This window comes from Pogona vitticeps, chromosome 1, assembly GCF_051106095.1.
Source record: "Pogona vitticeps strain Pit_001003342236 chromosome 1, PviZW2.1, whole genome shotgun sequence".
NCBI lineage: Eukaryota > Metazoa > Chordata > Lepidosauria > Squamata > Agamidae > Pogona > Pogona vitticeps.
In genome coordinates, this window is record NC_135783.1 from 260618383 (window position 1) to 260906740 (window position 288358).

Consider the following 288358-nt stretch of genomic DNA (forward strand, 5'->3'; position numbering starts at 1 on the left):
TGCAAGCTCAACCATGTAGGAAGTTGAATCCACCATGCTGGCCACACAGTCAGAAGCAGAGAGTTTGCATGTCTAAACTGGTCAATAGTGAAAGAGGAAGAGAGAGAGCGCAAACAAACAACGAGAACCAAACAGACAGGAAGAAAGAGTGGAGGCTTGCATCAAACCCAGGAGAAAGGACTTTACTGATTAGTTAGTAGCAGAAGATAGTCACCTTAGTCCAGGGGTGGGCAATTAATTTCTAATGGGGGCCACATGAAAATCTGAACTGTGTTTGGGGGCCGAACCAAAAGAAAAAAACCCCGGCACTGAGCTAACTCACCTGTCCTCCATTCCCCCGTGGCCTTCCTCTCCAACTGTCTTCTATCCCGTGCAGGTGACATGATTCGTCATCACGTTGCCTGCGCAAGGATCGCTTCCGGCCTCTTGAGCCGCAGGCTGCGGACCCTGTGGCTCAAGAGTAACAGTCAAAACTTGCGTGATCCCAGCGAGTTTTGCTTACTGCCGTGCTGAGTCACCAGAGCTGGAGCTCCAGCTCACTCAGCGGCGACGGGCAGGCCGGACAGGAGCGGCTCACGGGCTGTATGTGGCCCATGGGCCGCACTTTGCCCATGTCAGTCTCTGCAAAAAGTTCTCTCCTGCCACTGAAACTCAGCACTCATACAAGCATAGGCATCCTTCAGTCTCGAGAGACTATGGTAAACCCAGAACTAGGCTGCATGCAGAATTATTGATTTCCCCAACATGATATACAAGTAGTTTCAGACATAATACCATGTAGCCAGGTATTCAGGAAGTGCAAGTGACCCATTTTATTGCTTTGTATCATTTCTAGTGGAATGTTCTATCTTTCTCCATCTGACGTGCAACTGTGAGTGACTTGTAGTCCCCTTTTGTCCTTCATTATATGTTGGAAACTCTTAACAGGGTCACAATAAGTCATGTTCAACTTGATGGCACATCACACTCACACAAAGCCATTTTAGGTGTTCTGTTCATCTTTTGTCCTTCATTGTACCCTGAAAAAGTGAAAACATGGAGCATTTCTCTTCCTCTTTCTTATTTTGTATGCTCAGACAAATGTAGCAATACTTACTCAGTAAAATACTGACAGTATATCCCCAGTTGCCAAAGCCAGCTTAAATGATAAATTGGGTGGAACGCTATTCAACATTTGCTGGCATTTTGTTAGAAACTTTTGTTGCTAATGTTGAACATATATAGGGGTATGCTTAGGACACTGGTCTTGACTAATATTAGAAACAGTAGATATGTAGGTTTCAAATCAGGAAACAGGACAAAATCACCTCTTGAGTCCACCATGTCAGTATGAACACAGAGGCATTAGAGAGGACAGTTAAGTGGTTTAAAGTGCTGCCTTGTTGCACTACCACCTAGAAAAATAACCTCATTCTGTGTTCCATGTTACTATTTCATTTCTGCCAACTCAAGAGCAACAGCACTATCTCTCAAATATCTAACAGCAACAACAGGATACAATTATTTTTGTTTTCTCTTAAGCTATATAACTAACTGCATGCAAAGATACACTATTGCTTATAGAGAGAAGATAATAAATAAATAATTAGAAAGGCAGCTGAAATCAAAGCTTAAAGTAAATGAAACTGAATAATATATAATTAACATTTGTAACATTAACAAGATGACAGTAGTCTGCAATATTAAAACCTTTGGATAGTTCTGTGAGCTAGGTACCTGGCTGCAAGGTAGAGGTTGAGAGTTTGATTTCCCCATTGTGCCTCTCGGGAGAAGAATCAGCCTGTGTAGCCTTGGGGAAACTGCACAGGGCCAGAACACCCCCAGAAGAGGGAATGGTAAACCATTTCCAAATAATCTACCCCTAGGAATCCCTGGAAAGGGTTACCATAAGTCAGAATTGACATAAGGGCACACAATTATTATTATTATTATTAAAGTTAGTGGCCATTTGTTATTGTTGCCATGTGCCATCAGATTGTTTCCAGTTTATAGCAGCATATGCATTAATGACCTCAAAAAGGCTGTATCATGAACAGCCCTACTCAGGTCGTGCAAACAGCTTCACTCTTTTGGTTGTTGTGGGTTTTTTCGGGCTCTCAGGCCATGTTCTGAAGGTCGTTCTTCCTGACGTTTCGCCAGTCTCTGTGGCCGGCATCTTCAGAGGACAGCACATCTTCAGAGGATAGAGTGCTGTCCTCTGAAGATGCCGGCCACAGAGACTGGCGAAACGTTAGGAAGAACAACCTTCGGAACACCGCCAAAGAGCCCGAAAAACCCACAACAACCATTAGATCCTGGCCGTGAAAGCCTTCATGAATACAGCTTCACTCATTTTTCTTTTTAATATTATCAGTTCGTAGTCTTCCGGTTCTGGTCTTGGTTTTGCAAACAGAATAAACTTAACTGGAAATTGAGTCATGACAACTGGACTTTTTTCTTGTTAGGCTGAAATGTGGAATGTTTCAACCTAATAAGAAAAGTCCAGTTGCCATCATTCAACTTCCAAATAACCACACCTGGATGACTGAGAATCTTCACAGAACAAACTTAACTTCTTTCACTTCCCATATGTAGTCTATGTGATTTCCTTATTGGCATTTCTGTGGACATCTTTGTATATAACATTGGTTTGATTTTTCTGAATCATCCATTTGCAATAAATGAATTGTTGGCATCACAGAATTTTACAAGATTCTCATGCTTCATTTCTAACAGCTAGACCAAATCCCCCAAAAAGTTTGGTTTTGCTTCATTTTCTATTTTTGCATTCTTGTCATTGATGACATCAGCACATTATGTTCTGTTGTTCTCGTTCATCACTCTCATTTACTGATGCTAAAACTCCCTTTGCCTTGTGATTTTACTATATAGGTAATGATCAGTTTAAATAACCACAGGAATAAAAGTGTTTTTAAAAATAATCTTGAATTATTTCCTCTCTCCCTCTTTTGCTGCCATCAGCCTTCCACTTCCCCTATATGTGTCTATTGTTCTTTTCACTCAGGCCATTATAACACCCTTCACATAGCTAGCACTCTGGTATTGAATGCAGCCTCACTCAGCTTGAATAGAATGAATAAGGTTTTATTAAAATAACAGTGTCAAAAGAATGTTGTTTATTTAAATTCATTCAGCGCAGTTCTTCACTTTCTCTCTCACCTCTCTCCCTCAATCACTCGCTCAGACTGCTCCCTCCCAGCCAATCAGATGCATTCTTACCAACATTCTGTGTTCCTCACTCACCCCTTCCCATTACATACTTATCAAACCAATGCATTTCAAGCAATAAATTTATCATCACAATATATATATAATACATTTAAATATAACAGGCATCACAGGTTTTCACCTTGACAGCTCCATAAAAAGCTTTCAATTCCTTCTTCAGCAGCATCTGTAGTTGGAACATAAACTTGAATGATGGTTAGTTTGATAAGACATTCCATGATTTTAGACTTTACCGTACAGCTTTTAAATACTAGTTTTACATCTCATGTCACTATAAGAGCTAAACAATTTCTTCTCAGTTTGTCATTTTCAGAGGAAATGTTTTGTAATTTTTACAGTCAAAATGTCCTGTTTTTGTCCTCTTTCATTTATTCATCCCAAATACTACAAAAGATCCTTTGCCAATAGAGATGGCCATGAACTAAAAACTGAACCAGGAAATTTGTTAAAAATCACTGATTTGTTAGTTCAGTTTGGTATGAGTTTGTAAAAACCAATGAACCTGACCCTTGAATGAATTCCCTGGTTTGTTGCCTCCTGCTGCCCCCACAGCCTACCTCACCACATTCCCACTGCCCCTGCTGCCTCCCTACTTGGTCCTATTGCCTCCTCCTCTTCATCCTCCACCTCCACTGCAATCTTGAAACACAACAGACTCAGCTTCCCTTCTGGGAGCTGGGTTTCCTGTCTCTGTACATGCCTCTGCCTATCAGCTGATCGGCAGGCACATGCACAAAGACAGCAGGTTTGGCTTCTGGAAGGGAAGCTCAGCTATGGTCTCTCAAGATTGCAGTGGTGGTGGTGGAGGAGGAGGAGAAAGAGGAGATGGTGCCAGGATCTGGTAAGGAGGCAGCAGGAGCAGTGGGAACAGGGTGGGGGTAAGCTGTGGGGTTGCAAATAGGTGACCCAGTGCCATGTGGTGCTGGATAAGGGCCATGTGGCACCAAACCCCCCTTTGCAGGAGGTGGCAGTAGGACCAGGTAGAAAAAGGATTGGGGCAGTGGGACGGGGGTAGGGACAGGCTGGGAGGCTGCAAATGGGCAACCCAGCACCACACAGTGCCCGATGGGAGCCACAAAGTGCCAGATCACCCATTTGCAGTGGCAGAGGAGGAGGAGATGGCGGCAGCAGGACCAGGTAGGGAGGTGACGAGGGCAGAGGGAAGGGGATGGGGGGCAGGCTGTCCAGTTGGGAAAGTTTAGTTCCCTCCCCCTGCAGGCACAAAACATTAAAAAAACCAACCAGTTCATGGTGCAGATGGTTCATGGATAGCCACGAATCACAAACCACCAGCAGCTGCTCTTCAATAATGTATCTGCCCCATCCACTGAAACAATCTGTTCTCTTCTGCTGATGCAACTGTTGAGTCCTGAACGTTTCAGTCTGGTGTCTTGGCTTTAACCATTTTGCCTCAGGTGAACATATTAGATTTTTCTGCTCTGGTAGGTCAGCATAGGCTAGGCTTCCAAAGACTCTAATTGCCTCCATATTTGGCACTCTGCCATGCCACAAGTGAAATGGATTATCTGAGGTGCTATTCGTTGGCAATCTGCTCTGGAGATATGTCACAGTCATGATTGCTCTTCCCCATAGTTTCTAGGTAGTTCTAGAAAGCATGCATATTCTTCTTCTTCTTCTTCTTCTTCTTCTTCTTCTTCTTCTTCTTCTTCTTCTTCTTCTTCTTCTTCTCCTTCTTCTTCTTCTTCTTCTTCTTCTTCTTCTTCTTCTTCTTCTTCTTCTTCTTCTTCTTCTTCTTCCCAGAACTGGTTTTTTCATGTGTTCCATTCCACACAAGAGTATGTATTACCCTTCTGCTCTGCAAAGTGATATGTTTCTTCTGGAAGATGTGTGTGTGTGTGGTAAGATATGTACTAACCACCACTGACACTCTGAAGTTACCTTCTTTCAAGCATATCAGTCATCATGGCCATGAGCTTCTTGAGCATCTTGCTCTTCTCTTTCAGTAGATACGTAACACAGTATTTTGTGAAATCACTCATAAAAATGAAATTATATATTATATACCCTGTGTATTAGATCTTGCTTCTTCTCTCAATTCTTACTGTGAATGAACATCTAACACCCTTCTGTCTGATATAACCTATGCACCTGTTTACACTGTTTGCATCAGACAGGTTTTCCTTGAAATCTATAGGAATGTTCTGCTTCTGTAACTCAAGGAGCACCATGATGTCTGAAATGTCTGTGCTAGAAGTAAATGCTGGTCACATAGTCTGAAATACTGCTGCACAATTATACAAGTATAGATAACTTTGGAAGTGAATTGCCATAAATTAAGAAATCACTGTAGACATCATCTGTTGAATATTTAGTTATGTGACTTAGTATGCAATAGATAAGATCTATGGAGATTTCTCTACTGATGGCAATTTGCTTCTAGAAGTTTGTATAACTGCAAAACAGAATTTGAGCCATAGGCTTGGAAATAATGTATTGCCTTTGCTTACTGTGCGCTTTCCATTCTCAAAGTATACTGTATTCCAAAACTTTCCTTGTCCAATGCTGAAAGTCTCATCATATTGTAGTTCAGATCTGATACATACAGAATGTTACTTACTCTAAGGACACTGATCTCATGAGGCAAATCACATTTTCAAAGCCATCTCCAGTTCCTTGTATATGCATGGAATGACCATTAATTATTTAGATCCAGACTTGTAATGGGGTCTACCTCCTGGTGCTGTTAGGTTCCTTGACATACCCAAACCCCATCTACCTAATTAAGGCATGAGTTTAGTGTCAATGCCAATATAAACAAAATACAATGGTGCCTCACAAGATGATGTTAATTTGTTCTGCGAAAATCGCTGTCTTGCGAAAACATCGTTTTGCGAAATGCGGTTCCCCATTGAAATGCATTGAAATCTATTTAATGGATTCCAATGGGGGAAAAATTGTCGTCTTGTGAAAATCGCCCATAGGAAAACCGTTTTGCGAATCGCGGACCCAGCTGTCAAAATTGTTGTCTTGCGAAAAACCATCCTGAAAAAAAGTCTTGCGAAGCACGGCCTGAAACATCGTCTAGCGAAAATCACCCATAGGGAAAACTGTTTTGCGAAGCGCTATAGCAATCGCAAAAACCCATCGTTTTGCGAATTAACCATTTTGAGAGGTAATTGTCTAGTGAGGCATCACTGTAATTTAGTATCCCTGTGAGGGTGAAAATAGGACCCTAATGCATGTTCGTCAGAATCAATCATGAAAAGCAATTCTGTCTGGAAGGATGACTAGTATGGAACTTTTTTTTCTTTTAGAAAGTTTTGTGTAGCTTACATATCAATGTGAACCTGTCTGATGACTTGCATTTCTATAAATCATTAGACAGGTTCACAGTCCGATGTTCACATTCCTTTCGTATTTCTGAAGGCTTACGTCAGGAGAGCCCTTACAAAAGCTATAAGGACTAGAAATGTATGTGTAATGCATAGATAATTCTTTGTGTCTTACAAAGATATGTCTTTGAGAGTTTCAGGAGTAAACATAATTTTAAACTTATATCAGGGGGAGAACAAGAGAGGGGAGTGGTGGGCACTGGAAGCAGAAATCACATGCTCCATTTGCTGTACGGATGAATCCAGAATTGCTGTATAAGGAGGCAATGTTGTAAATAAAGGATCTTCTTATATTTCTTGGATCTTCTCTAGGACAGCTTCATGTTTCGGACCATCTATAACATTATGGTTTCAGGATATGACGATGAAACAGTATAAGGGCAGATTATGACCTGAAGACAACTGGAATAGACTAAAACACACCCACCCACCACTTTTTAAAGTAATGTGCAAGGACAGCCATTCTTTGTAGTTTATTGTATATTGATGACATTCAAAATTAGGAATTACCTACCAAAGTTGAAAACAGTTGCAAAGCAGTCATTGCAACAGTTCATTTCCTAATAACAAATTATATATAGGAATATATATAGGAAATATTGTGGTACAGAAGAAAACAATGAAATTTAGGCAGTCGAGACAAGTGACAACTTATGTTGCTCTTCTCTCTTCAAAAGTTTTTACTAAAATTTTACAAACAACATTTCAGTAACCATAACATAATTCCCAAAAAACGAGATAACTAAAAGTACCATGAAACACTGTATAGCACCTCATTTTAGAATAATTGAAATGCTCATAATATAGACAATTATCTTGTATCATGTTTAAATTTTTTCCTATACTATTAATTAAAAATATAATTTCAGTTGTATGACCTATTTAGAAAGATGGTATAAACTGGAAACTGCCACCCATCTTAGAAATGCTGTACTTGTTATCTGTCCACCAGAATAGTATTATCTTTACTTTTTTTTGCAGTTATTACTAACCTTTCCTTTCCAACAAATAATAATTGTTTCTTTTCAGATCATCTCTTTAAAGTAGCCCACAGCTGAAAGCAAGATGACAGTACTCTCAACAAGTTTGAATGGATCTGCATTTCAGCAAAGAAAGGAACAAAGTTATATTCTCTTTCTCCACCCCCCACTTTCCAATCTAGTTATCCTGATTTTACTTCTTCTCCCATGCCCTGCTGGTTTCTCTGTACATGACATGTTCCACAGAAACAGGAGCAAGAGAGAAATAATTTTTCAGAGGAGAGAAAGCAAGTCACTATATCCTGAAAGCACCTTGTACAGAAATAGGTCAAACTATATTGGGTGAATAGATATAGATTTTCTGACATCTATGTTAGGAATTTGTTTATGACAGGATTAGCAGAAAAGCAAACCAGTGGAACACATTCTATTCAAATTAATGAACTATTTCTTTACTTTCCATTGTAGTGTAAAAGAGTAAAGCATTGTATTAAGTAGGATCTATTACTTCCCATCCAATGGGTTTGTATTATGACATAAGTTACATGTCAGTACTTTTGAGACAAATATATCTCAAAATTTTCATCCATGTGGTAAATGGCAGAAGATATATTCTGGAAATGAAAAGAATGAATTCTCTAGTAAAGACAGATAAGACAGGAATGTAATTAATTCTTAGGCTTCATTTTCACCTGTCAAATGCCATTTACTACTGATGTAGTTAAAACCATAACATATAAAAATCAAGTACTGTATAGTATTTGTGTCAGATCTTATCCACATAATGGTAGTGTTCACATCACCTTACACTGGTGCTTCTGGAGTGAAAGGGTTAGCCATTAGATTCTGTCATTGCCCAGGGGATACCTGAATATGTTTACATTTTGGGGGGAAGCTCCTTCTATGTCCCCCACATGATCGATTTCAGAGTTACAAAAGCTGACAGTATCTACTACTACTGGTGATATCCACTACTACATCCACTAGGTAGATTTTCCTCACAACAGCCATGTAGGTTGAAGAGGAGGAAAGCAGGAGTGAAAAGGTATTGTAAAAATAATCTATTGAGTCTTTATCATTGATGGCAATCATTCAGTATAATAATAGGGAACTCAAGGTACCTTGATGTTATCTGTATCTATATAATGGATTACTACATTTTACCCAACTAAAATCTGACAGTAGAATTTATTTATATTCATGAAATTAGTAAAAACAGAATTGTATGAAACTGTCTTCAAAAACTTGTCCCCTGGACGCTATTCATATTACTTTCTTTTCTTGTTTTTTCTTTTTGTATGAATTTTGATCTAGATCAATGAACCACCATATTGATGGCATTGTTATGTGAGGTCCTGAGTTTTAATTTGTAAACTGTCCAAGGTAGTGTTTCCACTAAAGGGGTAGTATATAAAATGAATGAATGAATGAATGAATGAATGAACGAAAAAATGAATGAATTTAATCACTAGGTGACATACATTGCCACACTTCCCTAGAGATGAAACTAGGGTCAAGCCTGGAATACTGATTTCTGCACAGGGTCTCTAGCCATCTCCACATGGTGCTTCCCTCTGTACAGTTCTTAAACTGTTCAAAGAGACTGGAGATGAAGGATAGGTATTGCTACCTGATAAAGCAGCAGGCAAGTGAATGATGATGGTTGGACAGAAAGCAAGCAACAAAGATGAAGAGTAGAGGAAGAGAAGAGAAAAGAAAAATAGAGGAAGTAAGGAGGATGAAGAATAATAAAGTAATGAATTTCTAACCCTTGCAAGGTACTTCTGCTAGTATATCAATATTACTGATGTTTTGGCTCTAAGTGGGCATCCCAAATTAATTTTATGTTAATTTATTTAATATTTCTACTATCTCATGATTACATACTCAGTAAATAATACGGATTAGAAATTCTGCTTCAACCATATGTGTCTGTTTGAAGGGCAAAAGGCACTATTTCATCATCCTTTAACAAATAAAAGTTCATAGAGCTGTAGTATCACTTTATCACATTATGGGCCCGTTAAAGGCACTAAAACATTCCATGAGGTCTAAGACACCAAGTTTTCAAGATCTTTTTCATGCAGAGTAAGGAACTAAACAATTGTGATTAGTTTGGTACAGCTGAAGGCTTGCATTTAGCAATGGGGGGTATCCTTAATGGGGATATTATGTCACTGTAAACAGGAGGAGGTGCTTACTTACCTCGTATATCTGAAAATAAGCCCTAACCTGAAAATAAACCCTAGTATGATTTTTCAGGATGCTCATAATATAAGCCCGACTCCAAAAATAAGCCCTCCACCATTGTGCAGCAACCAGAAGAAGATGACATGACTATATTTAAATAAATGTAGGTTGTTGTGTTGTTGTTTAGTCGTTTAGTCGTGTCCGACTCTTCGTGACCCCATGGACCAGAGCACGCCAGGACCTCCTATCTTCCACTGCCTCCCGGAGTTGTGTCAAATTCATGTTGGTTGCTTCGCAGACACTGTCCAGCCATCTCATCCTCGGTCGTCCCCTTCTCCTCTTGCCGTCGCACTTTCCTAACATCAAGGTTTTTTCCAAGGAGTCTTCTCTTCTCATGAGATGGCCAAAGTACTGGAGCCTCAGCTTCAGGATCTGTCCTTCCAGTGAGCACTCAGGGTTGATTTCCTTTAGAATTGATAGGTTTGTTCTCCTTGCAGTCCAGGGGATTCTCAAGAGCCTCCTCCAGCACCACAATTCAAAGGCATCAATTCTTCTGCAGTCTGCTTTCTTTATGGTCCAGCTCTCACTTCCATACATCACTACTGGAAAAACCATAGCTTTGACTATTCGGACTTTTGTTGGCAAGGTGATGTCTCTGCTTTTTAAGATGCTGTCAAGATTTGTCATCACTTTCCTCCCAAGAAGCAGGCGTCTTTTAATTTCGTGGCTGCTGTCTCCATCTGCAGTGATCATAGAGCCCAAGAAAGTCAAATCTGTCACTGCCTCCATATCTTCCCCTTCTATTTCCCAGGAGGTGATGGGACCAGTGGCCATGATCTTAGTTTTTTTGATGTTGTTTCAGACCATTTTTTGCACTCTCCTCTTTCACCCTCATTACAAGGTTCTTTAATTCCTCCTCACTTTCTGCTATCAGAGTGGTATCATCTGCATATCGGAGGTTGTTGATATTTCTTCCGGCAATCTTAATTCCGGCTTGGGATTCCTCCAGTCCAGCCTTCCGCATATAAGTTAAATAAGCAGGGATACAATATACGGCCTTGTCGTACTCCTTTCCCAGTTTTGAACCAATCAGTTGTTCCATATCCAGTTCTAACTGTTGTTGTACATGAATAAAATAAAATATTGCCTGAAAATAAGCCCCAATGCATTTTTGTAGTAAAAATTAATATAAGGCGATGTCTTATTTTCGGGGAAACATGGTGGTACTGTAAACTAATGACCGATTTCTTGCAAAAGGCGAATCCACTCCAGTTTTTTGTTCAAACTTTAATGGAGCTACCCAAGGTGCTGAATGCAGCTAGTTCTGAAAATGATCAGAAAAATACTAACTGGCAGACATTGCTATAGACGTAGAAATAGCCTTGGTCGCTTTCACCATTTTTAATAGCTATATGAGTTCCCTGTTCTCAAACACTTTGAGTTGTCTGATCATCTTGTGAAAATGTGGATTTATTGGAACACTTCAGAAATGCTGTCTAGAATCTTTATAATACAATTAATAATTTGACCTGTGGACTGGACTAAACACCTGGGAAAGCCCTCAGCGCCTCCTGACTACCCAGTGGTTAGGACTGGGAGGCATTCAGCACACGCTGAAGTATATACCATATTCATGGCTTTGGCGGCTTATTCGCTGCAGGGGCACAGAAAAGTCCTCCACAAGGACCTGTTGCTTGAACGGCTATGGGGAAAAAAGAGACGTCTGAGGCGATTTTCAAATGACGGGCACCGCCGCCTCTGCCAAGGCTGCCTGTTTGGCTTAATTCTCTTCTCTCCCCCCTGCCCCCCCCCTCGAGACAGAGCCCGCGAGAGGCTTCCCCCTCCCCGGCGCTCTTTCGCGCTCGCGGCCGCTGCGCCTCACGCGATCCGCTGCCCGGTGGCGCTGCTGAGTAGGGCCGGGCACTGGGCGCCCGCCTTGCCTGCCTGCCCTCGCGCTCTCTCGCACTCCCCCCCCCCACGTCGTGTCCCCCCCCCCTCCGCCCGCCCGCTCCGGCAGGCAAGGCGAAGGCAAAGGCAAGGCAGGCTGGCTGGCGGTGCGCGCGGCGAACATGGCGGCGGCGGCGGAGGCGGCCGAGACGGTGGGGCGGGACACTCTACCTGAGCACTGGTCCTATGGCGTCTGTAGGGACGGCCGGGTCTTCTTCATCGAGTAAGGGGCCAGGCGGATAAAGAGAGACCCACCAGTAGGGAGTGAGGGAGGGAGGGAGAGAAAGAGGGAGGGAGGGAGGGTTCTTCTCCCCCCCCCAAACCCCGCTTCGTTTCGCTTCTTCTCCCTTTCTTTCCCTCTTCTTCCCGGACTTCCCTTCACAACAGGCTCTACTAACAGGTGCATGTTTGCCGCTTCTCCCTCCTTAGCGACCTGACCTGCTCCACTACTTGGCTGCATCCTCGCACCGGGGAGCCCGTCAACTCAGGCCACATGATCCGCTCAGGTGGGTGCGCCGAAACCCCCCCTCCCGTCCCTAACCCCCCACCCCTCCCCACCCCAGACGCCCCGCTTGAGGGTGTGTGTGTGTGGTGTGAATAGAGGGGGGGTATCTGGTGGTGGTGTGTTTATGAGTGTGTGGAGGGAAGTTGGAAGATCTGCCGCTCCCCGCGCGTCGGTCTCTCTCTCTCCTCTCCCCGTCGCCCCGCGCTCAGTGTTTGCCTTTCTCTCGGCGTCTCAAGGGAGCGAGGCGCTTGGGGGGGGGGAGGAGGAGGAGGATAACGACCTTTGTGTGACTGGGATTTACGCTCGCCTGTCTCCAGGGCAGAAAGATCTCACCTCCCTCCTTCTTTCTCTCTCTCTCTCTCTCTCTCTCTCTCTCTCTCTGCCACTTTCCGTCTCCCTCCCTCCCTCATGGTTTTGTCTTTCTCCCTTCCTTTCTTTTTAGATCTTCCCCGAGGATGGGAGGAGGGGTTCTCGGAAGAGGGAGCCAGTTACTTCATTGAGTGAGTATTTTCCCCACTCTCGAGGCACTACTCGCGTTTCCCCGGGGGTGGGGTGGGGGTAGGAGAAGGCGGTTAACCCGTCTGGTGAGGGGATCCTATGAGATCTTGTGCATGGTTTATTTCTCACCCCCACCTGCCCCTCCCTCCCTTTAACTCCCCACCCCGGCTAAATAAATGGATTCGCAAGTAGTGCTGGGTCTTCGTGAAAGTGAAGTCAAGGAAATACTGCTCGGGTTTATTTTGTACAGAGGCATGGATCCTGACACGCTGGGTTGAGATTTTTTCTGTTTCTTTTTAAATGGTTGTAGGAGCGCACGTAAAAGTGACCCTCCTGGGCGGTGCTTTCGTGACTTCCTCTGTGCTCTGTGAAACAAGCAACAGGTTTCACCTTTTGCGGCTGTTTATATTGCCTCCAGATTTCGTGCCTGCAGCGGGAGGTTGACTGAATGTCAGACAAACTTGGCTGCGTGTCTTACTAACACACTGCCTGGAACCTGTTGCCTGCTCCTGAAGGGAATGCACTGCACCGATCAGGTTGTTATGAGACATGTCCTGCATCGCCACTTTTTTTTTTGGAGAGAGTATAGTGAGGTGTTTAGAGCAAATTAAACTGCCACAAAGCTGTTGAAGTTTACCACCACCTGTATAAATAATTGGTGTCTTCGTACTTTGTAGCATTTCTGTTGCCAGAAGGGATGCTATTGTTTTCATACGTAGTTGTAACTTTTTTTTTTACAAGACATAATTATTTCTTATTTCTGTCGTTTGAGCACCCTCACTTTTTTTTCTGGTGCATTTAAAATAAAGCAGAAATGTTGCCCTGGATGTTGAGTGCAAAGTAACTAATTGCTGTTCTGCTATGCTGCACTACAAAATTGGATCCTGGGATTCTTTTGGTGCATCACTCAATTTCTTCCACTGTTTTTGCCCCTCAACCTTGAAGGTGAATAGAAAGGTGGACTTTGTATGGATATTGTGCCAAAAAAGTTTAGAGGAAGTAACACATTGTTAGCCAATATGAGCTGAAAGAAACAATTCTTACCCTCGGCCTTTAAGTTTGATTGGTTGAAATGTTACCACAAGCAAAACGCATTCACTTTGAGAGGTATATGTGGTATACAGTTAACAATTGCTTTGCACTGTACACCTCTTCAGTATGGAATATTACTTTTTAAAAAATCATAATCCTGTGAGCAGTAAAAGATAGTCTGGGGACATTTTCAGTATAAACTGATGCTCAAGACAATGAGAATTATTTTAATAAACAAAGTAAGTAAAATATTGGTAGGTAAGGCCAGGAATGTCAGGAGTATAAAAGTTGGTTGCAATTTGTGAAATAACTTTTTGTTTTCAAAAGAGCTATTATTTTCTAGGTTTCTATACCTTTTATTAGAATCTGTTAAAATCAATGCCATATTCTGTTGGTGTTGGAAATGAAAGCATGTTCTCCTGGATGTTTTGTGATGGCATGTTTCTTTTTCATTAGACTTTGAAGAGTGCTATGGAATACAATGCAGTGTAGGTTGTTTAGGAATCTCTCCTCCATTCCCCCTGCCTTAATTTATTTTTATTTACCTCATTTTATTGTCACATGTCACAATTCAGTGCTACCTGAAAAAGTTATTGAAATATCATTTTCTTGCCACTTTATTTATTGATCCTTCCATATTTAAACTGTAATAGTAGTAAACCAAGATGTTTATTTATCATTGTTCTGCTGTAAAATATTATTTCTTCTTAAACAATTAAGATTTGTCAGATCTGATATCTTCAAGAGTCTTTTTTTCTTCCTTTAATACACCTACTACATGTTGTACTGGGTATTATATAGATAATATAAGAAACAACAGAACTTTTAATTAAGTGTTAAATGAGTTTATAATAAAGGTTCTCATTCATCGTAAAGATTTGCCAAATATTTTTTATTTTTACTCTATTAGATATGATAGAAATAATGCACAGAAAATGAAGTTTATCTGTTCTTCTGGAACTAATGGCTTTTAAATAGTGGAAATCAATGGTTCCCAACTTTGGGTCCTCAGATATTCTTGGATTAAAACTCCCAGAACCTTTCACCACTACCTGTGCTGACTAGGATTTCTGGGAGCTGTAGAAGCAACCACATTAAAACAAAGCTTAATATCCAAATTCCATATAGGAGTGTAGGCTAATTTAAAAAAAGGCACAAAACTGCATGCAAGTGTTCTCATCCCATCTCCAGACTTGTTAATATAGATTACTGTATGCTTTGTCTCCACTTGATAAAGAGTAATGAGTTTCAAACAAGATACAGTAGAGACATACCAAAATTAGCACTAGGCTGTATTTTTTCCAGTAGTGGAGTTATAAAGTGTCCTCAGCCAGAAGAGTGACTTCTTTGTTCAACACAAGCAAATGTTTGAATATCTGTGGTGTTTCCTGTCTGTCACAGATCAGTCAGGAAGGGCTTCTAAAGATAAGATCTAGGTTGTTTCTCCTCCTCCTCCTCCTTCTTTCCATTCCTTTTTCTTCCCTTCTTTATGTAGCATCATGCCTGATGAAGGGGCTGTGGCTCCACTTGCATACAATTTTCTGCCTTAAAAAGAAGGTGGTATCATCCTGATATGAAACTTGGATTTTGCCATTTAACTCTTGGGGACGTGGTGACACTGCGGGCTAAACCACAGAAGCCTGTGTTGTAGGGTCAGAAGACCAGACGTCGTAAGATCGAATCCACGCGACGGGGTGAGCTCCCGTCGCTTTGTCCCAGCTCCTCGCCAACTTTGCAGTTCGAAAGCATGCAAATGCGAGTAGATAAATAGGTACCACCTTGGTGGGAAGGTAAAACGGCGTTCCCTAGTCACGCTGGCCACGTGACAACGGAAACTGTCTTTGGACAAATACTGGCTCTACAGCTTGAAAATGGGATGAGCACCACCCCCTAGAGTCGCACACGACTGGACTAAAAACGTCAAGGGGAACCTTTACCTTTACCTTTGCCTAACCACTCTTACTGACTTTGGGATAAATCTTGTTCAACTTAGTGTGATTTCTTCTGTACAGTGGTGTCTCGACTTACGACCATAGTCTGTTCCAGAAGATGGGCATAACTCGAAATGGTCGTAAGTCGAAGCACCATTTTCTATAGGGAATGCATTGGAATGTGATTATTCTATTGCAGCATAAAAAAATCACACACACACAAAAAGCCACAGCCAGCCCCATCCGAATGCGATGGGACTGAAAAACAAATACCCCCACACACACACACAGCCAGCCCCACCGGAACGAGATGGGGCTGAAAGACAAATTAAAAAAACACCCACACACATTGTGTTCCAATGGGGCTGAAAAACAAATTAAAAAAAAACACACCCACACACGATGGGGCTGAAAAAAACAAAACAAAAAAAGAGCAAATGGGGCTGAAAAACACACACACACACTAAAACACCAAAAAAAAGCATCTTGTCACATGGTGCAACAGTAATAGCTTAGTGCTCAACCCACAGAAAACGGTGGAGATGGTAGTGGACTTTCGAAAACACCCCCCTTGTATACTCCCACTTTCCGTCTTAGGCAGCTCGGTCTCTGTAGTAGAGTCGTTCAGGTTCCTGGGCACTGTACTCTCTCGGGACCTGAAATGGTCAATTAACATCGATGGCATCATTAAAAAAGCTCACCAGCGTCTGTATTTCCTACGACAACTTCGGAAATTCAATCTGCCTCGGGAGCTGCTTGTCCAATTTTACAGAGGCATTATTGAATCTGTCCTCTGCTCTTCCATAACTGTTTGGTTCGGTTCGGCAACCAAACTGGACAAGAACAGGCTCCAGAGGACTGTCAGAACTGCTGGAAAAATAATCAGAGCTGATTTGCCATCATTGGAAGAGTTGTACATTGCACGGGTTAAAAAGAGAGCAGAAAAGATCGCGGCAGATCCACGGCATCCTGGTCACAACTTGTTTAATCTTCTCCCCTCTGGTCGGCGATACAAGACGCTGTATACTAAAACATCGAGGCACAAAAATAGCTTTTTTCCCTGTGCCATCAAACTGTTGAATTTGTAACCATCTGACGCAACTGGGAGTTGAGGCAATCAGTTTTTGTAGAATTTGTTCTTAATTGTCTTGTGAATTTTTCTGTTTATGGTGTGTGTGTGTGTGTGTGTGTGTGTGTGTGTGTGTGTGTGTGTGTGTGTGTGTGTGTGTGTGTGTGTGTGTGTGTGTGTGTGTGTGTGTGTGTGTGTGTGTGTATTGTTTTTAAATGTGGCCGGTAGCCATATTAAATTCCGGGTATGGTTTACATACCTGGCCAGTAAATAAATAATAATAATAATAATGAAAATCACAGCACAGAAACATAACCCCCCCAAACCCAAACCCACCCTGCAAAACAAAGTAAATGTACTTACTCAGGAGCAGAAAACAGCACCAGGCAGTCCAAAGACTCCTCCGATGCACACATTTTAACCGTTGGGGTGAAAGAGCTACAAAGAAGCTCTTCACTAACAAACAGTTAGTACTCTAATTTTAATTCCCCGCCTTTTCCCCCTGCCTCTTTTGTTTGCAACTTGAAGCTCTGGCCGCAAGTCCAAGCAAAATTTTGCGGTTGGAGCTGGTTGCAACTCGAAATGGTTGTATGTCAGGATGATCGTAAGTCGAGGCACCAATGTATAGGTATGCATGAAAGTGCATTCATTTTCTTATCCTGTACGTTAAAACATTGTTGACTCTGAAAGTCTTTGTTGTTGTTGTTTAGTCATTTAGTCATGTCCGACTCTTCGTGACCCCATGGACCAGAGCACGCCAGGCCCTCCTGTCTTCCACTACCTCCGGGAGTTGGGTCAAATTCATCTTGGTAGCTTTGATGACACTGTCCAACCATCTCATCCTCTGTCATCCCCTTTTCCTCTTGCTATCACACTTTCCCAACATTAAGGTTTTTTCCAGGGAGTCCTCTCTTCTCATGAGATGGCCAAAGTATTGGAGCCTCAGCTTCAGGATCTGTCCTTCCAGTGATCACTCGGGGTTGATTTCCTTGCAGTCCAGGGGACTCTCAAGAGTCTTCTCCAGCACCACAATTCAAAAGCATCAATTCTTTGGCGGTCAGCTTTCTTTATGGTCCAGCTCTCGCTTCCATTGGTGAAAAATTTCCTTAAAAGTAAACAAAAGAGGCTTTATTGTTCAGAAGATATGGCACTTGGACTTCAGTAGTGTTTTTTCTTATGTATTTACATGTTCTTTCCTCTTCTCTGCCAAGGTAGAACTTTGAAGAAATGCATTGTTTTCATTGTTTACTGAAGTCTGCTTGAAATTCAGTGTATGTTGTCATCCTGTATATCAGGGGTCCCCAACGCCCAGTCCGCGACCCGTTGCTGGCCCATGGCCTTGGCAGGACTGGGCCGCGGAGACAGATCTCCCACCCCCCTGCATGAACTCCCCCCATGCCCACCCTGACACACAACCTGCCCACCCGCACTCATGGGTGCCCCACCCACCTGTGCATGCTTGCGAGCATGCCCCACCCACCCACAAGAGCGCCCAACCCCCCCTGCATGCGTGAGCATGCTTTCCACCCCCCCTGTGAGTGTGGCCCACCCACACATGCATGTGCAAGCATTTGCCTTGCACCCCACGACCCCACCCCCCAACCGGTCCGCAGTTCAGAAAAGTTTGGGAACCACTGCTGCATATGGCAACTTGTATTCGATATAGTTGGGAAATGTGGTTTTTCAAGGAATTGCCAGTTTGCAGTTTGTAGCACACTTTGGCCTGTTAGTGTAGAGGTGGGCAATCTCAGGGCATATGGAGTAAATCTGTGTTCCCAGTGTGACAACCCCAGACCTACTGGGATATGCCACAGTTTCACTAAGCTGCCACCAACCATTCCCTGTAAGGAGTCACACAGACCAGGAATGGATTTTTAACAAACAAAGGAATAAGGTTTATTTAAATAACACACAGGGAAAATAAAATGATCAAGTGAATAGGATACAGTAACGTGGCTTAGTCTCAATCATACATACACCAGTTTGGTTCACACAGAACACCTTTAAATAAAGCACAGACCCTGAACCTATCAGTTCTGGCTAACCATACAGACACCTGAACCTATCAGGTTGGTACTGACTGACACACAGTAGTACCCTGTCTGACACACAGACTCCCACTCCAGCTTCTTCTCTCAGCTCTCCTCTTCTCCAGCTTCTCTAAACTTCACCACACAGGCTTCACATATATATACAGTACAGCCCCTCCTCCTGATGTCCCACCTTCCACTCCCCATAGGATGGAACTTTCCCTCCAAACCCATGACAGACAGGTAACATCAGTGCTGTATGTAACACCCAGCTGCCTCTGTGAGCCACATTTTGCCTGGGAATGTCTGTTTTCAACCACTGGAGGAAGGAAACAGGAAGTGCCAAGAGGAACACTTTCATTAAAATCCTTTTCCTTAGTGTAGTAAATTACACTATGGAAGACCATTTAAATCAGTGAAACAGAGGAATTGACTCACCAAATCTCCATTGATTCAGTGAGCCTAAGCACTAGTGTGAGAAGGCTAATTGAATCAATTAGTTTATCCCAGTATACACTAAGCAACATGATTTTGGTCTTCCAGTTTCATTTTATTATTGGAGGGGACTCTCTAATTGGTGGACCTCTTGAATTCCTCTAGTGTAAAAACTACTGCTCCTAGAGGCCTTCAAGAGCAGAAATGGATCAAGTTAAAAAAACAACAACCACACAACACAATGTTTTCTTGGGGGACTGGGGTGTTTTGTTTGTTTGTTTGTTTGTTTTTTGGCTGCAGAAAATGCCCTGGATGGCTGCGTGCTACCATTGGGAGCAAGTGGTAGCAATTGTAAATGAACATGATGTTATAGGTGTGAACAGCACATGGAACAACTTTCCCACTAGCCAAATGATGACTGAGTGTTATTTTGGAATATACATGTTTTCATTGTTAGTGTGTCAACTGTCATGGCCAGACATAGCAAAAGCTTTAGCAGGCATGACAAAAGCTTGAAATCTGTAAATGCTGAGAAGGAAGAGTTGATGTCAAGACAAATCCCACTTACTAACCAGTTTCCTTCTAATCACGTTAATATAGCTTGAAAAATATAAACATTATTAATTTAAAATATTGGCATGACTAGAAGTAATGTTTAGTAAATAGATAACTGTAAAAAAATCTTACATAGTGTAAAATGTTGAAGCAGCTTTCACTCACAAACTATTAAGATGCCCTATTTTGAGAAGATTTTAATTACGCAAGGGTGTAGCCTTTATGGCTTGAATGATCTCACAGATAAATATTGGATGAAAGAATGAGCTTTTACCATAAGAAATAATATACTGCTAAGTGATAAAATCTTTGTAACTGGGATTTAAAATTGAATATGTCTATGCATTTTATCCTGGCAGTTTTATATGTTACCTCCAAAGAAGTTGGGTGCATGAAAGTCCACTTCTCCAGGTCAGATGGCAAATTCTGACATTTTATTGAATCTTTGAGGCTGGAAAATTAATAACTACACATAATATGTTGGACTAATATTTTTTATTTAGTAAAATAGTCTAAGCAGCATATTTCAGAATGCCTTGGGATACCATTAGGAGAGGAATAGAATCTGCTTGAAGGAACTATAATGGTTGGGACTAGATGTGTTAAAAATGCATTTGCTATGTAATTCAGTAGCCAGTTTTGAAAATGTTTGTAGTCTTCTTGCATTGGCTGAAATCCTGCTGTGTTATTACACAGCCAGAAGGCAAACAGTATTGTTGTTGTTGTTGCTGTTTAGTCGTTAAGTTGTGTCCGACTCTTCGTGACTCCATGGACCAGAGCACGCCGGGCCCTCCTGTCTTCCACTGCCCCCTGGATTTTGGTAAAATTCATGCTGGTAGCTTCGACGACACCGTCCAACTATCTTGTCCTCTGTTGTCCCCGTCTTCTCTTGCCTTCATACTTTCCCAACATCAGGGTCTTGTTCACTAACCTCTGGGTGGCAGTTAAAGAGTTGCTGCTTTGTTTCTCAGAGGAACATGTGCCCACTGACCTGGTGCATCCTTGAGAATCTGAGGAGGATCTCTAATTTCTAGCTAAAGGCAAGTGAATGTTGCACTGTTTGCCTTCTGCCTGCATAATAAAGCTATAGGATTTCAGTCATTGAATACTAAGGAATGGCTGCATTAGCTGATGAACAAGGAGGTGAACTGTATTAGGAGGTGAACAAGGATGTCCACAGAAACAGTTTGGGGTGGGGCAAAACTGATAATGATAACTATCAATTGGTGACCTGGCTTTAGTTTTTCTTTATGTACATTTAAAGAAATACTATATCAAGCATAGGATTTGGCGGGGGAGGCACTCAAGGGGGCAAGCACCCTTCCTTGCCCCGCTATGTAGACACCTATGGAGGTGAAGAAAATCACTGTTGGTCTTGTTGAAACATACCTGGAAAATCTGAGCTGATTTACAGGTTCCTGTGATACGAGTTGGTAGCTGGAATGGGCAATATGGAAGCTTAGTAATTTTTGTCATACACATAGAGCTTATGTTTTGAATTCAAACTTTTAAATCTTTGTGAAACATTTATAGTACAGTATTTATCTGAATAAGAATTTAGAATGTTGATGCCTTTTGTGTGCAGTTTCCAAGTACTGAAGTTTTATGTATTAGATACTTAAAATATTGAAATCTTTACCAATTCTTGTTGTAATCATGACAATCTAATGTAAATTCAAATGCCTTTAGAATGTAATGTAAATTCAGGTACATCATGTAGCATAAAACTTCCAGTGTTTATACTTTGTATATGCAAGGGTCTCATATCGAAAAACATAGATATTTCTTTATTTTTCTAAGTACAGTTTTTACAATGTATCTTTATTTTCTAAGTGAGTTGTCATGTTGTTTTCCACTGATGATTGCCATTTTCAGTTTACTTTTATGTGACTTTAGCTTTTTGTTTTGTTTTAATGGATGCGTTTTTGCTGTTTCCCATTCATTTAGTTTTAATTCATCCTAACACCTGGCACAAACCTTTAGCTATTCTACTTTAGATTCCACTTCCCATAGGCCCAGCCAATCTTTATAGTGGTTAGCACTGAGGCAAGTTGTACTTCAGCATTATCTGGAATGTCATAGGTCCCTCACATTTGGTTTAAATCAGTGGTTCTTTTTTTAAAAAATTTTTATTTTCAAAACTATTGGGTAATGGGGAAGGAATACAAAAGGCAAAGGGCAGTGGGGGGGATGGAAAGAGGGTTTTGAGAATAAGAAAACATCAAATGCATAATCATTCAATCTTTCATATCAAGTATATAAACATCTAATCTATTCATGTTCCAATAAAGGTTCATCTTTCTTCTTCTTTTTCTTCTTCTTCTTTTGACTATTTTGTCTATGTATTAACCTCTTTAGCTTTCAATTTATACGTGTAATACAGCTTAAATCTATGTTATTCCCACAGCATCAGAACACCAAGGCCAATTGTGAAATATATCCCCTCTTTCACCCTCCTTTTTTCTTGAGAATACACTCAACAGACTCAAAATAATATAAATTCTGCTCTCCCCTCCCCTTTCCTCCCTGTGCTTGTTTTGTTTCTGCAACTCTTTTTTCTTCCATATTTTAAAAGGGGGAACAATATCATTCAAAGTTTGCTTTTCAACCTCAATTTTCCTATCTGCTATCGCTACATCGTTTACTGGGTGGCCCTCCATCCCTTGTATATTATCTGATATCTTCATCAATATAGCCGGTTCTGAGATCTCTTTTTGGTGTAATTTAACCTCCGCTACCTTCCCTCCCCTAGAACCTCCAATCACGTCTTCCATCTGGTCAATATAATAATTTACCTGCATGAATTTTTGCAACAGTGACATCTGAAAAGAGGTTTTCCAGTCTAGCCACCGATCTATAATTTTCTCAGGGGGAGGTTCCATTTTCTGTTTCCACTATTTTCACTTAAAATTCCCTCTCCCCTTTACCCCAATACACATCCAATATTTCTAATATTTCACCTTGCAACTATACAATATTAGCAATAAGATAGCAGGTACATTCAAGTAAATGATGGAATCTAAAACATGAATCTCTCAAGTGTCTTTGTAGTCCAGTGCTTTTTCACGTCGCTGATAACTTTCAAACCGGTTGCTTCTTCTTTTCCCTTCTTTTCTCTTCTCCAAGTTTGTTTTAACCTTCACCCGGCAAGACTCTATTATTAGAATGTCATTTGTCAAGATCCCAGTTCAGTTCAAACCACATAGCCCCCAGTTCACAGCTCACAGTCCGTTCTTCTCCCTTTTACTTCCAGAGGCTTCCTTCTCCTCCCCCGAAAAGGGAGGTCCAGCAATCAGGGTCCCGGCAAATATATTATCCACGGAAAGCAGAGTCCCACACAGTCTAAAAATATATATCCAAAGAGGAAAAGGGTCCAAAGTGAACAGCTTGCAACAGAATTTATTTTTTCAAAGCCTGTCAGTTGATTCTTCAAGAGTTATTTTTCCTCCTTTAATGGAGACACGAGCTATTTCTGCCTGGCTGTTCCTTTAGAGATGACTCGACCTTCAGCTTGACTAAAGCTGGTATGCTAGGAATGCCGCTCCTTATCTCATTTGGTCATAAATTTGCACACAATCACTTGTTCTTCATTTAATGAGGTTTTTCATAGAACAAGGGCTTCCACTTACTTTGATGTATACTTTTGCCGTGCTTCTGTTTTCTTATTCTCGGCGAACGGAGCTGTCTTTGGCTAGTTGCCAAAAATGGCGCCCGTCTTCGTCTGTGCTGATGTGAATTTCCAGAAGAAAGAAAAATCGAGTTGCTGCCCAATCTTCTAACTTCTGTGGCTCACCAACTGCTGCAGAAGGGTCTCTCCTGACTCTTCCTTGGCTCTCCCGTTTCTGGGGAGGGTCCCAGACCGAAATGGTTCTAGCTTTTCCCGGGAGCTATTCCCAAGAGCTGCTAGCTTCACCAAGACGAAGCTCCTCCTCCTAAATCAGTGGTTCTTAACATGGGCTATAATGCCCCCCAGGGGGCGATTTCATTTTTCAGGGGGGCGGTAAAACGAAAAGGGGCAGTGTGGGGGCGGTGGAACAGAAGGGGGTGGTAGGGGGGCGCTGGAGCAAATCAAACCTGTGAAGGCAGCTGCAGCCGCGGTGCTGGCAGTGGATCTGGTGCTGCTACCGCCAGACAATCCAGCTCTTTCTGCCTGCCACGTCTCGCCTTTCTCCCGTAGGGGAGCACCAAGTGCGAATTGGGTGTAAGGAAAGGGTCTCTCAGGTCCCCATCCTCGCCAGGTGAAGTGCTGCCTTGTCCCTGGGTGGGGAGGGAGAGACAAGCCCCGTTTGTCCATCCTGCCTTCCCGCCCACCTTCCCGCCTGTTGCAAGGGAAGCACGGAGAGAAACGGGTCGGTTTAGGGTGGCGTGGCAGGATTTCTAGGGACAGGGCTGGCTCGGGTCATCCTGGGTGGGTGGGAATTCGGCAGCTTTTCCGGCTTTTCTTGTCCTGTTGTAGCTGGCTGGCTGTCAGGGGGGAAGAAAGTTCACCTGGCCAACTTTAAATGGCTTTGAGGGACGTCAAACTTGAGATCTTCCCGTCTTCTGTGTACACTGGTGTGATGTGCCTCTATGTGTAAATCCTCTGGGAGAGAAAGCTCTCAAATTGAACTGAGAGCGCTGAGGGCAAAATCCACGGGGCTGTCATAGAGAGACAAGCAAACGCACTGCGGAAAGTCAGCCGGTCCTCTTTCTCCCTGAACCCTGAGGATCCGTTCAGTGAAGGCGAAAAGGGCAGCATGTCAGTGGCTTGAGTATATTAGTTTGCTTCAAGAAGGGGGTGGTGGGGGTGCTCCAAATATTTTAGACTACAACTCCCACAGTCCCCTGCCCTTGGCCTACCTTCCCGCCCATTGCAACGGAAGCGCAGAAAGAAACGGGTCGGTTTGGGGTGGCGTGCCATCTCTCATTGAGCTATTCAGCAGTTCAGTTGTTTATTGTTCTGTTGGGTACTTGGAAAGTTGTTTTTATGGTAATTTGTTATGGATGCTGTTGTAACCCTCCTCCCCCAAAGTAATTTGTGTGAGTAAATGTTGCAAAGAGTGTTAGTTACTCATTACTTTCTGACTACTGTAAAACCCTTAGGACTGTGAAGTGACTGGCATAAAACTTGAAAATTCTTCTCAAAATCTTCTGAAAAGATAATGTGAAAATGTTACATTGAACAAGTTTCATGTGTAGAAGGTTGCTTTGGTCAACAGACTTTTGCACTACAGTGGGGTTAATCCGTATTGGAAGGCAGTTCTCAGGTCGAAAAGTTCTTAAGTCGAATCTGCATTTCCCATAGGAATGCATTGAAAACCATTTAATCCGTATCTGCTCTTTTTGTCCATAGAAACTAATGGGAAGGTGCTATTCCGCCTTCTGCCACTAGAGGGGGATATTTTTTCTTTTTTCCTTTTAACCTAAGATGACTTAGCTTTTAAAAAAAAGGGGGAAAAGAGTTCGTAACTTGAATCTAAGTTCGTAAGTCGAGTCCATATATTCCTATGAGAGCGGTTCGTAAGTCGAAACGTTTGTATGTCGAGCCGTTCGTAAGTCGAGACCCCACTGTATTCTAACAATGCTCCTTGAATTAAATTTTTTTAAAAAACTGCTACAAGGCAATATACAACCCTAATTTGCTTCTCTATTTCCTTAATATAAAGTCTACTATCCACATAATTTCTCTGCTTTTTCAGAGACCCAAGTGGGTTGCTATCTTGAATTTAGGGTTCAGACAGCAGCAAAATCAATATTCCTTTCCTTTCAAACAAATACTCTATTATTCTAAGATTCTCCGATTCTTAAAATTCTGTTAGGACTTGTAGCTGAAGTGACAAAACTAATTGCTAGCATATTATTGCCAGCAATGGCAATAATATGCCAGCTGACATATTCTTGGTCAGTATGAAGACTAAGTCTTTTGGTGAAACTAGAATGGGCCATTAATACATAGTCCTGGCTATGTTTTCATCAGGATGTGGCCAGAAGCCATGGAGACATATTGTTTTTAATTGCCACCCTTTAGTATCAGAGGTAGTTTGTTGAAGATAAAGTGAAGCTTTTATCAAGCTGCATTTTCAAGCTTTGGAATACACAGGCTTGTGTCCAGTAAGGATCATCTTGCTGGTGGAAGGAGAAATTAGGCTGCTTCCCTACCTTAATTTTCTTTCTCCTGTGCTGCCCTCATTCTCCATTGCCACCACACCAAGCTCAGTTACCCAACTCACACTTAACAGCAGATCAGAAGTGGTCTGCAAGAGGGAGGGGCATCACTGAAAACTGTCACCTTCCCTCTTCTCAAAGGGGACAGTGCCTTCTATCGTGGAGTGACTTCCACTGGATAATAACCTCAGCACCCTTTTTTCATTTTCATGTCTCGTTTTGTGTTTTGCCCACGGGTAATTGATTGATTAGGCATCCTTCAGTCTCAAGAGACTGTGGTAACATGCTCTGTATGGAGGACTTGGAACAGCATATCGTGTGGCTGAGAAGGCCAATTTGAGAGTGACCATCCCTTCCATACGGAACACAAATACAGTCTGTCCCCTGTCCAGCTCCCTGATTTTGCTGCTTTCGGGACTGCCTCTTTGCCTCGGCCTGCTGAAAAAGTGCCTCTTCAAAATGGGAGAGGCTGTGATGCAATGCCTGCCTCCAGGCTGAACACTCAGATGTCAAGGTTTCCAATCTGTTGTCATCCATTCCTAAGGCCTTCAGTTCCTGCTTGCAGATATCCTTGTATTGCAGCTGGGGTGTCCCTCTGGGGCGATTTCACTGCACTAATGCTCCATACAGGAGATATTTTGGAATCCGATGTCAAAGGGATCTGATGTTGAGCCATCAAAAACTACGGTGCCTTTCATTCCCCCATGAAAGAACCTGATGATAAGGAGTCGAGGTGGACATCCAATCTTGGGAAGTATTTTAAAAAGGCCCTCCCTGCTAAGCAAATCAAAGGGCTTTGTGAGATCTATGAAGGTCACAAAGAGTGGCTGTTGTTGCTCCCTACATTTCTCCTGCAACTTTCTGAGGGAGAATACCATGTCAGTGGTGGATTTATTAGCTCAAAATCCACACTGTGATTCTGGAAAGATTCTGTCTGCAAGGACCTGGAGTCTCTTCAGCACAACACGGGCAAGCAACGCTGAGAAGAGAGATGCCAGGGTAGTTATTGCAGTCACCCATGTCTCCTTTGTTCTTACACAGTGTGACAATGTTTGCTTCGTTTCTGAATTCTTGTTGTGCTCTGTAAAACATTTTGTGTTTCTCTTTGTATTGTACTGAACTTTTTAACGTGCACTCCAGTTCGATATTATATTTTGATTTCTCAGTTTTATGGTTTCAATTTTTTGTGCTCTTCGTGTAAACTTTTTGTGTAGAGATATATATAAAGTGGTGCCTCTCTTGATGACGATAATCCGTTCCAGCAAAATCGATGTACAGCGAAATCATCAAGCGAAAGTAAAAAATCCATTAGAATGCATTAAAAACTGGTTAATTCATTCTAATGGCGAAAATACCTCATAGTCCAGCGAAAATCCTCCATAGGGCGGCCATTTTCCAGTGCCTGTAAAGCAAGCAATCAGCCCTAAACACAGTGGGGAGCCATTTTGCACAGTGGGGAGCCATTTTGTGACCCGCCAATCAGCTGTTTCAAAACCATCATTAAGCAAAAAATCGGTTCTCGAAGCAGGGAATCAATCGTCGTAAAGCAGATTTCCCCCATTTAAACATCGTTTTGCGATCACTATTGCAATCGCAAAAAACTCATTGTAAAGCGGATTCATTGTGGAACAGGGTAATCGTCAAGTGGGGCACCACTGTATATAATTTGTCGCTCTGGTTTTTGTTGCTTTCCTTCTGTAAAACTTTTCTTTGTGTCTTTTTAACCCTTTTTATAGTGTGCATGAATATGTATTTTCCTCGAATCTTAATTTAATTTCAGAGTTTTTGTCTTGAAATTTTTAGTTCCTGCATTGTGGTTTGTTTTTAAGCCCTTTTTATATTTCTTTTTGCATCTTAAAATTCACTTGTAACTAAATCATTAAATGTTACTGTTTTTTTCAGGCGTTTCATTTTCTTGCAATTGAATTTTATTTTCAGGGGTCATTGGATTTAAGTGTCTTGAATAAATAAATAAATAAATAAATAAATAAATAAATAAATAAATAAATAAGATGTCGCCATGGGGAGGGGGGCAATGATAACTTCCTCAATGGCTCAAGGGCACGTTTCTTTTAAAAAGGTTAAAAACCAGTGGTTTAAATAAAGTGTGATGTTTTTCTTTTGGTCTTTTTTTCCTTATATGTGAAAAAGATAGAAAGATTCAACAGCATATTATGCTATAATTTTACAGCAGTTTATTATGGGTTATCATACCTAAATACTTTTGGTATTTGGATTATTGAAGAAGGAGAAAATCTGAATCTTAAAATATCTCCTGTACCTTTGTCTCCCATTTCTTAGTAAGTATTTGATGTTGCATCCCTGGTTGAAAATCTCTTGTTGGGAGTTGTAAAAACTGAAAGATTTTATGCTGTCAAAGATTTAATGCAAAATTTTGTTATATCAAACATAAATACCTGCTCCTAGTGGCTATTATGGGTCTACTTTCCCACAACAAGTCTAATTGAAAAGTATAATTACATTAGGAAACTTTTATGCTTATCTGCTTTGTTTCATAGATGTCTGTGATTTTTCCTGTGAATTACTGAACTGTGTAGTTGTTCTGAGCAAAAGTATGTAATTTCCAGACATTCATAGTAGTCATTGACTTGGATTCATCATAAGCTGCCAGGGAACAGAATTGCTCCTTCTTTTAATCTGGTAGAAGAATTCTGCTGGTGTGTGTGTGTGTGTGTGGGGGGGGGAAGGAATGGTCTTTTGGTGTCCTCTGTGTCTTCCAGTATGTTCTGAAAAGTTCGACATCACCTTGATATGGAATTTGGATTTTAGACTAGTAGACAAATGTATCAACAATGGGTATAAATTCATTCAGGTTAAAATTGTACTGTATTGTCTCAGAAAATTTTGAGCTCTGAGGTATGAATTCAGAATATACAAGTTTTGCAAATGAAACCTGGTCTCTGTTATTTGCAGATATAACTGCTGATTATGGTTGAAAGTGTCAAAATATTTAGAAGACCCAAATATTCCTAAATGTAGGCAAAGTTTAGTGTTAGGTGGATTTAGCCATTTGCTCTGTGTTTTACTAGTATAAGCTCTACATTCTTCAGAATGCTATTGTTAGAATCTTGTAGTCTTTGAGTGAATTAATATATCTGTAAAAACCAAATTGGCATTTTTGTCAAGAAATTTTTAAACACAACAAAAATAAGAAAAACATGTTGATTAAATGGTTTAAATGTGGTTTAAATTTTACTTGTACTGTAGTGGCATATGCTTATAATACATCTTTTCAATTTTGAGGCCTTTCCTGATTACCCCTTTTTTAAAGAATAAATAATTGATCTTTTATTGTGTTTAGTGATGAGCAGTGTTTTGGAAAATGTGCATCAAAGTTCTGCTTCCACTTAATGTAGAAATAATAATAATTTCAAGGTACGCTTTGACTTGGATCAAAAAGTGCTTTGGCATAAGTGGGAGCCATGGTTCTTCACTCATTGGTGACCCAGATAGTTTTTCTTAATTATTTAATTATTTTGTTGAAACCCCTTTAATGAAACTGAATGATGCGAAAAAGATTTACTGTGGAAATAAAGTGTACTTGGTGACTTCTATTTATAAAATTGTATTATTACCACACTGGAAATATATGTTTCTTCACATTGTTATTTACATGTTTTTCTCAGAACACAATTATTCATTTGAAGAAAAGGATATTATTCTGAGGAATTTTTTATTTTGGTATATACACCCAGCAGTCAAGTTCAAATATATGATTTGGGTTTAATAGCCTAATGTTGTATTATGGATTCTTTTTTGTATATCCATATCTATAGTTAGATGAATGAATGTTTCTGTATTGTTCTCTCATTTTATTTATGCTATAGTATTGGAAAGCTGTTATGTTCTAGGTTTTGTAAATAATACAGTGGAATGTACTTGATTTGGTCATGGTATCTGCTTATAGCACAGTTGGTAACGTTTTGAGGGCTGTGTGGAAAATGTTTGCAGTAAAGTGATAATGGAGCATTATTGTAAGTGTTTGTTATCTTACGGGTATATATCTAGTCCATTCTAGGCATGGCTTTTGGCCCTCTTAAGCACCCCTGTGGTTCAAATTGAGAGTGCTCTATTTTCTCTCCTGAGGAAATAGAATCATTGTATAGTTCTTGAACTATTTTTAGTAAAGTTTATCCTGTCACTTGAAGGCTCTAGTTCAACCTGTACTTTAGTTGCAAGCTTTGCTTAATGCTGTGGAGAAGACTGATCTGAAAAATCTAGCTATTCTTCTCTTTCAGTTTGTAACCTGCATGTAGCCTCTGTTCAGGCCTCATGGCAAACTAGGTTTTAAGTTTCACATGTAAAAAGGGAAGGCAGACAAACTGTTTGAGGTTGCTTGTCTTTTTTTATTTTTTTATTCTTTTCATTGCATGCAACTTCCATCTCTATGGCAGAGCAAACTGTGCAAACAGAGCAACAGTCATAATTGCACAGTACTTTGATATTTCAGGCATCTCATTGAGTCATAGTAAAAATTCATCTTAAACCATTTTCAGTTTGTGGGCTGTCAGAAAACATGATTTGTCATTTTAAATACGTCAACTCACAATTGACAATCCTGAGCTACTGTTTGACATGATGGAGCCTTTAACCTCAAAGTGGATTTTTAAAAAGTGTCTAATTTTATCGTGCCTCCTTCCGAAATCCCATAGTAGTTTACAGTTTTGAAAAAAAACCATTATCAGAAAGTAAAATGATAACCCTAGTGGGAAATAAAGAAGTAAAATGTATTGTAAAAACTGAACATAGGAAAAATTGGAATTTTTAATATAATTATGTATTAATATATAATTTTCTTATATAATTATGTATTAATATATAGTTTACCTGGCTGCTGAAAGAACTACAAAGTATCCATATTGTCACTGTATATAGGAAAGTGTGTCTTTTTCCAATTTTCCATTAGATTAGTGCTGTCATTTCTTGACTATACATACTTGTTCCTCTGCAACTGTGAATTAATAACTGAAAGCAATTTGAAGCAACGTATATGAGGTGATCATAGACGTTTGAATTGATACTGAGAAAATTTTCTTCTTCAGAGCTGAAATTCACATACCTTCGTTTTCTGTAATTCTTAACTGGAGATGGGGACGACTCACCATTTTGGCGAGTCGTCCTGCTTCTTGAGTTGTCAAAAGCGGACAACTCACTAAGCATGAAGTGAAGTTGCCCCCATGAAGCTCCCATGAAGTTGCCCCCATGAAGTGATGAATAACGAAGTTATTCATTGATTTATGGGGGGGGGTTATTTAAAAAAATCACCCCCGCCACCCTGCTTCCTATTACAAAAAAAAAAAAAGAAAAGAAAGAAAAACACCATTTGGCTTGCCGGCTTTCTTTCTTTCTTTCTTTCTTTCTTTCTTTCTTTCTTTCTTTCTTTCTTTCTTTCTTTCTTTCTTTCTTTCTTCCTTCCTTCCTTCCTTCCTTCCTTCCTTCCTTCCTTCCTTCCTTCCTTCCTTCCTTCCTTCCTTCCTTCCTTCCTTCCTTCCTTCCTTCCTTCCTTCCTTCCTTCCTTCCTTCCTTCCTTCCTTCCTTCCTTCCTTCATTCATTCATTCATTCATTCATTCATTCATTCCCCACCCAACTGGTCAATTGACCACTCTGGGTGGCTAACAACACTTAAAAATAAAACAGTTTAACAACAGGCAGCCACCTCCCCACAGCCAGCCACCCCAACAGCTTACCCGCACACCTCCTTCCTCTCCCTAACTTAGCCCCCCCGAGACCCCCTTAACTTAATCACTGGTACCAAAGTCTGGATTCCCTTAGCTTGCCTTAAGGGAATCCAAGCTGCAAAGGTGGCAGCTTCACCGTCCCTTCCCTGAATGAAGCCGAAGCCGCCATCTTTGCAAAGGGCAGCCAGCCTCCCTTTTTACGTGTGTCTTGGAGACCATAAGGAGAGCTCGGCAGCAGCAATTAAGGTAAGGGGGTGTCGATGGGGGTGGGGGTTAAGGTAGGGAGAGGAAGGGGGTGTGGGGGTAGGCTGTTGGGGTGGCTGGCTGTGTGTGTGGGGTGGCTGCCCAACAGATGATCAGTGGCCAGTAGTCAGAATGTTTTTTTTTAAATAATAAAATGAAGGACGAATAAAAACGGGTAAATATTTGTCCCTTCATATTCGTGGGGGTCTCTGGAATCCATGAATATGAAGGAATGAATATTTAACAAGTTAGCTATTTTTGTCGAAAAAGCTGATCCGTTTTTATATTCGTTCCCATCTCTATTCCTAACGGAGCCATCATAAAATTATAAAGAGAACATTTGGAAATATGATAATGGGGAGGGGAGAGAGGGAGATAACATGGTAAAAGGAAAAAAAAACAGATTTTCTTTTCACATGCATTACCAGAACTGGTGAATAGAGGGCATCAGAGACCATGCTATGTATTCTTCACTCATGTATTCACAGCATGGTTTCTGGCTAACTCTAGTGGACAGTTCTGGTAACACATGTGAAAACAGTTGTTTCTGGATCTCTTTCTTTTAATATTTTTAATATTTTCAAACCATGGCTTAGTGAATCTGTGGATACTGATCCCGTGGATAATGGGGTCCTACTGTATTCTCCCTGACTGAAATATTTCCAGGTTTTCCCTTCTGCAGCCCTCAGTTCCAGTTCTGGGGGATCAATGAATCCTTTGGAGAACATTTTTGCAAAGTGTAGGGAATGGCAGAAGAAGGGGATGCATTAACAAAAATAGCCTTCTCTCTTCCTTCAGCTGGAGGACGCCTGTTCTTGGTAGAAGCAGCTTTTAGTCTCATGAGAGACTTAAGCTGGATCTAACTCAGGATACAGAATGAGACACCTTTCTTTATGGCCTAAGATAACTGTGACATACCTCCAATTTATACGTGTAACTTCACAAAAGGATGCTTCCAATGTGGAAATCCTAGTCACAGAACAAATAAAAATTGCTGCGTTTTAGGGGTAGAAAAGAATGAATATTGGCTGTTAAATGTAATAAACAAAAGCCCCCAGCCTTCTCTGTATGGTGAAAAATTATTTATTTTTTTATTTTATTGAACTTCTAGCCCGCCCATCTAGACCAAAGGTCTACTCTGGGTGGCAAATAAACAACAATACCCCTTTATGACTTCCAGCTGCAGTTGCAGTGACTGATCTTTTTTAATCTGACATATTTTAATTTTTTTGCACAATGCCATGTTGAAACTGCATCAAGACTTGAAATACCTGTTTCAGGTTTCTTGACCTTGGTGCTTAACACAAGTTTCGAATGCATTTTAATTCAAGTATAAGCAATTGTCTTTGTAAAGCTTTTCCCAAGCACAGTTTGCTTCTTCTACTTCTCCAAATACAGCATTGAGCTTTTTCTGAAAGTACCTTCTATGTAGAAAATTTTTACTTTTATTCAGACTGGAATTTAGAACCATTATAGTTTATAGCTTATAGTTACACATCCATTTCTTTAAAATGTCAAATACTTTCAAAATTGATAGTCAGTTAGGATTTTAAATATGGCAAAAATGAATAAAAATATTTTAAAATGGTTGTAAATTACTTGTTGATCTGTAAAAGAAAATATTTTTATCTGACCTATTTGTAACATGCAGATTATTAACTGAAGCATAAACACTGAAGCTCATGTAATACTGAATCACAAATTTATCTCATTTTAGTAGTTCTGTGGGTGCAGTAATAAAGTAAATTAAGCCAGTGTTTTGATTTATGCAATCTGTGTACTTTGGGCAAGCTGCACAGTCCCGGAGTGCACCCAGAAGAGAAAGGGAAGCTACTTCTTAAAACTTTTTACCTAGAAAAATCACCATAACTCAGACCTAGGCAAAGTGTGGCCTGAGGGCCACATACGGCCCGCGAGCTACTCTTGTCCGGCTCACCGGTCGTCGCTCCAGTCTGGTGTTTAAGCCCGAGACAGACTGGATTTCTCTCACTGAACAAGTTGAACATCAAAACCATTTATAGCTTTTTGTCTAAAGTTGATCATTTGCTTATCTTTAACATACCGCAAAAAAAAAAATCTTTAGTATTTGTGAAGATTAACAAGTTTAAAATAAAAACAATCATAACATCACTGTTTCATTTTATTTTTAAGTAAAGTTGGTCCGGCGCCCGAACACAGTTCAGATTTTTCATGTGGCCCCCTGTAGAAATTAATTGCTCACCCCTGCCATAACTCAAAATTTATTTGCTGCCATGAAAATCAAGTTTTTATTTCAAAACATGCTACATTTTCATACAACAATTTCAACCTTTTTGAATTCTGGTCAACACTTTTACCTGTAATAGATAAAATATAATGTAATATATATCTTGTACAACCTTTTAAGCTCTATGTTATTTATCTATTTATTACATTATATCTAATTTTATCTCTGAGGAATTAAAAGGGCAAAATAGTTCTTTTCCCGATTATTATCTTCACAAGCTACCTGTGAGGTTTGTGAGCTGAAAGATTGGCCCAAAATAACAAGGTAAATATTATAGCTACTTGACAACAGGTCTCCCCAGTCCTAGACCCACATCCTAAATACTATACCATGCTGGACATGACAATCTTTTATCATACTGGGGAGACAGGTTGAGCTTGTGGAAATTCATTCGTTGTGAAATGTTAATGGTACAGGAGGGTCACTGCTATGTATTTGATTACTTTTTCATACTCTTGTCTTTCACTTTAAAACAATTACTGCAAGCCACCTTTAGCTCAGGACAAGATGTCTGCCAACATTCACTGTATTAGGACATGCTTCATAATGCCTTGTAAATTTAGGATTATTTGACAACTGGTATATGTTTCTCATGTCATAGGAGTGGTGATATTTTATTTTTTTACCATGCACTTATTTTAAAATTGTTTAACTTTTCATACTTAGAATTAATGCAACCTCACTCGTATTAGGAAAAAGAAAATATCCAAGAATGATTAACTAATTCACAGTTGCACTAGAAATGCCAATGATAAAATACTAATATAAAGATCAATATAAAAAGCAAATACAGTGGTGCCTCGTATAACGAGTGCACCGTTGAACGATGAATCCGCATTGCGATGCAGATTTCCCCATCGCTAATGCAAGGACACGCTCGCATTACGAGGGGGGAACAGCTGTTCTGCGGCTCCAAAATGGGCGCCGGAACACAAAAAATGGGTGCCGGTACACCCAAGATGGCCGCCGGAACAAAAAAATGGCCGCTGGTACACCCAAGATGGCCGCCAGAACAAAAAATGGCCGCCGGAACACCCAAGATGGCTGCCAGAACACAAAAAATGGGCACCGGTACACCCAAAATGTCCGCCGGGATGCTCAAAATGGCTGCCGGTACACCCAAGATGGCTGCCGGAACAAGGGAAAACATCGGAGAACGGTGAGTTTTGGGCCCATTTGGAACGCATTAAACAAAGTTGGGGTTTTTGATCCGTTTTACAATGTTTTCCCATAGCGAAGGTTAATCCGGAACGGATTAACCTCGCTATGCGGGGCACCACTGTATTGTCACCATACTACTACTGCTACTGCCACTGCTACTGCTACTGCTACTGCTACTGCTACTACTACTACTACTACTACTACTAATACTAATAATACTAATAATACTAATACTACTACTACTACTACTACTACTACTACTACTACTACTACTACTACTACTACTAATAATAATAATAATAATAATAGGGGCATCAGGGAAACAACAGTATTATGTAATTGAATAAATTGACAGAAAGTAGCACAGTTCAAACAAACACACATGAACAAAACTCTCCATCTGAACATGTATGAAAAAGAACCATCACGTTGCTAAGGTAAAAACCCTTTCTATTTGTAGGTATTTTTGAGTATTCCTACATGGCAACCTCAGACATAAGGGCCAAACTATGATTTGACCTTTGGACCTGTGTTTGATGCTTGCAAGTTTGACTAGAGTTAACGTTTCCTTTCCATGTTCAGGCAATCCATAGCTTGAAGTCAATTTCCAACCATGTTTTCAGTACAAACTGATAATCTTGGTTTACCTGGTTTGGTCAAAGGAAGAACTGGGGAAGAGAGTGATAGATTATGGGGGTTGCAGTAATTCTCAAGTGTGTTATAATAGTGGCTTTTCCTCAATATACAGTTGAAAGTCTTCTTTCTTTCTTTTAAATAATATTGTTATCCTACAAATTTTGTCAGTTTGGTCTAATTCAAGATACAGTAGAAGGGTATATTTTTAACCTGGTAGTTTTCTAAGTAAATTATTTGTGCAGTAAATTATTAACATATACTGAGTTTCTTTAAAAAAAATCATTACATTATGTTTTATAGACACTCATGATATGAATACTGAAAGGAAGCAAAAGCAGTTGGTACAAAAATATTTCAAAAGGCTCTTGAACTGTTATAGTAAATGTTTAAACTGTCCCCAGATATTGTTGCTCTTTTGTGCTTTCTGTTGTTTAAACATTCTGTTAGGACTATAGCTATTGGGATTTGAAGGTCCTGTACAGTCAGGGACTGCAGTTTTTAAGGTTCTCAATACAAATTAAAACAGTTTGAAGCTGAGTGGCTAAAGAAAGGTTCTTTAATCACAGAGAGACATTGCAGAACTTGTACAAAATCAGTTTTTTATATTTTTTATTATGCGTTCCTTTGCATCTCTATAAATTAGTAATATAAGTGTCATACTGTATATTGTTTAATATAGTTTTTATACTATAAAACTTATTAAAATTATATTATTTATAAAACATTTAAAACTTAAAGGGCAATCAGACTGCTGCAAATAGTTGCTTTAACAGGAGTGATTTCCTTTGAAGTGACTCTTCTGTCTGGTGGGGAATCATTCCAGCCTGCCCCACCAAAAGTCAGAGCCCTACAACTGGACCTAAAAACCCCAGCTTGAGCACAAATGGGGTGCGTTTTCCCCATGCATTATATGATTGCCAGGAAATATCGTCGTTGTTGTTTAGTCGTTTAGTCGTGTCCGACTCTTCGTGACCCCATGGACCAGAGCACGCCAGGCCCTCCTATCTTCTACTGCCTCCCAGAGTTGTGTCAAATTCATGTTGGTTGCTTCGCAGACACTGTCCAGCCATCTCATCCTTGGTCGTCCCCTTCTCCTCTTGCCATCACACTTTCCCAACATCAGGGTCTTTTCCAGGGAGTCTTTTCTTCTCATTAGATGGCCAAAGTACTGGAGCCTCAGCTTCAGGATCTGTCCTTCCAGTGAGCACTCAGGGTTGATTTCCTTTAGAATTGATAGGTTTGTTCTCCTTGCAGTCCAGGGGATTCTCAAGAGCCTCCTCCAGCACCACAATTCAAACGCATCAATTCGTCGGCGGTCTGCTTTCTTTATGGTCCAGCTCTCACTTCCATACATCACGACAGGAAAAACCATAGCTTTGACTGTTCGGCCTTTTGTTGGCAAGGTGATGTCTCTATATTGCACTATATTCGACTAGTGGTCTAAATTGTGATCTGTTTACCTGTGTAATCATACTCTTACTTATATATTTTAGAACTAAGCTGGGGGTGTGATGGAACAATGTATCTAGGTATGTGGGGTTATCTCACTTGTATGATCAGGAACATTATCAAGCACATGACCAGGACATTGAGGTGTAGCTAGGTGCAGCAACTTATAGAGAACATGTAAACACTAGTAAGATTCTGGCCATGCTTTTACTTTTCATTGGGTGGCAGTTTTTCACATTTCTTTTCTATCTACCTCTTAGTATCCCAGCCAGTGTGACATAGCCAACAGTGTTCTTCTGTACTTCTCTGTGTTAAGTGAGGCGGTTAAACAGTCATTTACGTAACCATGGTTATTTACAAATATTTTCTGTTTCCTTGGACTTCCTCTTTTGAAGATTTCAAAGCAACATATGTTGCATTTCCATTGTACCTGTGCCTGGGCTGTCTGCATGTGTTGATATGTATGTCATCTATCTTGAATGAAAAAACTGTTATGATCCTCAGATTCATCGTTGTGCCAAAGTGGGAGAATTATTGTAATGAACTGTTCTAGGGGACACAGCACTGCTTTTTGTGTGTGTGGATAATGCACATTCATTATTTGAATCCTTTGAATGACGACTTTGCATGCTGCTGAGGAATTTTTTTAAGGTTGAATAAATATTTCAGATTCCTAGCTTCCAAGAAGAATGACTTAGGAGCTGGCTGGAGAGCTGGCTGGTATGGGCTGAACAAAAGAGGAGTCTCTGCTATGAAGCAGATGTCCATTTATCCAATAGTGTAGTTTGTAGAGAGGCCTGCTAGGATTGAAAATGTCACCAAAATTAAAAAAGGAAGCTGTTCAAAATAGGTGTATTTTCTGAGAAAAGTGTCTGAGCTCTTGAGAACTGCTAGACATTTTTTTCTTTTTCTTTTCTTTTCACATCCCTTTGATTCCCCCCCCCCCAGTTTTAGTATGCTGTGGAATGCAGATTCCAGCTTTAATAAAGTTGAGCATTAACTTCTGGTAAATGTTGGTGGCCAATCATTTGCAGGTTTTCTTAGTATATCCCCAAAATCTGGAACCAATTCAGTTGGGTTCAAGCCATATCATAGGACTGAGACAGTTTGGGTCACTTTGCTAGATTACCGTTTTACAGGAGGCCAATCAGAGGAGTGTGATCCTGTTGGTCTTCCTAGATCTCTCAGCAGCTTTTGATACTTTCAACTGCAGTATCCTGGACCAGTTGTCGGGGTTGGTGGCATAGCGCCATGCTCTTTGCAGTCTTTCCTAGAGGAACAATGCTAGAGGGTTCAACCTGGGGATGTTGTTTTGTCCCCGTGGGTACTACAATATGGTGTCCCACGAGAGTTTATCATCTCCCCATTGCAGTTCAACATCTTTGTGAAATTGCTGGGGAAAGTCATTTGGGAATTTGGAGTGTGTAGTCATCAGTATGTTGATGATACACAACTATATCTCTCCTTTTCATCTTGAGCTTCTGAAGCTGTGCAGAACCTGGAATGCTGCCTGACTCTGGTTATGGACTGGATGTGGGCTTACAGGTTGAAAGTGAATCCTGACAAGACAGTGATCCTGTTATTGGATGGGAACCTAGACTGACTGGAGGCCTTTTACTTAGTCTAGATGGAGTCACATTCTCCTTGATCAGGTTTATAATCTTAGTGTGGTTCTGGACCCAGCCCTCTCTGTGGAGAATCAAATCTCGCAAGGGCTGGGTCTGCCTTCTTTCAACTGAAGCAGATTGCACACCTCCATCCCTATCTTGCGACGTCTCTGATAGGGTTGCCAGACGTCCGGCAAAAGGAGGACATGTCCTCCTTTTTAAGCTAATGTCCTCCGTCTGGCAGGCAAAGCTAAAAACCTTTGAAATGTTCGGCTTTTATATCTTTGCCCCCCTCTCCCACACACTATGGCAGTGATGGCAAACCTATGGCACAGCTGGCACTCAGAGACCTCTTTCTGGGCACGCGCTACCCGCTACCACCACCCCCAGCAGCCGAACCTCAAACTGCATGATTGTAAGCCACCTATCCCAGCTACCTTCCTTAGTTGTGGCACATGTAAATCAGTTCTTTTAGAGATCGGAGATAAGGCGGCTTTATTGTTTACTGCTGGGGCAGTCAATCTGGCTTGTAAATTACTACTTCTACCGGAGGTGACTGCAAGCAGGAGGGAAAGCTCCAATTAAGGCCGGAAGGAAGGTGCAAGAGAGGGACGGGTGGATTCAGCAAGCTTATTTAAATGTAATATTCTAGAAAATTTAGGGAAGGGGGAGGGAGGGTGTGTGTATGTGTGTGTGAGAGAGACTGATTTTCATAAAACCATGAAAAAAGGACGTGACTGCAAGGAGGGAAAGCTCCAATTAAGGCGGCAAGCAAGGCACGACAGAGGGATGGGTGGATTCATCAGCTTGTTTAAATGTAATGAGAGGAAACAAGGGCATACTGAACTGATGCAAATGATTGCTGAAAATTTAGGGAGGGAGGGAGGAAGGTTGTGTGTGTGTGTGAGAGAAACTGACTTTCATAAAACCATGAAAAAAGGAACCTTCCAAAGTGTTTGTGTGTGTGTATGTGTGTGTGAAAGAGAAAGAGAGACACAGAGAGACTTGACTCATAAAACTAGAATTAAGGCATCAAAAGCTAGTCACAATTGGTGGGTTGAATTGATTCAAAAGTACCCAGTGAAAGATTTCAGTAAGATTGTATTATGGTATACACTTGATTTTTTTTTCTGGCCAGCTTTATAAATTACTTTCTGTTTCACAGAATGGGAGTGGGAGGTGGAAGTAATTTTAAGGCATTTTCCACGTAGTTCTATTCTTAATCCAAAATATGTCCCTACAATGTCTTTTTCTGGTAAGTAGGGAAATTAACAAAAGATGCCTAAACATGTTTGTCTTAAATTAGCCTTTGATGACCTTTGGACATGCATATCATACCTGAAAGAGAAGGGTATTATTGTGGATGATGTGCAATTGTTTGACCGATACTGAAATCTTAAATCATTTGTGCAAGACAAGAATGACTCTTGCATGAACAGTGGAGTTTATTTTTCCAAAGTGACCCAAATGCAAGTTGCTTTTCAGAGTTACTTAAAATTTGTGAATTATTCTTCTGCATTCCTGGACACAATGGCAATGTGGAAAGAGTGTTCGCCTTGATTAATGCTCAGTGGACAAAGGAAAGGAACAGACTCTTAGCTGACTCTGTAAAAGGCATCATTCTCACAAAGTACAATTTGAAGAATATTACATGTCAACAGTTTTATACATATGTGATTGCTAATGAAGGTCTTCTGCAAAAAGTTGGCTCCTCCGAGAAATATGTCATGTAATTAATAAAGATTATAAGGTAATAATTGTACAAGAAGCTGTTTAAATAATGTTTTTTGGTATTTTGAAAAAAGCCTCCATTGAATTTATTTTTATTTTTTAACATGGCTGTTTCTCGGTCAGACTAAGAGACCTTTATTGGCAGCAATTGTAATAAAATTGTATTGATTGCGAGTTTAATCCGGAATGATTCAAATGAAACATTCAATATGTCCTCCTCTGTCCTCTTTTTTGTCTTTCTATGTCATCCTTTTGGTACCCATGTATCTGGCAACCCTAGTCTCTGAAGACATTGTTTTTCCCCTCTGGTAGTCTTAAAGAGAGGCTATTGCAATGCTCACTGTGTGGGGCTGCCCTTGAAGGCAGTTTGGAAGCTACAGCAAGTGGAAAATTCAGCAGCCAGGCTGGTATCAGGAACATCAAAACACAATCCTATTTCACCAGTCCTGATGCATTTGCATTGGCTGCCAGTGTGCTTTCAGGCCATGTTCAAGGTGCTGTTGTTGACATTCAAAGCCCTAAATGGTTTGGGACTTTGCCAGAGTGCCTCTCCCTCAGCCTAACCTCCCATCCCACCCATACTTCCCAAGCAGTGATACTACTGGTGGCCTCTCCAAAGAAGGCCTGGAAACCCACCGGGCCTTCTCAGTGGGGGTTTCTGTGCTATGGAACTCTCTTCCTGTGCAAGCATGTCAGGCCCCCAACCCTCCTTGGCTTCAGGAAAAAAGTAAAGGCCTGGCTCTTTACTCAGGCTTTTCATATTTCCGTTTCTGTTTAATTTAATTTTTATGTTTAGTCTTTATAATTTTTGATGACTCATGTTTTTATGACTGATTGTTGGCTTGTCGCTATCATGTATCTTATTACAGATTTAATTTAAGTTAGAGTTTTGTCTGCTTTTTTGTTTAATGTCTTGGTTGTTTATTATTGAATCTTGGTTTGTGTTGTGGATACTTTTATTGTAAGCTGCCCATAGTAGTGGCCTGGCCACTCAATGGGTGGAGTAAAAATTTAGTGAATGAATGAATGAATGAATGAATGAATGAATTAATTAATTAATTAATTAATTAATTAATTAATTAATTAATTAATACAGTTGGAAAGTCGATTACCACATCTTTTGTCTGTACCCAGACCATAACTTATTGTGCAGCTGTTCAAATACTATTATAATCATTGAGAAGTTACTAACTAGCACTGCTAGCATCAAGTCTTATTTTTAAATTGGAGCACGTAATAATTCAGATGGCTATGAAAGAATTGGGTTCCCAGTGTGGTGTAGAGTGCAATGGTTCTTAATCTTGGGTTACTCAGGTGTTTTTGGACTGCAACTCCCAGAAGCCTTCACCACCAGCTGTGCTGGCTGGGGTTTCTGGGAGTTGCAGTTCAAAAACACCTGAGTAACCCAAGGTTAAGAACCACTGGTGTAGAGCAGTGGACTAGGACTCAGGAGGCCTGGTTTGAATTCCCACTCAGCTGTGGAAACTCACTGAGAGAGTGGAACTGATAAAAGCACTTCTTAAACATCTCACTTACTCTGAAAGCTCTTTTAAGTCAGTTAAGTCAGCACTGTAAGTCAGTTCTTCCAAAAGGTCTGACTTTAGAAGATGACATCAAATTAACAATATGCTTCCAGTTTTAGTTAGAAAATATACAGCATAAAGTTAGAAGTCTTACAGAACACCCCGTTTCCATGGTTTTCTAGGTATACCATTCACTACTTTTGGGGCTATTCTGGAGCCATGTATCTTGCCTAAAATCCTACAGGCTAACTGTTCTCCCACAAGGTGCACTATAAAATTGAACTCCTCATTCTGACTTCAGATGCTCATTCTCACTGAGCTGTAGCATATTAAGAAATAAAAAGTTCAGGGGAAGATTCTGAAGAATAAAATAAATGGAATTGGATGCCACTAATTAAAATGGTCCTCAGGTGAGAAATTGTTTCCTAAAACTGTCTGTGACTAGATAAACCCTGGGCTGGGATATAGCTGTCAGCTCAGTTTGTGTGAGTTGAACACCTGGTGCTGAATGGTTGCTGTGGAGGGGCAGGAGATGGAGGAAGCTGCTTTTCTTTGTATGTCCCTTTCCATGAAACATCAGAAAATGTAATGGAAAAACTGAAGCAGTTGAAAATTTAATCATCTCTGAATATTTGCTGTATAGCATACAAATAATAGTTCTATAAGTGCAGTGGTGCCCCACTAGGCGCTTACCCCGCATGACGTCAAAATCGCTTGATGATGACATTTTTGCGATCGCTATTGCAATCACAGAACAATGGTTCCAATGGGGGAAATCTGCTTTACATTGATTAGGAGCCTGCTTCGTGAACCGTTTGTTTGCAAAACGATGTTTTTTCCGGCTCCGCAAAATGGCTTCCCTCCCTTCTGGAAATGGCTGCTTTCTCTACGGAAGCTTCGCATTACAGTGATTTAGAACAGCTGATCGGCGGTTCTCTATGGGCAATCATTGCTGGACGATGAGGTATTTTCTCCAATGGAATGCATTGACCGGTTTTCAATGCATTCCAATGGGGATTTTTTTTGCTTGACGATTTCGCTTAACAGCGATTTTACTGGAATGCATTATCGTCGTCAGGCAGGGCACCACTGTAATTCAGTAAGCCAGAATAGAAGTATATCCATTCTTTCTTTACAGGAGGCATCATAATGGAGCTCTGTTCTAGTGATGTGTACAATAGTAGTCATTTGTCTCTGTTTTCTAATTGGGTTATCACAACACCATTCCTAAAGTGAGCAACACATTTTTAGCTGTGGGATAATAACTGATCCTTAGATGAGGGCTCGGGATTTGGGGTGGAAATGATGCTTGCTAAGTTCCTTGTTATTGTCAAATTCAGGTGTCTCAACAGGAGGGAAATCCTCACAGATGAATTTTAAAACTGTGACAGATTCCTTGCTGTCAGCTAAGAATGGGAGAAAGAGCTCTTTTTTTCCCATTGATGCCTCTGAAATTTGGATAAATGTCTCTACTGCTCATTCCCTTTGAGAAACAAACCACTCAGTACACATGTAGAGCTAGCACAGAATTATTGGCTGCTGTTTATCAAAGATGCAAGGAATCCATCTGTATTGAACTCCTTAAATGAAATAAATAATGCATGTGTTGCATAGTTTTGTGCAAAAGGAGGGTAATTTTGTGTAAAACTAGCTTTTTTTCATAAAACATTCTCACAAATGTTATGAGGTTGGTAAAATGTGTACCAAGCACATTAGGCAGCAGAGTGTTTGCATAATTATGTTGTAAACTCCCCAGAAAGTGCTTTAACACTATTGGGTGGTGTATAAGTTGATACACCACCAACATCAAATGTGAGCATATTCAATGAGAATAGCAGGATATTTCTCAGCATCACCACTGAGAAAATCAATAAAAATCAATAAAAATGTATCATATTTTTCTGTGTATAAGGCACTCCCATGTATAAGACACCCTCACTTTTCTAACCTAAAATTTCTTTCTTTGCAAGAAAGTGGACGGGAAAAGCGATTCCTGCTTCCCCCTCCACTCTCTTTGCAAAAAGGTGCTTCCCCCTCCATGTTTTGCAAAGAAAATGGAGGGGGAAAGTGATTCCTCCTTTCCCCCTATATTTTTCCCACGCGGAGGGGGAAAGCTTCTTTTTGCAACAAAAATGTAGGAAGAAAGGAGGGATCACTTTCCCCCTCCATTTTCTTTGCAAAACGTGGAGGGGGAAAGCTGCTTTTTGCAATAAAAATGTAGTGGGAAAGGAGGAATTGCTTTTCCCCTCCATTTTCTTTGCAAAACATGGAGGGAGGAAGCAGGGATCAAAGTGCTTTGATCCCTCCCCTCCTTCTGTGTATAAAACGACCCTCAGATTTTCCTTTAATTATTTTAGGGAAAAGTGTCATTTTATACATGAAAAAATATGGTAATTCCTCATCCGTCTGTTCAAGGGTGATACAAACTGCAAAGATGAAATAATTTATATACTGTACCTATTCAAGAAGAATGAACATTCTTCTCAATATATTATGTCCAGGGCTTGTTCCTTTTTGTTGAAATGTTCAGTTGTAAATTCTGTGTGTGGACTGATACCTGGAAACTAAACGCTATCTGCTTTCCTCTCCCTGCCTCCCCCTTTTGTGTCTGTTTGTATGATTAACCTTATAGGCAGTTCATCTGGTACCAAAAAGTTTTTTTTCATTAGTTGAGTAGATGCTTAATTTTAACAAATCCAGTCAAATTTGGCACAGTTCAATGTGATGAGTTATTAATTATTTCTTTCTTTATTTAAAATACAGTGGTGCCTCGCTTAACAACGATAATCCGTTCCAGGAAAATCGCCGTTAAGTGAAAACATCGTAAAGCGAAAAAAACCCATTGAAACGCATTGAAACCTGTTCAATGTGTTCCAGTGGGGTGAAAACTCACAGTCCATTGAAGATCCTCCATACGGTGGCCATTTTCGCTGCCTGTATAGCGAGGAATCTGTCCCTAAACATAGCGGGGAGCCATTTTAATTACGCGGGGCCATTTTGAAAACGCCGATCAGCTGTTCTAAAAACATTGTTTTGCGTAAGAATCGGTTCCCGAAGCAGGGAACCGATCATCGCAAAGCGAAATTCCCCTATTTAGACAATAACAAAATGATTGTTGTTAAGTGGATTTGTCATAATGTGGGGCAATCATAAAGCAAGGCACCACTGTATTTTATCCCACCCTTCTCCTTAAAAGGACCTTAGGAGTAATGAAGATACTAGCTTCTTTTTTCTATGTTCTCTTAGTGTCTAATGATGCCATGATCAGTCAGTTTCCATCATTTGCTGTCTAGTTTCCAGACAGCTCTGTTGCTTAGACACTTCCTTTAAAAAATCTATTCTATTGATTTTTGAAAAATGTACAGCCAGAATAATAAAGACGCTTTCAAAAAAGACTTAACACATGATATGGTAGTGGTAAAATGAATTGTTGGTAAATATGTTCTATAGTTGCAGGAAATGTTTCCTAGTACGTTTTGTTTTAATCAAACTTGCTTCTAATTAATATGTTGGCAATTGTTGGTCAATATCACTGTAAATAATATTCAGAACAAATTGGAAATCCTTGTTTTTCCAAGCAAAATTACAAGCATGTATGACTTTACAGTGCTGGAGACAACCTAGGAGTCAATCCTCTTGAACAGGGACTTCAGAGAAGAAATTGGGGTGCAGACTACAAACAGCAGGTCTGCAGCACAGTCCTATCAACAGTTATACTTTATAATCTTTATTAGTCTACTCCAGTTGATCCATATGTTGGGCAAGGAAGTTCTCATTTCCAACATGAAATGGCAAAGAAGGTTGACTGTGCAATCCTCTAGACCAGCAGTCCCCAACCTTTTTGGGACTGTGGACTGGCTGAGCCTCTGAGGAAGGTGGGCACCTCCCGTGCTTGCGCAGGCGCACGTGCTCTCACTCGGGCACATGTGCTATCTCTCTCGGGTGCATGCGTGAAGGGGTTGGCGGAGCACTCAGACCACTGGTGGCATGCGTGTGCAAAGCAGCTGTGGGGAAGGGAGTGCGTGCGAGGGGCAGGAGGTCTGTCTCCACGGCCCGGTCTGGCTCAGGCCATGGACCAGCACTGGGTCACGGACCAGGGGTTGACGACTTCTGCTCTAGACAATCTGGCAGCCAATTCTGTTGATCAGGGACTTCTGAGTAGAAACTGTGGTGGAAGCTTCTGACTTTAAAAAAGGACCTTTTAAAAAAAATATACTGATAGTTTTGCTGTGTGATACGGATAATGATCTATACATAGAAACTGATGGATACTGAATAAACAATATATTACAAAACTAGTTTTGTGCAAGTTGTGGGCTGGTTGATAGGAACAATTGCGTACATACTATTACGAAAAAGAATTATAAAAGTTTGGAACTGATATATTATGAGCAAGCATTAGTGCAGTATATTTTTATGAGATCATTGGCAACGGTCTACCTTACTATGAAGGGTAAGCAGGAATGTAATTGTATATTTTATTTTATTATTTATTTATTTAAAATATTTTTACCCCACCTTTCTCCTTAAAAAGGACCGAAGATAGCTTATATTATTGAAAGACAATATTTAAAGCTGGAAACAATGAATATAAAAAGGCAGTTTATATCATTAAAAGACAATACTAAAGCTAAGAACAATAATTATACAAATAATAAAAAGGACCAAAAAATACTATTCTGAGCACAAGTAGTACTAAAAACCCAGTCAAAGCAAACTCAGATAGCCAGTAACTGAGGGAAAACTTGCCTAATGAAATGTGGAAGTATAGCAAAGATGGGGCCAGCCTGGCCTCCTGTGGGAGGGAGTTCCAAAGTCTGGGGGCAGTAACAGAGAAGGACCTCTCCTGTGTCTCCATCAGATGCACCTGTGAACTTGGTGGGACTGAGAGGAAAAACCTCTCCTGATCTTAACACCAAAGACGGCTCATAATGGGATACACTGTCTTTAAGATAGCTTGGACCCAAGCTGTTTAAGGATTTACAGGTTAAAACCAGTACTTTGAATTGTGCCTGGAAACGAATCGGTCACCAGTGGAGCTTCTGTAACAGAGAGGTGATGTGGTCCTTGTAACCAGCCCCAGTAAGCAATCTGGCTGCTGTATTTTGGATCTGCTGAAGTGTCCTGATGCTTTCCATTAACAGCCTCACATAAAGCGTGTTACAGGATGTAACTGAGATGTGTGTCTCAGTGGCCAGATCAAATCTCTGTAGAAACAGACATAGCTGGCACACTAGTTTTAATTGTACAAAAGCACTCCTGGCCACCACTGAGACCTGGACATCCAGGTTCAGGGATGAATCCAGGAGCACCCCCAAGTTGCTCACCTTTTTTTCCAATGGGAGAGTAACCCTATACAGCATATGCTGTGTCACTTTTGATCTGCCTTTTGAGTGATCAGAAGCACCACTGTCTTGTGTGGATGAAGTTTCAGTTTATTCACCCTCATCTAGTCCATTACTCATATCAGACACTGATCTAGAGCTGAAACAGCTTCCTCGGATTTAGGTGGCAAGGAGAGGTAGAGTTGGGTGTCATTAGCATATTGGTGACCCCAAACTCAGGACAATCTCTCCCCGGCAGTTTCATGTAGATGTTAAATAATGTAGGAGGCAGAACAGAACCATGAAGGACCCCATAGTCCAGTAGCCAAGACATCGAACAGGAATCCCCCAGCGCCAACTTCTGAGTTCTTCCACCTTGCATGAGAATATGCCCAACTAAATTGATGAATTTCTGAGGAGCAAACATTTGTCTTGCTTTATCAGCAAATTTAAAAGGAAACTTTCACTTTTTAGTTAGTTAAAACAATAAAGAGAATGGTTTGTAGTAATCATCATTCAAGGCAATTATGTTCTATTTTACACACACGTAATATTTAAGCAACCAGCTTGGTTGCTCAAGATAACTGCTTATAATTTGTTGATTTATCTCCACATATTATTAAGTTTTCTTTACATTTAAGTTAACATGACGATAGGTATTTTGAAAATGTACACAAGTTACATGAATACTTTAAGTCCCCCTCTCAACTACAGCATAATCCCATTAGTCATACTGCTCACAACTGAGCACAGGAGTGTACCTCACCAATGATGTGGGACAGCTGAAATAAAATGGCCCAAATAAAGCAGGCCTTGAAAATGATATCTACAAACAGCAGATCTGCAGCACAGTCTTATCAACAGTTATGTAATCTTTATTAGTCCAGTCCAGTTGAACCATATTTGAACCATATTTGAGAGAATAAAGTCTCAGCATGATTAATAAGTTTAGTCCTTGGTAAGCAAAAAGTCGTTTCCTTCACAGATTGAAAGAGTGGCGCTCACTTCTTTTGTTTACTGGGGTAAAAGTTAATGTTGGAAATGTTAATATTTCCAGTGTTGTAAAATCCTTCATTTACTGAACTACCTAAATAAAGGTACACGGCCAAGAAGCCCGAAAAACCCACAACAACCATTAGATCCCGGCCGTGAAAGCCTTCGCGAATATACCTAAATAAAACTTGAAAAAAAAACCACATTGTTTATATAGACAGTATCAACAGTATCTACTCAATATAATGCACGGGTCTCAAACTCAGTTTACCTGGGGGTCGCTGGAAGCAGAGGCTGGGTGAGGCTGGGCTGCATCAGATTTTTCGCCAAGCAGAGCAAGAGCCCAAGGAAGCTGCCTGGGAGTTTCCTTAGCCTGGCTGGGGCTCCAAGGAGGAGGAGGGGGCGCGAGAGCCCTCGTCACCTGGCCACGATCCCCTCCAGCTCCTTCACCACCACCACCACCAGCAGCAGGATGAAGAAGCGGAGAAGGGAGGAAGTGCCGGCAACTGCCTAGCCAGGGGGAGAAGGGCACGACATTTTTTTTTTAAAAAAACCTCACAGAATTCGCCTTGCGAAAGGAGAAAAGCCCCCACCGGTACCCGTGAAGTTAAACAGAATGGGTTGGGTGCCCCACAGGTGCGCGCACGTGCACACAAACACACATGGAGGTTTGGCAACCTTCCTCTGAGGGCCCCCCTCAGAAAAAGGTGCACTCAGCAGCAGCTACCCCCACCACGACAGAAGAGCAAACTTTGCAAAGTGAGCCCAGGCAGCCTCCAGAGCCGAGGTGGCTGAAGCAGGACGAAGAGGAGGAGGAAGCACCGCCGGGTGCTGAGGTGGCCACTGGCTGGGCTGGTTCTGGGGGTGCCGAGAGAGAGCAAGAGCCAGAAGGCACTTCCCTGGAAGAGGTGGCGGCTGTGGCAGCTGCTGTTGGCGACTTGGAGGTGCTCTTCGAAGATGGGCCAGGAGCGAGCTCCGTTCTCAGGCATCGCTCGGCGGCGGCTTGGGTGCTTGGGGAAAAGGGCTGGAAGCGCACCTCACTTGCCGGCTCTCCCCCAAGACAGCACTTCTTGCACCTTCCACCCGAAACTGCAGCCTGCCAGCTGGCAGACAGGCGGGCTGGCTGGCAGGCTGCAGTTCCAGATGGAGGGTGCAAGAGGTGCTGTCATGGGAGAGAGCTGACGAGCGAGGCGAGGCTTTTTTTGACTCTTGATAGCAGAGGACGTGTGACACTTCGGGGGGGGGGCAGGCAAGGCGGGGGCCACAAACTATCATCCGGCGGGCTGCATGTTTGAGACCCCTGGTATAGTGTAATGCATTGAACTCACCGCACGAAGCAGACCAACCTCTCCCAAAATGCTCTAACTGAAACTATAATAAACCCACACCCAATGTATAAAGGAGAATTACTGCATATGGTATGGCTCATAAATCTTTTCCCTAAAGATTGTTGGTGTCCTGCTCAAAGTTTTCCTCCGGGAGATACATAACTACATTTTAGTGCAGCATATATAGATATGTTACACTAAAACTAGTCATACTCAAGAAGGGGGAGGGATTCAAAAACCCAAGTTTCATCCCTGAGTAGTATGGACTCTGTGTTGTCTGCTTGTCATGAGTAAAGATTTTACTTTCAGAAAGTTGGCAGCATTGGGAGATAAAATTGTAGCATAATGAGAAAGATTGCCAAAAGCTAAACATATAAAAATAAAATTGCAGTCTACCATTCATATCTGGGGTGGGGATAACCCATCATCAACCACAATTGTACAGAAGATAAGAACTATCATATAAATTAAAATACATGATCCACTATTTTTCAAAAATGGGAACCAAAATATATTTTAGAGATAAGAAATAAATAAAATAACCACTAAAAATATCAATTAAAACCAGTGATAGTAACCTTTAACATCAGTAGGGACTTCTAAATTTGTAGGAATAAGTCTTAATTCTCTTTCTTCTTTTAAGAGAAGTAACATGGCAACTTGTACAGTGTCATGAGGGATTTTTGTGTTTTTTTGGGAGATGGATGCTACACTAGTTAAAGCAAGACCTTTTTGGATTTTGGAGTGAATTGTTCTCCATGCTTAACTTCTTAATGATTATTCTATAGATATAGGGACCAATTTCCCTTTGGAGTTTTGAATTAGATCTCATAGGCAACCCTCTCATCTGCCTGGACTATCTGGATGGAGTCTGGGGCACTTTAATGTGCCCTATATTAGACCAGTTAAACAACAGGAGGGAGGGCTGAAAGTACAGAGGGAAAATAAAAATCACAGTTGAAGAATAATCATTGTGTGTACTACAAAGTTTTTAGCAAACAGGAAGATTGTGGAGCCCCAGTATATAAAGCACCTTCCAGGTAGGAAAGCATTCTTGGCAACTAAAATTTCTCTGGAATTTGTGCAGTTCCTCAATCACCTAAAACAGAGGTCCCCAAGCCCTGGTCCGTAGCCTGGTGCTGGTCCATGGCCTGAGCCAGACCAGGCTATGGAGACAGACTCCCCCCCCAACCCCACACTCGCCCTTGCACAGCCCATTTGTGCCTGCATCCGTATGAGTGCTCCCCCACCCCTTTGCACATGTGGATGTGCCCTCTGAGCGCTGCACCGCCCTTTGTGCATGCACACAAGTGTGCGCGTGCCTGCAAGAGCGCTCCCTCACTCCTTTGCACATGTGCATGAGTCAGCAAGCACCCACAAGAAAAAGCGAGTGCTCATTCGCACGTGCGCGTGAGCGCAGGGGTGCCCTGCCTTCCCCAACCGGTCTGTGGGGCTTAAAAGGTTGGGGACCACTGACCTAAAACACCATTATGACAGCATAGTTAACATCTTCAAGCTTTTATGAAATAACTGCCTCTCAGTGTCCTCTTAAAAGTTAATATGTATCTTTTGCTTCACAGTTTGCCTTATTTTTCTAAATATAGTGATAATAATACACAAACATAAACATCTGTCTTGGCAGTCTTTTCAGATTCGGAGACAATGAACACATCAATGAAGGAAAGTAAAAGACAGACAAAAAACTTTAATAAAGAGACAGCGGAATAGAAAACATGAGTATTAAAGCAGTAAAGATAATTGATTTACCTTATACCCCTTCTCCTTGGACTCCTGGATAGCTCAGTGGTTTAGGTATCTGACTGTGGAGCTAGAGGTTGGAAGTTCAATTCTCCCCTCTGTGTTCTTGACATAGACTAGACTCACTAATCCATCAGGTTCTCCTACCTCTGCAGTTCTAAGATTATTACTATTGTCAAGAGGCCCTGGAAAGCTACAATTGGGTGACCCCTTGGAATCAGTAGATGCATAACATCTTGAGATCTAGGCCCATGCTGAAGCTCATCAGACAGAGGCATCCAGGCTTTATATATCCATATTAATTGTGTTTATGTTCAACCAGCTTTCCCTATGTTTGTTTTGTTTATGTATGTAAAATATTTTACCCCACATTTCTCCTTAAAAGGACCCAAGGTAGCTTACATCATTAAAAGATGATGTTTACATCTCACTAATGAGCAAAATGATAAAAAAAAAAACACCAAATATCTTGGTATAAAGACATTTCAGAGCTGTCCAGGTTGGGTACTCTTATCACCAGGTGATTAATCTTGAGCTGCTGATAACATCTGATGTAAACAAGCTGTACTTAAGCGATCTTCTATCATATACTGTAGATAAGGAGGTATGGGAAGAGAATGAAGCTGTACCAAAAAGAGCAAAGTTGGTCTCTCAGAGGCCTAGGACAAATAGAGAACATTGATACAGTACTTGCCACTGAGCTTCCTTGCCATCAGAGAGGTCTTCCACAGTGATGCTATAAACATCCAAACCAAAAGTGGTAGAGGAGACATGAAGAAGCAGAGGTTGGAAAAATTAGTTTTCTTAAACAACTACCAGAATTCTACGGCTCAGATTACTACTGGCTATGCTTGCTGATGGAGTCTGAGAGTTGTAGTCTAAAATAATAACTTTTATCAACCCTGAAAAATATGTGCACATAGTGAAGATATTTAGTGTAGTGCCCACATTTTAAAAAAAGGGGGGGATATTGATTTTGCCAAGTGTGTTTACAATGGGTTTATGGATAATTGCATTACATTTGACAGCAGAAAATGTTTACATCGTTCATTTGGAGCATATAATAATTGCTTCTCAGGATCTAACAATGTTTTCTTTATGGAGAGTGATGTGGGTTGGAACAGACTACTGTGGGAGCTAAGCTCTGGAGCCTTGAATGCAAGCTGCTGTCTTGATCTTGCTTCTATATTGCTCTCCCTGTTACCTCCTATGACCTTATTGTGCGCATTCCTTCGTTACACCGCACAGATGTCATGAAATGTTTTAACTTATTGTAATTTACTCAGTTTGTGCATAAATTGGAATGGAGAGTTGTAAGAGACCAATTAAGACTCATTATGTGTGCCTCACAAATTCCATTCATGCAACTGAGTTGCATCAACAGAAAAAAACAACAACCCAGGGACGATACTGTGAGATGGAACTGTCCACAAGATGTCTAGGAATGTGCAAACGGAAAACTTTATTGGGGCCAGATTAAAGCATTTTACATTCATGCTAAGAAAGACAATATTGGAAAAGAACTACCTGGTGAGAAATTAGTGTACTTGTAGAACATTCGTATTTATGGCTTCAAACAGAATGATTATGTGCCAAAATCTTTGACTGGTTGTACTTCAGTTTGAGATAGAAAAGAACTGCAGAACAGGACTAGAAGATTGAAGAAAGAATACAGCATTTTTATGAAGAGGCATCACCTTTATTTTCAAAAGGAGGTGATAAAAGACAGCTGGATGGAAATAATTTTTGCATCACAACTCTAGATGAGGCATCCAGACACAAGGTATAGTAGAATCTACGACTTGTGACTTTTTTTTTAAACTGGTCGTGTACTTTCTTTTTATCTGAAGTTTATTATATATGTAATCAGGAATACATTAAACATATATCAGTTTTACAGTCCCTCCACCCATCCCCATTTGCAAATTCTCCCAGCCAGTCATGGTGGCAGGTTCTCTCAAGAAAAGTGGAGGGATTGTACAGGAAAGAGAATTTTCCTAATAGTGAGTTTGTACTGTTGGTGACTAAAGAAAATTAATGCAAAATAGTTTTTAGCATTCTGTTAAAATGTTACCGTGTTTTCCCGAAAATAAGACAGGGTCTTATATTAATTTTTGCTCCAAAAACATGCATTAGGGCTTATTTTCAGGGGATTTTTTAAAAAATGTACCGCACTCTACACTTACTCACATCCAGTCATATCATTTTCTTCTGGTTGCTGCACAGTGTTGGAGGGTGGGGTTCCACTTAACTGGGGCTTATTTGGGGGGTAGGTCTTATATGACAAGCATCCTGAAAAATCATACTATGGCTTATTTTCAAGTTAGGTCTTATTTTTGGGGAAACAGGGTAGGCTTGTTATTTTGGGAGCTCCTTTAATTCAATGGATGTCCTTTGTCCTTAATTCTTGTGGATCTCCTATGCTACAGCTTTTCCAATAGCTCTGGATGTGTAATTGTAGGAAACTGTATTTGAAGTAAGTTCAGTGATAACTGCTAACTTTTCTTTCTTGATCTTAACTGAAAACACAATGGGGGGAATACAGAATACTGTGCAATGGTTCTTTCGTAATTATTTCAAGACTTAACAGACAAAGGTGAAAAACTCCCTGTTTACTCCTGTAGCTTTTAACGAAGCTTACGTACATGATCACAGATTAGTATTGACATTTAAATTTGTTGTATTGTTTACATTTTTGCTGTAAACCATTTGTTGGTGTGCTAATGGTAGCATAAGTTTTGTTTTCAAGTGAAGTTGTCTTCACACCTTTGTAATGAATCAGGGATACAACATGTGGTCTAATTTTAACTAAAAAACCAACATGTTTGGGAAGGAATAATGAAGTGATTCATGTTTCTGTGCTGTTCAGTGTGTCACTGGATTTACAGGAACCAGGTCTGTGAGTGAAAGTTTCTGGGAGTAGTGTTATATTCCATAACATACACAAATTTGTATCTGTATTTATTTTGCTTTGTCTTGAAGAACTTAGGAAGTTTCCATTTAACTGAACCTCTTCATAGGGCAGGCTACTTTAATCAAAGCCAATTATAAATATGGTTGTTGTAGGTTTTTCAGGCTGTTTGGCCATGTTCTGAAGGTTTTTCTTCCTAACGTTTCACCAGTTTCTGTGGCTGGCATCTTTAGAGGACAGGAGTTAGAACTCTGTGTTCAGAACACAGACAGAGTTCTAACTCCTGTCCTCTGAAGATGCCAGCTACAGAGACTGGCGAAACGTTTGGAAGAAAAACTTTCAGAACATGGCCAAACAGCCTGAAAAACCTACAACAACCATGGGATCCTGGCCATGAAAACCTTCGAGAAATCAATTATAAACAGTTTTATCACTGAACAAGTCTCGCGTAATGGGTGGCCATTTTCGGTGCCTGTGCAGTGAGGAATCCATCCCAGAAAACAGCAGGGAGCCATTTTATTTACCCGATGGCCATTTTGAAACCGCCGATCAGCTAGCCGAAAATCATTTTTTTGCGAACAATTGGTTCCCGAAGCAGGGAACCGTTCATCGCAAAGCAAAACAAGCCCATTCAGATAATTGTTTTGCGATTGCAAAAGCAATCGCAAAAACGTCGTTGTAATGCGGTTTCATCATAATGCGGGGCAATCATAAAGCGGGGCACGACTGTAGATTGGTGAAACGTTAGGAAGAAAAACCTGCAGAACATGGCCAAACAACCTGAAAAACCTACAACAATAATGATTTGTGGTTTGTTGCTAAAACACGAGTAAATTTGTGGTTTGTCAAACATGAGAAACCACAAATCATGAACCATTTTGTCTGTTCGTCCCCATCGTTAGTCAAGAACAAATCTTGCCAGACTAATCTTTTCTCATTCTTTGATCGGGTAACTTTGCTGGTAGATGGCGGGAGTGCTGTAGACATAATATATCAAAGTGCCCCATGATATTCTGATTAGCAAACTAGGTGTGGACTGGATAGAACAAGTGTCAGTTGTATTCACAGTGGGTTACAGAATTGCAGTTTGAGATTGATGAAACTAATCTTATTGTATTTTTTAAAATTGGATATTCTTCCTAGTAGATGTGGGAATGCTGTAGATTTAATTTGTCTCTGTTTCAGTAAAGCTTTTGACAAAGTACCCCATGATATTCTGATTAACAAACTAAGTGTGGGCTGGGTAGAACAACTATCAATGGATACACAGTTGGTTAGAGAATTGTAATCAGTGAGTGCTTAACAATTGCTCCTTCTCAAACTGGGAGGAGGTAACAAGTAGGGGACCACAAGACTCAGTCCTGGGCCCAGTGCTCTTCAATATTTTTATTAATGATTTGATTGAGGGAGTGCAGGAAATACTTATCAGATTTCCAGATGATACAAAATTGGGTGGAGTAGCTAATATCTTGGAAGACAGAGACAAATCCCAAAACTATCTTGATATGCTTGAGCACTGAGCTGAAAACAACAGAATGAAATTTAACATGGATAAGTGCAAAATTCTACACCTAGGGGGGGAAAAACCCAAATGCACAGTTACAAGATGGGAGCTCCTTGCTCCATAATACTATGAGTAGAAGGGATCTTGGAGTTCTTGTAGATTAGAAGCTAATAGGAGCCAACAGTGTGATGTGGCTACAAAAAATTAAAATGCTATTATGATTGAGCTATGATGGAGTTGATTTATCAAATCCCCATAGATTCAGTGGGCCTGCTCTACTAGCAGCAACCTACTACTGATTTGCAACCAATAATTTTGCTTCTGTTCTGAGTGACCATGTTGATTTGCAATGTTGTTTGGGTTCCTAAACTCACTTGTTAATACTCGACAATGGGGACCAAGTCACAAATGAAAAAAATACTTGTATTTTTTATAACAAACCTAGATTGTGGTGCAATAAAGCCTTCCTGCCCTGGCCCATAAACTTCAGTATTCTTCTCTATTTACTTACCCTTCTCATTGCTCCAGTGCATTCTGGGTAACTGGAAAATGTCAGGTAGATCACTGGTCCAGCTTCCCAGTATGGTAGACCTAAGGCTTGTGTTTGCATTGGACCTACTACGGTGCTGGAGCCACTTCAGTTGTCCCACAATGCCATGATTGGTTGCATGTTCTAACTCCATATTTCAGCTGAAAAAGGAAACAAAACTAATAGACCCATCTGTTATTTGAGCAGCAGGGATGTGGTGGCGCTATGGGTTAAACTGCAGAAGCCTCTGTGCTGCAAGGTCAGAAGACCAGCAGTCGCAAGATCGAATCCACACAACTGAGTGAGCTCCCTTCGCTTGTCCCAGCTTCTGCCAACCTAGCAGTTTGAAAGCATGCAAATGCAAGTAGATTAATAGGTACCACCTTGGTGGGAAGGTAATGGCATTCCGTGTCTAGTCGCGCTGTCCACCTGACCACAGAAACTGTCTTCGGATGAATGCTGGCTCTATGGCTTGGAAACGGGGATGAGCACCGCCCCCTAGAGTCGGACACGACGGGACTAAATGTCAAGGGGAACCTTTACCTGTCAGTGCATAGTCATTGGAAGCTGTAACTGTGCTCATTGACAGGTAAGTCCAAATATGGATTTCATTTATATAAGAATTATTTTAAACAATATTGCCCCCTTTTTTATTAGCAACCCCTACAGTAGATTTTTCTATTGTAGTCATTGCTATCCAGCATAATTTGTGCAGTTTGCTGTATGATTTGAGGGCATTCTTTGCATAATAAATGCAAGCAGTTGTTTCCTGTTACAGATTAACTATGCTTCCTTCTCTAATGTGACCGGCATTGTTGCTTTAACCTTCACATTTGCACACTCTTTTTTACAGGAATGCCAGGTGTGTGTACATTAAGAGTCATTACAGTGACATATATGGCAGGTTCAGCTTGTCAGCCTTCGAGGTGGCTGTAAACCACCTAACAGTATTTGTATAATAATATTTATATTTTTATTTATATTTTCAACTGCAACTGAATTACATACAGTATATCCCAGGCAGGGGAGGAGAAAATCTATTAAAGTAATTCCATATGAACCAAATCACATGTTTAAGGAAAAAGGTCACATTAGATGCATAATGTATACTATTGTCTAAGAAGTATGACAGTACTTGAAAGAGAATTTTGAGAAGAGCAAGAACAGAAAGACATCAGAAATTCTGCATTTGACAAGGAATAAAAGGGAAATGTCTTTACACTTTTACTAAATATAAATTAAATACAAGGCTTTTATTGTAGACTCTTCAATATATATTCTGTTGGGATCTCTGTTGAGCTTTCTCTAAGCTGTGTTTTTCTAAAAGTTAGATAGTATTGCTGGCTTCCACTTACAGAATATTTTCTTCCTCTTTGAAATGCTGAAAGGCAATAAATGGTTTGAATCAAATTATCCATTCAGTTGTAGCTGACCCTTGGCGATTCCATGAGTCAGCTCTGTCAGTGATTTCCGATCTTGAACAGTTTCTTTCAGGTATATTTTGACCAGTGTCTGCTTTGATTACATCCAACCAACATGTTCTTTGGCATCCTCGTCATCTTTTACTACTGACCATTCTGAGGATTGCACAACATGGCCGAACTAAGTCTAAGTTTTGGTATTTTGCCTTCCAGTGACATGTCTGATTTTATGCACTTCAGCACTTCTTTATTCGTTCTCTTTGCAGTCCATGAAATGCGCAAGAACCGTCTCAAACAGCATAGCTCAAAAGAATCAATTCCCCTTCTGTCCAGCTTCTTCATTGTCCAACTTTCACAGCCATATGTAGTTATGGGGAACACGATGGTGCAAACTAATCTGCACTTGGTTGTCAAGCTGACATCCTTACTTTTCCATATTTGATTCATACTTATCATTGCTATGCAACCTAGCATGATTCAGCATTTTATTTCTTGGCTGCAATTGCCATTTTTATTGACCAGTGAACATGAAAAGATGAATTCTTCCACACATTCAAACTCCTCTCCCCCAGTTTCTATTTTGATGTACTATTTTGATTACTGTGAAATGCAACAAACAGTTAAATGTCACCAAACTTTAAAACTGTGAAGTTTAGAGTCAAATGTTCTTCATATGTCCACATCATTTATATTAAAAAAAGGAATATGATGAGCAAGATCTATTTTTTCCATCAAATGATTATTGTGAGTGAAAAGAGTGAAGTCTTAGTTCCAGCCAGGTCCTGATAGGTGAAATGATTCTGATTCGAAGAACAGCAGCACGTTTTCAAGTAAAAAGTAGACCCTGACTACTACCCCTCAGGCAGGCACATAGTAAACAGGGCTTCTTGGATACAGTGGGGTCTCTATTTAAGAACTTAATCCGTATTGGAAGGTGGTTCTCAAGTTGAAAAGTTCTTATGTTGAATTTGCATTTCCCATAGGAATGCATTGAAAACCATTTAATCCGTATCTGCTCTTTTCCGTCCATAGAAACTACAGTGGAACCTCTACTTAAGAACTTAATCCGTTTTGGAATGGTGTTCTTAAGTTGAAACGTTCTTAAGTTGAAGCAAAATTTCCCATAGGAATGGACTGAAAACCAATTAATCCGTTCTGGCTGTTTTTTTGTTATGTAGAGGTGCGTTCGTACATTGAAGCATTAGTTCCCATAGGAACTAATGCAAAGCTGGTTAATACGTACTTTACCACTAGGGGGAGAATTTTTTTTAACCTAAGATGACCTAAGGTTAAAAAAAGAGCAGGAAAGGTTTTTTTTCCTGTTCTTATCTTGGATTTCTGTTCTCAAGTAGAAGCAAAATTTAGCAAATGGAGCTGTTAAGTTGGATTGTTCTTAAGTAGGGACGTTCTTAAGTAGAGACCCCACTGTAGCTAGTTGATTCTTAAAATACAGGTTGTACCCCCTGTATAGCTTTTTAGTCCAGGTCATTTTGTCCACCTGCTCCTACCCTGTAACCCCAAAAGTAAGACCTACCCCCCAAATAAGCCCTAGTTAAGTGAAACCCTGCCCTCCACCATTGTGTAGCAACCGGAAGATGACATGACTATATTTGAATAAATGTAGATTGTTGTACATTAAAAAAATAACATCCCCTGAAAATAAGTCCTAATGCATTTTTTGGAGCAAAAATTAAAATAAGACACTGTCTTATTTTTGGGGAAACACAGTATCCACCTATTCTGCCAGCTTCCCCTGCTGCTTATCTATCTGCCTTTCTAACTCTTCTATGAACTCATATGCCAGCAGTTCCTGCATATGGTTATCTCATGTCTCAGTGCAGACAAAAGTAATATCAAAGTTGTGTTTCTCTATGGTTTTTCTCTTTAAAAAGTGCTATAGTATGAAAGTGGAAAATGACATTATTAGAATTTTATACACTATGAAGAAAAATGAAATCATGATTAATGTCATTGAAAAAAAGCCATGGGGATGTCTTGGAAATAGTTACACAGTGAGGTTACATCCATTTATCCGCTCTCTCTCTTTCAAATCTTCTTAAAGCATTAATTAAAACCAATGGATTTTAGCACACTTTTAAAACTATTTTGCCTTTTGTAAAATAAATAAAAGTAAAATCCTTACTATCACGTCCGATCAAGATGTCAGACTGTCGTGAGGTTTTGAGAATCCAAAAGGGAGTAGCATTAGACTTGGTTCTAGTATGGCATGAGTTTTTAATAGCTCTTTGAATCCTGAAGTGTCAGGAAGATTTCAGAGCAGAAATTTTAGATTAGAAGCTGCATTTGTGTGTGTACACTTCTAATGAGGACACTAGGGTTGCAGCTTTCAATCCCTCCCTTGTCTGAATATAGAACTCTAGTGAAATATGTTTTCAGTGCTTCATTAAAAGTAGAAGAGGGATATGCAAATCTTGAGGTTGTTAGGGACATTTTCCCCAGCCCTTGGCACACTGCATGTCTGATTACCACCCCCACAAATATACTACCCCTGAATGATAAATCACATATCCAGAAGGCTTTGGTGGGTGTAGTTTTTCATTTAAATGTTGTTCCCCCCAGCCTAGTTTAGACCAAGAAGTCAAATTTACATTAAAATAGCCCTTTCCTGGTCTGCCTCAGGGTGGTGGTTAGGATTACCTTTAAAAAGCAAATCACCCCTAAGACTTGGGGGCATGGTTTGCTATTTCAGGGACAATTTTTTTTTAAAAGGTTCATAGGGTCCAAGGAGTGTAGAGAGCCTGGACCTATATGTGTGCCATGGGCACATTTTGACAACAATTAAATTATTGAATATTTATTTTGTATATTTCTGCACCTATCCTGGATTGAATGAAACACTGGAACTGAATATAAAGGTGTTTTATTGCTTGTTCTAACAGATTCATCAGAACTGTTATAGAATTTATTTAATGTGTCCATCATAGCATTGTATGATGTCTTGCTCAAACTCTTGTACTACTTTGTGGTAGACATTACTTACTTTTTCCTAATTGTTCTTTGGATCCAATTCTGTATTTAGTATCTTCCTAAGAATGTTGCTTTTTTATAGTTAACTTTGCATCTCTTAATTTTTTTTAAGTGAAGGCTATTCAAGACATTCATTTAAAACTATTATTGTTCACTAACTGGCACAAGCCTATAAAATTACTTTATTATTTCTTATAGGCAGTTTGTACATTCATCAAAATGAAGATTTACTGCAAAATGTATCTAATGTATTCTTATTGTTCGAGTTCAACGCAGATGAACAGTAACGGATTGGTACTGTTAATGGAAGGCAGAGCTCTACATACCAACCCTATGTTGACCTGTTTCCCATTTATAAGCTGGCCTGCAATGTGTTTAGATTAGTACAATGGAACCTCTGTTAAATGTTGAAGCTTCAGTAAACTAGAATGCTTTAGTATGAGTTGGTGTGCTCTCAGTGCTTCAACTTGTGCACCATGTTCTGAGATTTCACTTCTCCCTCTCTTTTTTAAATGAACCTTACAAAATTAGAGGAGAGTTATACAAATACAAATCCCTCTTTTGTAAAAGTTATGTGGCCAATGATGTCCATATTTGAGGTGACATATTTCCCCTCAACTTACCAGAAGAGCCTTGTTGGATCAGAGTAAGGTTTATCATAACCTGAATGTCTATGTCAACATATACTTGTTTTGCTAGAGTTATTTTTGTTTTTTTGCAATGAAAAATATGTTTATTTCCATTTATGGGACTGGTTTTCAAATGAGAGGTCCCAGATGTTTTTTGGCTGAAACTTTGAGAGACCTTTATTTTTGTGGTATTGCTTAGAGCTTTTGGCAATCTGAATATCTGGCACCACTGATTTGGGATTTGATACTGCTATCTTAACCACATTGTATTGGACTTGTTCGCATTCTTTCTAATCTGTGCTATGTATATATTTTAATTGATTCCTTTATTAGAATACTTACTGTATAGTTTCAAGCTTCCTGAAATATTTATCTGCCTGACTTTCCCTTTCAACTTAAAAACAGAAACAAAATTAATTCCTTCTAATTAAAGCCAATTAAATGGGGATCATCATTTTGCAGACATTCCCCCACTGTGATGCATTTTGGCTTTTCAGTCTCCAAGGAACTAGATTCTGGGTACTATTTAGGATTGCATCTGATTTCATGATTTTCTGTTTTTGTGCCCCCCTCTCCCCATTTTCATTGGAGGTAGTAATGGACAGAGTAGAGGCTGGGCAAGATGACTGTTGAGGCCCTATTCATCTGGCCATCCCCTCCCCCATCTAAGATAAAGCCTTTTCTTGGGCATCGGGTTACTCCACAAGTTCCTCTCCACTATGCTCTCACACAATTTTCTCTCCTCTTTTCTTTCTCTTTCTCCCTTGCTTCCCCCACCCCTGGCGCAGGAGCCTCATTTGTTTTTCAGGTTTCTGGTGCATGCAGAGTACAGGCCAGGCCAGGCTGACATTGGAGCTCTTGTGTTAATTTACTTTCAAGTACAGTGGACCCTCAACTTACAGAATTAATCCGTATTGGAACGGTGGCTGCAGGTTGAAAAGTCCGTAGATCGAGGGTCCATTTCCCATAGGAATGCATTGAAAACCATTTAATCCATTCCAGCCAAAGAATAAAATCCTGGGCTTCCAAAGCTGCATCCGCTGCCCTCTGCTTTCTGTCCCCGCGGGGACAGGAGGCAGAGGGCACCAGGGACAGGAGGCAGAGGGCAGCAGGTGCAGCTTTGGAAGCCCAGGAAGCCGAAAGCCGCTCCGCCCCCACTGTGGGGACAGGAGGCAGAGGGCACCGGGGACGGGAGACAAAGGGCAGCGGAGGGGGTTTTGAAGCCCGGGAAGCCAAAAGCCGGCAGCAGGCGTGGAGCGGCTTCCGGCTTCCTGGGCTTCAAATTCCCCTCCGCTGCCCTCTGTCTCCCATCCCTGGTGCCCTCTGCCTCCTGTCCCTGTGGGACAGGAGACAGAGGGCAGCGGGTGCAGCTTTGGAAAAAAAGAATATTCTTTTAAAGATAACTTTTAAAATGTTTTTACAACCTGATACAGAAAAAGTCAGAAAGTTCTCCTCCTGACAGTCAACTAATTGAGTCCTGATTGACCAGGATCAAAAGTTCACATTAAGAAATCACTGAGATTTCTCTGTAGCTTGCTGGGTCAAATGACCCTGCACATGACTAAGTGCATAACTAGAGATGGGGGTATTCATATTCGAATATTCGAATATGAATATCCCCGCACAGGTGGAGTTTATGAGGGGCTAACCCCATGGCGCCGGACAGCCCACTCACCAATCCGACACAGACAGCGTAATTCTACAAATGGCTCTGCAGTGTGCAATCTGCTCACCACTCCTAGCAGGAGGCGGGAGGACAAGCCTTGCTGCAAGGTCGAAGTGTGGGAAGCGGATCGTGTGCCATGGAGCCGTTTGTAGAATCACGCCATTTGCAGTGGATTGGTGAGTTGATCCTCGTTAGTGGCACCTGTGTGGCACCCCATCTCTGTGCATAACACATGTCCAAGTGATTTCTTTTAGAGATCACCAGAGATTGGGCCCTGGATACTTGAAGGACCGCCTCCTTCCGCCTCCTTCCATATGAGCCTACCAGGCTGTTAAGATCTAGCCAGGGGGCCCTTTTGAAAGAGCCATCCCTCAAGGAGGTAAGAGGGATGGCTTGTAGACAAAGGGCCTTCTCGGCAGCTGCCCCCAGACTATGGAACGCCCTCCCAACTGAAATTCGCCTGGCGCCGACACTGATGATATTTCGACGCCAGGTCAAAACCTTCCTATTCCAGAAGGCTTTTAATTGAAATAACATTAACTGTGGGTCTTAATGATGGCAATTTTAATTGTATTTTTAATTGTATTTTAATTGTATTTTAACTGTATTTTAATTATTTTATTTTATTGCATTGAATTTTAATTGTTGTGAGCCGCCCAGGGACCTTTGGGTAGAGTGGGCGGCATATAAATTAAATAAATAAATAAAAATAAATAAAAATAAATTATTGATCATAGGCCAAAAGCTTGGATTTCAAGCATTTTTTAAAGACACAAATTATGCATAATTGTTACCATCCCAAAAGTGGGAAGACTTACAGAAGACATCTCCATGTGAAAAAGGCAATATCAGGGTTCTTTCTACTCTTTCTGTACATATTTGTGTATATCTTTGTCATTCTTTTCCAGCTACTCAATTATGTACCCCTTCCCACTTGTATGTTACTCAATATGTCATGCCACTGGATTATTACAGGGGTGTTTGGTTGTTGTTGTTTTTGCTCTTTGTGGAGTTCCTTTTCTGGAAAATTCTGCAACCCTCAGAATTATCCAAAGTCTACTGATACCTATATGGGTGCTCTTTTGGCACAGCCCCTAGGGGTACAAAATCACTTTATGTATTTGTAATTATGATTCAGCATGCATAGGGCTGCATTTCTAATAAGACTTTTCTTGCCAAGTGACAAATATTTTGGTTGTTCTGGGTTTTTCGGGCTCTTTGGCCATGTTCTGAAGGTTGTTCTTCCTGACGTTTCGCCAGTCTCTGTGGCCGGCATCTTCAGAGGACAGCAACCTGTGCATATTTTGTTTTTTGTCAATATAGTAACTATTCAAATGTTCTATTTGTAGGAGGACATGGTTTCAAAATGAGACATCACATTCTGTTCTATGTTAATATTCCTCGTAGTATTTAATTCAAAGTTTTGCAGTTAGTGTAGTCTCAATATGAATTTCTAAATTTAGTAAACACCAAGAGAATTGCATGATAAGAACATTTTGGTGAATAAATATAGCACTTTAAGAACTTTTTGTTGTTTGAAATGTTCATTTACTTGTTTGAATTAAGAGCTGCTATGTATTGGTTTAGTTAGCATGTTGAGAACTCCAAATCTGAGAACTTTTCGAGACTTGATCATTGATGGTGAGACTGCCTTGTCTGGAATATCTTGGATTTTATGTCTAGCGTTACAGTCGTGTGTCTAAAGTATATACTGGCCCAACTTATGTCTCTCTTCATTTGGTATTCATATGGTGTTCATTAGCACATGATCTCTGGATAGGGGAGCTGGTAGTGTGACATTGTAATATGCTGACAGTTACGTAAATGGATTAAAACTTTCAACTATCTCTTAACCTCTATAAGAGTAGAAGACAATTTCATTGGCCCATTATCAGAGGGTGACGAATTGAGAAAATTTTACATCTAATCTAGAGGCATCTGGTTAGCCACAGTGTGAAGAGAATGCAGGACTAGATATGCAGTTGTTCTGAACTAAAAACAAAACAAAACAAAACAAAAAAACAAAAAAAGCCACCACCCTGTTCTTTATGGTTTTATTTGTTGTGGTCTCTCATAGTGATTAATAAGTACACAAAACATTGTCATTTTTAATATCCATCCTGGTGACTACTCTTCCTAGCTACTGAAAACTGAAAATTCAGTGAGATAGTAATTGGTTCTCAATGCTTGGAAACAATAGCTTACTTCAGGCTTAATGGTTACAATTCCATTCCTATCATGTATAACCCAGAAATGAAGAAAAATGTGTGCCCGCTGAGGGCTGCTTCATATGTCACATTTTGTTTATTGACAGAGAATGCCGTATTTGGCAGCATATAAGACAACTGGGCATATAAGATGGCCCCAACATTTCCACTCAAAATATAGCGTTCGTTATATACTTGCCATATAAGACTACCCCCTCCCTCTGCCTTTTACCCCGCCGGAGGGGCCAAAGAGGGAGGAGAAGGAAAGCAAGTTTCTGGGGCGGGCTACCAGCTGGCCTGAGGCAGAGGCCAGCGCCTGCTCACTCAACCGGCCTCTGGAAGTCTCCTCGGGAGCCCAGTGTGGCGGCGGCTGGTTGGCGCTGGCTTGTCGCAGGCGCCGTTTGCTTGCCAGCTTCTCTCCGCCCAGGCAACGTGGTGGTAGATCACGGGGAAGAAGGAGGCGGTGCTGCTGCTGCTTTCCGTGAGGGCAACTGTGCAAGGAAGTGACTGAGCGGGTGGGGACTGAGCTCTGCCCGCTTCCCGCGCTGGGTTCGCCTCTCCATGCTGCTTCCTGCTGGGCCATGCGGTGCCTGGAAGCCGGAGCCACCCGCTGCCTCCTCAGGAGAAGAGGTGCCTCCTCCGCCTCCTCCTCTTCTTCCTCCTCCTCCTCCTCCTTGTTCACCTCTCTTCTTTCCTCCTTGCGCTACGTGCTGCCCGCTCTGGGTGCACCCGGCATAAAAGACAAACCCCCCCTGGAGGCATGTTTTTCAGGGCAAAAAAAGTCATCTTATATGCCAGCAAATAAGGTACTTGTGTACGTAGTGAAATATCATGTGGGCTCTGCTTTGAAAGTGAAAATCAAGCCAATGAATAATTTGCTGATAATTAAATTGTACTTTCAGTTTTGCAAGAGCAGATTAGATTAGATTTCAGCCAAGTATAGACTTTCACAGCCTAATTGTATAGCTGATCACAATGTTCTGATCACAACAATGGAATGTAAACGATTCTCTTACTGAGTGAATTCATTTTTTAAAAATTGATTTGTCACTGCTTCTGAAGTACAGTTGTGTTCAAAATTATTCAGCCCCCACTGAAATTGAATGTTTTGGCCATTTTGACATTGATTTTGATCATTCAGTCATCTTGCTTACATTTACATGAAAGAGGCACTTGTAGGTCAGAGAAATATAACCTTAAGTTTATAATGAAATAACCACAAATGTCTTTTCTGTGCTCACATCATTATTAGTTTTTATTCAACCCCCAAGTGACATTCAATCTTAGTACTTAGTACAACATCCTTTTACAGTTATAACAGCTTTTAAACGTGAAGCATAGCTTGACACAAGTGTCTTGCAGCGATCTACGGGTATCTTCGCCCATTCTTCATGGGCAAAAGCCTCCAGTTCAGTCAAATTCTTAGGCTTGCGCACTGCAACTGCTTTCTTTAAGTCCCACCAGAGGTTCTCAATCGGATTTAAGTCTGGTGACTGCGATGGCCACTCCAAAATTTTCCAGCCTTTCCTCTGCAGCCATGCTCTAGTGGACTTGGAGGTATGCTTGGGATCATTGTCCTGTTGAAAGGTCCAACGTCTCCCAAGCCTCAGGTGTGTGACGGACTGCATCACATTTTCATCCAATATCTCCTGGTACTGAAGAGAATTCATGGTACCTTGTACACGCTGAAGCTTCCCTGTACCTGCAGAAGCAAAACAGCCCCAAAGCATTATTGACCCTCCGCCATGCTTCACAGTAGGCAAGGTGTTCTTTTCGTCATATGCCTTGTTCTTCCTCCTCCAAACATAGCGTCGATCCATGGGCCCAAACAGTTCTAATTTTGTTTCATCAGTCCACAGAACACTATCCCACAACTTTTGTGGTTTGCCCACATGACTTTTGGCATACTGCAGTCGACTCTTCTTATTCTTGGGAGACAGCAAGGGGGTGCGCCTGGGGGTTCTGACATGGAGACCTTCATTACGCAGTGTGCGCCTTATTGTCTGAGCTGAAACTTCTATACCCACATCTGACAAATCTTTTTTCAGTTCCTCAGCAGTCACACGGGGACTTTTCACCACTCTACGCTTTAGGTAGCGCACAGCAGTCGAAGTCAGCATCTTCTTTCTTCCACGACCAGGTAGCATTTCAACAGTGCCCTTTGCCTTGAATTTGCGAATGATGCTTCCTATGGTGTCTCTTGGTATGTTTAACTTCTTTGCAATCTTCTTATAGCCATTGCCCTTCCTGTGAAGACAAATCACCTCTTCTCTTGTCTTCCTGGACCATTCTCTTGACTTCACCATGTTTGTAACCACACCAGTAAATGCCTAGAAGGAGCTGAGTATCACAGTCATTGTAAAGCTGCCTAATTGGTGCTTATTATGCTTGATTGGTGCTCGGTGACATCCACAGGTGTTTTCAATACCTGTTCGAAAACACCTGAATGAACCTCTCTTCTTCAGAGTGGTAGTCTTTAAGGGGTTGAATAATTGTGGCAATGAAAAAACCACAAAAGAAACATTTACTACTGTATTACATAAACAATTGATGTTATTTTAGTTGCATTTGGTTCTTTAAAATGTCCTTGTAGGATTTGATTCTGAATACAATTCCAAATGTACACTATAGTCCCTAAACCCCTTTACAGCATTGGGGGCTGAATAATTTTGAACACAACTGTAAAGTGTGTACTTTTTACAACAGTGTAAGTTCCAGTGTATAGATCAGAATGCAATTCACCATTTCTGTGCTTTTATTATAAATAAATTGTTGATGAAATATACACAACTTGTTAGCTTTAAAAGAATTAGTTATTTTGTTTAATTATTCTAGTTATGTCTGATACAAGCTTGAACTGGCCATCTCTGGTAACATTTCCCGAATATGTTAAATGCAATGCATCATTTTGAGAGAGCTGACTGAAATTGTTGGGTTCATCTATTCCAGAGCTTTAGTTACAACTAATGTTTTACAGTTTTGCTCTGTACTCTCCAAAACCAAAGCTTTGTGAATATTTTGGCAACATAATTTTCCCCTTCCTGATAGTTGTATGTTTCGTCAACAAACACTGAATTGCCACATTTCCATGTATAATATTAAAAGTAAATTAAAAGTAGGGAGGGCATGATGTGACCATGAAACAGCGACTTCATTCATTCATTGCTTTTTTTTTTAAAAATCAATTTTTATGTTTATTTATTCTAAGCTAGCTTCAGATCCTAATTTCTTTGAAATAACCATAGTTTGAAAGCATCATTTCCTTGCATGCAAAGGAAGAGAAGAAGGAATAAAGATGTGTTTGAGTCCTACAATTAGTATCATTATATATGGTATGTACAGCATCAGTATGTAGAATGTACAAAAGATACAGAACTATTTAATTGACAGGATCTGTGCGGTAAGGGCTTTATTGAACCTAACTATTGAGTCAGATTCAGGGAGCTTCTCTTCATTTGTAAGACTCACTCTTCAGGAACAGGTTATCAGAGGGATCCCCTTCACTCTTGACTTGTACTTGGAACCATTTTTTAAAGTTAAGTCCCCTGGTGCCCGCTACCTGCTCCTGCCTCCTCATGCTGCCATGCCATCCCCTTCCAGGAGCCAGGCCGCTTTTAGGAATGTTCAGACTTTTGAGCATGCCCAGAAGTATCAGGCTTGTCTTCTGCTTCTGGGCATGCTGCCACCTCTGAGCATGCCCAGAAATGGCATTTCTTGCTCCTGGAAGGGAAGCTGAATCTACTGCTTGCTCCTGAGGATGGTGGTGTGCAGTAGCATCAGGAACAGATAGGTGCAGGGGCAATGAGGGAATGGGGGGCAGTGGCAGAAGCAGGCAGATGGTGGGGTGGGGTTGCAATGGCTGGAGCAGGTAAGCAGTAGGGATGGCAGGGGTGTGATGGCGGCAGGAGCAGATAGGCAGTGGGGGTGCAGGAACCAGGCCCACTGCTTCTGAGCATGCACACAGGCTGGGTCCTGCACTGGGAAGGGACGGCAGACCTGTTGCTTCTGTGCTGTTGCATGCACATGTGCTCTCCTGGCCTCTGTCTGAGATTTGGGACTCAAACTCGAGGCCTGGGACTCAATTTGAGTTTTGGTACCAGAGACTCGGACTTGGGATTTGGGTCCAAAAGACTTACCAACATCTGGCCTGATGTTTCTGCTCTCAGTAGGTACTTATAGCACCATGGCTTAGTATGTTAATTTGTTTGTAGAGCAGGGGAAGGCATTCTCTGTTGAGGTGCTCACTGTAAGCACACAGCCTCCTAAGAGAATTCTGTGGCCAGAGAGGTTCCAGGGGCTTAGTGTACTCCTAAAACAGCTGAGTTGAGTCCATTCCTCAGCCAGGCAGTCCCACTAGCACCTTTTCCCAAGTGTGTTCCCAATTACCAATTAACTGAGAGAAAAACAAAGATAAAAATCATGAGTTTTGGAATCTGCCAAGACGAACAAAACTCAGGCAATTAATGGACCCAAAGTAGCGTAAATGTGGCCCAAGATTATGCAGGTTTGCTGTTCAGGAGACCAAACATAAGTTTTAAAGAATTATTGTTTTATTAGAAAAATCGCGTATTTGGAGATATTCAGTTTGTTGTAAAGCATAGCATTCAAGTACATTTCCATAAATCAAATCAGTTAGAACTATAGCAAATTCGAGCTACAAAAATAAAATAACAAACTCTAAACATAGCTTGAAAGGTAGGCAAGGCTTAGCCCCCCTTCTCTATATCCTTGCTATGAACTACAAAATACTAAAAAAAAAATAGCAATAGGAACTCCAAAGTCCATTCAAAAATCCAAATCAAAAATCATTCTAAAAATCCAAGTCTCTCTCTGTCAGCATTCTTCCATTTTTTTTCCCATGCTGGAAACACCCTTCTTCTTCACTCTCCACTGATGTAATCCAATCAGGACAAAGAACCTCTCTCTACTCTCCACCTCATTTTCTCATGGGACGTGCAGGTGTTGTTGACCATCTTCCTGATGTTATGTCTTGGACCTTATCGACTCTGGCCAAGCTTGCTACATGGAAAATTCCAACTAGCTCTAAGAGAAAACAGCTTCTCGAAGCATCTAGTTACATGACACACAGACCAAGATGGATTCCTTCCACACAATTTCATGACTACAAATCCCATTAAGAAATTACATTTTAGTCTCAGTAACCTAAACCATGACACCTACCATATGAAACAGTCTCTCCTTTGAGATCAGGTGTTTCTATCACCAGCTGAGGTCTTAGCTTGTTTGTCTGAAATGTTCCTATCATCAAATCAGTCAACTTGCTAGTGGTTTTAGCTATATTAATGTAGGTTGTTATTATTTTATTGTTTTATCTCCTGTTTTTTTCTAGGGGGAGATGTGAAGGAAGGAGACCCTGTTTTACATGTTTAGACTCTCCCTATGTTTTAGAATTCTTTATGATGAGGTTTTTGTATAATGTAGCAAGTGTTCATAGACCTTCTCTACTGCATGGACATTGGCCTACCTGAAATCCAGTGGAAGAATAGGTCAGTGAGGAGGTTCCCACTCTTCTTCACACATCTGTAATTATAATTATAGTTCTGTGATTATATGTTTGTGTTTTAAAATATAGCTTGTCAATTTAATTTTTTAAAGAGCACTGTAGTTCTGGCCTAGAAATTGATAGAAATGTGACCGTCATTTTAATCACAAATGTTTTTCAACAGGGGAATAATCTCTTAGTAAAAAGTGTTTTAGCATTCTGTCCTGTTCCTCTTCCTGCATATTCAATGCAGTACACATTTTACTAATTGGAAACTGATGCAGAAGTTGAGACTGATAGGGAAACGTGCTTTTAGCCACCTGGTGAGTGGCAGTTATTGAGAATTTATATACATTTATATAAATCTATAGCTAAATATTATGGTCTCTGACCCAGAACCTGTACGTAAAAAGATACGAATAATGGTAATTGTGCAGTAGTTTTCTTCTTCTGGCTTACTGTCCATTGTGCATCCAAATGCATAACTGGGTGTGCAATTATTTCCCTAAATCAAGGAAGCAGAAGAGCACAACAGCCAGCCAGCAGGCTCACTTGTGCAATTGTCTTCTTATGTTGGGTGAATCAACAGGTTCTTCATCGTGGTCTCTGTGAATGCACGCTAAGGATTTAGTCTTCTGCGTTGATCATTGAAACCTTCTAAATCTGAAAAATCAGGATATTGGTAGAAGCCCCACCATCCCATATTGCCTGTTTGTGCCTCTAACGGTCATCCCTCAGTTCCCTTTTGGAACTGCTTTGGATGCATCTAAGAGCTTTCTAGAGCAGCAACCCACAGGTGTTTTTTTTCCTCTGCTTACCTGTTATATTTACTTTCATGATTCCTGCATTGTAAGTTTGTGTTCTTTCCTGTAAAATAACGAGTGTGAACTTTGGCCTTTCTTTTTCCTGACTTACACCCCTGGAGAGGCCCTTTTAAAAAGTGTCATCATCAACCCACTCCCTTCTCCAAGATTTGATCCTTTGAAGTCCTCCCAAGAATAAAAAGAAGTGTGTGACCAACTCCGAGCAAGCATTACCCAAGCCTCCGCAGGAGTGGGCTCTCCTGAAACCTACACCTCCTTGGGACGGAGTCCAGCCACATACTGTTTAACCTCAGGCCATTGTGGAGACTCTTTCTCTTCCATCTGATGAGGATGTCCCTCGAAGTTTCTCCTCTCCTCAGCAAGAATGCTATAGAACCGGTCCCCCCGTCCAACTACCACCAAAGTTTTTCTTCTGCATAACCCCACTGGCCAGGGTCTGATTATCCGGTTCCATCTGTCTTTCTGCCAGTGCTGCCTGCTCACTACCTCAGCTAAACTAGAGCCAGCCTTTGAATTCGGAGGAGTCCCCCAATTATCCAGTGTGGCTTCAGTGTCATCGACCAACACCTCCTCGGTCTGGAGTCTGATGTGGCAGACCCTCCCTCTCTTCCATCTCCAGAGGACGGGGGCCTTTTACGTAGTCAATGAAGCAGAAATAGATGTTTTTCTGGAACTCTGGCTTTTCCATAATCCAGTGCATGTTAGCAATTTGGTCTCTAGTTCCTCTGCCCCTTCGGATTCCAGCTTGTACTTCTGGGAGTTCTCGGTCCACATACTGCTGAAGCCTACCTTGTAGGATTTTGAGCATAACCTTGCTAGCGTGTGAAATGAGTGCAATTGTACGGTGGTTGGAGCATTATTTGGCACTGCCCTTCTTTGGGACTGGAATGTAGACTGATGTTTTCCAATCCTCTGGCCATTGCTGAGTTTTCCAAACTTGCTGGCATATTGAGTGTACCACCTTAACAGCGTTAGTAGCCGTTGTCCTGCTTCGTTTTGAACTCCAAGGCCAAACTTACCTGTTGTTCCTTTTATTTCTTGACTGCCTACTTTAGCATTCCAGTGCCCTATAATAAGAACATCTTTCTTTGGTATCAGTTCTACAAGGTGTTGTAAGTCTTCATAAAATTGGTCAAGTTCAGCCTTTTCAGCATTGGTGGTTGGTGCATAAACTTGGATTATTGTGCTGTTGAAAGGTCTGCCTTGGATTAGTATTGAAATCATTCTATCGTTTTTGATATTGTATCCCAATACAATTTCCCCCATTCTTTTGTTGACTATGAGGGCCACTCCATTTCTTCTGCAGGATTCTTGCCCACAATAGTAGATATGTTAATCGTCTGAATTGAATTTGCCCATTCCCGTCCATTTTAGTTCATTGACGCCCAGGATGTCAATGTTTATTCTTGCCATCTGCTGTTTGACCACATCCAGTTTACCAAGGTTCATAGATCTTACATTCCAGGTTCCTATGCAGTATTTTTCTTTGCAGCATCGGACTTTCCTTTCACTTCCAGGCACGTCCACAGTGGAGCATCCTTTTGGCTTGGGCCCAACCACTTCATTAGCTCTGGAGCTACTTGTCCTCCGCTCTTCCTCAGTAGCATGTTGTACGCTTTCCGACCTGAGGAGCCCATCTTCCAGTGTCATATCTTTTAGCCTTCTGTTTCTGTTCATGGGGTTTTACTGGCAAAGATACTGGAGTGGCTTGCGAACTCCTGCTCCAGGTGGATTACGTTTAGTCAGAACTCTCCACTATGACCTGTCTGTCTTGGGTGTCCCTGCACAGCATAACCCAGAGCTTCTCTGAATTACTCAAGCCCCTTCGCCACAACAAGGTAGCAATCCATGAAGGGGATAGGTTACTTACCATAACTATGGTTCTGTGAGTAGATCTCCATGAATTCACCCACCCCACCCACCTCTCGTCACGCTGAGACGGTAGGAGAACTGAAGAATGACTGTTACAGGCATGAACAGGCAATGTGGGAGGGTGAGGCCTCTAACAATCTCCTGCTCTTTCAGTTGTAGAAGGTTCTGATGATCATGCAAGCGCAGAGGACTAAACCCTTAGTTTGCATTCACTGAAATCCACTCGAAGTACCATAGTTACAGTAAGTAACCTATCCATTCCGGTAGATATTTTCCCTATCTAAAGAAGTGGATTGCAAGCCATAAAAGCTCACACTGAAATAAGTACAGTACACAGTACTTTTGCTTTGTTTTGTGATATGTGTAGAATCAACAAAAAAGTATAGTTTATTCATCTGTTAGTAGTAATTTAAAATCACCTGTTATGGCTGGTATAATTATACTAACTGCATGTTTATATATTAAATAATTCACGGAGAATAAACATTTGAAATTCTATTAGATAATACTGAATGTGCACATGTTTGAAAGATCACTATCCTGTGTTTGTGAATCATTGTCAGATGACTGCTTTATAAATGGACCTTGGCCCTTTCCTGCACTAGCACAGAAACAATTTCAAACATTATACAAGGCAACTAAGGAAACATTTAGATAGCTGCAAAATTGTTCACATACATGTAAAGAAGTGACATACTGCTAATACAATATCACTTTGAACATTAACACATATAGAATCACTAAATGCAATTAGTGGAACTAGATATATTGACTTCAATATCTGTTATTGAAAACATCAACAAAAAGAAAAGGAAGGGTGGCATAAAGGGTAAGAAGGAATTGCATTTGATTGCACAGGGAAAGAGTCACTTTACTGGGAGTGATCTCCCTGAAAGCAACACTTCTGTCCATCTGGGAATCACCCCTCCCCCCCCCAAAAAAAGATTAGCTTTGCCATGGAATAAAAAGGTCCAGCTTGAGTAGGATCAGAAAAGTAATATACTGACAGAGGTGCTTTCAGATAAATATGTATTTTATACGTAAATTTTGTATACTGATTTTTTTACTATTACATTTTTGTTATATTTTTGTTGAAATTATATTCTTAGCACAAATACCATGTCTTGCAAATCCAGTAGGCATACTTTCTCTCTTATCGTAGTTAACTAAGGTGGTACCAAGCTCCTCCCAGAGACTTTTCATGAGTACACTATTCACTACCTTCTTTAACAAAATAAATGTTTGCTTTGTTGTTCATTTCCCTCAGCTTTATAAAGGTCAATCTCTCTCTTTCCTTTTGGGTGAACTGTGCAGTGGTTCTGCAGCCATATGTTCAGTTTCCAAAACAGGAGCAAATCACTTGCCTTGACTTCAGGATTTTATACTGCTCTTTCCTTTAAATGTACTGGAGTTGGTAAGTGTGTTCTGAAAAGTGTTTGAGATAAAAATTGTATAAATTCTACAAAACTTGGTTCTGTCTTCCTTAAAGTCAAAACTATTATATATTTGATCTAAGTCAAACTCTGGGTACTATTCTATTCTATTCAATACTCATATTTTTAAGCAGCTATTGAAAATTAATTAATGTGACATAGTATTGCATACAGTTTACAACTGGAAAATCACAGCCAGTATTACTAGTCTCTTTAAATCTGAAAGTAATAGGTGCTGTTGCTAGTTAAAATTCAAAATGTTTTTGCTGCCATCATGAGGAGATTGGTAAAATATCATTAAAACAACTTTCACAACTTCTTTGGAACTGAAACTTTAAAATTATCTGGGCTGTTATTGATCTTTTTGTATAATAAACATTTTTAAACTGCATGTTGCAGCAAAGGAAGCACTAAAATAGGACAGTATAATTAAAATAGTTTCTAGTAATTTTTAAGTTAAAATAGAGAATAACGATAAAAGTTTTGTGTAGACTTCATATACAGATACAGTGGTGCCTCGCATAACGAGCACACCGTTTAACGACGAATTCGCATAGCGATCAGTTTTTTGCGATCGCATACTGATGCTTTCTGTGGCTGAAAATTGCTTTGCGACGATCGATAAGCGTTTCGCTTACCGATTTTCGCATAGCGATTTTTAAAAACAGCTGATCGGCGGTTCCAAAATGGCCACCGGACGCCCAAAATGGCCGCGCGCAGCGTTTTCACGCCCTGCCCTCGCTTACCAAGGGCGCGAAAATGGCGGCCGGATGGGGAAACATCACAGAACGGTGAGTTTTGGGCCCCATTGGAACTGCGTTCCAATGGGTTTTTCCGTTCTGTATAGTGATGTTTCCCCATAGCAACGGTTAATCCGGAACGGATTAACCTCGATATGCGGGGCACCACTGTACTGTCTTTTTATCTATACCAACCTTTTAATATGAAAGTCCGAAACAATTTGTAGGAGTAGATTTCTCGTTTTCTAAGATTAGGACAATTTATAGCTCAAGGTAACCATTGATCTGCCCCACACTATTTGACAGGGTCAATAGAGTATCTTCTAGATTTTTGAGGGATCCCTCTTCTTTAAGTCTCTGTAGTACAGCCCAGCTTGTGAAGGAGGGTGTCTGAACTCTGTGTAGCATTTGGGGTGGGGGCTGTGAGAGATCTTCAAGGAGAAGAAAGGACAGATACGGACTGCCTTCCATTGCTGTGACAAGGAGGGTCAGCCTAAATGTTGAATAAAAGGAAACTTCTGTGTACAATAGCTGTTGCTCATCCATTAACTAAGAAGGTACCTTAAATCATTATTCTATTTAGAAGGTACGTCTTGGTGATATAATTTACTGGGAATATTACCAACCATTCTCAGTACATTATAACTTTGTATACCACCCAATCAAAGAGAGGAAGTGGACAAAACTTTTGAAAAACAAACTACAGGGTTTTTAAAGAGAGACAATGTAACATTGATGGGAGATTTCTATTATCCAGATACTGTATATGCTTGGAGGCAAATTCTGCCAAACATGGCCCTTCCAAGAAATTCCTGGCTTTTGTGGCTGATAATTTTCTCCTACAAAAAGTGGAGAGAAAAAACTAGAGGATTTGCTATCCTTGACTTGATTCTGACCAACACAGATGAGTTGGTGGGGGAAGTGTCAGTAATGGAAACTCTAGGTGAGAGTGACCATGTCCTTCTAGAATTCTTTATTTCAGTGGAAACGAAAGCAGAGTGTAGCCACACACATCTGCTGGATTTTTAAAAAGTCAATTTTAATAATCTCAGAACAAGGATAAGTAAGGTCCCATGGCAGGAGATCCTAACAAGAAAAGGAGTGCAAGAAGGGTGGGAGCTTCTAAAAAAAAGAAATTCTAAAGGCACAACTACAGTACAAACAATTCCAACAAGAAAAAAAGGTGGGAGATGGCAAAAAAGGCTAGTGTGGCTTCACAAAAAGCTCAGGGAAGATCTGAAAACCAAAAAAGACATGCACCGGAAATGGAAAGAAGGCCAGGCCACCAAGGATGAGTACAGACAAGTGTCAAGGAAATGCAGGGATGGCATTAGGAGGGCAAAAGCTGGGGATGAGCTGAGGTTAGCTAGAGACACCAAAAGCAATTAAAAAAACATTTTTCATGTATGTAAGTAAGAAAAGACAAACAAAAGACATAGTGGTACGGCTCCACAATAGAGATGGAAAAATGATAAAAGAGGACAAAGAAAAGGCAGAGGTGCTCAATTCCAATGTTAGTCCAGTCCTTTCCCATAAGACAGACTATGAACTTCAAAACAAATTGGAAATGCAAGTGGTGGGGACAGGATTGCAGCTGGAGATAGATAAACAAATAGTCAAGGAATACCTTACCACCTTGAATGAGTTCAAATCTCCGGGGCCTGATGAACTGCATCTGAGAGTACTGAAGGAACTGGCTGAAGAACTCTCAGAACCACTATCCATTATTTTCTTGAAATCATGGGAAATGAGTGAGGGGCCAGAGGATTGGAGGAGGGCCAATGTTATCCCTATCTTCAAAAAGGGCAAAAAAGAGAAACCTGGGAACTACAGGCCAGTGAGCTTGACATCAATTCGAGGCAAAATCCTGGAACAGATCATAAAGAGGTAATTGTGCAAGCACCTAGAAAACAATTCAGTAATACAGTGGTGCCTCGCACAACGATTGCTTCATACAACGACGAATTCACACAGCGATGGGTTTCTTTGAGGAATTTCCCCCATCATTTAATGATGTTCTCTATGGGGGAATTTCACTTAACTATGTCCCTTTTTCGCTCCTGTAAAAGTGTCTTAAACTGTTTGAAACCTGTTTTAAATGCTTGCAATTGTTAGCCCACCTCCTGAACCCTATGCAAACTTAATTTGGTGTTGTTCTGAGTCGTCGTTAATTTTTGGTGAATTTTTTTATTCTCCATTGAAAAAACAAAAATTCACCAAAAATTAACGACGACTCAGAACAACACCAAATTAAGTTTGCATAGGGTGCAGGAGGTGGGCTAACGATTGCAAGCATTTAAAACATGTTCCAAACTTTGTAAGACACTTAAAAATGAACGAAAACGGAAGAGCTTCAAAAGCACTGAAGCCGGCTTCAGTGCTTTTGAAGTCCTTTCCGACGTCCGTTTTCGCTCATTTTTAAGTGTCTTACAATGTTTGGAACCTGTTTTAAATGCTTGCAATCGTTAACCCACCTCCTGAACCCTATGCAACCTTAATTTGGTGTTGTTCTGAGTCAGAACAACACCAAATTAAGGTTGCATAGGGTTCAGGAGGTGGGCTAATGATTGCAAGCATTTAAAACAGGTTCCAAACATTGTAAGACACTTTTACAGGAGCGAAAAAGGACTTTGCAAAGCCATTGAAATGCATTGAGTCGGCTTCAATGCATTTCATTTGGGGAACCAGGTTTCACTCAACGATGTTTCCTATGGCGATTTTCGCTTAAGGACGGCAACCGGTTTTCAGTGCATTCCTATGGGAAATGGTGTTTCGCAGAACGATGGTTTCACACAGTGATGAATTTTTTGGAACCAATTAACATCGTTGTGCGAGGCACCACTGTAATTAGAAACCAACATGGATTTGTCAAGAACAAATCCTGCCAAACTAATTTGATCTCTTTTTTTGATCAGGTCACCTCCCTGATAGACAGAGGGAATGCTGTAGACGTAGTATATCTTGACTTCAGCAAAGCTGAACAAAGTGTCCCACAATATCTTGATTAGTAACCTACAGTGGGGTCTTGACTTAAGAACGGCCTGAGTTAAGAACATTTTGACTTAAGAACTCCTCTCATAGGAAAATATTGACTTGACTTAAGTACAGTGGTGCCTCGCATAGCGAGGTTAATCCGTTCCGGATTAACCTTCGCTATGCTGAAGCATCGTTGAACGGGGCAGGGAATTCCATTGGAACGCATTAAACATGGTTTAATGCGTTCCAAATGGGCCGAATACTCACCGTTCAGCGATGCTTCTTACTGGCCGGCAGCCATTTTCGCGCCCTCCCCTCGCTTAACGAGGGCGCGAAAACGCTGTGCGCGGCCATTTTGGGCCATTTCCGGGCTTCCGGCAGCCATTTTGTCTGCCTAACAGCTGATCGTCGGGCTTCGTTTTGCGAAGATCAGTAAGCGAAACGCTTACCGGTCTTCGCAAAGCGAATTTTGCCCTATTAAAAAAACACTGAGCGATCACATTAGCGATCCCAAAAAAGGGATCGCTATGTGATTTCGTCGTTGTACGGTGCGCTCGTTAAGCGAGGCACCACTGTACTTAGATTTGAGTTACAAACTGAAAAAAACCCACGTGGGAGGCAGGGAAAGTGCAAAATGTGAACTTTCAGTTAACTGTTGGCCAGTGAAAAGGGTGCCTGTCTGCTTCCTCACTCCTCCCAGCCTTTAGAGAGTGGATTGGGAGACAGTCTTCGGACTGCCTGGTACTGTACTGCCTGGACTGTATTTTCCCTGCCTTACCTGAACCTTTCTTGACCTAAGAAAAAAAGAAACAAAATATCCCCCTCTAGTGGTTGACGGCGGAATAGCAGCTTCCCATTAGTTTCTATGGACGGAAAAGAACGGATACGGATCAAATGGTTTTCAGTGCATTCCTATGGGAAATGCAGATTTGACTTGAGAACCGCCTTCCAATACGGATTAAGTTCTCAAGTCAAGACCCCACTGTAACTGGGTGTGGGGTGGATAGATCAAGTGTCAGGTGGATACACAATTGGCTACAGAATTGTACTCAGAAGGTGATGATTAATGGGTCCTTCTCCATGGGTCCTCTCTCTCTCTCTCTCTCTCTCTCTCTCTCTCTCTCTCTCTCTCTCCCTCCCTCCCTCCCTCTCTCTCTCTCTCTCTCTGAGCACATGAAGGCAAACAATCCCCTCTCTCACTGCTGCCACCAGGTGATCCCTAAATCACCATTACCTCAGAAAGATTCAGGTCCACTCTTCAAGTTCCGTTAAATAAAACTTTGGTTTATTGATTACAGAGATTGATTCCTAAATATCTTCAGTAGCTAATCACACCTCAGAAGTTCCCAAACTATACACACTCTCTCTCTGACTTTTCTCTCCTGCCTGATTCTTACATTTCTCTTACTGACTCCGACTAGCTCAGCTCCGCCTCTTATAGCATCTCTCGGCTCCGCCTCTCAGCAACATTAATATGCATGAACCATTATTTTACATAACAAACATAAACCATTACATAATATAATATGAACCATAGATCTAATAAATAGAGAACGCTATAATGCCTCATTCACTTTTTTAATTTAGTCTCTCTTCAAAGTTAAGTCTTTTAAATCTTCTTTAGACTTCTTAATCTCTCCATATGGAAAGTTCAAGATTCTTTTAACCTTCAAAGGATGCTTTCATTTTGGTTGCATTTTGTGCTCTTGTTTGTGATAGATTTAGATTACATGGTTAAACTAGTACTCAGAAATGAAAACTGTGTGCTTAACTTTAAAGACTATTAACAGTATATTTTAAATCCTCTTTATATCAGATGACAGTGTCCTGATTAAAACATTAATCAGTCTCTCTTTTGAATATTTTAAAAATTCCTTTACGATACAGAATCAATAAATTACTTGCCTTTTGAGCTACAGGTGACAACAAATTATACTCTGTTATTTCCTCTTCTAGGTCTGTCTTGTAGTAAATCATTCCTGGCGTACAATCTGATCTTGTTGATTTGTCTTTTCATTTTGTTGTGTGAAAATTGTAGCTTGCGAAATAATAATAATTGTGTGTAGTCGTGGCTATTCCAACTTAATGCAACACTTTTCAGGATTTTCTAGGTAGAGGGTACTCAGAAGTGGTTTAGGCCACACAGTCCAGTTCTTTTGGAATCCACAGCGGGGAATTGGACTCTCAGTCTCTGGCTCATAGCCAAATACCTATCTCACTAAGCTATCAAGTCAGCTAGTTTGAGAAACATATGATATAAATGAGTTCAGTAAGCTTGATCAAGTGTTATAATATCACAAGGCTTGATTGGTAACAACAGATTTTGAGATGTACTGTATTCTGGATGCAAGCTGTAAGAACGTAAGTATACTGTATGTATGATCCTTGCATTTTTGATGTAGCACAGTGTTTATATAGCCTTTTTCTGTGATTCTGAACATGGCCCATGCCTCATAGAGTGGGGCTGTATAGGATTGTATAAGAATTTCCAAAAAACTGTTCTGTTCAGGAAAAAAAATCTATATAAAGCAAAGCATGCTGCTTAAAGCCCCATAGTGCTTAAATCTCTCTTTGGGCAGTTTGCAATTTTATTATGCAGGCTACACATTGCCACCCCAACCACCCCCAGCAAACTGGGTACTGGCCTTAGAGGATGGAAGTCAGCCTCAAGTCAGCTACCAGAGCCTGAGATCAAAGTCAGGTCATGAGAAATGCCACATGGAATAGGTATAATTTTTAATTTGGAAAGTAAGAGAATCTCAATTATACTTAATCTTTCTTAATATGTAGTTTGTTGCATCATCTTGTGATGTAAAGTGATGCACTTACTATCTTTATTTATATGGAGTATATGTTGTGTGTGTATGGTGCAGTTCTTTAAAGTTTATCCACTCAATCCAGAACTCCCTGTCACCAGAAACCAACTTTTCTTCCAACACCAATGCAAGTTTAAACATGGAGACACCAGTATACATATACTTCCCTCTCAGCCTCTCCCAGTGATTCTTGTTCTTGGGTCCACAGATCCCAACAGGTAGAGGGTGGGCTTTTAGAAGAAGGAGCAGAATAAAGTATTTTAAAGGTCAACTCTGAACACTGTATTTTGGTGTGCTGTGGGGCCATGTGAATGTCTGTGATGGTTGATTTGATAGTACACAGCCATATTTTCTCTACAGTGGTGCCTCGACTTACGAACATCCCGACATATGACCATTTCAAGTTATGACCAGCTCCGGCTACAAAATTTTGCTTTGCCTAGTGGCCAGAGCTTCCAGTTACGGAGAGAAAAAGGGTGGGAAAAGGGCAGGGAATTCAAATTGCTAACTGTTGGTAGGCGAAGAGGCTGCTTCTTTGTAGCTCTTTCTCCCAAGCAGTTAGAGTGAGTGTGATCAGAGGTGGCTTCGGACTGCCTGGTAAAGTAAGGTGCTGCTTTCTCCTTTTTGAACACTGTTCTGGGTGGGTTTTGCAGTGTGGTTTTGGGCTGGGTGGTGGGATTATGTTTCTATGCTGTGATGGTTCTTGCAGGATTTGTTTGTTTTTTGGTGTGTTTTTTCCCCATTTCCAATGGGTCTTGCAGGGTTTGTTTGCTTTTGGGGGATTCCCCCCCATTTCCGATGGGTCTTGTGGGGTTTGTTTGCTTTTTGGGTCCCCCCCATTTCCGATGGGTCTTGCGGGGTTTGCTTGCTTTCTGCTTTGCTTTTTTTTTTTTTTGCATTTCCAAAGGCTCTTGCACGGTTTGTCTGCTTTCTGCTTTGTTGTTGTTGTTGTTTGGCATTTCTGATGGGTCTTGAACAGTTTGTTTGCTTTCTGCTTTGATTTTTTTTTCATTTCCAAAGGGTCTTGCATGGTTTGTTTACTTTTCTTTTCTTTTAGTTTTCCCTTCAGCTGGAACGGATTAATCGTGTTTCCGATGCGTCTTCCAGTGTTGTTGTTGTTGGTTTTTGTGTGCGTGTGATTTTTTTTTTCTGGCTCGAACGGATTAATTTCATTTCAGTGCATTCCTATAGGAAATGGTGCTTTGACTTATGACCATTTCAAGTTATGACTGGAGTTCAAGAACCAATTAAGTTTGTAAGTTGAGGCACCATGGTATTGATTAATCTTATGGAATGTAGGAGAGTTTCCAGGTGTCATCTAGCTATCAAATTCTCCCACTGTGTTGTTGTTGTTTAGTCGTTTAGTCGTGTCTGACTCTTCGTGACCCCATGGACCAGAGCACGCCAGGCCCTCCTGTCTTCCACTGCCTCCCGGAGTTGGGTTAAATTCATGTTGGTCGCTTCAATGACACTGTCCAACCATCTCATCCTCGGACTTTTGTTGGCAAGATGATGTCTCTGCTTTTTAAGATGCTATCAAGGTTTGTCATCTCTTTCCTTACAAGAAGCAGACGTCTTTTAATTTCAGGCCTGCTGTCACCATTTGCAGTGATCATGGAGCCCAAGAAAGTGAAATCTGTCACTACCTCCATATCTTCCCCTTCGATTTGCCAGGAGGTGATGGGACCAGTGGCCATGATCTTGGTTTTTTTTTATGTTGAGTTTCAGACCGTTTTTTTGCACTCTCCTCTTTCACCCTCATTACAAGGTTCCTTAATGCCTCCTCACTTTCTGTCATCAGAGTGGTATCATCAGCATATCGCAGGTTGTTGATATTTCTTCCGGCAATCTTAATTCCGGTTTGGGATTCCTCCAGTCTGGCTTTTCGCATGATGTATTCTGCATAAAAGTTAAATAAGCAGGGGGACAATATACAGCCTTGTCGTACTCCTTTCCCAATTTTGAACCAATCAGTGTTTCCATATCCAGTTCTAACTGTTGCTTCCTATCCCACATATAGGTTTCTCAGGAGATAGATAAGGTGGTCAGGCTCTCCCATTTCTTTAAGGACTTGCCATAATTTGCTGTGGTCCACACAGTCAAAGGCTTTTGCATAGTCAATGAACCAGAAGTAGATGTTTTTCTGGCTATCTCCATAATCCAGCGCATATTAGCGGTTTGGTCCCTAGTTCCTTTGCCCCTTCGAAATCCAGCTTGTACTTCTGGGAGTTCTCGGTCCACATACTGCTAAAGCCTGCCTTGGAGGATTTTGAGCATAACCTTGCTAGCGTGTGAGATGAGTGCAATTGTCCGGTAGTTGGAGCATTCTTTGGCACTGCCCTTCTTTGGGATTGGGATGTAGACTGATCTTTTCCAGTCCTCTGGCCACTGTTGAGTTTTCCAAATTTGCTGCCATATTGAATGTAGCACTTTAACAGCGCCATCTTTTAAGATTTTAAATAGTTCCACTGGGATGTCATCACCTCTACTGGCCTTGTTGTTAGATAAGCCCACTTGACTTCACTCTCCAGGATGTCTGACTCTAGATCAGCAACTACACTATCTGGGTTGTCCGGGATATCCAAATCTTTCTGGTATCGTTCCTCTGTATATTCTTGCCACCTCTTTTTGATGTCTTCTGCTTCTGTGAGGTCCCTATGATTTTTGCCCTTTATCATGTTCATCTTTGCACAAAATGTTCCTTTAATATCTCCAATTTTTCAGAACAGATCTCTGGGTTTTCCTTTTCTATTATTTTCCTCTATTTCTTTGCATTGTTCATTTAAGAAGGCCGTCTTGTCTCTCCTCGATATTCTTTGGAAGTCTGCATTCAATTTTCTGCAGCTTTCCTTATCTCCCTTGCATTTTGTTTCCCTTCTCTTCTCTGCTATTTGTAAGGCCTCGTTGGACAGCCACTTTGCTTTCTTGCATTTCCTTTTCTTTGGGATGGTTTTTGTTGCTGCCTCCTATACGAGCCTCTCGGTACAGGATCAGATCGGTATTGCCCATCTGGTGATTTCCATGTGTAGAGTTGCCTCTTGTCTTGTTGGAAAAGAGTGTTGGTGATGACCAGCTTGTTCTCTTGACAAAACTCTATTAGCCTTTGCCTTGCTTCGTTCTGAACTCCAAGGCCAAACTTTCCTGTTTTTCCTTTTATCTCTTGACTCCCTATTTTAGCATTCCAATCCCCAAGAATGAGAAGAACATCTTTCTTTGGTGTCAGTTTTAGAAGTTGTTGTAAGTCTTCATAGAATTGGTCAATTTGAGTCTCCTCAGCACTGGTGGTTGGTACATAAACTTGGATTATTGTGATGTTGAAAGGTCTGCCTTGGATTTGTATTGACATCATTGTATCATTTTTGAGATTATATCCCATTACAGCTTTCCCCTGTGCTGCAGGGTCAGAAGACCAAGCAGTCGTAAGATCGAATCCACGCGACGGAGTGAGCACCCGTCACTTGTCCCAGCTCCCGCCAACCTAGCGGTTCGAAAGCATGCAAATGCGAGTAGATTAATAGGGACCACCTTGGTGGGAAGGTAACAGCGTTCCGTGTCTAAGTCGCACTGGCCATGTGACCACGGAAGATTGTCTTCGGATAAAACGCTGGCTCCATGGCTTGGAAACGGGGATGAGCACCGCCCCCTAGAGTCGAACACTACTGGACAAAAATTGTCAAGGGGAACCTTTACCTTTACCTTTACAGCTTTTCCCACTCTTTTGTTGACTATGAGGGCTACTCCATTCCCTTGATGGGCTTCTTGCCCACAGTAGTAGATATGATACTCATCTGGATTGAATTCGCCCATTCCCGTCCATTTTAGTTCTCTGACTCCCAGGATGTCAATGTTTATTCTTGTCATCTCGTGTTTGACCACATCCAGCTTCCCAAGGTTCATAGATCTTAAATTCCAGTCATCTAGCTATCAAATTCTCCCACTGTGTACCTTTATTTTAGCTTTTTTTTCTAGCTGCAATAATTGTGTGTAGGCACATAGTGGGTGAATTTGTTGGCTATATGATACCTTGAAGCTTTCTTACATTCCTTAAGATTAATCAATATAGAAAATATGGCTGTGTTTTGAATTTGGAGTTCTGATCTATCTTGCTCATCTGTTAGACTGGAAAGTAATTAAACCAACTGACTCACACATTTTTCATGAGTAAGATGTCAAATTTATTTGGCTCATGAAAGCCTGGGGATGGGAATGGGAGAGCAAATGACTTTTCATTATTCGGTAGTCACCTTTATGAAAAGACAAATCATTCTATATGGCTTAGAGGAATGTGTCAGGTAACAATAAGATATCTTTAGAAAAGAGAAGTTCATTTGACTTTAAATATACTGTAGTTTCCCATTACTAATATTAAATGCTATTAAATGTCCCAATATATTTACAAGGAAAGGACCAATGTGGTCCTGAAGATTACACAAATTCAAGAGTAGGTGATACTTAGGAATCATTTCAATAAATCAAACTTACAATTGTAGAAATAAGCATTTATTTGTTTCTATCGGTTACAAGAACACAAGATCAGTAAAGAGTTTTCAACTTGGACATCAAATTTTAATGGTGAAAAAATACTGTTTATAAATGAAATCCTCCTCAGTGTATATAAAAAATATAAAGATAGAATGATTAGAATTGAGAGTCTGTCAGTTCATTTGGCGTAATTATCAACAGATTATTTTCCTTTGTCCTACTCACAGCGTAGAATTTGTAGAAAGGGTCTTGGAATGTTATACTGTCCAGATTAAAATGTACACACTCTTATATTGCTCACTTGACAAAGAGAAAAGGACCCAAGAAGAACTACAACACCAGCAAATATCAGAAGGCATAAGATCTGAAGAAATTTGGATAGAATTCTGCCCATGTTGTCTATAAAGAATAACCATAGCACATGATACAATTTTCAAATATTTGGAATTAGCAGTTGAAGATGTAAAACAGCTTATTGAATGAATCATTCTGTATGTTGATATGGCATATAATGGCCCATTCTTGGATACAGACCGTAATGGGGTGAGGACGTTTGTGTGTCTTAAGAGAAGCTGAGAACAATGCCCTCAGGAGGCCAGACTCCATTACAAGCCTGGACTCTTGGCAGGGTCATCCAAGGAGACTTAGTAACAGCTGCAACAGCAGAATAGAATGGATAGTTCCAATGATAATGTGGTCAAGAAACATCTGGAGAGTAGCAATGTCAGTGTCATTCAAGCTAACTTTTGTTAGTACTGCTCAGAAGAAGCCAAAGGTAAACTGCTGTTGAACCTTTCTTACCTCAAAAATCCTTTGAAGAGACAGTCCAAAATGAAACAAGAAATAGTGTCGGAAGATGAGACTCCCAGGTCAGAAAGAACTCAATCAGCTACTGGGAAAGGACACTGGACAAGTACTGGACAAGTACAAATAGCTCTATCACTAATGATGCAACTAGATTAAAACCAAAAGGACATCTAGTAGCTGATGTGCACAGAGTTGAAAGGAATGTCTAATGCTGCACCATGCAATTGAAACATGCAGAATAACATGTGAGATATGAATCAAACTAAACTGGAAACTTTAAAGCAAGAAATTAAATATTTAAATATTGCAGTGCTTGGTGTCAGTGAACTAGAATGTAACATTTTAGTCAGACAACTACAAAGTGTTTTATTCTGGAAATGACAATCTCAGAAAATATGGCGTTGTGTTAATACTGAAGCAAGATGCAGCACAGGCTGTTAGGGGCTGTAATGCAAAATCTGTCTTTAATATCTAACAGAATCCCAAGAAGTCTGTCAACATAGCCATCATTCAAATATATACTCCAACTTCAAGTGTTGAAGATGAAATCAAATCTTTTATGCAAGCATCTAATTGTATGTGTTCTTCAGCATTAGACTTTCCTTTGATCCCATTAATAAGTGAGATCATTTGCCTACTAACCCAAATACCCCACATCAAGAACTGAGGCAACAATTGTCATTGTTTACAGATTTAGAGGTAATGATTCAGAAATGTATGGTATACAGTGGTGCCTTGCATAGCGATCGCTCCGTTGAGTGATGAAATTGCTTAGCGATGGGGTTTTGGCCATCGCCAGAGCGATCGCTTAGCCCCTATGGGGAAAAATCGCTTTGCGATGATCGTGGGGAAGCGATCACCGCAAAGCCCCCATTTTTGGCCAGCTGATCGGCGGTTTCAAAATGGCCACCGGAAAACAAAATGGCCACCTGCTGTGTTGCCTCGCTTTAGAGGCACTGAAAATGGCCGCCCCTATGGAGGATTTTTGCATAAGGTGAGCTTTTAAGCCCGTAGGAACGTATTAAACACATTTTAATGCATTCCTATGGGCTTTTTTATTTCGCATAGCGATTAAATCACTTAGCGACGTTTTTTCAGGAACGGATTAACATCGCTAAGAGAGGCACCACTGTATATCAGTTGTGGGTAACCTTCATGGGTCCATTTTCATCTTCCCCTGGACCTCAGCAGGCCATAGTCCCATTTTTGGGACTCTCCAGACCTGCTTGTAGAGGCATGCTGGCCACAGGGAATATTTCCCCATCTCTGATACATCTTCTTCCTATCCTACCAAAGGTTGTATGTCATCATACCCATGTTGTGTTGCACAGAATCATAGAATAATGGAGTTGGAAGGTACCTGCAAGGAGGCCATTGAGTCAAACCCCCTGCTCAATGTAGCAATCCAAAGTATATCTGACAAATGGTTGCCTATTGTGCATCCAGCATTAGAACACTTACCAACTGCCAAGGTAATTGGCTCAATTGTCGCACTGCTTCAACAGTTAGGATGTTTTTCTACAGAAATTTGGCTTCTTGTAACTTGTACCCATTATTACATGCTTTGCACTCTGGGATACCGTATTTTTCCATTTATAAGATAACCCAAAGTATAAGACGAACCCCCCTTTTCTAACCCCAAATTAGAAAAAGCAGAGATCAAAGGGGTCCCTTTTTTCCTAAGCCCCGTGCCTTGGCAAAAGGCAAGGAAAGCATCTGTCCTTGCCGTTGCTCCCCTTTCTTTTTGCTAAACTCTGTGCCTTCTCAAAAGGCAAGGGTGCACTGGGTTTAGAAAAAAAGGAAGGGGAGCCATTGCTCCCTTTCCTTTTTGCTAAAGCCCCGTGCCTTTGCAAAAGGCAGTGGTAAAGAGCTGCCTTCCGTGTATAAAACAACCCTCATTTTTTTCTCAAATTATTTAAGAAAAAAAGTGTCATTTTATACACGGAAAAATACGGTAATTGAAAACAGATCCTACCCCTCCTGTGTATGACAGTCTTTCAAGTATTTTAAGAGTGTTATCATGTTTTCCCTCAGCCTTCTTTTCTAAAGACTAAACATAACCACTTCTTTCAGTCTTTCCTGGAGAGGTCTGATCTGGCCATGGTGGCACATGCCTTAGTTATATCCTGATTGGATTACTGTAGCACACTTTATGTGGGGCTGCCAATGAAAAGTGCCAGGAAACTTCAGTGGGTCCAAAACATAGCAGTCGGATTGCAAACTGATGCTAGTTATGGGGATCACATAACCCCCCTGTTACAGTAGTTCTTTGGCCTGCCAATCCATTTCCAGGCAGAATTCAAAGTGCTGGTTCTAACATAAAAAGTCTTGAACAACTTGGGTCTAATCTACCTCAAGACTCTGTCTCCCATTACTGTATGAGCCTGCTCAGGTGTTAAGATCATCACAAGATGCCTTTTTCTTTGTCTCTCCACCTTTAATGACGCATCTGATGGGGACACAGGAGAGAGCTTCTCTGTTGCTGCTTCCAGACTTTGGAATTCCCTCCCGCAGAAGGCCAGAATGGCCCCATCTTTGCTGTCTTTCCACAAGCAGGCAAAGACCTTTCTCTTCAGGGAAGCTTTTCCTCAGTTACTGGCTACCTGAGTTGGATTTTTAAATTGATTGTTATGCATAACTGTTTTGAATGTGGTTTTACTATTGCTTTTGTATACCATTTCTCAGAGTGGTATTTGTTATTTTGTAATATTATTTTTAGCTTTAAATATTGTATTTAAATCACCTTTGTACACATTGTTTTTGGATTTAATACAGTATTGTCTTTTAATGATGTAAGCTGCCTTGGATCCTTTTTAAGGAGAAAGGTGGGGTTAAAATAAATAAAATACTAAAATAAAATAAAATTGGATTTGATTTGTAGTCCTCTTATAATCCTTGTTGCCTTCCTTTGAGCTTATTCCAGTTTGTCGGCATCCTTCATAAGGTGTGGTACCCGGAACTGGACACAATATCAAGATGAAGGAAACTTGTACTTCATGGGATTTAGAGGCTATACTCCTCTTAATGCACACTAGAATAGCATTTGCCTCTTTTGCAGCCAAATCACACCATCGGCTCATAGTCAGCTTGTGGTCTACAATAATTCCAAGATCCTTCTTGTATTTAATATTACTAAGCCAAATATTTCTTATCTTGTAACGGTGCATTTAGTCCAACCTCCCCCCCCCCCCGGTGTAGAACGTTGCACTTATCCCTGTTAAAATTCATTCCGTTGTTTTTAGCTCAGTGCTTAAGCCTACCAAGATCTTTTTGAATTTTGTTTCTGTCTTCTGGGCTGTTAGCTATTCCACCCAATTTTGTGTCATCTGTAAATTTGGAAAGCATTCCCTGCACCCCCTCATCCAAGTCATTAATAAAAATGTTGAAGAGCACCAGGCCCAGGACAGAGCCTTGTGGTACCCTACTTTTTAACCTCCTCTCGGTTTGTGAAGGAACCATTAATAAGCACTCTCTGGGTATGATTCTGTAAGTTGTTCTATCCAGCTCACACTTAGCTTATTAATGAGAATATCATGGGGCACTTTGTCAAATTAAGATAGATTAAATCTACAGCATTCCCACCATCTAGTAGGGAGAATGCACAATTAAAAAATACAATAAGATTAGCTTTGTCAATCTCAAGCTGCAGTCTTTTCCCTTCCACTTGTACTTCCCATTTGCCTGGAGGGTCATAGACTGTCTTTTGGGGGGAGAGTGAGCTTAAGTAAAAATTGGGCATTTTTGCCTTTTCTTTGTCATCTGTTTTCATTTTTCCATTCCTACTGAATGGCTGAGCCACTATTTCTTTTTGTGTCTTTTGCTCTGTATATACCTAAACAATGCTTTTTGGTTGTTTTTAGCACAATGGTCTTTTTTGCCGTCTTCCACCTTTTTTTACTTGTCCAACTTGTTTGTAGTTTTGCCTTTAGAATTTTCTTTTTAAGATATTCCAAGCCATCCTAGACTCCTTTTCTTTCTTAGGATCTCCTGCCATGGAACCTTACTTACTATTTTTCTGAGTTTATTAAAATTGGTTTTCCTAAAATCCAGCGTACATATGCAGTTATACTTCTGACTTGTAGTCTATGGCTTTCATTCCACTGTTCATTCAGCCAAATTCCAAGATAATTACATTTGTCAACATAATAGAATACAGAGGCATATCAAGGCAAGACACTATCAATAAAGTTACTATCTAGAAATGAATGAGTGCTACCTATAGAGCTGTGGAACAGAGTCATAGATAGGAGTATTGTGAGTCTAAAATAACTTAAGGAAAGAGGTGTAAAGACCAAACAGAGGGAGATGGGGCTTAGTAGCATAAGATGTCACACCAATCTTTAAAAAGGTAAGGAGGGGGGGCCCAGGAAACTACAGGCTCGTTAGCTTAATGTCTGTTCCAGGGAAGATGGTGGAAAGCTTCATCTAAGATAAAATGTTAAAACACATAGAAGAACAAGCCTTGCTGAGGGAAAACCAGCATAGCTTCTGTAAGGCTAAGTCTTGCCTCACAAACTTTCTAGAATTCTTTGAAAAGGTCAACAGGCATGTGGATGTGGGCAAACCAGTGGATATTGTCTATCTGGATTTTCAGAAGGCATTTGACACAGTCCCTCACCAAAGACTGCTGAGAAAACCCCACAGTCAGGGCATAAGAGGGCAAGTCCTTTTATGGATTGAGAATTGGTTGAGAATCAGGAAAAAGAGAGTGGGTGTCAGTGGGCAATATTCATAATGGAGAGAGGTGAAAAGCAGTGTGCTCCAGGGATCTGTCCTGGGACTGGTGGTTTTCAGCCTGTTCATAAATGACCTGGAAACAGGGATAAAATAAATCAGGGTGGCCAGGTTTGCAAATGACACAAAACTTTTCCAGGTGGTGAAGATTGGAAGGGATTGTGAAGAGCTCCAGAAGGATCTCTCCAAACTGGGAGAGTGAGCAGCAAAATGGTAAATGTAAAGTAATGCACATAGGAGCAAAAAAATAAATAAATCAGAACTTTATCAGCTGATGGGTTTTCAGCTGTCCCTGATGGATGAGGATAGAGATCTTGGTGTGCTGATGACAGCTTGATGAAAGTGTCAACCCAGTACATGGTGGCAATGAAGAAGGCGAATTCCATGCTAGGTATCATTGAAAGGGGGATTGAAAATAAAACAACCAACATTATAATGCCATTGTACAAAATGCTGGTAAGGCCACACCTGGAGTATTGAGTACAGTTCTGTTCGCCGCATCTAAAAAAATGTAGTGGAACTGGAAAAGGTGCAGAAGAGAGCGACTAAAATTATTACTGCACTGGGGCACCTCTCTTATGAAGAAAGGCTACAGCATTTGGAGCTCTTTAGTCTTGAGAAAAGGCACCTGGGGGGGGGGGGACATGATTCCAATGAAGTGGATAGAGGGAAGCTCTGTTCCGTCTCAAGCAATATCAGAACCATTGAACATCCACTCAAATTGAGTGTAGGGAGAGTGAGAACAGACAAAAGAAAATATTTCTTTACGCAGTGTGTTGTTAGTCTGTGGAATTCCTTGCCACTGGATGTGGTGATGGCATCTGTCCTAGATACCTTTAAAACAGGATTGGACAGATTTCTGGAGGAAAGGTCCATCACAGGTTACAAGCCATGATGGGGATGTATAATCTCCAGACTTAGTAGGAAGGTACCACCAAATGTCAGATGCAGGAGAGTGGTATCAGGAGACAGGTATCTAGTTGTCTCGTGTGCTCCCAGAAGCATCTGGTGTGACCACTGTGAGATACAGGAAGCTGGACTAGATGGGCCCTTGGCCTGATCCAGCTGGGCTTTTCTTATTTTCTTATGATGATTGAGCTGACATTCACCCATCTAGTCAGATACTTCCCAAGTTTTGGGTCCCACTGCTCTACACATCCCCGTCATATGATGCATAGTACAAGAGTCCTTTCTAATGTGGATTTCTCCCATAATGCAGAAATGCCATGTTACATATACAGTATTGTGATGCCTTATTTAGTTTTTGGACAAAAATATCAGAGAACAAATTCATTAATTACATTTAATGGACTTTTGCCTAAACATATAAACATTATTGAAAGTTTTACAGCCAAAGCAGTATGTTATCATTCCCATGAGCTAGAACAGAATGTTTGTTATAAAACTTGTTTCCCTTAAAATGTTGCATATACTTTCATTTTAAGAATTAATTTTAGTCTTTGTTTTATTTGTGACTTATATTTCTGTGGGCTAAAGGTGACCTTCAGTCTGGTCTTGTAGGCTGTAGCCAAGCTGTAGCTGTACTTCAGATACTTTATCAGGAATATTTCAGACTGTTTGGGGAAGTGATGGTAATTGAACATCAGCCAGCACAGTTTCCTAAGCCCTAATAAGGAAAGCTAATTTTGGAACCTGTCTTGTTATCGGTCCAGGAGTTGCTATAAACTATGTAGGTTATTTTACAATATTTCAATCAGGGTCTTTAATGAAGATTAAAGTATACCTATATATATAAAGTTTGACACAACTCCGGGGGGCAGTAGAAGATAGGAGGGCCTGCCGTGCTCTGGTCCATGGGGTCACGAAGAGTCGGACACAACTAAACGACTAAACGAAACGATAGGCTTTTTGATAACCATGTTATCAGTACTTAGAAAATACTTAAGTGTTCAATTGCAAATTTTATATTCTAAATAACAGGAGAATGCTTGTGATATTTCGGAACACCAAAATTGGTTTCTGGATCTTGTTTATTTGGGTCTTATATTTATACATCCTTGAAGTCTGTGTTCCAGTTGTTACAGTCAGTTTCTCCTGCCTACCTCCTGCCTTTTCTGGGCTTCATTTTAAAAAAAAAAGCTATTTGATGCCCAATTCCCCTGAAAAGCTATCACATATTTCAGTGTTGGAAAGTTGTTGTTTAGTTGTTAAGTCGTGTCCAACTCTTCGAGACCCCATGGACCAGAGCACGCCAGACCCTCCTGTCTTCCACTGCCTCCCGGAGCCTGGTCAAATTCATGTTCGTAGCTTATGACACTGTTGGAAAGTTAGTCTAGTCTAATATAGTCAGAAGAAAAAATATTGACTTTCTAAAACCTTACTGACAACTTCCTAGAGAAGCAAAGGTACCGGTATCTTGATAGTGCAGGAGTTTTTGGTGTCCTTTTAGCCTAGGGTGAAAGACATTGTTCATATTCACCCCAGCTCTAGCAAAGTCCATCTGTGTGCAGAAGAGCATAGGCACATGCAGCTGGTGCAAATACAGATGCACATCATAGGTCAAATGTGGCTCTTATTGAAAATAGGTGGAGAAATCTTTTGATGTACATCTCTGTCCATACCTATCAGTAACTATGTGGATCTGGACCTGGCTGGATATGCAAATAAATTATTTAGAGAATAAGATAAACTAACACAAAAACATAACAATGTTAAAACATGACTGTGTTTCATATAATGTACCACTGGGTTGCCTTGATAGAATTGGGGATTAATAAGGTACATTAATTTATCTTTGTTGTTTCCAGGCAGGTGTTTTGCTGGTATCATTAAACCTTGTTCAGAAAATATTGATCTTGTAGCATTTTCTTATGTGAAACTATGCAATGTTTCCTTATTTGTTTTAGAGACTATCACATGTTTGTACCCTTTTTTGAAGGTTGAGACAAAGGTAAGTATATTTCCAACTCCTGGAGGCATATTAGAGATTCAGAAAAATACTGTTTTTCATTTTTATTATACTTTGTCAACTGGCTTTTTTAAAGTTTTAATATTAATAGAAAGGAAGAGCAAAATTTTAAGAATCCGGGGTAAAATAGCAACAGCAGGCCATTATATACCTGAAACTATGCTGCATTGCTAAAATAATAAGAGTTCTTACATAGGCCTCACTCAGTTTGTGTATCTAGGTGGTTGGATTTTGTGCAATTTATTATGTACAAGAGGTATTGGTACCACATGTGCCAGTTGTTGGTTTTTTTATTCATTTTCATAGGGATAGGAGTTATGGTACAAATAGGGGGCCAGGTAAGAGAGGGGAAAGGGTAAGAAAGGGTAAAATTCCAGAGAATGAAAAGTATTTTTACATCTGCTTGTACAATTATATTAAAAATGGAAATCATACATAGAAAAAAAAAACATTATAACATTTTCCCATAATATTTATCATTACTAATCTTCCATTTTCTTGGACTTTCTCTTACTTTTTATCTTTACGTTTACTAGTTTTATAGGTTTAATATTATTCTGCCATCTTATATCTATTGTTCTTAATTGCTCTATTGCTCTAAATCACTGTTACAACCATTAATTTGTGTTCATTTTATCATATACAGTGGTGCCTCGCATAACGGGCGGCCCGTTTAACGATGAATCCGGTGGCCATTTTGAAACCACCGATCAGCTGCTCTAAAAACATCGTTTTGTGAAGAATCGGTTCCCGAAGCAGGGAACATCATTGCAAAGCGAAATTCCCGCATTTAGACCATCGTCGTAAAGCGGATTCGTTGTAATGCGGGGCAATCGTAAAGCGAGGCACCACTGTAATGGACCACACTTCCATTCTCAAGAGCTTGATATACTCCAGATATTGTCTCCTTTGTTTCATCTGCCACAGCATATGTCCCATCATCTCAATTCTTCTCCCTTTCATATCGAAGTTCATAGTAAGCTTCATCATTTGCTGTACTTCCGCTGTTGACATCTCCATAATGGGGGTTAACAAATTGGCTCTCTGCTGCATTGTATCTTCACCTTTTTCTTCTAGAACCTTCTGGGGTTTAAGAATTAAATTGTCTGTTTCTGTGGTTTTAAAAAAATGATTCCCTGTCATCGTTTCACTTATTTCTCCATCTTTACTGTAAATTCCATTTGTATACCCACCTCTTTAATTTGTTCAAATAGGTGATCCATCTCTGTTTTCATCTGGTGCAGTCCATTAGGTATAATGTTTTTAATATTCTTGAGGGTGTCTTGTTGTCCCTTAATTGGAGGTATTATCTGGATTTCTTTCCAGCAGATTTCTTTCCACAATAGTTATTCACAATAGTAGCTTGGAGCAGCAGGTCTACAGGAGGAAGGGCTTTTCCCAAGACTGTTTCTGGCTGCTTCACAGATTTAAATCCATCAGTAGTTTATGGTTATACAGTGGTGCCTCGACTTACGTACGTTCCTATTTACGAGCATTTTGAGTTACAACCAGCTCCAGCTGCAAAATTTCGCTTTGACTTGCGTCCGGAGATTCGAGTAGCAACCAAAAAAAGGCAGGGGGAAAGGTGGGAAATTCAAACCGTTGGTGGCACAGAAGCTGCTTCTTTGTAGCTCTTTCGTCCCAATGGCTAGGGAAAGGGATGCGGCAGCGGGGGACATTATTGCACCTGATGGTGGGATCCTGGTCCTCAGCCTCGGTGCGGGGGCGGAGGGCCCCCCGATCCTCGCTCCCAGAGGAAGGGTCCTCCCATGTCGCTGCCTCCTCCTTCCTGGCAGGCCGCACTCAGTCCTTTGCCAAGTGGGGGTGGCTGCCCTTCTCCGCTGGCAGGCGGCTCCTGAGCAGCAGGTGGCTCACCCACCGGGGGTGCCCAGTGCCACCTCCTGCTGCGGCACTGACTCTGGCGGCTGCTCGCCAGGGTAGTTGTGTCGGGCCTCGGTGCTCCTCGCCGCCCTCTGTGCGGCTGATGTCGCTGCTGCTGCTGGGTCCCGTTCCTCAGCCTTGGCGCATGGATGGAGGGGCCCCTGATCCCGGATCCTGGAGGAAGGGTCCTCCCGCACAACCTTCTCCTCCTTCCTGGTGGGGCCGTGCTCAGTCCTTGGCCCCACAGGGGCGGTTCCCCTTCTCTGCTGGCCTCACCATCGAATCGCTGCGAGAGGCTCTGCCAGGCCTGGCTGGGTGAGCACTGCTCCTACGGGGATGGGGAGTGGGGCGTCGTCGTCAGCTAGGAGGCTCAGCCTGGCCTGGGCCACCATTGTGGCTGTGCTTGCCCCCCCCCCCGCCACTATACACCTCTTCAGGGGCTGGAAGTGGCCGGGGCCCATTGTTGGCCACCATCCGCCATGGCTCGAGCAGCTCGGTTAGAGTGAGTGCAGTCGGAGAAGGCTTGGGACTGCCTGGTAAGGTAACGTGCTGCTTTTTGCTTTTTAAAAACTGTTCTGGGTGGGTTTTGCAGGGTAGTTTTGGGCTGGGGGGTTATGTTTCTGTGCTGTGTTTTTGTTTGTTTTTGTTGATTTTTTTGCAGTCCCAGTTTGCTCTGATGTTTTTTTTCCAGCCTTAGTGCGTTCCTATGGGGCTTGCAGTGTTTTATTTTAATTTTATTGGGGGAGGTATTCATGTGAGATTGCCATATGCAGGGAGAGGATAGATGAACAGGGAGGAGCACCTGGGCATAAGCACACATTTGTCTTTATTACTGGTTCACTTGCTTTGACTTTCCTTCTGCTTGGATGTAAAAGGCTAAAGGAGTTATAGGTGCCCAGGGTATGTGGGTTTGCACCATGAAGCACTTCTGCTCACTCAGTTGAAATGGGAATGGTGTGATCACCTTGCGTAATCCTTTGTGCCAGGGCGGAATACCTGGCACATTTATGATGGAGTAATATTACATTATACCTTGATGAGCAGGATTCTGGTCGTACTGTTAGATCATCTGCCATATACAATAATATTTATTATCTTCTGCAATTTTTTTGTACCCATTGTTAACTGCCTTCAACATTGCTATGGATTATATTCCTCTCTAGTATGTTGGATCCAGTACTTTTTTCAAGTATGGCTGTGCTTACAGTTTACTAGTGTAACAGGATTACTATCTATCATGTTTTGATGTTAAAGTTTCATAGACATTGGATAATGCAGAAGAGGTTGGGTATTTGAACTGGCTCTTATTTTCTCTTGATACTGTCATTTATTTTTATTTAACTCCAAGGAGAAACTAGCTATAAATACAGCAAAGAAAGCTGTGCTATATTTTGTAGTCAATTAATTTTTTTTCATCTTTACATTCAGATTAATAGCCTGGACATGACTTTACGTAAAATAAACCAGGATTTATGAAGAACAAATAATGTCAAACATAGTAAGATAATTGATATGGCTGAAAGCTTTCCATTTCTTTTCTTTTAAATGTGTTGACTGGAACACATAAACAGCCAATTCTTGGTATGACTATGTATATGCAGAAACATTGTATATGGCAGATAAAATAACACAAATGATCCTCTTCAGTTTAATAGGAGGGGCTGATCATTGCGTTCATAGAATTCAAGGTCATACATCTTTGAATTTCCAAGGGAATCCTCCTCATGGAGATAAAAATCATGTTTCACCTGCAGTCTTGATCTTCATTAGCTGATAGGAGGGATTTGCAGCATTGGCAATAAGTTCTGCTGGTTGCTGGCTGACTGCCAAGCCAGGCTGCTGTTTAAGATACCAGGTCTCCCGCGTTTCTCTCTCCCTTGTTCTCTGTTTCTCTACAGCATTCTGTGCCCTGTCTTTGCTAGAAGAATAACGTACAAGCTGTTTTACCCAGCTGAAAATAAGGCTCTTTTTACTTGATTATAAAATTGTACAATAGTAATTTTGTGGTATCTGCGACTAAGGAAAATGAATTGCTATTGAGGAGTATGTTGATTGTAGGAATTTTTTGCTGCTGACGAAGAAGCAATCAGATATGCGGTCAGAATTTTAAGACCAGCTCAGAATGCACTTGGTTTTCTTTGGCTGGCTGCTGAACGAAGCTCTGCAGCCGGATGTGTGTGCTTTAATACTCCAGTTTTAACATATGGAATATGAAAGAAATGTAAGGGCTTCTAGTACATAAAAGCAATGGGGAGTAAGTCTGGATTTTCAAACTCTGTTTCTCAGCCGGAACATCCATTCTTCCAAGTATCAGGCAGGTATGTACATGTTTAGGTATTTTTTGTTCTGTTGGTGTATTTAGTCTTGTAAAACTGCATTATTGTGCCCGTCTCTCTAGTGGCAATGCAAACACTTGTCTGAAAACTCTTCAAATTACAGAACAAAAGCAGTATTTAACAGTAAAATTCTGATGTGTTTTTCTATACTGATGCCTGAGCAGTATTTTTAAAACAATGTTATATTCACAGGCAAATAACATTTCATGATTGGTTATAATGCTTCTTAGTACGTATTTTGAACCAAGTTCTGTTTGAAAATAATGCTTATAGAATATTTTTAAACAGTGTGCATTGCATTAAATTGGTTGTTTTATCATACTATGGCAAAGATGTGTCTGTTTCACTGAATGGTGTTATGTTTCTATTAAAAATGCTGTTTAGTCACAGAGAACAAGGTCCTCGTATATCAGTTCTGTGATGACTAATGTGATTATGCTTTCAAAGCTCTAGGACAAGACAAAGTTGAAACATTTATGTGTGTGGAAATTAATGAATACTGATATGAAAAGTGATTTGTGAATCTTGTATTTTTTTTCTGTCAAGTAAGAGATCAATATTGCCTTTAAAAAGAGTTTCTCATGTAACTTTTTCAGGCATGTTATGACATGGCTTGTAGGTTCAAAGACTTCTATTAAACAGCTTTTCCTTCTGCTGATACTGAACTGTATATAGTCAAGAACAAACAGGAACTGAACAAGTTTTATTCTCAGCTTTCACTCAGTATCTTAAGTTTCTGGCACACCTTTTTAAAGGAATGCAGTATTTGTTTACTAGGTCTGTCTGAAGGCTCAACCTCTTTCTGATGCTAAAGTGAAAACTAGAGTGTAAGTAGTTTCTGTACAATTATTCATGTGTTTGAAATGCATTGGAGGAAGAGAATATGAGAACAGGTTAATAATTAATATGTCCCAAACACTGAATGCACCCAGAAGTAGGACTTAAGATGTTTGCACTTACATTAGTTTCTTTTAGGTTTTGTAGGAAAATCTTGGTAAAAACATTGATCATCATGCTTCTCATATATGGGCTGTTGCACAGCTCAGAGAGCAGCTATCAAACCTCTTTATTTGAAATTGAGTGTCTGTCAGTTTGAAACAAAACAGGGCCACCCAGAAATAAGATAAGCGGTTTCTACATACTCAAGACTCCCTCGTTTTTAAAATAGTCCTGCCCCTCAATATCTTGCTTCCAGGGTTTATGCAGTGTTGCCATTTGAGCCTAAGACATCCCATTGTCTTCTAGAGATGGTATTTCTTGGTTCACTTTGAACATCCAAGACAGGAAGTCCTTGCTGCCTTTGTTGCTACCTTTTTATTTGAGAGGTGAGAGAATTTGCTTCTGCCCAGTCACAGCTGTGCTGAAATCTTGGCTTTGTTTTATTGCTTGCAACATTCTTATTCTTATCCCAGGGAGAAAAAAAGGAGTGTCGAAGACTGAAACTCTAGCAGACAGCACGAGTGCATTTGTTAGATCGACAATTAAACATACCTTAGTGGGAGTAAACTAAAATGAAAACACGGATAGTGCTGCACTGGAAATCTGTGGTTGAAAGTGGCTGAGATGAGAAATCATAGGTAAAGATCAGGAGGGGGGGCGATATGTGCCATCAGAGTAGGAAAAAGACAAAAGACTTCCTTCACTATACATAAATGTTTTAGGAGGATAGAAAGGAGAAAGGCCCACACCTTCCCTTTCTTACTCTCCAAAAACATATTCACTGCTATATGGCAATGATATATTCAGGTTCAAGGTTTACAGTCAGCCTCTGATCCTAATCCCTCAAACACTGTGTAGCAAAGCAAAACAGTGGAAAGTGGGTAGAAAGAAAAAAAAAGATGTGTCCTTTATTCTCAGCAGGGGCAGACCTTTGGAGGAGAGAAGACAACCATGTGTTGTTTTTTTTGTTCTCCCCCACCACTCCCCTGCTGCCTTCAGTTCTGAATTTCAGAGGCCTGAGCTGCATTCCAAGGCTTCTGATCCAGGCTGGCTGCAACCTTGAACAGAGGTATTCCTCTTAAGTAGGTATGTATTGCAGCATTTTGTTCCAAGTCTGGCTTCTTAAAATCTATATTGCAATGCTTCCTAATCCACTTGCATTATTATATTGCCAGGTCAACAGCACCCCATTATCTTAGAACCATTATCTGAGACTAATGAGCAGGCTCTTACAGTGTATCAGGTATGAGCCTTTCTGATGACACAGAGGTTAGATAGGCAAGAAGTTGAGAACAGAACTGCTTCTGGTCTGGCTGATTGTGGAAATCAACAAGAAGGCACATCTGAGTAAATGGGGCCTAAATTCTATCTCTGTGCTAGAGAATGAACAGTTCCCTGAGACTCAAGGTGACGCCCTGTGACTTGGCAACCCTAATTGCATTTCTTGGATTTTTAGCCTTCCAGATCCAAAGTACAGTAGTAGATTCAATAATTTCAGTGTTGATTTAATTATCCTTGTGTTGTGTGCTGTCAAGTCAGAATTGAGTTAGGTAAAGGTAAAGGTTCCCCTTGACATTTTTTGTCCAGTCGTGTTCAACTCTAGGGGGCAGTGCTCATCCCCGTTTCCAAGCCATAGAGCCAGCGTTTTGTCCAAAGACAATCTTCCATGGTCACATGGCCAGTGTGACTTAGACACGGAACGCTGTTACCTTCCCACCGAGGTGGTCCCTATTTATCTACTTGCATTTGCATGCTTTCGAACCGCTAGGTTGGCAGGAGTTGGGACAAGCGATGGGCGCTCATTCCGTCATGTGGATTCGATCTTATGACTGCTGGTCTTCTGACCCTGCAGCACAGGCTTCTGCGGTTTAGCCTGGAGCGCCACCATGTCCCTTAGAATTGAGTTAGGATCTGTCCTTCCAGAATTGAGTTACAGTGACCCTAATAGGGCTTTAAAGATAAAATATTTAAGTAGTGGCTCTGCCAGTTCCAGCCTGCTGAGTGAATTTCTATGTTTGAGCAGGGGTTTGAACCCCCCAGACCTATGGAGTCCTAATCTGTCACTCTACCCCAGTGGTTCCCAACCTTGGGTCTCCAAACGTTCTTGGAATAAAATTTCTAGAAGCCTTCACCACTAGCTGTGGTAGTCAGAATTTCTGGGAGTTGTAGTCCAAGAATATCTGTGTACTCAAGTTGGGAGCCATTGCTTTATCCGCTATACCACACTGGATATCCAAATTGTGTGTGTGTTCTGTGCTTTTGCGTCAGGACCAATTTAGAGCTACGCTAATAGGCTTTTCAAGGTGAGTGAGATATTTAAGGAGTGGTTTTACCATTTTCACTCCCCCTGTGAGTTTCCACAGCCAAGTGCAGATTCGAACCCCATTCTCCAGAGTCCTATGTCCACTACTCTGTCCAGTACACCACACTAGGAACTAAGTCCACCACACTGGGAATTGTGTTTGGGAGGTGTTAATATTTAGATCTCCTTGTTTTTCTTGATGTGGTGGAAAGTGAGAATAAAAATTGTTGGTTTAAAAACGGTTTGAACTGGACTACAACTCCAGCTATAATAAAGTCTGGTTTATGAATATTCATTTAGAATTATTGCTGTTACCATAGTACTCTGATAAAGCATGGCTCCTAAGAGGTTTCTCTCATGAATAAGTTCTTGATGTGGCCTAAGGCAAGGTCCTGCCTCTTAGTCATAATTCTCTGTACTTAGTCACAACTCCAAATACTATCATTTTCTGACACACGGTTCTAAAGATAACCATAATAATCTGTTTGAAGCACTAGGTGTGTCTTGCTATATTACTTGCAAATTCTGCAAGGTGTGTGGAAGGAAATTGATTCGATGTCCTATAATTGATTCTGACCAATCACAACCCACCCAGGATTCTCTAGGTATAAAATGCTCGTAAGTGTTTTACAAGTCTCTAGCTTTGGGAGCATGCTCTGTTTTCTCCAGGTGATATTAGCTGGCCTCTTTCCTAGGAGGCACAGTGGGAATTTGACTTAAGTTGTGTCTGACTCTTCATGACCCCATGGACCAGAGCATGCCAGGCCATCTTGTCTTCCACTGCCTCCCGGAGTTGGGTCAAATTCATGTTGGTAGCTTCAGTGACACTGTCCAACCATCTCGTCCTCTGTCGTCCTCTTCTCCTCTTGCCTTCACACTTCCCCAACATTAGGGTCTTTTCTAGGGAGTCTTCTCTTCTCATGAGATGGCCAAAGTATTGGAGCCTCAGCTTCAGGATCTGTCCTTCCAGTGAGCACTCAGGGTTGATTTGCTTAAGAATGGATAGGTTTGTTCTTCTTGCAGTTCAGGGGGCTCTTGGTCAGGTATTTTCACTCTAGTTTCTTTTTGATGTTAATGAGGTTATTCATAAATCAAAGGCTTACTTGTTATTGTATATTTTCAGCCGTATTTTTGTTCTCCCCTGGGGGAATGGGGGTGGAGTTACTCACAGCTGTTCTGCCAAAACATGGCTCCTGTCTCTGATCTGTGCTCAAGTGAATTTTCAGAGGGAAGAAAAATCAGGTTGCTGCCCAATCTTCTTCCTTCTGGGGCTCACCAACTGCTTCAGAGGGACCTCTCTTGGTCTCCCCTTCGATCCTCCCATTTCTAGAGGGACCCGAGACCGGGCGGTTTCAGCTTTTCCCGGGAGCTGTTCCTGGAAGCTGCTGGCTTCACCATGACAAAGCCCCGCCTCCGCAGTTCAATGGACTCTCAAGAGTCTCCTCCAGCACCACAATTCAAAAGCATCAATTTTTCGGTGGTGAGCCTTCTTTATGGTCCAGCTCTCACTTCCATACATCACTACTAGAAAAACCATACCTTTGACTATGTGGACCTTTCTTGGCAAGGTGATGTCCCTGCTTTTTAAGATGCTGTCTAGGTTTGTCATCGCTTTCCTCCCAAGAAGCAGGCGTCTTTTAATTTCGTGGCTGCTGTCTGCATCTGCAGTGATCATGGAGCCCAAGAAAGTAAAATCTGTCACTGCCTCCTATTTGCCAGGAGGTGATGGGACCAGTGGCCCTGATCTTAGTTTTTTGATGTTGAGCTTCAGACCATTTTTTTGCACTCTCCTCTTACACCCTCATTAAGAGGTTCTTTAATTCCTCCTCACTTTCTGCCATCCGAGTGGTGTTATCCGATCACCTGGCTCATTAGTCAGGAATAAAACACACTGAGCTATACCGGCTCCAGTTTCATCTATACTGATGGCATTATTCTGACCTTAAGTGAGACATTGTTCTTATATGTCTCAAATTCTTAGTAGTTTTTTCATTGTTTATTAGAATATACATAGAATATTGGCAACTCAGAACAGTTTTTTAGAGAAATGATGAGCAATTGAAAGGTAGATCTTGCTGTTTATAAATCCCCTGAGCATTTGTTGTTAGGATATGCTCTGGTGCAAGCCTACCCTGCAGATGATTTCTAATGTGTCCTTTTTTGAACCATCAACTTACTTTTCCATTCTCTACATCTCATTGCATAATGTTGACTTAATATAGTTAGGAATAAAATTTAAGATTAGTAGATTCATATATTAGTACATGTAAATGAAGAGGGAAATATTATATTAGGTTTAGTTTCCTTTGAGGTATATCAGGCAGGGCAAATAAGATTTCATTATATGTAGGCAGAAATATTTAGTTAATAGATTTTGAGTCTGTGTTGTATGCATATGCATGATTTTTATTGGAAGGGTTTGTGTTCTGTTGCAGAATCAGATACTGTTCTGGTTTTTAAGTGGGTATGGTAGAAGGAGGCACTTGAGGAAGGCTGCAGGAAGGCTGCCTGCAGACACTGCAACAGCTTGTAGTGAGAGCAGTGGGAGAGAGAACAGAAAAATACAAGATATAATTGCTATTATGAGCCTCCTCCCAACAAAATCTGTCACACAACTGCCTTGTTCAGCATTGATTCCATGAAAGAGTAGTGTGTGTGTGTGTGTGTGTGTGTGTGTGTGTGTGTGTGTGTGTGTGTGTGTGTGTGTGTGTGTGTGTGTGTGTGTGTGTGTGTGTGTGTGTGTTTTCTCTGCCAAGGAGGTAGCAGAGAAGTCTCTGGTTCAATATGGACAAATATGATGAAACCTCAGGCATGTTCCAGTGATGTCTTGGTGCAATGCCACCAAGGCAAGGGGGCCAGAAAAGATGGTGAAGAAGGCAATTTTGTCCCCAAGAGCTGATGCATTAGAAATGCACAAGGATGGCATCAACACTGAGACTGACATAGTCAGCTAAGGCTGTAACTGTGCTGCTTGTCTTGAGGTTTGGAAAGAGATTTGGAAAGACATTGGGAAGACATTGTCTTCTGTATCCATAGTATGCAGTTCCATCATATTCAATGAAGGATTTAATTCCAGCCCCCATTTCCAGCAAATCTCTCCTATGCAAAGCAGCATTTGTGGTTGGTGAGAACTCTCCTGTAAGTACAGACGCGCCTGACATGCAGGAGCAGGATACTAAGTGGACTCCAGTGGGCACTATTTCAGAAGCATGCCATGTGCAACAGATGCTCATGCAGCTGAGTGCATGCAGTGCAAGAAGGTTCTCAAGCATGGGCAGACTTAGCACAGGGAATTGCAGCTGGTAAATGAAGTGAGTACTGTGGGGAAAAGCGGCTTCCTTATTGTGATGACCTCTATTCTCTGTAATGGAGAACTCTGGTTTCTGGAGGTTTGTGGCAGGACTGGTACCTCATTACCAACTGCCATCCCAAATAACTTTGCAGAGACAATATTGGGATTGCCATTGCATCACCTTAATCAGGATGTGGCAAGTTGATGGAACTCCACTTTCTACCTGCTTGCAAGAGTGCTGGAGCAGCAAAGGGCATTCCTTGATTTGGCCCTGAGGACTTCCATTGGCTGCTCCTTTGGGCACTGAAGACATTATGGGCCAACTAGTTAATGTCTTCTGAAGATTTGAGAGTGCAACACAGACCCTTAGTGGACAGAGAGCCATCCTTAACCAGGTAATCCCAATGTTGCTTGGCTTGGTTGGCATGGTGGAAGGCATAATGAAGGGTGGATGGGGAATTCCATAGATAGAGAACAGTATTTTTTTTCTTGTCTGAAGTGGTGACTCTGGCCAACAAGTTAAAAGGACCTGCTCTAGTAAAGGTTTGCCTCCTTATGGAAGAAGGAGTACATTCCAGTAACATTCTTGGATACCCAGTTTAAATAGTGGGCAATGGATATTAAGCAGCAGCAGCAGCAAAAGGGGCAGGTATTGCCAAGGTGGTAGTTGGATTGCCCACCAACTATTGTGCCCAGTGAGAGAATGTTCTCTCAGGCAAGGAACACGTCACTCCATATCTGTCATACCTGGAACTGGGAACTGTGGAAAAGCTTTTTTCCATAAGGTCAGTCTACCATTGCTGATCTTCCATGCAATCTCCTTTAAATAAGAAAGAATGGCACACTCTGCTTACAGTACCAGGTATGTCATGTTTCAGTCTGCTGCCTCCTCCTTCTGCCTCTTTTATTCTTCCAACCATTATTCCGAGATTGCGCTTATTCACTTAACTGTGATGATGTTGGCACATTTGCCACCCACCACAGGTTATCTGTTACTCCAGTCTGCCTGCCAGGGTTGCCCAGTATGACTTGTCCTCTGCTTCTCCAATGCTGCTGGCATTTCCTGCTGACATTCCCACTGTTCAAGGTTCAATCAGTATGCCCATTATAGTTATTTTCTAATACCCAGGTACTGCTGGCTGTTGGTGTGCACGCTGTTTGCTTGGTGTCAGAGGACATAGGGAAATCCTTTTAAAATATTTTGCCCATTTGTTTTTAAAAGGGGAAAATAATGACTACATAGTATTCATATTGAGTGTAAGAGAGTTCTGAATATCTGGAAATTCCAAATTTTTAAGGGCTCCCATTCTTAATTTTGGTGCTAGTGCACATCCCTAGTTTAAAGACAAGTATTTGTTTGCTAGAAAAAAGAGGTATAGATGTAATACTCACATACACATATACATACACAATATTCTAATTCTTTGGCCACAGCATAATGTAAAACAAATGCCTGAATTTACTGATTTTACTCTTGACAGAGTGTGAAGTTTATTGACTAAAAAACCTCTAGCTATGCAGCAAAAACAAAAAAACAAAAGAAATCAGGGACCTATAGAGCAGGATTAGCTTCAAGTTTTCCCACAGTAGACCACCCCTTTTTGTCTGGTTCTCAGTTAACACTGTCTCAGTAACTCAATCAGGGACATTTGGTAAGAGAAAGAATTAAAACCTTTCCATTTACTTGTATAAAATAAATCAAAACAAACAGCACCCTGTAGAAAAATAATGACTGGTTCACGAACAGAGCTTAACTGAATCAGAGCTTCATCACTAACAACACGGCTGACAGGACTACATGACTAAAGATAACTGATTGACGGACTGAAAAAGATTGGAAGAAGAACGCTTGAGTAGAGAGGCGTGATTCTTTTCTAAATGTAAGGCATAGAGAGAACAATTGGTTGCTGGTGGATTGACAGTTATCCCAGTCTACAAAGGACCCTCCCAGCCAAAACCTCTTCAAGGAAGCATATGAAGGCTGCAATAATTTCAACAATTTCTTCTATGTCTCCTCTTCAAAAATGAGATGTTGTAATCTCTGAAGCAGCCTTAAACCATTTTGGTTCTATATGAGAGTCATGGGATGTACCAGCCAAAGAAGAATGTGGAAACTAGCTTTCTTTCCAGAGTGCTAAATTCTATCATTTTTCTTCGGGCTACTTCTGCAAGAACAGACAAAACTTGAATCTTGCTGGTTGTAAACCACAGTTCTGAGCTAAAACCTCTCAGTCTCTTCAGGCAGGCTTTCCCTCAGTGACCAGCTGCCTGAGTGGGTCTTTTAAATTGCTGTTTCTTATTTTTTTTTTTAGTATGGTAATTATGTTGTTCTTTTATTTTATTTTATTATTTTTAAAGTGTTGTTAGTCGCCCAGAGTAGATTTTGGTCTAGATGGGTGGGATATTAATTAATTAATTAAATAAAAATATTTTTGATCCTTTTTCTATTTGTATACCCACCATTGTTGGCCTTGTTTGTTGTTATGTGCCACTTCCAATTTATGGTGACCCTGTGAAGATCTCCAATATGTCCTGTCCTCAACAGCACTGCTGAGCTCCTGTAAACTCAAGCCTGTGGTATCCTTTAGGGTATCAACCCATCTCATGTTTAGTCTTCCTGTTTTCCTGCTGCCTTCAATCTTTCCCAGCATTATTGTATTTTCCAGAGAATCCTGTCTTCTCATTATTTGCCCGAAGTAGGACAGTACTGTATTTTGCCTCCAGAGAGAGTTCAGGCTTGATTTGATCTAAGACCCATTTGTTCATCTTTTGGCAGTCCAAGGTATCTACAGTATCTGCAAAGATCTCCAGCACCATATTTCAAACAAATTTTTTTCTGTCAGCTTTCTTTACTGTCCAGCTTTCACATCCATAGATGTGGATTGGAAATACAAGAGTGTGGATAATCTTGGTCTTGATTTCCAGTGACACATTGTTACATTTGGTAGTTCATTTCTGGTCTCATTCTGATATCTCGGCTGCAGTTTCTCATAGGATTGATGATTATTAGCTTTAAATACTGTCTTTGAATGATGTAAGCTGTCTTGGAGTGAAAATAAGCAACCAAACAAATAGTGGTTGACAGCAGGTAGTGTAAGAGGCTGGAGAGTATGTATATGGTGGATTTAAATGAGAAAATAAAAATGCAATGAGATAGCATGATGCAGTTCAGGTATTGCTGAAATCTAGTGTAGAGGAGCAATTTACTGAGGTGGTATTAAATGTGATATAATTACCTTACTGGCAAGTCAGAAGACTGACTCTGAGAAAAATAATTTTGGCAGATAGTTAAAATGTCAGCACTTATTTACTCTTGACAGAATAAATAGCACAAATAGTAGCTGCACATTATAAAAAAAATCTTGCTAAGCAAGAATATACTTGAAAATAAACAGCGTACTAATTATGCTTGAAGTATTTCTACAAAGAGAAAGTAACAGTGGATAAAAGTTTTGAAGTACAGCATGTTGGAAAACTAGCTTGAAAGTCAAGAGACAATGAGAGACATAGTGCATTCAAGAAACTTGAAAAACTGGGGAAGAATGAAAACGCCGACTTACACATTGCAGAAGTGGCTAAGCAAACCACAGAGATTTGTGCTATGGTTGATTGATCATGTTATCAGCACCCGGGTGCTTTCTTTCTTTTTATTCCTCTCTTTTCCAACATCTCATTCAGATGACACAATAAACAAACTGCTGTACGGAGGTGTGATGAGGCAGCATGCACCAACATGTAGCTCATAACCTGTAAATGGGATTTCTCATGGATTTCTGGCTTACTGTTCTTCTATATAAGCACCCATTTATTAGTAGGAAGTTTGATTGGCTGAATCAATGTTTGCAATTACAGTAGTGCTTTTCAAGTTCTGGGATAATCTGTCGTTAGCATATGGGGGACACTTTATGGGATAGTATGACATTTCAAACTTTTATTAGCAGTAATTGCCATGCTAAATACATAAATATGACAACTTTTAAAGCATACAAAACTAAATTCTCCTTGTCATACTAGTACAGAATGTCTCTTTTCCAAAAACAGTTTCTCTGTATTGAAACAATATTAATTGTATATTTGTTGTAGTTTCAGAGCTATCTTTCTTGGATATTTTATTTGCCTTATTCCTTACCAGATATAAAACATTTGGATGTAATTTTCCTGTCTACTACAGCTCCCCAAATGATTTACACATAATTATAACTGTTAAAGACAGATTAGATATATTTTCCAAGAATAAATCCTAAATTTTCCCTCAAAGCCAGTTTTTAAGAATAGCTATAGAGACCAAAAAATCTTTACCTCAATACAATTAGCTGCTTGCCAGAAGCTGAATAGATTTAAAAACATTGTTCTGGTGTGCCACATTTCATATTTCTTAATTTAGTTTTCTAATTTAATGCATTTTAAATACTTTGCTTGAAATTCTTAAGGGTCACAAAAATGCTGGGATATTCAAGCCTTGTAGTCATCTATTGTGTATAATCTAATCTGCTATTAGTATTTAACTCATCACGGAGGAACAAGGTACAGCTTCCTGACACACCTGAGCAGTATTGCAGTGGGGCAATATTTATTTGTCACTTAAAATTATATAAACTGTAGTTTCATCCAAAAATAGAATCTAATTTCTGTATGTAGAAAGATCATTAATACAGTTTTATTTCCAAGGACCGTATTCTGAAGTGAACATAAAGGGCTTGTATGGCCATTGTTGTCTTGACAAAAAGATGACAAGCATGACAGAAAAAGAGGATATTGAGGATACGATGAGAAATACACACACAGAGAACCCAAAATAAAACAGAAAAAAGCAAAATAGAAAACAATAGAGACAAAGAAAAAACAAGAAGTTTCACGAAAAGCAGATTTTTGTATTTCATTTTCATACAGAAAATTAAGCTAATATATGCAAGTATAAATTATACAAAATTATTAAAGTAGAAATAATGCAATTTATCAACTATTGGGATTTACGTATGGAGTTTTACTTCCTATTATCTGTAAATCTCCTGGGAGATCAGAGGAGTATTATGTACAGTTGCTACTCTCTGACAATACCCCTTATATTACAAGACAAGTGGCCAAATTCTGTGCTGTAGCAATAGTTATTCAGGTCCAGATGTTTGGGTTGCAATTTTAGATGGATAATATGATGCTTTTAATACAACACTGGTCAAGGTTTTACTTATTTTAAAGATATATGATGAGATTAATTTGAAAGAAGGGGCCAACACTCCCAGATTGTTATATCCACTCAGAGACATGGGAGAAGCACTTTTGAGACTTATATAAAGACGCAAATGTGGCCCAGTTGAGATGGAATAACACACTTGAAGATGTTCCACCATGGGCACCAGTGTCCACTTCTGAAATACACAATTTAATAGCCCAGATGAAAATGGGAAAAGCCCCTGGAGAAGATCAGATTCCTCCAGAGGTGGTCAAAAATAATTTAGAATTTTGGGCTCCAGTTCTAGCATCATTATTCATGTATATTGATACTACTGGCCGAATTCCAGAAAACTGGGGATTCGCTATCATAGTCCCCATATTTAAGAAGGGAAAGAGAGATGATCCTGCAAACTACAAGCCTATTAGTTTCCTTAGCACAATCTGTAAATTATATACCAGGCACTTATACGGGAAATTTAAAGATTGGCTGGAGCAGGATAAGATACTTGCAGAAGAGCAGACAGGCTTCAGGGAAGGTTGATCTACCATTGACCAATGCTTGATATTACAATATCTTATTGAAAAATATACCTCTGATGAAGCAACCTCACTCCATGTAGCCTTTATAAATCTCAAGGCAGCTTTTGACTCAATATCAAGGGTCAAATTATGGAGGAAACTAGAGGCTTGTAACATTGACAGGCATCAGCTTCAACTTATTCAGACTCTCTGTGGAAATACCCCACTTAAGGTAAGATGTAGTGCTTAGGGCCATCTTACTAATGCCATTCAAACCCAAAAAGGAGTCCAAAAAGGCTGCCTTCTGGCTCCACTTTTGTTTAACTTTTAACCAGTTAAAAAATATTGACTTTCATCCCCCTAAAATCGCAGGGAGGCATATAACAACATTACTGTATGCCGATGATGCAGCTATCATCTCTAGGACCCCAACTGGGCTTAGAAGCGCATTGCGAAGGTTGTCTATATATTGTGAGTAGGAATACCTGATAATTAATTTTTAAAAAACAAAAATCATGTCTTTTGCGAAAAGGCCAAAAATGCGAACAAGGATGATAAATCAGCATAGAATTGATCAGATCCACCAATTTAAATATTTAGGTGTCATTTTCCAATCTAATGGCTCTAGTAAAGCACACAGTGATTATGTGGCATTAAATGCCCAGAGAAGTTCTGCTGCAATATTACAATTTATGAGAACAAAGGAGGGGCATTATATTCCCTCTGCCATTAAATTGTTCCACGCAAAAGCAATAGGCCAACTACTGTATGGCTTCCAATTGGGCCCTTCCCAAATACTGCAACCCTAGAACATGTACAATCAAAATTCCTGAGGGCAATATTAGAAGTCCCCAGAGATGTCGCCACCGTAAAAACTTAGATTGGAAAATGGTCAAATTAAAATTAAAGCCAAGATATGGATTGCAATTCTCATATACTGGCTCATACTGTCTTATCTTCCTTGCACCATTGATCCTGCAAGACACCTTTAAGTCAAAATGGGTTCAGTTAATTGAGCAAAATATAGCCTCTTTGGGTCTCTCTAGGTTGTCTCTGTTAACCATAGGAATGGAACAGGCAAAGAAAATAATTAAGCAGCATAATGAGAACATTGAGAGCCAAAATGATTTAAGCAGTGCCCCAGAAGTCTACCTTAGATAGGACAGCTTATACAAGGTTACAGCAGCACCTTATTTTGAGCAGTTGGAGTGGCCCAGGCATAGAAGGGTGTTTACTCTGGCCCAGCTTAACACACTACCTTCACAATACCCCAAAAATAAGCCACACACTACCAAAGAGTGCCTTTGCCCATGTGGAATGGAGCAGATAGAAACAACTGAACATGTCCTGTTGTGGTGTACATATTAGAAGGACGCACATGAAGAACTTGTTTCCCCTTTGATTGGCTGATTTCCCGGTTGTACAGAGCAACAATGTATGCATGTGCTGCTGTGACTCCAATCCCATGTTTACACATAGTGTTGCCAAATTTCTTACTGCTGCAATGGACATTAGAAAAAGAACCCTAAAAGTGGATGAGCCTCTAGTTAGAGCATGGTTTGCTAGACATTTTGGAATTGCTTTAGGGGAGATGTTTTGATGCTGCTGTTTTTCACCTCAGAGCCAATTATTGCTTTGCATTCGATCCCAATATTTTTGTATACTTCTATATATTTATATATATTTGATGTTTTATTTGTGGCTGGTCTTTTGACTGTAATAATGTTTTATCTATCATGTTTTAAATGGAAAATTTATAATTCTGCTTAATTTTATGAAACTACAATTGTATGTATTAATTTTATATTGTTCTGTTCTTACTGGTCTTTGACCGTAATAAAGTTACTACTGCTACTACAATTTACCAAAGGTGGAAGTAAATGTTACTTGCAACCTTAAAAATATTTAATAGAGAGTTATCCTCACTGGACTTATTCTGGAGTAAACAGATGCGATTTTTCATTCACAACAGTCAGAATCCTGGTGCACAACTATGCACGTGTAAAGGTTTATGATGTCATCAAGTGAAGACTTTAATTTAAGCTTTCCTATTCCCCACACTCAAGTTCCAAGGTACCCTTAATATCTCTTTCAACCTGCAGAACCCTTTGGAAGTCTGAGGACAAAGGAAGGCTTTACTATCCTAAAATTACCACTGCCAGTCCCACCACCAGGACTGAGACTAGCATTTCCTGTTTTTCTTTTTATCTTTCTTTTTAGTATAATTGTACATGTTTATGTAAATGTACTATCTGACCCTCTGGAATTTTACCCTATCCTTATCCATATCTATCCCCCTAACCCCAAACTCCCTTCCCCATAATCCTACCCCCATTAAAAAAAATAAAAAATCAGAAATGCAAAAAAAGAAAAGAAAACATTACATGTAAATGTAATATATCTTAATCACACGGCTGAAATCAGGCAAGTGTATTTTTTACAAATGGCCTCACAACCACCTCCTTTAATTCTACCTAGTTCATGAAGAGGCATTTATTGCTCCAAGACTCAGCCAGTCAATACACCCTTGTGTTTAAATATAGTTACGAAATGTATTTAAGACTGTAGAGCAAACAAGGACACAATGCCATGCACTTTGTCCAACTTCTTGTACCTTGATCCCTTAAAAGCATAGTGAGGCAATTCTCTGAGCACATTCACTTTAGGAACTACAAACATGGTAGCTTATGTGCTGCCACAGATGCAAATGACTATTCACCCAAAGAATGTGATACAACATGCTACTGAAAGCACTGTTGCTAAAAAGCTGAAACCATGCGCTATCACCTGGTGGCATGATGATAATTTGATGATAATAAGAGTGGTACTACTTGCACCTTTGCCTTTGTCATTGCCACAGAGCAATGATGAGCTCTTGTGTTAAGTAAGATTTATTTAATGCTGGTTAGTTTGAATAACTGTAGGGTTAGAAGTAAAACAAATATAAATGTTTAAATATTACCAGTGTTTCCCCCAAAATAAGACAGGGTCTTATATTAATTTTTGCTCCAAAGATGCATTAGGGCTTATTTTCAGGGGATGTTTTATTTTTTTCATGTACAACAATCTACATTTCTTCAAATGCAGTCATGTCATCTTCTTCTGGTTGCTGCACAAGGGTGGAAAGCGGGGTTTCACTTAACTGGGGCTTATTTTTAGGGTAGGGCTTATATTACGAGTATCCTGAAAAATCATACTAGGGCTTATTTTCAGGTTAGGTGTTATTTTTGGGGAAACAGGGTATTTGTATACTATAGATACGAAAATTATTGGAAGTGTAACTGTATTTATAGGTAATTACTATTTTCTTTTTTGTTACATTATCAGAGAATTGTAACTTATATAATAAAAAAAGGTTTAAATTTTTTTAAAGGTAAGACTTATTTAAGTCTTCTTCTACCTGAACTCCTGACATAATTTTACTCCCTTACTTTTTCTTAACTCTGTGGTAATCAGCGGTGAGCATTGTCCGTAGAAGGGTTAGGAGTTATTTTTCTACTGCCAGCACCATCTGAATGCCAAAGACTGAAGTCAACATTGACAAGAGCACTGTCTTCAGTGCAAATTATTGACAAGAGTATCAGTAACAATGCAAACTGGCAATTCTCTGAGGGTCATGATTTCTTCTCCCTAATTTCTGTGGGGAGAAGAAATCGTAAAATAAATCTCACTGGAAAATGGACTGACTACAGCAAGGGAGTAAATTCCTCCACATGCAAATAAGCATCTTTTCTACTTCATTGTTCTTGTTGTTTGCTGTGAAGTAACTTCCCACTTACAGAGTCTCTATGAATAGGCAATCTCCAAAATGTCCAGCCTCAACAGTCCTGCTCAGTTCTTCTAGACTTGAGCATGTGGCTTCCATTAGGGAGTCACTCCATATTGTATTTGGTCTTCTTCTGTCAGGACTGGGGCCTTGCCGAAACCATGCAACCTTAGTGCATGCAGGATTGGCCCCATCTCCCTGCTCTAGAGATTGCAGGACTGGACCCTTTCCCTGCACCTGCTGCCCAGCTTTTCAGGAGTGCCACCTGTGGAATCTGAGGACTGGGCTATATGAGAACAGGCTTTCCCTACAGACCTTTGCCTCAGCAAGTCAGGTCTCTGGCCATGCTGTAGTTCCTAACTTGCCTGGTGGCTCCTGCCCTGCCTGCCTGGTTGTTCCTGCCATATCTACTTGTTGTTCCTGCCTTGCCTCTCCTTGCATCCATGGATCCTGCTGCTTTGATACTGTTCGTCCTGACTTTGACTTTTTGACTGTCTGACCACGATTCGTGTCATCCTTCTACTTGGCTGCTGTTCGGACTCAAAACCTTAGGTGGTCAGTCTCTGCTTGGGCTGTGAGGTTGTTTCTAACTTGGTCTTGCTTTTCTACTGAACCCTAAGATCCTCCTTTCCTGCTGCTTTCTACCTTTCCCAGCATTATTGACTTTTCCAGATGATCCTTCTTTCTTGCTTGCAAGTTGTTGGCAGCCGGCAAAAGAAGAAGCAATAAATCAGTCAATTTAACATATTCCAAAAATCTACCCCATATATCATAAAAACTATTCTTTTTCAACTTTCCTTTCTTAACCTTTAAATTACAAGTTAACATCATTTATAGCTATATTCCATATTTCATTGTACCATTCATATATGTATAGATTTTGAAGAGACAACTAATAAGACACCAAGATGCAAAAAAACCACAAATAATTATGAACAACCCATGTAACACAATGTTTAAGAAGCAAAAATTGAATTTTTTTGGGCCTATTGCTATATAATAATAAAACTCAAACTCACAAATTGAATGTAGATAGATTGAAAAACTAATAAAATGTTTTTTTAAAAATAAAATAAAGAAAAACAGATTGAATATGAAAAAAAGGAATAGCACTGCAATGGGTGTTACTCTCATCTATCATGATTAATTAGTTAACATTATGGAGAGCTTTTTCCTCCCTTAACTATTGTGGTGTCGCACAAACATGGAATATTTCTTTAGTATATGCTGCTCTAAAGCGACATTTGTTTCCTTTTTTCTCAATGTATTTTATCTAATAATCTCACCTAAAATACAAAGGACTAATATTTTCTGAACCCCTCCCAACTTTGATCAAAAAGGAGATTCCCACCCTTTTAAAAAAAGTACGTATTTTATCTAAACATTGAGAAGAGAACAGGGTTAGTCTGTTTGTTTGTTTGTTTGTTTGTTTATTTATTTATTATTTGAATTTATATCTTGCACCACCTGGCAACCAGGCCACTCTGGACGGCTAACAGCAATACAGTATAAAGAAAAAAATTTAAAACCCCAATAAAAATAAATTAATACATAACAAATAGGGAAATTAAAACAGATGGCAGTAAAGGTGGTAAAAAGGGTGATGGAGAGGATGACAAAAAGAATGGTAAAAAGGGAGGACAGGATCCTAGTGCTCCAGAAAAATCTGGTGGAAGAGCCAGGTCTTCAACGCTCTTTTGAATCCATCCAGCAAATGTGCCAGGTGGATCTCAGTAGGCAGGTTGTTCCATAGGCGGGGGGGCAGCCACCCAGAAGGCCCGGCTTCTTGTTCTTTCCCTCCAAGCCTCCTTTGGGGTCAAGGCCCTCAACTCCCCTGCCTGTGAAGAATGGGTATTACGGACAGATCTGGCCAAGAGCAGGCATTCTGATAAGTACCTATATCCTAAACTGTATAGGGCTTTGAATGTTATAATCATAACCTTGAAGTCAATGTGGAAGTGAACTGGTAACCAAAGAAGGGCAGCCAGAGTAGAGGGGATGTGCTGGAATTTCTTCACCTCACTTACTAATCTGGCCACCAAATTTTGGGCCAGTTGGAGTCTCCGCATCAGCCTCAAAGGTAGCCCCATGTAAAGAGCACTGCAGCAGTCTATTCTTGAGATTACGAGGGCATAAATCAGCATCATGAGTGCCCCCACGTCTAGATAGGGATGCAGCTGGGCAGTCCTCCGATGATGGAAATGGGCTGCCTGGACCACCATGGGTTTTCATGGTGAGATCCGAGTCCAGGCAGATGCCCAAGCTGCAAATCTCACTCTTTGTGGGAAGAGTCACCCTCCCAAAGGAGAGGGAGTTTCCCAACCCACTGACACCGGGGCTGTCCACGCGCAAGATTTCTGTCTTGTCCAGATTCCAGCTCAGTCCATTTGCCCTCATCCACCCCAGAATGGTCCCCAAGCAGCGTTCAAGGGACGTAACAGCATCCACTGCAGTAGAGTTGGGTGTCATCAGCATACTGATGACACCAAGCTCCACAATTCTGGATGACCACACCCAGTGGCCTCATATAGATATTAAATAGCATTGGCGAGATGGTCAACCCCTGTGGAACAACACAATTGAGGATCCATGGGGTGGAAGTCGTCTCACCAAGCTGAACTCTCTGGGAACGGTCTTCCAAGAAGGAACAGAGCCATGCCAAAGTGAGACCACCAATTCCCGACTCCCAGGAGGATACTGTGGTTGACGGTGTCAAAGGCCGCTGACATATCGAGGAGGACCAACAAGGACATATTGCCCCTGTCAGCCTCCCTCAGAGGTTGTAGTAAAACCAACAAAAGAGTCTTGTGTAAATTTAAAAATTAGAAGTTTTAATTGGCATATGCTTTCACAGACTGTGGACCCCTTATCAGACACATGGAGTGTATGTAGCCTTTCATGGAAGATGAAACTGGTGCAGTAGTTAAACTGTAGTGTTGCAGCCCAACTCTGCTCGTGGTCAGTGTTCAATACCAATGAATCTTATAGATGGCTCAATGTTGACTGAGCCCTCCATCCTTCTGAGCTCAGTAAAATGGGTATCTAGCTTGCAAGGGGGAGCAATGTGTAGCCTGTCTAATTCAAAAAGTGTAAACCGCCAAGAGAGTGCTTTAAGCACTATCAGCAGGACACTTTGGTTTTGCTTTTTATTTTGTCTAGTTTTGTTTGTTTGTTCAGTCGTTTAGTCGTGTCCAACTCTTCGTGACCCCATGGACCAGAGCACGCCAGGCCCTCCTATCTTCCACCGCCTCCCAGAGTTGTGTCAAATTCATGTTGGTTGCTTCGATGACACTGTCCAACCATCTCATCCTCGGTCGTTCCCTTCTCCTCTTGCCTTCACACTTTCCCAACATCAAAGTCTTTTCCAAGGAGTCTTCTCTTCTCATGAGATGGCCAAAGTACTGGAGCCTCAGCTTCAGGATCTGTCCTTCCAATGAGCACTCGGGGTTGATTTCCTTTAGAATTGATAGGTTTGTTCTCTTTGCAGTCCAGGGAACCCTCAAGAGTCTCCTCCAGCACCACAATTCAAAGGCATCATTTCTTCGGCGGTCAGCTTTCTTTATGGTCCAGCTCTCACTTCCATACAACACTACAGGAAAAACCATAGCTTTGACTATTCGGACTTTTGTTGGCAAGGTGATGTCTCTGCTTTTTAAGATGCTGTCAAGGTTTGTCATTGCTTTCCTCCCAAGAAGTAGGCGTCTTTTAATTTCGTGGCTGCTGTCTCCATCTGCAGTGATCATGGAGCCCAAGAAAGTAAAATCTGTCATTGCCTCCATATCTTCCCCTTCTATTTCCCAGGAGGTGATGGGACCAGTGGCCATGATCTTAGTTTTTTTGATGTTGAGTTTCAGACCGTTTTTTGCACTCTCGTCTTTCACCCTCATTACAAGGTTCTTTAGTTCCTCCTCACTTTCCGCCATCAGAGTGGTATCATCTGCATATCGGAGGTTGTTGATATTTCTTCCTGCAATCTTAATTCCAGTTTGGGATTCCTCCAGTCCAGCCTTCCGCATGATGTATTGTGCATATAAGTTAAATAAGCAGGGTGACAATATACAGCCTTGTCGTACTCCTTTCCCAATTTTGAACCAATCCGTTGTTCCATATCCAGTTCTAACTGTTGCTTCCTGTCCCACATATAGGTTTCTCAGGAGATGGATAAGGTGGTCAGGCACGCCCATTTCTTTAAGGACTTGCCATAGTTTGCTGTGGTCCACACAGTCAAAGGCTTTTTGCATAGTCAGTGAAGCAGAAGTAGATGTTTTTCTGGAACTCTCTGGCTTTCTCCATAATCCAGCGCATGTTGGCAATTTGGTCTCGAGTTCCTCTGCCCCTTCGGAATCCCGCTTGTACTTCTGGGAGTTCTCGGTCCACATACTGCTGAAGCCTACCTTGTATGATTTTGAGCATAACCTTGCTGGCGTGTGAGATGAGTGCAATTGTCCGGTAGTTGGAGCATTCTTTGGCACTGCCCTTCTTTGGTATTGGGATGTAGACTGATCTTTTCCAGTCCTCTGGCCACTGTTGAGTTTTCCAAACTTGTTGGCATATTGAATGTAGCACCTTAACAGCATCATCCTTTATGATTTTAAATAGTTCAACTGGAATGCCATCACCTCCACTGGCCTTGTTGTTAGCCAGGCTTTCTAAGGCCCACTTGACCTCACTCTCCAGGATGTCTGGCTCTAGGTCAGCAACTACATTGTCTGGGTTGTCCGGGATATCCACATCTTTCTGATATAATTCCTCTCTGTATTCTTGCCACCTCTTCTTGATGTCTTCTGCTTCTGTTAGGTCCCTCCCATTTCTGTCCTTTATCATGTCCATCTTTGCGCGAAATGTTCCTCTAATATCTCCAATTCTCCTGAACAGATCTCTGGTTTTTCCTTTTCTGTTATTTTCCTCTGTTTCTTTGCATTGTTCATTTAAGAAGGCCCTCTTGTCTCTCCTTGCTATTCTTTGGAAGTCTGCATTCAATTTTCTGTAACTTTCCCTATCTCCCCTGCATTTTGTTTCCCTTCTCTTTTCTGCTATTTGTAAGGCCTCGTTGGACAGCCACTTTGCTTTCTTGCATTTCCTTTTCTTTGGGATGGTTTTCATTGCTGCCTCCTGGACAATGTTACGAGCCTCTATCCAAAGTTCTTCAGGCACTCTGTCCACCAAATCTAGTTCCTTAAATCTGTTCTTCACTTCTACTGTGTATTCGTAAGGGATTTGGTTTAGATTATACCTGAGTGGCCCAGTGGTTTTTCCTACTCTCTTCAGTTTAAGCTTGAATTTTGCTATGAGAAGCTGATGATCAGAGCCACAATCAGCTCCAGGTCTTGTTTTTGCTGACTGTATAGAGCTTCTCCATTTTGGCTGCAGAGAATATAGTCAATCTGATTTCGATGTTGTCCATCTGGTGATTTCCATGTGTAGAGTCGCCTCTTGTGTTGTTGGAAAAGGGTGTTTGTGATGACCAGCTTGTTCTCTTGACAAAACTCTATTAGCCTTTGCCCTGCTTCGTTTTGAACTCCAAGGCCAAACTTCCCTGTTGTTCCTTTTATCTCTTGACTCCCTACCTTAGCATTCCAGTCCCCAGAATGAGAAGAACATCCTTCTTCGGTGTCAGTTCTAGAAGGTGTTGTAAATCTTCATAAAATTGTTCAATTTCAGTCTCCTCAGCAATGGAGGTTGGTGCATAAACTTGGATTATTGTGATGTTGAAAGGTCTGCCTTGGATACGTGTTGACATCATTCTATCATTTTTGAGATTATATCCCATTACGGCTTTTCCCACTCTTTTGTTGACTATGAGGGCTACTCCATTCCTTCTACGGGATTTTTGCCCACAATAGTAGACATGATAATCATCTGAGTTGAAATTACCCATTCCCATCCATTTTAGTTCACTGATGCCCAGAATGTCAATGTTTATTCTTGCCATCTCCTGTTTGACCACCTCCAGCTTCCCAAGGTTCATAGATCTTACATTCCAGGTTCCTATGCAGTATTTTTCTTTCCAGCATCGGACTTTCCTTTCACTTCCAGGCACGTCCACAGCTGAGCATCCTTTCGGCTTTGGCCCAACCACTTCATTAGCTCTGGAGCTACTTGTAATTGTCCTCCGCTCTTCCTCAGTAGCATGTTGGACGCCTTCCGACCTGAGGGGCCCATCTTCCAGCGTGATATCTTTTAGCCTTTTGTTTCTGATCATTGGGTTTTCTTGGCAAAGATACTGGAGTGGCATTGCCGGTTCCTATTCCAGGTGGATTGCGTTTAGTCGGAACTCTCCACTATGACCTGTCCATCTTGGGTGGCCCTGCACGGCATAACCCATAGCTTCTCTGAGTTACTCAAGCCCCCTCGCCACGACAAGGCAGCAATCCATGAAGGGTTTGTCTAGTTACTTTGATATATTTTTAAAGAGAAATGCACCTACCTTAAGAATGAATGAGCACCTTGCGTTTGCCTCAAGCTAGGAATGTATCTAACAGATCTTGGCTTTTTAAAAAATATTTTCTCTATGGAAATTCTCTATTTCCATAGTGAAACATTGTGGTTGATAGTGGTTGCTCATTTAATGAATGATTCAAGATGTTTTGAATACAGAGTCCATTGATTCCTTAAAAGCCTAAATTTAGCATTAAAAATCATATTCAGATTTGTTATCTTTGGTTCTTGATTTTCAGAAGATACATGGGTCTCACATATCACTCTTTTCTTGAATATATGGAAGAATCCTTACCATATATAGTGCTCTTGTTCTGAAAACACATGTCAGGGAAGCAAAGTTATAACTTGGTAATTACATTTTTTTCCTACTTGGAGTGTAGTGGGCATCTCACAAAGAACACAAAACTTTTCCGTGTGGTGAAGACCAGAAGGGATTGTGAAGAGCTCCAGAAGGATCTCTCCAAACTGGGAGAATGGGCGGCAAAACGGCAAATGTGTTTCAGTATAAGAAAATGTAAAGTAATGCTCATTGGGGCAAAAAAAAAACCAACCCAAAACTTTATCAGGAAAGAGATCTTGATGTGCTGATGGACATCTCGATGAAAGTGTCAATCAGTGTACGGCGGCAGGGAAGAAGGCCAATTCCATGCTAGGTATCATTAAAAAGGGGACTGAAAATAAAACAGCCAGCATTATAATGGCATTGTACAAAATGCTGGCAAGGCCACACCTGGAGTCTTGCATACAGTTCTGGTTGCCACACCTCAAAAAAGACATAGTGGAACTGGAAAAGGTGCAGAAGAGAGCAACTAAAATGATTACTGGACCGGGGCACCTTCCTTATGAAGAAAGACTACAGCGTTTGGGGCTGTTTAGTCTCGAGAAAAGACACCTGGGGGGGATGACATAATGGAGACGTATAAGATTCTGCAGGGGATGGATTAAGTGGATAGAGGGAAGCTCTTTTCCTTCTCAAGCAATACCAGAAGCAGAGGGCATCCACTCAAATTGGGTGAGTGAGAACAGACAAAAGAAAATATTTCTTTACCCAGCGTGTTGTTAGTCTGTGGAATTCCTTGCCACCGGATGTGGTGATGGCATCTGTCCTAGACGCCTTTAAAAGGGGATTGTACAGATTTCTGGAGGAAAAGTCTATTGCATGTTATAAGCCATGATGGGGATGTATAATCTCCAGGCTTAAAAGGAAGGTACCTCCAAATGCCTGATGCAGGGGAAGGGTATCAGGAGACAGGCATCTAGTGTGCTCCCAGAGGCATCTAGTGTGGTCACTGTGAAATACAGGAAGCTGGATTAGATGGGTCCTTGACCTGATCCAGCAGGGCTCTTCTTATGTAACTCTGCCAGGAATAAACCATGGCAGCTTCCTTTTTTGGGCCCTGGTCCAGATGAATGAAATGTAGGTTTATGTAGGTATATGTTAGTGTGCGTCTGCAACCTGGAATTCCAGAATTTAGTCTGGGGAAGTATTGGAGAATTCTAAGAGTCAGAGTCCAAAAGAAAAAAGACACATCCCTACTGCTTACAACTGGAATAAGCCTGTCTGGGGGCAGGATACAGGGTATAGTCAAAGAAAGCCAAACAGCTGTTCATGACAGTCTAACACAGATTGTGCAAGTCTGATTCAGGCCACAATCTGTAAATGGAGGTGGCTGGAGCAGAGTACAGTGGTGCCTCACAAGACCATGTTAATTTGTTCCGTGAAAATAGCTGTTTTGCGAAAACATCATCTTGCGAAACGCGGTTCCCCATTGTAATGCATTGAAATCTATTTAATGCGCTCCAATGGGGGGGGGAGTCTTGTGAAGCACCAGTCTAAAAAAACCCACCATCTTGCGAAGCATAGACCCAAACATCATCTTGCGAAAATCATCCATAGGAAAAACCGTCTTGCGAAGCACAACAGCGATCGCAAAAACCCATCGTCTTGCGGATTAATCGTCCCACGATGCAATCATCTTGTGAGGCACCACTGTATATGTTGTTCAAGTGTATATTCACAGTGTCAATTTAGAATATATGGGGCAGAGTGATGGTTCTGAAATATGGGAATGTAGATTTATGTCAGAATCATAAAATGGTGAGAAATGGAGAACGACATGCTTTAATGGTATGCTGTTTAGCTTTTAAAGTTAGAAATGTTTATAATTCTGCCATGTTTGCAATTGTCAGTATTTTCAGAATGTCCTAATGACATGAAATTTATTTCTTCTAATTGTGTTTTGATTATATTAGTTGGTATAGAAATAATTTTGCACATTGCCAAAAGTGTATCTTGTAGATATGTTAGAGCAATATCTCTTTCAGGAAGCTGAACATTTTCCACCATTGTTGATATTATTGATAGCAGAATCTTGTACATATCTTCCTAGATTAAGAATTTACTTTAAGATAAATATGTATAAAATGCAGCTTCATAGCTCATTTATGCTCTGTGAGTTGATAAATGATCTCTTGTGGTAGGAAACATATTATACAATGTAATTGGGAGAAAACCTTTAATCTTTCGTTAAATTTCTCCAGAGCTGATATGATTTAAATATATATACACAGATATAGACATAGAATGTAACTTACTCATTTTGCAGTCTATTTGATCATAAAAAGTGATACTGCCTTAATGCAACATTTGATAGTTCATTGTAATGATAGTGTTGCAGAAACTGACAGCTGATAAGTGCGGAATTAGTGAGAACAAATTTAAAACATGGTATATTTTGTAGTGTTTTTTTCTTTTTTCTTTTTTTGAACATTAAAGATATAGTGCCGTTTGAATTGTAAGCGAGGACTGCGCTACCTGTATGCAACTACAGTACTTGATGCAGGTGTTGTTGAGGAACTCAAAAATACAACTTACACAAGTTTTTTTATTTCTTCCAGAATGTTTCACTTTCTGATTTCTTCAGAAAACCTGACTTCCAGATTTTTAAAAAAATTTATCACAATTAAACTCTTTTAAGTAGGCATTTGAAGAAGTTGACTACAGTCCATGAAAGCTAAAATTTCTTAAGTGACTGAGGTGCTACAAGACTTCTTTTTTTCTACAAGAGATGAACATGGCTGTTGTTTTGTTGCTATGTATCATCAGTTCACCTCAGACCTATGGTGACCCTAGGAAACAACCACCACCAAAATGCAGCTGCCTCCTTGGGAAAAAATTATGGCAAAGCTCTGGAAACCATTGCTGCAGATACAGCCTTAAACAAACAAACAAACAAACATACTTCCATGTTGAAAAGGTGATTTTTAGAATTTTATTTAAAATAAAAGCAGACTTATTCCAAATTCATCTGTGTAAATCAGTTTTAACTTTCTGCAGTATGGGAAATTTTGTCTTTTCTGCTAGTTAAAGCTATGTGATAGTGCCAACATTTTCTAACAGCATTTTTGTTTGAAGACCTACTTCAGTTATTAAGAAGTGGTATATGTTTTATGGGCTGTATCTAGATTCCTTACATTCATAGCAAGAACCAGTCCTGCCACAGGAGGAATGGGACAACATACTGTACCTTCTAATTTTCAGGCCTGCTGGGCAGGATTCCGCCTGTCTCTCTTGCGACTTTGGATATGAGAAAGTGCTTCCAATAAAAATGTCTAGAAATGTATGTGTAACATTTGAGCATTGGTCATTTTGCCAAGGGGAGAGTGGCAGAAACAAGGCTACCAGTTTCGGAGTTGTTCTTATTGGGTGTTGTCAAGTTGTTTCCAACTTATGGGAACCCTATGAATTAGTGCCCTCCAAGGGCCTATTATTAACAGTCCTCAACCCAGCTCAGGGTTCAGGGTCATGGCTTCTTTATTTAAACTAACTCAAATTTGGTCTTTTCCCAGCAGTACTCTCTTCTCCAATGAGTCATGTCTTCTCAGGATGAGTTCATAGCACATCAGTCTCAGTTTGGTTATTACTGCCTCTAGGGAGATTTTATCTAGCGCTCACTTATTTGTCTTTCTGGAGGCACATGGTATCCACAATCCTCTCCTGCAACACCATAGTGCATATTGATTTAGTGTTGACAATCCTGACCATGATCTCCAGTGGCACAGCCTTATATTTAAGGTTTGTTTTTTCCCCTGAGCTGTCCTTTCAAGTCTCAACCTTCTGGTTTATTAACAGCAGTCTCTATTTTGATTTATGATTGAACCAAGGTATAGAACGTGTTTAACAAATTCAGTTTTTTCATTGTCACTTGGAGTTGTGTAATTCTTCTGTACTCAATATTTTTGTCTTGATTTTGATCTTAATATTCAACTACTGTCCTGCTTTTGCTCTTCTTGCTTTCACCATCTGAAATTGTTTCATGTCATTGCTGCTTTCCTCTCCTTTATCTGAATCAAATCCTGCTTTCCATATGATATGGTCTGTGTACAGACTGAACAGACAGGGAGGTAAACAAGATTATTATCTGACTCCTTTGCCTACTGGAAACTATTCTGTTTCTCCATATTCTTTTGTAACAGCAGTCTCTTGCCCAGAGTATAGTTATGCATCAGGACAATCCAATGTTGTGACACATTCATTTTTTCAGAATGATCTGTAGTTTTTCATTACTAACACAGTGAATGTTTTTTCTGTACAGTAGGATTGTGGTATCCATGAGGGATTGGTTTCAAGCCCCTCCCCCACATATGTTGAAAAACATGGATGATAGCAAACATCTCCATCTCCAAACCAGACACCTTCCCCACCCTCGCCAACTATCCAGAAGGCATAGGGATAAAGCCCCCCACCCTCCCTCCAGTTCATGCAAACCCGACAGGTAGCCTAAGGGAGGGCAGAGTGTGGAGGCTGCCACCTTGGGAGAGCCGCTTACCTGTATGTTGAGCTGTTTGCCAGCATGCTCTCAGGCCTCAAATGAAAGCAAGCCAGCTGGAGATGCTTCCTCGTGCTTCCTGCCTAGATCACTGGGCACTGACACTTTCTTCCTAAGCTCCAGGTAAACCAGCAGGCAGGAGGAGCCTCTGCCACCACCTCCAGGGAGAAAGCTTGCAAGACAAGAGGTCTTAAGCAGCCAGATACCATGCTATGTATTCTTTATAGCATGGTCTCTCTGGCTTCCTCTAGTGTCCAGTTATTTATTTATTTATTTATTGGACTTATATACCGCCCCATAGCACTACAAGCACTCTCCGGGCGGTTTACAATTTTTAATTATACAGTAAAACGTGATTTTGTTTGTGTGTATTTTTTCTTTTAATACTTCAATATTTAATTTAATATTTGCAGTCCATGAATAAGTGAATCAGCGGATACTGATCCCATGATTAAGGGGACCTACTGTAATGTATAATTTGAGATTGATTTTCTTCTGATATTCTTTAATTTGCTACTGCACTAGAAAGTTTTGGGGACGCTGTTTTGATGCACAATCCAGTTGTGTTACTTCAGTTATAGGTAGTGGTCAAAATCCTATTCTGAAACTTTATGCTAGGATAATCTGGAATAGCGTGCTGGAAATAATTAATTTAAATTGATTCAAAGCTTCCTCCCCCCCCTCCCATTTCAGGCTCCAATGCTCCCTATGGCTCCCTTTTGCCCAGGAGAAGCATTTGAGAGCCTTGGAACTGGCGACAGGGCTTAAAAGTCAAAAATTGGTGCCAGGATGCTGGTGGTGGTCCTGATCCCAGCAATGGTACTCCAGCAGTGATTTTTTACTTCTAAAGTTCCTCCCCCCCCCCATCAATTTCGCCCTGGGGAAGTTCCCAGCAACTTCCCCAGGGCAAAAGGGAGCCCTCGGGAGCCACAGAGGCTGAAATGGGGAGATAGGAAGCTTTAAATCAATTTAAAATAATTATTTTCAGCACACCAATCTGGTTTGTATCAGCTCTAAGTTATTCAATAGGATTTTGCCCATTGTAATGTGTAATGAATGTAAAATGTAGTGTTAAAATGTAGAAATACCTGTAGGAAATAAAGGTCCTCACATCAAAATACAGTGGGAGGAAGGACTGAAAGCTCAAGTCATACTGTATTTTCTTCTTCCCCTTTCCTCTTCAGAATTCCCACAAAGCTAAAAGAACTACAATAAAGTAGATATGCATATTATTGTCCTCAGGTGGGTCTAGAAAGCCATTGAGATACCAGTACAGCCAGAAGACACACTACCAAGGATACGTGTGAATACATAGCTCGTATGATAACATGAGCTGAACTAGGGACTCTTACACTGCTGGTCCTCTAATGTTACGTACAGGTTTCAGGAGCTCCTGCTGGATATGCTCTGAGCACTGATATACCAGCTCCCTGGATTGTGGTGTTCCTGGAAAAGGGAGGCTTATCTCCGTTCTGGAAATGACAAGTTGTTATAGGCATACAAGAGTCAAGGTGTTAGTTTCAGAGTGTTAGGCTCTTATGGCTCTGGAGTAGAATCTGACCTATCTTTCTGAGGCCCTGTGTAGGAAAATAAACAACTATTTCACTCACTGGACACAACATACAGTATATGGAGATAATGAACGGAGATAATGAATTTACTGTATATAGTTTAGTGGGTTAGTGGGTTAGTGCACCGGGCTGCACAGCAAGGATCTGGGAGTTCAAGTCCATACTGTGTCTTCCAGGAGAGGGGCTAGCCTAGATCACCTGTGTGCCACTGATAGAGTTATGTGCCATATCTGTGCCCCTGAGCAATCTACATAGTTCCAGAGTGGCATTACAGGAAGGACTGGTAAAGTATCTATACGTACATGCCTTTGGTATTTAGTTTGGCACTTAGATGCTGACTAACAATAGATCAGTTTTACTGAAATATTTGTTGAGTAGATTGTCTCATGTATAAATTTCTTAAAAGTGTAAGAGAATAATATTAGTAGGAAAAGTGGCATTATTCAGATGGCAACTTCATTCTTGAAATCTTAATTAGTATTTACTGCTTCTTTTTGGCAACATTTTATGTAAACATTTTCATTCAGATTGCAGACTGAATGGCAGTAATTAAAATGTCTATTGTCTTTCTAGTCAACAGAAGCTTTTTCTTGTTGCCATGGTGATAATGACTGATAGTATAAAAACAAGTAACTGCTTCAGAAAATAATTAAAACATAATTGAGAATATTTTTCAGGATAAAATTGCAGACTTCTGTATAATGACTTTAAAAAGGAATAATCTTAAAGTTTTATATTACCGTACTGAAATATTTGAGACATTGTTGCTTTGTTGGAAACATGAACAAAAGTAACAGCATTCCTATGGTTTGTGTCATTCATTCCTAAAATGCTTAAGAAGCTCACATTGCAAAATAGGGCAGTCAACCTCTGAAGGCTGTTTCACTGTTATTTTACCCAAATTGATCTACAGCAGTTTATAAGTTATACTATTCATCGATGCAGTGAAAAGCTTCATCTGTTGATTCTGCTTATCAGATTGATGATAAAAGCAGCTCAAGCTCAGGATTCTATTTCTTCTGCTCAATTGATACCCTACTATGAGCTAATTAAAATGTTCAAATGTAAGTGTCTGACACTAACCTTCATGAGGCAAAAATATCCGTTCTTTTAGATCCAGAGACACAGCTTGATACTTTTTTCTGCTAGTTACTTAAAAGTTCCTGCACATTCTTGACTCATTGCAATAACCCTCCAATGTTCAGCTATTCACAATTCTCAGCACCATTCAGGTAGTTCGTCCAAGAAGTTGAGATTTGACCTGCATTGCATTTCTTGGTGCTCTTGACTTGCATATGGTTCCTTTTCCCTTCCTTGTTCCTGGCCTACCATTGAAGCTGCTTCCTGTTCCTGATTTCCAGGTGTCCTGAACTAGGAACAGTTTTTAGAGCCATGTCCCATGGGAAATCACATGTCCCTATCATCATGATTTAAAGGTAGTAGATCTATCCGTATTAATTGTTTTCAGAGCCTGGGAAGTTTATTTTTTATGAAATGCAACTCCAGAATCCTCCCATCAGCATAGGCATTAGCCAGAGCAGGACAACAAGTTCTGTAGTTCTCCACTGCTTGCCAGTACCTTGCTCTAGATTGCTGCTTCTCATCTACAACATTTGTTCCAGATAGAAGGGCTCTTTGGAACAGTGACAGAGTATCTGCCTCTGGTTTATCCATGCACTCTACCAACTAAGATTTATTTGTTTGTTTGTTTGTTTGATTTTGATACAGCCCATCTGGCAGCCAAGGCCACTCTGGGTGGTTTACAACAAGATAAACAATAACAGTGACAGAATAAAATAAAAATACAACAATTACAAATAAAATGTAAGAAATGCAAAATAAATAACAATAAAGTACAGTGGGGTCTTGACTTAAGAACGGCTTGAGTTAAGAACATTTTGACTTAAGAACCACTCTCATAGGAAAATATTGACTTGACTTACATACTTAGATTTGAGTTAAGAACTGAAAAAAACCCACGTGGGAGGCAGGGAAAGTGCAAAATTTGAACTTTCAGTTAACTGTTGGCCAGTGAAAAGGGTGCCTGTCTGCTTCCTCACTCCTCCCAGCGTTTAGACAGTGGATTGGGAGATAGTCTTCAGACTGCCTGGTACTGTACTGCCTGGACTGTCTTTTCCCTGCCTTCCATGAACCTTTCTTGACCTAAGAAAAAAAAGAAACAAAATATCCCCCTCTAGTGGTCGAGGTCGGAATAGCAGCTTCCCATTAGTTTCTATGGACAGAAAAGAGCAGATACGGATCAAATGGTTTTCAATGCATTCCTATGGGAAATGCAGATTTGACCTGAGAACTTTTTGACTTGAGAACCGCCTTCCAATACAGATTAAGTTCTCAAGTCAAGACCTCACTGTACACCGTAAAACAGTGTGAGATAAATTAAAATAAAAATATACTATAGTAAGAATAAAAACATGGCGATAGGTTGATTTTGAGGTACTATTGTATCATGTCGTTATGAGATCTGAGAAGGCCTTTCTAAATAGCCATGTTTTAATAGCTTTTTAAAGGTTACCAATGAGGGGGCTAAGTGGATTTTGGGCAAGAGACTGTTTCATAGTTGCGGGGTGATCACTGAGAAGGCCTAGTTTATGGTAGTCACTTTTCAGGCCTCTCTCGGGGTCAGAGCTCTCAACCGTCTTGCCTGCGACAATCTCACAGGATGGACGGGTCTAATCAAAAGGAGGCACTCTGCCAGATAGCGACCTCCTCTACTGTTTAGGGCCTTATAGGTTAGCGCCATCACTCTGAAGCTGGTATGGAAGCGAACAGGTAACCACTGCAAGGCAGCCAAGGTGGGGGAGATGTGTTGGTATTTCCTAACCTCTATCTGGGGTTCCATAGACAACGCTAGGTCCAGGAGTATGTCCAAGCTGTGCACCTCATCCTTTGCAGAAAGAGTAGCCCCCCCAAAGGAGAGGGAGGCACCCAAACTGCAGATACTAGGGGGCCCCACCTGCAGAATTTCCATCTTGTCTGGGTTCAGCCTCAGTCTATTAACCTTCATCCATCCCAGCACAGTGTCCAGACAGCGCTCAAGGGATGGGACGGCATCCTCTGCAGAAGGGTCAAAGGAGAAATAGAGCTGGTAACCCACATATTGGTAATACAGAGCCCCAAACCCCCTGATGACCTCCCCCAGTGGCCTCATATAGATGTTAAATAGCATTGCTGGGATTTATTGACCCTTGCGGGATTCCACAATTGAGAGTCCACAGAGTGGACAGCATCTCTGCAAGCTGAACTTGTTGGGGACGGTCATCCAGGAACAACCGGAGCCAGGCCAAAGCCTGATTTCTGATGCCCAACCCAGAGAGAGTCCCCAAGAGGATAATGTGATCGATGGTATCAGAAGCCACTGATAGGTCGAGGAGAACCAACAAAGACGTTTTGCCCCTATTGGCCTCTCTCAAAGGCTAATCTTGTAGGGCGACCAGTGCCCTCTCCATGATATGACACAGCCTGAACCCAGACTGGAATGGATCGAGGGTGTTGGTTTCCTCCTGAAGCTGATCGGCCACCACTCTCTCCACTAACTTGCTGATTAAAGGAATGTTGGCAACTCATCAATAGTTGTTAAAATTGTCAGCCATCAAGTTGGGCTTTTTCAGAATCTGTTTAATAAGTGTCTCCTTGAGGACAAGGGGAACCCTGCCCTCAAGAGGAGACCCACTGATAACAGCCTCTGTTCATTCTGTTGTTAATGGTCTAGCTGCTTTCAGGAGCTAGGCCGGGCAAGGGTCTAGTGAAGTGGTGGTGGTCCTATAGCAGTCAAGCACCCTGTCAACTTCAAGTGATGTCATGGGCTGAAACTGTTAAAGTTACCGGGCAAGACGATGCAGAGGACATCTTGATTTAATCTACTGATAAAGAGGAGAGATACAGGTCCCGGCAGATGGCCTCTACTTTGTGTTTTAAAAAGACTGCAAATTGGTCACAAGAGATGCTACTGTGAAGCCTATCACTGCGACCAGGTCCGGATAAATTGCGTACAATGCAAAAGAGTTTGATTTGATGGTGTCAGGCTTTGCTTATCCGGAGAGCGAAGTAGTATCTTCTTATAGCCTTCACTTTGGCTAGATGGATGCTAGATGTGATTTTTGCGGGGTTTTAGATTGGCTGCCGTCGGGGCCCGTTTCCAAATACTCTCTATCCTCCTCCTATTTTGTTCCAATGCCCACAGCTGCTGGTGGGGTTGAGAGTGGAGGGGGCATTTAGGAGCAATCATGTCAGCCACCATGGTGGGTGGCTTCCAGTAGGAAGATGCGTGTCTCACTCTTCTTAGTGGAAGGCCACACTTGTTCATAATGACACAGCTATTCTTTAGATAGCCAGCCAATTGAACCATTGCCACCAGCCCACAAAGCAAAGAATGCAGTCATCATATACATTTTTATCATTTAGCCCCAAATTGTTACTTGTTAGAGGAAGAGATTACACTTAACTTGAAAAAGAAGGTTGCTGAGGCTAATGGGAGTGGCTACCTAAATACAGATGATTCAGTTAAGGCAGACTTTATTTCATATTCTTTCATATAGATCGAGTTACCCCTCCATGATTCCTAATCACCCCAGACCCCTTAACAGTACTCTACAGGAAACAGAGATCATATTGCTTTGATCTACTGCTTTAGATTCTGTTTCTTTATTAATGATGATTCTAATCTCATATTTGAAGAACTTTGCCTTCATTTACTTCCAAGGATGTCCTCAGGAGGCTCATTCAGCTCTTAAGGGTGGTCTTAACCGACCAGATAGGCGGGATATAAAATAAATAAATAAATAAATAAATAAATAAACAAACAAACAAACAAACAAACAAACAAATGCTTAGATCTTTACTGAAAGTATTAGATTCTGGTTTAGCTTCGGTGCTGGGTGTGTGTTTCTGGAAGTTGTACTCCAAAAGAGTAACTTTTTAAAGCTTTTAAGTTGTACAAATCTGTTGCAGCAAGCAAGCAAGAGGTTACATAGTTTGTTGCTGTAAAACTGTGCCTTCCTACCTGAAGATTGGATGCATAGGTAGACTCATTAGAGTAACTAAGACTATTCTAAAATATCTGACAACCACTACTTATGATCAAACTAAATTTTACCACTATTATATTTTTAAACATATGGTGAAAGAAAAACCCATGATTTTCCTCAACTGCATGTAGTGCATTTAGTGTAATCATCACTGAAAGGTAAGCACAAGTTTATTTGACAAGCCAGCTGAAACCTGTATCTTGAGGAAAGCCTCATTACAGGATGGGAAGCATATGAACTGTAGGAAATACACATTCCTCTTAGCGTCTGGTTTGCCTCATAGACTGAAATCTTGTTAATGTAGCTGCACAAACGGTGTAACATTTGGAAGAAAAATTACTGCAAGTTAAAAAATCTCCATAGACGTTATTTGTTGCAGACTGAGTTGCAAGACTTTGCATGTGATAGATAAGATCTACATACTGTACATTTCTTAACTTATGGCAATTTGTTTCCAAAAGTTATGCCATCTGTGTAACAACTCAGCAAGATTTTAGCTAGAGTATGTTAAAAGTTACCATGGTGATAACCATGGCAATCTGTTGTAGGAGAAACAACAGAGACTTGTAACATCTTAAAGACTAGTTTATTTCATTTGGCATAAGCTTTCATGGACTGTAGCCTACTTCTTCTGAATGTCAAAAGTGCTACCTTTATGTTTGTGAGAATTGTTTAAGATATCTCTTTAAATATGTTAACAGAAATGATAAAATTTGATTGAGAAAAATGAATATATCTCTGAAAGGCATTGTAACTATGATTGCATGTACTGTATTGAAATTTAAAGATGTAAATTGAGGGTATTCTGGGTATAAAAAGGGATGCTTTTAAAGGTAATTTAATTAAAATATTTTTGTTTGTTTCCTTTCTATATTGCATCTGCTCAGCTGAATATGTATTATTAATGAATTTACCTATATAATTATATTTTGCACAAGACTATGCAGTTATAACTTTGGTAAGTACTTCATTTGCTATATTACTGTTGTAATACAGTACAGCAGTACTCATAGAACATACATAACTACTATTAAAAGTAGATTCCTAACCCTGTAATTGAAATCGTTTCCTAAACTTACCTTTGCAACAGGTGTTGGACGTGCTTCAGAAAGCTGAGGACAGGGTCTCCTAAAAGATGCATTAGTGGCAGGAAGCATTGGGAACTACATTTTCATCCAATGTCATTGAATATTTGTGGAAACATCTAGGAACATCCATTAACACTAGGAGGTAGAGGAAGTGCATTTTTTCTGTGTCTCCCATTAGTAGAGAACTTGAAACGTAAGGTTTCCATTGCTAATTCACAAGGGGGAGGGGGAGAACTTCTCATGTGCAGACTAATCTGATTTCAGTTTGGCATAATTTGAACCTAAATTAAATAATTGGCCCATTACTACTCAAATGGACCCATTGCTTTTGATATTGAAAATGACATATTTTCTATATAGCTATATTCATAAAATGGAACAATTTAAATTTGCTATACCACTAATCTCAATGAAGGAGATTTTTTTGATTAGCTGTTTTAATGTGAATTTTGTTTTGAACATTTCACTGAAACTCTGAGATGATTTTTCTGGTTAATAATGTTCTGGAATCTTTAGTAAGTTAAGTGGCAATGCATAGTGCTTGGTTATTTTATTTTATTTTAGTCTTAAGAACCAGGGGCAAAGCCATGTTTGCCAGAATACTTCCTACAATCCATCCATGAAAAATAGATTCTTCTACTTTTCAATTAAAAAATCCTAAAGCAATAGTTTAATAGCCCTTTTCTTAAAGCACTGTTTTACACTATTGCTACAATTTACTTAAGTAATATTGTAATTACAGTAATTAAAACAGAGCTGTCCAATTCTAAACCATTTTCCATGGAGAACTAATTGCAAATAATGTTATTTTTATTATTCTTCAACACAGCTAGATCTAAGGCTGTCCTAGTAGACCCAGTGTTTCAGAATGCATTTTCAAAACATGGTAGTGGTAGAACTACACATTAGGTTCAGATATTGAAATTAATGCCCCTACCTGCTGCAAAGCAAAACAAAGCAAAGTGCAGATATTATATTTTTAGGAAGGAGGAAAAGCCTGGTCTCTCCCAAATACTATTTGCATTTGCATGTTTGTTTGCTATTTTCTTCACAGCCAATCTCTTTAGAACTTGTGGGATAAGGCTTAGCTCCTCATTCGCAATGGAGCTTTACAACCAATTTGGTCTGTCCTATGGACAGAATGGTTCTTACAGTTTGCTGGCAGCACAGCTGAGTTGAGGGGCTTCAAACAGATAACCTTCTCCCAGTCTCTTGCCCAGTGGTTTGGCTAGTTTCACAGCTTAAGCCATATATGTACCACCAGGTAGGGTAGTAACTCCCTCCACCCACAAATTGGTTTTGCTGGGTGAACACAGAAAAAAAGTTCATGTGTGTCTTAAAGGTTGAGAAATGTCTTTTACTTTAAGTAATTTTAACAACGTTGATATTTTTGATGTTTAAATGCTCTTGCATTTTTTAGAATGTAGCTAAAACATTCTGAATGTTATTTTATTGTACTTTTTATACTCCTGTATTTTGGAAGGATTTCTATTTAAGTACTTGTGCCTACAGTTTTTTTTTCATACCTTTAAAACTCTTGTATTTTAAAAACTCTGGAGTATTTTATATTTGTGGAACACAGAAGCAATGTAGAGAAATAAAGCTTGCAGAATTAAACAAATTGATGTTGCCCGGAATTATTGCAACAGTAAAAAGATTTATACTTCAATACTCAGATGAACTTTGATATAATTGTCAGTGATTCTTTTGTTTCATTCTGGAGTTTAACCTTTTTTGAGGGATGACAACAACTGTGATGAACACAGGCTTCTGGTTTTCTTTTCCTCTGGAGGGCTATAAAGTTTAATAGGACTTTTAGGGAAGGTTCAGGCATCAGATTATCTGATTTGACAGACTTTCTCATAAGCACTTTAATCCTGGTTCTAGTTGTGCTAATTGGCAGTTAAAGCATCCCAGTGAGCTTTCATTCTTTGAGCTGAGGTCCACTGGTGCCTTAGCAGGTGTATTGCATAACTGACTGAGAGGGATACATGATACAGTTTTAGAAAAGGAAGTCTACAGATGCCCATACATTCTGTGAGCCTTCCTGAGTCCACTTGGACATGGCTCTTGAACCCTACAGCCACACAAATTATCATTCCTCCCTCCTAAGGCAGATGGGATCAAAAAGTTTCTGTATGCTAGCTTGCAAATGGAAGATAATAGTCACACACACTCACCCTTTACAAAGAGAGGTAAAACTGTTGACATGCTGAGTATTATAAACACCCAGTCTGGCCAGATCAGTTGATAATTTAAGTTAGAGAACAGTTGCTTAAAACTTCAGGATTTTAAACTCACTCTCTTTATATGCTTGTGCCGTCTACAACATGTGACACTATATCCATAACACAGTGTATAGATGTGTCTTGATGAATGAAAATGGCCAACGCTTGCTGGAGTTCTGCTGTTATTATGGTCTTTGTGTCAGCAACGCGTTCTTCAATACGAAGCTTCAACTCAGAGTTTCCTGGAGACATCCAAGATCCAAGCATTGGTATCAGCTCGACTTGATCCTCACTAGACGCTCTAGCCTTCCTAGTATTATGATCACATGCAGTTACCAGAGCACTGATTGCAATACTGACCATTCCCTGGTGTGTAGTAGAGTAAAACTGCAAACAAAGAGTTTGTATCAAGCAAAAAAGGGAGGAAGATCACATATTGAAATCAGCAAGACTCGTGATCCAAGAAAAGTGGAGGAATTTGCCCAAGTGCTTGAGGAAACCCTTCCAGGCCTGGCTGATGGAAATGCACCTGAATGATGGGAACATTTCAAGAATGCTATTTTTAACACTGCCTTGTCCACATTTGGCAAGAAGACCAAAAAGATGGCAGACTGGTTGAATCCCATTCTGAGGAGTTGATGCCAGCCATCGAGAATAAGAGAGCTCTAGCAGCATACAAAGCCTGTCCTAGTGAGTACAACTTGCAAGCTCTTTGATCTGCTCGTAGCCAAGTCCAACAGGCTGCCAGGAGATGTTCCAACGATTATTGGCTTCAGCTCTGCTCTCAGATACAGATAGCAGCGGACACAGGTAACATCAAAGGAATGTATGACGGTATCAAGCAGGCTTTAGGTCCAATACAGAAGAAATCTACTTCTGTATTGAAGTCTGCTACAGGTGTGATCATCCAGGACCGAGCACAGCAGATGGACCGCTGGGTGCAGCACTACTCTGAGCTATTTTCCAGAAAGAATGTAGTAACCGAAGAAGTACTGAATAACATTGAGTGTCTGCCTGTCTTGGAAGAGTCAGACAGTGAACCAACTTTAGCAGAAATAAAAGCGGCCTTGGATTCCCTCACCTCCGGCAAGGCACCTGGAAAGGATAACATCCCTGTTGAAGTGCTGAAGTACTGTAAAGAGATCATCACCACCGAATTGTATGAAATCTTTCATCTTTGCTGGAGCGAAGGTGGAGTACCACAGGACATGAAGGATGCAAATATTGTCACAATGTAGAAGAACAAAGGAGACAGGGACGACTGCAATAACTACTGTGGCATCTCTCTTCTCAGCATTGTAGGGAAGCTGCTTGCCCGTGTTGTGCTGAAGAGGCTCCAGGTGCTTGCAGACAGAGTCTATACAGAATCACAGTGTGGATTTCGAGCAAATAGGTCCACCACTGACATGGTATTCTCCCTCAGACAGTTGCAGGAGAAATGCAGGGAACAATGATAGCCACTCTTTGTGGTCTTCATAGATCTCAGAAAGGCCTTTGATTTGGTTAGCAGGGATGGCCTTTTTATAATACTCCCCAAGATTGGATGTCCACCTCGACTCCTTAACATCATCAGGTCCTTTCATGAGGGAATAAAGGGCACTGTAGTTTTTGATGGCTCAACATCACACCCCTTTGACATCCAAAGCAGAGTGAAACAGGAATGTGTCCTCGCGCCAACCCTGTTTGGGATCCTTTTTGCTGCCATGCTGAAGCATGCCTTTGGAACTACAACAGAAGGTGTCTATCTCTGGACTAGATCAGATGGAAAGCTCTTTAATGTCTCCAGATTGAGAGCAAAGACCAAAGTCCAGCTGAAATGCATGTGGGACTTCCTCTTTGCTGATGATACAGCCATTGTTGCCCACTCTGCTGAAGACCTCCAACAACTCATCAATTGTTTTAGCAAAGCCTGCCAAGACTTTGGACTAACAATTGGAATGAAGAAAACACAAGTCATGGGCCAGGGTGTGGACTCACCTCCCTCTATTACCATCTCCATGCAAGAATCGGAGGTTGTGCATGAATGTGTGTACCTTGGCTCAACGATCTCTGACACTCTCTTCCTAGATGTCGAGCTGGATAAACGCATTGGCAAAGCAGCTACCATGTTCTCAAGACTCACAAAAAGAGTATGGCTCAATAAGAAGCTGACGGCATACATCAAGATCCAGGTCTATAGAGTCTGTGTCCTGAGCACATTCCTGTACTGCAGTGAGTCCTGGACTCTTTGTGCACGGCAGGAGAGGAAGCTGAGCACGTTCCATATGCATTGTCTCCAACGCATTTTTGGTATCACCTAGCAGGACAAAGTTCCCAATAAAGTAGTCCTAGAACGAGCTGGAATGTTTAGCATGTATATATTATTGAAACAGCGATGTCTATGTTGGCCAGGGAATGTTGTGAGAATGGCTGATAGTCGGATTCCAAAAGATCTCCTATATGGAGAATTAGTGCAGGGAAATCACCCCAGAGGGAGACCACAGCTGCGCTACAGAGATATCTGTAAGTGGGATCTGAAGGCCTTAGGATGGGGGGGTGCTGGGGTCCACAGTGGGGACTCTAAAGTCTAATGCATATATACTGCCTGTGGTCTACGCTGTAGCTCTGTTGTAGTCTAGAAAGGCCAGAGCATATTCTTGATCAGTTACGGGATTCTAGACATCACAGTTCCATTTGGTAGAGGAGACATTTTTTGCCTCATATACTTCATTCAGCACAACAGAAGTATCTGCATGACAGAACAGAAAACTCATTCTGCAAAGTTTTGAATTTCCTCTATTCTGTTCTGTTTTCAGTAAAAGTTGCCAGAATACAGAGGAAGGAGCAGCATTCCACTCTTATAAGTGTGGACTTTTATACTATACTTAATGGCAAAATTAGCTTGTGTAAAGCCAGGTTGTATTAATAAGAGACATCATTTCACTCTGGTATTAACTAAGCATTTTAGGCTGCAATCATATACATGGTTGCCTCAGTACCCTTGTGGCCAGATATCCTGACTTAGATTTCTCCCAATAATGCTGAGACCTTTGCCAATTATGCTGAGTTGTTAGGTACAACTAGGAAGGTTATGATGACTCCTCAACCCTGAGAATAGACACAATTCTTGGCTGAGTTTAAATTAAAAGGGTTTTGCATCCTAAAAATTTTGGGGGGACATGAAAGGCAAAAACACTGAGAATTTCAGAAGTGAAAAAAGAACAAATATTTAAAAATATTTCTAGGGGTAGGGATTGTGAGAATTGCATGATGATAACTAGAATGATGCTGCTTTCCTCGAGGAAACTACATGTTAAGGGATTCAAATGAAAATGATTCTGTAGATGTTTCTACAAAAAAAATTTAAAAGAAAGAAAAGGAAATCTGCCTATCTGTGAATATTTTTGTGTGTTTTTGTGTTTCCTGAATGACTTGAATTTGGGTTTCTCCAGGATATGTACTGAATAGTTTTGATGTTTTATCCAATTATAGACCATGTCTTTGTCTTGACTGAGAATGAAGTGAATGCTCTTAAGATATGTATTCTCGAAGACTCTTAAGATACATTCCTAAATGGTCAGTATTACATCCTGAGCAAAGGCATTCTTTTTTTTCATTTGGCCTGGAGTCTTCTTAAAACATTTGTAGAATGAACTGTGAAGGTGTTCCTGATGGAGAGTAGACTTCTAGAGTTCAGCATTTTGCATAATTGAAGGTAAATTAAGTAAATAAATTATTTTTCTGTGGAAAATCTTTTTTAGACGCAATGCAGTACTCGAATTGTACAATGAGGCAATCAATGTTGATTGATGTTTACTCATAGTGTAGATTTTATTTCATGCTTAGAATAGATATAGTGCATAATAGATGTTCCAACTGCCAATAAATTAACCTTTGAGTACACTGATAAGATTATAAATCAAGACAGTGCTGAAGTATTACCTAATTTGTAGCACCTTGAAAATAAATGCTAAATAATACATTATTGAAAGAATTTAAATGTATTTTACTATACATTATTCTCCCACGTTCCATTGGACCTGATGTTATTGCTACTATGAAACTAATGTGTAACTAATTGTTGCCAGGATTTCACTCTTAATTGTTTATATAGCATTGGAACTGTCTGTTAAAAATTGGGGATAAAGTTAGCCTGGAGAGAAATTTGTGTCCAGAATTATGAAATTCTGGTCCAGGCAAATCTGTCAACAAATGAATAGTTGCTATGGAAGCATGCCAAGTGTCTTCCTAACTTTTCTTGTCATCACTTTCTGATTTTGCTTTTCTTTACTGGTCCCCATGAAAGTACAATATGAAATATCTGGCAGTGTAAAATAAACAGAACTCTGCACAGATACTAATTGAATCTGTAGAACAGTACAGAAATCCTGAGTTTGAACAGGGTTTTGATGGGGCACTTTGGCAAAATCTTTGCTTCAGTCAAGATACACTAAGGGTACAGTGTATCTGTCTGTCAGGGAGGTTTCCTAATAAAAAAATGAGATCAGGTTAGCCTGGCAGGATTTGTTCTTGACAAATCCATGTTGGCTTCAGGTTATTCCTGCATTGTTTTCTAAGTGCTTGCATAGTAAACTGTTCCAGAATTTTCCCTGGGATTGATTTCAGACTGACTGGTCTGTTGTTCCCAGGTTCCTCCTTTTAGCCCTTTTTGAAGATAGGGACAACATTAGCCCTCCTCCAATCATCTGGCATCTCACCCATTTCCCATGTTTTCAAGAAAATAATGCAAAGTGGTTCTTAGAGTTCTTAGCCAGTGCCTTTAATATTCTTGGATGCAGTTCATCTGGCCCTGGAGATTTGAACTCCTTCGAAGTAGTAAGGTATTCCTTGACCATTTGTTTATCAATCTACAGATTCAGTCCTGATCACTTGCACTGCAGATTTGTCCGGAGAGTCATAGTCTGTCCTTTGGGAAAAGACTGAGCTAAAATAGGAACTGAGCACTTCTGCCTTTTCTTTGTCTTCTATTTATTTATTTTTTATTTATTTTATAATAAATTATCATTTTTCCATCTCCATTGAGCCACTGTTTCTTTTCTTTGTCTTTTGATAGGGATATATCCAAAGAATGCTTTCTTTGTTTGTTTTTAGCATTTCCTGCTAATGTCAGCTATTTTTCAGCTTTTACCTTCCTAATACCATCTCTGCAATTCCTTGCTAGTTGCCTATACTATTCTTTTGTGGCCTGGCCTCCTTTCTACTTCCTGTATGTGTACGTTTTTGTTTTTAGATCCTATCTGAGCTTTTTTGTGAAGTCACACTGGCCTTTTTTGCTGCCTCCCACCTTTTTCTCTTGTTGGAACTGTTTTTAGTTGTGCCTTTAGAACTTTCTTTTGCAGCACATAATTCTGCCTGTTCTTGGTAATTAAGCAGCTTTAGTGCCTGCCTCTGGGAGTTCAGAGTTACAAATCTCATTTTATATGTTTATGTTCATATATATATAAGATATGTATCTTAAAAAGTTAATTAACAGATGAAAGTGAGGAAATGTAGGAACATGCAAGAGAGAGAGAGGAAAGTCTTTTTGCATAGATTTCACCTACCGAAATATGGATGGGTGTAACCAGTTGCATACCCTTTTCTATTTCTGCATTGATTACAGGTCCTCCCCCCCCCCATGTATTTAGCAATGAAGTGTGGACTATGTAGGAATAATTAACAAACTGAAGATAGTGTGCTGGCAGAAAAGAACAACTTTCCTACAAAACCAGGTGTATCATGCTGGAATGGACTTCAGCCAAATTAAACACTTGTTCAAAGCTGGTTTTTTAAAAAGAATATAGAAAATAGAATTGATTGTCCTTTTGGCAGCTTATTTAAGGGTTGTTGCTAATTTCTGTTAAAGATACCATTTAACAAGCAGGAGGAATTTTTATTGTTTGTATCTTGTGATATTGCTCTGCATTTTTTAAAAATGCATCATGTGTTATATAGACAGAACATGTTTTGCTTAATATAGAATGCTATGCACACTACTGCCTGGAATATGAATAGCATCTTTTACCATCCCTGTCTTATCTGTTGCTTTGGGGGTAGCAGAAGTACAAAGTGAGCTCAGTGAAGGACTAGACAAAGTAGAGTAACTCTGCAAGGGCAGTCTCAGTTCTGCTGTAGCAGTGACAATTTCTGGGGGTCGGTGGTTATCTGGGAGGCAAGCAGCTGTAGGGTCATGATTGAACAGGGTTTCTTTTTAGATGGATTTGCAGGTTGTCTGGGTGTTAGGGTAGCCCTCTCTTTTATTCTACTGCACTTCCATGTCAACCTGCAGCCACAGAAGGAGCATGCAGCTCAGGTTGTATAGCCCTCTATTGTTCAGTATTAGTACAGTTTGTACCATACTTTTTGCGCTACATTGCATCATACCTTAAAGGAAAAGTCACTCCGCATAGATCCCAATGATTTGGTTTTGTCTGCTCTCCAATGATCCTTTTTAAAGCAAGTTGTTGGTGTTGACTTTTTAACTACAGGTAATCTTTGAAGAAACTGATTATTTGAATCTATTATGATCTGGATTCTAGTTAGCTTTAGAAGAGAAATGGCTTTGTTATCTTTTGTGGATAACATTTAGCATAGGCAAAATGTGCACATCACTTTATATCAGACTGTGAATCCCTGTGACCCCTGCCGGGCTGAGGTGGTTTCCCTCTTTTTCCGTATTTTGTTCCAGAGAACGAGACAAATTAATATGCAGTTCAACAGGATTTATTCAGCCAACAATTAACTTTCTCGGAGAATCAACATTTAACAAATCCGAACTGGGGTTTAACACTGTTCACACAACATCTGCCCCCTTGCCTAAATCCCTGTTGGCGATGGGTGTTCTAACCTGGAGCTGTTCAAGGAGGTGGACTTATATAAGATAGGCAAGGGGTGGGTATCATTTGAGATATCCTGGATGAAAGGGACTGGGGAGTTCTCTTTCTTATATTTTCCTAATTTGGGATACAGGGTGTGTGTGACAGGCCCTCTGATGGGTACCCAGCCAGGGCTGCTTAGGAGTGGTAAACTGGACTCCTGAAACCTCCTGGGCCAGGTGGCATCTCTGCCTCCTCTCCTCCACAAAGGAAGGCTTATGGGATGGATGCCAATTCATATGGCATTCCACCTCAGCTTTAGGAAGCCTTAAGGAGGAGACAATCTCCCCAGTCCATGAGCCCTCCTTTTGGATGTATTCCTACTCTGGCTTTATTTCCATTCTCCATTTCTCCCTGGAACCCCTCTTCTTGTGGTTCCTCCAGAGCATCACCCAACTTCTCCTCTTCTTCAACTTCCTTTTCATCTTCCATCCCTGGAATATCTTCCACCTTCTCTTCTCCTCTGGGAAGTGTTTTTTCTTTCTTTCTTCCTCCTCCCCTCTAATTCTCCCTATTGTCTCTAATTCCCCCTTTTATCTCCAGCTCCCCAGTTCCTTCCTCGAAAGTTGTTCTTCTGTTCCCACCACTGCTTTATTTACTTTTGAACTCCTCCTCTGTCATTTTTGATCATTGTTCTTCCCAAGTCGACTGAGCAACTAGAAGTTGGGGATTTGGCAGGTTTTATGGAGAGAGCTGCTTTATAACAACATGTCCATCACTCCTTTGAAAGCCACCTGAAAAAGTCTGATGATTTTCCAGAATGGTGCTTCATATAATTCCAGGACTAATTGTGCTAGACAGGAAAATTGGTGAACACTTTGCAGTTACATGTAGATCTTTCTACATTTTGGCCATTTAATTTCACTAGACATTATATTTATTTTATTTATTAAATTTATATCCCACCCATGTAGACGTCTACTCTGGGTGGCTAAAAATAAAAAAAGACTAAAAACAATCTAATATATCAAACAACAATTTAACAAGAAATACAATATCATTCAAGATGGGAAAATAGAAATCAAGTGGTGACATGAGGGAAGGCCTGCCTAAATAGCCAGGTCCCGAGTTGGCTCTTAAGAACACTCAGCGAGGGAGCCAAGTGGATCTTGGGGGGAAGACTATTCCAAAGGTGAGGGGCCACTGCCGAGAAGGCCCGGTTTCTTGTTCTTTCTTTCCGGGCTTCCCTCGGCGTTAGGCCCTCAGTAGCCCCTCCTGGCTAGAGCGAGTGATTCAAGTAGATCTAAGTGGGAGGAATAAATTCTGTAATCATTGAATATATCTGGAACAGTAATTCCTTTTGAAAAATAGTTGACAAGCAGCCATGTTAAAAGGACTTCAGATATTTGCTGGGAGTTGTTAATAATACACTGGCTTTCTCTCTAGATGTTGGCTGAATAATACTCTTAGCTAGTTCTAAAGTCCATTAAGTAAACATCAAATATATACAGGAGAGATAAATGCTGGCAGCACAGATTTCATAGAATTACATCTTGTGTTGTGCAGATTTTGACTTTATGAAAATTTAGTACATTTTTCTTATAGCTGTTTTGTACAAATCTTGTTTGTGTCAATGATGAGAGTCCTCTGAGAACTCAGAAGCCAGTGCAGGGATGGCAGTACAATACTGAACCCTGTATTGCTCTCCTTTCATATTATATTTATCTTTTACTCAGTTAGTTATTGCATATCCCACCTCCTCCCTGAAAAAGCACTTGAAGCAACTAATAGCAGCAAAATTCAAACTGAGGCAAATACAATTAAAAGAAAAAAAGAGGTTTAAGAAGAAGCCAGTAAGGCACCTATAGCTGAAAGAGGAAGCATCTTCACAGGACAGCAGTCTGTGCAAGAAAAACCAGAGCACAGAGTGGTGTCCTTTGAAGATGCCGGCCACAGAGACTGGTGAAACGTTAGGTAGAACAAACTTCAGAACACGGCCAAAGAGCCCGAAAAACCCACAACAGCCATTAGATCCTGACCGTGAAAGCCTTCGTGAATACAGCTTAAACCTTGTTGGAAGGCAGGTAATTGGTTGATAATTACTGGGTTCATCGCCCTTTTGATGATCTTTTATTATCAGAATTGTGTGGCCAGTTATCATCCAGTCTTCAGTTGTAGAATTTTGAAGTAAGTGGTTACATTGTACTGCTATACATTGTTGGAGACTTGTTAGGTGCTTTGACTAAAATCCGTTCAATTTATATGGACCAGGTGCACTCCAATTTTTCACAGCCTTTACTTGCTTCTTAATAATTTCAGTTATTACAATATCATCCATTTGTTTTCCTTGAATTTCTTTACAAATATCCTTAGTCCATGAGGTGTTTTTGCTATGTCTGGTTGGGCTTTCCCACATTTCTTTCCAAAATTTCAAAGCATCATCTTACCATGGGCTTAATTTCTTTTGCTCTGCATTTTCTCCTAGTGATGTATAGAATAATCATTGGTTATTTTGAAATTGCATGTTTTCTCTTTATTGTTTCAAGCGTCCATCATATCTTTTTATTATTATATTACTGTTGTTGTTATTGTTGTTGTTGTTGTTGTTGTTGTTGTTGGTGGTGGTGGTAGTAGTAGTAGTACTAGTAGTAGTAGTAGTAGTAAAAAGCTTACAGATAGTTGCAATGAAAGAGCAAAGTGCAAATGACATGAAGATCAATTATTAAGGATTTAATTATGGAAGGTGGATAAAAGGGAGGCTTCATACCACTGTCTTCCGTATGCTTTTAGGCATAGGATTAATTGTACTTTTGTGTTTATATTATTTAGAAAACACAAAATAGAATAATAGAAATTGTTAATTAGAAACAAAGTCCAACTTCAAATACATCCTAAAAATGAAACTGTTCATGCATGTATTCCCTGAATAATATTCTCATTGCTATTTTACTTTTTTATTAATTGTTTATTTATTTTTTCTTATTTGTTGTTTCAAACTTGTATTAACAAATTGATATTGTTTCTATACCACTGTACTGTAACATCAGGGACCAATTCAAAGCTTCACTGTACCAAGCCCTGCATTTATTAAAAATAAATGAACAACTGGAAATCACAAGATCTGTTTAATAATTTCAGTCTATATTGAATTAGTACTGAATTACAATTATTTTACCTTTCAGAAACAAAACAACTGTTTTGGGGGGTTTGAATTCAATAAAATAAATTTTCTGTTTCTGTTATGTATCACAACTTTATGTAGGAAATAACTCCTTACTTTAAATTTAATGCACAGAAGCAGACCTCTTGCAGATTCAACAAGCCAATGACAAGATTAATGAAAGTATCACATTCCTCCAGTACATGATTTGATCTGGCAAAATCATGGTTTTGAAACATGATTACACTCTGCCACTTGTACATATTTTGATATTTAATTTACATTCTTGTTTTTCTTTCAGCCACAACCAGCAGTCTACAACATTTAGACATCCTGTGACTGGCCAGTTTTCCCCAGAAAACACTGAATTTATTTTGCAAGAGGAGTAAGTATAGGAGTTATCTCACTACTTTTTCCTCTGAACAAAAATTTTAAGAATTATGTTAAGATGCTGTGGCTCATCATTTGCTAATCTTCCAAAGTTTGATTTCAAATTTGCCCTTTGCAATGATACTAAAAATAAATTTAAAGCTAGCAATGCTAATGATTTAGAAGTTTCTGAATTCAGGGATTGTGGTAACACAATCAGAAGCACCGAAAACTTTTCCAAAGGATGGTTCAAGATTAGAGGGGTTGTGTGTGTAGTAACCATACTATGGTTCTAGTTTGGTTTGATTTGTTAGCCATGCTTGTTCATGAGAAAAGAAAGCCCACAAAAAAGTGACTCCTGATCACTGTTTATGAAAACATAAATGATGGGTGTACGTAACTCATATTAATCTCTTGGACTGGGTGGTAGACAGCTTTTTGTGAAAGTGGAGGGCAGACGTAAAGAGAAACATTACTGCTTTTATACTGGCAAATCTATACATTAATTTTAAATGATGGGCTAGCTTAAAAAGTCAAACAATATATTTCCTTTGGAGGAAACAGAAGCCTTAAAAAGGCAGTTGTCTCTTTTGGGTTAGCAGTGTTCAGTTAACTCTTGAATTAGTCATGTATCTGATGTCATCTTATTGGATTGAAGTAAAGTGTAGCCATATGGTCCAAACAAAAATAATTCAAAAACAAAAATAGGCAGTACCTTTATAGACCGCTAAAAATCATCATACAGTAAACAAGCTTTTGTGGATTAAAACAACACTTCATCAGGTTTGTACCAGTGTGAAGTCCAAAACTTAAAATCTAAACATACGTAACAAGATGAATTTAGCCAAAGAAGTTGCTCTTAGATGTTAAGTCTAGCAGTTCTTGGCAAGATGGGTTTCACCAGATTTGTCTCTTAGATGAAAGTCAAGAGTCTGGTTGCTGTTTTATGGTTACAGATTAGGTAGATGTGGAATGGGTGTATGTGATTGGGTTCTTGTTCTAGATTAAGCAGTTCCTCCTCTTTAATGAGAGTTCTCACAGGAGACAAGTTAACACGAACCAAAGGTTTAATATCTTTCAACGGGGCAGGATGTACAACAACTTCAATGGGTCCAACGGGACCAGCAACCACAGATGTTTCAGGCCACATTCCTTGTAAGCCTGCCGTAACTAGAGAGTCCTTTAATGGGGAGACATTCCAAACCTCTCACAGTCAGTAGGTTTCCTCAATGGTTGACTCTTCACAGATAGTCCCTCAACAAGGGTGTCAAGCCCAGTCACCTCGAAGGGTGTCGTACCCATGGGGATAGACTCTGGACACACCACCTTCTTCTGGGGACCCTTCCCTCTTGGGTAAACATATGTGGGCCATTCCAACAGCTCCACTTCACCTAACTGTACGTCAATTGCCATACTTGTTGGTGGGGAGCAGCGGTTCCCTTTCCTTTCTCACTTTTCATCTTTCCCTTTTGGGGAAAGGAGAACACATAGGACACATCTTCCCCCTTTGACAGTGACTCTTCTTGCTCCTTCTGCCTCCGGACTGTCTTACTCCTCTGAACCCCAATTCTTCTTGTCTCCCCTTTCATCTCCTACCTTACTTACATCCTTTTCCTCCTCTGTCATTAAGAAACCCTCCACTATTGGCTGCTCTTTCCCCCTGCTGTCTTCCCGCCTCCTTCTCCCTCTGTCTTTCCACTTTCTCCTAGAGTCAGGTTCTGAACCGCAGAAGATAGTGAAATAAAGATGGTGTGGAATCCTTTGGCCCTAGATGAGTGAGGGGACAGCTTACTTCTAGGTTTAACCACTCTCATTGGTTCTTCTTCACAGTGTAAAACCCAGTTCTCCAAACAAAGCAGCAGAGACCATGTGTATACACATCTCTCCATTTGGCCTTTGGTCGAAACAGATGTTTCCGATGGTTGTTGTAGGTTTTTCAGGCTGTTTGGCCGTGTTCTGGAGGTTTTTCTTTTTAATGATTCGCCATTGTCTGTGGCTGGTATCTTCAGAGGACAGGAGTTAGAACTCTGTGTTCTGGTGTAGTGTGTGGGATAGGGGCAGAAGTGCCCCTATTTCACCCCTGGTATCCCCCCCCCCAGAACACGTGAGTTCTAACCCCTATCCTCTGAAGATGCTGGCCACAGAGAGTGGTGAAACGTTAGGAAGAAAAACTTCCAGAACACAGCCAAGCAGCCCGAAAAACCTACAACCATTGGATCCAGGCTGTGAAAGCCTTCGGGAATACACAGATATGTTTCTGCTTAGCCAGGTGGGAAGTGACACAGAAAACCTGAGTTCTCCATTCTCCATCTGAGAGATTATGTATGATAAGTTTTTTACTGGTCTATAAAAGTATTGTCTATTTTTGCGTTTGGATTTTATTGTGTTTCAACCACATGGCTACCGTTTACTTCAATGGAATTGAGGATACCAAGAAATACCCGCTGCTAGCCACCAACAACAAGACACATGGACTCTCAACATCAGCAGAGCAGAATTGCAACCCCTGGGTAATATCATTCTGGCTTTCATCTGACCCCAATTGGCTGAACCTTTTAAATTTACTAAATTATCACCCCAATTCTCAGATGGAAAACTGAGCTTTTCTGTTTCACCCTCCCCTCTTCCCACCCCAGGTATTGCCTGTTTTTGCATTTGGATCCTATTTGATGCCATCTTTGTTTTCCTATGTGTTTCCCATATTTTTTTAGTCTAAAACATCCCTTCCTCAAAAACAAAGGGAAAAACAGCACAATCTCCCTATGGGTCTTTTTAACACTTCTCTTGCCCCCTTTTTTAAAAGTGTTGATTTTTATATGGTATACTGTATATATGAAGATAGTGCCATTTTAAGAGACATGGATTTTTAATACCTTTTGATATAATCTTTGGCAGGTTTTTTGCAATGATTCTGTCTTCTTTTATTAATAATTGCATCTTTCTTCTAGAAGACTATGTTATATATAGAATTAAACAGAGCTGATTAATTATATAGATATTTTTGGAGTGATATTGCATACACATCTTTGAATTAACTTCCATCCGTCATTTCCAGTCCATGCACCATTTGACATAAACATTTGTAAATTGCTGCATACTACCATCTGAAGAAATGGTTGCATTGGACATGAGATAATCATATTCGTCTCCCAGGAGAGATGAATACAAATATTAGCACCACAGATATCTGTGCTGTTTACCCCCACCAGAACTGGCTGGTCTATTTACAATACACCAGTCACCAGCATCCATTCGCGTCACACCAATTGTGGAAATAGCCCAGCTGGTGCTTCCCCATCTCCCTGCGCCACTGACCACTCAGCGGGGAGATTCACCATCCCAGCTCCTTGCTGGTAGTCAGCAGCTCAGGGAGGTGCAGATATTCATCTCCCCTGCAAAACTAATACGGAAATCCCATGTCTAGTTGTAATCTATTAGCGCTTATCCTGGATACATTTATTAATTTTCATGATACTAGAAACCTTTCAGTTGTCTCTGCTGTAGCAGACTAACATAGTAAATCACTTGGAAAATCCACTCATAGGCATCTATATGAGAAAGGGTGCTGTGTTTATGCTAGGAGGTAGCATAAGCGTGCCGTGTTCAGGGGAAATTCACGCCAATGATTATGGAACATTCCCTGTCACTGAAGGAAGTGTAGCTTGTGCAGAAAAATGTATGTTCTCTGGAAAGCCACCAGGCTTATTTAATGGGTAACACCAGCTGCAGATTCACTGTTCTATCTCTATAGCTGTGAAGAGTAGAAACTTGATTTTACAAGAGCAAAGAAACAACCCACTTGCTGGCATGTGTATGGTATACAATATTCCTTGTAAAATTCCACATGTGCAAAATTACAGCTGTTCTTTTCGCACTGTGTCTCTAGATGAATAATTAATATATCCCACACTATAGTAGTGTTGCTGATTGTATTGTGTATTATAGAGCAATATTTTAACATAAAAATTGAATATCTATTCACCGCCATAGTATTTAGTTGATTTTCCTTTAGTATTATGTCTGATGTCATTTGATTAGGGAAGACAGTTTGGGCCTATTTCAGCCCTGGTATTGTTTACTGCAGAAATTGAAAGAGACAGAGAAGCGAGTAGCTGGAAGGACAAGTACATGGAAAAGAATAAGGTATTTATTTGGTTTTGCCATAAGCTAAAATTGAAAGATTTAATTAAATTGAAAGGATGATAGAGGAGAATAAAATTGATTTGTTTCAGTGTCAGTTACTTTAAAAATCTGGAATTGTTCACACAGGCAAAAATTTCTTGCACTTCATATCTTTAGGGAGTGCTCAGGAAAACACTGCTGCCAGACAGCCTTTTGTTTTTTCCACTGATACAACCTGTAACTGTGTGATGGAGTTGTGTGATGAATATATACCTGTTAATGTTGTGTTTCATGCTTTTACATTTAGAAGACAGAGAGCTAAAAGGTAACAGGGATCTTACAGAGGAATGGAACTGTAGCGAGCAGTATTTAGTGGAGGTTCAGGTCATAGGACTTAAGAAGGAAAAGGCAATTATTTTCTTTGACAGTAGACCATTTGAAAGAATAGTTGATCTGCCAGTGTAAAAGTAGTAACAGGTGGGACTGGAGGAAAATAGATTGTGGACTAGGAAAGTACAAAATCTCCCACATAAACTCAATGGCACTGTCAGGCCAAAAGCCCCAAAACACATCCAGATCCCCAAAGTGATAGAGTCCTCCTAAACTATTTTTTTTTAAAGGACAAATAAACTTTTCGGCATGGAGGTACTACTTTGGAGCAAAGCTCTGCAGTTTTACCTGCCATCTTTATATGCTAATCCCAGAGTGCATGTGGGACTTCTATTGTTGCAGTTGTTTCCGCTGTTGCTAGTAAGCTTGGGTTTGTGGGATGGGGTGTGGATTACATTGAACATTCATCTGTTCTTGTGTTTTAAAACATCAGTCAGAGTGAATGCAGAGCATTTTCAGCACAGTGTCTGGGGTAGTGAACTGTTGCAACAGAGGCAAGAAAAATTGGGATTGCCACCACATCACCAAATCCAGAATATAGCAACTCAGTGGAACTCCACTTTCTACCTGCTTGAAAGAGTGCTGGAGTAGCAAACAGCACTCCAAGATTTGACACTTCAGGCTTGGCTTCCATTGGTGTGGCTACTGCTCTGGGCAGAGAAGCATGGGACACTATAGGTCAAGTAGTCTATTCCCTCTGAAGCTTAGACAGTGGAGCATGGGTCCTTAGTGGGGAAACAGCCATCTTTAGTCAGGTAAACACCATGTTCCATGGTTTGGTTGGCATAATGGAGGGCATAATGAGGGATCAGTCTAGGTGGATGAGGAATTTCATAGAGGGAAAACAGCAATTTTTCCAGCTGCATTTTTTTCAGCCTGAAGGTTTGACTCCTTGTGGAAGAAGGAGTATATTCTAGCAACCCTCCTGGACCCACAAATTAAATAGTGGGCAATGGGTGTTAAGTAGCAGCAGCAGCAGCAGCAAGAGGGGGCAATGCCAGCTAACATTCCGTCACATGCAGCAGCAGCAGCTAATAAAAATCAACTAGCACTGAAGGGTCATGTAGAGCAGGAAGAAACTAGCAATGTTCATAGCACCCCAAACAGTAGTACCAGCTGTATTCTAGACCCCAAGTCTCTCACCCCTGCAACAACAGGGCAAGCTTTCTGGTACTTTTTTTTTTTTGACAAAGCATAGCAGGGATCTGTCCTCCTAAGACACCATCCCAGAGGAAGGACATAGCAGAGGTAGAGGCATATATGCAGGAGCCCAGCAAGTCAAAAGAGACTGATCCCTTTTCTTACCAGAGGTAGTCTGACCAAGGTGCACACTGCTCGTACCTAGAACCTGGATCTGTAGAAAATATTATTTTCCTTTAAGTCACTCTACTAATGCTGAGCTTCCCTGAAGTCCCCTTTAAATAAGAGAGAATGGCACACACTGCTCATAGTACTAGGTATGCCATACTTCAGTTTGCTGTCTCCTCCTTCAGCCTCTTTCATTCTTCCAATTGCTGCTCTGAGATTATACTCATTCACTCAACTGTGCTGTGCCCAATACTGTTGGCACATTTGCCACCCACCACAATCTAGTTGCTGCTCCAGTTTGCCTGCCAATTCTGCCCACTCCCCAGTAGGACTTGTCCTCTGCTTCCCCAGTGCTGCTGGCTTTTTCTGTTGGCATCCCCACTGTTCAGGTTCAATCAGTATGCCCATCATGGTCATTTTCTAATACTCAGACACTGCTGGCTGTTGGTGTGCACGCTTTCTGTTTGGCACAATCATTGTTAATGTGCTAGAGGACAATGAAAAATTCTTTAAATTTTTTTTTCCTGTTTGTCTTTTTTTAAGGGGGAAATAATGACCAAACAGTATTGGTATTAACTGTGTAATAGAGTTCTGGGTGTCCAGAAGATTCTGAATCCAAATTTAATGCATGTCCGTAATAATTAGTAGGGTAAAATATGCTAATGTATGTCCCTAATAATTAGTAGGAGCCTCGTGACGCAGTGGTTAAACTCCTGTACTGCAGTCAAAAATGTGCTCACGACCTGGGATTCAATCCCAGGTAGTCAGCTCAAAGTTGTCTCAGCCTTCTATCCTTCCGAGGTCAGTAAAATGAGTACCCAGCTTCCTGGGGGGGCGGGGGGATGTGTAGCCTGCAATGTGTAGCCTGCCTAATTAACTTGTAAACTGCCTAGAGAGTGCTTGAAGTGCTGTGAGGCGGTATATAAGCAGCACACTTTGCTTTACTTGTAAAAACATAATGTGGTATGTGGTGATAGTGAGTGATTAAACAGAAAGAATACTAAAACATTTTTCTCTATGTTGTACAGATAAGTATGAAATAGATTGACTCAATAAAGCAAGCCATGGCCTTGCGTTTTCAAGATTTGAGTAGGCCTTTTAATAATAAGATGTTTTGGAGGTCACCAGTTCATATGGTTGCAGTATGTCAGGAGCAACTTGATGACACATTATAAACAGATTTAAGTAAACAGAGTGATTGAACATTTGTTAGATGTGCAAGATAAATTATTCAAAATGTTTTAAGCTGTGTTGTAGGCTATTCGATTTCTGAATACTTTCTCTTTTTAGGAAGTGAAGTTGTCTTAAAAAGTCTAAAGGAAAATGCTTGATTTATTTAAGCCTTAAATAGTGGAAGTAACTACATACTGCCCAAAATCATGTTGGGTACACCTCAAGATGACAAGCGATGTAGCTTGCAGTGGTTTCTTGCTGGGACATTTTTGCTTAGATTTTTTGGACAAATGCCTACATGCTGACTTGAGACATACAGAACCTGTTAATCACCAGGGAGAAACCACTGAAAGTTCTACCATTTGCCGTGTTTTATTCCAAAGTAAATGTTGACAGCTAACCTGCCATTGACTTGAATTCATCCATGAAGCTGATTGTCATGTTCACTAGCTGTTTTCCACTGATAGTTGACTCTTTTGACAGAGAAATAATGAACAGTGACCTAAGAGTTGCTCTAGCCCATGTTTTTCATTTATTTCTTGACTGAATATCAGTGACACCCACAGAAACATTCAGGACAGCCAATTTGTCAGATGTTTCATTTGGCTGTTAAGGGTAGATAAGGAATAGTGAGGTCTCAGTGCGGTGATGTGTTGTGTGCTCTAGCTCCACTCAACTGTATTCCTAAACTGAGCTTTCTGTTCTTGATGTTGCTAATTTGAGTCTCCTCTTTTCCTGTTTGCATCAATTTTCAAATTGTGCTAGATTTTGAACATTTTTGTACAAATCTTTTACTGACAGTACTTTGAAGTACAGTATGACATGAGCATAGGGTTTCTTGCAGCTCTGCAATTCTAACAAGCTGCTGCTGAACACGTTGTTTTGGAGGGATAGCAGAGTTGGTACATACTGTATGCTCATTTGTAACTTACATTTCTCCCAAGTTTTTTTGTTGTTTAGTCGTTAAGTCGTGTCCAACTCTTCGTGACCCCATGGGCCAGAGCATGCCAGGCTCTCCTGACTTCCACTGTCTCCCGGAGTTGGGTCAAATTCATGTTGGTAGCTTTGATGACAAGTTAACAGCAGCTTTTTATATTCCTACTAGATCAAGATAAATTGCAACTAGCTGAGAAAGACATCTATTGTAAATTACATTTGCAACATATACTGTCTGACATTCCAGTGACCCAAATATTATTCTGTTAATGCAATATGTTTCTACTTGCATGTGAGTCTGAATCTACTGAAAAGCAAATCTTTTTTTTAGTTGAGAACTATCATTTAAAAGAAAAAGAGCATGCCCATTCAGTCTTTAATGTCTCACTGTTTTATAAAGGTTGTGAAAACCTATTTTGTTTGTGTGTGAAAACCCAGTGAAGGTTCATTAAACAGAAACGTTCTTTTAGGTTTGACTTTAAGCAGCATGCCAAGGACAATTAATGTGTCAACATTTTTCTGTTAGAATAGCTAAGCATCTTACTTGTCTTACAAAGAACTTCTCCTTTTAATCTGCTTTCTTCCTCTGAGCCCAAGCAATACTTCACTGTTAATTTCTCTTTTTTTGCTGTTTCTGGCCCCCTTCTATGAAAGAAACAATCAGCTGTCCCTTGAAATAGTGACATCAAGCTTATATTCCAACACTGCAATGAAGTTGGATTTTTAATTGAGATGCAGAGTTAGCAAAATGCTTTAAATAATGTATGGATGTCACCTGCATATGGATGACTAATACATTGAATGATATAAAACAAATCTTGAATATTATTGGAATATTAAGCCATTGCAACAATTCATTTAGGATATAATGAGTTCTGGGTATGTATTCTTTCTTGCTAATCTTTCCACCTGCTATGGTTTGATTTCTTCGTGGGCTGCTTCTTTTGTGGCAAATTTGTCTCCAAAGCAGAATGGAAAACAACATTCAAGCAGTGGTGTCTACTTTTCCTTATAGGCAATTTTTTCTGATTTGAATTTCTGGGCTGGATGTAAATTACTAGCTTTAGTTTGTCACAGATAAAGGAAGGGCAGTAGCGTAGCCACCATGCACGGAAGAGGAAATCTTAGATACAGTCTCAACAACCAATGATTAAGCCCTGTTTATGGTTATGTGCATAAGCACCATACCTAACTCTCAGGGTGTGCTTATGGATTAAAATTACAGGACTCTGTAATCATGTTTAACTGCAAAGGTCTGGGATGCTCCAGGTACAGAGTTCTGTTTAGAGTGGGGCTTATGTACATGCCCACATTCTCCCTCACCTATTTAGCCCTGTGTGGGAGACAGATAATTTGACTGTTGATCTAAACCAGCAAAAAGTTTGTTGATTATGTTTTAACTGTGAGGCAGTGAAGACTCCTTGGCAATCAAGAATACCTTTTCGAATCATGCACTTCCTCCTCTCCTGTTCTGTCATCATAGTTTCCCATGCCAAGCATTCCTCAGTCTCTAATTTACAACAATTGCTGGCAATGGGTTTACAAACCATAAGTTGAAATCCTTTTGCTTAGTGTAATAAGGCACACTAGAGTAGGCTCATAGACTCAGAAGGGATTTAAGTACCATGGATCCAAATGAACCTATTGCAACTAGAGTAGGCCCATTTGATCTTGGGGGCAGAGTAGTATGTATAAGTGTGGCTTATACCATTTTTTTTAAAAAAAACTTTCCTCTAATTAGGCACAGATAAAATGGTTCTGATAGGAATCTATAAAGCAGATTGACTTCAAGTCTCTTTCAGTAGACCACCTCTTATTTATTAGTTTACCTCGGCTGGCACTTATTGTCTCAGTACATTCACTCAAAGCCACCAGTAATGAAAAAAAAAGTTTCCATTTGCTTACAGTTCTTTACGGATAAAAATAAACATCATATTGTGTAAAATGTTAACTTGTTACATCACTGAACTTAGTCGGTTAACTAGCTTTATTATTGACTAACTGACTGGTTACATAGCTGACAAAACACTTCACTGTAACTGTTCACTTCTGACAGATGCCATAACTAAAACTGACAGAAAGTTGATTGATTAAAAGGTGGAGAAAAGATTCTGAGGTAGAGAGGAAACTATTGGCTGTTACTGAGCCAACTGACATTCACCACAGCAAGAAAAGTCCCTCCCAGCCAAAAACCTTTCAAAGCCATCATATGTGGGTTTCAATATATCCAACATTTGAACCAATGGAATTTATGGAGGCAGTAACTCACCAGATTCCCACTAATTCAATGGACCAGATCTGGTGTGACTTATTACAATAAGCAAAGAGTTTCAGATACTATTCGGAGGGAATTTGTCCACAGCTTGTCCACTTTAGAAATAACAGCAAAAAATCGCTTGATGAAGCCAAGAAAAATAACCTACACTCAAGAGAAGAGTTGTGTTCACAAGGCATTATATCAGACTTGAACAAAAAAAGTGTTTGCTGTTTACTTCTTTTGGATGTCAAAGTAAAACATGTAATCTTACTTCAACAAAATTAGTTTGGCAGGAATTTGAAATTGATGTTTATTGTATCAGCACTATTATATTTCAGTCTGCAGTGCTATATGTACAAATATATGATCCATATTTCTATAACATGGATTTTTGACTTGTTAAGAAAAGTCAACTGACTGAAAGATTTAAAAATTTGAATTCCCATCTCCAATCCATTTCACTGTGCAAGGTAATGTCACTCGAAAACTACTTGAGATTAGAAATATTTCCATAAAATGTAAGAATTACTGTATATGCTGTGTAATTTCCCCCATTTTAAGTCATTCACTGAGTTTTAACTTATGCTACAACACTTTTACATTATCTTTGATTATTTTTCTGGTTATTTTATACAAAGAAACAATTGTGTACCATTGTCTCTGCAGTTCCCCAAAAAGTAGAGTAGCTATTATTTAAGCTAGATTTTTATGTCTGATATTTGATTTTTTTACACAAATTACTGGTGGTTAGAAAAGATCCTGAAGATGTGGTTCTCCTAGAGGTTGTTATAAATGTAAAAAAAAACTAAATCTACCAATGTTATGGAATGCCTAGGTGACAAACTATTTTTGTAATCAGGATAGCAATGGAAGGTGGGAACAGTACAAGAAATACAGTTTCAATTGGTTCTACATCTAAGAGCCTTTCACTCTTTGTTGAAATGATATCTAGCTGATGCAGTTTTGTCTGCCTCTCCAAATAGTGCATCCTCCTGCTCATCTTCAGCACAGATTTAGTAGCTGGGCATATAGGTTCCCTTTTATGGCAGGCATTTAAAGCTTTATGTAGCAGAATGCGCTGGTAGATTCACATGATGTATGACCAGACTCTAGACATACAGTAAAATCCTATATTTGGATGCTCCCTTCAGGTAAAAATGGGAAAAAATAAAACTAGCACAACTACGAGCAGGCTTGGCTTGACTGTTTCTCCTTACTAGGCCACATTTCCACTTTAGATGCTGAAATATTGTGTGTTTTGTTTTGGTTTATTTTAACTGTATGAAAACATATTCCTCCCCAGCCTGCTGTCTGAAATGATAGAGACTAGAATTCTCCCATCTCATTCTCATGAAAGTGTTAGCCTAGGGCCTAGGCTTAATCGACAGTTGTGAAACAGCAATTGTTTATGAAGTAGTCCTGGCACACCAAAGCTTTCTCTAATGTCTGTTTCACTCTGGAAATTGGTTGCTGGACTGCACTCTTCCCAAAACACAGTGCTACAGTTCTGTCTGGACTCCTGAAGAGTCTGTTGTATCCCAGTGATTTTATCCCATTCTTGGAACCCTTTCAGAATCAAAGAAGCTGTGCCTCTGAGTACAGAAACTAGAAAATATGGGGGTAAGGAGACCGTTGCACTCTTGTCCTGCTTGTGCATTTCCCAGAAGTAAAAAGTTGACTGGTGTGAGAATAGGGTGTGGACAGACCTCTGGTCTGGGCCAGCATGCTTCTTACATTTTTATATTTGTTTCTGAAATTACCGTATCTCCAAAATTTCCAAGAATTATGCTACTAATTTTGTAAATACAGTGGAATATATAGTAATGTTTCACATCATTTTGTTTTCTCCTTATTTGTTTTAGCATAGCCAGATTGAATGCTATATGTTTGTTCATTAGTGTTTATATTCAGCCTCAACGTTATTAAATCCTTTGTTGATATGAGGTTAGCTAAAGGAATTTCGGCACAATTTGCTTTCATGGTGGAATAGCAAAGGTGCTTTCACAAAAGCCATGGAGCATGCAGTACATGCTGGTTCCTTCCAAAAAGAAAACACCCCCTTGCACACGCATAGCTATGTGTGCCTGCTTCCATAGTACAAAATGAATTATTAGAAGGCGTTCTATATATCTAACTGTGTTTAATGTGCAGAACAGGAAAAGCAGAATAGACAGTTATCAAAGGAAGTAGCTGGATATGCTTATTGAGCTTAGAATAAAGATGATATATAAAAGATGTGTCTTTAATTAAGTGTAATAGGCTACATATTTTAATAACAATTAGCAAATTCCTTTAATTACTGGCCTTTTTTTCTTCACAAATGTTTCAGGTATTCTCTCAGAACAATTACCTGCCTTAATCTCTGAACATAAAACACAAGCTGCTAACCTCCAGATGTTTAGGACCATTATCATGTATCATCCCTGAGTGTTGGCTGTGCTGACTGGGACAATACAAATCATTCTGCAATCCTGAAAGACATTGGCCAAAATCCTGTTCCTTATTGTAGGAAAATTTGCAAGAGTAAGCCCATTGAATCAGTGGGGATTTACTGAATCAAGTCGTCCAAAAGTTCATTTTATTTAAATGAGCATGCATAACTGTGACTTACTTTACCAAAGTAAGCTACAGTTAGAGTAGGCCCATTTGAATCAGTTGAATTTACAGCTTTGACTGGCCAAATCCCCATTGCTTTGGCCGTCTAGTGCAATTTACTACCCTAAACAATAAGATTTTGATCATTGTCCTGGGGAAAGTTAAAGTTGCACCTTATGTGTAGCCTGCATAATTAACTTGTAAACCGCCCAGAGAGTGCTTGAAGCGCTATGGGGCGGTATATAAGCAGCACGCTTTGCTTATTTTATATATAATAGGGCTTTAATCTCTCTCTCTCTCTCTCTCTCTCTCTCTCTCTCTCTCTCTCTCTCTCTCTCTCTCTCTCTCTCTCTGTGTGTGTGTGTGTAAAAAATATGGCAGATCATATAACTAGATTCTGTGGAAAACCAGCACTGATTAAATATAATGTTCCTGTAAATTGATGAAAATACTGTGGTGAAATCTAGGGTGAAATAACTTCTTTTCATTTGTCTGTATTTTTGTGAGAAGTTGCAGGTTTTATATTTGTTTTACAGTGAGATGTTTATACAGGAACCATCTTAATGGAAATGTTCAGGGAAAGCGGAAGCTATATGAATGGTTTTGCTTGTGAAAAATAATAGTATAGAGCATTAATATGGTTAATTGAAAAGATATGAATCAACATGATCAGTTGTACCAGTATGGGGCAGTTAACATAAAAGTGTCTTGACTTGGCACTCAGGGGCTTCCATTTCACTTTCTATTCAGATTTCTAATATACCTCAGTATGAAAGCTCATGTTTTATAATAATAATAACTCCTATTTTTTGTGTGATGCAAACATTTAGAAACATATGTACTGTATTTAAGTTAGAGTTTGAAACTCAGCAACATCTAGCTTAGTGCATCCTGTTAAAACAAGTCTTTCTCCTTATCTATTTCCCTTGGGAAAATTATCTATTAAGAATATAATAATAACACATCTTGGTGTTTTTGCAGTAGGAAGTTATGGGAAAGTTACTAGCAAAAAAGTGTGGTTCATTTTTCAAGTGTGTAATGTGGATGGCATCATCAAGATGGTATTCTGAGGGCTAATGTCACCATTTAATCAATTAGTGCTTTTTGAAAAGCAAGTTAGAAGGACCCACATTTAAATCAAGATGTAGCAGTAGATGGGTTTAATACTTTGTCCCTTACTGCAATTTCAGCAGGGGACAATGTGTTGGGACCTTACACTTCTAATTAAAAATAAATAAATAAATTACATGCACACAATTGCAAAGTGTGTCAGTGACATCCCATTCAGTTTGGCCCCAAGTCAAGAGATCAGCTATTTTATTGGGTGCATGTTCAAGTGTTCAGACTGTGGCTGGTGGTAAGCCTCCTATTATAATTCTATTCTAACCAATGTCTCCTACAACAAGTGTATCCAAATCCCATGGTTTATGAGTTAGACAGAGCATAATATCTTGCCCAGGATGCCTTAACTAATTTTGTGCAGTACTACAGCTCATGGGCAGCCACTGACTGGGATTCCTGGCTGAGCTGGGTCTAATCCTGAAAATAAATGCTGGGTGGCTGATGCTCTATGTTTAATACTGGCTGTGCATTAGTAACAGCAAGGGAAAGATAGCAAGTTCTGAGGTACTACTGACCGCATTTTGGAAGCACTCTGAGCTGAAGAGCAGTTAAGGCAGTTTTTGTTTCTGTAATGAGTTTCCTTCAGTGAAAGCATTTAGGCCTGTATTTTACTTGCGAATATAAAACCTGAAATCTTTATGTTTACCTTTTATTTTACTGTAATTATGAAGTTCAGTTGAATATAAACAAATAACAAATAATAAATAATTATGAATGTCATTGAATATAAACAAATAATCAAGTCTTCTGATCTGCACTGCACACAAAACTACAATACCTAACAGCAACAGCCTCCTGCATATGTTGTGTTTGGTCAAGTAAGAACCAAATTATGGTAGACCTGATAGTGCTTTCAATGTAAGTGAGATATTTAAGGAGTGGTTTTACCAGTTCCAGCTCCCCTGGTGAGTTTCCATGGCTGAGTGGGGGGATTTGAACCCAGTTGTCTGTCACTCTATTCATTGCACTATATTGGGTATCATTTTAGTCTCTTGAAATCTTGTAATAGAAATGTATTAAATATGATATGTAGAAATTTAATTAATATATTGTGTTAATTGAAAGATATAAAAGGTGGTGATGGTGGTGATATTGCATGGTGGACTAATCAGAGCTTGTTAGCAATGGCATCTGAAGAAAAGCTGAGGACTGAACAGTTTGCTGTATTAGTACAATTTTGCAAAAGCTTGGAAGTGCAGTCTGCTGGTTGTACAGTTACACAAGAATGCTGAAATACATTCTGGAGGAAAAGCGAAATACCTTGCAATTATTCTCCTTTCTTTCTTATTGTAGGCAAAATTCACGGATGTCCAAGCATCAAATGAACCAAAGACCCTCAAGCATGGTCAGTGAAACATCCACTGCAGTAACTACGTCTACTGTTGATACAAAACCTAGCTCCAAGGTAACATGTGTTTTTTTCCCCTTTTCATAAAGCTGAACAATAGAAATCTGAGTTTGACCTTTGGGTAGATGATCACTGAGCCTTATTAGATTTCTATAGATAGGGCATGTCAATCATTTTGAGGTCATGTAGTAATTCACAATCAAGAACTGAACTTGAATGTTCTTATTCTGTAATAATAATAATGATAATAATTATAGACTATCAAGTCCATCCTGATTTACAGCAATCCTTTCCATGGCTTGCTACATATAGAGTACTCAGAATGAGTTTATCATTCCCTTCTTTTTGGGGTGCTCTGAAGCTGTGTCATTTGCCTAAAGCAAACCACACAGCCTGGCTCTTCTATAATACACAGTGCAGAATCAAAATCTGACCCCCTGACTCTGCAGCCAGATGCGCCAATTCACTGAACTAACCAGACAACTTCTTGCTCTATAAGCTAGTGTTAAATATTTAGTTTGTCGAAGGCATTTTTAAAAGTAGAAGTAATTGTTTTTGCTTTAATATTTATTGACCATAAATAGTTCTTTCATCAAAATCATTAGTGGATTCTGATGTTTGGTTAAACCATTCACTTTTCTGGATGAGGATCTGCCCTCACATCAGAACAGAACCCATTATAGACAGGAAAATTCCCTGTGTTTCTAAGACGCTGTTGAGCCTAAGAGGTAAGATATAAAAAATAAATGAAAATAAATGTTTATAACTTGTCCTTTTGTTCCTGACTTACCAAGGGATATCTTTCAATATTTTGTATTCTTGTCCCTTCCAGACCAACTGCTTCTCTTTTAAATTTGCCAAACTCTGGGTCCCTAAAGGAGGTCCTTAGAAACTTTACATGGATTTCTCTGGGCCTACGATTGTTTCTCGTAAAGGCAATTGAAACTCTCCAAACATTGTCCAGGTTTTGTTGTATTTCTTCAGGAACCAGTTCCAGAATGGAACTCAATAGTTCTACTGTTATCGCTCTCAAATCCTCATCCTTTTCCTCTCCTATATTTTGAAAACATAGCATGTAGGAGGCCTTCTCCATCTCCAGGTAAATCAAAGCTCGCTCCTCTTGTGTTATTTTTGACTCTTGCTCCTTTGCTTAAGCTGCACTTTATACAGTCTGTCCTCTGCCATTAGTTTTGAGATGGCTTTCCTATTTTTCACAATTTTTTGCTGATTTTCATTCATCTGGATCCCCAAGTCTTCCACTTTTTTATCCAAAGACTGAAAGTCTTGTCTAATCTGTGGTGAATATCTGTTCAGTTGTGAAAAGAAAAAGGCTTGCATTCTTTGTTCCATCTGTTTTAGTTCTGAGTCACCTCCCATCAGCTTAGTCACACCAGTTTCAAGTTGAGGGCTGCCTTTTCTAATTTGTTTTCCTTTCTGGGTCATTCTGAATCAAGTTAAATTCATCTGTGTTCAGAGCAGAATTTAATATGTTAGTATGTAGTTCCCTATTATCTTTTATCCTTGTATCTTTCTCCCTAAAGGGACAGATAGAACATATTGAAAAGATTAGCACATTTTAAACTAATCCTTCACACAAATTCAACAAACTTAACACTTCTTTTTAAGCGCTATTCCCTTTTGAACTGTGTTCCTAAGAATAAAACCAAAGACTTGCAAAGATCTAAGTTTCCAGCAGATGATGCAATTATATCATTAATGTCTAGAGCTCACACACCCAGCACTGCTATCTTCAAAGTACATCAGAGGATCAAGGTCCTAGCAGTTTCCGGTTCTGTAGTTCCTAGAGATGGCAGGAGGAGATTTATAATCTGAATCAGCTACAATTATAATCCAATTCAGCGACAATTGTAATACACCACTTGAGATGACAACAAACCAAAATACCAGAATAAACAGAGAAAGCAGGAAAGCAGATAAGACAACTTTATAATTCACTTTGTTTATGTCTCAGCTAGGACCCACACTGTATATTCCACCGACTTGTTGGCAAAGATTATGTTCCAATCAGCAAAAATACTCTTCTGCAACCCCTCCGCAGCTGTACCTTAAATCTTCCCAGAAATTATAGCTTGCAGTCCGCTACAGTCATGCTGCACTCCACTTATAGGTATAAATCTCACTGCTTGCCAGCTTTAAGATAAGCCGCAAACTTCAGTGAGAGAGAAGAGAAAAGAAAAATGCATCTGCTAAAAACTCCAAGGAAAAAAAGCGTCTCGTTCCACACTTTGCTTTCTCTTTCAAGCTTCCTCACCCCCACCACTCTGTCTTTTTTCTGCTACGTTATCTAGGGAGTGGAAGTTCTGAAACTTTACCAATCATTTTCTTCCTTGGAGGGAATCTCTTATCTTATGTTGAAACTCTGTTTGATTATTTTTAAAACAGTATAAAATATACTTATACATTTCAAAAATTTATTAGTAGTTTATAGAAAAGAATATTGTAGATTGTAAATTGATTCTGAGTGGGTATCTGAGATTGCAAAGAACAATAAAAACACATTAACTAGAAATTTAGAGTGATCACTACAATTTCGAAATAAATTTCTGGAACATTCACATTTATCATTTAAAGAAAAATATTTTTTGAGAGACAGTTCTTGCACTGAGACTTTTGTGTGATGGTTTTGTGTATTTGATTATCATTGCTATCGAGGAGAAAAGATGGGTCAGGTTAAATATCAACATAGTGTCATTTTTTGTTTAGCAAAACAAAAGTTCCTTATGCTCCATGGAGGGTTTATAAAGTCTCAGTTTTAGACATTTTGTATTTCTTCATAAGCTAGCCTACTGTTCTCACATATTGTGAGGGGATTGTCTTGTCACCAGTAAGATTCAGTTTGCCCGTCTAGTCAGCTTCTGTATGTGGAATGGGAGAAAGGCACCAAGTAATATTGTAGATTGTAAATTGATTCTGAGTGGGTATCTGAGGTTGCATAGAACAATAAAAACACATTAACTAGAAATTTGGAGTGATCACTACAATTTAAAAAAATAATAATTCTGGAACATTCACATTTATCATTTAAAGAAAAAGATTTTTTTTGAGAGACAGTTCTTGCACTGAGACTTTTGTTTAAGGCAGTGAAATGTTTTGGGCAAGGCTTGTCCAGAACCATTTGCAGTTTGGTTCCAGTGTTCTGAAACTTCATAAGTATGCCTATTGAATAACTATATGACGCCTGCCCCTTTCAGTGTGCACAGGACCTGTTTTGTAGATGTGTACAGTGGCAGCTGTCTAAGAAAAGGAAAATAAAGTTTGCGCTCCCTGAAAATGTGGGAGGAGGAGGGAAATTGCTCCCTTATATCAAGAGGCCTTGGTCCAGGATCAACTTTTTCCCTCTAGCATTTTGAGAGCTTAGCCATAATCCACCTCTTATGCAAAACAGTGGAGACCACACATTGCCCCAATACAGTATTCTATAAAGCGCCAAGGTTCAGGGCTAGCCCACTTTGTTTTCGGTTGGTATGGAGGAGGCATAAAGGGTTAATATTTGGGCAGTGTCAAAAGATGAAGCACAGTTCTATTTCTTGTGCAAATTATAATTTTGCATATATTATGTAAGGTAAAGGTAAAGGTTCCCCTTGACATTTAGTCCAGTTGTGTCTGACTCTAGGGCACGGTGCTCATCTCTGTCTCCAAGCCGTAGAGCCAGCTTTTTGCATATATGGAGGAAGTTGAAGAAGCTGTTTATTTGGTGGAATTTTCTCAGCTTTCCTCTCACTACATTTTCCTTCCCCATGCTCAGCTGCTCCTGGGAAATCCTATAAAGTGGCACAGGTTGCAGCAACATATGGCAGGCAGTCTGTATAAGCTGTCAGGTTACAATCATCATCTGGCTTGAGAATAAAAAAAGCCAAGAGACTAAGGGGAATAAGGACTTAGACCAATTGTTACTGTCATTTACCCTATATTATATATTTCATTGCAATACAGAGATTATAGACTGAATGAATGAATTAGTTATTCCTTAGAACTACAGGTATTAGATTACACTACGGACAGAGAAGCAGTGACTGATCATATTTCTGAAAACAGAAAGGCTTCTTCTTACCTGTTACTCAGATGTGTTTCTTGTCTTCGGCAAAACACATGGTTTCCCAGGTAGGCAAGGGGAGAAGTAAACAGAAATGTTGCAGTCTTTAGTAGCCATGTCAGGGAAAGTTTAAGATTGACATAGTTTTATATACTGCACCAAAATTGTCTGTTTAATCTATTGTAGATGGCAGTAATGAGGCCTCATATTACAAAGTTGCTTTCCAAGTGCTAGAAAATAATGTTCTTCCAGTTGTAGAATCCTTCCTGAACAGCATGAATGTGGTATTTCTTAAGGCACATGAAAAGCAAGATAGCTCTTGCAATTGGGGGGTGGGGAAGGGTGTGTCAAAATCCACAGTTGAGCAAATAGACACCCTTGCAAGAGCTGTCTTGCACAGTTGATGTTTATTATGAGTTATTATTATTGAAAGGAGTGGCTTCAGCAAACCACCATAGGAATATATTGGAGCTCAAGGAAATTTTACCTCTCAGATATTGTGTCAATGTAACTCATAGCTTAGTCTTAGAGGTAGAGAGAGTCCAACAAGGGCAGACACATAAATGGCAAGACTGTGTTGGCTGGGATAAGCACAAGATATTACTTTATATTAAATTCATTAATAGTGATTTTGATCCTGCCCTGGAAATTAAGGTTCTGTTTCTATAAGTGATTGAATAATTTATTTACGTATATTATGGCATGAAATGGTATAATGTCTGCTAGTACAACTGTATTTGTTACTCCATGCCTAAGGACGATCAGTGGCATCATAAGAGGAAACAGTTATAATGATGTTTCACCTTCATATTTTGACATATTGAAATTTTATGAAATAAATGTTTGACCATTTTTTCAGTATATTATAACAGGGAATTTGTTCTGTTACATATTGGGCAATCACTTATACGTTTTTTGCTAGCATTAAACTGAATACCACCTTAAGTGTGTCCATCTCATGTAGCATGCTTACTAATGATGTATTGTGCTTATTTTTTTTAAGGTAATAAAGTCTGGCAATAAAATTCACAGCTTTGGGAAAAGGGAGCAGGCCATAAGGAGAAACCCTAATGTTCCTGTTGTGGTAAGAGGCTGGCTTCATAAGCAGGTCAGTGTGTAATTATCTAGTATTATTTAAATCAATTAATCAGCCTTATTTAGTAAAGATGAGTTTTCATTTGCATATTCTGAAGCCTGATATTTGTAGGGAGTAATCAACAAACTTTGCAGGAAATAGCAAACAAAGAAACACAATTATCTTTAAATCTAAGCAATTTGCATAGTTCAAAGTTGCATAGTGCAAAGTACGTATGTGTTCTGAATGAGTATCATTATAGCCAGTTTTATTGGGACAGGTTACATTATACAGTAGCCCTGAATGTCATGTGCATGTAATAAGCAGAAGCATGTTGGCTCTCTGGATAGAAAAAAATGGTGTATATCATTGTGTCATACAGTTTTGAATTATGGATTCTGCTTGTATCAGTAGTCCACTGTAGTTGTACAAAAGGTTCTCTTTTCCAAAATATATGAAAATCATCAAATTTTTATATATCTCAGGCTATAGTTACAGTGTCACACTGAACTATTTCTATACAGCACACTAACATCTGCCATCTGTACCTTAGTCATTTCTACCAAATAACAATCTCTACTTTTAATGTGCTTTCCTTCATGATAATGTACATTTCCTGTTATTCTATAAGACGTTTGAGAAAATCATGAATTTGATCTGGTGTGGGAAGGGCTCTGCCATAGCTGTGTGTAGCTCTGGGTGATCATATTTTCATACAATAAAGATAGCATATAGCCATTTCAAATTGTTTTTGGTATACAGCCATGATGTTATTTATAGGGTGTCATAAATTCAAGATGACACCTATTATTATTTTTTATTCTCAGGATAGCTCTGGGATGAGACTGTGGAAAAGAAGATGGTTTGTGCTTGCAGATTATTGTTTATTTTATTACAAAGGTTAGTGAATAAAATTCTGGCTTTTAGAATCCGATGCATGTAGGAAAATACTAGAGATCAATACATTCATTTCTCATCTTTTGCACTGCTTTTCATTAATGGGGAATTTCTACCAGAGATACTTACTTAGTTTTTTTTTTATCTTTTTCCATCAGAGAACATGTGTGCATTTCATGGTATTACACGAAGAAAGTAGTTGCCATACGCAGCTCCTCTGATAAAGCAAAAATTATGATTGGATTATTGTTCTTTTGTTTTGCTTTTTGAGAACAGCTCTGGCTATCAGTAGCTTTGTACTGTCCTTGAAAAATTAACTATCACAAGGGATAGGAAAGTACAAAGGGCTTAGTCTCTCCAATGTGATATGGTGTAAAAGATTAATATTATAATTTATGTTGCTATTACTTTAATAGGATAACCAGCTGAGTGCAGTAATCAAAGTGACAGACTTGGATTCAGAAGGCCTGGGTTTGAATCCCCACTCAGCCATAGAAATTCACTGGGGGTGTGGAATCGGTAAAACCCTCCTTAAATATCTCATTTACCTTGAAAGCCTTATTAGGGTTACTATAAGTCAGTTCCACCTTGATGTTACATGACAACAAAATATTTAATACTGTAAATCATTTCTATAACATTACAGGAAGAGTTCAATATAAATAGATTCCTGAATTCCAGCTGCAGACATCAACAGAAATCTGTTACTTTCATGCCTGACTCCCAAATGATCTTGTTGGCCACTGTAGCAAACAGGATGCCTAACTAAATCAACAACCAGTAGGATTCTTCTTATGTTCCTGGAAATAACTTCTAAGTGTATTCTGCTGTGGCCAAAGAAGTGAATCCTATAATGAGCTCTGCATGAGTTTCCCTTTCAAATGTCTTTGGAAACTTCAGCTGATGCAGACTGTTGATTGACTAGAAATAATACAAGACAATATAAGAGTGGTCTTAACCGACCAGATAGGAGGGATATAAATAAAATAAATAAATAAATAAATATAACATATTATGACATAAATAAATATGGAAAAATATGTAATATTGTTCTTAATACGCTGAGCCCTAAAAAGCTTAATGTGGTCTGTTTCTGGGCACATAACAAGCACCTATACAAAGACCTATATGACTTGATGCCATGGTGTTCAAATACACTGTTTCCTCATATGAGCCTACAGAGATTTTAAACTCTTTGTGGGAGGCTCTTTAATTAGAGTTCATCTGTACTGCAGAGTTACTGCAGCAGTTTGATTCCACTTGAGCTACCATGGTTCTATCCTGAGACCCACAGTTTGGTAAGTTACTTAGAGAGCTTTTGCCCTCCCATGAAATACAACAGAGAATTCATAAGTACTTTACCATACCACAGATCCCAATATTCCATGGGATGGCTCCATGGCAATTAAAAAGTAATCAAGCTGCTATAACCATGGGAGTATACATAAACCCTTTGTCTCATAACTCTTGGAGGCACCGTTGGTGGGGATGTAAGAAATGTATTTCCTGATTGCACTCTAGAATTGCTGTAGGAGGCCGGATTTGCTCCCTTGATGCTGTCATTTTGTCCACATGAAAATATTTGTTACTTTGGGAGGTGTGATCGGACAGCAGGAAAGTGCTCATCCTATCACACTAGAAAATGTCACTTTGCAGGAAAACATTTCTTTTAAAGCAACCCTTCCGTCTTTTGGGGAACTGCTCCAGCCTTACCCTGAAAAGTAGTAGCCTGGGCATGGATCAGACATGGGCTGGAGTCCAATTCTCCTTATGTCGTGTGAAATATATGGTACCAGAGTCCAAAAGCAGTCCAGAATGTAGTCTATTTCCCCATGTGATTACACCCACATATCTACTGTACAACTGAATGCAGTTTAACTAATTGGGTGTTGGCTGTGTCTTTTATTATTGTGCTTTACTTGTGTTTTTAAAACTTTTTTATTATGTTTTAATTATGACTTTGTATTTAGCAGTACTGTATTTTCTTGTTATCAGTTTTTAATTCCTCAATTGTGCAGAAATTAAGGGAAACTATAAATAACTCCTGTATTTAACTGTGTGAGCAGAAGTAAAAGTTGTTTTAGATTGTGTTAGGCTTGATGTCCATCTAGGTCTGTATTACATGTTCTTAATGACACCATCACATTACCTTGCTTGATTCTTTTCACTGGTAATGCCAGGAATTGACCCTGAGACTTTCTACATGCAAAGCATGAACCTTCTGCAGACTGTGCTCCCTCCACCTTTTATGTCACCTTGCATCTCAGTTCCCATGTACTACCTGGGAATGTAACATACTTACAAACTCATGTGCAACAGAATTGCTCACAGGAATTGCCATGGGAATTTAATGTGTTTATTACTATTTTCACTCAATTGTCTCAGTGGCAAAAAAATCACATAAGCACATTTAGATTGAGTCAAGTGGACCAGATATGAAGTATTGTGAACAGTGGATCAGATATGAAATACTGTACTGTTAGTGTTCTGGTTGAAATATGGAAGTTAATTTGTTCCTTTTTGCATTTAAAAGACAGCAGAGAAGAATCTGTTCTTGGAAGTATACCACTGCCTAGCTATGTAATATCACCAGTTGGACCTGAAGATCACATAAATCGCAAGTTCTCCTTTAAGGTACTTTAAGCAATTAAAATATATGATTTACATCATGTAGCAAATTTGCCATGATTCTATAAATATACTGGCTACTGGAATATTATTCCAGTTTGAACTGTGAGGGTTTTGTGGAAATAGATGAGCTTCTCCTTGTATTCCCTGAAAAGCTGCCCTATTAGCCTTTCATTTTTATGTAAGCCTTTATATTTTCTTGAGTTATGCCCTAGAATAGTTGGTCATGAAACCAACCACAGGGGAAGCAGCTTTGAAACGAATCTGAAGGAGCAGATTACATGACATAATTTTTTAAAAAATGCTATGGCCATGAGCTAAACTAGCTTAATTTGTTGATCTATGTGCACTAGAGCAGAGATTGTCGACCCCCAGTCCGCAGCACGGTGCTGGTCCGTGGCCTGAGCTGGACCAGGCCAAGGAGATAGACCTCCCATCCCCCCGGTACACACTCCGTTCCCCACAGCTGCTTTGTACATGCACATGCATGCCAACACCAGTGTGAATGCTCCCCCACTCCTTCATGCATGCATCCATGCACCCGCGCGAAGGTGTGTGTGGGCGTGCGTGCGTGCATGCATGCAGGTGCTCCCGTGCACGCGTGGGCTCCCCCACTACTTTGTGCATGCACCCAAGAGCACACTCATGCAAGTGCATGGGGGTGCCCCACCTTCCTCAGAGGCTCAGCCGGTCCGCTGTCCCAAAAAGGTTGGGGACCGTTGCACTAGAGGGCTATTACATTCCCTTTTCAAGCAACATCTCCTGCCCATTCATACCCCCTGTTTACAGATCCTTGAGGAATAGCAGTCTGTAAGGTATGTAGGTCTGTTAGACTTCCCATGGAGAACTGTTTTCTTCTTGCACATACTGTGGGACTAATTGGATCCCATATCTGGATTTCATAAAATAATCATTGTTGGTTTAACTGAATTTGTACAACCATTTTAACATGTTGTTGGAATTTGGGGCTTTCAATGTGCTAAGTTCTTCTTATTTGATATTTGCATGCCTAATCAGATACATGTAATTCTGAATTTTATAAGTGCTGTGCATGACTGAGTCTGTAATTATTACAAGAGATGATAGCAAAGTGCAAGATCTTTTATTGTAAGTGACAAATATATACAAAGGTTTCCTTGTGTAAGAACTAATGTAGATCAAATTAGTTTATATAATGGTCTATTAATTGATGTTTCATTGACAGTATGGCCAAGATTAAAAGCTTGCATATTAACATTTACAGTCAGAAAAACAGTTTTTTGTACTATCTGTGATTCACACATGTGGGGTCTTGCACCTGTTCAGAGCTATGGCCAGAATATTCTGGAGGTGAATAATTTTTGAAGGGAATCCCACTCTCACTCCTTATGCATGCTTAGTTAAACCTCAGCTGTACCTGCTCAGTCCTATTCACTCTCCCACCAGACTGATATACTTCAGATCATGCTTCGTTTGTTTATTTTTTTTAGTATAGTTCCCCAAGCTTCAGCTGAGAACTACCTCCATATAGTTTTTTTAAATGTAGAATAAAGGCTTCTTTGTGTGTTTCATATTAACAAAGTATACATGCACATGCACATGTGCACACACACACACACTCTCACACACATAGAGGTTTGTGGATATGAAAATAAGTTTGATAATGGAAGCTCCTTAAAGGAAATATGAATACATCTGCATCACATGCAAAATCCTGCAGGTAAAGAAATTGGGTTTTTAAAAATTGTGTCTGTATACATATATCAAATTGGGACTTTATTTTCAGTAAATATTTCATGTCATTAATGAGTTTGTGGAAATATCTAATTGATACTTTCCAAGGCAATGGGTATGAGGTAAAACGTGCAACAGAATGGGTCAGAATGGGAACTTCTTAATAAAAACTGATGCCAAGAACAGTGGGATGAGCTGGACAGACATCCAACAATATTTTAGACGGTTGTTGTGGGTTTTTCAGGCTTCTTGGCCATGTTCTGAAGGTGGTTTTTCCTAGCGTTTCGCCAGTCTCGTGGCCGGCATCTTCAGAGGTCAGCAAACTGTGCTCTGGTGTAGTTGGCTAGGTCGTGGAGTATTTATGGCTGTGAGATGGGATGATTCGTGTGTATTGTTGTGGGTGTATTGTTTTCTGTGGATGGGTGATTAGTGTGTTTTGTTGTGGGTGTATTGTTATGATAAGGAGATTATCTGTCACTGTGGTTGATGGTAGTGATGACTGGCGAAACATTAGGAAAAACCACCTTCAGAACACGGCCAAGAAGCCCGAAAAACCCACAACAACCATTAGATCCCGGCCGTGAAAGCCTTCGTGAATACAATATTTTAGACCTCAAGCCCAATGAGTATTCCTCTTTCATTAAGCCTTTGTTGCCCCCAAACCTTCTGGAATGGAACACAATGGCCTGGTCTGGCAACTTCTGAGTAGGATAACCCAACCAAATTCACAACACATATGTGACTAGATGAGATGCAGCAAGCCACACATCTAAAGGAACCACATCCCAATATCCTTTCTGGGTATAAAATACATATTGCAAGAAACAGTCTGGAACAGTGATTTTTGAGTAGGCCTGCCCAACCAAATGCACCCATCCCTTCTGCCTGGAGGAACTTATGCAGTTTATTCATTTATTAAAAATGGTCTGAAGCTCAACATCAAAAAAAAAAAAAAAAAAAAAAAAAACAACTAAGATCATGGCCACAGATCCCATCACCTCCTGGCAAGTAGAAGGGGAAGCTATGGAGGCAGTGACAGATTTTACTTTCTTGGGCTCCATGATCACTGCAGATGGTGACAGCAGCCACGAAATTAAAAGATGCCTGCTTCTTGGGAGGAAAGCAGTGACAGCATTTTAAAAAGCAGAGACATCACCTTGCCGACAAAAGTCCGAATAGTCAAAGCTATGCTTTTTCCTGTAGTGATGTATGGAAGCGAGAGCTGGACTATAAAGAAAGCTCACCGCCGAAAAATTGATGCTTTTGAATTGTGGTGCTGGAGGAGGCTCTTGAGAGTCCCCTGGACTGCAAGGAGAAGAAACCTATCCATTTTGCGGGGAAATCAACCCCGAGTGCTCACTGGAAGGACAGATCCTGAAGCTGGGGCTCCAATACTTTGGCCAACTCACAAGAAGAGAAGATTCCCTGGAAAAGACCCTGATGTTGGGAAAGTGTGAGGGCAAGAGGAGAAGGGGACGACAGAAGACGAGATGGTTGGACAGGGTCATCGAAGTTACCAACATGAATTTGACCCAACTGCGGGAGGCAGTGGAAGACAGGAGGGCCTGGCGTGCTCTGGTCCCTGGGGTCACGAAGAGTCAGACACGACTAAACAACAATCATTAGAAAATATGCAGATACAATCTGTGTTTCTGTTTGTGGACTGTGGTTCCTATGGAATGTCAGTGACTTGATGTATTGCTATCATCAAGTCAGGCTATTTCTAAAAAATAGAAATTGGACCCAGAAAGGGTCCCAGAATGTGGTTCCTGGGCTGTTTTGTAGCTTGATAGATCAGTCCCTTCTAGTCCAATGAGAGGATGAATGTCAACATGCTGTCAAACCTGGAAGTTGCTGTTCTGGGCAGACTTTTAAGTTTCCTACTTAAAGACTTGAATGTGTTTCCTGAGAATGTTTTTGTAGTTTGGTGTATCATTCCTTTCTCATCTGACTGGAAAGGTGAATATTAGACATGGGATATTCATATTCGTCTACCAGGGGAGACGAATATGAATATAGGCATCACAGGTACCTGGGCCATTTGAACCCTCCTCCCCAGAACTGGCTGGTCCACTGACTGCTTTCTGTGCAATGTGCATGGCTGTCGTTGTTGGCAATGTGCCAATCTTGGAAGTAGCCTGGCTGGTGCTTCCCCGCCTTCCTACACAGCTGTCCTACTCTGGTGAGGGGACAGGATGACGATTCTCCCCACAAAATAGGCACAATGTGTTTTAATTTTAATTGCATTTTAGTTATATAATTGAATTTAATTACATTTTAATGTTTGCAATTTTATCATATTATAATCTTTTACTGTTTCAAACTATTCCGCAAGCTTTCTTGGGTACCATTTCTGGAGAACGGCAGCATATAAATAAAGACATACATGCATAAGTACATAAATAACTACAGAGAATGGTTTTCCCATTTCTTCTCGAGTATTGTCATTCAGAACTACTGTAGCTTCATCCCTGTTAGTTTTCAAATTCCACAGACTTGCACTAGAAGAATTAGGAAGATGGACATTTTAGGTAGTGAGTTCTGATAAAAGTTTCATGAAAATTAATAAATATGTCTGCTTTTGATGGTATGGTCAGAAACTTTTTCTGTGAATTATTTAGGATTCCTGCTCTTTTAACTTGTTCAACTTTTTGTCCTTGTTTTGTTCTTACTGGTATGCTCTTGGGTTTGTTCTCCATTTCTCCTTCTGTGCATTGTGAGAAAGAGCCTGCCTATCCTTCTCCCTTTTTCCAGCATAAGGGCATCTGAATGCATGAATAGGTACCAATATTATTTTTTCATCCCTTTGTCAATGTGTTTGTGTTGTCCTTTAGACAGTTGTGCTCTAGAAATACTTAGTCATAATTTAAGACTTCACAAAATATGTCTGTGTTTTCCTATCACTAATTGTCCTCATACAATCATATGTGTTGCCACTTGCTTGGTGTGCTGCTGAGAGATAACTGGGTTATATTTGAACAGTACTGTTTTATTTAATCACTTATACGTGCTAGAAATAGCCTTGCAGTAGCAGGGATTTGTAGATAATGCTGCATTCATTGCCTGCTCAGATATTAAGTATGCTTTTTTCAGCTGCTGAATGTGGACACGTGCAATTTTCTGCCTGCTGCCATTTAATTAGATTATTAATGCAACAGTGTTTTGTAGCTGCTTCTGCTTTTATAGTAAGATTGCTTCTAACTGTCCCATGATAACTTTCTGGAAGGGAACGCAATGGTAAAATGGAGAGGTTCAGTCTATCTCCTGTTGTTCATATTAAAATACAGAGCAGAAACAGTAGAGCAACAATCCTCCACAGCACAATTTATCCAGTTTAGCAAATTCAAGGAAAAAGGAGTAATTTAACAATAGCAAAAGGAATTGTAATAAGAAAAACCCACCACATACTGAACTGAGAAAAATATTCTCTTAAATCACTGTTCCCAACCTGGTGGATGTGACTCCTAAGGAGGTCACAAAATGTTTTCTGGGGGTTCACCGTGATTATTTTTAGATGCAATTATTTTAAACTGATTTCATATGTGTCCATTTAATGCTGTTTATTTCCAGTCACGGGATAAAAGAATCAGTGTGCAAGCTGCTACCATAAGCTTCTCCTCTCCCACATTTTTTTTTCGTGGGAGGTGGAAAATTTTGCCACACTCCCTGGGCTGCTGCCTGGCTTTGGTGTTGGTGAAGAGAGTGCTGCAGTGCCAGCCAGCCTCCATCAGGGAAAATTTGCCTAGATTCCTAGTGCTACCTTTGGAGCAGGCTGCTCCCCTCCTCCCCCCAGCCCCCAATCCTGCTCACTTCTAGTTTCCTAACACCCGCCTTTGCCTCGGATTGCTAAAATCTGAAGTGCGAAGAGAAATAATTTGTGTATGCGAGTATGTGTGTGTCTTTTTTCTTACTCCTTGTTAGTTGAGGGGAAAGTGCAAATCCTGAATCATGCAGCAATGTGTAGTCAAAGTTGGCACACAGACAACACCCACCCCTCCTCTCTTTTCCACTGCACAGCAGAATCACAAGTCCCTCTCCAACTCATTTCATTTCCTCAGAAACAAGTTATGTGGAAGCTGGAGAGGAGGATTAGTGACACCCAACTAAGCATGGCCTCATTGCTTTGCTGATTAGTAGCCCAATCCTGGGCAGGTTTACTCAGAAGTCAGTCCTGCTGAGTTCAATAAAACTTAACCCATGAGAAGACTGGGACAGTGAGTTATCAGAAATGTTACTGGGTGTTGCAAGTTACTTGGCTGTTACAAAAGGGAGTGACAACTTGAAAATGAAGGTCTGACTTAAATGAAGGTCATCTCATACACAAAAAGGTTCAGTTGCTGTTCTTTAAAAAAAAGTGATGAGTCCTGCAGTTCACGAATTAGTGAGGAAAAACTCACTGGGGAAAGACTCAGTTCTAAACAAAGGCTGCATGTGGGTACAAGAGCTGAGGTTTGTTTTTATGAGGCTTTAGTAGTCGGAAAATGCTCAGCAAATTGAGTATTACATGTATTTGAAATACTATGGAAGGTTTCACACCAGATTAGATGGATTCTGTGCTATCAAAACTGTCATTGTGCTTTTGTAACCAAGAAAGAATGGTAAATTATCCTTTGGGCTAATCCTTCAGCAGGAAGCAGAGGCTCTATTCTATACAAACTATGCCTTGTGTAGACTGAAACAAGAATTGTAAGAATAGCTACATAGATTGTAAATGTTGCGACCAAGTTGTCTCACTAGTTAGCAATGATAGAAACCAGTCATTAAAGGATATTTTTCTAATTGGAGACCCATGCATATGTATGTCTGCTTTTCTCCTATATTTTGTTACATTCCATCACTGCCCTTTTCTTGGTATTAAAAGGTCTGTTAAAAGAAACTTTTCTGCTTTCTAATGTATGCCTGTTCCTTTTGAGTGTTACCTTTGCTTTCATATTTTTCTTACTTTTTCCACAATCATATTAATCTTTCCTTTTCCCTATTAAATCCTCTCAGTTTCTTTTCTGACTTTCCTATGAATTTTTAAATTGCTGTTCGAGTATTTTCCCTATGGACTTTTTTTGTATTACTGGATATTTCCCCTACACAGCTTTATAATATTACTGTGCAATATTTTTTTTCTCCTCAGCATGGGAAATAGTTTGGTCTACTCTGACAGGAGAAATCAGCTACAGTTTTTAAATTTATGTATCTGTCAAATCATATATCAAAGATATTCTAATGTTTTCCCAGTTTATCTGTTCGTTATTTTCCTCTGCTCATGTTTAGACATAATGAAGAACTCTGGTTCATTTAAATCAGAACACAAAAGTTTTTGATCACTTCCTCTGGTAGGTGAAATAAGAGGGGAATATCTGAGTCCAAGGCCTGCTGGTGTCATATACAATGGTACCTCAGTTTACGAATTTAATGCATTCTTCGGGATGTTTGGTATTGCAAAAAAAATATTAAAAATTACAAACCAAAACACGATTTCCCATAGGAACGCATGCACAGTGGTAGCATTATAAACCTCCCAGGCACAATGCTGCATCCTGGGGAAACCTGCTTCGTTATTGCTATATATATATATATTGCAGTAATGAAGCAGGTATATATAGTAAACCGATGCATTATTTTCAATGGATTTTCATTCATAAACTGAAAATTACATTAACCAAAGTGTTCGTAACCATGATACCACTGTATATACAGTACTACAATAAGCTATGGATTAGAGATGCATCTGGATACACCTTATATTTGTTTCTCTTGCTGAATTCCAGAAATGGAGGCAGGTGCACTTCTGTAATAATATAACGCACTTTAAAAAAACAAAGTAACTATGTAAGTAAGCAGAAGAAACTATATCTTAACTCCCACACACTTTAACTCTTGTGGCTGACTGAATGAAATGCAAGTTTTGCTTGTATTCCTAAGCCACTCTTATCCACTTTTCCAGTCTGTTCAGATGGTAATGGCTTCCTATCCAAAATATTTTAAGGTATTTTACACACAAATGCCATCCCACTTTTTGAATATTTTACCTTGTCTTGTGCATTCATAAACCCGTAAACCACCATTGCTCAACCTCACAATCCACCAATTTCACAGCACAGTCTTCCCTCTTCCTTCATCATGTATGGCTTTAAAAAAAATCCACAATTTCATGTCATAATTCAAGAAAAATAACTCCATCTATTCCTGCACTCTCTCTAAGGATTCTTCTTCTGCCCTGACTGTATAGATGTGGAAAGAAGAACAGTGGTGAAGCTCTCATTAACAAATAGGAAATCAAGGCTGAAATATAATTGCTTGTTCCAACTTAGAGTTGGACCTACTGAATCAGTTGCTGAACATAAATGAGCAGATAGTTTACTCTGTTGGGATTAGTAATTGGATTTATGACAACATATTTTATTCAGCCTACTGCTGTAGAAGCTGGCTGGATAGCTTAGTGTTTTAGGTGGTTGGGAGTATGATTCCCTGGGAGGAGAGCCAGCCTATGTAGTCATGGGCAAACTGCACAGTCTCAAAGCACCCCCCCCCCCAAGAAAAAGAGAATGGTGAACCACTTCCAAGTACTCTTTACCTAGAAAATCCCGGAAAGGGTTGCCAAAAGTCAAAATAGACTTGATGGCACATGATTATTATTATTTTTCTTACTCCTGCAGAATAAGAAGACTCAGCTGGCAGATGAGAAAACAGCTCAATCATAGTACTGTATGAGACCCAGCACTTTCAGAGGTGCTGCAAGATGCCCCTATGCTATCTCTAGTGTCACTTTGTGCAGCATCAGACTGAATCAATCCTATGTTTCATCTTTAGAGAGGAACAGAAACAGCAGCATTTTTGCACTTGGTATACACTAGCTAGTTTCTGTATCACCGATCTTCATCAGACACAGAGTATATTGAACACAGATGTCAGTAAAGTATGCCATGGTGGCAGATGTTGAAATCTGGAAGAGATAAAGGTGCTAGAATGAGATACCATCTGCAGATTCCTGAAGTTGTATCTCGCAGTCACAGAAACAAAGCAACAGCATGGTCATTTTATCAGTGAGCACTGAAAGTCCACTCTCAATTGAAATTTTAGTTGTAACCTATTTCAAAAGCATAGTATAGTCAGGATGGGCTACATTAGACATTATAGGAATAGTTGGTACATGTCTTTACTTTTATTGAACTTATACCCCAACCCTCTAGACAAAGTCTACTCACGGCAGCTTACATGAGTAATAAAATACTGTACAATAAAGTGACATACATAAAAACCTGCTAACTAATATCTATATACATTCACAAGACGGGATAGTGTCTATATACACAGGCTATTATCTCCAGCACATATGACTTTTTTTGCTTTAAATCATGAGTAGATGCCACAAAAGCTTTCATGACTGTATTGCTTGTAGCAGTGTACAAATGTGTTTCTGATAATTGCTGCAATACCTAAACAATAAGGAAAACAGACATAAAAAGACAGTAAAGGCTAATACACAGTTGGGTGTTGGTTTGTTTTTGACTGTCAATGCAGTGTCTTAGAGCCCCAATCAGGAGAGCAGAACTGATATAGTGAAAGGAAAGTTTAAATGTTTCCTCCATGCTTCAATATCAACGAAAGTCCCAGTCTTTTTGACATTTAAGATCACATATAGTTCAGCCAATAGAAAGGGGAAAAATGGGACCCCCAAGGCTGAATACTATCTAGAAAGTGAGGCTGGAATAAGCTCATAAGCTTGGAGGTTCACCTCCCCCACCTAAATGAATAGTACACAGTGCAGGTTCTCTTTAGCTTCTTGTTCCCATGCATATACAGATTCTAAAGCATTTATGTGGAAAAATTGCAAACTGGTTTTGTCATTGATTTTTTTAACTCTGCAAACTATAGAGGCTTATGTATACTTTATTGCATTGGACGTCTGATATAAAAACCCTTTGCTCTTGCCAGTGTGCAATTGTAATGTTATAACCCACCTCATGCCTCTGATGTTGGATCATGTGTTTGCATTTGGCTTAGTGATACAGGACAAGAAAGTTTTTGTCTTGGTTTTAGGATGTGTCCATGTTGAGGTGACATATTTATCTTGCCATCATCACTTGGTTGTACCAATTCTATACAAATTTCTGTCTCTAGTTATTTTCCACTGCTACCTTGTCCTTCCATGCATGTTATGTTCCCGGTGGCATGGCTTATAAACCCAATGCAGGAGGATAATGTGCTTTGTACTAATGAGTCTAAAGTGATTATGCCTTTCATTGTCTTTGTTATTTTTAATAATTATTTTGCCTAATTGAATTGAATGTGTCATTAACTTATTAAAACCTGTTACTGAATATACTCAAAATTATTGCTAGTTTTATTCAGACACTGCTAATTTTTAAATAAAGTTTTCCAAAGGCATATGCATTTGGGCTACAATCATATTATTAATTTATACAGGATACGTTTAGTGGTGTGAATCAGAGTGACAAACTGCTGCTAGTTAAAGAGTTACTGCATTGTAATCCTTGTGTCACACAAAGTCTGGTGTGTGATATGGAACACAAGTAGGGTCTTTGGGCTTGTGGCATTTTTGGTGAACTTTACACTACTGCATTTGTACCAGTGTAAGTAATCAATAGGATGGTGGTCACCAATAAAAAGGAAAAAAGATCCTTTTTAAAAAATGATATTTTTAATTATAATTGATAGCACCTTAAGAATTGTAGACTACCTTTCTTTTCAGTGGATTAACCCTTACACTATGGTCTAGAGTCCTAATTATATTTATTTCTGTAAATTCATCAACAGAATGAACAAAAGTAATACCTCTTAGCTTGTTTTGTATAATGTTTGGAGTAAACTATATGTGTTGGGTAAGAGAGAACCTTATAAAAGTTACTGGTTCAAAGACCAGATAAAATTCTGTAATGATATTTCAGCAATTCAAAAGAAAAACTGAAATATATCCATCACACATGCACTTAGTGCAGAAGCTACACCAAGATAGGTTACTGCAGTGCAGTGATTTTGGTAATACGTACAATTTTCTTTTTAGCTGCAGGAGCCACTCTCATTATATAGAAACACTGTGCAGTATTTTGGCATTAAAAACATTTATAAGCATTGAATTTTATATATCCTCTCTCCTTTACAATCATCTAATATCTGTCTTTTTTCACTATTACAGGCTGTCCATACCGGCATGAGGGCATATATCTGTAATAAGAGTTTTGTTATTGGCTCTCAGGCAGAACATTCAGGGATGCGCACATATTACTTCAGTGCAGATACTCAAGAAGATATGAATGGCTGGATTCGGGCTATGAATCAAGCTGCTCTTATGCAAACGTGTTCATCACCAAAGAGGCAAGTCTAGGCATTTACCTACATTTTAACTACACAGTGGCTGAAATCCTGTTGCCCAGTTCTCCAAGCATAGCTGTGACCATGTCTTGATCAGTGGCAAATTTCCATTGACAAAAGGCTTCCTTTGATGATTTCAGGTGGAGGTATGCAACTTTATAAAACAAACTGATTACATTTATTCTTTAACAAGAATACAAAACAAACAATAAATCTTACAAATCATATCCATAGCAGTTCATTATATAAATATAGTATTCAGGAACCATTAAAAAGGACATATTTTTTAAAAATAAACATAACAGATGGAGGAGGGGACCAGTATCTCATCTTGGAATTCATATACTTTAAAAAAGAAACCAGATTTGTAGAATTTGGTTGGTTGCTCCCCTGTATTCTTATGTCTAATATGGATGGTCAGTGTGTCCATTAATGCTAGTCATCAGACTTTGGATATCCAAATGGAGATAGTATAATCTTTTTGTTCTCATTGGCAAGCTATAACCAATCTAGCAGCTAGACATAAATTTTTGTGATTTAGAAAAGCATGATTCCCAAGATAACATGCTAATATTGGAGACATGTTGATTTTTCAGACATGATAAGAACGTAAGAAGAGCCCTGCTGGATCAGACCAAGTGTCTATCTAGTCCAGTTTCCTGTATCTCACAGTGGCCCCACCAGATGCTACTGGGAGCACAAAAGACAACTAAATCCCTGTCTCCTGATACCCTTCCCCTGCAGTTTGAGGTACCTTCCTTTTAAGCCTGGAGATTATATATCCGCATCATGGTTTATAACCTGTGATGGACTTTTTCTTCAGGAATCTGTCCAGTCGCCTTTTAAAGGTATCTAGGCCAGATGCCATCACCACATCCTGTGGCAAGGAGTTCCACAGACTAACAACACTCTGGGTAAAGAAATACTTTGTTTGTTCTCACTGTCCCAACACTCAATTTGAGTGGATGTCTCTATTTTATGAAATATTGAAATTTTAAAAAAGAAACAAACGGTGCAGAAGTACCACATATTAATATAAGTTCCAAGCTCTCTACCATTTTGGAGAGGTTTGCGTATCTATGTAATTGGTAGCGGGGACACGATAGCTTTGTAGCATTGTTTGTGAATCACATGCACCCTGAAATCACCTTTCATCAATGGTGATTTGACTTTAACCGCCAATGGTTTACCACTGATAATGATGTCATCTCTCTTGCCCATGTGGAGCCGTGCAATAAGATTTCAGCCTTTGAGTTATGCAGATGTCAGTGTGATGTTAAAGGGGGGGGTGCTTTTAAAAAAATTACTGCTTGTCTCTTGAGCTTGTCTCTGATTGTTAGTCCCAGCAAAGTGGGTCTAGTGTATCAGTTACTGAATAATGAACTGACATTTGTACTGTATACATCACATTGATTCAATGGGACTACCAGTTGAATTCAGGCCTTGAGACTAAGTGCAAATGTTAGTCCCAGCTAAAGGAGACTCACTGAATAAATAACACTTGTTAAGTCAGCCTTTGTGTAAGATCCAATGGTCAATTATGGTTGAGACTAGCAGCTGGATTTTTCCCATAATTTTATGGCATTTGTAAAAACCATGTGCCAAGTTTTATATCATTAATTTATTGCAGTGTAAGAAAAAAAAATACAAGCTCTGATGAATCTCATAAGCTTCCTTAAAAGAGTGATTGGCACAGACTCTTTTTTTGGATCCACATAATCTTTTTGCCAGATTGTACAGTGCTGTTTGTTCTTCTCACAAATATAATACATCCAAATTCTGGCAAAAAGTAATAGACCAGGAACTATTTTCACTTTTATAGCTGTTTATTGGTGAGATTGTGGTCTTAAAACAAATACAAAAAATGAAAAAAGCTACAGATAATTAGAATTTTTACTGATAATTAGTTTTTTTAATTAATGTTTTTGCTTCAAGACTTATTCTGAACTGTAGCTTCACCATCTGATAATTTTGTATAGCCAGAGGTGTTGTCCTTTATGATAGAAGATCAAAGACTTTTTAAAAGATCCTAGGAACATACCCTGATTTCAAGCAGTTGGTTTTTAAATTAATTTGGGAAAATATAGGATAGAAAAGCAGTCTTTTTTTCTAATTTAAGTAAAGGTATAGGATTACTTACTAAATGTGGTGTTTCACTTCAAAATGTTTTTCTAAAAATTCTTAACATTAAAAAACTTTATAATTGTTGCAACTGAATATACATCAGTCATATAAGGAAATGTTATGGGGAAGTGTCCAATCATTTTCAAGTACAGTATTCTCTTTATTACATATGCAGTTAATGCTACAAGGATATACTGACACTTTGCCAGTTCTCGATTAAAAACATGTTTAAATAATTGCATTATACATTTCGAAAATTTGGATGAATAAAGGGCAGATAGAATTCATTATGTTTGGGGAGGACATAAATGTAGCCTTTGTAAATAAGTAAAATAAAGTAGAAGTAAATAAGTTTTAAAAGGTGTTCAGAATCTGTTATCTGACATCTTCACTGGATCTTATCTGAAATCTTCACTGGATCTTACAGCTGATGACATTAACTATACATGAGTAAATCGAACTTTGTATTATAATTCCTACCCTCTGAAGATGCCAGCCACATAGATTGGTGAAACGTTAGGAAGGAAAACCTCCAGAACATGGCCAAACAGCCTGAAAAACCTACAACAACCAAATCCAACTTTGTATTCTTGAAGGCTTTAACAGCTGGTATCTGATTGTTATAGGTTTTTCGGGCTCTTTGGCCATGTTCCGAAGGTTTTTTCTTCCTAACATTTCACCAGTCTCTGTGGCCGGCATCTTCAGAGGACGAGAGTTAGAACTCTGTGTTCTAACTCCTGTCCTGTGGAGACAACCAAATCCAACTTTCTTTGTAGCTACAAGAAAGAACATGAGTTATGTAGCATACATATATTATTTGTGTACTGGGCTCTCTTTATGACTGCCTATGGAATGTTTCTATAATATGAAGACATGGATGGTAGAAATATTTAGCTTGAGAACTGTCTAGCATTCTAGGCCTTAAACTTTATGATGGGGTGGAAGCAGAGATTAAAAGAAAATGCAGTTATTGTTCAGAGGTCCACAGTATTTTGAAAACTGACTTGAATGGTTAAATTTTTGTACAGTGACTCAAGCCTTGTTAAACATTTTTGATATTTAACAGTTGGTTTTCTCCATCATATTAAAAAGGCATAAAAATAATTAAGTTGGTAGTTTCATGATGCAGAAGTAATAATCAAAAACGCAATGTTAAATTACTATCAGTTCTTAAATAGCTTTTTGACTGCATACTCAGAATATTTAAGTGATGAGGTTTACATTTGTGTTTTCATGAGGAGTAGAAGTACAAGGTGAGGACATAAAATAAACTGAAGGAACTGCATTTATTACTCCCATCCTTCCCACATATATCAAAGTTGTGTCTTTTGTGCTAATACTACAGAATATGGTAGGAGAGCTACTGTCTCCCTTAAGGCAACACAAAAAGCAGTGGTGGTTTGATTACATTAGAAAAACTGAACAGAATTTCACTTAATTTTTATCCAGTCACAATGAAATGTTGACTTTCAGTGTATGTGGTTTTTTTCCTTAGAGAAATAGGAAAAAAGGATCAGCAAGCTGTTCCCCAAGCTAATCATGTGGATGCCTGCAACGAATGTGCAAAGTTAGATCCTGCTGATGCAAAAGGAAATTATAGAAAATCACCTGAAAGCACTGTGTATGATAAGCGTGAAGAAACAAGAAAAGTAAGCGAAGGGCAGCCTTATGCCTTTAGGAAGAATGCTGTGGAATCAAAAAGAGAGAAATCCAAACATCTTTTAGAGGTTGGCTCATCAAATCCAGAGTCAAGTATGTCTCGGTCCCAAATAGCACAGCCTGTCGAGAAGAATGGAACACTTTCCAATTCATTAAATACAAGTACTGGCCCAGTAGAGCAGAATGGTATCGGTTTATATAAGCGAGGATTTGTTTCCAGACCAACACAAAAGCAGACACAAAGGAACAACAACATGGCTCACATAGAGCACTGGGTAAAAGTCCAAAAAGGAGACACGAAAAGGTAAGTAATACACCAGAGTTGTTAGTTTATTGTTTAAAGTTACATCTTTGGTACCTTGCTCTTTTTCCTTTTCCCCCAGACTGCTTATAATGATTCTGCAGTATATTATCTCCTTTCCCTTGATTTTGGAAGGCACAGTCTTATATTCTAAGAGAAACAGATTCTGTAATAAAATTCATATGTGGAAAATTAGGGCTTTGGTGTTTCTTCCCCACTGCAGCCACCCAAAAATATCTCTGTAGAGTTGGGAGGCCTTATTTTTTAAAGAGAGGTGGAGCAAGTCGAACTGGAGATCCACTCAGATTTCATCAGCAGTGGCCTACACCTTATTCAACATACTGTAGGAACATCCCAAACCTCCAAGAGGGCACAGCTAGCTGTAGAGATGACAAGGGCCCAGGAAATTTGCTTTTGTGCCCTTCTCTCAGAATTTCTCAAGAAGGTTTTTCATTGTCTGCTCCAGAATTAAACAATGAAGAAGCAACCAGCAAATTGAATTACTTGCATGGGAGAGATAACAGAGATAGATGGGATTAAGCCCTCCCTCTCCTATTAAGTAAATGTAAGGAGAAGGTACATGAAAAGGTGATTGTTAATTCTTTATAGTCCAGATTACATTACATTCAAAGAGCTGCGACACATTAGGTCATGCCCATTTATATAATGCTGTCAACTAATTTTGTTGGAATTCAGCTCATCTGAATGGTGAAATAAAACTATTATCTGCCACCTGAGGTTAAATGCCATGCATTTGATCAAGTGGGTTGCAATCACAAAAGTTTATGCCAAATAAGCTTGGTCTTTAAGATGCTTCAGTATGCTTTTGTTCTTTTTACAGCAACAGACTCACTTGCCTATACCTCCCCTAATAAAATAATTTGCTTATTCTTCACCCAAAGTTCAGACTGACCCATATGATACAAAGCATACAAAATATCAGTGCTTTTTCTGGCTAAAGATCAACTTGAGTTTTAAAAATTTGGATCCTGGACATAATCTGCTTTACTCTGCATGATATTTACAGTACTTGGCTGACTGAAAAATAATGTTTTACAAACAGAAGGTAGCAGTGCATGTGTCACACGAAGAGAAGCCTTGAAATATTTGTTTAGTCTTCAAATAGTTTAGCAGGAAAACAGAATTCCTGATATTTTTTGAGAAATAATAGATTTTCCCCTTTTTTATGTACCTTTGTTGCTGCTGGTTTTCCTTTTTATGTCAATGGACACTTGTATACAGCATCTTTGTATAAAGCATGGAAAAAAGAGTTACTGTAGAATACCTTGTTTTCCTTATCTTGGGTTGTCATTTGATATATAAAAGGTATAGAGTTGCTTTCTGGCTAAGACATTATACCTTGATTCAAGAACTGGATGTGACCTATGAAAGAGAAATGTGTGCAGAATGGCATGTATTTCATATTACACACATTACATTACAGACATTAAATACATCTGATTGTAGTGTTACTGCTTTGTCTTAAAAATTGTAATAACACATGCAAAAATGGAAAGTTGTACATGGTTTGGATCCAAAGAACCATGAGAATGATGCAAATCATGATATTGTACAAGACGTTGTGTTTAGGAGCTTGCACAAGAGTTCACACTGTACCACAACAGGTAAATTATATGGCATGTGTCACCTTGTGCAACCTCTTATGCACAGGTATAAAGAAAAAAGCAATCTTCAAAACTGAGTTTTAATTTTTTTTTCATGTAGCCATTCTTCAGTGGGCTGAAGACCACTTTTGATATGACCCCTTGGATCCAGTCAAATGTGCTTCGTTATTCTCAGATAAACACACTCATGTGCAAAGTGTTCTCTCCTGATCTCTATAGGATGAAATATTCATTTACCTAGCTTTTCTAGAAAGGTCCTTTGGTCTCATATTTTTCCATAACAAACGTCAAAATGTCAAGAAACAAACAAAATTCCAATGCCCAATAAAATAAATAAATAAATATTTATTTATTTATTTATATCCTGCCGATCTGGTCTGTACAACCACTCAAATAGGTGAGCTAGCAGAATTCTCTCTTGTACATAAGTAGCCAGGGTGATGGATAGGAAAAGGAAGTCTGAGTTCATCCCCATGCAATTCCCATATTATACACAGAAAGCTGGACCACATATTGAATGCTTGTAAGATGTCCAGAATCTGTGCAGTAAAAGTAGCCAGAATTAGAAGCAGTGAGAAGTATGCTCGTTCTTAGCTGCTAGTCTTCACTCCATCAGGAATAGCAACCTGGAAACTTATTAAGAGAGGATAGCACTAACCACCCTATTGTGTTTTACCTCCATCTGTTTTGGCTCTAGTCACAGGTAACAATTTTTACATTTTGGGTAGATCCCAACAACAGTGCTAAGGAAGTTATTTTCTAGGAAATTGTGCCAAACAGAATATTTGTCCTATCTTTTTTTCCTGCAATCTGTGTTGCTTGAATTTGGACAGTTGCATACTGTCCACCCATACTTACAATGCTGACTACAGTCCTGATGCTATTGCTTTCTTGCTTATTTTTTACCTTGAATGTTTCCTTGAATGTTAACTTGGCAGAAAGCCCAGCAGAATCATTTGATGCATTAAATCAATAGCTCCTCAATTGTGCAAAAGGGTTAGAGTGCTTATGTGACACAATGACTTCCTGTTAAATTGGCTGATCAGACTTTGAGCTATTTTGTCTTGAACCAGAATTAATCATTTTGTCATGCAGCCAGATAATGAAATGGTATGTTTTCACTTGGGGTAGACCATTAAGTAATTCTCCTTGTTTTCATTGAAGATAGCCTTTCATCAATAACTCCGAAAGAATAGGGTAGTCAAAACAAATATTTGTGCACTAAAGGTGTTTTTCAGTCCATAAACAATGCACACATATTTATGGAACATATTTTTTCTGACATTTCTTTTTTATTTCAGGTTATGTTCTTAAAGTGATTAATGTCTTCAGGATGACCAAGTCATCTTCGTTGTGTGGGATATTCTACCGCCTAGTGGCGACCTTGTTGCTAAGATCAATATAAACAAATGTGTGCTGTGGCATCTCAGTACTTGAGATAAACATAAAACATTAAAAAAATATTAGATAGGTGCACTTTTGAGGTCCAGTCTTGTCTCTGATTAACTGTTTTAGAGCCATTTGGAACAGTACAAATCTATTTGGGAGAATTATAATCAACAAAAAAGGTGGAATTGAATACATCATTGTATGACATCCTTTTTTCAGACCTCTGTCAGAAGCTATTAATTGTTTCTAGCCTTAAAATACTAACAGGTTATTGTGACCAGTAAAATACTAGAATGATTTGTTTGTGTCTATTAAAGCAGTTCTAAAGCTGCATTTTGTAGAAGCTTGAATTTAGGAACACATGCATGCATGTTTAATTTGTAATTATACAATTTTCTCACACAGTCTTGCATCTGATCAGACTCTTACTCGACAAGCACCCAGTCATTCTGTATCCTTTCCTGAAAATTACCATACATTGCCAAAGAATACTAGGCAGCCTCCAGGAAGCTCACCTCCTTCAAATCGTAATTTGCCAAGTGACTACAAATATGCTCAAGACCGGGTTAGCCACTTGAAGATGTCCCATGATGAGAGAAGAGCTAATAAAGATGGTACTGTGTGGCAGCTGTATGAATGGCAGCAGCGACAGCAGTTTAAACATGGCAGTCCAACAGCACCTATCTATATTGGTTCACCAGACTTTACAGACCGTAGTAAAGGAAGAAGTTCGCTAGATGTTCCACGTTCAGTTTCTGTTCCCCCATCTCCTTCTGATATCCCTCCACCAGGACCACCCAAAATCTTTCCCCCCAGAAGACCACACACTCCTGCAGAAAGGGTTACTGTCAAGCCTTCTGATGAGAGGCAAACAATAGACATTTCTTTTGCTGGATCACCAAGGAAGAATCGGAACCCATCTAGAAAGGTGAGCAAATTGTACTGATGTATTTTTCTTTACTAATCAGCTGGTTAATATTAATAGATTATACCATAAGGTTCCTGCATGGAAAACTGTAGATAAGCTGGTAATTAGTTAGTGTCAATACCTTTACATCATCCTTTGACACTGGTATTTTCAAGGCCAGGTTATCTGTTCCTTAGCACCTGGCACATAGCAAGATTACCAAATGTGTTGACATTGGGTACTGTTGATCTGGTTATATCACCCATTCATTTGTGACAAAGTATGAGTGAGTTGCTGTTTATAGGAAGTGAGTGGGGGATGGAAATTCCATATATTTCCAGTAAGAGGGTGTTTGAATTAAATCAGTCTGCTTCAGTGCAGCTAGAAAATGTCAGTATAAAATATTTAAAGAAACAAAAACACGAAGTTTCTCTTAATGCTGCTTTTCAATTCATACAGAATTCAGCACATATAGATAGGCGCTCCATGCCTACAATGGGATATATGACTCATACTGTAAGTGCTCCAAGTTTGCATGGGAAATCGGTGAGTATAAGCATTGAGAGTTTCCTTTCCCTTCTGAGTACCAGCTAATTCTACTAGAACTTCTAAGAATGTCTGTATCCAATATGGTCTCTATTGATTGTTCATGTCTTATTAATGGAATCAAGTAACTTGAACTTCCTGGATTTAGATGTAGCCTATTTTCAATTGCTGTTAGAATCATTTTAAGCAGAACTATCTGCTGTAGCCAGCAGAATAAGTGATCCTTTCTTTTTTGTATTCTGAGATAAAGTACATTATTCCAGCTGAATTAAAAATACAAAATACTTGCTTAGTTGTGCCAAATATACATTTTCTGGGCACTGTAGGTGAAGAATGATAGCTACAGCGACTTTCCCTGAAAACTGCTAATTTCCTCTTTACAATGTGTCCAAATACCTACAGCCTGAAGAGCTAACATTGCTTCTCATTCGATTAAGGAGACATCAGGCTAAGTTGGCTAGTATACGAAATTACACAATCGCCCAATTACTACAACACTTGCCAACTAATTCCACTTATCAGGTCAGCTGCTGATTGGGTCTTCTGTGCTGTGTATGATGTTCTGTGACTCTGCAAGTGCGTCATTGGTGCCATGCTCGAGTCTGTGCTTTTTTGCCCATTCAGTATGTTCAAGTCCCTGGATCATTCATGGTTTTAATTTGCTCTGGCATGTGCTAGAGAATACAAGCGTTTTAAACTACAGGATGCTGTTGCATATGAATAACTGCTTTGTGGATATTATTTTGCTTTGTTATTTTGTGAATGTTGGCTTTTTAAAAAAAATTTGTTCAAAAGGAAAGCTTAATAGTTTTGCAGGTTTATTAATTTTGGCTGAAAAATGATAAGCCTTTCCTATCATTCATGATGGAAATGGCTTACATCACCACATCCTGCTTGGTTTTATTTCCCTTTCAAACTCAGGGACAATGCCAGTATTATTTTGTGGCATTTCATGTATTCTTGAGCATATGATAATCTAGTTTTCTCTGTGTCACAGTACTGATCAAAAGCAAAAGTTTGACAACAAACACTAATAATAAGGGAATTGTAGTCAGCTAAAATAAAATGCCATTACTGAAAATTGTTTCCTAGTAGCTGAATAATGAATTAATAATGAAATTAATCACTCCTAATTATTATAAGCAATTAGTAGCAAAACCTAAAAAAAATTCTGTCCATCAATAACACTGATTTATTGAAACAACAAAGGGTCAAGCAACATTTAAAAACTAATAAATAAGTAACGTTTTATTATGCAGTCATAGACTCGATTATACAAAGATAAAATACATAAAATTAATACATAGTATAGTATAAAATCTTCCTATAGTGTTTTGCAAATTCTCATAACTGAAAATAAAAACTTCCATTATAGGGTGTGGTGAGCAAGCGTTTGTGAGTTCAAAGTGTTTCTTTTATCCTTATCTATTGTAACTAGTAAGTTTTATCAGGCACATGTTTTTGTGGACTGCAGCCCACTGTAGCCAGATGTTTCATCCAACAGTTATCGGTGAAAGCCAAGTATATGTAGACATGGAACAGAGTTACATCTGTGTGGTGGAGGAAAGACGCTATCTGAGGCAAATAAAAGAGAGCAGATCTATAGATATACTGAGTTAATGGGGAAATTGGAATAAGAAGGAGCAGAGGAAATCAGAATGCAAAAATCACAGATAAAGAAAATGAGTGTCCCAGTGGTTGTCATGACAAAAGGTACAATACGTAGCAAGATAAAAAGTCTTTGTCCTTCCTCCAGGCCCAGGAGATATAATTGATATATACTTGTTCTGCTGTTTCCTTTTGGATTTTGTCTTTGAAGTTCTTTAGGATGTTTAAGCCCTGTACACTAACATCACCCATAAAGATGGATTGCTGATCAACAGAAATTTATTCTGTGTGAAACTACAGTACACATAGACATCAAGTTCTGTAATTTCATCCACACTCACTATGTTATCCTTTGGTGATAACATAGATCTTCAGGTCAATAACATGGGTACACACATGCCTTAAAATATGTCAGCACCCTGGAACAATGCTCACTTAGCTTCTATTTTATCTGAGATGTATTGATGGCAGCTTTATTATCTGAACTCATGGAAAAGAGGGAGTAATGAATTTCTACTCAGAATTCAGTTACTCCAACCTCACCATCAGCTTCAACTAACAGACAATCCGGATCTGTGCATACAGTAGTCTTCTTTCTATACATATAATAGTCTACTTTATATCTGCAACTTTACCATAGTCTCTCAAGACTGAAGGATGCCTAGCTAACTAACTACTTTGTGCAAATACATACTGGGCAGACAAGCATCACATTATACCAGAAACTGCCAGACTGTTGTGCATATTTATATGCTTCTGCCTTGTCAAATAGAAACGTCAATTTTTATAGCCTATCCCTGCTGAGATCTGTTTGACAGTGATTCGAAGATTGAAATAAACAATTTCTGAAACTTCAGTATCCACCCAATCTGTCTTTATTCATATCAGAGCACTGCACAATTTAAAATTAGGAGGTATATGAAATATAGGTAAAATTAAAAGTAAATTAAAATGTTAAGACAATTAGACTATTTTTGACCAGGAGCAGGCTACTTCAATAGCATCATCTTGGCCATTTGCTAGATTTTCTTTTGTACATGTGGTAGGGATAAATTGCATGCACACATGTGCTGCATTGATTTTATTTGTCCACAGTCATAGAAAAATTGTCCTGTATTCAAGTAGCCCCATTTACTTCCTTATTCTGTGATCTTCCTACTTCACTTCGAAGTCTGTTAAGTGACTTCCAGATGGTCTAACCAGTCTTGTCCTAGTGGGTAACAGTCTTCAGCATTCATCCATTTGGCAAGGTATTTTTTCTGTCTCCATAGGTTTAGTCTGGTTTAATATGTAAAACTTGAGATTGGTGCAGAATGTCTCTCTCCATTCACCCAATGGGGAGAGTAAAAAGATCAAGAAGGCCAGACTATTATCCAGGAACAGACTTCTAGATCTCACAACAAAGATACTAACACAGAAAGCAGAATCTGTGGCACATCCATATACTGATTCTATCCTGACATTTATGCGGATAACATTATTAAAGGACCCAGCAGTATAATTGGTATTAGGCATTTGTTGGCCTGTTAATAATATGGTATATCCCATTGTTTGACCACAACAGTTCATGGCTTTACACAAAACAAACAAGCCAGTCTTGATATAAAAGGAGAAATAGACACAAACCTGACATTTTAAATTGTAATATTCAAAAATCAGTGGGAAAATATTTGTCTCCAGGGTCATGGCTATATTGGATGTGAAGGATTTCTGACAAGAGATTCTAAAAATGGCTGAACATCAGGAGCTTGTGACTTAACTTCCTTGTCTTGAAAAGGGACAGATATTTTACATGCCACAATATTTGTTTTTGTTGTTGTTTTGCTACTGGAAAATCTAGTAAGAATAGGATTAGTTGCATATTCCCTAATATTCCCCAATGTTAGATTAATATGTAACATGTGACATAAATGATGTCATATTACAGACCATATTCATGATATAATTATGAGTGGATTAGAACATATGTGAGTGTCTTTAGCCTTCATATTAGAGTAAATAAAAAAATCCTTGGAGACAAATTGACACTTAATTTCATATAATTCCCAGAATCCTGTTTGTCTTTATGTAACATAAAATTACACCTGCATAAATGTGCTGGGCATTACATTTTATTGCACAGTCAGTTGCCCAATTCCCATTGTGACCAGCTGTACTGTGCATCTGCAGACGTGCTTTTGTAATCGCTTGGTGTTTAATAGAATTTCAGCCAATATTTTAGATATGTTACCAATTAATAAAAAATAAAATTTTATCTGGTTTTAAAAAATCAACGTTTTATTGGGCTTTGTATGAAGTTTAAAAAAAAACAGCACATACATAACAATATAAAGGCAAAATAAAGTAAAGCAAAAGGCTGATAGAGGTGAAATAGAGGAAGAGAGCAGAAAAGGTGTGAGTCAATTTTAATAAACTTTTTTTATTTTCCAAGTCTCATTTTGTAGAAATGTGTTATAATTACAGAAGTTATATCTTCGTATGTAGGGAATAAGGAATAGTAGTTGTACAGTAGGATCCCTGTATCCGTGGATGATTGGTTCTAAGCCCCTATGGATTCTGAAAAACTCAGAATGTTATTTTAATTGTGATTGCTATACATCGCTTGATCTCTGGTGCCCTCTAGTGGCTAATTCTGGAAACTTCATCATTAAAATATATATTGGGGGATTTTTCTTTTAATATTTTTGATATTTTCAGACCATGGATAAGTGAATCAGTGGATACTGATCCCATGGATAAGGGGGCTCTACTGTACATATTTCTGCAAACCTAACAAGCAGGACAGATAGTAGTGTTCTTTAGCAGTTATATCATCTGGCAAAATGGTAATTTAATTTAAATCTTTGTACCAACTGAAGTTTCTTGACCATTTTCAAAGACAGGCCCGCATATAACACATTGACTAAAATCCTTTTGTGTAGTTATGTGGGTGCAAATAGCAAGGATGTTATCAACCTATGCTGTTAATATTTAATTTAATTTAAGCTTCCTACCTCTCTCCTCAGTTTCTGAGGCCCTAGGGATCTCTTTTTTCCTGGGAGCCTTAAGATGGAAGGAACTTTTAATATCTGAAAATCACCATGGATTGCTGCCACTATGATTGGGATCACTAGCTGTGACTTGGCAGTGATTATGAGACATTAAAGTGTTTCTTCTATTAGGCTCTGAAAGGCTCCCTGGGACAAAAGTGAGCTCTAATGAATCTTGGAACCTGAAACAGGTGCTTAATAAGCTTTCAGTTAATTTAAATTGAATATTCCCCCAGCTGGGTGATGACATCTTCCGGTTTATGTGGCATACATTTATGCCAATGGAATTTCAGCCAATCTAGCATCTTCATACTGATGCCTTTCGCTCACTGTTCATACACTTATGAATCCTATAAGCCATATCAGTGTCATAATGCCCAGAATATTCTTTTCCCTAGTTGCTAGATAGTTACAGAGTCCAGTAATGTTGTATATGGTGTTGTAATATTGTTGTGTATTTCCAATTTCAGGCTGATGATACCTACATCCAGCTGAAGAAAGATCTTGAATATTTGGATCTGAAGGTAAAATATGTTTGTATAAAACACCATTGTAGTAAAATATCATATCCCATCCTTCACGTTTTTCCTTATACTGTATTATATTATATGCTGACTTTTATGTCACCTGAAGTTCTGATTCCTTTTTTCTGTAACTCAGATAAATTCAAGCTATGAAATGTATAGCAGAAACTGAAGCAAAGCAGCTTGTTTCTGTCAGCAGGAGCCAGGGAATATGTTATACTTACTGGAGAGAGTGATTACTGTTTTTGTCCAGTTCTCCCAAGGTGTTGTATCAACCTCATGTTACATCTTGCACCTTTCTAAAAGCTTCCCCAGTCTTGAAAGGGAGGAAAGTGCTGAATATGGGAAGGAGGAAGCAAGAAAGCTGTGCAGTATACATGGAATTTTACTTTTATTTCTCTAAATCCCATCTATTGTGATGTAATTTGGAAACTGTGCATGCTTTCTGTGAGAAGATACAAACTACCACAACATATTTGTGACTGCAGCTAAAATTCTCTTAGTCCCAGTGGCAAACAGGAAGTCTTTTGTTTCATCTTCCTTAATTCTGTGTCTAGTAAGAATGTCTGTCTCAGAATAATTATTCAGTCATTATTTGTTTGTTTGGAATATTTGTATATTTTCTCTTTTGCTTACAGCTTCCAAGACAGCTTCCAAGATAAAAACTCAACAATAACAACTTCATGGACTATAGATTAACACCAGTATTAAAGACAGCAGCTCTATTGAAATACAAAACACATACCCCCCAAAAATTATACACACCAATTTGGTATATATTTTGTTATCCTGAGACCTTGCTGATGCTTTCAGCAATGTAGGAGAGGGAATCAAAATTACATTAATATATTTTCATTGTGTTGCAATAGCTAGATAAAATGTGTTGATTATTAATCAGTAACAGACTTCTAGATCAGCAGTGTTATCCTATACATGTCTATTCAGACGTGTTACTCATTATTATACTCAGTTCTGCTTACACTCAGAGAAGTGTACATAATGTGCATTCTTTAATTCACACAGCTAAATGAGGTCAGCAGGGGAAGATGGGAGGGTCCCTATACCTCAGTCTACAAAATGGATGTTTCCGTTGAGGGCAATTTGAATAGTTGAACTTCTTGCTAATAGTTCATTAAATGATGTGATTTTCAGTGTCAGCAAACACCCTGTTCGCTGGGGTCTTCAGGATGTGATTTGTGGACTAGCACAAGTCCTCCTTTTTATCTCCGTATCTTAGTATAGTCTCTTTACAACATGCTCTTAAAGGTAGCAGGATGAATTTGTCATCAAAACAGGAGACGATGGAGAGGCACAATCCCATAGCTAATTTTCAGTTCCTTAACCAGTGTTTAGAGCTAGAGTTATTTATTTATTTAACTTACAAACCACCTTAATGTTGCTACATTATGCAGTGATCTTAGATTTCAACCATGGTAAAAATCACAGTTTGGGGCCCATTATTTTGTCCGCAGCACTCCTAGAACAACACGCCAACGGAAAGACTTAAAATCAGCCCTCCTTTAAATTAGCACCTGATGTGAGAATTTCTGCAAAAAGCTTGTGCATTTTGTGCCTTTTGGCTGGACTATGAGGGGGGAAATATATCATCGGGATACAGTGCTGCCACAGAAGAGGTCAATTTCTGGAGAAAGGAGCATTCAGAGCCAACCCTCACTGAAGTTTATAGAAAATAAGATAACCCTTCTCAGGTTATTTGAACTTCTGTGAATCAATGTTAACATTTAAGAATTGTACCCAGAAGCGTCTGAAAATCTTTTAAGTACTGGAATCATATTGTCCTTAATACAGCAAATCTCACTTGATAACCTTTCTGCTAAATACTGAACCATTTGAAGATTATGAAAGCATTTCAGAGACCATCTTAATGCAGAGCTCATTGTACAAAATCCACAGAATGGATAAGAAACATGAGATAATCTTGTTCCAGGAGGAGACGAAACTGCCATGCCCTCTGGAACTACTGAAATGCATTTTTGGCCATGAATTCTGTTTGGGTATCTGTATCAAAGGATAGATCTTACTGTGCTCCCGAAGTCTGAATCTGATCTTCAAGGGATGTGCTGCATCCTGGTAACAGCCTGAGCACCCCTCCAATCTATTGAACTGTCTACCATTCTTATGGATATTCTGTTTATTGCCCCTCATAAGCTGTTATTGACTCTACGCACCTATCAGGGTAGAGGTTTTTTGTAGAAACTACCACTGAGATGTTCCATACCAGATTTAAGTTCCATGTTACTGAATATATTTACCAGAGGAGAACTGAAAATATCAGAAGCCATTACTTTCCAGAGCTACTGTTTCCTACCAGGATTTAAAAATCGTCATGGCTCTCTTGACCTTGGATGCAGCAGGTTTAGTTCTAAGATGATGATGATCATCAATGATGTGTTGCAACCAATATGCTCTTCTTCTCACATTTCTTTTCCCATTCATTTTATCTTGAATGATCAACTCTAACAACCTATTTTGTTTCCTATTATGTGATTAAAACATTTTCCAGAGCAATATTTCTAGAATTTTGAAAGCTGGATGTAGTAGGGGGCAGTAAGAAATAACCACCCCTCTAAAAGTTTTTTTTAAGTGCTATAGTCCTATCTGGGAATTGCTTTCTTAAAAATTACAGAATTGTATAGTTTTTAATTTTTTCTAAAGTATATTTCTAAAGAATCTATCACTTTTACAGCATCTGATATTCCCCATGTTGTTGGACTCGGACTCCAAGCAGTCCAACCAGCATGACCAATGGTTAGGGGGAAAAGGGGTTGGACTCCAACAACATTTGGATGGACACAGGTTCCCTACCTCTGCTATAAATGTCGATCCCAAAGTAAATCCTTCTCAGTTCATGAAATCACAGACTTGGAAGAATCATAGAATCACAGGGGCCATCGAGTCCAACCCCCTGCCATGCAGGAACTCCATCAAAGCACTCCCAACAGATGGCCATCCACCCTTTGTTTAAAAACCTCCAGAGAAGGAGACTCCATCACACTCCCAGGCAGCCTATTCCATTGCCGACCAGATCTGACTGTCAGGAAGTTCTTCCTGAAATTCAGGTGGAATCTCTTTTCCTGTAGTTTGAAACCATTGCTCCTTGACCTAGTGTCTGGAGCCGTGGAAAAGAAACCTGTCCCTTCCTTGATGTGATATCCCTTCATATATTTAAAATGGCTATCACGTTCCCTCTTAACCTTCTTTTTGTAAAGCTAAACATTCCCAGCTCCCTAAGCCGCTCCTCATAGGACATGGCTTCCAGACCTTTGACCATTTTGGTCGCCCTCCTCTGGACACGTTCCAGGTTGTCAAAATCCTTCTTGAATTGAGGTGCCCAGAGGTGCGTTGTATCCACTACAAATAAAGGACTGTAGCTTGATATTCTAAATCTAGTTAATACCTTGAATTTGGTGGGGGAATAGCCATATTTTAAGAGGTGTCAGAAATGTCTTTTAGATTTTTAAAATACAGAGTTATACATCTCTTTAAAATGTGTTCTAGAGCATTGCTGTTAGCTGGTTAATCAGCATTTTCTGTAACATGCACTTATTTTAATCTCATTATAATCCTATGTCAGAATCCTATTGAGGAAACACAGAGCAGAAGGGCAGTTGGACAGCCTCCCCATCTGCCATGATGCTTTTTATAAAGCAGGTTGCACTCTGGTAAGAGAATTTCAGGTAGTGTGCCCACCCAAGCTGGCCTGTTTGGAGAGTAATTGCCCTTGCTCATGTGTTTTTTCTCAACAGGATTTTGACCTTACTCTCAAAATTTGTTCATACATTGTGCATAATATATCTTGAAGAGTGAGACTTTAACTATAGGGTGATACTAATTACTCTGTGCCTGTTGAGTTTATAACTTTACAGTTGTCATACATTTTTGCTGGTGTGTCGAAAACTGCTTCTGATTACATACTGTACAGAATATGTTTGGTTGTTAAACCAAGGTATATTCAAGCTACCTTGTAATCTTGTTTTGTGCTACCAATCATTTGTATATTCTGCTACTCTTTGCTCTTCTTTCTCATTATAAGCACTACAATATTGTTCTAATGCCAGAAAATACCGCTCTCTTTCTCTCATTCGTGGTATTTTCTGGCATTAGAACAATATTGTAGTGCTTATAATGAGAAAGAAGAGCAAAGAGTAGCAGAATATATACATGATTATCTATGAATGGTGCAAGAGTGACTAGACCATGCTCACCAGCAAATCACTCCTTTGGGTTTGGACAGCATGCATCCCATGGCAGCCAGAAAGGCAGTTGCAGCAGGAGGAGTTAGAGCTGGAGAATGGTTATAAAAGTAATTCCCTCTTCCAGGAGTTTTTCATTAACGGGGGCCATTGAAAGGATACTTTGTAGAAGCAATTAGCCTTGGAAGTCCCTTTCCTTCTCCTTAGGATTTAGACTTAAGAGATCCAGGATGATAGTGACTATATATATGTTCTGTCATTGCCAGGCTGGGAGGAAAGAGGGATTGCCAATATTTTCCTGAAGAGTAGGATGTATCTTTATTTCATTTTTGGAGATACTGTGTTGCCATGTCTTCCCAACACAGGAATGCCAGTATGCAGATTGTCTTTGTTTCATAATACAGATAATGATGTGCATCTTATTGAAAAAAAATACTGGAAAAGATTTCACCTGTTTTTCATTGGAACAGGTTGGTGGAGTCTTCAACACACGAGCATCCTAAGCAAGCAAAACAAATTTTCCCACTAAATGCTGTTTCATATTCAAAGATATTACTGGACAAGTTAATGCAGAAAAGAAGCCTAGGAGAAATAGTGTGATTTTACAGTATATATATTTTCCTGTTTACAGTTCCTAGTTTGTATTCTGTTTCCAAAAGTCTTCATTCAAACTTAAAAATGTAATAGTTACAAAGTAACCACCATTTATGACATCTGAGATGATTATCAAAATATAGAGAAGATGATCACAGAAGGGAAAAAAGGAATGGTATTTACAGTATATCTCTTGCCACTCTATGCTGGAACATGGTGTTAGATAAACAAATTAATGCAAGATGAAGGTACAGTGAGGAGAAAACACACAGTTCAAAACTATAGTATATATATTCCTGACTATTTTGTTTATTTGGCTTCTAGTGTCAACTTTTCCTCTATAACAAGATATGTATTAATATTTTGTTTGAAACAGATAAAAAATAATGGACCTCTGATCAACTTGGTATACAAAGTGCTAAAGAGCTCAGCACATGGGTTACTATCCAGTATAAATGTAAGAGTGCCTGTAACAGAAATGTAGCCATTCCATTGCTTTCTCAAATGGCAGTCAATGTTTAAAGAGCTAAGCATCCACAGGTGTCTCATGATATGTGTATACCACAGCTTTCTGCAAGTGTTTTGGGAGGCTTTGTGCAGTATTATTGGCTGGCCTGATAGTGCTTGGTTTCATTTTCTCATGTGTGAAAGCCAGTGGTGGTGATTCCATTTTTATATTTATGGAACTATTGAAGCATGCTGATTATGTTTTCATTTTGCTGCTTTGACAATGAGCTGATTTTTACATCTATTGTGTAATATGACTGCTTTTTGTGTGTGAGGGTTCATCTACCTTTTAGATTTCAGAAGATGCCCTTGCTTGCACATTTGTTGTTTTTTCTATTCTACTAATTATATATTCTGCCAATATATAGTACATTTCAACTTCTTTTCTTAGATTTTTTTGGTCAATATATGCAATATGCTAGGGAGCAGTTTGAAAAAGAGTGTTTTATTGTGATGAGAGGGGAAAAACACCCAACCCTAAACCTAGATGTTACCAAAAGGCAACAGCCTATCCTGTATTTGATAATCTGGTTTCCATTTTATCAGTTTACAATGATGGGAACTTGAAGATGGATCTTGGACAAATAGTCATGAATGGTAAATAGAACTAATAATAGTCTTAATCCTAGCATTTGTATAGCGCTTTTTGAATGTTCAAAGCGCTTGCCTTATTTTAATGATCTACAGCAATCCTTTAAGGCAGGTCAGCATGACTATTTCCACCTTGCAGATGAAAATAATTACCGCTGAGAATTGACAAAACTTGTTGAATTCATGCATGACAGCAAATTTGGGCTGATGATTGCCCAGCTCAATGGTCATGCCTTTAGACGTTGGTCATACTCTTATCTATTTCCTGCCACCTTGAGAGTTGAATAATATTTAAAAACCTTTATATAGATAATTATAACTTGTCCCTGGAAGTAATTTTATGGAGCCTTCATATGGCTCTTAACTGAATTCTAATTAAGGTATAAAATGTTTCTCCATTTTTATGTTTTAAGAAAAGAAATATGTAGTCAATGTGTTAACAATTGAAATATTCTGCAGTGTCACATCTTTCATTTTGTATTTACATGTATGTAAAATATAAATGAACATGTGTGGTGTAATATTTGTGTACAATATAGCCATTTATTAGCAGCAAAAGCTGGTGGTTTTTGCAAATATAAAGGCTTGTTAGAGTTATGTATTTTTGTAAAAGCTCAAGAAGTCTACATGTTTGAAATTTGAAGCACTGATTTTTAGTTTTAGATCTGAATATTATAAACTTCAGTAGGTTAATACTTTACCATTTGCTGAAAAGATATAATCTAACATGCTCTGTTCTGTTCTTGGTTCATATATAAAGCGATGTTTTAGGACTTCTGTGTAAGATTCTACATAAAAAGTAGTTATACTTTAAAAGAGCAGAATGCTTACGTTAGGTATTTTTAATAATTACAATGATAATTATAATGTTCTAAACTTATAAGAAAAAAATGATAACAATTTCTCCACACAGAGTTTTGTGTGTCTCCACAGAATTTTGCTTATTGCTGAACTCTTATTACTTCTAAGTTAACTTTTGTGTCTTCCAAATTTTTAGGTGACAGGGCGTGATACAACAAAAGAACGAAATACAAAACCCATCAAGATTGGAGAAAGTGATGTTGATGTAAGTATAAAAAGGAATTTTACAAGTTGCCCTTCTGATCTAAGTGTCATCTAGTCCTTTTTGTGTTGATGTAACCGTCTGTGTTATGTCTTATTTCTAGGTGAAACTGAGTGTTTTATGTGAACAAGACAGAATTCTGCAAGATCTTGAAGATAAAATAAGAGCTCTGAAGGAAAATAAAGTAAATATTGCTGTTGCCACCACTTATATTTATAATAGGGGTGCCCAGTGTGGTGTAGTAGAGTAATGGACTAGATCTCAAAAATCCTTCCTACTTTTTATGATAGAAAAGAGAGAGGTATAGGTGAGAGTGCAATAGATAGAAAGAAATTGTTTACTTATATTAAAATGTTTAAATCAGTATTTGCTCATGAGAGTTCAATAATTTAACAGTTTTAAAGCAGCTTTCATTTTATGACTAACATTAAAACATAAAAGCAGCAGAAAACAATAGTGCAGCAGAAATAAAAATATTTAGATATTTAAAGAACAGAGACTAGACTGTGAAAGGAATAGGTTTAAGAAAGGAACATTACCAGTCCAGGGTGTTTTGTGAGAAGAGCATAACAACACCATTTTTTGTTTAACCTTTAATGTTAACAGGTAATAGTTTGGCCTTTACGAAAAATATATTATTTCCAAATATCTTTTGAAATGTTTGGAGCCTGTTTGACTCACTTGGGGGGAAAAAAACTAAGCCTTTAAAAATACTGAAAACCAACCAAGAAGTGAACAATTTTAATATCATTTTTCTAGCATATTATCTCCCACACCAATAAAGAGGAATGTTTATTGCTATAATGAATAAAATATACATAGTTATTTCTGGTGCTAGTGGTAAATATGTATACAAGTATGTTATAGATTTGATAAACTCAGTTGTTTTTGTTTACAAAACAAATATTTAGGACCGATTGGAATCTGTCCTGGAAGTGTTACATAGGCAGATGGAACAATACAAAGATCAACCTCAACACACAGATAAAATTTCATATCAGCAGAAACTTTTGCAGGAGGATCTCATACATATTCGGGCTGAAATATCCAAAGTATCCACAGTAAGTCATTGATGTTTCTAAAAACACATCTGACAAGAGTTAATTGCTAGAAAGATGGCTTACCACCCAGTCACTTTCATGGGATGAAATAAAAATAAGGCTGTATGGGACCAATGTTTAACTGGATTGCAGCCATTTTGATATTTATTTTAATTAAATATATATGGACTATTTAAATACCAAAAGTAAAGCCAAGAAGAGGCTAGGACCACTTTACATTTTGGAGGGAAAGTGTTTTATTATTCTGTCCAATGTTAAACTTTCAGGGTATTTCACAAAGTTTGTAAAAACTTGTAACGATGCCTGCTTCATAAAATTTTGAGTACTGTGATGTTGAGTTCAGCAGAACACTTGAATATGACTTTAAATTTAAGCAGGAAGACCAGTAGTTTCTATTATATGGCATTTATTTATTTCTTATTGTTATGTGTAAAAGAAGGAGTCTTTGATTTCAGTGGGAAAGCCTCCAAATTAAGTGTCCGGTGTGTAGGATTCCATAGAAAGCTACATTTCATTATGCTTCACACTTTAGTACAGCAGATGTTTAAGTTCTTCAGCTGGCTTGTGATGTTTTCTAGCTTAAAGGATAAAACTGAGTATTTTGCCTTTGCCAACAGGAAATGGAAAATGCCTGGAATGAATATCTGAAATTGGAAAAAGATGTAAACCAGCTGAAACAAGCCTTACAGGAACAGATGAACAGGTCATTTTTATCTCAGGTAAGCTAGTTTTTTTTTTTTTTTTTTTTGAGGGACGTGGTGGCGCTGCGGGTTAAACCGCAGAAGCCTCTATGTTGCAAGGTCAGAAGACCTGCAGTCGTAAGAGCAAATCCACACGATGGAGTAAGCCCCCGTCGCTTGTCCCAGCTCCCGCCAACCTTGCGGTTCGAAAGCGTGCAAAAATGCGAGTAGATAAATAGGTACCACCACGGTGGGAAGGTAACAGAATTTTGTGTCTAGTTGCACTGGCCACGTGACCACGGAAGATTGTCTTTGGACAAACGCTAGCTCTATGGGTTGGAAATGGAGATGAGCACCGCCCCCTAGAGTTGGACACGACTGGACTAATTGTCAAGGGGAACCTTTACCTTTACCTTTAAAAGCTAGAAATGGGGGGGGAATCAAAAAACAAACCAACCCTGCAAGACCCGTCACAGCATAGAAACATAATCCCACCACCCAGCCCAAAACCACACTGCAAAACCCACCCAGAACAGCAGCACCTTACCTTACCAGGCAGTCCGAAGCCTCCTCCAATCGCACACTCTCTAACCGCTGGGTGAAAGAGTTACAAAGAAGCAGCCTCTTTGCCACCAAGGGTTAGCAATTTGAATTCTCCACCTTTTTCCCCTGCCTTTTTCTGGTTGTAATTGGAAGCTCCGGCCGCAAGTAGAAACAAATTTTTGCGTCCGGAGCTGGTCGTAACTCAAAATGGTTGTATGTTGGGACATTCATAGGTCAAGGCACCACTGTACAGATATTAAATAGTATGGGAGATAGAATGGAACCCTTTGGCATCCCACAACTCAATGCCATGGGGCTGAGCAGATATTTCCTTGCAACTGGTCCCAAAAACAGGAATTGAACAACTGTAATACTGGGCCTCAAAGTTCCATTCCATGGAAAGATACCATGATCAATGGTATTGAAGCCATTGAGAGTTCTAGGAAGATCAATAGGGCAGGACTCCCCCTGTCTTTAGCCTTGAGCAGGTCATTGTCAGAGCAACTAAAGCTGTTACAGTACCAAACCTCTAGGAGAGTTGGCTTCAAATCTCCACTTGTCCTTGAAAACTCACTGGAGAGGGTGCCAATGGTAAACCACTCCTTGAATATCTTATATACCTTTAAAAAACCTTGCTATGATCACAGTAAATCCAAAGCAACTTGACTGCTCACAAGAACAGCATTTGGTTTGCTATCTGGTGATGTCCATGTGTATCATCGTCTGTTTGGTTGTCTGTTTAATATTGTTTGCTTCGTGGAATTCTATGAGTTGCTCTCCTGTTTCACTTCTGACTCCTGGGCCAAATTCTCCAACAATGTTTGTTTTTTTTTTATTTACTCCTTTTATGTCCCAGCCACCCATGTAACAGCACATACTCTTTTGCTGTGTGATGAATTTTGTCCCAGGCATCTGCATAAGTTTTCAGTTTCTTCTTCTTCAGCATGTGTACATGGACCATAGACTTGAATGATTTATATCAATAGCCTTTCTGTGGTGTCTGATTGATATTGTTCAGTCATACTTAATTATAGACCCTAACAGCTTGTGCTACATGCCAGCTCACTATTAGAGCTGTACTGTTCTTTTAAGTTTTTAATTTCTAGATTAAAACACTTTGTAGTTGTTTGATTAAAAATGTTCTATTCCAGTCCAATATTTCATATTTTACAGTTTCAAGTTTATTCATACTTCTCACATTAACTGTTCCAATTATAAGTTAGGATGATGAGTAATATCAGAGTTTCTGTGGACATCAGCAGCTAGATATACTTTTAACTTTAATCTAGCTGCAGTACTAGTGATTACACTATTTGTACTTAATCTTTTGCTTTTCCCCAATATCTTTCTTTTCTTTGTTCATGTTAGAAGCAGCATTGCACAACCAGCAAATATATCAGATAATTTTCGCACAGTAACAGGCAACATCAAAAATATTGGAGGTATCAAGTCATCCATTGTATATGTTGAGGGACAATAGGTAAAGGTAAAGGTTCCCCTTGACATTTTAGTCAGTCGTGTTCGACTCTAGGGGGCGGTGCTCATCCCCGTTTCCAAGCCGTGAAGCCAGCGTTTGTCCGAAGACAGTTTCCGTTGTCACATGGCCAGCGTGACTTAGATTCGGAACGCTGTTTACCTTCCCATCGAGATGGTACCTATTTATCTACTCGCATTTACATGCTTTCAAACTGCTAGGTTGGCGAGGAGCTGGGACAAAGCGACAGGAGCTCACTCAGTCGTGTGGATTCAATCTTACGACTGCTGGTCTTCTGACCCTGCAGCACACAAAGGCTTCTGCGGTTTAGTCCGCAGCGCCACCACATCCCTTGAGGGACAATACAGTACAATAACATAGGTGTGAAGCATCTTGTTCTTCTCTGCACTCACAGAGGGCTGTGTCAACGTCAAAGTCCCTTTTTCTTAGGTTCGCCTTGGTTCTTCAGATGTCACTCCATAAGTTATTAAGTGATTTCCAATTCTCTTGTGTAACTGGCAGCTATGTTTTCTGGAGTTTAGGGCCAGCAGTGGTGGTTCAGCAGTAATATTTGTCTTTCTAAAAGACTCCTTCCAAGACTCCCAAAGGCTTACCCAGAACAAAAGGGAGCCCTGGGGAGCCTCAGAATGTAAAATGAGGGCACAGGAAGCGTTTAATTGCTTTGAATTAAATGTTACCGATGCTAGCTAATGACACTATCAGCGTCTGCCACATCTTTATGCAAACAGAATTTGGGCCAATAAAACATTGTATGTATTCATATTTAAATCTGACTTGGTTAGAGCAAGCTATAAATCAAAATCTAAATACTTTCCAGAACAGTTTTACAGTGAAATGGGATCTCTTTACTCACCCAGAACAAACCAGAATGTTGATTATTTTTCCCTGCATATGTTAGAAAAAAGAAATTTATTATTGGAATCAACATTCTTCTTTTGCTGGCCTTTCAGCTGCCATGTTGTATCACAGCAGCACAAGCCTAGTGCCTGGTATGGCTCAGCATCAGAAGGCAACACCAGGTTGCTGCTGCCCTGGGGTTAGACTCTGCTGTCAGAACAATAAACTGTGTGTGCCCTTGCAATGCATTGCTCACTACCCACTCTGCTGTTATGACTGAATGAATAAATACTTTAAGAACTGTCATTTCATACATGTATAACTAATGTTTATCTTTTCCTTCAATCTTCCCCCCCCCAAAAAAAATCATTCTACCTTTATTGATTAATAGGAGAAAGCTCAGATACAAAAAGATTTGTGGAGAATTGAAGATGTTACAGCTGGCCTAAGTGCTAACAAATCCAACTATAAAGTCATTATAGAATCTATAAAGAATCCAGGTAAGAAAAGTGTAATGGAGATATTTTTCAAAGTTTTGAAACATTAAAATATGTACTCAAATGTACAGATTTAAACTTGAATGAAAATTGACAAACACACTCATTTTCTTTAATTTTCTTTCTGGTGTATTTGACTACTGTATTTTTTGCTCCATAAGATGCACTTTTCCCTTCAAAAAAAGTAAGGTGAAAAGTCTGTGCGTCTTATGAAGAAAATACATTGCGTTTGGTTCCCTCTTGTGGTCAGTCTGATAATTACACCTTTTTTACAATGCTGATCTGGAAGGACGCTGCCTCAAGCTTGCTGGGACTAGGCAAAATGGTGGTGGCTTAACAGACCCCCCCCAGTACTGTACTCATTAGTAGCACTGATACTACAGAGCGTCCATAGCAGAGAGAGAGAGAGAGGAGAGCTCCACGGAGGAAGGGAGAAGACTCATCCAGGTACCGTAAATAACATAATACATAGGAATTCCTGGCTGGATTGCTGACTGGTGACATTAAGGGGCACACGAGGCATTGTTGGTGAAAAGTACGATTTGTTTCAGTTGCTCACTGAGTGAAAGGCTTTTAGTTCTTTTGAGATTTGTCATACTCTTCAAAGCAACCCACTCTAATGGTATCTTAAACCTGAATTTTTTATATTTTACACTGATGTATTGCGCCTTGGGGTATCTACTTCACTCCCCTAATGGTGAACATAATTCAAAATGTATTATATAAAGTAATAGACCTCCTCACGTGTGACCACCCTGCCTATAGAGATACCATACAACTTTATTACACTATTTGGTTCAGAATATTTTTTCTTGTTTTCCTCCTCTAAAAATTAGCTGCGTCTTATGCTGAGGTGCGTCTTATGGAACGAAAAATACAGTAATAGTATTCACATCACAAAATTTCCTTACTTCTAATTCTTGCGTTGTAATGGGTAATAGTCCTCCCCTTGTTAAAATGTACAGTATCTGTCTAAACAGACTGCTTTGTTTCATTCTTAACATTTACAACAAACACCAAGCCTATCTTTCATTAATAGTAACTTCTCACAGATTCTCATTAGTTTTTAAAAGTATAACCCATTTTTGTGTTCAGGTCACAAAGTTGCAATATTTTATATCTCTTGATTTCTTCATATACAGTTGAATAAATAATAAAATGTTGTGTGTAAATCTTAAATTCAGTTTTACATTGTGCATGACATAGGTGGATTCCTTAGTGTTTCTTATTTACATCTGATTGTAACTTATGTTCTGCTTTGCAGAAAGAAAAACAGTGCCTTCATTTTCAAAACCTCTGGTGCCTTCATCATCACCCACTTTCATGTCAGCAGACAGCAAACTTTCTACTCAGCAAAGTCCACCATCTAGTCCTGTCAAGCCTTCTCTGGAAGTCAGACTTTTCTCTCAGCCTTACACACAGCCTAGAATGTTCTCTCCATCACAACAAGTGAAAAAAGTTGAGCCTCCAATTCAGTCACCAATAAAATTAAAGCCAAAGGTAGTCTTGTAATTAGTGTTCTCAACTATATTGGAGAATGGTGGGGTTCTGTATAAAAAGCCCGATGCCAGTAGCTCCTTCTGGCTCTCTGTTCACCAAGAATATAAAGGAGTTGTTTGTGATGATTGCTTAACTTATCTGTTCAATACCTGCCTATTTTTGAAGGACTGTATAGGCTATAGGCCTGAATATAATGGCTAGTCTCAAGTAGAGGAGAATTGGATTCATAGAAGGTGATTTATCAGTTAGCACTTGAACCAGTGTGTGTACTCTGGTTGAGATTAGCAACTATGTTGAGGCCTTTTAGTTTAGATTGATGCATATTGCTTTCTATCATTTAAGCCAGTGGAATTGTATGTGACCATTTTGCATATATTAAAGTGATGGTCTTATGCAGCAGTAATTCTGAAATATATATTTGCCTTATAAACTGTACCAGGAAGATGAAGCACCACCAAGGCCCCCCCTCCCACAGTTGTACAGCCCAGATGACCACCCACCAGCCATCCCGCCTCTTCCCAGGGAAGCCACTGTCATCAGGCACACATCAGTAAGGGGCCTGAAACGTCAGTCAGATGAGAGAAAAAGAGACCGTGAACTAGGACAGTACGTGAATGGAGATTACAGGGTAAGCACTTAGCAGAGAACAAAAATAGCCAGTCACATTTGCTTATTGTTCTTGCTGTAAGTTGGATTTTTTTATTAAGGGAAATTCTTTTTTCTTCAGTTTCTTACAGGCTACTTAGAACTATTTCAGTTTTGACTTATGTAAGGAAGATTTTAGAAAACTTCCTTGAGTGTAGTTGTAAGTTAGCTTCTAGAAGATTTAGAAGTGAGAGATTTGTCTTGAAACATGTTGAGATGAGAACAACCCATTGGTGCAGCTGACTGTGATTTTCACAGCTGTTTCATAATCTAGTTTGTTGCTTTTGTTAAACACAGCCCCAGGCTTTGAAATGCATTTGTACTGCTTCAAACATTATTTTATCTCTAATATTATTATTCAAAATACAGTGAATACAAGGAAACAGTAATCTCTTAACAGTATACAGTTGTATCCAATGATTTTGCAGTCTCGTTAATCAAATTTTCATTCATGTAGGTAGAACTTCGCTCATACGTGAGTGAACCTGAATTGGCAACTATAGGTGATCTCAATCAGCCGTCCAGTGGCTATCTAGGTGTTGACACTAGATACCAAACATTACCTAGCAGAGGTGGGTCAAGAGACTGATGTAATTTATTGATTTCAGGACCCTTCTGATAATTGTTTACTTTCATTTGATTTATGGCTGTGTTGGTAAACCAGATTGTACTTTTAAGTTGGAGGTATCATAATCTACTCCTATCCTTAATAAATAAACCTTTTGTATATTCATTCCCGTATCAGACTAGATGATTTAGACTGTGATACCTAGGAAGCAGAGGTATCTCTGCTACATTCTAATAAATGTAGTTAAGCACAGCAAAGGTTGAATAAAACTATTTATATAGTTTAAATGTATAACATAAGACACTATGTGGAAGGCACAACAAAAAGCATTTTTGCAGTATCTTTTGAGGAAACCTTTTATCATGTGAGAGAACCTCCTCTTGGCTCCAACTGCAGAGCAAGAACATCCAAGATCATATTTTCTTTGCCGTCATACACAACTTCACCACATTTTCTATGTCTCTCCGCTGTGGCTGTCTTTATTATTCCAGTTTTTGAAAATGAGGGAGGAAACCACTAGCCGCCTAGAGTGGTCGAAATGACTAGATAGGCGGGGAATGAATGAATGAATGAATGAATGAATGAATAAATAAATAAATAAATAAATAAATAAATAAACAAACAAACAAACAAACAAACAAACACACTTTTTAAAATTGTTTCAACTAGACAAATTAAACCAATTTTTTAAATCGACCTTTGAACCCAGTTAAATTATTTTTCATCCAGTTTTTAATAAGATTTTTTCCCCATTCATACATTAATCTCACTTGTTCATCTTTGTTTTTGTTCAACTCCTTGCTATTGAAGTTTGCTATAAGCTTTATCAGTATGTACTGTCAGGTCATTTCCTACTTACGGCAACACAATGAATTAATGATTGTTACGAGGTCCTCTCATTAACAGCCTTGCTCAAGTCTTACAAACCATGGTTTCCTATATTGGGTCAATTCATCTCATATTGGTCTTCCTCTTTTCCTACTGCCTTCAAATTTCCACAGCACTGGTGTATTTTCCAATGAGTCTTGTATTATGCTGTGCCTGAAGAAGAATAAGCTCGGTTTAGTCATTTTAGTTTCTATTGTGAAAGTTCAAGGTTAATTTGCTGTTGAACCACTTATTTGTCATTTTGATGGTCCATGATATCCCTAAAACTTTCCTCCAACTACATTTCCAATGAATTGATTTTTTTCTGATCAGCTTTCTTCATTGTCCAGCTTTCACATACATAGAGTGTGAAATACAATCCAATAGTAAATTGAAGCTAAAACAGACCCATTGAATCAATAGAATTTACAGAGGAGTTGACTCACAAATCTCCACTGACTCAATGAACCTGTGGTTATGACTTACTACTAAATGAAAACAAAAATTAGGAATACATAGTTTAGGGTCCAGTGACATACCAAAAGCTAATTGCAGACTCCAACTATAAAACTGCTTGAAGTGAAAAACAATCAAAAAGTAATAAAAATTATATGAAATCTTTCAGGTAGGCTGCATTCAAATCATAATGAATGTTAGGACAGGACCACATGACCAGTATTCTTTTAATAAAAGAAATCCTATATCTCTTCCTGTTATGAATGGAGAAAGTGGTCACAAAACATAGAGCTAAAGCCAGTGTTATACCTACTTAGATCTATCAAAATAAATGGGTCTTAATTTAGTAGTGACTAAAAGCTTCATTGATTTCAGTGAGTCTATTCTAGATAGTTTTATCTTTAGATTTAGCCCCAGGATTTAGCTGGAATGCAGAAGGTGTTTTCTAATTATAGCTTTTCGTCCCTCTTTTTCTTTGTAAAAGGATTATCTGGCTCAACTTCCAGGCTCCATCAGACATCCCTAGTTTCATCTTATGCAACACTTCGTAGAGATGGTTCCAAGGTGACTTTGCACATTTATTTATGAATGCTAGTCATTTAAAATAATTTGATTTGTAGAAGTGTATTTCATTTTAACATTTTATGACACTATAGTTTAAGATAATTCACCCGGATGGATGATGCTGACTATTATTAGAAGTTTAACCCCAACATGAAATGGGCATGTGGCTATATATACAGTGGTGCCTCGCTAGACAGTTACCCCGCATGACAGTTTTTTCACTAGACATTGACTTTTTGCAATCGCTATAGCGATTTGCAAAACAGTGATTCCTATGGGGGAATTTCGCTGGACAATGTTTGGTCCCTGCTTCGCAAACCAATTTTCACTAGACAATTTTGACAGCTTCCTCCGCGCTCGCAAATGGGTGTTTTCAGGACCTAAGCTTCGCAAGACAGCTATTTCAACAGCTGATCGGCAGTTCGCAAAGTGGCTTTCCTATGGCCGATCTTCGCTAGACAACGATGATTCTTCCCCATTGGAACGCATTAAACAGGTTTCAATGCATTCCAATAGGGAAATGCTTTTCACTAGACAATGATTTTGCTAAACAGTGATTTCAGTGGAACAGATTATCATTGTCTAGCGAGGCACCACTGTACATACCTCTTTACCTTAATGTTTACAGCTATTGCAACTTCAGAATTTTTCAAAAATAATTCATTTGAAAAAATAAGGTGCTTCTAAATCATCAGAGTATGTCCAATTTGTTATTAAGAGGGAGGCCACATTCTGTTTCCCCATAATAATAATATTCCTCTTGCAAAACGTAGCCCATGTTTTTCTCTTGTCATTTCTCTTTCACAAACTACCTTTCTTAGTTTGATATATTTCCGAATCATACATTGAGAGAAGACAGAGGACAATAAATTATAGTCTTCAGCATTTACATTGCAAGAGTGTTAAGTTGGTAGCAATAGCCTAGCATGCATGGACTCTCATTTGGAGTCCTGGTATACATGAATACAAATATTAGTTATAATACATATTTTGTATGTCATGTTTAATAGGAGAGACCAAAGAGTGCCTTGGAACGTTTATATTCCGGAGACCACCAAAGAGGCAAGATGAGTGCTGAAGAACAGCTAGAAAGAATGAAGCGACATCAAAAGGCATTAGTTCGTGAACGCAAGAGAACTCTTGGCCAGGGAGAAAGACAGTCTGTCTCGTCACGATCATTCATCCGACCAGTTTCTGCAGACGTAGGCTCAGTATGTTAGATATGCCTTAAAGGGATTAGACTTAAAATATGATTTGTAGCTTCTCCAGTAAGCACTTTTATTTGGAGTGCATGACACCTTGTATTATTAAATTATATAGTGTTATAGCAGTTTCTGGAGTGTGAATAACAGAAAATGGCTTTTAATTTATAAGTAGTCACAGCTTAATGTAGCAGGTAGAGAAGTAAGTTGGCATTTTAAAAGCATAGCAAGAAAAGGCAAGACTTTTTTGGAATGCATTCAGATATGGATATTGGCTTGATCTTGGCTTTCTGTTCCCACCCCCTTGACTCAAGTTATATGAAACCAAGATGAGTTTGTTTATTTTTCTGCTTGCAGCATAAAAAGAATGACCCCATAGATGATGATACCGTTTCCCTGAAAATAGGACCTAACCTGGAAATAAGCCCTAGTGTGATTTTTCAGGATGCTTGTAATATAAGCCCTACCCCAAAAATAAGCCCTATTGTGCAGTATTGTGCAGCAACCAGAAGATGACATGACTATAAAATAAAACATCCCCTAAAAATAAGCCCTAATGCATTTTTGGAGCAAAACAATATAAGACCCTGTCTTATTTTCAGGGAAACACAGTAGGTCAAGCATAGAGATATATATATTGCAAGTTTAGTAAATTTAGTATATTATAGTAGCTATGTTCTGTCAAAGAGTTTTTAAATAGCATTTGACAAATTTTATATATTAACTACTAAACATAGAAGCAAATTTAACAGATGTTTATACACCTGCTTCCATCCCTTTATAATTTATGCTTAAGATGTCTAGAATAGGCTAGCAAAATTCTGTATTCATGTAGGAAAAATAAATTACTTCAAAGGTGAAATAATTAATGAGGTAGAAACCTTAAGGTGATTCATTTTCGGTACTTACCAAAGCAGTCCTTACTGATATGGTAGAATTTTCATCCAAGGAGTTCCTATGATGCAAAGAAGTGATGTGCATATGCAGGATGTCACCAGCTAGTTCTGCCACAGTAGCCTTCATTGCCAAAACAGAGAGGCTGTATTTTTTTAAAAAAATTAGCAATAGTAACTATTTGTAACCAAGTGACGCTCTCAATGTATGCTTTGTTCATATGTGTTTTGTGTCTTTTGACCACAAACATCCTGTTTAGGATCGGGGTGCCATGCTCCTGTCTTGAATGTGTTTAAGTAGAAGTACTATAACAATTTCTTTCAATGGAATTTACTTCCAGTATTTGGCCTCAATCTAGTGTACAGCTAAGTGCTTGTAAAGTGTTTGAAATCTGGAACTTTCAGCGTTCACTGTACATTTTCCAAGCAATTCTATCAGTGCTTCCTTCTCTGGGATATAGCTAATGTGAGCATAGGTCCAAAACAGAAAGAAGAAAAGAGAGTCAATTATAAATTGAAGGACTGTATTAGTCAGTGTAGGATTTTAATCTGAATCACAGCCATCAGAAATTAGAAAACAAAACCTAAACATAATTTCTTAAAATAGGATTAGTTTACAGCCGATATATTTAGGAGTGTGAGCAATTCCAGAAGAGTAAGTATACCAGTCTGTTGCAACAAAAACTTATAAATATATTGTGATATAAGCTTTTGTGGACCAAAGCCAAACTAAAAAAACATGTCTGTAATATATTTAATGTAGCAGATTTCTTAAAATGCACATATCAGCTGCTTGTGTGTGAGAGAAAGTGAGAAGGGAGAAGGTGGAAGAGTGCAGAAGGAAAAGTACCAGAGATACAATGATTACTTGGCAGGTTTTTTTGATCCTGGAAACTTTTTACATTTAATCCCAGCAGGAAATTCCTCTGGGATCCCCACAGAGACCAGGAGATTTCCTGAAACAGCAAAAGGGACAAATGTTGAACACCAGTGTTTTGCTTTGTTTTGCTTTGCTGTTCTTGTTGATATTCTTTGTGAGGTTAAGTTTTATTGTCCAGCACTGAATGTACTTGAAATATTATCTGCCACAGGATTTTCAAACGTTTGTTGTTCTTGTCAGATTTGGACTCTTTCACTTCTATTATTATTAATTTTTATTCATTTCCCATTGGGTGAGGGAAGATCATAGGGAAGGGGATTTGGAACAAGGTACTGGGGTAAAGTCCTGCGAAAGACAGGACTAGATGAATCCCAGGCCAGAATTGATTGCCGGAAGAAATATCAACAACCTCAGATATGCAGATGATACCACTGTGATGGCAGAAAGTGAGGAGGAATTACATATCTCTTAATGAGGGTGAAAGAGGAGAGCGCAAAAAAAAAAATGGTCTGAAGCTCAACATCAAAAAAACTAAGATCATGGCCACTGGTCCCATCACCTCCTGGCAAATAGAAGGGGAAGAGATGGAGGCAGTGACAGGTTTTAGTTTCTTGGACTTCATGATCACTGCAGATGATGAGAACAGCCACGAAATCAAATATGCCTGCTTCTTGGGAGGAAAGCGATGACAAAGCTAGACAGCATCTTGAAAAGCGAAGACATCACCTTGCCGACAAAGGTCCGCTTAGCCAAAGCTATGGTTTTTCCAGTAGCCATGTATGGAAGTGAGAGCTGGACCATGCCAAAGAATTGATGTTTTTGAATTGTGGTGCTGGAGGAGACTATTGAGAGTCCCCTGGACTGCAAAGAGAACAAACCTATCAATTCTAAAGGAAATCAACCCTGAGTGCTCACTGGAAGGACAGATCCTGAAGCTGAGGCTCCAATACTTTGACCGTCTCATGAGAAGACTCCCTGGAAAAGACCCTAATGTTGGGAAAGTATGAAGGGAAGAGGAGAAGGGGATGACAGAGAACAAAACGGATGGACAGTGTCATTGAAACTACTAACATGAATTTGACCCAACTTGGAGAGGCAGTGGAAGACAGGAGGGCCTGGTGTGCTCTGGTCCATGGGGTCATGAAGAGTTGGACACGACTTAACAACTAAACAACAACAACTGGAGTAAATAAAAGAATACAGAATGTGATAGAGAACAATATATATCATTATTACTTTTACCTATATGCCTTCTTAGCATATAGGTAAAAATAATAATGAATGTTTTTCTAAGGCTTTAAGATCTACAATTATATTTTATGTTTTCTTTCTTATAATCTTAATCCATTCATGTTCTCATCTCTCATCCAATTATACAAAGGTTCCCATTTTTCCTAGTGTCAACAGTTTCTATGTCTTTTAATACTTCTGTTAAAATATCCATCTCTGCAGCTTCAATTTTTTCTCCTGTTAAGTCCTGGATAGTGAGTTTCAAATGCTTCTTTTAATCAGCCAATGAGGCTCCCGTGTAACAGCCAGACATTGACAAGAGCCACAAAGAAGCACAAATAATCCTGCAGAGAATACTTCATACACAAGTGGCACAAGACTGTCATACTCAATCTTACATAGGAAATTGGTGGGAAGAGCAAACACACTTACTTTTTGAAGTCAAGACAACAAGGCAGACAGATAATATAATCATACATTCAAAATGTGATGTAATGCAATATAGTATACTAAAACAGCAAACAGAACCCTAGAATACAGGAAGAGTCAGGAGAAAAAGACCCATTATTTTTATTTGAGTGGGTTTGGCTCTGCAAAATGTAGATCATCACAGCCTTCAGTGTTTGCTGTTTTGTTCTCAGTTGCCAAGTAATGACCCATAATGACCGATGCTTAGGTAATCTGATTGATGCTCTTGATACTGCTTGCAAGGTGAGATTTATCTTGGTGTTGATAAGGAATGCCATTCATTCCTATGTGCTGCCTAAGGAAATATGCACAGGATTTCACAGGAAGAAACGGGACACTTTGTTGGAGGGACGAAAAAAGGAAGAAAACCCCATAGAAAGCTATAAGACTGAGAAACATCTTGCTTCTCCCTCCCTCCCACCAGCTTTAAACTAATCCAAGGATTTGTTGAATGTCACATTTGCTAATGGATTCTAGTTTGGTGACTTCATACTGAAATTTCATTTTGAAATCTTCCTGTTATAGCCTTGTTTTGCACAGAGACTCAGCCTGGTGATCTCCTAATTGTATTGGACAGCAGAGAGGGGAGTGAAGTTAAACACAGTTGGAAGATTCTGAGTTGGGATGGCTGCTCTGCAGGCTGTTGCAAGGGACTGAAATGCTTCACTTGTTTTTGAGTGTATTGTCTGCTTTGTTCCCATATATTCTGTATGAAGACTGGCTTGTTTGGCTGTTGTGGATTATAAAATGGCATTGCTAGCAGGTTATGGCATATAGAGATCAATTTTGAAGTGTGACTGAACACATTCTTGATGGAATGACTGGTATATTTTGGTTTCATGCTGATATTACTTGCATCATCAAGTATCTACACCAAGCTTCCTTTCCTCTCTCAGGCTTTGACTTGTCATTCTGGTTTTGCTTACAGAGAGCCCATCTCCAGTCTTGAGAAACAATGAGCCACTTTAACAGTATGCAGCAAACAGAAATATATACCTACTTTGTTTTCATGTTTGCTCCATGCTGATTTAATCTTGTATTCATTTTATTTCATTTCTATATTCTCTTCTACTGCAAGTGCTGTGACACACCTACAGGAGACACAACCTTTTGGCTTCACTGTTTTAAAAGCAAGTGTACAATATTTTGCTTTCTCTCCATTCTTACAGTGAGCTCTGGTCCATGAAAGCTTATGTAACAGAACATTTGTTAGTCTTCAAGATGTCACATGCCTCGTTGTTGTTCAGGATAATGGTATAACATTGAAGGATTTACACTATCACTGCAACATTAATATTTTATTTTATTTTATTCTCTTTTTGGTGCACTAGAACTATAGAAACCTCATCATTTGCCTAATTCATTGCACAAGGTCTCTTGCTTTTAGAGTTATCACTCATCACACATGCTGGCTTTCTCGTTGTTTTTAAGAGTTTTAATTATTTGAAACAATTTCTAACTAGACTACTCAGTTTCTGCCAGGCTTAATTGCATTTTAGTAGTTTTGTGTTTAATTGCTGATGATATTTTTATTTTATTTTATTTTCCAGGGTGGCCTTTATCCTTTTTGTTTATTTTGAATAGCTTAGTTGCACTAATTTGCAATTCATAGATGAGTCATTAACTTACTAAATATATATATTATTTTTATGGACCTGGTGCATTCAGATTTATATATCTGCAGTCTCACTTTTAAGTAGTACAACATTTCTAGGAGTAAAGTCCTGCCATATTCATATTTTTAAGTGGCAAATTAAACGCTGATTTTTAAAAGGTGTATGGCTCACATACATACTTATTTCTAATGCGGACATTTCATAATTTTTAAAAAATTTTAATGAAGAACTTTGCATATTTGCATGCCATATTGGTCTATATTCCTGCTGTAAAGAATAAACATGGCCCAGTATGGCCCAGAGGAAATGTTTCCTGGAGATCTTTTCCTTGCATAATCAAAGGGCTCCAGTGCACAAAAAGTAATGTTTGATAGCACAATTTACAGCACGACAATAATTTAATGGCCAAAATGGTAAACCATGAAATATGTAATTGGTGTGCACAGTTTATATCATTGCCTACATTATATGTGTAAATCTACTTTTAATACAATGCACTGATATATTTTTAAGAGATCAATTTTTAAATGTAGTATGACATTAAAATGTTGAGCAAAATACATGGATTTGTCATTTAATTCTGATGTAATAGACTCCGTACCAACACCAATAAACATGCTTCCTAATACTGAACTCATGTTTTTCTTAGAGTATAAATTTAATTTAGTTTTAATATTGTGTCTGTATGATGTGTGTTCTTGCAATCAGGCCTGGTTTGAATATTGAGTAGTTATCTGGTTATAGTGCTTTTAAATATGAAGAAGATTGTATTGTTCTTCTTGGGGGAAAATTCTTTTTTATAGTCTTCTAGTTTTTGTTTGAGCAGCACCTGTCTTTAAATTAAGCAACTTTTATATTACTGAAAATCCAAATGTTTTGGATGTTTCGAGTTAAAATCAAGAGCTTGTGCATGAATGCTTCCCCCACCCCCTGCCCCAAACACTCTCTCAGTTGGATTCAGACTGGTTGACTGTGAACAAGCAATTTTTCTTTGACAAGTGGGAGGAATAGAGATAGAGTGTAAGTTCCTGCTGGAAGAAGTGGGAGAAGACAATTTCTTCTGATTCCTCCTGTATCTGCATTTGCCATCATCCATGTCCCACTGTATCTCCTGGCCCTTCAAGGCACTTTTATAGATGACTGCAGGATGAAGGAGGCTTAGGGAGAAATCACCTCCCCCTTCTTGTTTTATTAGGAATATTCTATCTGTGGAAGAGGAATTCTGAATCCAACCCAATACTGAGCCACTAGTTTGAAAAGCAGTGAATGAAATCCAGTAGTAAGTTGCAACGAGCCTAAACCTATTGAATCCATGGAACATACACAGGTATGGACTCACCAGATCTCCACCAACTCTATGGAGTAGTTGTGACTTACTGCTGGATTTTCAGCAATGCCTTGTGCTGTATAATTTCAAATACGGTGCAATAACACATTCTCTCTCACCAGCAATGTTACTTATCTGAGAGGAGTATATATCATTAAAAGTATTGGAGAGAGTACTTTTACTATCTTTGTTTTACCATCTTTTAATACTATATGATCAGATACAGTGTTTCAATAAATCGTATATTATGTAAAAAAAAAGCTGTGGTATTGCATAAGAACATACAGTCAAGTTATTCTGTGAATCTTAAAGACTGGAATTGAGACAGTAGGGATTGTCATGGAGACCTACATACCTATGTGCCAAGATTCACTTTATTTCTCCTTGGAAAAGCAGCCCCTTCAGCTTGTCATGGTCTACTTTGGAAGCACCCTCAGTCCAAAAGACTTGCCATGTGTCAGGATGAGAAGGCTGCTGGAGCGATGCAGCTCCAAGGCAGTAGCTTCATGTCTCTTTGGGTTGTAGGCTGTAGGCTGAAAATGTATATTCCACTGAGTGGGAACACAGGTGACATATCTTCCTATTTGTACTTCAGAAATGCCTGTATTCCATTCAAGCTGTCTTTTATTTTGTAACAAAATCTGTCTGATATGTCTGAAAATACCTGGCTGTTGGATAAGTGGGTCAGAATACACAGTGTTCAGTAATCAATCATTCTTAAAAACACCTAAAGCACACACGGTCTGTGAATGACTATGAAGTGCTTATTATATTAAGGGATATTATGAAAACATCACAGCTGTTATTATTCAAATTTAGTGGACAGTTTTTGGACCACGTGATTTGTGGAGCACATCTAGAAACCAAACATACTATTAGAGCATTTAAAAAATGTTACTTTCTGGTTCATAATTCGTGAAAGTGGCTTAACAGAATGACAGGTTCCTTTCTCTGGATGGTGGACCTACATGGGGTACTCATTCTCTTAAACCAGCAGTTAACTATAGCATCCCTCAAGCCTATAAGAGCTTTTAAAAAAACACTCTGGGCAGGGCAAATCTCACTTTCCAGTCCTAAACGGTTGCACACGAACACGGGCCCTATGGATGTCAATAGGACTTACTTTCAGCTAACTGGACATAGAAGTGAGGTGCAGGTAAACTGGGGCTAGGAACTTTCCTGCCACAAGTCTGTCTACTGTCTCCTTTTATCAAAGGGAACTAGCTCAGACTTTCTTTGAAGCACACCTTTTTACTGCAAAAAATAAAATACACTTTTTACAGTTAGTTCTTTATTTTATTTTATTTCATTTTATTAGTTTAAGCATATGTGGCCCGTGGCCAGTGCTTCTGCCTGAAAATATGGCTCAGGTCTCCACACATGTAATGTTCAGACCACAAGCACAGAGTTTAAGTAATGGCTGTCTCATTCCCATTCTCTGCAGTCATGTTGTTCTGTACCAGTGTAGATAATCTCATGATGACTTATAGCCATAAGATATAAAAAAGTGTAGGTAGTGAATGCTAAGGTGTCACCCACAAGTATTTCATCTATCCTCGTGAGCAGCTGGATGCATTACCTCCTCCAATATCTCTTTAATATATACTTATGCATCCTTAATTAAAGGGAAGGAAAGAAGGAATCCCATAGCATCTCTTTGCAACTTGTTCTGTTGTGAGTGATTTTCAGTAACTAGCTTGGTCAGCTCTTTCAAAAACAGTCTAGAGAGCTTTACGTTTCCCCTGCCCCAATACTGATGCTGATTGATCTGTAAAGCAAATATTACTTTAGCATTTAGATTCTAAACCTAAATTGTAGAAATAGTTATGTGGCTATGTTAGTAATGATGCATTCCATCCACAAATGCCATATTTGGGGAGATATGCTTCTTTTCATTTTTTGCTTCAATTTTTAAAGAATTATCCTAATCTAGAGTTTCATCATTTTATTTCCCCATTCAATTTTTAGAAATTGGTAAAATTGAAAGTTTAAATGTATTGGATCCCTTCTAGCTCTCTTTAGGGATTATCTTTAGATTTATTTATTGTGATGATCAATTACTTCATCTATGGCCCCTGATATTTAAGGTGAAAGATTAACACCAGTCTATTTACTGATAGCATTTTTGCTGAGATTAGATTGCCCTCTGCTGGTTGGAGAGAATGAGAATTCCATCAAGGATAAGCCATCAAAGCTAATATCCAGAAGCAAATGTTATGGTAAGTCCTAATTTCCCCTTTCTTCAGTCTGGTATTGGTGGCAATGGGAGTGGACATTTCTGAATCATTCAGTAGTCAAAATAGTCAAGTCTGTAACTGTTTCCTATCTATTACTAGTGGAAACGAGAGCAAGAATTTGACTTGCAGCTGCTGGAAAGAACAGTACGCACAGAACAAAAGGAGGAAAATAGTTGGTTAAGAATTGAGCCTGTACGTGTGATGGAAGGAGACCTTGAACCTCAAGATTATAACCTGGATATTAGCAGAGAGGTAAGACTGGTTGGCACTTTTGCTTGTTTATTATACAGTGATGCCTCGCTTAACGATTGGTTCGTTTAATGAAGAATTCGCTTAGCGGTGGCTTTTTTGGAGCGATCTTGCGCTCCATTTAATGATGTTCCCTATGGGCGATTTTCTTTTAGCGATGTTGGGAGCAGCCGGGCTGCGGGGAAGGAAGGCTGAAGCCGATCTGAGCTTTCCCCCCCACCGGGAGGCTTTTCCGAAAGCACTGCGCTCGATGGGGGGGGAGATAGGTTCAGCTTCAGCCTTCCTTCCCCACAGCCCGGCTCCTCCCAAAGGGCTGCCCCGATTGTGCTTGCAGCAGCGGAGGAGGTGCCCGGTGGGGGAGAAGGCAGGAGCCGATCTGGCCTTTCTCCGCCACCGGGCACCTCCTCCGCTGCTGCAAGCACCATTGGGACAGCCCTTTGGGAGAAGCCGGGTGGTGGGGGAGAAGGCAGGAGCCGATCCGGTCTTTTTCCCCCACCGGGAGGCTTCTCCCATAGCGCTGCGCCTGATGGTGGGGGAGAAAACTGGATAATCTGTTCCTATTGGAACGGATTATCCGGTTTTCAATGCATCTCTATGGGAAAACACGTTTCGCTTAGCGATGTTTTCCCATAGCGATGTGTTGTTTTTTTAACCAATTAAAATCGTTAAGCGAGGCACCACTGTATATGTAATCTCTGCCTAATTTTTAAATGACTGCCATTGGGGCTTTTTTCCCTTGCCTGTCACTTGGTTTTATGTATCATTAAAACTTGTTTTCTGTAGAAAGAAACAACACTTATTGCTTTAGGATTGGAGTTTGTCATTGGTTTTCCTAAATCTGTATTTCAAAAACTGCAGAGCCATCTGGTGGCCCAAGGAAGCATGTTGCTATGCCTTCATTGCAAAAGAGACTGGGGAGAAAAAGTCTGCTGGGGTGTAAAGGAAGATTTTTAAAAAAACCATCAAGTTCTTAAATTTTAGTACATTTAGTTAAGGAATCTTGATTACCTTTTTGACATCAAATTAGATTTCATTCTAAGGTTTTGATCATGGAAAGGTTGCTATTGTAGATAAAGCTGTCCCTGGTAACAAATGAACAAGAAGAGCTTTCCCTTCTTGTACTTGTACTTTGCCTTTTTAAACAGTTCAAATTCATTAAAGTCATATTCTCATCCAAGCTTCCTTTCTCGAATTGTACAAAGGTAAAATGGGGCTTCAGAGGCACACACCAAACATCCCACTATAATTCTTCATGCAGTCCTTCAGGAATATACATGTTAATGCATAAAATACAGGAGTAAAGGAACATCTGTACTACCTGCTATATTTAGATAGAAATGCTTTTTAGTGGATGGTTTTTTCATCTAAATAGTTTTCATTTTAATTCATTTCATAATGTATACACCATAGTAATAGCCATAGTAATAGCCATATATGGTTTCTAATATGTTTCCAGATGTCTTTGCAGTTTCCAGCAGCAGTATTACATTGGAATTCATTTTCTTTATCAAAACCTTGATTTTAAAAACTTATTCGGATGTTTGAACTCCAAATAAAATAGGTTACAAGTCTTCTAGAAAAAGGGAAATGTTAAAATACTTGTTTTCCGTTATTTTTGCAGATATTATTTAATTGGTGGTAAAATTCCGTATAAAGCAACAACAAATAGTCTAGAATAAATGCTCTTTAAAAACTAATACATTTTCTTTATAATTGATTTTTTATGAAATGGAGCCAATTTCATTAAATGTACCTGTTGAAATGCGGTGACTTCCACAAAATGTACTATGCAAAACTTGGTGGTTCTTATTGTTCCACTATAAACTAGGCTATTGTCTTTTGTCTGAAACAGACTAACGTGGATGCACCTCTGAAAACTCTCTATACTACATTAACCATGTATAATAATTTTTCCCCAGTTGTCAAAACCTGAAAAGGTTGCAATTCCAGAACGGTACGTTGATCTGGAGCCTGAAGAGCCTCTCACCCCAGAAGAACTAGCAGCAAGGCACCGAAAGGCAGAAAAAATAAAAAATATTCTCACTAGGTCCAGGTCAGATTCATAAATATATATTATAATTTCACTTTTGCTTGTTTTTATATTTGAAATATTTATTTATTTATTTATTTAATTTATACCCCGCCTATCTGGCCCACCGGACCACTCAAAAAATAGTCAAAAGGCATTAAGGATTTATAATTAATCAGAGGCTTTTCTGATTCCCAGTGTATTGGAGTGGATAGAGTAGGATAGAGTAGGATCAAATCCCCACTTGGCCATAGGGCAGTAGAACTGGTAAAACCATTCCTTAAATAACTCACTTACCCTGAAATACCTGTTAGGGTGGCTATAAGTTGGTTCTGATTTGACAGCACAGAACAAAGAGACTTTTTACTATATTTAATGAATATAATAGTAGTAATAAGTCTTGAAGTAAATGCTGTCCATACTAGCACTACATTTTGCATTGAATGTAGAAAAAAGGCAAATATTTATTATGCTTTTTGTTGCTACAAAGAGTGTTATTTACAGCCAGAATTTCCAAATTAGAATTGGCTGTTTGTAGTATACTAGGCTCATGAGCAAAACATAGAGATATGTTGTACAGAAAGAGGCCCATCAGTATGAGCGGTTGCTAGATTATTGACAGTGAAAGTGGAGTTGGGGCCAATACGATCACAGGGTATGACCATTACCTCAAATGTTCTAAACCAGCACTTCAGCATAACAGCTTTTAAAATCAGGCCATTAAAACAGAAATAACATGATACAAAGGCACTCAGATTCTAAATCTGTTTCAGTTTCTTTTTATATATATATAAATCCATAAAGTGACTAATCACGCAGTTTGAAGCTGGTTGTTACACTCAGGTTACCGCTTCTAACCTCTCACCAAGCTGACTGCTGCTTGCTGCAACCTATTGTATTAAACAGCAAGTATACACTTATCCATTTAGTGCTTAGATAGCAAGGCAATTGCTGACTTTGGAAGACAGGCTAACTTCAAAAGACAGATTATCTTGGATTGAATTATCATTTTATAATGTAGGATTCAACAAGATAGAAGATTTGATTGCAATTGCCAGGAAAAATGGTGAAATCCCCACAAAATGAATGTCCTAGCTTTCAAATATGTTTTTAAAATATATCGCAAATGAATCTCGTCATTCACCACAATGCATAAACAACCCCTGTGTTTCCTTATTATTGTATTCCCTCTCAGATTGTTTTCCCATTTGAGCCAGGGCTTGTAGAAAAGTCCTTTCATCATCTTAGGCCTATAGAGTAACTATGATTCCCACCTACACAGATACAGTTTTCTACAGTTACTGGTGCTCTGCTGATTCCCTCCCTCTTCCCCAGCTAACTGGGTTACCATAGTCACTTGTATATGAGAGAGCCTCAGGTTTGTCCAAAACTGGACACAGTAATCAGTAACTGCAATTAACCATCAGGATTATAGTACACTAATATTTTCCCATCTGTCTCCTTGGTGCCTTTTAAGGAGAAAAGCAGAGTAAAAAAATATTTTAAATAAGTCCATTTCAAAGTCCAATTTAGAGTGCTCTTCTTAATTTGAAACCTCAAACAGATTAGGACTAGATTAGGTGAAGGATTGCATCTCCCATATTTACTTGCCCAAACCCTAGAAATGTTTTCAAATGCCCAACTGGATGAGGATACCAAAGAAAAGGCCCCTGCAGTGGTGATGCCTGTTTATGGTACAACCTCCTCTGCATCGAGAAGAGGGAAGCATTCATGGAGTTGACTCCTTGATATCAAACTATAGTCTTTTGGGAGCCAGCATTACTTCTAAAATAAGCCAAGCCAGTGACACACATGCCAATTGATTTCAAGTAAAGCAGTATTCTAGCCCTAATCCTACAACAGTAGTGCACCCCCCAGTACAGGTTAAATAAACAGCTTAAAAGGCAGCCTTATGAAGTTGTGAAGGTAAGGTGTGAGCTCAGCTGTTGCAATGAAGAAGTTCCTGGAAATGGTCGGTCATTCATACCTTAAAGCAACTGACTGTGCTGTCTTTTTCTTCTAAGAATATGTCTATGACATCAAATGAATGAGTGGTAATCACCCTGCAAAGAACTAAAAATAATTGTTTAAAAAACTTAGGAGACCTGAGTGCAGCCAATGATAATTTAATCATCATTAATGTCACAGACATTTCATCCATCAGAGCCTGTTGTACACAAAGATGATATTGAAGCAGTGCTGGTTTGCTGGTGAGAAGAAGGGCTTGGGACCGGGTGCGGGTGGGGGTGGGGGGAGAGACTTGAATCTTAAGTTTACCTGAAGAGAACTCCATTCATGGCATACTCTTGCAGATGGAAAGACTGAGGAGAAAAGATTTTCTCTCATTCTAGATGGTGTATACGGGAAGAAAATGTGAAAAAACAGCCTTTGCTGGAACTCAAATGCAGGGGGTTGAGCTGGGAATTGCATGGGAAAGGGGAATGGGTGGCATTTTGCCTTCCTCCCCAGTTGTATATGAAGGAGCAACTTGTGAGTGGTGCCCTTCTCTTCACAGAAGTGCAACTCAGGATCCAAGTCATGATGTGTTCACTGAGTGTAAAAATAAGAGAAAGGTGCCAGGATTTTGAAAAAATATCAGTTAATGTTTATTGTTAAAGTTTATATTGTACCACATGGTATCAGAGAGCCTTTATGCCTTAAAGGCCTGTGAAGAGCCTTTATGCCTTAAAGGCCTGTGAAGGAAAACACGTTTTATGTGCTTTTTTAAAACTAGAAATTACAAATATTCAAGAAAAGCTGAACGGCTATTCATGAAGCAATGGTTGTTCAGACTGGGAGGGAAATTATATTTCCCTCCTAGATTTAAAAGGTATGAAAAGTTTAAATATAGTTCAGACAAAATCTGCCCCTGAATCCTCAGTTTCATAACTGCACCATGATCCTGAAGTCTTTTCCATTGTGGACTACTGATGTCTCTCTCTATGTTTGTATGTAGCATGTGCTTAAACTTGATATTTGTATCCCCCCCTTTTTTTGTCCCAGCATGCACAATCTGCAACCTATAGCTCAGGACAATCACAATTCTGCTAATTTAGATTCCCAGTTACAAGAGCAAGAACGCATCATTAACATATCATATGCATTGGCTTCTGAAGCCTCTCAACGGAGCAAGGAAGTGGCAGGTACTGCGAAGTTGTTTATAAAGCAATTAATGTGACAGTATCTTCTCTTAATCTCTTATATTCTCTATGATCCAATGTTCCTTCCGGATTGCAGTGCATCCCCAGGGCAACACCAGGGCCATAGCTGCTCTTTAGGGAATGCCCAAGCAAGTGCTATGTGGATGCATTTCACTGCCAACCCAAACAACAGGATGTGCACCTTGAGGTGGGCACAATGTCATTGCAAACTGGAACAGTGTTATGATTGAGGGAGGATGGAACATAGAAACTTCTCTACAGCAGTTCCAAACCTGCTAAAGCAAGAGGAGTTTGCTTACTACCATCTTCCATGATACTTTAATGAACAAGGGTGTTAACTCAAATAGAGAAATGAAATGGAAATACCCCGACAATCCCAACAACAGTTGGAAACATATTACATAAGGTTGGGTGGAAGTTTAAAGGTGGGTAAATAATTCTTCAGCAGTGTGTAAAAATAGCTGCTACGTTGGCAGCTTCTGTGTACCAGAGACCCTGCATTTGCCTACAGCAGTACAGTTTCCAAAAGGACTGGATGGAATTGGGTGGTTTGTTAGTTAAGATGTGTAATTCCAGCGTGGTACCCCGTTCCCTGCGACCCTGTTTGATACCACCTTTTTTCATCTGTTTTTCAGTTCTCGTGTACAGAATGTACAGACAAAATACTGATACTGTTCTTGCATCTAAAATTAATGATTGGCCTTTTAAAAATATTCTTTTCTCTCTGTGGAAAATGTAACTTTTATTTTTGTACGATGTACATGAGACTGATTGCATGGTCCTGAGACAGCAGATGAAGCTATTATTACTAAATAGTACTTGCTTTGTATCTTAATGCTTCTGTGCATTACTAATACAGCAGGACCAGTGTTGCCTAAAGGCACCGTAATTGGATGATGTCTGTTTTTGGCTTATCTCACTTTATAGGATCTTAAGTCATAATACACTAAGATCCCCAAAATACAGTATCACCTCAGGATATGCAGATGAGTTGTGTCAAATCAGAATTTGGCTTAAAGTCTGTACATTGCATAATAGTCCCGATTACTGTACTAAAATAATGTTGTCTCACTGGCAACTGGTACTGCTGGCTACTAGTCAAGCAAATGTGTGTGTGTGAGAAAGAGAGAGAATGTACCTAATCCCTTTGTATGATCCCTTCTAGCTCCACAATTGACCTACCCATCTAAAGCACCCTCACCTTCTGTACCTCAGACACCCCCCTTAAGCAATGGATTTCACTACACATTTGTGTAAACGCCTTGAAAGTAAGAACTAACTGCTCTTAGCTGCTTTTTTTTACTATTGTATTCTTTAACATTGTTTAAAGCTGGTGGTCTATAAGGATGAATTTAGAGCATGCAAACACTTCAATAATCTAAAGATTTTGTCTTATGCAATTAAAAAATTCCAATGGAGTACATTTGATTTTGTGCAGTTTTTCAGTAATTGCTATGAGTTCATGAGAAGTTAATGTTGATTCTCCCATCACTGAGAGTTAAAGCTTAACGATAAGGCCAAAATCTTGTTGCAAAAAAACCCCAATGTGCACATTACTCAGTGGTTTCCCTCTATTGGCAGCCTGTTCTTTGCACAGTTGGTCCTGAGTCTGACTGCACAGCTAGCATGCAACTAGCTGTGCAGTCAGACTCAGTATAAAAGGCAACCAGCTAATGATAAAAGTGTTTGCATGATTGCTCTCGTGCATTGCATTTCCCAGTCAGGATTCTGGCCAATATTTAGACATGATTTTTTAACAGCCTTCTGAAAGGTTATGTTTTTGTAAATTGGAACATTCAAAGCCATTAGGAGGTATTTCTGTGGCTTTCCCCCCTCTTTCATTAGCTAATCAATTTGCCACATAATAATTTCATTTAGCAAATGACAGTTTGGTCCTCAAACTCAGTTGTTAGCACAACTGTCCAAGTGAAGCTCTTGACAACAAAACAGAAGTACAGTGGTGCTTTGCTAAAAATGCTCTCAGCATTAGACATACACTTCCACTTTGCTTTGATAACTTTGATAAGACTATCACAAGTTCAACTAGACATTTCAAAAATCTTTGTGTCATGGTTATTTGATTTTGAATCTTGTCCCTTAAGAAAACATTAGCCAGGTACCCAAATTCATTTAGCTCTGTTATAGCTGTATGCCTTAGCCATAATGTCCTTCTTACACCTTTTTATGGCCAGGAAAAATCTCGTCAAAGACAAGAGAACCTGACAGGTCATCCTTCCAGTAGGAAATGAAGTTGTTCCAAAGGCCTCTTTACCACCATAAAGTACCTTGGAGTGAGCTCTCATTTTCCGATAGGAGTGTAAGAAACATTATGGTGCGTACAGCCTGGGGTTGAGGTCAGATGAGGTCTAGTCATGTCACAGGACACCATATTAACACCACAGACTTAAATGTCTCAAGTTCTTTGTGAAAGTGAAATAGGCTTTTTTTAAAGGAAGGCAATCAGAAATGAGAAATGAAATCAATTACTATAAAAATGTTCTTGAGATTATTCTATCTGCCATCAGGATTTGAGGGGCTAAGAATTACCCCTTTATTCTGCTCTTGATCTTGGACACCAGTTGTTAGTCTCAACAGAACTAGTCTTGCTAGTCTGGGCGGACAGTGTCATCGAAGCTACCATCATGAATTTGACCAAACTCTGGGAGGCAGTGGAAGACAGGAGGGCCTGGCGTGCTCCGGTCCATGGGGTCATGAAGAGTCGGACACGACTTAATGACTAAACTCTCCCTGAGTCTCTGTTGTCCTTGAAAAACATTAAAAATAGTCAGAAGGAAAAGAAACGGCAATGCATTGCAAGGCCTATACCCATAGAGACAAATTTGCTTTTTTAAACAGATGTGCATAATACAAAAGATTGTCTAACTTCAGGGTGTTTTCTTTCCTTTTAGCCAAAGCAGTAACTGAACGCTAATATCTGGAAGGCACCAGTGACAGCCACCTGATGAGCAAGTGCAGTAAGGAGGAAGAAAGAATCTTTCCTGCCTTAGCTTTCTTTCATACTTATTCTAATTTAAACACACTTTATAAATATAGATGAAATAACTACATAGAGTTTTGTATGGAAAAAAGGAGAAACTGTTTAGTTGATCCAAACTGCAACTGTCTGTTCTGTTGTTTTGTATACAAGCAGCACTTTTAATATACTATATAAAATTTTAATAATAATACTGGCCACAAGCCACTGCTCAGTCAAGAACATTCAGTCCTGTTGTTGTTAATAGGTCATGAAGGTATATTGTACTGGATGTAAGCCAATGTATTTTTAGAAACCGAATGTGTATTATATATGTTTTTTAATGAAAAGAAAAACAAGGGCTGCATTCATTTTAATGTCCAGCTACATGCTATAAAACAGGCTTTTTTGCTTTTGTTTTTTAAAAAGAAAATATTTTTGGTAGCATGTGATAAAAATAACTTGAGATTTTTTGACAACTTTTCAGAGCTGATAATGCCTTTGTGACCACTGTTTAACAATCAAAAGCAGATGCAAAAGATACAAAGGATGTACCCCATTTTCATATGTACTGTACAGACTTTTAGCATTGGCAATAGCTGCAGACCCTATGGTCTCATTACATAATCTAACAGCACTACCCAGTGTTTTTTAGCATGCATTTATCTTCAAACATAGGGTCAGGGCCGTGAAATATTTCAGGTATGATTAATTTCCTACCTTATCACAGGCACAGCTTCTATGACCTAACTCTGGTATTGTACTGATGCTGCAATGCCAATGTAGCATTGCATTCGCCTCTTCCCTACTGTGGCACACAATGTTGCCTGAAAAGTGATTTAGGGGTACAAGGAGTGCTGCAATGGGGAGCAGAAATTGATGCCCTCCTGATTTCTTTGATGACAACAGTTTCATCAGTGGACGTGCCTCACTGGATCCTGTCCTTTGCTACCATAGCATATAATAGAAGTCTGATTTCTCCTCTGCTCTTTAGAGTGGCAGGAACACAGCACGTGCAGGGAGCATGACTGGCCATTTTCTAGACTGGGAAATCTGGTGCCCTCCTCTTACCTCCCTGTTCCCTGGATTTGAGTCGGTATTTGGAAAAACATTTGTCATGCACAGGTAAAATAAAATAACTTCAAGAGCCATGAGCCCCTTGCACTGGTAGTGCATGTGTGTGAGTACTCAAGAGGAGGGGAGGGGACTCTTTTGTGCCTACTCAGAATCTAGTGCATGGCAAGTGCCACATCCACTTTAAATTTAAATACATAAAGTGAGCAATACAACTGATAATAGAATGTATCATTTTACTAATATATATCTATATTCTTTATAATGTTTTCAGCAGGAAGAAACAAAATGAATAGTTTTTTATAATGTTGTATATTAATTCATCGGATCCCCTCAGCCTTGCTAAAACCATAAATTACAGTATGTTTTCTTAAGCCTTTGGCAAAAAAAGCTTGCTAATGGAAAGAAAAGGCTAATGAATGACTGATGCTACAATCAGTAGATCTTAAGTTAGCCATGTCTCTTGTAAGTTCCATTGATTTCAACAGGTACACTCTAAAAATGATTAAATTAGGGTCCAATCCATTTTGCAAATATCCAATAAGTTGTCCATAATGAGTGAACTCACGCATACTCAGTGTACTGTTAAATTTATTTTAGCATTCCACAGTAGTTCACTTTGTTAATGGAATACACTGTATGTGAAAACAACACTAACTCAATTGGACTGTTTTGGTAGAAGGTGATGGCATAAATGGTCTACTTCCATTGTCTGCAGAGAAGCTATCCTCAATGACTCTGTACTGCAATGGTCCTCTTTGTCCTATTCCCAGCCGCTGCTAGCAACATTCACTTGTGAGGTAAATTCATGCAGTTACTCCCAGTAATGACAGATTTCCTTCTGGTAATCTGTTCTAGCAAGAGTGTGGAACTCCTGCTACGTGGGCACTGTTGAGTGGCCTTCATGTGGAAAGCTAACATGTTGAGTGGCAGTTCCTACAGTACATAGCTGGGATGGAAAGTCTACAAGTGCATTAATTTTCCAGCCTCTCCTTTATAAAGTGGTTCCTGTATGGACTGTTGCCCAATTCAGGCATTAAAGAAAGAGTTGATTTGAAAGGGCTGAACTTGGGGAAAGAGTTCTGACTCAGCCCCCTGCCCACGGGGGACAGAGACTGCCTGAAGAGAGCCTCGTCTTCTACGCACATAATTTCTCCATACCAGTGGGCATCCTGAAAAAACATGGATTGCCTGCCTCCTGGTTAGATTGTTGTTCTTCACATGGAGGTGGGGACAGGCAGGAGGCAGAGCTACAACTCTCTGATAATTCAGTGTAAGTTCTTTTTCAATGTGTGAATATGGCTAATGGGAAATAGAGAATGTTGCCTTCTGAAAAATGCAATTGGAGAAAGCCCTGTTTGTGAAATTTTGTTTATCCTTTGAACAATGAGGTATAGCACCTGTTAATGAGTAGTTACAAGATAGGTGGAGTGCACGGTAAGGATTAAATGTGTGAAAAATTAGTTTGGGGTGTCATTAACTATTATGGATTTCCAGAATAAAAGGTGTAGGTAACTGGAAATGATAGAATCCAGAGAATTGCACATTCCTTTCCTGGTGTTACTTTGATTTTTGTTCGTTTTGAACAGCAGTTCCCTGCATGATGATGTTGAGACTTCTGACTAGTATCGAAATCTTCTTGTGCTGCTACTTTGTCAGGCGACTGCCATTCAGTGTTTAAATAAAAAAGGTCATCCTGGAAGCATACAAGGGGGTAGGTTTAGACAGTGTCTGTGGCTGTAGGAGATACATTTTATTGAATGAATCTGATAGCTGAACTGAGGATTTAATTGTATGCAAGTTTGCTTCAAACAAGAATGGGATGCTCAGAATAAATTTGGCAAATGTAAATGTCTAGGAATAGGTGAAGAGTGTTAATACTTCAAGAGACGCGTGAGACAGTAAGTCTAAGGAAAGTTGAGTAATATGGAACTAAAATTGGTCTGTAAAATTGTTGTGTAAAAAAATTGTTTTGCAAATTTGTGCAGATCAACCTGTGCAGTTGACAGGTGTTCAGGCAAATTGTGCCACATTTCACAAGTGTCAGTGTAAATAGTTTTTCTTACACATAAATTCTCCATCAGAAAAAAAAATCTTGCCTGTAGTGGCTACAACTTTTTCTCAGACTCACCTTTGTTATCTGTATCTCTTGAAGTGATAAGAAATCTATATCCATACTGTATAAACCTGCTTCCCACTTCTTGTAATAGTGTTGGTTGAGAAGGGGTTCAGGCATATCTTCAACCAGTTGAACTTTCACAAAGAAAAGATGCTTGTGCTTTCTGTGTGGTTATTTAATTAAAGGTACTAGCTCTCCCTACATATGTCTCTTATAAAAAAATAATTACAACTTTTTAAAATTATTAAATAAAAATTCTTATTCTATTTTGACTATACTTGGAAGATATTCTTGAGAAATGTATTTAGAATTTGCAGTCTATTTTTAACTAACTAATACTGCCACTGTCAAGTCTGTTAACTTTTTGCCAAAATGAAATTTATTTTATTTTTGCCTTTATTAAAGCATTGAGATAAATATTTTGGAAAAAAACATTTATTTAAAAAATATGTAACAGTTTGGGGATAATGCATATGTACATATTAAACTATTAACATAATATTGGAGCTGTCTTGATTTTTGACCATTGTTCAGGTTTTGATTTGGTCTGGATATGAATTTGCTTTTGGGTTTGCTGCTATTTGCTGTCATTGATCACATCCTCAGTGAGAAGTTTTCCTCTGATTGCAGTGGGATTTCAGCCTGCTTGGTCCAGACGACATAGTTCATGCATGAGGCTGTGCTATTAGCCAGATTTATGCACCAAGTGCCTTATGCTTAATTCCCCTGATGAAAGATATTGCATTGCTTAATGATAATGTATCACAATATAAAAAGCCTTCTTTGTGCAGTAAACAAAGACATGGAAGAGTTGTGCTTTCTTTTATACTTCATCTCTTTATGCAAACTCCTAGTCCCCACTATGAAAAAAGACAGTGTAGCACATGGCTTTAGCTATTTATTGTTCTCTATGGCTGACTTTCCAGATCAGTCCTCTGTGAATATGTGTGTGTGTGTGTGTTTGTATTTTCACCTTGTAGAAATAATAAACACAATAAACAGCGATATATAACAGGTAACAACGTAAACACAGCGGTTTTGACAGCTAATATCTTAATTTCACCTGGAATGTTTTTTCACATTCAAGTGCTTTCCTCCAAAAATGTGAATAGAAGGGGCAGAACTTTACACATTACCATAGCAATTTATTTTCTTGCAGTTGAGATTATAGTTACTGAGATCTAGACTTCTAAGACGGATATCATGCCTCTGAGGTGCCAGTCATCTTGATTTGTTTGTCTTCCTGTATTTTAAGGAATTTGCTAATGTAGTGTGTGTGTGAATTACACAGTAGTACAGAGGAGGCATGGAAAAAATGCTGTGTTTTTACCAGGTAAACATTGCTGTTGGTTGGTGAGCTGCATTCAAAAGGCTAAGATTTTATTGCCTACTAGCAAAAGCAACCTTTCTTCATAGTGAGCAGTACAAAGGAAGAGCACAAAATGTACATACATCACAGTGACTGGAATTCTGTTTGAACAAGTGTATTGATTGGGTCTGACCTCTACACTTTTTTCTATTATTTGAAAGGTGCATCTAAGTGTAGCTGAATTGAACCAACTGAGATGAACTTTCCATGGAAACTTCTTGAGATATTTCTTTTAGTTCAAAGGTTTGGAATTTTTAAAGGGCATTTTTAATACAGCCTGTTGAGGTATTCTGTGGCAAAGCTACACTTTGAATGTTTTAAACTACAGGTAAGTCTTAGGAGGAGGAGAAAAAATAAGAGTGTCAGAGGAATATCAAAGTATGGAAAAATGGAAAAAAACCTTTTGACTTGTGGCATAAATAAAAATGTCAAATAATGCTTTGAGAAAGAACTTTGTACCGCTGCATGTCACATTTCTAGCATGATACTCTGGAATTGTAGTGTTAAAAATAAAGAAAAGATATAACCCTGTCACTCCATTACATCGTGACAGCACTTACTATAACTAAATCGTTGCTGGAACGTATGCAATACATTCTTCAAATACCTCTAACAATTTGCCCCAGGCTTCATGAAGCTATCAAACAAGACACAAGATTCAAATGGAAAGATCGGTTTTTTTAAATTTTACAATATATCTAAGGATAATGTGAACAAAAACAATGGAATTGCATGCACAGCCTTCTACTGTAAATTGCTGTTGCAATACAAAGTCCTTAAAACTACAATTTAATAAAATAAGCTTTATGTTGCTAAAAAAATTGGTAGCATGCAGTATGGAAACATACAGCTGCCTACATTATATTGCGCAGTATAACCCTGTATGTATTTCAAAGCAGCTGTACTCAGATTTGAGATTGTAGCAGAAATTTGGGTGTGGTTTTAAAAAATTGTTCTGCAAACCTAAGGGATAGGCTGCTTGCAACAACATGAATTCCGACTAATTGTAAGTTGGTTTTATTTGAAAATCTTGTCACTGGAGATCCGTTGTCTCTTTTGCCAGCGGTAGCCCAGGACACTGTAGTTTCAACAGAAGGTGTTCAGCTTGAAAGGAAGAGAAATTCTGACAAGCAAGGTTCCCTAAAGTTGTGATAAAATTGCAATTATTGTCTATGAGTTTTAAGACATACCTTACTCTTGTAGTACTGTTAACATCACCTATCATCTTCCCTTAGACTCATTTCCATGCTGCATCAATAGACATGAATTTCTGTATCATGTTTTCCACACCATTGTCAGCTGTCCTAATGGATAGCAGAGAGGCATGTGAAATAACTATTATCAAATTACCATACCTTTATGATGTTACTTGCAGGGTGGGGTGCTAGCCATTGAGTAGCGGCTTTCGACAGAACTTAAACAGTTGCAAAGGTAGGCTGAATAAAGATAAAATGCAGGCTGCATAGAGGTAATGCATGAAATGGAAGTTTGGACAGAAAGAAATCTTAAGGTTATTCATTCATTCAATTTGTATCCAGTTCTCATCAGTATCACAGCACTACTCTGGGTGGGTTACAATACGTAAAATAGAAAACATTGTCATCCATCTCTACAGAACGAAAAGGAAAAGAAAAAAAGTCACACTTGTTGAAAAACAGCCCTGACAATTGCTTTGTGTTTGGATGAGAAGTACTTAACTGATGAAAAAAAGGAGTTGGCTTTTGGAATTTTCCCTTGCATGATGCCACTTTATGAATGAGCAGAAGAGGGTATCCCGTAGACCAGGGGTGTCCAACCTTTCACCTTCCCTGGGCCACATTAGAAGATGAAAATTTGGTTTGGGCCGCACATAAATTTGGTTTGGACCGCATGGGGGGGGGCAGCCCTAGCCATCCTCCGCAGCCCCGCTCCAAGCGCGCTTACCGGCAGCTGCGATCTCAGACAGCAGAGGCTGCCAGCTTCGACTCTGGTGGTTTTATGGGGCCGGGAGGGGGTCCACCTACTGACAGGGACGGCACAATGCAGTCATACAGCCCCCCTCTCCCCTCCTGTTCCTTCCTTCCCTCTCTCCCCCACTGTTGTGATGTGCCCCGGCTGCATTCTGGCCACAAGCACCGGCAGTGTAACTTGAAACTCTGGAACTTCTTAAAAAATAAAAAATTGCACTGGGCTGCATTACGAGCCGACTTGGGCCGCATGCAGTCCACGAGCTGGACAAGCCTGCTGTAGACCATCTTGGCTGCTGCCATTGCTATTGTCAACATTCAGGTTGCCGTTTCCTATATAAAATTTTGTGTCTTTTTTCCTGCTGGCAATGTGGGCATGATATTGTGGGTCCAAAAGCACAATACCCCATTAATTAATCATATGTGTTTTTTTGAAGAATTGAGCTAGTTATCTATGCCTCGCTGATCCTGAAGCTGAATTATTATTGTGTTTATATACGAGTCTGCATTTGAAAATCATTCAGTATCTCCAACTAGCAGAGTATCAAGTGCTAGCATTCAGGCTTGTTTTACTGAGGAAAAGATGCATCACAGCTATCTTGGCTGCCTTTGCACTATTGGTGCAAATTCAAATGGCCGGTGGTTCCCCCCTAAATGGCTTGGTGCCCAAATTATGTGAAATAGTATATTCCACAAATAAACCTGCCCATGCATTAAGGTATGTTGCTGGAAATACAGCTGATATTATCAAATTCCAGAAGCTAGGCAAAGTTGGGCCTGGCTGACACTTGGCTGGGAACTGACCAGGGATCTCCAGGTACAAGCAAGGAGGTATCCTGCTGAAATCATAAAGAGCAACTAGTAGTCAGACGTGACAATACTGGGCTAGATCAGCCAATGATCTAACTCCATGTAAAACAGCTTCCTATGTTGCTATAATCAGAGAAGGCTTTTTCTAATGCCTTCTGCAAGTTGCTTTTAGCACCTATAAAAGGAGGTGCACCTCAACACCAGGGTTGTACCTCTTTCACTGCCAACTTAGAATCTTTTAACTTATTCTGGCATTTTGCATTTGAATTTCTAATGCATCGCCTCTTGAAAGTGTTTGTTCAATTTACTGTTTCTAGTACATTGAATTACCACTCTAAAATTCTTTGAGACTGAATTAATCTGGTAATTTTTAGAATAAAATAACTCAAACCTGACCCAGCTGGATTTTTACCTCATCAGGTCATTTATCACAGACTACCCATAAGGAGGATCTGAATCATGGTTGCTTAGATGTAATCCCTCTGTTTCCAGTGTTTGCACTGTATGAGTGCTGTTTCTTACAAAGCTAAAACAGTATTATCCACATATAGCATGAAATGTAGTGGCAGGCTTTGGTGAAAACTGTTCTTTTTAAACTTACCATACAATAGGGGGGAAAGGAAGATGTAGCAAACAACCCAACAGACTGTGCTATGGCCATTAAATGTTGACTGGTGGAAGAGTGGTGTGGTACCTTGAATTGTAGCCATCTACACCACAACTTTTTATGGTAGACTTAGTGCATTAACACTAAACCTCTTGTGATTGCCCAAGCTGTGCTGTATCAGCCATAATTTACAGGCTTGTAAAAAGCTCAAGGTCTTTAGAGATAACTAAAAGGCTTGAGTCTATACATTATGAACATTTTTAAACAGCAACAGAACCGTCTGATATGAAGATGATAAAAGGTTCAAGCACATTAACATTAGGAGGCTGCAAACACTTAAATCTTAAGAAAAAAAAAGGAAGTGACTAATTATCATTACTGTGTAACTAGTTTCACACATTTGTAAAAGCACCTTACAAAAATAAGTACTAATCTGGTTGGATATATTTTCTTCATGGAATGTTCTATGAAGTAAGAAAAATGGAATAGGGTTCCTAAAAACTTTGCTTTTGGCCATACAATTCCGCTGTCAATTTGTTGTGTTCCACATCTGTGGCCATCTGGTTTATTTGAAGTACATCCTAAACATGGGACAGAACTTTATAATAAGGAACTGTAGCACACACTCTTTAGATGTTGTATGTAAAGATTTGAAGATTCAGGGGAATGTCTGATAAAAGAGGCTTGGTTTTTCAAACCCAAAGCCGCCACCTGGTCTTTCCATGTTTCCGGAATACTTCCTCCCTACTTTACTTTTCTTCTGTCAGTTCATAAGGATTCAAAGGTAAGAATGATGCCTAGCTTTGATTATGAAACCAAACACTGGCATTGATTCTCTTTGTCTACTATGTTCTATTGGAGGCAGCTTCAGTGCATAATTTAATCTCTTCTGAGGACTGTAGCAAATCCACAGGAGATTTCCAGGAGCAGTCCTCCTTGACATGAGAGCTAACATGTTCATACAATCTTTGATGTGAATTCCCCAACCATCGCCTTAGAAGGACCTGTGGCTTTGATGCTGGCCTAAAATTGTGCTTTTCTGAACTAAACTTTTCAGACTCCTTTCTTAGGAAATGTATGAAGCTAGAGTACCTCATAAGATCCTTCCTTTCTGACCCCAGAGATGGTTTTTCAATCCTCATCATGAACTATGAGAACATGTTCTGCCTAGACTATCGGAAGCCACTTCCCCCCTCCCTTCTGACTGACACATTTCCCTTGCAATTGCAAATGCAGAGCAATTTAGGAAGCCCAGTGTCCTTCTGGGTTACCACCACTTCATATTACTCCTAAATAGATGGCTTGCATAACTAAATGCTCTTCTATTTTTCCTTATCCTGCCTTACTGAATAAAAATCTTGCGGGGGGAAACTAAAAGACCTTTTGACAAAGAAACTGGTCCTCTATGAAGATAGACTGATTCATTTTTACATGGAAGAACATGCAATAATTTGAGCTTTCCACCTGTAGTAGTTCAATCTAGTCAGAAGGTTGTTTCTTACTTAAGAACAGAACAGTCATGTGGATCAGACTAGTGGCTCTCCTAACTGAACATTCTGTCCCCAGTGGCTGATCAGTTGCTTACTGGGAGGTCTTCAGCAGGCCTTGAGTGCAACTAAACATTCCATTTTGCATATACAGTGGTGCCTCGCTTAACGTTTGCTTCGTTTAACGTTTTTTTCGCTTAACGTTTATTTTTTCAGAGGCAGATTGTGCTTCGTATAACGTTTTTCCCTATGGGCGATTTTCGCATAGCGTTTTTGGGACCATGCTTCGCTTAACGTTTTTGGTTTTAGGTCCCCTGCTTCGCTTAACGTTTTTTTTTGTTTTCAATTTAAAAAGTGTCTTAGAAGGGTCCAAAACGGTTCTAAATGCTTGGATTCGTTAGAGGACCCCTTAAGTCATGTGCAAACCTGATTTGGCTTTGATCTGACGTTTCGTTAATTTTTTGTGAATTTTTGTTTTTTGGCCCATAGGAACCAATGGACCTGTCAAAATCTGACAGCTCCATGCTTTCCTATGGGGGAGAAAACAATTTACAAAAAATTAACGAAAGTTCAGATCAAAGCCAAATCAGGTTTGCACACAACTTAGGGGGTCCTCTAACGAACCCAAGAATTTAGAACAGTTGCTGAGTCTTCATTAATTTTTTGTGAATTTTTTCTTCCCCCATAGGAAATAATGGAGCTGTCAGATTTTGACAGCTGTCAAAAGTTGGGGGAAAAAAATTCACCATTAATTAACGAAAAGTCAGATCAAAGCCAAATTAACTTTTGCATCCGTTTTAGAGGGTGCAGAAGCTAATCCAAGCATTTAAAACCATTTTTGACCCTTTTATGACACACTTAATTTTGCAAAAATTGACTTCGCAAAGCCATTGAAACCTATTGAGTCAGCTACAATACATTCCAATGGAGGATACATTGTATCGTTTAACGATGTTTCTTATGGGTTTTTTCGCATAAGGACGGCAATCCGTGCCTATTGGAACAGATTAACCGGTTTCCAATGCATCTCTATGGGAAATGGTGTTTCGCATAAAGTTTTTTTCGCATAAGGTTTTTTTTTTTGGAACCAATTAAAAACGTTATGCGAGGCACCACTGTAATGCAAAACTGCTACACAGAGCTACATTCACACTGATCTCAGGAGGTGATCCTGGAGCTGTTGGCTACCACCCACCTAATAGTCACCATGGATGGCCTTAATGTCTGTGAATTTATCCAATCCTCTTTTCAAAGCTTCCACATTGGCATCCAGCACTACTTCTTGTGACAGTAAATTCCACAGTTTTAAGAAACAGCATTTGTATAACACAGAAGTTTTGCCTTGTAGATATTTTGGACTACATCTCTCATATTTATGACCATGATGTTCACTGCAAAATGTTTAAAAGCATGCATATTTCTATCAGTGTCAAGTTAGCAGGGTTTCTGGTAATATACGATGCTACTTTGGTACTATTTACTCTCTTTTTGCTTGAATTATACATATGCTCCCAGTATTTATTACATTACATATCTTCACTTGATTATTGCCATATTTGTTTATTGTGTGTGGTTAGGGAAACCTTTCCATTCTTCTATACTCTACTATTTTGTGTGTAGTACTATTTTGTGTGCACACTTTGGCTGCACAGTTGGGAATGTGACTGAGATGCACCTAACATCTCACCATTTAGCTATGGCAAGTTACAAAACATCAGTAGCATTCTGCCAATGAATGAGTTGTCAAAACTTGGTTAATTATATGCATCCACAGCATAGGAGGAAGAAGCTCTACTACAAAAAGGCCATCACCATCTTTTGTACCTAACTTTACAGGCAGGCCTTTGAGGGACATCTTAAAGTCCAGAAGGGTTCGTTCAGGTGTAGACAATGCTTCAACCAACGTGGTCCTAAACTGTTTTGAGTTTCATAAATAAAATCTGAGATTTTAAACTGGGCCAAGAATCAAGCCTTACAGTGTCTTCGATCAGCTGGTACATTAATAGTAGCATCTTCAGCAAAGTATGCACAAATAGTACTTATTTGAAGGCAATTAACCTTTTAAAGCCAATTCCTTTAACTGCTAACATTTTACAAGGTGCAATCAATTTAATTTTTGAATCAAGGACATTAAGTATAAAAGGAAAGTAGCCCTGATATTTCAGCATTACATAAAAATTATATTTTCTGCAAAGTGGATGGGTGTTACCAGTGGTGCTGGGAAGATGTCATTTATGTCTCCGGAAGTGAACTGTTAGAAAACCACTATGAAGATCAATACAGCATAAAATTTAGACGAAAACATTCATTTACCCCAGGTAACTAAACTAAGCTGCTAAAAAAGATATGCTATATTAATTCATGTCAAACAATTCAACACAGAGGACCTATGCCAACACCATTAAAATGCTAGGTCTTTAAAATTATTTCTAAACCGGAATTAATGAATTTAGAGAAAATGATGATTTGATCTAGGACAGGAGACCATAAGCTTTTTAGTAGACTGTCTATGAGTACATTTGAGATCTTGAACAAGTGGCAGAAGCATCATCACAAAGTATCTGCATTGGCCAGTCACAAAGCAGCAAAAATGTAAAAGTCAAATCTAGTAAATTAAAAACTGACCGTATGTTTTCAGTGTTGCAGAGTAAAATGTACACTGGTGTCTACAGAGAGAGAGAAAAATCACATCCATCACATCACCAGCATAAAAAGCATTGATCCAAGACAAATATCCTGACAATTTTTTCAGGGAACACCAACAAAACAAGTTTCAAATATGAGGGCATTCAAATGTGACCTCTGATCTGGAGGTCCCTGGGGTAGTGACTGTTAAAAATCACAAGGTTTATCAATGCCTTCAATATATGTTTTTGCACCTATGACGACACTGGAAAGTGCCAAGTCTTTGATTTCATGGTACAAGTTACAATTTAATCATGGTTTTCTGGGGAATCCTGTGTAACATGCATTCATATTCAAGAGAATTAGTTTTAAAACTACCAGATGTGTTAAGGGGAAAGGAGCCAGGAAACAAACAAACAAAAAACCACGTGCTTTGAGGAGTAAATAAAAATGTTTTTGAAATTGAGTTTAAGATAGCAGTGAGGAAGTCAGTCTGATACAATGGTTAGAGTTCATATTGAAGATTTTCAAGGCTGGAATTTAGATCATAGAGTCCTTAACTGCAGTAAATGAATTAGAGAGTAGATTAGTAGGATATAGAAGGTCTGGGCACACACATACACTCATGGGTAGATGTAAACAGAACTGGCAGATAAGTATCTCTATTCCACTAAAGAACATTCTAGGCACAACTTCAAATGGAGCATTGCAACAGGTTAGGCACAGGAAACAAATGGTAGGTCTAACTTGGAAGGCATCACAAGATCATACACAAACTGGAAAACCACCTGATAGTTTCATGGGGAAAGGACAGTAGCTCAAATGGCCAAATGTTCCCAGCCCCCAAGACCAACAAATGAGCTGAGCATTTGATAGGAAATCAGGAGGAGAAGGAAGAAGCTAGCTATAGCTCCCCAATAGAAGACAGGATTGCAAGCAGCTTTCAGCTCCTTCAATCTAGACGAATATAACGGAGGCTTTTTGCACTGGGCAGATCTGCTTCTACAATCCCATCAAGTCATTTTCTACACAGGAAATCAAAAGCTATATATTCTCCCTCTTCCCAGCTCAGCTGCATCTCCTGGCATTACCCTCCAGAAAATGAATGAACTTTCCAAAACTTGCAGAAAATATTACAGGAGAGCCAAGACTTCTGGCTGCCCTGACAGGCACCAACCAGCTCTAGCTGTGTTGGGGATCTTCGGTCTAGAATACTGCAATTTTTCTTAAGATCATGGTTACTCCCTCCCAGAACAATTTTTCCATCATCTTATCTGTCTTGTCTTAAGGCTGCTGTTGACTTACACTCACACACAGATCTTTGATGTGACAAGTCTCACTTGCCAAAGCATCCTAAAACACTATTCCTTCAAGGTATGAGCCAGACACAAGAGCTCCAATTCTCACTCTTTAATAATTACATCACTCAAAACCCAAACAGAATGCTGGTTTAAAAAAATAAACCACACACATAAAGAGGTCAAGAATCATTTCAGTAAATCATTTTAACAAGCTCGGGAAGGTTAAACAGCCATCATGGAAGTGACTGAAGAATAACATAAAGGTAATTGGAGAACTAAAGTTCATTCCCATCCATTTTTATTTTTATGCTTTACAAAACAAAATGGATACAGTCATGCTGATAAAAATAGCTTCATGGCATTAGGAATGCAAACACAATTATTACTCTAAAAGGGCCTTATTAAAACCATAGTAGAAAGATCTGTGCTGTCAGCAGTCCAATACTTTGCACTGTAACCATAAGGCTTACTTTGCTCCAAGGCTGATTTGCTCTGTAGTTATGTACCACTGGATTTAACAAACATCATTTTATAGTTGCTTTTTCCATCCTTCTTGGGTTGACGGTCTTCAACATCGCTGTGCTTTTCAGCCGGCTGCTCCTGCTCTGCAGATTCTTCTTGCTCAGAGTCAGAGTCACTTTCTGAGTCCTCGGAGCTTTCAGGCTCCAGGGAGTCTCTTGTATGTTCTTCTTTATCTTCATCCAGCTAAAATAAAGATTTAGATAGAAGAAGAAGAAAAAAATTTCTGTTTTAAAAGGAAGTCTCCTGCTGGCAATTGGTCTTGTGTCCTAGGTAACACAATAAAATACATGGCAATGCTAAATGTACAATAGCCAATTAAAATAATCACCATGAACACTTTATCACAACTAATACTGAACAAACATTAAATAATCATGAGATTAAAACATGCTGTAAAACAAATGCCAAAACAATATTGTACAGAGCATTGATATTGTACCTAGGTGAGCTTGTGGGCAGGTCCTTGTCCCCAGAATACCTCAGTTTCCCTCTCAGAAATTGTATGTTATCAAGCCACTGGAGTCAACTCCACAGTGCTGCTCTTTTAAAACCAAGCAGAACATGAGTTCCAGCAGGACTGTGGGATCCTATGCCCTTCCAAGGATTTAGTATACTCGTTCCCTAATCCCATAGCCCTGACAATGCTAGTGAGGGCCTCTGAAAAGTCAAAATATTGGGGGCTGGGGTGTCAGCCTTGTTTAAAACAAATAGGGAAAAGAAAGAACACATTACTGAACTCAACTAAAGGCAAAACACATTGCAATCTACAAGTATATTATATCTCTTAACAAAACTGGCAATTTCATGGTAGTTCAACAATGAACTCTTGTGTCACCTAAGAGAACTTGCTGGTACATAATTAAAATCTGTTACAAATATTATAGGGATTTTTAATACACCACAAAATCCTGAGACTCAACCAAAGATTAAAATCTGAAGTAGGGCCAAAACAAGTACTTGGGGGACCTGACATCATCCACGGGCTTTTAGTTGGCCACCTTGCTCAATACCATACTGGATCGAAATCAGAGGCAAAGAAACTCTGTCCAATTAAATTAAAAGTAAGCTTCAAAGTATAACCAACCCACTAACACACAACATGCTAGAAAGTCCAGGCAACAGGTACTGGATTTCCAGAAACTGCCACTGTTCCAGATAGCAGCTGCCACAACCTGCTACAGCTCGTCACCAGCAGAAACAAAGTGACTGTAGCTAGTGGAACAGTTTGGCCTGGCAGTGGTGTGAGGAATGAACAGCTCAACACACTTGAAGAGTGCCTGGGTGAGAGATACCCAGTCAACAATACTGTCCTGCCGTTTTGCCATGTCTATAAACCTTCGGATCACAGGGAAAAAGGGGTGTTCTGTCAGTTCTCATCCCCAGTTTAAATATATTTTATTACCTCACTGAAACCAAGTCCACAGTGCCGCCGGTTCCTTCCTGACACAGTGCTATCCATGCTTTGTTGAAACTGTGTCTCAAGCTCATCATTCATTTTCTTGTCTTCTTCCCCTATATGTTCACATACGTTGATTACCATCCAGTCAAATTAACAAAAATCTAATTACAACACAAAAGTAGGAGGATAAGGCCTTTTGAAGTTAGAATATTTTAAGCAAGTCATTATTTACTACTAGCTATTTGTCACACGTGTGTTAAACCATGCAACAGGTGGGCCCAAAAGGCCCTGCAGAAACAGGCTAGGGGAGATTTGGTCGTCAAGAATGGGAAAAGAGCCCATGTTCGAACTTTTGAATGAAATCTTAACTGACCTACAAAAGAATACAATTTGTGAATTTATTGTGGCAAAAATCATGATGGCAATGATCAAGACATTATCCAGGAGGTGAAGTATAAAACTGCTCACTGGATGACCCATGGGGTTTGGAGAATGCAATAAGCCACAGTCTGTGAACCTCTGAGGGCACAGGTGGTGGTTCTGTTCTTATACAACATACGGCAAAGAAAGCATTCTTCTCAGAATTGAGAATTAGCTCTGAGTACAAGGAAAATCAGTCAAAATCCCTATTTTACAAACTTTACATGGATGCCTTGAGGAAGTCACGACTCAGTTTCAAACATGGCACTGCCTAGAATCCACCTAAATGCCGTTAAAAGGTGCGCTAAAGTTGACCGTATATTATACTGACCTGTTCTAAAATGTGAAGTTGATCTGTGATCTCCAATAACAAGACGCCCAGTATGTTCTTTCTAAAAGAAAACAGAAGTCATTATTCCAACATAGTAGTTCTATTAACCTTTTGCAGCAAACCAGAAAGAATTCTGTTATGCAGGAGACTAATGTTTTGTGGTGGTATAAGCTTTCATGGGTCCCAGCCAACTCTCAACTAACATATTATTTTTACTGAAATAAAAGGGAGCAGTATGGTAATTACAAAATACAAATGCAAGAGTATGCAATACCTTTAAAAATCACTTAAAAACAACATCATATAATCTGTGAGCTTTCATGGATAATGGCCATCCACTTCATCAAGCATGTACCAGAGTGATGAATTAAAGTCTAACGCAACACTCTAAGGCAGTCTGCAACTTTCCTGACTTACATCTCAGAAAGACGTCTGGCAAGATCAGTCTTGCCAAGAACTTTTGGACGTTACATCTAGGAGCAACTTTCCTAGATTCCCATTGTGGTGTAGTAGATAGAGTGAAGGACTAGGAGTCTGGAAAGCAGGATTCAAATCCCCACTCAGCCATGGTACCTCGCTGGGGGAGTACAACTGGTAAAACCACTCCTTAAATATCTCACTTACCTTGAAAGCTCTCTTAGGAATGCTATAAGTCAGTTCTGACTTGGCAGCACAGAGAAAACTTTCTTTGTAAAATCCATCTTACCATGAACTTCTGGCTTTAAATTCTTCAGACAGGAACATGTCTGACAAAGTGGATGGTCTTGATCCACAAAAGCTCGCAGACTGAATGATAATTTTTAGTGATCTAAAAAGTTATTGCCTACTATAAATCACATTTGTATTATTTTAAAGCACTATAAGAAGGTATTCGCAAAGGCTTTCATGGCCGGGATCTAATGGTTGTTGTGGGTTTTTCGGGCTCTTTGGCCGTGTTCTGAAGGTTGTTCTTCCTAATGTTTCACTAGTCTCTGTGGCATCTTCAGAGGACAGCACTCTGGGCAGTGGTGTCCTCTGAAGATGCCGGCCACAGAGACTGGCGAAATGTTAGGAAGAACAACCATAAGAACACAGCCAAAGAACCCGAAAAACCCACAACAACCACTATAAGAATATTATTGGTTTTTACTGGCAGCTCTACATGAGATGTAACCACTAGTGTACAATATAACTGCCTGTAACACACCAGGCACCTTTAGATCTGTTTATTTCTCATGTTCTTGCATCCAATTTTCCTGGGTCTACATATATCAACTACAAGTTGAACCAGAGGCTAAAGTCATTCCGGGGGGGGGGGGGATCAAGAACAAAATTAAATAAGTTCCTGTGATCTTGACTGCTTACATCTCAACATTCAAATCCTGAAGCCCAAATTAGAATAAGAGTTATGCTGTATGAGAAGCAGGACAAGCATTCATGGACTATATAAATTTCTTAATTACATTAATCTGCTTCATTTCAACCTCCCACAGATCCCTTGAAATAAACTAGTTCCAGGTATGATACCGACTCATACAGAGAAAAACTAATGAAAAGTGTAAGTGCCTATCTTTACATAGGTATCTATTATCTCAAGCAACTTATTTGAAATTCTAGGTCAGTGATGGCAAAACTTTATGATCCCGAGTGCCCAAACTGGGGGAAAAAATCCAGTGGGCGGCAGGTGGTGGCAGCAGAAGTGGTGGCGGAAGGGGGAATCTGGGGCACGGAGGTGCTTCCAGACCCCACTCCGGATTCATGTCCAATCATGCCCAACCCCCACCAGCACCAGCTGCTCCAGATCCTGGCCCGCCACCTGTCAGGGTGCTAGCACCACAGCTGCAGCCGCCTCCTCGGGTTTGGCTGCCAGGAGTAGTGATCTGGCAACTTATGGCTCATGTGCCTGCAGAGAGGGCTCTGCATGCCAGCTGTGGCATGCGTGCCACAGGTTCACCATCACTGCTCTGTGTGGTCACTGCACTGGAATGTATTGTGTTAAGGATGAAGAGAATCAGATTATGATGATAGTCTTTCCTCATAGGGCTTGGTTTCCAGTCCCCTGATCATCCTTGTTGCCCTCCTCTGAACCATTCATGTTTGTTGGCATCCTTCTCAAAGTGCAGTGTCCCAAACTGGACACGAGAGATGGGTATGAACCACTGGTTCAGCATTGTTTTTGGCAAAACAGGTGTCTGGTGCTTCCTTTCTCTGGCAGTTTCCCTGCCCTGCCTCCTCCAGGCACTGCTTTCTGAGGGGAGGCAGGTCTGGGAAGTTCAGCTAAAAAACGAACTGGTATGAACCACTGAGCTGGCAGTTCATGCTCATCTCTACTGGACATAGTACTGACAATAAGGCCTAACCAGTGCTGAATAGAGGGGAACCAGTACTTCACAAGATTTGGAGACTATATTTCTGTTAATGCAGCCTAAAATAGCATTTGCCTTTTTTTTGCTGCTGCAGCATTGCACTGTTGGCTCATATTCAACTTGTGATCTACAACAATTCCAAGATCTTGCTTGTTGTATGACCGAGACAAGCAACTTCCATCTTGTAACTGTGTATTTGGTTTTTTCCCCTAGGTGTAGAATTTTGCACTTATCACTGTTAAATTTTATTCTGCTTTTTCAGCCCACTGCTCAAGCTTATCAAAATCTTTCTGAATTTTGTTTCTCTCTTCCAGGGTTTTAGCAGTTCTCCCAATTTTACTGTATACCATTTGAAAATTTAATATGCATTCTCAGCACCCCTCATCTAAGTCATTAATAAAAATGTTGAAAAGCCCTGGACTGAGCTTGTAGTACCCTACTTATTACCCCCTCCCAGTTTGAGAAGGAGCCATTGATAAACTCTCTCCGAGTAGGATTCTGTAACCAACTGTGGATCTACCTGACATTTATGCTATCCAGCACACACCTAGTTATCTTGCTAATCAGAATACCATGGGGCTCTTTGTTAAAGGCTTTGCTGAAGTCAAGATAGATTATTACAGTATTCCCACTGTCTACTAGGGAGGTTACTCAATTTTTTAAAAATGAGATAAGATTAGTCTGGCAGGATTTGTTCTTGACAATGTATTATTTACACTGTATGGTCGTCCATAACTCAAAAGATCATCATGTTCCTGTGGCTATAAAGAACAGTTTAAAGGAAACACACTTTCAGAAAGAAAGTGATTTGCAAGACTACAGTCATACATGACTGCACTAATCAATATAGGTGGGTACCTTAATTTTTTTAATACAAAGATGTCTTGTAATATCTTAAAGCACAACCAGTATATTCTGGCTTTGTTTTTATGAGCCAAAGTCCCATTCATCAGGTACTCAAACCCACATAACTTATGCCAGAGTGTATCTGTCATTCTTGCATACGTCTGTGAATAGTATCACAAGTCAAATGGGAAGAGGTCACTCGACTAAAATGACTTGCAAGAGGCTGTCAAACACAAGGGGCTGAAAAATATGAAATAAAAAGCATCAAGAATGCAGAAAGGAAGAAATGAGAAGATGTAACAACCTGACAGCTATGTAATTTATGAAACACAATACATTTTAGGTCTTCAAGCTGAAGATTGCAGAACTTTCCACTGAGTATGTTATCTCTAAAGAAAAGCTTATTACAGTGGTGCCCCGCATAGCGACGTTAATCCGTTCCAGGATTAACATCGCTATCCGGAAACATCGCTGTACGGAACAAAAAAGCCCATAAGAATGCATTAAACCCTGTTTAATGCGTTCTTATTGGGCAAAAACTTACCGTTCAGCGAGGATCCTCCATAGGGGCGGCCATTTTCGCCGCTTCGGTAAGGGAGGAATCCCTCCAGAAAAGAACTGGAGCCCTCTTCCCGGCTCCAGCCCCTCCCCCTCCCCGCCTTACAGCTGACGGGCGGGAAGCTGCGGCTGCTCTTAGAAGCTTGCCTAGCAGCTAAATAGGCAGTGTAAAAGCACTGCTGAAGCCTCTGAAAGCGGGGCTTTGCCGGGGTGGGTGGGTGTCAGAGACAGGCACGAGGGGGGGTGCAGGGGGGTGGCGGGGGGGGTGGGCCTGTCCCTGACACCCACCCACCCACCCACCCCCACCCCGGCAAAGCCCCGCTTTCAGAGGCTTCGGCAGTGCTTTTACACTGCCTATTTAGCTGCTAGGCAAGCTTCTAAGAGCAGCCGCAGCTTCCCGCCCGTCAGCTGTAAGGCGGGGAGGGGGAGGGGCTGGAGCCGGGAAGAGGGCTCCAGTTCTTTTCTGGGATGAGGGATTCCCCCCCTCATCGCAAGCTCTGCAAAAACGGAGCATTTGCGATGATGGGAGGGGGAGCCATCATCGTAATGCGATTTTTCCCTATAGGAAAAATCACAATACGATGCAAAAAGCAATGGAAAAATCTTCATCGCTATGGATTCTTCGCTAAACGGGGCACCCGTTAAGCGAGGCACCACTGTAATTGTATGTCAAACCTAAGAGCAACCTCTCTTTGCTAATTTTAATGAACATCTTATACAGAATAGCCCATGAAACCCTATATACTTATCAGGAATATTGAAGCAAAACTTCACCAAGCAAATCAGAAAATAGTAGTCTTTTCCATAAAACTAGTGAGTTATTTAAACAAAAGATGAAAGCTCACCTTTCCAGCACCCATAAGTCTCAAGAACTTTTGCTTTCTTTCTTCATTACCCAAGTCTGCTGCCTCCCAACTGCTAGATCCAAGCTGCAACAGAAGATGGTATTTGGTTACATTAAAATAAAATATCAAGAAGTTACCAATAAACTGCAAAGCTATACAGTAGTCTGGTCATGCTGACTGATGAAATTTTTGACTGACTGGTGAGACGTTCTAAAATTTTTCAAGCCCTATTCATATGAATACATCAAGTTCGCCTGTCTACTTTGAACTCCAATTAAGAAGCATGGTGGTCTATAGGGATTTTTAAACTGAGTAGTCAGCTTCATACAATGTTAGGATCATAGTTACTAAAAACAGTGCAATAAGCACTGACATTTTTAGTGAACAAATAACAAAATATTGCTTCAGCAGCCAAGACATGAAGGTGAAATCATTTCTCAGAAAGTGAAAAAACAGGGGCACAATATTGCCTTCTTGAAGCAAAAGAAAGAGGGTAAATAATTGTACTTAATTATCTGTAACTCAAAATCTCCCTCTTAGATGCACACCTTAGCATGTTGAAGGGGGATTGAGCAAAACAGGGTAGTTGACAGCATCAGGAGGTAACTACTATATTTCTAGACTCCCAACAGGGTGACCCAAGGTGGAATAATTAAAGCAGAGGTATTAACCTAAGATGTATCCATTCTCTTCAAGAATTTATCGCTCCTTCAACAAAAGAGAACCGATAGTTCCAGTGATAAAGAAGCCAGAGAAATTCTTGAAGAACAGCTATTGGGCAGCAGCAATAAAGGAAGATAGCACCGAGGATCTACAATAAACAGCAACACTCAAGCTAATTCTATTTTGCACTGTGCAAAAAACACAATGGTAAGCCTCTTCTGAATATTTTATACCTGGAAAACATTATAAAGAGACAATCCAAGCAAACAAGAGACAGTGAAATTGGAAGGCACTCAGATTAGATATTTGAACAGCAAAAAACTACACAAAAATAGTGCTGTTCCTAATGAAGCAACTGGATTAAAGTAAAAAAGGTGTCTAGCTGCTGATGTCCATGGTGGAAAAGGAAAATTTGAAGATGCAAGATGCATACCATTGGAACATGAAAAGTGAGAATTATAAACTCAATTCTGAGATAATATCAAAATCATAAAACAAGAAACTGAATGTTCAAACAGTACAATACTTGTGGTAAGTAAACTGAAGTGGATTGGAACAGAATATTCACATTAAGGAAATTAAACAATCTATTAATTTGGGAATGACATGCTCAGAAGAATCAAGGTAAAGCAAGATGTTGCACAAGCAGCCAGAGGCTATAATGCAAAGTCTGACTGAATGCTATCAGACTTCACGCCTGTGGGTCATAAAATGCAATGGTTTTTTCCATTAAAAATATGAATGTGCCACAACATCTGAGTCTCTTGCAGAGAAAGTTACAATCTGGAATCACGCTACTCTTAGAACAGAATATGGAGAAATAGAATGTTTCAGGCAAGGGTATACAGTATTTCATGTTTCTGTTAAATGTATATTCAGAACAAATCATACAGAAAGCTGGATTAAATTTCAATGAAGGAGGAGTGAAAACTGGCAGAAGAAACCTCAATAACCTAAGAGACAGATGATACTTTTGTAGGAAATGACTTGAAAAAAATAGTTATAGAAGAGGCAGCCATATTAGGCTGTGCTAGCATATCAGGCAAAAACAAAATAAATAAAAATCAAAGAAGACAAAACCCTTGTTGCACCATAAAGACTAACTGCTACATTTTAATGTGAACTTAGGAGGTGGATTTCTAAATGAAAGCTCACATTAAAATACAGCAGTTAGTCTCTAAGGTGCCACAAAGGTTTTGTCTTCTTTACTTTTTGTTTCTCATTTGGTTTTACTTGAAATAACTGATTATGGCGACTTAAACTGAAAGTGGAAAAGCAATACTGCAGCTGAACATTAAGAAAAAATAATTACAAAAATGTATTCATGAAGAAATCAAAACAGTTTAAGGTTTCTACATCTTGGTTCAATCATCAAACGAGAGATTGCAGCTAAGAAAGCAGAAGACTAAGGCTTGGAAAAGGTATGAAGAACTAAAAAAGATCCTTAAGCATAAAGATGTGTTACTGGAGACAAAAAAAATCTTCCATGTTAGAGTAGTCTTGATTACTACATACAGGCGTAAAAGTTGCACAATGAAGAAAGATGGCAGTAAAAATATCAGTTCAGAATATGGTTTTGAAGATGAATTTGACAGACATAATAGCCTGCCAGAAAGACAGGTTAATTTATACCAAACCAAGCCTGAATTCTCACTCATAACAACCTGAAGCTATCATACCTTGGACTTATCATAAGAAGGAAAGACTCAAAGTAAAAGACAGTAAGGTTAGGAAAAGTAGAAGGCAGTAAGAGATAAGGCCTAACATTAGACAGATTCACTCAATCAAGGATCCTACAGACTTTAGTTTGCAAAACTTTAGCACAGCTGTTAGTGACAGGAACTTTTGCAAGTTATTAATTCATACCGTACACGTAAGCCAGAAGCAAGTAAACAACACACAGCAACAAAGTGTGATTGTTACTAGTCCCCATTAAATAGACAAAAAACATATTAATCCGAGTTGTTGCGTGAATCAGATTCCAAGCAGTTGCCCATCCATGTTTTTTTTTCTTTCAGCAAAAACAAAACAACGATGTCTGAAATAGGGCGAGGGACCCAGAGATAAGAGAGAAGCGTGGCAATGGAATGTGGCAGTAAAAGTTTGGATTTCAGAGATGAGACAGGAGAGGATGGACTGAAGTTCCACAGCCAAAGTTCCCTGAAACCTCTCCTCCTCCTCCTCCTCCTCAACCCGCGTCCCGGAGCCACCTGCGAAGCAAGGCAGCTGCTTCCTCCTCCCTCCAGGGAAAGGCGGCCACAGCAGCTTTTTCTCGCGGGAGAAAAGGGCGGGCAAAGCCACTCGGGAGGCGGCTCTCCTCGGACACACACACCCCCACCGCCCCGCCGAGGCTTCTTTCGGGCCCCCGCCGGTTGCTGCCAGAGGGCCGCGCCTCCCAACAGCTCCAGGGACCTTCGCGCCAACCAAACCGGGGGGGGGGGGAAGCGAAGCGCCCAGCCCACCCGAAGCGCGGGGTTGCCCTCGGGAAGGTCCACGACCAGAGAGTGGGGTGGGTGGGGTGGGGGTCCCTTCAAAGTCCGGCAGAAAAAGCCTCTCAAACGGGAGGAGAAAAGAGACTCGAGAGCAAGGGCCACCCTCCTCCTTCCACACCCCCCCCCAAACTGCCGCCTTCCTCCTCCTCCCTCCCTCCTCTTCCTCCTCCCTCCTCAGAGAGAGAGAGAGAGAGAGAGAGAGAGAGGCGACTCCCCCCCCTTCCCGGCCACTACCACCCCCCTTTCTCACTCACAGAGAGAGCCCAACCTCCTCCTCCTCCTCCCCCAGCCCCTTATTCACTTCGGGGGAAGCCGCTCGCTTCACGCCGTGGCCGTGCTCGGCCTGGGACTCCTTGGTGGCGCTCATCTTGCCGCCCTTCCGCGCCAGGCCGCCCGGGATCGCGGCCCGCCTAAGGATCCACTTTCCGGCCTTGCTGCTGTTTCCTCTTCCTCCTCCTCTTCCTCCAGCGAGGCTTCTCACTGCGCATGTGCGCGCTCGAGGGGGAGCGGCTCAGGGCAGCAATGCCTCTTGGAAGTTGTAGTCCTGCTCCGGCTGACCAGCAGCGGGCGAAGTGGCGGCTCAGGGAAAAAAAAAAGAGGAGGAATTCCCACAAGGCCCTGCGAGACAGAGTTAGAGGGAGGGGTTTATTTATGCGTCCCGCCTCTCGTCCGTTCCCCGACTCGTGATTGGCTGTAAACGAGAAAGGCGGGGAGGGAAAGCAGTTTAATCGGAGCTGTTACTGAACGGTCTCTTAAACCTGATTTTTCTTTTTTGTTGTTGGCAAGAAGTTGCTTTTCTCTCGTTCTTTTCGCCTACCCAACATTTATGTGAATGGGTTCAAGTAGCCACTGACATGCGTTGCTTTCATAGTCGGAGGCGGGGATTTGTTTAATTATGGGAAACATTTTTTTGCAGGATCCTCCAAGAACGGGCGGCCACGTGCTGGAACTGGGGGAACATTCATGGCCATAATTCTGTGGACGCTTGCCTGGAGTAAACCCCCCACGGATCGCCCTGTTGCGACAGACTGAGGTCTTGAACCGTGGCTGAAATCCAGTACTGTACTACTAAGTTGCAACTCGACTATGCCCACTAGAATCAATGGAACTGACAGCAGCTGAGTCACAAAATCCCCAGTGATTCAAGGGACTTGCAGTTTACTACCGGATTTCAGCAAATGTGAAACTGAGACTCACTCCAAAGCATTGTTAAAAATGTGCATCGTAGCAATGATCTAAAACTTAAAATTTAGTATTAAAGTATTTAGAGCCCTTTGTAGTCTGGAATGTAAGCTAGTTTACTTTTAACTTGTGCATAAATCTGGCACTCCCCACTGAACACATTCTGAGAGAATATGTAGGGATCACACTGGGCCTTGGATACTTAAGGCAGCTAATCGGATGCATCTGCTTGAGCTTTTGGAATTGCACAGGTTGAATCGGGGAAATACAATTTTTTATGCGTAACTGCAGTCTGCCCATGTTCACTAAAAAGAACAAGTTTTCAGTTACTGAAACTAAGTTAAGAGTTCTTGGATAATTTTTTAAAAAATATTTAAAATATTTTTACCTCACCTTTCTCCTTAAAAGGGATCCAAGGTGGCTTTCACCATTAAGACAATGTTTAAAGCTAACCATATTAAGTAAAAATATATATATATATCAAGCAAATGCCACACTAAAAGATGGTAAACAAAAGCAACACGAAAAATATTCAGAGTAGTAAGTTACAACCATCTATTTTAAAACCCATTCAGGCAGCCAGTCATTAAGGGAAAGCTTGCCTGGAAAGAAAGGTCTTTGCCTGCCTGGCCACCTGTGGGAGGGATTTCCAAAGTCTAGGAGCAGCAACAGAGATAGGTTTCTCCTGTGTCCCCATCAGATGTACCTGTGAAGGTGGTGGGACTGAAAGAAAGGCTTCTCCTGATGATCTTAACTCCTGAGCAGGCTTGAAGAGGGAGATAGAGTGCTTGAGATAGCTTGGAACTAAGCTGTTTAAGGGAATTTAGTTGAGACTGATGGGAGCTGGGAGTCCAACAACAAATGGAATGCCACAGGTATTCTACCCTGGCCAGAGATGCACGCTTGTTGGCAATGAGCAGCTTGAACCTACTATGTGATGTGTGTATCCCAAGGGCAATTTACATTGGCCTACCAAAAAACAAAGAGATGCTCCCTCACTCTCTTTTTAGATGTCATTAATTTGCAGAGGAATATATATACAAATCAGCTGCTTTCAGCCATGGCTTGTGAATCTTGTGCCCTACCCTTCCCTTGTGCTGAGGATGTGTTGCTCTTTGGGTCTCTGTGTGCCCCAAGACCTAATTATGGGGAGAATCTTTGTAAAGACAGATCCTCTTCCCATTTGACAGGAAGCACACAACAGTATACAGTATGTGTACTCGACTTGCGAACTTAATCTGTATTGGAACGGTGTTCGTATGTCGAAAAGTTTGTAAGTCAAGGCAAACTTTTCCATAGGAATGCATTGAAAACCATTTAATCCATACCTGTTGTTTTTCGTTCTTATGTCAAGGCGCCGTTCTTAAGTCGAAGCATTAGTTCCCATAGGAACTAATGCAAAGCTGGTTAATCTATATTCTACCACTAGGGGGAGATTTTTTTTTTCTTCTTTTGACCTAAGATGAATTTAGGTCAAAAAAAGGGCAGGAAAGGGTTTTTTTCGTTCGCAAGTCGAGGCTCCATTCGCAAGTCGAAGCAACATTTTGCGAACGGAGCCGTTCATAACTCAAAACGTTTGCAAGTGGAGATGTTCGTAATTTGGAAGGAGTTTGGAAGGCGCTGATGCCAGCTGGCAGTCAAAGGCTATGGACGGGGGAGGGGGAGACAGAGGTTGGGCTCAGTGTTGTGACTGAATTGGGGAGCATGGGAGTTGGAGGCTGTTGGAGATAACTTGATTTTTGGCAGAACACTGTGGCTTCTTTCTGGGCTGATTTGTGTGGGGTTCATGAGGGTAATGCTGGCCCAGATCCCTCTCCCATCCATACTCTGACATCAGGACTAAGTTGTGCATGTATTATGTTACATGCTATGAGCTTTATCTTACATGCCATATGAGTACTGTTTCAGATCTTTGCTGTCAGAATGTCAGCAATAGAAGAGGCAAACTGACATAAATGATGGCAGTCATTGCCAGTAAAACTGAGTGTACAAAAAAATGATAGTGACAATGTTAAAGTTCCAACTTGTTTCTGGCTTGTTTTATTAGATTAAAAAATTGATTCACTATAAAAGCGCCTGTTAGGAAGGGATGGCTTGGGTGTAAACATTTCAAAGCCTTTTCAAGGGCCAGGAACATATATAAAGGCTAGAAATATTCCCATTCTAAAATGCCTTTTATATTTTTGAAACTGTTATAAAAGCCATACTTTAAAAAGCTCACCCATATATTTTTACAAAATATTTCTGAACGCATTAGTGTTCAAAACTGCTTTCACACATCTTGATTTTTACTTGAGTGCTGCTTTCTTGAGAGCTTCTTCACAAATCCTGATCTGTAAGAGCAAGACAACTTTTTATTAAGAGAGCAAAGAAGAAAGTATTGTTGCTGAGTTTAGTTTATATTGGAAAATGGGAGCATAAGGTCAAAAGTACGGAGAACACTCTGTATTTGTTCTCTCCCTTGGTAGCATACACACACAGACACAGACAGACACAGACACACACACACAAACACAAACACACGTACAAAGGATTCCTTCACACATCTATACTTCTCATTCCTATGACTGCAAAATCAAAGTTATGACTTTCTCTTGTGAGTAAACCGCACAAATCAGACCTCCAGAGATTAGAAAAATCACACTTCTGGACTACAGCTGGTTAGGGGATTCTGTGAGTTTTACAGTGGACCCTCGACTTACAGACGGCTCGACTTACAGACTTTTCGAGTTACAGACTTCTCTGGCTGCAAAATTTAGATTCGACTTGCAGCCAGAGAATCGACTTACAGACCAGAAAAAAACCAAAATGGAATAAAAATAGAATAAAAACCACTGGTTATGGGATTAATCGGTTTTCAGTGCATTGTAGGTCAATGGAGATTCGACTTACAGACTTTTCGACTTGCAGCCACCATTCCAATACGGATTAATTCCTTAAGTAGAGGGTCCACTGAACTCCAAAAGGTGCCTTTTTAAAGTGACGCAAACATCACATGATCTGATGCCATTGATTTTCAAAGTGGAGGGATGTCTCCTGCTTGTTGGTCCTCAAGTCCTGTTACACAAGTGAAGGTTTATCCCTTGATAAATGGGCCACCACAATAATTAATGGGTCTCTCCAGGAGGGCATGGTTCCCCCTGCCCTCAAGAAGACACTCGTTAGGCCCATTAGAAAGAAACCTGATTTGGCAGCGGATGAAATTTGAAATTATAGGCCCATTGCCAATGTTTCTTTCTTGAGTAAAGTGGTTGAGAGGGTGGTGGCCGATCAGTTCCAGGCCCTCCTAGAGGAAACCGATGCACTTGATCCGTTCCAGTCGGGCTTCAGGCCATGGTGTGGTATGGAAATAGCACTGGTCGCCCTGCAGGATAACCTGAGGGAGGCTGACAGGGCAATATGTCACTTTTGGTCCTCGATATCTCAGCAGCCTTTGATACCGTCGACCACAGTATCCTCCTAGGGTGGCTTTCTGAGTTGGGAATCGGTGGCCTCACTTCGGCGGGGCTCCATTCCTTCTTGGAGGACCGTCCCCAGAGAGTGCAGCTTGGTGAGATGATTTCCACCCCGTGGATCCTCAATTGCGAGGTTGTGCAGGGGTCGATCATCTCACCAATGCTATTTAATATCCGTATGTGGCTGCTGTGTGTGGTCATCCAGAGTTGTGGGGCCCAGTGCCATCAGTACGCTGATGACACCCAGCTGTACCTCTCCTTTTTACCTACTGCAGTGGATGATGCTCCAACCCTTGAACGCTGCTTGGGGACCGTTCTGGTGTGGACGAGGGCAAATGGACTGAGGTCGAATCCAGACAAGACAGAAATCATACACATGGGCGGCCCAGGCGTCAGTGGGTTGGGAAACCCCCTCTCCTTTGTGGGAAGTGACTCTTCCCACTAAGAATGAGGTTCGCAGCTTGGGCATCTGCCTGGACCCGGATCTCACCATGGAAACCCAGGTGGCATCTGTGGTCCGAGCAGCCCATTTCCATCTTCGGAGAGTTGCCCAGCTGCGTCCCTATTACCATCCTTTTTGCCATCCTGTGAACTGCACAGCTGTAGACGTAATGCCTTGCATTGAGATAGCCCCCATGATAACAATGCAGTTATAAAAACCCTTCTGCTGCCTCCCAACAGATAATCTCGTATTACTATTACAATTGAAATTCTTGCAAGTTGTTTTTCAAAAATTTCATCTGTATCTCATCCTTGATTGACTGGTCAGTAATAGACTCCAACTATCATTTTCCTTTTGTTTATCACCCAAATTATATTAATCCAGATTCTGTTAATGGGGCAACCAAGCTCATCCTCCTATATTTCTGTGAATGTATTTTTGACATTTACTGTAACTCCTCCTCCCTTTCTATTTTTTCTGTTCTTTTTGAACAATCTATATCTTTCGTTTAGTATATTCTAGTCATGGGAGTCATCACACCAAGTTTCATTTATCCCCATCAAGTCATATTTACCCTTCTAAATTAAGCTTCCTAGTTCTTCTTGTCTGTTTCCCATACTCCTATCATTTGTATACAGACACTGCAGATTGTGTGACGTGTGGTGTGCTTTCTGTGATGTGTGGTGTGCTTTCCTTCATACACTTTTATGAAGATTGTTTTTGGGCCCAATTAGAGTTGCTTCCTCTGTTTCTCTTATTGTAATTGTTTACTTGCTTGTTTGTTTAAAAAATATTCATAGATTACCATTAGGTTCTTTGAGCTGTAGCTTCAGAAGATCAAACTAAATGTTAAGGGTAATGCATATTAACTAAAATTAACCCATTTTCCCTCCTACAAGAGACAAGTGCATAAGCAACTTATAAATTAAGCCACCGTTTACCTTATCATGACTAAAGTGCACTAAATGCAATATGTATGCATGAGGAATACATGTACTGTATTCATATGTATATGTGATAATCAGACCTCTTTCACCATTTGAGGAAGCACCTCCTCTAAAATGTGCTAAATGCATTGTCTTGTTTGACTGCATTTTACTGGTTTAACACTAGATTGCTTCTCTTCAACTCAAGTTGTTCTCAAGTGTCAAATGAACAGATTACATACTACTGTACTGTACAGACTTGTCCTTGTATAATGGTGAGCAAAGCTGGGCATATCTTACGACTGGAGTTCCATTTATTGAGTTCTTCCGCTGAACAGCTGTACATACATAACTTAGCAAAATAATTTTCATGGCTTGGGCAATGACAGCACCACATGCAGCATCACAGTTCTTTACCTTCTGAATCAAGACATCTGAAATATAACAAATTGGAATTTGACATGAAGGCACATTGCTTACAAATGTGACCAGGAGGAATTGATCCACACCAGGAAAGACAGGACCCTGAGAGCCCAAATGGCTTCCCTTTTCCTATTAGCTACACTACCATGCTGCCTTTTCTGCTGATCCGACCCATCTCTGACTCTTGCTTCTCCTCTAAAAATGAGAGGATTTTTGAACTTATTTATTTTTACATTCTGTGATAGCCTGTCATATATTATGCTTTAGACCACTGGAAAAAGTATGTGTTAGATTAGTGAACAATGAAATGACCTTTCATCCTACAATGACACCTCATTTAAGAAGTGTAGACCATTATGAACGCAGTTCCATTTAATCACATCATATATATTTATACAGCACATTCTCTCATGTTTAAAGGTTGGGTTTCGACGGGTGGAGGGGGCATCCTTTTGCCATAAAGTGGACTGGTGCAGACGCAGCATCTCCTGGTAACTATAGAACCTCATGACTGAAATCTTGTTGCTTAACAGAATGAGTTGCAACTGGAATAGACTGTTGTTTCAGTGGAATTTTAGTGAGTCCTCTCCTCTGTAAGTTCCATTGTTTCAGTGGACCTACTCTAGTTGCAGCTTATTACACTATGGTCACCTTGGGTCCTTTTTTACTAGGAGAAGGACAGGGTAAAATATTTTAAATAAATAGTCTGTTCCATGTGCAACTCCACAACAGTATTGAACAGTTCAGTGTCAGCACACGGGTCTGTTTCTAGTATGAGGTCACCCTCTTTTTGGCCAATGTGCTACCTATTTGGAGCTAAACTTGTGTGGTGAGATCATCTGGGCTTAAGGTCCTTCCTATGACCTTTATGAAGAAAATAAAGGGGAAATAGTATACTGGTGTGTTTTCTCCTTTGTTCTCAATCCAGTGCAAATCCTGGCCACCCCATTCCACCCCACTTAAAGCTGCTGTTAGTTTTTCTAGAGGCAAAGGAAGCAGTACATTGGTTATTCATGTATTTATTTGTTATATAGATAGCTATCCTTCTGTCCCACTTTATCCACACAATAACCCTGTGAAATAAACATAGATTTGTATTTTCAGAACAGTAATGTAGGGGGGAGACATAGAGATCATGTCTGAGAGAGAAAGAGCAAGACTGAAGGTCACCCACTGAGTTTCAAGGCTCAGTGATGACTAACATCTTGATTTTCCAAGTCCTCATCCTACACTCTAACCATTACTCCACACAGGCTCTTAAATAGCTCTTAAAGGGCCCTTTGCGGCATGGTTTCTGTTCCATGATGCCTAATACAGTAGTACCTCGACTTGAGAACGTCCCTACATAAGAACAATTTGAGCTAAGAACGGCTCCTTTCGCAAAAAGTTGCTTCGACTTGAGAACGGAGCCTCGACTTAAGAACCAAAAAAAGAAAAAAAAACTTTCCTGCCCTTTTTTTGACTTAAGTTCACCTCAGGTCAAAAGAAGAAGAAAAAAAAATCCCTGTAGATATTCCGTAGATACGGATTAACCGGTTTTGCATTAGTTTCTATGGGAACTAATGCTTTGACTTAAGAACAGCGCCTCGACTTAAGACCGAAAAACAGCAGATACGGATTAAATGGCTTTTCAGTGCATTCCTATGGGAAATTGTGCTTCGACTTAAGAACGTTTCAACTTAAGAACGCAGTCCCAATATGGATTAAGTTCTTACATCGAGGTACCACTGTAGTGGTCTTCCAGTACTGACATCAACAAAAAAGAAAAATGTAGTACTCTATACAAAATGAAATGCATCCATCATGCTGCTTACTATTTTGTGTGAATTTTTGACAGAACAGCAAGCAAGGCTGTCCCTACTGGTAAGCAGAATAAAATTTGGGACACCATTAAAAGCTGGCAATAAATATTTATCCCTTTGTTTACTTATTTACACTTATATGCCAACCCATGACATGCAGTCTTCTTGATAGTTTATGATTTTTTTAAAAATGCAAACAATTTAGATACAAAAAAGAGCACAAAGCTATTAAATATAAAGAAATATAAAATGCCACAAAACTCAGAGCAACCCCAACATTAAAAACACAGATTTTGAAAGTGAAAGATACAGACTCCTGGAGTTACTCAAAGTGTCAGAAGCTTGTGGCAGACAGCTTTGAAAAGAAAGGGGTGTCCTTTCCTGGGAACAACTACTGCTGAACAAAATGGGACTGACTTCTGAGTATACATGTGTTGAGCAAAGTTGTGATGCTGCAAACATGGAGATCTCCTGATGTATACATCTTGATTCCTAAAGACGAATGTGATAGAAACATACAAAGTGAATTGAGCCTTTGGATCTCTCTCAAAATTCCAGAAATTCAGCTCATCCAATGAAATTGACTGTCAACAGCTTTGTGACAAATTAAAAGACAGGATTGCTTAATGCTAAACAAGCGCAATATATACACAGTGTACTTTTAGAAGATGTCTTAAAGTCCAATTATTTTAAAAAATATATTAAACACAAAGAATAAATTTATGGACTTCATGGAAGCATTGGGTTAGCAATTGTGGGAAACAAAATTAGACCTTTGGGTGGGTGGTTTGATGGATGGAAAGGCTAGATCTTTAGACTGATCCAACATAATCCCTCTTAGATGCTTATGAATGGGTATATTGTACAGGAGCATTGTTGAGTAACAACCTAATGTAAACCATATGGAGGATGTGTGTGCATGAAACTGGAGTTTTATTCTGCAGCTGATCCAAGATCCATTCAGACCCACACAATTCTTGTGAACATCCTAAATTTTGGGGATTTTTTTTTTAGCTTCAAAGCTGAATGATAGATAACGATGAATGTTTCTAGCAGTTGCAGTGTGCTAATGAAGAAAGATCATTTACTTGCAAAATGCTCCTTCACTGAGTTTTCTCATAGTTTTGAGTGAAACCTATATTTGGCACCTGTGCTGGACTCCAATTGGCACTGTGCCATATGAAATGGCAGAATGCCACCCTGGACAGATGGGAAGAGGAGCTGCCATGCCAAGGAGGCTAAGATAGGCACCAAGAGGTCAGTTTCTCTCCAAGAACGTTGAAACATCAGCACATGTGGATCTTTAGTATCTGAGGCACACGTGTTTTTTGGCAACAGCAGGGCTTCCCGCTGGATAGCTTGGCATGGGCTGCAGGGAAATTCGGTGTTTTTTCATTGCTTCCGTGGCTCTCCACACCCCGGGAACACATATAATTTTTGCCATCATTGCCCTATGACTATAAACAGAAAAGGAACTGTATTTTGCAAATTAGACTTTCTTAAATAATAGATGAAGAACTGTTAAAATGCCATCATAGCTTTCACGGACTATGACTCTTTTATTAGTTAATGGTTGGTTTATTCTGGTCAGAGAGCACTAGAAAGTGTGGTTTGGCATTCAAGGCAAACAGTAAATGTCACCATTTAAAACTTTGCTCTAGTTCTTTATCCTGTTTTAATACTTTCGAAAGAAAACAACACATAATTCTCTCTCCTTCAAGTACTGGAGAATTTTGGATCATCCCGTATGCACAAACAGAAGTGATTTTTTTAAAAAGCAAACAAATCAACTTTGGGCATCCCTTTCTTTTTTGCCGAAGAGCAGTACAACCTGGTGTATTTCCACTTGTTTACGTTTCCCCTCTCCCCCGCCCCCCCGCTTCAGGAATTACAGTAAAAGTTTTCTGTTTCACCCATTACAGCGTAGTGCTTTTCACATTTGAATAGCTGCATCAATATGAATCCTTTATAAGAACTTTAAAAAACAAACTTTGCCAAGCTGCAGAATACAGAAGCTAATTCACAACCCCAGAACTCAGCAGCCTCATGAATAAGGGAGACTGTGTTGCTGACACTTTGAAGCTGTAGCTGTTAAACCATACAGAATATTTACCTCAATAAATCATTATAAGAAACTAAGGTACAATTATACCCATGGAGAAATAAAATTCAAAACACTGATTTATGTGGTTCAGTTACCTGTTCTCTTTTCCATCATGTTTTGAATTTTATGCATGCTTGTCATCTTTGGCTGTTTCCATGTGTCTTTAAACTAATGGATCTTGCCTTTCTTTCTTTTTTTAACATTGCTCATTAAGGTTGTTATTTTACTTTGACATCTAGGCATGATTTGCACAGTGTACGGACTTTTACATCTAAAGTTAACTGTACCTTAAGGTGTACATCAAAAAAATAAATAAAATGGAAAATGAGTTTAATTTATTTCAGAATCTATGAGCAACTACTGAACTTTGGTTCTAATCATTTAAGTTGGAATACCATGTTTGCTGAGGACTTTGTTTGGCAAACAAAAGTTTCCAAACCAAGATGATCTCAAACAAAGAAGCTACTTTGTGTTCACATTATGTTTCAGTGTGCAATACAATACCATCCTACCACGACACTATTTATTCTCATTCTTATTCTAAAGTACACACCCTGCTCTTTAAGCTTAGTGGGTATTCCCAGGGCAACGTACAGAAACATGCATGAGCTTGATGTTAAGCTAGCACAATAAAATTGTGGATCTAGGAACATTTGCACCTTCTAGTGACCATTTATTAATTTTTGTATTTTTGAGAGTTGTGGAAGGCCCAGGGATGCTGGGGGCTCCTCAAATGGCTAACTTGTCCCTCACACACTCAGAGAACATGGTGACTTTTTAGCCAATTCTCCTCAAAAACATGTGTACAGTTTTTGGGGAGTGTATCGGGATGCTGGGAGGGCCAGGAGGGTCTCTGTTTTAACAAGAACTGGTTGAGCACCCTGGAGACATGAACTGCTCACCAGAAACACCTCTGTCTTACTAAACGTGAGATTAATTTTTTGGCCTTTGTCCCGTCCCATCACTTAGTCCTCCCAGAGGCTTTTTCAAGCTGCTTCTCTGTCTCAGTTGACTCCAGTGTTAGAGATATACGAGCTGACTGTCAATGCCATATGATGACCAAACTCCAGGCAGAAATAGCTTGTTTGGGGGTGGGAGTAGGCTCACATTTCTTATTGTTTTTTAATTAAAGGATATGTGTTAAAGAGAATGTAGAAGAAAGAAGAAATAGTGGTCATAAATAATGGATTCTCCATATAGCTGTGACAGAAAGGCAAATGAATGAGCTAAAAGTGGCTGTACTATCTATCTTTCAGATCATTCCTATATGGAAAAGCTAAATTGATTTGTATGCTGCTCTATCGGCCATGAAGGAGGAACAGAGAATTCAAGGACCCTCAACTTGATACAGCTGTACTTAAACTGTCTTAGTTGAAGCTAATGGGATCAAAATTATCTTTAGTTCAAATCTAAAACTAGATGCGTTAGATGGATTGTGAATCCTTCCCCACACCTCCATGCTTGGCATTTTAAAATATGTTGTTTCACTATAAGAATAATATGTTGAGGACTTCCTTGGTTGCTTCTGTTGCAATTAAGAGTGTAATTGTTTCATTTATTATCTTGTCCAAGCAGCTAAAAATGTGAATTTACCCAAAGTCCTTTGTGCTGTATGCCACCAAAAAAAAAAAAAAAAACACTAATTGTGGGCAGACAGAAATAAGACTCATATTTGGTCTTCTGGACTAAAACAATCCTACTCCTTTCTGGCATGACATATCATAGTTTTCTCTGGGCCAGGGATGAACAAACGTTGTTGGAATATTATTCCTGCCAGTCCTTGCCCATAAAACTCATGCTGAAGAATCCTGGGAAATGCAGCTGGAGGGCCACATTTTGCCCATCCTTGCTTGAGGGAAATGGACTAGCACAACTGATTAATATTTATTAATGAGTATCAGCCATGACATGCCAAAATAAAGCCCCCACAAATAGTGACTATGGATGCGGTTTTGGGAGACAAAACAACTTAGTGTAGTTAGAACTTTGTCTGACCCAAACACTGGGCTAGCAAACGATCAGGACAGAAGATAAGGTCTAATTAGATAAGGCCTAATCCAGCCAATGCATCATTATGTTCCTGTTGCAGACATGCCCTCAGTTTGCCTTCAAAGCCTGGGGCAAGGCTAAATGTTAAATACATTGTAGATGAAGTATCCCATTAGACGCTGCCTTGATCACAGGAAAAGGACAACAGCCAGCCTCCCTTGGCCAGTTCATGGGAAGCAACTGCATTTCTAGGTGGCACTTCAGATTAATGAATGGGAAATCATTTGCTTTCCTCATAACGTAAAATTAATTATACAACACTTCACTAGTCCCTCAAACTCAAACCCGGGACCTAGGCAAGTTAATGTTTGGCACTACAACTGCTATAGTTTCTGAGTCAGTGGGCATACTTGTTATAAGATTCTGGGAGTTGTAATTCAACCAAGTAACTTTTTTGAAACTCTGCCCAAGTAGAGGTCACAAGGATGAGTTGCACCTTTTGTCCCAGCAGAGAAGCTTATTAAAATAAACACTCGCTAGGCTGAAGAGCTAATTTGCCCTCCCCTCCAGGCTGCAAAACCACAGTTTGATAATAAGCCACAGAGATGTTGTTATGATCTGGATGCAATACAGATTGGCATTTAGGTTTCCAAGTTCAATTCAGTTTGTGTGTATGTTGATTTTGCCCTGTGGCACAGCAGGCACACAAAATCATGACCATTGTGCCATTTACCATCACTGTTTCTAGACCATAATTTTGTTGCTAGCCAGAATTATGGTGGCTCAGACTTGGAATGGGAGCACAAAGAGTACCCTGTGGACCTAGTCATGGATAACAGCCCTGTAATGCTGGGTAGCAGGAAGCCTCTGTCTGGACCTTTGCTTGTGAAAATGTTCATTTTCTGGTTTCATTGTGTGGGAAGAGTTACATTGCTTGCCTGAGGCCACATAGTAAGTTCAGGGCAGAGGTAAGAATCCAACCGAAGTCTTCCTCATGGATAGATCTGAATCTTTATGCTACAGTTCAGAGGCCAAGTTTCTCCTCTGTATGTAGATAAGAACATTGTATCTCTCATTCGCAAGGATGCCACCTAGTCAGTGAAGGCACCTATGCCATGGAGGACTCTGATGTCAATTCCAGATTTCAGTCCAAACTTTAAAGAAGATATCCAAAATGCAGTGCCTGTGGGGGAAGACAGGACTTAGAATCTTTGATAGCTTAAGTATGGCATAAAACCTGGAACAGATGCACTACCTCCTTGCCACTGGAGTCATCAGCCTCCTCTGAACTTAGGGATAGTTCAATCTGCTCTCACGTGTTTGCAATTCATATCTGTTCTGCTAAATCACAAGTTTCACATGTCGAAGAACTGCTGTTCTAAATCTAATGGTCCTGTGTATTAAGTGTTCATGCCAAAGATGAAAATAACTTTGCTTCACAAAAGGCCCCCTATCTGCGTGGATAATGTTGTTTCTCTTATTCTGAGTCACTACCATTGTTCTTGGGTACCCGGTGCGGTGTAGTGCATAAAGTAATGGACTTTTGGTTGTTGTTGTTGTTTAGCCATTAAGTCGTGTCTGACTCTTCGTGACATGGACCAGAGCACAGCAGGCCCTCCTGTCTTCCACTGCCTCAGATTCATGTTGGTAGCTTCAATGACACTGTCCATCCATCTCGTCCTCTGTTGTTCTCTTCTCCTCTTGCCTTCATACTTTCCTAACATCAGGGTCTTTTCCAGGGAGTCCTCTCTTCTCATGAGATGGCCAAAGTATTGGAGCCTCAGCTTCAGGATCTGTCCTTCCAGTGAGCACTCAGGGTTAATTTCCTTCAGAATTGATAGGTTTGTTCTCCTTGCAGTCCAGGGGACTCTCAAGAGCCTTCTCCAGCACCGCAATTCATAAGTATCAATTCTTCAGTGGTCAGCCTTCTTTATGGTCCAGCTCTCACTTCCATACATCACGAATGGGAAAAACCATAGCTTTGACTATGCGGACCTTTGCCGGCAAGGTGATGTCTCTGCTTTTTAAGATGCTGACTAGGTTTGTCATCGCTTTCTTCCCAAGAAACAGGCATCTTTAAATTTCGTGGTTGCTGTCACCATCTGCAGTGATCATGGAATCCAAGAAGGTAAAATCTGTCACTGCCTCTATATCTCCCCTTCTATTTGCCAGGAGGTGATGGGACCAGTGGCCATGATCTTAGTTTTTTTGATGTTGAGCTGTTAAAGAACCTCTTTGACTCTCATTAAGAGGTTCTTTAAGTCCTCCTCACTTTCTGCCATCAGAGTGGGATCATCTGCATATCTGACATTGTTGATATTTCTTCCGGCAATCTTAATTCCATCTTTGGATTCATCCAGGTATTCTGCATATAAGCTAAATAAGCAGGGAGACAATATACAACATTGTCACACTCCTTTCCCAATTTTGAACCAATCAGTTCTTCCATATCCAGTTCTAACTGTTGCTTCCTGTCTCACGTATAGGTTTCTCAGGAGATAAATAAGGTGGTTAGGCACTCCCATTTCTTTAAGAACTTCCCATAGTTTGTTGTGATTGACACAGTCAAAGGCTTTTGCATAGTCAATGAAGCAGATGTAGATGTTTTTCTGGAACTCTCTGGCTTTCTCTATAATCCAGCACATTAGCAATTTGGTCTCTAGTTCCTCTGCCCCTTCGAAATCCAGCTTGTACTTCTGGGAGTTCTCAGTCCACATACTGCTGAAGCGTACCTTGTAGGATTTTGAGCATAACCTTGCTAGCGTGTGAAATGAGTGCAATTGTACGGTAGTTGGAGCAATCTTTGGCACTGCCCTTCTTTGGGATTGGGATGTAGACTGATTTTTTCCAGTCCTCTGGCCACTGCTGAGTTTTCCAAACTTGCTGGTATATTGAGTGTAGCACCTTAACAGCGTCATCTTTTAAGATTTTGAATAGTTCAACTGGTGTGCCATCACTTCCACTGGCCTTGTTGTTAGCCATGCTAAGGCCCACTTGACTTCTCTGTCCAGGATGTCTGGCTCAAGGTCAGCAACCACACTGTCTGGGTTATCCAGGACATCCAGATCTTTCTGGTAGAGTAATGGACTAGGACTCAGCAAAAGGGGGTTCAACTCCTCCGCTCTGCCATGGAGACTTACTGGGGATATGTGGAACTGGTAAAAACCATTCTTCAAATACCTTGAAAAATTAAGCGTATAAATCAGTTCTGACTTGACGGCACATAAGAACAACAAATCATTGTTCCTAAATTTGTAACTTTATATTTTTAGAGTAAGTACAATAGGTTTCTTCATAACTTCACTTTGAATAAATACAAATACTTTTGGAATTCCCTGAAGCTTCCCTCACTGAATATATTGTGCTGCCTCCCACCGAACACTGAAATGGCATCTGTTTTCAACGTTTTACTCCATCATATTTTTTTTTTCACACACACACACCCAAAAAAAGAAGAAGAACTTTAATGGGTGATTTTAGAGGCTGCAGGGTCTGGCTCCCCCCAAAAATGAATTTTCAAACAGCAATGAAAACATCTGAAAAAACATTAGTTTTGAGGTTTCCATATAAAACTTAAAATGAAATGGTGCCAGATATTTAACTGCAGTTTGGTAATATTCCAGTGACTACATATAGCACTGTTTATTTTGTCCAGCAATGGAGTTTGGAAGTGCAGTTAACGTTTCAAAATGAAATTTAGCAAACAGAGCCACCTGTATGGCAACCCTTACTGAGATGAGCAGAAACATGGGAGTGTTCAGTGCTTCTTTTTGAACACACACACACACCTAGGATGGTTGGTGCTCACACATCTTGGAAACACACTTTCTGATCTCAAAGACTTTATTGCTGGCCCCTTAGGTGGTCAGGCTCTCCATACTTAACAGACAGGCAAATGCACTCTGCAACTGCTCAGAAAACCGTTGGTTCTGTCCTTGCTTTAAGAGTCCCAAAATGAAATCATAGAACTGAAAACAAATGAATCCTGAGCATGATGTGCCGCATCTCTGTCCAGGGTGAGAAGGGCAGAGCATGGGAAGAACTAATGTCTCATCCATCTTGGATACCAAAGGTACTCAGCTCCACAGCTTTGAAAAAAAACTGTTGTTGTTTTTTAAATGGCAATTCCCATAATCCCAGGCTAGCATGTCCATTGTTCATCCCAACAGAGGATTCTAGGAGTTATTGCACAAAGAGCAACTTTTCCAAGCTATGATCACCTATGAAGAATTCCAGCAGAGACATATCCCTGCTTACACTAGAAATTGAAGGCTAGAAAAGATTGTGGACAAAATCAGTTGCCCTCCACACACTGTTCAGCACCCTGTTATTTTCCTTCTACTATGATCTTAACTGTAACTCAGAGTCATCACAATTCAACCTCAAGGATTTCTCCGCAACAGGATCCTTAAACAGTATTTGCAGAATAAATAAACAAGTCAAAATCCTTCTTCAAATCAAGATAAAGAACATCTTTAAATTTTGAGGAGGTGAAACAAGAAAAAAAAGTTGAGATCCTAGTGAAAGGGTCTTTGAAAAATGTCAGATCCCCATCCCTGAAAAAGTGGATTATGTTTAATACATAGCTGGGAGTATGTTTCTAAGAAACAAACAGCCCTGAAGCTATACCAGCAAAGGGCTCTTTAAGGAGGAGGCTATAAAATTAAAAAATTGGCAAGTCTGGGTCTGTTTTGCTTGTTATGCCCAAGCCATTAAATTGGGTAATGTAGAAAAACAATTATTTGCATCTTAATTATCTGAAACTTCTTTATATTCCAGAGAAACTGTGCATGCCTCAGGATCCTTTGTGCAGCCGGCAGTGGGAAGTGTGCCGAAAGAGACCCTACTGCCAGACAGATGGGAATCCCTCATATCCGAGGTGGATGAGATTCTGTTTCTGGCTTGCCCTGCCCTCTGCCCCTGTGCTACAATGCAGTGGATCATAAGCAGAAGTCACTACTCCTTCCCTGCCTTGAACGAACACAACTTTGCGTAGATAGCATTGTTACTTTATTTGCCTCTAACTTTCCAGCATAATTGCAACTGAATTTATACTGCACATGAATCAATGTGGTATGGTGAAGGGTGAGTGACTCTATAGGACTCCATACTGTATGTTGATGTAATACTACTCCCATCATCCTTACCATTGGCTATTGTGATAGTGGACAAGGCTGTTGGGAATTACATTCACGCAACTTCGGAGGGTCAGAGGCTCCCTAGCCTTGGCTGGATGGACTGAACGCAGACATGGGTTACAACCCAATATGCATTTTCCAGGGGGTAAGTCCTCTTGAATTATGTGAGCATCAAGGTACAGGACTGGGAAGATGCAGGCCAAATTCTTTTTTTAGACCCGAAGGTCATTAGACAATCTCTTAGCCTAATGGTTACCAGATGTAGATACCCAGATGTAGTGAGCCTTTCGCTCCCAGAATCCCTGACTACTGATGGGACTTTTGTGAGCTGAAGTCAAGCAATATTTGGGGATGAAAGTTTGGGAACTACTCTTTTGATGAAACCTACCCCACAGTCTAGTATAAATTTGATGGGGCCATGTTACAACAAACACTCATACTCAAGCTACTTGACCTATATGAGCACAACAACAGGTGCTAAACAGTCAACATGCACAGATGTATGAACAAAGCTATCCTTTTGTGTTCCAGAAAAATAGTGCTAGATGTGATATATGGGACAGAATAAGAACCCACATAGTATCATGGGTGAAGTGCTGGACTTGGACACACAAGTTCAACCTCTTGTCAGCCACAAAACTCACAGCGAGGTCTCTGGTAAGTTATTAATTTAGCCTAATTCACCTTAAGGGTAAAATAACTTCCTTTTTTGGACTAAAGCACCCAGAATCCTCTGGCCAGGATGGCCACTGGCCCATTCCATCCAGAAAGGCTCATCTGTCGTGGAAGAACCATTAGAAACTGGCTTCACCATGGGCGGACTGCAGCTACTGGATTCCAGAGGCGGGCCAAGAGTGGTTCCCTACATCCTTGCCTGGTCCAAGGAGCTGCTTCAGCCCCCTCAGAAGCTGCCCAGAGGGTGAAATTGTTTTGCTTCTCAGCAATATTCAAAGAACCCAACATGTTTGGGCTGTGTTGTATTTTGCTTAGGAATACAAAGGTTGTAGGGAATGATACCCATTTGATTTTAAAATGAAGATTTTTGCACTTCCCTAAATATATCACTTGAAAGCATCAGAGAAACAAAGAAACATAACGGCTTCAGTCTTAAGAGCACTTACTTGCTAGTAAGCACTATTCAGATTGCACAGACAGTCATCTAAGCAGGCTGCCAGATAAATTAAAATGCAACCAGCATTCAAAGGGAAAACTACTCCTATGTCACATGCATCAACTTTTATTGCTATTATAGTTTAAGTCATATTTTACAGAAATATTAGGAAAAATAAATAGAGAAGGCATTTGTTTATTTTATTTTTAAAATTATTATCCTGCCCATCTAGCTACTACTCTGGGTGGCTTACAATAATACAGTATAATGTAAACATAATAAAACTACAGCAGTGAATTAATAAAACATCAAACAAAACCCAGTCTCTAAAAATGAACTAATGCTCTCCTTCCCTCCCACATATGTATCTATGTATCTATGTGTGTATATACTGTGTATATACTGTGTGTGTGTGTGTGTGTGTGTGTGTGTGTGTGTGTGTGTGTGTGTGTGTGTGTAAATTTTCATTACAAAGATACAAGAGACGGCAGCAATACAGAGTGAGTTATCCCAAAATTTACAGAATATACTGTAGGTTACAGCATTTATGGGTGAGAGAAATGTGCAGGCCCCATTTGTTTATTTGATGCATTTATTAATTGTACCTTTTACCTAACAATAAGGACGCCACGTTTGCTTCCTGTCCACTGGCTTAGTGATGTAGGAACAATGAACAGGAAAACAGGACATATTAGCTGGAACCCTAATAATAAGTCATACTAGAGTAAGCCCACTGAATCAGTGGGGATTTGGTGAGTCAACTCCTCTGAAATGTCCATAGATTCAAATGCACCTATTCTTCTTGCAACTTACTATGCTAAAGTCACAACTAGAATTGGCCCATTTGAATCAATGGAACTTGTAGAAATGCTGACTCAGCAAATCCCCACTGATTCAATGGGTCTATTCTAGTATGATTTATTATGCTAAGGGTTCCAGCTAATATGTCCTATTTTCCTGTTCATTGTTCCTTCATCATTGAATTTCAGTGCCCATCTAATCTCTCCGTGTAATCCAGCCAAGGTTCCTCTGAATGTTCTTGCCTCAGCTCTTGAGTGAGACCACCAATCCCAGGAGCCTTCACCATCAACCGTGCTGGCCAGGATTTCTGGGAGTTGTAGTCCAATAACCTCTGGGGATCCAAGGTTGGGAAGCACTAGTTTATCAGGTGCTATCAAACACATGCTCATTGTCTGTGTTCCAGCAGATGTGTCAGCTCTCTATAAGGCCACAGTCCCAAATCTGCTGCCGTTTTTATTGTGGAATTATGCTCTTTCCAGTTGTGGTCTTGTCTTGTCCCACTCTGTATATGGGAACAATATATATCATAAAACATGTTTTGAGTAGACCTTAGAAAAGTTGCTTTGATTTGTTTTGGAAGGGTAACTCTCAGAATCCTTCAGCCAGCATGGTAGGGAGCTTCTGGCAATTCTAGTCCAGAAAAATAACTTTTCCAAGTTCTGGAACTTAATAGCATAAAGAAAGTATGAGTCTTTCTTGTGAAAGCATGCCTACTTTTTACTTAATATCTGTGGGAAATGATGGAAGTGGGTACCAGGACAAGGCTTTTGATACTAGCTGACCTGAAGCAAAGACTGACTTTATGAGGAGACTTTGTGAGTAACAGGGGTAAATGGTTCTGTATGGATAAGACAGGGAGGGATGTCAGCCTTCACACCACCATCCTAAAGTACACGCACTCTCACACCCTTAGCCCAACTGTCACACACCAAACTCTGAGGGAAAACAGTGTGCTTATCTCTGGTGTAGAAATAACTGACCTAGAGGGACCCATGGCCTGGGTCAGTTCATGGCAGCATCCTATGGAGAGCTTCTACAAGTGAAGAAAGATGGTGCAAAGAAGATCGAATAAAAAGACCTAGATTAAAATCTAGGGCTTGGAAAAGTTACTTTTGTGGACTATAGCTCCTGGCCAGTGGCCATGCTGGCAGGGTGGTTGGATCTGGGAGTTCTGCTTCGAGAGAGCAACTTTTTCAAACTTTCTTCAGCACCTTCATACTTACTATCAAATTCCTCTATGAAAGTATAGCTTATGAGTACTAGTAGAAACCAATGTGAATCATGATGAACACAAGTTATTCTTTGTTGTACGCCAGGCTAAAAGCAACACTCACATTCTCCATGCAGACGTTGTGTGTGAATTCTAGCATATGTAGGTACCCAGGAAGTCAAAGCCGTCGTCACTGTAGCTCAGTGAATGGTGATTTTAGTGTGCTGCGTGCAATGAAAAGTGTGGTGGATGTAACAATAATAATTCACTGAAATAAAAAAATTGTGTGCGTTGATTTTCTACCACCGCCCCATCAGAAAATAACTGTTGGAGTAATTGCTTTACACTGCATTACACAAGACAGCAGTATCATTGAGATGTTCATGCCCTGCAAAAGGTGTGGAATAGAATGCAAGCTTCATTTATGTTACCCAGGCACCCAGCACCTGGGATCCAGACACAAGACATCCCTCCCCCATGTCAGAAAGAGAAACGTGGTACTCAGATTGCTTTTAACAACGTGCAGATCTTGGGCTGCAGTTTGCCTTGCTAAGAAGTCCTTGTCATTATGAATGTGCATTATGAGTGCATTGTGCGCAGTCCTGGTATGCAAATGTAGAGCATTCAGAGAAGTGAAATCATTCTGTGTTATTATTATCTTTGTAAATTGCATCTTAAGGGTTGGCTCTGCGTGTGTGTGTGTGTGTGTGTGTGTGTGTGTGTGTGTGTGTGTGTGTGTGTGTGTGTGTGTGTGTGTTGGAGGACTTTATGATGGCTGTTCAGTCTCAGCCATGTAGCACAAAGTGTTTCTTTCATTATTAACAATAAGCAAGCCAATGAAAATGCTTTTAAAAATACACCAGACAAGCAGTTATCCAGCTCTTCCTCCTCAACATCCACAAACCATATTTTAGCATCTTATAAACCAGAATATAAAACAGCTTTGTAAACATCTGCTTTTCATTGTTAATTGTGAAGAAAAATTAGAGATTTTAAATGCTTCTTTTGTAGCGCTCCATAATCCTGTGAGACAAAAAGCACTCAAGTCTTACCAACATCTCTCTTTTAGTGTGGTTACTTCTAAATATTTACTACTATATACCACACATAAAACTGTGTGTGGGTTTTTTAAATTATAATGTTAGTTTTTAATTGTGATAATTTTTCTTAACATTTTAGATTTTTTAAAAATATATACTGTATCTTTTTCACAGCTCTGTGTATAGGACACATAAGAAATGCAAAATCATACATATCTCCCTACATCTTTAATATACAATAACTTTAATTTAGGGATTATATCACTGTTACTTTGGCACTCTGGTTCCTTTTTCAGTATTTGATGGAGACTTCAATGGAAACTTTCAGAAATGTTATATAGTTCAATTTTGTAAACAGCTGGTGAGTTCTATGTATAGAAAGCTCACAGATGAAACTGATGTTAGGAAAAAGAAAGCATGAAAATTTGCAGGAAATGTGTTCCAAGTTATTTATATAACAAAAGGCACTATTTACAAAACATTTTCTAAAATGCCTTCTTGGATCTCATACATTTTTGTTGTGTTTTAATCTACAGTTTTGTTTTGCTATTTTTATTGTCCTTGTAATTCTGCCTCTCAAAAGATTGCTTCGGATACTATTTGCATCATTTAGTAGCTGAATTACAGAAGTAAATAAAAAACAGAAGAGCTCTGATGTTTAAAATTGAATTATCCTTATACCTGATTTGCAAAGTTTAATTTCTTCCCCTTTCCCCCTTCCCAGGTTCTTATTATTATTGTTATTATTGTTATTATTATTGTTGTTGTTCTTGTTTTTAAATGATCCCAGTTTTTTAAATTATTATTATCGTCGTTGTCTCTCTCTCTCTCTGTGCGTGAGCATCAACTACTTTCTTCATTTAGAGCCACTCAAACATTTTTCTCTGTCTGTTTATCTGAATTTAAATATCTTTGAAATACAAATCCATTCCATCATAGGTCAACTTACAACTTTCAGAACACTGTTACATCATTTTGTTAGTTTACAGCCTTTTTGTCAATTTACACCATTTTGCTACTTTCCTCTAAACACTGAAGATGTACGGCTATATTCATTTTATCTCACTTGCCTCTCGCTCTTCATATGCCACTTATCCTGCTTATTTTATTGACCTGCTGTCAACATAAACCTCATTGCTGCCTGTAAAATTTAATTAAAGCACAGTTTTAGCAACAACTATACAATGATGCCAATGATCTCTAAGATTTATAAAGCAGAATATGAGATAAATTAATAACTGGGATGAGAATTAACACTTGATTACAAATGATATGGTTTTGAAGTTCAAATCCCATTTTGTAACCAGTTCATGTCAGAACCTGCAGGGTCATGAAAGCTAATCCTAAAGGCATTTATCTGGGTATAACTGAACAGAATATGGAATTTATAGTACAGTAAATATGTTTTCCAGTATAAAAAAATCTCAGCACTCCTAGCAAAACTTTTATTTTGTCTCATCCTTCTCCCCCTTTCTTCTGGAATTCTTACTTTTAACTATGTATCGATGCCACTGTTTGCTAACAGAAAAGTCTTTGATCATAGAAAGAAAGACAGCATAGACACTATAGTGCCAAAACACAGAACTACAAAATACATTGTGCTGGACAGCTGACAATAGTGCTATAACATTGTTCTAGTTTGATTGTTTTTCAACTTTAATACCAATTCCTGATATCATGGTTTGCGGGGAAGGGATAGTTCACTGATGAGGAGATCACAGGATAAAGTCATGTAACAGCAATAAACACATTTTTGAATTAGTTTCCATTATACCACAAACTTAATCATTCTTAACACAGTGTATGTTTTCATAATGTGAAGTGTTTGGAAAAAGGCCATGCGTATTCCGGAAGGAAAAAAAAACCCTCTTTGTGTGTCAAAAGTACTTGTCTAAAACCAGGAATACCACTACCTATAAAATACTTTATTTCAAGCCACTGCACAAGTGAACACTGAGATTATATCTGATTTCTATACTGAGGGCTGTTTTGCTGTTGCAATAAAGTATGCCCTTTGTTTGGAATGTGCTAATGAGGAGTTTTAAATGTTAATGGCTATTTCTTCTCTTCTCCTTTGTTAATTATCTTCCTCCCAACAAACTTCTCTTTGCAGTTTGTACCTGCACAATTAGGAACTAACTTGAAAAAAGCAAGAAATAAAGGAAGTTGAGAAGAGTAGTAGCACTTTAATTTAAACACAAAATAATATTTTTAGCAGCTCTCCCACCTTGCAAGAATGAAACATTTGCAACAGAGAGAAAATGTGAGCTTGTTTTTGACCAAAGTCATAGAATCATAAACTTGTAAAGTTGGACCCCAGGGGCTAAGGAGTCTTACCCACTGACAAAGTAGAAATTCCTAACTAAAATATTTTTGACAGAAGCCAAGCAACCTCTGTTTAAAAATCTCCAACAAAAATCTCCAAGAAACAACATCACTGAACAGCTTATACTGTCAGAAAACTTCCTCATGTTTAGTCAGAGTCTCCTTTATTGTAATTTTAATCCATTGCCTTGGGTACTGTACTCTGGAGATGCTGAACATAATCTTGCTCCATTTTCCACATGATAACTTCTAAAGTGTTTAAAGATGACTGTCATATCACCTCCTAATCTTCCCTTCCCCAGGCCAAACATAGCCAGCTCCCTCAATCATTCTTCACAGAGCTTGGTTTCCAGATGTTCTGCCATCTTGGTCACAAAACACTGCCCCATGCATTATAACAGATGTTCAAAAAGTATTTTGCCCCCACAGGCCTTGGCACAGCTACTGAAGAATTAAATCCCATTGAGTTTATTTCCAGCTATGTGGATATATGACTGCAGCATAACTCATTTCAACAGTGACCCTGCCCATAAAATAGTTTTGAGTGATATCTTCCATTACAATAATAATCATTTATCATAAATAACACACATTGTTACTAAGGCAATCTGAATCCACAGTCCACTTGCCTCCCTGGTCTGTCCTTGTTCTTCCTTTTACAGTTTTCTAAAAATATTATGAGTCCTTCAAATCCTGCTTGTGGCAATGCCTACATCACAAGAACAACCACTACCCTGTGCAATAAAGTGGGGAGATACTGACTGTAAATATATAATTGTTGGCCCATGTTAATTGAGTACAATGTGGCACCAAACCCAAAATTAGATCAAACTGAATTTTGAAACGGTGGTCTTGCTTAGATTCCACCTCCTGTCTTGAACTCAGGCTAAACTTTCTTAAGAACAGGTGATCATGACAGTGGCCAAGGGCCATTAAGCGACAATGGTGGGTAATATATTGTTTCTTTTAAGGATAAAGAGATCACTATTACTGCCAGTGATAGTAGTGGTATTAGTGTTTTATTATCATTGATTGTTGTCAAATTGGGATCAATCTGCAAGTACAACATGCAGAAATAAACAACACATAGAAAGGGTCTTGAAAGCTATTGCTTCCAATAGCAATTCCCTTCAAGCATCTGTGGGCATGAAGGTTAGATTACAATCTGCCAAATCCTGTTGGAATAATGTGATGCACTTGTTCTTGTGCAGCATTTATTTATTTATTTATTTATTTATTTATTTATTTATTTATTTATTTATTTATTTATTTGGTGGAGCTTTGTGCAAGTAAATTCCTAGTATGTTCTGGTTTCACTCTCTGTATATCTGTTTGTGACATGGATGTGTGCACGGTGCCAGTTTTATACAGCCATATTTTTTGCTCCTGGCATCCTATCTTATTTGGGCTTTTCATATATTCATCTCTATCTATATTCATATAAGCTAGAGATATAATTATTGTTTTATCAGTGAAATGAAAACCTGGTATAAATACTGAGAATTTCTGATAGGAGTCACTATTCTGAATTGGAGTAAAGAAATAATTTTATCTGTTTGACTTCAGGCCACAAAAAAACTAAACTCTGGTGACCCCATGCACAAAAAGGCATACCCATTGATAGCAGTCCAGATCTACAATCGCTTCTTGGCCTTTTGGCTAAGATCAAGTGTAGATCTACAGACATCAACTGGAAACTGAAACTGATTTCCAGTGACTGAGGATAGTAATCTGTGTTTCAGTGTATCAAGCTTTTTGCAACTGATTTGAGAGAAACTGTTTAGTTAGCAAAGGCATTTTCTGTAGCTTACATTCAGAAGAATGTCCCAAAGGTTAGAGATACAGTATTCATATATACACTACAGAGCAACTTGGAGAACTCACCTCCAGAAATCCCCAGAAAGTAAAGCCATTGGCTGATGAATTCTGGGAGTTATCTTTCAAATGCATAACTTAATAACTGTGCATTAGAAAATCCTCTGACTTGAGATGCGTTAGAAAATAAATACATTTTGGTTACTATGGGGCCTGTTTGGCATTGCCCTAGAACTTTTAAATATTCTGCTTTTCTTTGTAATTCCATTATTAGAAGGGAAAGAAAAACACATCTCAGGGCCTATCCTTCTGTACTCGGAAATCATTCCTATGCAGTCAGTCAGCCTTGATAAATATGCACAGGATTGTGGCCACATTTTCTTTGCACGCAGAACAGGACGCATAAGGTCCATGAGATCACAGAGCTTGTATGTTTCTCAAGTCACATATTTTGGAGCTGTTAAGAACTGTACTGCTACTCCTGGAAGAATATCTGAAAATAACATTTTCAAAATGCTGACGTCTGTTTTTTATTTCAAAGAAGCACCTAAGAACATCTAGGCAGAAACAAGCTGGGACTATCAAGAATGGAAAGGAATGGTTTGATTTTCTCTGCTAAGTTGTCACCTTCCTTATTCATAGCCATAGCTACATTAAGGCCCATTTATCCAAGCAACACTTATGGTTTTTTTCCCTCTCCCTTCAGTATCTATGCATGGAGTGAGCATTCATCAATCAATTTTCTGCGTCTGTTGCTTCTTAGATAAGTTCAGAGATGAAAAACAGATTTTTTAAAAAGGCAAGGGAAAACGTAAAGCTGTAGTAGATGGTTTTCTTCTGATTACTCCTTGTAAGGGCAAAATCAAAGTCCCCCCCCCAATAAGAATGTATGCCAGGTAGTTTATCAAGGAATGGACACAACCTGTCCACAAAGGCTAAACAAGACACCTAGGAAACAAGTCTAGATTCTGTCCTCCCTCCTATATATCCATGAATTCAGCTTAGGCTGGCCCTGGTGTTTGGCCCCAGGCATGGCCTTTCAACAGAAGAGTATTTTATTTGACAGCTTTATTTGACAGGAAACTGTCAGCCCACAGCACAAGCAACCTCTTTCACCACACATACACACACACACATACACACACACTCTCCCCAGGCGACTATGCACTTGATGAAGGCTGCTTACCTGAGAATAAGCACCGCTGAATTCCATTGGTCTTACATAGGAACAGTCATGGATAAGCTCGCACTGTTTTAGAACCCTTTTCTATACTGTATATCGTCTCGCAAGAAAGCCCATGAAGTGAGACCAAGAGAATTCAATAAATTCAGTAAAATAAAGGGAGTAGAGGCTTGTGAGGGGGTTAAACTGGCTATGAGGTGCGGCGTAAATTTGTAGTCCTTTGAGTACAAACTAGGGAGCGAGCGCCATTGAACTCATTTGGGATAGCTTCCAAGCAAAGCATGCACAGAGCGGATCAGGTTGCGGAGACACAATCTTGTAACTTGTTTGGGTGTAAATAATGATATGGGGCTGACTTCTAAGTCACCCACAGAGTGTTTTTAGTTTTTTGTTTTTGCCTAACAGGGGCGTCCGTGCGGGGGGGGGGTGGCGGCAAGGGAGGGCGTTGCCCCCTCCAATCGTAAACTTGCCATTTCTTTAAATAGACACCGACAAAAACTACGGTCAGGTCAACACATCATCCATAGGTATCACTAATAAATTTCTCCTACCGGGATTATTTCTGCGGACGCTCTTGGTGCACAGCTCCCTTTCTCTGTTCCGTTTAGGCAGAAATGCGCAGAGATCCGCGAGAGCAACCCAAAAGAAACGAATCTGTCAAAATTAAGGAAAGTCCCTAACTAGGATTTGAGCGGGTCCTTTCCTGGGCGGCGGCAGGGTGGGGGAGAAGCAGAACAGCCTTTCCTCCTTCCTATCTCCCACCCATCCATACACGTACGCATTCCGCGCCAAACCGATCCAGAATCAGTGTTGGTTGCAAGGAGAACCGATGCGTTCTGAGTGAACTCTGGAGCACCAAGGCTGCAGAGCAGAGCGAGGCAGAGCAGCCTGCGCCTGACCGTCCCTCGGATGACTGCGTCTGAATGCGCACTTTTCGTGTTCTGACACTTGGGTCTCCTCTTACCTCCTCCCGCTATTCTAGCTGGAAAATATGCTGTTCCCCTACCCGCGCATCACCAATCCCGTTCTTCGATTACTTTCGCGACCGTCCTAACCCGGTGGTTTCTTTTCTCTCTCTCTCTCTCCCGACCCCGGTTACACGTTTGTTTTTTTATTTGCTTTGCAAAAGCACTCCCCCGAAAGATTCCCCAGGCAAGCTTTGCAAGGAAATCCCGTCGCCGGGCTCCTCGGATCCGCTCGTCGCCTGCTATTCACGGCTTGGCCTCAAGGTGGCGTTTTAGGCACGTCCACAAAAGCCCCGGCAGGCTGAGGCGGCGGCGCGCGTGTGTCTGTCGGCCGCTTACCTCGCATTAGGCTAACGGGGCCGCTAATGTTTTGGTTTCGAGAGCCCTCACGTCTGCCTTGTTAGCAAAAGCAAGCGCTGGAAGAAGAAGAAGAAGAAGGCGTAGTGGGGGGGGGGGGGAATAGAGAAAGGAATAACAAAGCTCCTCATGTCTCCTCGGCGCGCAGCAAGGAGGCGCCCCTGCCGGACAGGCGCCGCCGCGGCTTCTCCCGCCGCCCTTTACCTGCCTCTCCGTTCGGGCCGCTTGTGGTGGGCTCTCCGGCCGCCATGCGAGGAGCGGGTTGAAGGGACCTCCAGACTCCTCCGCAGGGCGCCCCCTGACGGACCGAGGGGGCGAACCGGCCGCGGGACATCTCTTTCCTCCTCTCTCCCCCCCATCCATCCCGGTTCCCGCCTCCGCCCGGGGCGCCCAGGTGCTCTCTCTCTCCGGACCTTCGGAGTCCCGCCTCCTGCCGGGGGGGGGGTTGTCCCAAAACACGACCGAAAAAGGGCAATAAGGCGAATAAACGGTTAAAAAAAAAAACAAAATAAAAAAACCCCAAAGCGGGAAGGAGGGGGCGACCTGGAGAGGTCGGAGCGACCGTCCCAGGGGCCACCTCAGAGGCGGAGAGAGGGTGACCTCGCTGCGGGAGGGGGGGCTGCTCAATGTGGGGGCCCGCGCCCCCTCCGAGGCCTTTCCCCCCCCGCGCTGGGGACGAACTTCCAGGTCGCCTCCACGACCTCGCTTTCTCCGATTCACGAGACAAGTGACGGCGGTCCCTCAGCCTCCGACACCGCGGCTGGTCGCCCGCCCGCCACTCTCCCGCCTCCCCCCCCCCACCCCTTTGCAGCCGCCCGCGCTTTCTCCGGCTGCGGCTGGAGGAATCCCCCCCCGGCGCCGCGTGCGCCCCCGCCCCCTCCCTCCCTTCCTCCCCCCCCCCGCGCACCCCCCGTGGAGCGGGGAGCGACTAGCCGAAGGCCGGCAGGACTTTTTGCCGGCCAGGCTTTCTTGGGAGATCTAGGAGGCAGGTAAGGAAGGCTGCCAAGGCCGTCCCGGCGGCCCGACTTTGGAGGGCGAGCGAGGGGGAAGGCAGACCGCGAGGGCCGGGGACAGGCGTGCACGTGGGAATGAGGAAATGAGAAGGTCAGGGACGCCTGGGCGGGGAGGGGAGGAAGCGGGGCTGGGCTCTCTGGGGGACAATCCGTCGGAGAAAAGGAAACAAGAAAAGCACTTTTTAGCAACCAAAAACCTATCTCACCTTAGAAAGAAAGAGAGAGAGAAAGAAAGAAAGAAAGAAAGAAAGAAAGAAAGAAAGAAAGAAAGAAAGAAAGAAAGAAAGAAAGAAAGAAAGAAAGAAAGAAAGAAAACACTATGATCTGCCTTTTGTGTTTGAAGGAATTCCGTCAATCCCGGGCTCCCTACTCTTTGGTGGGACTTTTCATCCCATCCTTCCGAAGCAAGTTGAGACCCACCTTTCTAGGGTGTAGAGGAAAGGGGTGCGGGGGGGGCAGCGAAGGGACTCGCACAAGCGGGAGGCGACGATTGTTTTTTTTTTTTTTTAAATTGTCCCCTGCACTGTGCGGACCCGGGCAGCCTCATGATATTGTCGTCGGTAATATTGTAGGGTTATTATTCGCGTCGAATTCCTTCGCAGTAATGATTACCCCGATTGCTTTCAGTGCAGACCATTTTATTGCCTCAAAGACTACCTACTGTTTGATTCAATTATTCATATTTCTCTCCCCATCCCATCTTTTTTTTGGGGGGGGTATAGAAAACTGCATCTGGGGACTCTGACGTGACGTGTAGATTCCTCCCCCCCTCTTCTTTTCCCCCCCAGGAACAAAGGGAATGTGGAAATGAAAAAGAGAGGGGAGAGAGAGGCTGGCAGATGTGATGAGCTGCGGTGAAGGTGTATCCAGTCTGGCACTCCCCCTTCTCTCTCTCCCTCTTCTTCCTTTTGCAGCTTCGGTGAATCAGAGCCTTCCTCAGGCAGCCTGCCCTCTCGCACTGTAAGTACCCCCACTGCCTTCTCTCAGTACTGATAGCAGCAGCAGCAGCAGCAGTCAGAGCAGCATGCAAATACTACTGTACCAGCTTCTCTCTCCCCCCTCCTTCTCCCCCCCCCTTGCCTTTGAACTTCACGCAGAAGGGATCTTCTCAAACAACTTTCCCAGACAAAAGAAGACCTCCGGGTGGGGGTTGTAAATTCCACATGCCACTTTTCTTTGGAATTGTTTTCGGGAGAGGAAAGGGAGGGGTGGAGAACGCCAGGTGTTCATTTTTGCGAGAGAGGACGGTGGTGTTTCTCTCTCCCTCTGTGCGTGTGTGTGAATGGGTGAGTGATGAGCAGGGAGAACGGGGAAAGACACACGGAGTGTTCTGGGTGAGTCGAGTTGCAAGCTTGTGTTGGGGTCGGGGTGCCTCTCCAGCTGGGGTGTCGGATGGACTCCCCAAGGCCAACTTCCGCTGAAAAGACAATACCTGAACTCAGACAATGGGCGATTTCACAATCGGTTGTTTTAGGCTGCGTGTCTATGTCACGGGAGAGGGAAGGGTGCCGGTGGGTTACTTTGTGTGTGGGGGGGTGGTGGTGGTGGTTTTCTTCTTTCTCTGTCTCCCCCCGACCTCCGCCCCGCAGATCTTCCCGGGGAAGGAGCTAGCTACTGTTGGAGAATTCAAAACAACTTGATGGGACGGCCTTCAGGAAAAACCATGTGCTAGGCTCTGCCTGACAGAACTTTTGCCAGTCCCGAGAGTCTTGTTTCCAACTTCGCTCGGAGCTGATCATATCTTTTGGCTCTTCCCATTCATCCCGAAGGGGCTGTTATTGTTATTGCTGGCATTAGTATTGCTATTCTCTCCTCTTTTTCTTCCTTCTACCTGTCAAAAAGGAAACAGGTTTATCGGCGGGGGCGGGCGGGGGGGGGTCGAGTTTCCATCGAGCGCTTTGCTAGTGACTGAGCCCCGCTGTGTGGGTGAGGTGGGAATGGAGCCTAAGCGTGATCGCTCCCGTGTAACCTCCCGTGAGTTTTGTGCAACTTGCTCCTTCTGATGGAACGTACTTACAAGTTTCTCGGTTTTGTTTAAAGTCTACTTGCCAATAAATCCTGCCAATTGCAATGGGATTTACTCTGAGGCAGGGAGGGTTTCGCATCTTCATGTCCCGCTCCTTTGTACTTGGATTTTTGGGCAGACCTAGTCCGGGAACTTCAGGTGTGGAACTCATTAGGACCGATTTCAGTGGGATCGGTTCCCCGAGGTGTTTAGGATGCCAGCTTCATAACTTTGCGTGTCTCGGAAGAGTCCCGTGTGATTCAGCACCGATGAGGCTGGGTGAGTGGGAAAGGAGGAGGGAGGATGCAGCATCGTTGATGGAGGGGGGCTGGAAGCAGCAGCCACACGCGCGACTTTAATTTCAGAAGCGGAGGAACTGCTGGCGTGGATGTGTTTCGAGAAGGCTGCGCGAGTTACACGGAAACCCTTGCCTTGGCTCTGCTCATCATCTCCTTCACCCAGTTCAAACCTCTCACACAAAGGCACGCACGACCGACGGGGCTAGATGCTCCGAAGAAAATCGCCCAGGAAGACGCGCAGGAGTAATAATAATGCCTAGCAAACTTCGTCGGGAGCCCTCCTAGATTCCCACAGGGAAAAGTCCCCTTAAGTCCACATGCCGCCTCGCCCAGCTCCTCTCACTTTCACCTTAATAGTCCGGAGTGGCCTGGCAGCAGTGAGTCCCCCACCTCTCTTTAAACTTTAAGAAGGAACCCCCCCTCCCCATGGGGTAGTAGTGATTTATACCAATTAAGGCGGAATAACGGGTTCCCGACGCTTTACAAATCCTTAGGGCCTTGATCCGGAGGACGTTTACTTTGACGGGTAAATTCCAATAAAATCCTTAGGGTTCCATTTAAATAAACGTGTTTCTGGGTGCTAAGAAGTCTCGTCTGTTTGTCCCTGCCCAACGTAAAGTGATTTACTTGCACCTTGACCTTCAATATGATGTCTACTTGCCAGTAGGAGTTGACATAGGAAACATGAATTTGGAATAGGGTTTCTTTCCAATTGGCTTCTTAGAGTCAGAAGAGCCCTGAATTGACACCGGAGTAGAAATATTGTCGGAGACGAATATTGTTGTACGACTCTCCTGGTCTATATAATCCTAATCCTCTCCTCCTCAAACCCCCCCCCCCAATCTGGCATAATTCTAGACAATCGCATTCCAGGTTTCCAGTGATTCCTTCCATCTCTTCCTGGCGTGCCTTTATTCTTAGTATGTTGCACCGTCCGTTTTTCCAGGCTGCAAAGATGCTCTCAGTCCCAAACCGTCCTCTTTCTTGCTTACGAGCCTGTTCTGCTAATGAATATTTGCCACCTGATGATTCAGCGGTCAAGGATTGAAATAACACGCTGGGTATCACTCTTACCAGATCTGGTGGCAAAGCATCAGAGAAGAGCCGGCCATACGCACCTCACCCTTGCTTTTGTCCTTGGAACTTTCTTTATAGATCCCGGTGTCAAACAATACTTGCTGCGTTGGTATCATATTTAAGAGTAAGGCAAACGAAGTAGGTAAAGGAGCATCCTTTAGCAGTCTGCCTCTATTGGTATAGAGCATGCAAGTTTACGAATTACACAGGTCTCTTCATCTACTAGGCACTTCGGTCACAGTTCACTTTTGGGTGGGGAGAAAACATATTATTCTTTGTAAACTAAAATTTCCTCAATTTGTCTGATCATATTTTTTTTAAAGGGATCAGAGGGAAAACCAGAGTCGGTCCTTCTACCATTCCTTTTTAAATGTGTGTTTTAAAACAATCACCGTGGTGACGTTCAGGTGTTATGTGACGCAAATTCAACTAGGAGAAAGAAATTAAACTGGGACTCACTTAGAATACCAGCCATAAATTCTGATTTTTAAAGGTGGGAGGAAAAAAACAAAACAAGAATAATTCGGAATGAGAATAATAGTTGAGACTGGAATTTACTAGAGATGTACGACCAACGGAATTTAAAAAGATCTAGCAAAACTGAATAAAGCGCACTTCTTGTCCTCAAAGGATGCAGGGCGGCTGTTGGCTGACAGATATTACTGGGCTGCTCTATTTGCGTTTGGGAAGGACTGTGGTAGTTAAAAGAATTAAAGAAGAACTCCATGAGATTCTACAGATTCAGACTTTAAAACTAACTTTATCACCCGAAGTTGTCATTAAAACTGACCAGAATGTCTTGGATTGTCAGCACAGGGCATGGGGGGGCGGTTTTCTTAAATTCTCAAGATTAACAGGGACACACCCGCCCCTGTGAATCGAAATAAAACCAGATCAGGGCACGCTCACCAAAGTTTACCCTTTCATTACGAGTTATGGCTGCATATTTATCATTCTAACGCGCTGGCTGGATTTTCGGATCTTACTCAAGCCCGCAAAGCTGGACTTTGGAGACTTTCGAGAGGCGTTGAGGTTCCCTTCTTGGCCTTTGGGGAATGTGTGCAGTTATTTTTAAACTGAAAAGTTTTCCTGTTATGACCTGATCCTTCTGGAAAAGCGGGCGTAAGGGAGGGAGATTATGGAGGGGGTAAGAGGTGGGGAGGGAATCGCCAAAAATACAAAGCCGAAGAATCAGCAACTGTCTTCTCTGTGCTGTGGGCTTGGGGGCTGCTTTTCCGCGAGGCTGAGACTTAACAAGGCTTTCGCCTCGGTGCGAAAAAAAAATCAAAAGGCAAAGCCACGTTAATTTTTCCACTTTCGTTTGCTCACAAGATCCTGGCGCCCTCAACACCCTGAAAAGTCTCTTTCAAAGTTTGAAGGTTCTCTCACCCAGCAGCCCTTTCTCTGTTTTTGGCTCATTGAAATGATTGAGAGCCTTTTCTCTTTCACGTAACATTCTGAAAAACGCTGAAAACAAACCCCTCCCTCTCCTTGATTTACTCTTGCCTTCTCTTTTTATGGGTCTCCCTTCCTTTTCCCCTTGCCTGGGTTCTCAATGAACGCTTCTAAAGAAGTGGAACTTTCCGGGAAGTCGCGGCGTCGCTTTGCTGGGACTCGGGGGGGGGGCGCGCGGGGCAAAAATCCCGAAACATTGCTGCGCGCACGGACCAGCGTTCCCGCCCGCAACTCGCCCGCCACGCACATTCCTGGCTGTAAGTTACGTGCCGCTCGCCTTCCGCTACCACTGACAATAAATGGATAGATAAAAGCCGCTGCTGTGCTTTCGCTTGCCCGTGCAGACAGCAGCGAGTCCATCCCGTGGAAACAGATGCGGGGAACTTCCGCAGTTGGCTTCCAAACTTTCCCCTCCCATTCCTCGATCTACTTCCCACTCGGGCATGTGTATGTGCAACGCATCGCCCTCCTTGTTGAACCATAGCTACTCGGAAGTCCGCTCTTCTTGAGGGCGATAGCATTTACTCCCAGCTGTGTCTTATTACCTAGCTGCGTGAG

The 288358-nt window shown here is 39.9% G+C and overlaps 3 protein-coding genes and 3 long non-coding RNA genes across 32 annotated transcripts in view; 2 read left to right on the forward strand and 4 right to left on the reverse strand.

Annotated features, from left to right (window-relative positions):
* Positions 1 to 8526: 8526 nt before the first annotated feature.
* On the reverse strand, positions 8527 to 12184 carry LOC144586130 (uncharacterized). The gene is made up of 2 exons (XR_013540875.1): positions 11870 to 12184; positions 8527 to 11075 (listed from the first exon to the last, which is right to left on the reverse strand). It is a non-coding gene; the product is annotated as an uncharacterized LOC144586130 (long non-coding RNA).
* Positions 11758 to 233616, forward strand: PLEKHA7 (pleckstrin homology domain containing A7). Of its 21 annotated transcripts, none has more exons than XM_020802935.3 (28): positions 11759 to 11921; positions 12128 to 12204; positions 12646 to 12703; positions 146252 to 146335; positions 161516 to 161627; positions 166628 to 166732; positions 167527 to 167599; positions 170130 to 170230; positions 181089 to 181267; positions 184884 to 185351; positions 188768 to 189290; positions 189729 to 189815; positions 194923 to 194976; positions 201880 to 201948; positions 202049 to 202129; positions 202857 to 203006; positions 203624 to 203725; positions 206953 to 207061; positions 208323 to 208558; positions 208998 to 209186; positions 209661 to 209775; positions 211579 to 211658; positions 212669 to 212869; positions 221611 to 221763; positions 223680 to 223813; positions 226793 to 226932; positions 228116 to 228218; positions 229860 to 233616. In XM_020802935.3, the coding sequence occupies exons 1-27, from the start codon at positions 11821 to 11823 to the stop codon at positions 228205 to 228207; spliced, it is 3873 nt and encodes a 1290-aa protein (XP_020658594.3). In that variant the 5' UTR covers positions 11759 to 11820; the 3' UTR covers positions 228208 to 228218; positions 229860 to 233616. The 21 variants fall into 21 exon arrangements, with proteins under 21 accessions (XP_078240011.1, XP_020658594.3, XP_020658596.3 ...); XM_020802937.3 differs by having other exon boundaries at positions 212669 to 212860; XM_020802938.3 differs by having other exon boundaries at positions 208323 to 208516.
* On the reverse strand, positions 210435 to 215138 carry LOC110083982 (uncharacterized). Its single transcript, XR_012082421.2, has 2 exons — positions 213770 to 215138; positions 210435 to 210812 (listed from the first exon to the last, which is right to left on the reverse strand). It is a non-coding gene; the product is annotated as an uncharacterized LOC110083982 (long non-coding RNA).
* On the reverse strand, positions 233537 to 242002 carry LOC144586129 (uncharacterized). The gene is made up of 2 exons (XR_013540874.1): positions 241962 to 242002; positions 233537 to 235626 (listed from the first exon to the last, which is right to left on the reverse strand). It is a non-coding gene; the product is annotated as an uncharacterized LOC144586129 (long non-coding RNA).
* A 1354-nt stretch (positions 242003 to 243356) lies between these two features.
* C1H11orf58 (chromosome 1 C11orf58 homolog) lies at positions 243357 to 254188 on the reverse strand. Of its 2 annotated transcripts, none has more exons than XM_072985708.2 (5): positions 253952 to 254188; positions 250529 to 250612; positions 245935 to 245995; positions 245187 to 245296; positions 243357 to 243967 (listed from the first exon to the last, which is right to left on the reverse strand). In XM_072985708.2, exons 1-5 carry the CDS (start codon positions 254048 to 254050, stop codon positions 243761 to 243763), a joined length of 561 nt encoding a protein of 186 aa, XP_072841809.1. In that variant the 5' UTR covers positions 254051 to 254188; the 3' UTR covers positions 243357 to 243760. The 2 variants fall into 2 exon arrangements, with proteins under 2 accessions (XP_072841809.1, XP_020658603.2); XM_020802944.3 differs by having other exon boundaries at positions 253985 to 254184.
* Positions 254189 to 282853: 28665 nt separating this feature from the next.
* SOX6 (SRY-box transcription factor 6) overlaps positions 282854 to 288358 on the forward strand; it is a 561796-nt gene continuing 556291 nt past the window's right edge. For 4 of the 6 annotated variants that reach the window (XM_078383892.1, XM_078383898.1, XM_078383895.1 and 1 more), the window contains exons 1-2: positions 282858 to 282940; positions 283753 to 283924. The gene's annotated coding sequence lies outside the window, so the exon portion shown is untranslated. Of the gene's footprint in view, positions 282941 to 283752; positions 283925 to 288358 lie in introns of all 6 variants that reach the window. The other 2 variants (XM_072985711.2, XM_078383897.1) reach the window with 1 other exon arrangement.

Bases quoted from the DNA above. Each gene is read 5' to 3' on its own strand.
- PLEKHA7 (XM_020802935.3), top strand. From the start codon at position 11,821: ATGGCGGCGGCGGCGGAGGCGGCCGAGACGGTGGGGCGGGACACTCTA. The intron at 146,336-161,515 runs GTAAGTATAGGA...TTCTTATTGTAG, and splicing joins GAATTTATTTTGCAAGAGGA to GCAAAATTCACGGATGTCCA. The intron at 189,291-189,728 runs GTGAGCAAATTG...CAATTCATACAG, and splicing joins ATCGGAACCCATCTAGAAAG to AATTCAGCACATATAGATAG.
- C1H11orf58 (XM_072985708.2), bottom strand. From the start codon at position 254,050: ATGAGCGCCACCAAGGAGTCCCAGGCCGAGCACGGCCACGGCGTGAAG. The intron at 250,613-253,951 runs GTTGGGCTCTCT...CTTCTGTTGCAG, and splicing joins TGGGGGAGGAGGAGGAGGAG to CTTGGATCTAGCAGTTGGGA. The intron at 243,968-245,186 runs GTAATAAAATAT...TCTTTATTTTAG, and splicing joins GTGGACTTGGTTTCAGTGAG to CTGGATGAAGATAAAGAAGA.